The sequence below is a fragment of the Aedes aegypti genome, chromosome 2, assembly GCF_002204515.2.
Source record: "Aedes aegypti strain LVP_AGWG chromosome 2, AaegL5.0 Primary Assembly, whole genome shotgun sequence".
Classification (NCBI taxonomy): Eukaryota; Metazoa; Arthropoda; class Insecta; order Diptera; family Culicidae; genus Aedes; species Aedes aegypti.
In genome coordinates, this window is record NC_035108.1 from 170,929,217 (window position 1) to 171,217,574 (window position 288,358).

The 288,358-nt window shown below is 38.0% G+C and overlaps 1 protein-coding gene across 1 annotated transcript; it reads right to left on the minus strand.

Moving 5' to 3' along the window:
* Positions 1–4,019: 4,019 nt before the first annotated feature.
* On the minus strand, positions 4,020–170,772 carry LOC5571711 (neurotactin). Its single transcript, XM_001659807.2, has 5 exons — positions 170,054–170,772; positions 120,880–120,905; positions 78,482–78,567; positions 12,811–13,872; positions 4,020–7,076 (listed from the first exon to the last, which is right to left on the minus strand). The coding sequence occupies exons 4-5, from the start codon at positions 13,829–13,831 to the stop codon at positions 5,515–5,517; spliced, it is 2,583 nt and encodes an 860-aa protein (XP_001659857.1). The 5' UTR covers positions 13,832–13,872; positions 78,482–78,567; positions 120,880–120,905; positions 170,054–170,772; the 3' UTR covers positions 4,020–5,514.
* Positions 170,773–288,358: the final 117,586 nt, after the last annotated feature.

Here is a 288,358-nt window from a genome sequence, read left to right on the forward strand (position 1 = left end):
AAACGCGTGTTTTTGCTGAACATTGCACCTCTCTATCTCTTAAAGTAAAAGAATTATCAGTCGAATTCGTTTTAATAAGGCTTATTTGTTTGATAGTAAAAACCCATGCAAAGACGCTTATAGACAAAAGTTTTTATCAACTGCCGAAAGGGAAGATATGGTACTTTCATGATTTGTAAGAGTTGTCTGCGCCATTTTGCGCCGAAGCCAGTTATAGAGGCCTAAACTACCCCTTGAAAAAAAGAGTAATTCATGAATAACTTTGTTACTTAAAAAGATAGGGTGATGATATGTTCAGCAAAAACACGGGTTTTTCTATAACAAACAACTTTGTAGAAAACACAAAAAATGTTAAAAATCTTGGAAAAAAGTTATGATAAAAAATATGATTTTTAGGGGTCATTCACATACAACGGCATATATCTCAAAAAGTATAAGAGATAGAAAAATTGTGTCTTCGACAAAGTTGTTTCAAATTGCCAATTCTACAACTTTGTCGAAGACACCATATGTCTATCTAAATTTTTTGAAAAATTAGTTTTTCTATCTCACTGCTAGGTGGATTGATCACAAAATTTTTTTCGTCAAAAGTTGCGCCTTAATATACCAAGAAACTTCTCCGAACAAACTATATCGCTAAAATCAACGGTTAGGGCGCTATTCAAAAAGCGCATGAAAACGAGGAATTAAAACACAGTGGACTGGTTTGCGATGGCGGCACGTACAATAAGCTCGACTGAGCTAGGCGGATCCGAGGCTTCCATACTGCTTAGTTGCGGGCGTCCCGGGATATATTGCGATGAGCAGGAGATGATGTGCGGATATGTCTCGTTGATATACATCGGAGTTGTAGACGATGAAGCTTCGTGAATAGAAGTGTGCATAATAGCACACAGTCTGGAATCGGAATGTCGATCAGGCAGGGAGAGGTTTCGATAATTCAAATACTTGCCTGTAAAAGTAGGCTGGAGGACCTCCACAACAGACTCGACGACAGGACCGCGACGTCTAGGGGGACTGGGGGTAGTTTGCCCACGTTAAGGAGAACAGCGATTTTAGATGTGAAAAACATTATTTCATGCTCTTTTTTAATTATGGTCAGATAGACAAACATGTTTTCTACCAAATAGCAGAAACAGCTATCCATTTTAACTTTTCTGGGGTTTATAAATTAATTTTTAAAAAATGCTTGCTTAACTGCATATGTATTGTTTTGCGGGGTAAAACGCCCCGCTTGAGTTCGGCGTTAGCCATGCTGTAAACGAACGCACACAATCATGCATGTATATGTGTTGCATACATCCGGGCGTTTGTTCAGATGTTATTGTTCATTAATAGTATACATGCTGATGCGAAAAATGTACATTTGTAAGGTTCAAATTTCTGCGTAACTTCAACGTGGCATTACGTTTGGTAGAATTTGAATTCAAACGGCTGTTTTGGTGTTATGCAAGAGGGGTGGGCGTTTTGCCCCCAGAGTTGATTAAAGTTTAGGTCCTCCAATAAGCTTTTTGAGGGCAAATTTAACATATGTTTTGCACGTAATACAAACTATGACAGTGCACAAGTTGGCTCTCGGCAATAGTTTCAGAAATTGGGTTATTTATCGACCTAAAAAATGACATTGAAAATCGCACAAAATTGCAACGAAAACAGCGAAAAACGTTTTTATACGATTTTATCGATTTGGTTGAGAAAAACACATAAAAACATATTAGCAAAAGCCTTTTTATCCATTTTCTATGATCTAGGGTCAAAAAAAGCATAATAAAACACATCGTTCGTCCAAAACGATGGTGGCGCGTTTTGCCCCCTATGGGCATATTACCCCCAGTTCCCCTACGATGATCGCTGGCAGCAAAAGGCGGGACTGTGTCGAGTAGTGTGGAGGCCTCCATAGTGCTTTCTAATATGCGTCGCGGTTGCCTTGTTCCATCATGCTGGTTTCTTCCGCTGATGAGCAAGCGTTGATTGGTTGATTCACAGTTATTGCATCGGTTTGGTTCGGTGTCACTTGAGGTTTCCAAAAATTTTCATTTGATCGGAGATTTTGGAACTCACGAAAGTAAACTCCCCTGGGCCAAGTCGAGGAAGATAATGCTCTGTCTTTAAAATTTGCGCTCAGTCCAATTTTAAAAGATATGAACGATAGCGTGTTCACATCTCGATTTTTGGCAACGAGACGGACAACTTCCACATCATCCGTTCCTAAGCGACGTGAAACCAAAGAACGTAAACATATAATCTAGTACATTTCGGTAGTTCATTTTTATGTTTAAAACTTTGTTTGTTTTGCTTACATATAGGATGCTCATTTTGCCCCGCCCCTTCACTTTTTAAATAATATTCTATTTTCCAATATATTTTTTCAAGAATAAATCTAATTTCGCTCTCGAATTGTTCAGTATTACCAGAAGTATCAGTTGATTGGTAAAATTTGCCAGAATAATAAATATAATTGTCTTACAGCCTTAATTTAAAACTGCCAAAATTATAAGCTTTTCATGACAAAGGACAAATATGTACATTTTTGTGAATATCTCGAGTTTTAAAACGAATATTTTTACGGTTTTTATTGTGGTGGCTATTTGAAGCATCCTCTAGCAGATCACAATAACACTAGACATTAAAACACTGTTTTTGAGGTCAAATCCGAGGTGACTCATATTGCCCCGTATGTTCATATTGCCCCCATTGCCCCTACCACCGCTAGCTTTCGCTAACGAGTCTAACGAAATCCAAAGGCACGGGTCCAAACAAGGATCGATAGTTAGAATAATGTAGTATTGAAAAGTACTGTTATTGTAGCACTGAGAAGAACTGTTTTATTGCTTTAGGTAGCTTCAAAAACGTCCGAGAGCAGAAAGAATTTGTGTACGCACAGCACGAGGGTACGATACGGGAAATATTTGCTCCCCTATGCTTAAACGATTTTAATTATAGTAAATAGCATCCTCCCAAAGTTTGAGGTGATTCGGAAGAAATTTGGCTGTGCACAAGCCATTTGAAGTTTGTATGGAGATTACTATGGAAAACGCCAATCTTTTGTGTTCAGCTCTCTATCTCTTCGTCATAATATTTTATGGAAAAGTGAACAAGCGTTCTTATGTGAAATCCTCCTAGCTACAACTTTGCCGAATACCACTTTTTGATTGGACGTCAGGATAAATTGTTATTCATCATCATAAAGTTGGTTTGCATGTAGCATGCTTCACCAACTGTTCGGCAGGCAACAGTGGTGCTCCTGGCGGGAAGAATAGATCAAAGGCTACTATGTTCTACAGCAAAAATGCAGTGTTGCTCTGAATGTAATTGAATTATCATCTCAGCATGATTTAGACTTTGTTATCAATAATAACAAATTATCCTTACGTCCCATCAAAATGTGGTCTTCAGCAAAGCTGTAGCTGGGAAGTTTTCACATGAGATATGTGTGTTCACTTTTCCATAGATTATTATGACGAGCAGTTAGAGGACTCCATATAAACTTCAAATAGCGTGTGCACAACCAAATTTCTTCCGAATCACTTCAAATTTTAGGAGGATAATTTTCACCATAAAACCATCGTTTAAGCATAGGGGAGCAAAAACTTCAAAATTTGCATCAGTCTAATGCGCACTGAAAACTAGCATGATTTGGAATAATTAGACGGTTGTATTCTATAATATAGATATACTTTTGCGTTACAATTCGTAGAAATGAGTAACAAACTCGATTCGCTAGCTGCAGTCGTGTCCAACCAGCGCACCCTCCCTGTATCACCATCAACATTATCATAAAGTTGGGCCACCCTACCGAAATAATTCACAAGCACGATAAAGTTTTCCTTTCGAACGAAGACATCACTAGTGTCTTATAGGGTCACGTCTCACGAGTGACTGTCTTCGCGATTAATATTAGAACTGGTTCATAGAATAGTTTCGAGTTTTTTTCGGAATTGAATAACAACAGGATTTTTTTTACAATCCAAAAATGAAGAATGTATATTTCTAACCTTTTCTTTCTGACCTCTTTACACGTTGCATTCCTCTCTTATTGTTTAATGTTAATATTCAGTGTTGGATTTATTGTTGCATTCTTCCACATGAACCTGTCAGGGTGCCGGTGGAAGAGTTCCATGGAGGTTGTTTTATTGAGCTGAGTATTTCAGTTTTCACACAAAACAATGGCTATTGTTGAATCTTTTTTTGTTTATAAATTATGTATTTAAAGTAAACGGCGTATGATAATCCAGAATTCTGATCATTGTAAAATAATGGATGAATATTTGTCTGCTCAGAAATTAAATGCATAGGTATTTGTTTCCGCCTCTTTAAAACTATTGCCTTAACGTGTGACTACCAATCAGGAGGGCAAATCTGAGGAGATGCCTTTATTAAAAAGATCACTAAATTGTCATGGAACTAAGCATGCGCGAAATAGTACACAATAATTACAAGTTACATTCATAAGTATAAATTACAACAATATGCGCTACGTACTAAACCGATGCCGACACTGTTTATAGATAATCTGTTTTCATTCATTTCTTAAGAGAGATTTTGTTTTCCTACAAACAGAAAATAATCCTCTTCTATGGAGAATCTTCCCACTGCCGTTCTCTGTGTTTCACTTGCTTCTTGCTGTACTATAAATTAATGAGATTTGTTTAATATATTACGATTCCAATATGTCTCATAATTATAATATTTAAAAGCTATAACTTTTTACAGCCATTTCATTGTATTAGCTTTTAATGCGTCGTAATTTTTCCATTCTGGGGACTAACTATTATCAAAATTTGCGGTTTCTGGCTAATTCTAGCTTATTCAATCAAAATTGCATACCGAGAAGATGGACCACTTAACATTGTGTCTAATAAATTATTCTGAAAATAATACCTTTGCCAACGGCAACTATCGAATGTAAAAATGAATTACAATGGTCAAATTTAGCAATTAAGGTTAGATTAGGTTTGTGCACTCGCTAATCGACCTACCAGTGGTGCCAAATTTGACCATGCGCAGTGTAGTCCTTGCTTACCAGATGTCCTTCTTCTCAATATGGTTGCTGCTTTCAACCATTTTTTATGAATTTAATTTTACTGAGTAGCGAAAGAGATGTTGAATTTTTATTTAAAAATTGTCCTAAATGTGTTCGAGTATGCGTAATTTATGAGCTGTGAAATCTACTCATGATTATTTTTGGTCAAAGTGAGGTCGTTCTGAAACGAACTGATGTTTTATTCATTAGTTTTAGGATAATATTTCGCTAATACTGGAGATATAAAGGAGGAAAGGGTTGGCCCGTAAAAAGTGGGCGACTGTAAAGTCTGTTCGTATCAAAAAGCTACCATTCGCGTAGGAAGCAGAAAAACGGTCCAATATTTGGCCTGGGTCTATAATTTCCATGCAATGGTCCCGCTCTGTTATGCAGCTCGAAAATGAAAACGGGAGAGAGAGCGATACATTAAATAACTGGTTCTGCTTAGCGTTACGCCTATTTAGAACAACTCTTTACCCTATTGTCACACTTTAATCTAGCCGCGCATAACGCGGAACAATATCGTTTTTGATCCAGAAATCGCAATTCTCACTGTTATATGTTGGCAGTGCGTCTTGACCGATGTCGAGAAGTTTTCGTCGCAGTTCAGATTTGATCTCACCATGTGAGACGTAGTGGTAGAACAGCTGTTGAATGGCGGAGACATATCGTCTCTGTTCCGGAGTTTTTGGCTCGTAGCGGCCGAGAATAGCCTGAATGTCCGAGTCGACATTTGCTATGCCAAGCTCGCCTCCGGTTTGCGTTACTACGTAGAACTGAGAAGTGAGTAATTTCTGGGAAATTGTCATCAAGGGGCAGACGGTACGGATGTCCGAAATCATGGCAACTAGTCCTTGATACGTGGCGTTGTATCGTTTCAGGGCTTCCTCAGTGAGACCGAGTTCTCCAATTTTGCTCTCGTTGACGTGCTTCGTAACCAGTTCTGGGGTCCATTCGGTGTATTTGAGATGCAGTTTTTCAGAGTGACTTTCATGAGCGGTTGTTCCGATCACGTACTTCAGCTTTCCGGTTTCTGTACTCCAGACATCAGCAGGGTGCTGTTGAAGAATATGACCGTCCAAAACGAGCCACTCATGATTGGCTGTTGCGTTTTCTTCAACGGAGGGCAGATCAGGGAAGATTCTTCTCCAAGTATCCGGAACAGCATCTAAAACATCTTCATCCTCCTTATCCCGTAGACATTCTGCGTTTTCACACTTAATGCGACCCAGATAAGCAGTATTGGCTTTCTCTGACTCTGGTAGAGGATTTCCAGGATAGATCGAGGCAGCAGATGAGATCCAAGATCTGGCAAACAGTTTGGAGGTCTTGTTGGATGACGCCAAGGCAGCGACCATAGTTCCTCCCGCACGATGCCCGAAAAGAGTGACGGATTCAGGGTTTCCACCGAAATGAGCAATGTTAAGCTGAACCCATTTTAGAGCCGCAATTATGTCCGAAAGTCCATAGTTGCCCGAGGTTGGTGGATGAGATGATTTTGTGAGCTGTTCAAGAGCGAGAAAGCCGAAAACATTCAAGCGGAAATTTGGCCGCACAAAGATTACATCACGAGCACGAGCATAGCGCGTAGACGGACGCAACTTGCCGGGTGAATCACCGGTGAAAGATTCAGCTCCGATCAAAACAACTACAGGCAGTGGGTTGTCGTATCGCACATTTGGAGTAATGACGTCCAAGGTGAGACAGTCTTCGGCACCATCAACCTTTCCGTCGGCGTAGAACTGCCAGCAAACCGGTGTAGAGTTGTGCGCTTTCAGTGTTTCATTCCAGCAGTAGTTGATATTGTCAATGGGTTGAGCAGCCTTCCAACGGAGCGGACCAACCGGCGGAACGGCGTACGGAATTCCACGGAACGCAAATGCACCATCTTCCAGCACACCTTCAACTTTACCGCATGACGTTACCGTTTCGATGTACTTTCCGTCTCGAATCGGAGCGGTGACCGGGTCCGATTTGCCGATGAATGTGAAGGCAATGATTAAGGCAAGCAGCAGCAGGAACACCACAATTCCGGTGATGATGGCAATGTCGTCTGGAAAAGAAGGAACGAATATTAGAGTTTTGTGTTTTAAACTTCGAAATATGAGTAATCATGCTGTCGAGGTTTGTTGATTTCAGTCCATGTTTTATCATTGAGTTTCTCATCAGTTGAGGGTTAAACTTTTTACTCCACAATATCGCCTTTTTAGGACATCTAATCTGGTATTTTTTCCAACACCATTAACACTCAATACATGCTAATCGAAAGGTGGGAATGGCACTTCGACGAACACCTGAATGGCGCAAATAACAGAGCAGGCAGTGAGGACACAGACAGCTGAGTATATTTCTAGCATCAAAATCTGAACTCATCAAAATGGGCCCGAAAAAATTGTCATTTGTTTGCACCTAGTGAAAGAGACTTAGTAGATTGAAAGTTTACTAATTGAAGTGTGAAAATCTTCGAATTTATATGTTTTTGCCGTGGGCGGCGAAACTCCGATTGGTTCGAACGCATCAGACTTGCTGGTAGGTAGAACGAAGCACGCCTTGTAGACTTTTTTGGGCTGTGGTGGTGAAATACGATGGTGCAACATCTGGTAAAAATGGGTTTTGATTAAAAAAATCTCAAGAATGGAAGAAAAGGCTTCAAAATGTGGAGTGATATCAAAGAAAACCGAAAGCAGCAAACCCGCTTAGTCCGGGACAAAAAGCGCCGCCTGGAACAAGCGGAATGTGAAGAAATGAAGCAGCTGCATCGCTCACAAGAAACGCGAAAGTTCTATAAGAATACTTAACGCATCTCGGAAAGGCTTCGTGTCGTGAGTCTAAACGTGTAGGAATAATGATGGAAGCATCTTGACAGACATGAGGTGATTGAAAGATGGAACCAGCACCAGCAAACACCTGAATGGCACGGAGAACACAGGCGCAGAGAGTCACGATAGCAGAAGAAATGACTACGTCAGCACGGCGAATGAAGGAAACCAACCTGTTCCCACATTGGGGGCAGTCAAAGATGTGATCAATTAGCTCAAAAACAAGAATGCGACTGGTAAAGATGGTATTGGAGCTGAAATCATGAAAATGAGCCTGGTTCTTCGCCAGTCTGCACCTGGTCTGATTGTCAGAATCTGGGGAACGGAACAGCTATCGGAGGAGTTGAAGCAAGGGGTCATGTGGAAACTATCGTGTGATCACTATCCTGAATGCCGCCTACAAAGTGAAACCTCAAATTATCTTCCGTCGTCTATTACCAATAGCAAATGAGTTTGTGGGAAGTTATCATGTTGGTTTCGTCAACGATCGCTCGACGACCGACCCAATCTTCACTGTACGGTAAATCGGTAAAAAGCTATGGAAAATTATTGACGAAAACAGCTTTCCCGGGAAGCTCACAAGACTAATTAAGAGCAACGAAAAGGCTTCGTGCCGCGAGCAGAATAGCGTGAAGATTTCGGGCGAACATTCCAAATGCCGACTTCGATAGGGTGATGGACTTTCGTGTCTGCAGTTCAACAACACGCTAGAAGCTGTCTTGCGGAGAGCCGGGTTCATCAACCGAAGTACGATTTTTAAGATTCTGCCGCTTCGTGGATGATATGCATATTGTCAGCAGAACATTGTGAATGGGGGCAGATTGGTACGCCCCCTGAAACGTGAAGCGACAAAAGTCGGCTTGATAATGAATGCGCCAAAAACAAAGTACATGACAAGAAGTATGGATTATACTGGAACTATGCAAGCACTTGGAGTGTTCGAATGACGGGTGCTTAGGGCCATTTTTGGCGGTGTGTGGCGACGGAGAATGAACCACGAGCTCGTCAGGCTCTACGGTGAACCCAATATCCAGAAGGTGGCGTAAGCCGGAAGAATGCGTTGGGCACGGTATGTTGCAAGACTACAGGACAAGATGGTGTTTGCGTCGAATCCAGTTGGTACAAGAAGACGGGGAGCACAGCGAGCGAAGTAGTTTGATCCTGTAAAGAATAAACGGACAATGCTGTATCGTGTCAGCACCGAAGAGGCAGCTCCTCTAGCACGATGTAGGTAGCGCTATCCTGGTTAGGTGGCCTATCGAAGACTCTTTAAAAGTAGAGGCAACCGGAATGATTTTACTGCAACAGACCCGGCAATGAATGAAGGACAACGATCTTCCGAGGCCCTAATATCGACTCGGATCATTATCTCGTTATAGCTAAAATTCGGACGAGGTTATCGAGCGTCACGAGTTCCAGAGCAAACAGAACGCAACGCTTCAATATACAACGCTTGTCGACTGATGGGGCAGCTGCACAGTACCGCCAGCAACTAGACGAGCAGTAGGGAAGAATCAACGTTGCTGGAGATGCCGACAGCCTGTGGGACCCTATCCACGAAGCTGTGACAACAATGGCGCGGGAAGTGATTGTCACTGGTCAACGACGAAGACGAAACGACTGGTTCGATGAAGAGTGCCAGAGAGTGACAGACATGATGAATGTCGTCAGAAGCCGTATGCTTGTGGCCGGTATCCGACAGAATAGAGAGCGGTACAGGGCAGCGAGAGCCGATGAAAAGCGAATCCCTTGCACAAAGAAAAGGTAGCACGAAGAAAGTGTGGTAGCTGAAGCTCAAGACAGCTTGAACTGAAATGATATGCGGAGATTCTATGCAACGGTCAACGGTGCGCGGCACAATGCCGTTTCTGTGCCCGCCATGTGCAATGATCGAGAAGGGAATTTGCTGATCGATAAAACGGCGGTGGCTGCCAGGTGGAAGGAGCACTTTCAGCAATTGTTGAACGGTGAAAATGGAAATATAAATGACTGCAAAATCATGCAAGCTCCATCACCGCTCATCAAAACCTGCAAACACCATCCAGCGTTACTAATGGAAATTGCAGTCAATCCACAATTATGTTTCCGCAACACTCTGGAAGACGTTCGATACGATTTCGGCAAAGCTGACTTCAATGGCATGAACAACTTTCTCACAAGCTTGTACTGGGATGACATTCTCCATAATAGCGATGCCAATCTCGCTGCTTCGACGTTGTCCGGTATCTTGTTGTATGCCATCGGCCAATTTGTCCCTATCAAGCCTAGTTTCAAGCCTCCGAAACCGATATGGTCAAATCCTGAACTTAAGCAACTAAAAAGGGCCAAACAGGCAGCTCTCCGGCGTCACAGCAAATATCGTACGGACTCTACAAGAGAAATGTACGTTCAAGCTAACACCGAATATAAACGGCTCAACGATCATCTGTATAATGCCCATCAGGACAATCTGCAAAGACGGCTCAAGCATAATCCCAAAAGTTTCTGGAATTATGTCAATGATCAACGGAAGGAATCCGGTTTGCCATCAACGATGTCCAACGGAACTTTTGAAGCAGATTCTACCGCGGGTATTGCCGATTTGTTCCGAACTCAATTTAGTAGCGTTTTTACAGACGAACTAGTTGACCCATGTGTAGTAGACGAAGCAACCAGGATTGTACCTCAACTTCCGATTTCTGTTCAGCGGTTCTACGTCACCGATGGAATGGTAAAATCAGCAGGGAAGAAATTGAAATCATCCACCGGAAGTGGGCCGGATGGAATCCCATCGCTTGTTTTAAAACGCTGCGTGGATTCTCTAGCCTCACCTTTAGCATCGATATTTAACTTATCGTTGTCTACTGGTATTTTTCCGAACTGCTGGAAAGAATCGTACGTCTTTCCAGTTTTTAAGAAAGGATGCAAGCGATTGGTTTCAAATTATCGTGGCATAGCTGCACTCAGCGCCACCTCGAAACTATTTGAGTTAATCGTATTGCACGAGCTGGTTCACAGTTACGCGCATTATATTTCGCCACAACAGCATGGATTTATGGCCAAACGATCGACTACAACTAATTTGCCGTCATTCACCTCGTTCGTAATTCGGCAGATAGAAGATGGCCAACAGGTTGACGCTGCGTTTGACAAAATGAACCATCAAATCGCACTGGCAAAATTTGACAAGCTTGGAATGGATGCTCAAATCCTTAGTTGGCTCCATTCTTATCTGGTCGATCGAAGCATGTCCGTCAAAATTGGAGACCATGTATCGCTACCATTTTCTGTTTGTTCCGGCGTTCCTCAAGGCAGCCATATCGGCCCATTTTTATTCTTGCTGTACATGAACGATGTTAATTTCGTGCTAAATTGCTTAAAACTCTCGTATGCCGATGACCTGAAGCTTTACTATACGATCAAGAAGGCCGAAGATGCCCTTTTCCTACAACAAGAACTGGTAGTTTTTGCTGAGTGGTGCCGCATTAATCGTATGGTACTCAATGTAACTAAATGCTCAGTAATCTCGTTCGGCCGCAAACATACACTCCATCATTTTGGCTATAATTTGAATGGTGTGCAGCTACAACGCGAAACAACAATCAAGGATTTGGGTATCCTGATTGATTCCAAATTAACATTTAAAGATCATGTCGCATATGTCGTTAGTAAAGCTTCGTCGCAACTGGGATTCTTGTTCCGATTTGCAAAAAAATTTAAAGACATATATTGCTTCAAAGCTCTTTACTGCTCCATTGTGCGACCCATTCTGGAGTATTCCTCTGCTGTCTGGTCGCCTTACTATCAGAACGAAATTCAACGGATCGAGGGTATCCAGCGCAAATTCATCCGCTTTGCGTTGCGTCATCTCAGATGGAACAATCCGCTCAACTTACCCAGCTACAGGAGCCGTTGCAAGCTGATAAATTTGGATTTACTGGAAGATAGACGCAATGTTGCAAAGTGCTGCTTTATTGGAAACCTCCTGCAATGCAACATTGATTGTCCAACGCTGCTTAGCCTGGTAAATATCAACATACCCAGCCGCAACCTACGCTCGCACTCGTTTTTGACCATTTCTCCAGCCAGGACGAACTACGGATTGCATGAACCTGTGCCAAACCTCCTTGGCTTTGCGGACGATATAGACCTAATTGGAATCGATCGCAGGTCAGTGGAAGAGGCCTTCGTGCCGCTGAAGAGGGAGACAGCGAGGATAGGCCTGACCATTAATTCTACCAAGACGAAGTACACGGTTGCAGGTAGAAATAGAGTCAGGCATGGTGGTGTAGGTGCTGAAGTAGTGTTTGATGGGGATGTGTTTTGAGGTTGTTGAATAATTTGTTTAGCTTGGAACACTTGTGACATGTGACAACGACGTTTCCCGCGAAGTTAGAAGACGTGTTGCGGCTGCGAATAGGGCCTTTTACGGACTACGTGTGCAGCTTAGGTCCCGCAGCTTGCAAACGGAAACAAAATTCGTCCTGTATAAAACATTGATTCTTCCGGGCACGAAGCGTGGACGTTGCAAAAGTCAGACCGGAAAGCTCTCGATGTTTTCGAGCGTAAAGTGCTGCGGACAATACTCGATGTGAAACTCGAAAATGGTGTGTGGCGCAGACGCATGAATAACGAGTTGTATCAAGTGTACAAAGATGGAATATTTTCAAGCAAGCGTGTAAAATACGGCAGATTTCAGTGGGCTGGTCACTTTGTGCGAATGTCGGAAGAAAGAATTGCGAAAAATAATATTCAACAGGGAACCAGGTAGAGGTCGGCGGTTTCGGGGAAGACCACGAATACGCTGTCTGTACGCAGTGGAAGAGGACCTGGCAACCCTTAACGTTCGGGGCAACTGGAGAAGTTTCGCCCAAGACCAACGAAGATGGAGCTCTACAATACGCCCGGCAATGGCGTGACGCTACGCTGTAGCCATCAAGGTATCAAGGTAAGGTAGGTAAACTCCCATGAAAATGTAACTCAACTTACCAACTGTGCACCTGTAGTTCCGAATACGTTCCAGACAGGGATACTTGGACGGAGCCGGTTCGTCAGCCTCATCCTTTTCGGTGTCTTTCTTCTCCTCGGGTTTGACCAGTGCTTCCGAGTCGGTGCCATTGGCACCCGGTTTGTTGTCTACGGTATCCTTCGTTTCGGTGTCCTTCAGCGAATCATCTAGAGTTTCCATCGATGCTAAGCCGGCGCGATTCTTTGGTCTTTTTCCCAGCTCCAGATCGTCTTCGCCCTCTCCGGTTGCGGATTTGAACCTTTTCGGGATTATGCTAGCCAGTGGAACTTTCAGTGCATCCAGCAGCCCTTTCTTCGGTGCCTGTTCGGTTTCCTGTGCCTCTTCTTTTTTCTCGACTGCACTTTCATCCTCGGGCTTCTTGTCGGTGGCTTCTGCCGTCACTTCATCGTTCTCCTCTTCCTCTGGTTTAGCTTTGGTTTCCTCGGTTGGCACCGGCTCGGCCTGCTTCTTGGCGAACGGATTACGCAGACGTAGATTGGCGAAAAATCCGGGACGCTTTGGTTTTTCTTCTGCCGCTTCCGCTGCCTTGGCATCCTTATCGGTTTCTTGCTTTTCCAGCAGTTCGTTATCGGCTCCATCGGCTTCCTTGGCTTTGCCCTTGTTGAAGAATCCAGGGAGTTTGAAGGCACCGGCCGGGACTTTTTTCGGTTTAACTTCTCGCTCTTCTGCCTGTACTTTGTTCGGCTTGTCCGTTTTGGCCTTCTCGTCTTCCACTTTGACCGTTTCGGTTGATGTTTCATCGGGGATATTGATAATCTCTTCGGTACCGTTCACGTTTTCGCTGCTTCGCTTCTTCTCATCGGCAGGCTTCTCAGTTTCTTTGTCGTCAGTCTTTTCTTCGCGGGTGGCCAGTAGCTTCTCAGTTTCCTTTGGATCGGCTTCCGGTTCATGGTGGGGCTCGGGGGCAGCAGGTGTTTCTGTTGTTGGCTTCTCTGTGGGTGCAGTTGGCGGCGCTGTATCCTTATCGTCTGTTTCACCCATGATTGTAGCTGGTTCCTAACGGTATGCGGTTTATGAAATCTCTAAAAGGAAAGAAGAGAAAGGGAAAATCGTTGTAGAATCTGATTGCGGGTATGTAGCAGATTGATTATCGGTTTCATTTAGTGAATTTAGATCATCCATCCGATTGATACGACCATGTAAGGCCACAATGCATCTTGGAAGTCAGTGAGCCAAAAGATAGTCAGGGGCAAAAATCAAGTCAGATAACTGTTATTTCAGATTACATAGCGCGGTGTACTCGTAAATTGATGGCCTTTTCTAGCATGCTCCCATTTCGTAGCTTACAAGTTGAATGTAGTTACAGAAGCACGCCAGAAGTGCACCGCGCTTGGATAGTGATACTTAAATGCAACATTTTTTCTGCTTCTCTTGCTCGCTTTATCTTCAGAATAGGGTGACCAGAGGGTTATATGGTGATTATAGGGATTGATTTGAAACGCACTTCGTGGTTATCGCGTTAAAAGTCGTTCTAAGCTTTTAGTTGTAGACATGTTTTATGGTATCTGCTATGAAATAATCCTTCTGGTAACCCTAATCCAATGCTCGACCAAACCGATGGGTGAAGTTCAGGTTCAATTTAAAATTTATCTTCGGCTTACTCTTAACGCCTCGAACTCCTGAATTGAGTACCCTTTACCGGTTCCGGGGGCAATTGGCACACTCGCGGTTGATGTGCGGCAAATCCCCTCATCGATACAAACTTGGTTATGGCACTCATCATAGTCTTTTGGAATGTGCAGTACCTATACTGCAATATACCTGGCGGAGAACAACGTGAACGGAAGCTTGCTTCTCGTGTTGCTATGGAACGCTTCTCATGAGCTGATTATGGACACCATTAATCCAATTTTATTCGTGACTCTCGACTTGCATCAACGGAAAACACACCTCTCGCGCTTTTATTAGATACGGTTTAGCACTTGACTAGGAAAGGAAATTGTAACGTTTGTTTTAAATGAAACAGTTATTTTCTAATTCAGTCAAATTGAAACCAAAAATTGTGAGCTGCTCATAAATATGAGATTGCATCAAATTTCTTTTTTAAATTTCTGAATTCTGAAAATAGACGAACCATTAGAGTACTGCCTTGTTCACAGAGACAGCTTGTCCTATCATCTAACGATGTTCGAAATTTCAAAAAAGGTCATGTTTCCTTCAGCATATCTCACATCTTTTGTCAGTCCACCAAAAGACACAAAGGGCAATCACCACCAGCAGTGTAAGGCCCGAAAAGACAACGAGTTAATTTACATACAAGAATGAAAATGGAACCAGCATTCCAGAGCGATGTGCATTGAGGCGCTTCTATGGCGGCATTAATTTCACTGCAGCCCTTTCCCCGTAATGACTTCCCGCCAACCACACGTGCATTGTTGTCATTGTTGGCAGGAAAAGCATCTGCGAGCTATGTATATGGCCCATAAGGAAGTAAGACGAACGCGAACGCCAAAGAATGACAAACTACCCACCTACTTTACTTGTGACACCCACTCAATACTGGCTAAGGGCTAAAGCAAAGGTTCCCAAACTTTGCGGTTACACGACACATAAAACCGTCGAGTTCATTTCAAAACAGTAAGACAGAAGTTTCCTGTAGAACAAGCTGGTGGATTTCTATGTGTGATAATTGCATTTTTTTTTTTTCAAAATGAGTGAAAAATTGGATACAGTTTTGTTTTATATTCCGAACATGACTGGTGTTCCGAACAGTGGCAATTTCAAAGGTAAGAATTGTTTTTTTCACCACTACTCAAATGTAGAGTAGTTGAATCATTGAAGAAATTGGTTAAAAAAAAAACAATTAAAAAGTCGAGTGATCGGAATTTAAGATAAAACGGTAGATGTTCATTAAGTTAAAATGTAGTTATCAGGATGTAAATCTAAAAATGATTTACATATTTTATTCTTCGAAGACAATAACTTTCGATTAAACCTGAGGACTCTTTGGAGAATATTTCTGTCAGCTGAATTCATGGGCGCTTTATTCGAATTTTTAAAATGCGGTCTATGTCCAATATCCTACTAGAAATTATTCGAATAATTTACAATAAAATAATAATAAAACAGTCCATAATGGATCTTGCGAACAACCTACCAACATTATGTTATAAAACTCAATATTTTTTTTACCATTTGAAATGATTTCATGAAAATCATTCAAAGAATTCATAAATATTCCATAAATTTATTCAAGAGATTGTTCGAATTTCTCCATCAAGTCCTCAGCAACGTTATTACGTTTACGTTTTTTTGGAAGCTTATATACCAAAATTTCACAATAATCTCCTAATTGCTCTCTTACCTTTAAAAATTTATCTTTGGAATCTTTACAAAACTTGAAAAAGAAGAAATTACATTATGGATCAGTGACGTAGCTAGAGTTTTTGGGGCCCAATTCGGAGTCATATTCGGGGGCCCTCTAAATAGGTGCTAACATTCATTTGACATGTGACTAGTCAAATCATGATATCATTTGAATCAATTTTAAGATTTGCGATTGGAAATAATAAGACTTGTGTTCATCTAATTGTTCAAGTCGTTTTTATCTTTTTTAGGAATCAAAATGTCAATTAATGAAGAGTAATATACCGATACGACCACTTCCGGGCTGGTAGTGGCTAAGTGTCCACGATTTAATAAGGATTCCTCAGAGAATTCAACAACCCATTTCTCAAACAAGCTTTGGAGTTCCTCGTGAAGTTATGCTAATCATTAGTACATGTATTGCATGATTTTTTTTCTGGAAATTCATCAGAATGTAATTTAAGCATTTGCTTAAAGTTTCGTTCAGCTTTTAATTCGAACATTCATCATTAAGGCGATAACAAATCATTACAAATTTCCTGATGAATTCTTTCCAGATTTTTGTTCAAGATACCTTTAAGAATTAATCCAGAAATTTTTCCAAGGAAATCCTCAGAAATTAAACCAAGGATTTCAACAAGATTAGTTCTTTAATTTCTCAAAGAAGTGATGTTTCTCGGTCTCCAGAGCGATTCTTCTATAGATTTCAGAAATTACTCCAGAGAATCTCTCGTGGAGTGTTTAGAATCTTATTTTTTAATATTTTAACTAGAAATTTGCCCAAAGCTCCCTTGAATTATATCTCCCAAGTATTTTTATGAATTCTTCAACAGGTTCTTCAATTTTTTTCCAGGAACTCATCCAAGATTTCTCTAAGAATATCTCCAACGATATACTTTGGAAATTTTTCTGATATATTTTGACAAATTCCTGAAAAAAAATCCGGCAGATATTTTTAAACTAAATCTTAAAGATATCACTGATCATAGTGAAATAAATTCCTACAAGAGAGAAGTCTTTTGAAGATTTTTTAATTTTTTCTAGACTCTTGCGAAAAACTGATGAATCCATGGAGAATTTATTTCAAAAGTTATTCTAGGAATTCTTTAAAAACTTAAAATTTCTACAGAAACTTATGAGTAATCCTCGGTTGAATTTATAGTTAAACATCTGGAAGAATTCCTAATATTGTGGAATAATTTTTAAAAAGAATTTGTGGAGTAATTCCTAGGATAATCACTACAGAAGGAATGGTTCTAAAAAGGACTGAAAGCATTACTGTAAAGACGACATGGGAACATTTCGAGAAATTCTTGTATGATTCCTCTGAAAAAACTCCTACATGAATTAATTCCTAGTAGTAGTTCTGTAGGAATATTTCTCCAATTATTTATCTGAGAAAGCAATACTGAAGAAAACGGTAGAAGATTTTTTGAAAGAATCTTCCTAGAAAAACCTGTAAAAAATTCTGGATGAATTTGTGGAGTAACCATATTGTTGGACTTCTCATATTTTGAGAAATCATTTAAAAGTTTTCAAGACAAATTCCTTGGAGAATCGTTAGAGTGATCTCTATAACACTTACTGGTGAGATCCCGGAAGGAATCTTTGTGCGTAATACTGTAGGATTCACTAGGAGAATTCCTGATGGTTTTCCAAAAATAATTCCTTAAACCTGTGGAATAGTAGTAGCAGCAGGAGCAGGAGTTTCAAGAATACATCAGGATTCAACTTAAAATCGAAGAATGATTTGGTATTTTTCAAGAACTATAAAATTGTGAGTAAAAACATTCGTTTTAAAAGCCATGGGGACTGACTTCAGAATAAGGCTTATTATTAAATGTTAAAAAACCACTTCCTGGCTTCCTCTGGCTTAAGCATATATTACCAATTCAGGTCCCCTTCAAACCTGATCCTCCTTGCATGTATGTTTGCTAAAACCGAATATCTACTGCTATGAGAAATTTTCATCATGATTTCGGGGCCCTAGCTATGCTACTGTCATGAATTGTGTCAATAATTTCTGCAAAGAACATACTGGGAAATTTGTATGAATTCTTCTAAGTATTAGTCGAAGATACTACCTTCGGGAATTGTTCTATATGTTTTTTTTAGGAATTTCTTCAGATTTTCCTCGGGCTGCAAATCTCGTTAGATAATAATAATAATAATAATAAAAATTGAGTAGTTTTAAAATATTATCCTAGCATTTTGTCCGGAAATGCTGATAGGGCTTTTTCAGGGATGTTTACAGAACTGTTCAGATACCTGGAATAAGTTTCGGAAATACCTCTGTGAAATACCTCTGTGAAAATTTTATCCAGACATTTCTCTGGGATTCATGAGAGATATTTTTTAAAAGGATTTCTTAAAGGGGTTCTCGAAAATTCATTTTCGAAATTTTCAAATTTTAATTTCAAATCTTATTAAATGTTATTAACGTTATTAAAAGTTCATAAACCTTGTGTTTTTATAAGTTTTATTTATTTATTTATTTATTTATTTATTTATTTATTTATTTATTTATTTGATTTCCTTCATCTGACTTTTGTCTTAATGAATATTGAGGTGGTGGGGAAAAGTCCCTTGGAGTTGACACTAGGAGAAATTGTGGCCAGTCTCCAAAAGACGTAAAAACCCCGCATCTTTTCAAATATCTTTCTACATAAAATAACATGACTTATTAAATACACTAAACACATTAAGTAAGCAGGACATACAATTTAAAAATGAGTCAAGTATTGCAAATATACAGAGGTATTCTCCGTCAGCATCTGAAAAAAAAAAACAAAAAGAGACATGTAGCTAAATTTTTCTAACGTTAAGTTATTGGACATATTCTCGCCTGAAAATGTTGAAGTCGAACAATTCATATGCTTCATTGAATACCGTCTGTACGGCATTGATTGGGTTGTGTTGCCCGTAAACCGTATTACTGCCTCCAGCCATGAAAAAGTTTCGCTGTCGCAGGATTCGTTCCGGTGCATAAAAATTTAACTGAGACAGGATTTCTGGTGCGTCTATTTCTCCAAGTATCACCTTCGCTGCAAATCCAGCCTGCTGTGCGGATCTTCTGCTGACCAGTGTATCAAGTCCAAGGAGACGGCATCGATGCTCGTACGGAGGTAAGTTCACCGGATCACGCCAGGGCAGAAAGCGAAGTGCACGCCTTATAAATTTCTTTTGGACAGCTTCAATTCTGTTTATCCAAGTCAACTGATATGGGCACCAGGCAACAACATTGGATTCCAACAGTGATCGTACAAGTGCGCAGTATAGTGAACGGAGACACAGAGGATCTTTGAATTCGTCACAGATTTTGAAAAATAAATCCTAACTGTCGATTAGCTCTGGAGATAATGTCTTCAAAATGGATGCGAAAAGTGAGAGCAGTATCCAAAATAACGCCCAAGTCCCGTACGTGGTCAATACGCTCCAAGTTACGATTGCCGATGGTATAATTGTAGATCATGGGCTTAAGTTTGCGATGAAATGATATAACACTGCACTTGTGTAAACTCAAGGTAAGCTTGTTGATTGAGCTCCACTCAACAAAGATATTTAACAATTCTTGTAATCTAATGCAATCGTCGAAACTTCTGATTGTTAAGTATATTTTTACGTCATCGGCAAAAAATAATTTGCATCCTGTAGGTAGTAGACGAGACAAATCGTTGATGAAGAGCGAGAATAGTAAGGGTCCGAGATTGCTTCCTTGTGGTACGCCAGATAAATTGTTGAACGCAATTGATTTTTCAGAGCCAATCATTACACGTAGTTTCCGATTTGTTAAGTACGATTTAAGCCAGCAAATAGTATTGAAAGATACGCCAAGCAGCTCGAGTCGCTTCAACAAGATGTTGTGATCTACACGATCGAATGCAGATTTGAAATCAGTATATACCACATCTGTTTGTAGCCCATCGTCCATGTTCCGTATACAATGTGAAGCGAAAATCACCAGGTTTGTAGAAACAGATCTCTTTGGGTAGAATCCATGTTGACTGGTACAAATATAATCATTACTGGCAGCTTATAACATATCATAAACGACGATTTCGAAGACTTTTGAGCTGGCACATAGGGATGTAATTCCACGGTAATTCTCAACGTCTCTCTTGTCACCTTTCTTGTATACGGGGAACATGATAGAGAGTTTCCAACTGGACGGAAAACGACATTGCTGAAGCGAAATATTGAACAGAGAAGCTAACACTGGGCTTAAGGCATTGCAGCATCTTTTCAATACACAGGACGGGATTCCATCAGGACTTGAAGCAGTGGAGTACTTCATTTTGCATATCGCAGCAGCGACCTGTTGACTTGTGATATTACTAATCGAAAGCTCACATACATTGATGGACCTATGCACGAGTTCACTGATTTGACGTTTGAGCGGTGCCGAATTCACTCGTTGCCATGGTCACGTAAATAACACGGCACCGCTCAAACGTCAAATAGTGAACTCGTGCATCGGTCCATAGGGGTGTTTCTACAGGCAATGTCAATCTGCGAATCGTCGGCTGTAGTTTCATTAAATGCGCCTTGGAAGTGCCTAGCAAAAAGATTGCATTTTTCCGGAGTAGAGGAGGCATGCGACGAGCCCAAGAAAATTTCTGATGGCAGACCAGTCTCATTGCGCTTCGATTTTACAAAATTCCAAAATTGTTTAGGATTTCTGCGTAAATTATTTTGCGTTCGTATGGACCGATGCACGCGTTCACTTTTTGACGTTTGAGCGGTGCCGTGTTATTTATGTGACCATGGAGACCAGTGAATTCGGCACCGCTCAAACGTCAAATTAGTGAACTCGTGCATCGGTCCATAGCATAACGTTTGTAAAGAAGCCGATTATACAGTCGATATTTATTACCTGGGGGGAGGCACCGATACTACACACGAAAAATGAAACAAAACTTTTCCAAACTGCAAGATAACTCCAGCTCCCTAACGACAATCAAGGCAGGCTTGGGGAAAATCGCTAGTTTTCATTTGTTGTGCACCTTCGATCTTTCTGGACAAACATGGGAAAAGGGCCATAGTTTTCTGTGTTTTTAATTTTCATTTTTATTTGTAAAGAGTAAAAAGATGCGTGTTTCAATACTTACGCTCTATCAAAATAAAAGATGCTATCGTGACATTGCTATTGTACTTGCAGGAATTGAATTTCAACCGATTGTTGTCAACTTGGATAAAATGCAAAAAATATGTTTTGATAAATTACGCGCTTTTTCATGTTTGTCCACTCTTTAAGATCCGGGCTCACAGTGACAGTTCGTGTCAGCAGAAATCTCGGCTCACCTTGACGTACAGAAATTTTGTATCGGTTTCTCCCTCCCAGTTTATTACTTGCTCTGGTCAAGGCCTGCTTGGCAACAATACAACGAGTTCTACAGTATTTCCGATGCGCTTTGGATCTCTTTCGTTTCAAGTTTTTAAGACGAAAGTTACTCCACGGAGGTATTGCGGGTGGCCTGCGTAATGGAACATGATCGGGCAAGATAGTTTGCATCATTCTTGTATAGCTGTCAACAGCAGTAATATAGATACCCGCAGCATTTAAAAATCGCCAATCGCATCGAAGTAGTGCTTCGCTTAAGCCGTGAAAATCAGCTTTGCGAAAGTCAAAACCAGATTCATACGAAACATTATCAAACTTAAGAGGTCTAGGCAGATAACAATCCAACTCTAAAGCAGGATGATCATTATCAAGAGCGCAGAGTGGCTCAATGGCCTCGGAAAGAGCACAGTTTCCAAAGGCTGCTTCGTTAACAAGAACCAAATCCAAAAGACGTTCATTCTGATTGAGTACGTGGTTGATTTGAATCAGACCGTGAAGAGAGAAACCATCAAGGAGACTACTGCACGCTGTGGACATAGAAGACCGCATAACATCTATTTTACATTTTATATAATACATAACCGGAGGACCAATCCCGGAGAAATCTCCAATGGAATTCAGATACAGTTTCTGGGAAAATTTTTACGAATTCCTTAGAGGAAAACTTCGAAAATCTATTTTGGAGATGCCTGTAAAAATGTTGTTAGAATCTATTTCAGCATTCCTTGAAGCAACTGTATGAAGCAATAATATTTCGTATAAATAACTGACCAAGGATAAAATTGCTATTCATTATGCTACAAAAGATTTTGTTGGAACTTTTTTTAAATCTAGAATTTTTCAAACCGATAAAAGACATGTTTATCAGAAAACAAAGGTACCAAGACTTGTTTTGAACTGCACTTTGCTCACTGTGAATGAATAAGGAGGATAGTTTATAGTTTCGTGGAAAAAGAGTGCAGAGGTTGCGTATAAAATCGTCTTTGTGTGAAATTCGTAAACGAACTGTTAAAGTCATTCGCCCCCTCACCCCTGACTGAAGTCCTGGCTACGCCCATGATTAAATTGTTTAATTGGAACTTTTTGAGTTTCTAGTGTTGCAGTGCTTAAAGCTCGTTGGATTTTTGCAAATATTATTCGGTTTTATGAACAAAAACTTAGGATTTTTTAAAATTTTAAAGATCTTTGAAACTTACAAAAAAAAAAAATGAAATTTCAGTCAGGAGGTCGCAACCCACAGTTTGGGAACCACTGGGCCCAAGCAAGACCCAACGCTTGCTTTGCTGCTAATAAGGTGAAGTGTGAATGGATCATCTGCTAAATAGGGAAAGGTAACATTTTTCTCACTAGACGTGAATAGGGCCATGTGTTGTGAAGAAAGTATATGTAGTTGGAGAGGTACGGACGGCGATGTGTTTTAAAAACGATTGAGATGTCTTTTTCGTCGTTTATTTATGGCATATGCATGCATGTTCCTTCAGCACGCCGACGACGACGATCTTTTATAGAGCCGAAGAAACCATTTCAAGTGGTTGTTTATGGCCAATGGCTGGGAAAACTATGCGGAGGAAAACAAATCCGTAAACGAAGGCGACGCGATTTGGCTTGATTGTGGGGCACCGACTGCCGGTCGTATTGGGCATCTCAATGTGGGATTGAAGGGACTTGCTGCCACTGTGACCCAGAATAGGGGAGAGCAGTGTCCGATTAGAATCTTTTTTTTTCTTTTATTGATTACATAGCGCAAATTTTGGATCGCTGTATGCATTGCTGTTTTTTGCAAGTTTTCAGCTTGTAAGCTTATTTTTGTGCTTAATTTGCAATAGATATTAGTTTTTATGTGTTGAATACTTTTCATATTGAAAAGTTACTTTTTGATGTTTTAGAAAAGTATTGTATCCGCAATATAAAGGAATTTTGTAAAGAGACTGCAAGCATGATGAAAAACACAATTACGTTGATATTCTTTCCTAAATCCTATCCACAAAATGTCTCATCCTAATCATATTACGTCTCATATGAAAGTTTATGTCCTTTTCTTGTATGCTCTATAGTTATAATTACTAAAACAACTTATTAAATCATTGTTTGAATTAGACTCATAATCAATGAAATCAGTATTATGCCTCTACAGAGCATTAGTCAAGCTGTCAATTGCGATTAGTTTTACTCCTTTATAAAATGCATACAAGTTTATCTGTAGAAGATTGCAATTGCCAGTTTTTTTTAAATTTATGAATAATAATAGAAGGTTTCCACGGTGAGCACACGATTAAAACTTTGAGGTCGATTGTCTCTAATGCCTACTTTTGGCTAGTGGGACTGATATGGTATCTCATTGATGCCCCAGCTCCCCTACTGATAGTGCAGTGGTATACCGAAAGGGCGAACTGTTATGCTTCGTTCACACTTTCCTACCGTTAGCCATCAGAATGCGTTCTTTGTATATTTACCTAGATCAGAAACTCGAAAATAAACACACCAAGAGTTTAAGGTGAAGCGGCGTGTAACTCAAAGAATCATTAGAATCATCATTGATGTAATAGTAGTAGTGTCGCCTTTCCATGTATATTTTCAAAACAAACAAACAAAAAATATAACATTTGTGTTTAGCATATTTTTATGTAAACACATGGTAAATTTAGTAGATTGACGAGTATTGGAAATCAAAATCAACTCTTCAATCGTACATATCGAAAGAAAACATTACAATTTAATGAAGGGCAACGGAATTTCTCTGTTTTAAATTGAATTTATCGCATATTTTTGTTATGCATCGGTACGGTTTATGTTTGCAAGGGATGACGGTGTTGCCTGGTGATTGGTGACAAATTTTTCTAGCAATTGTTATATGCTTGTTTTCGGAACATTTGCTGCATATTATAAAAACTTATCATTTTGCAAATAGTTTTCCATCACAAGATCACTGATTTAATAAAATTTCAATGATTTTTGTGATCAATTCACATTAAATGCTATGATTTTACAGATAGCAACTCTGACATCACTGCGGAGTGCTTCGTGAAGCCCAAGCAGGACAGTTCGGTTTTGCGTCGTCCGATTGATTTTCCTGACGGATTCGCGCGTATTTTCGTTGCCGGAGAATATTTTTTTCCTGTTTTGGAGTGCCTTGCTGGGTAGTGCTTCGTGAAGCCCAAGCAGGACAGTTCGGTTTTGCGTCGTCCGATTGATTTTCCTGACGGATTCGCGCGTATTTTCGTTGCCGGAGAATATTTTTTTCCTGTTTTGGAGTGCCTTGCTGGGTAGTGCTTCGTGAAGCCCAAGCAGGACAGTTCGGTTTTGCGTCGTCCGATTGATTTTCCTGACGGATTCGCGCGTATTTTCGTTGCCGGAGAATATTTTTTTCCTGTTTTGGAGTGCCTTGCTGGGTAGTGCTTCGTGAAGCCCAAGCAGGACAGTTCGGTTTTGCGTCGTCCGATTGATTTTGCATGACGGATTCGCGCGTATTTTCGTTGCCGGAGAATTTTTTGCCCCTGTTTTGGAGCGTCTTGCTGGGTAGTGCTTCGTGAAGCCCAAGCAGGACAGTTCGGTTTTGCGTCGTCCGATTGATTTTCCTGACGGATTCGCGCGTATTTTCGTTGCCGGAGAATATTTTTTTCCTGTTTTGGAGTGCCTTGCTGGGTAGTGCTTCGTGAAGCCCAAGCAGGACAGTTCGGTTTTGCGTCGTCCGATTGATTTTGCATGACGGATTCGCGCGTATTTTCGTTGCCGGAGAATTTTTTGCCCCTGTTTTGGAGCGTCTTGCTGGGTAGTGCTTCGTGAAGCCCAAGCAGGACAGTTCGGTTTTGCGTCGTCCGATTGATTTTGCATGACGGATTCGCGCGTATTTTCGTTGCCGGAGAATTTTTTCCCCTGTTTTGGAGCGTCTTGCTGGGTAGTGCTTCGTGAAGCCCAAGCAGGACAGTTCGGTTTTGCGTCGTCCGATTGATTTTCCTGACGGATTCGCGCGTATTTTCGTTGCCGGAGAATTTTTTCCCCTGTTTTGGAGCGCCCTGCTGGGTAGTGCTTCGTGAAGCCCAAGCAGGACAGTTCGGTTTTGCGTCGTCCGATTGATTTTGCATGACGGATTCGCGCGTATTTTCGTTGCCGGAGAATATTTTTTTCCTGTTTTGGAGTGCCTTGCTGGGTAGTGCTTCGTGAAGCCCAAGCAGGACAGTTCGGTTTTGCGTCGTCCGATTGATTTTGCATGACGGATTCGCGCGTATTTTCGTTGCCGGAGAATTTTTTGCCCCTGTTTTGGAGCGTCTTGCTGGGTAGTGCTTCGTGAAGCCCAAGCAGGACAGTTCGGTTTTGCGTCGTCCGATTGATTTTGCATGACGGATTCGCGCGTATTTTCGTTGCCGGAGAATTTTTTCCCCTGTTTTGGAGCGTCTTGCTGGGTAGTGCTTCGTGAAGCCCAAGCAGGACAGTTCGGTTTTGCGTCGTCCGATTGATTTTCCTGACGGATTCGCGCGTATTTTCGTTGCCGGAGAATATTTTTTTCCTGTTTTGGAGTGCCTTGCTGGGTAGTGCTTCGTGAAGCCCAAGCAGGACAGTTCGGTTTTGCGTCGTCCGATTGATTTTCCTGACGGATTCGCGCGTATTTTCGTTGCCGGAGAATTTTTTCCCCTGTTTTGGAGCGCCCTGCTGGGTAGTGCTTCGTGAAGCCCAAGCAGGACAGTTCGGTTTTGCGTCGTCCGATTGATTTTGCATGACGGATTCGCGCGTATTTTCGTTGCCGGAGAATATTTTTTTCCTGTTTTGGAGTGCCTTGCTGGGTAGTGCTTCGTGAAGCCCAAGCAGGACAGTTCGGTTTTGCGTCGTCCGATTGATTTTGCATGACGGATTCGCGCGTATTTTCGTTGCCGGAGAATTTTTTCCCCTGTTTTGGAGCGTCTTGCTGGGTAGTGCTTCGTGAAGCCCAAGCAGGACAGTTCGGTTTTGCGTCGTCCGATTGATTTTCCTGACGGATTCGCGCGTATTTTCGTTGCCGGAGAATATTTTTTTCCTGTTTTGGAGTGCCTTGCTGGGTAGTGCTTCGTGAAGCCCAAGCAGGACAGTTCGGTTTTGCGTCGTCCGATTGATTTTCCTGACGGATTCGCGCGTATTTTCGTTGCCGGAGAATATTTTTTTCCTGTTTTGGAGTGCCTTGCTGGGTAGTGCTTCGTGAAGCCCAAGCAGGACAGTTCGGTTTTGCGTCGTCCGATTGATTTTCCTGACGGATTCGCGCGTATTTTCGTTGCCGGAGAATATTTTTTTCCTGTTTTGGAGTGCCTTGCTGGGTAGTGCTTCGTGAAGCCCAAGCAGGACAGTTCGGTTTTGCGTCGTCCGATTGATTTTGCATGACGGATTCGCGCGTATTTTCGTTGCCGGAGAATTTTTTGCCCCTGTTTTGGAGCGTCTTGCTGGGTAGTGCTTCGTGAAGCCCAAGCAGGACAGTTCGGTTTTGCGTCGTCCGATTGATTTTCCTGACGGATTCGCGCGTATTTTCGTTGCCGGAGAATATTTTTTTCCTGTTTTGGAGTGCCTTGCTGGGTAGTGCTTCGTGAAGCCCAAGCAGGACAGTTCGGTTTTGCGTCGTCCGATTGATTTTGCATGACGGATTCGCGCGTATTTTCGTTGCCGGAGAATTTTTTGCCCCTGTTTTGGAGCGTCTTGCTGGGTAGTGCTTCGTGAAGCCCAAGCAGGACAGTTCGGTTTTGCGTCGTCCGATTGATTTTGCATGACGGATTCGCGCGTATTTTCGTTGCCGGAGAATTTTTTCCCCTGTTTTGGAGCGTCTTGCTGGGTAGTGCTTCGTGAAGCCCAAGCAGGACAGTTCGGTTTTGCGTCGTCCGATTGATTTTCCTGACGGATTCGCGCGTATTTTCGTTGCCGGAGAATTTTTTCCCCTGTTTTGGAGCGCCCTGCTGGGTAGTGCTTCGTGAAGCCCAAGCAGGACAGTTCGGTTTTGCGTCGTCCGATTGATTTTGCATGACGGATTCGCGCGTATTTTCGTTGCCGGAGAATATTTTTTTCCTGTTTTGGAGTGCCTTGCTGGGTAGTGCTTCGTGAAGCCCAAGCAGGACAGTTCGGTTTTGCGTCGTCCGATTGATTTTGCATGACGGATTCGCGCGTATTTTCGTTGCCGGAGAATTTTTTGCCCCTGTTTTGGAGCGTCTTGCTGGGTAGTGCTTCGTGAAGCCCAAGCAGGACAGTTCGGTTTTGCGTCGTCCGATTGATTTTGCATGACGGATTCGCGCGTATTTTCGTTGCCGGAGAATTTTTTCCCCTGTTTTGGAGCGTCTTGCTGGGTAGTGCTTCGTGAAGCCCAAGCAGGACAGTTCGGTTTTGCGTCGTCCGATTGATTTTCCTGACGGATTCGCGCGTATTTTCGTTGCCGGAGAATATTTTTTTCCTGTTTTGGAGTGCCTTGCTGGGTAGTGCTTCGTGAAGCCCAAGCAGGACAGTTCGGTTTTGCGTCGTCCGATTGATTTTCCTGACGGATTCGCGCGTATTTTCGTTGCCGGAGAATTTTTTCCCCTGTTTTGGAGCGCCCTGCTGGGTAGTGCTTCGTGAAGCCCAAGCAGGACAGTTCGGTTTTGCGTCGTCCGATTGATTTTGCATGACGGATTCGCGCGTATTTTCGTTGCCGGAGAATATTTTTTTCCTGTTTTGGAGTGCCTTGCTGGGTAGTGCTTCGTGAAGCCCAAGCAGGACAGTTCGGTTTTGCGTCGTCCGATTGATTTTGCATGACGGATTCGCGCGTATTTTCGTTGCCGGAGAATTTTTTCCCCTGTTTTGGAGCGTCTTGCTGGGTAGTGCTTCGTGAAGCCCAAGCAGGACAGTTCGGTTTTGCGTCGTCCGATTGATTTTCCTGACGGATTCGCGCGTATTTTCGTTGCCGGAGAATTTTTTCCCCTGTTTTGGAGCGCCCTGCTGGGTAGTGCTTCGTGAAGCCCAAGCAGGACAGTTCGGTTTTGCGTCGTCCGATTGATTTTCCTGACGGATTCGCGCGTATTTTCGTTGCCGGAGAATATTTTTTTCCTGTTTTGGAGTGCCTTGCTGGGTAGTGCTTCGTGAAGCCCAAGCAGGACAGTTCGGTTTTGCGTCGTCCGATTGATTTTGCATGACGGATTCGCGCGTATTTTCGTTGCCGGAGAATATTTTTTTCCTGTTTTGGAGCGTCTTGCTGGGTAGTGCTTCGTGAAGCCCAAGCAGGACAGTTCGGTTTTGCGTCGTCCGATTGATTTTCCTGACGGATTCGCGCGTATTTTCGTTGCCGGAGAATATTTTTTTCCTGTTTTGGAGTGCCTTGCTGGGTAGTGCTTCGTGAAGCCCAAGCAGGACAGTTCGGTTTTGCGTCGTCCGATTGATTTTCCTGACGGATTCGCGCGTATTTTCGTTGCCGGAGAATTTTTTCCCCTGTTTTGGAGCGCCCTGCTGGGTAGTGCTTCGTGAAGCCCAAGCAGGACAGTTCGGTTTTGCGTCGTCCGATTGATTTTGCATGACGGATTCGCGCGTATTTTCGTTGCCGGAGAATATTTTTTTCCTGTTTTGGAGTGCCTTGCTGGGTAGTGCTTCGTGAAGCCCAAGCAGGACAGTTCGGTTTTGCGTCGTCCGATTGATTTTGCATGACGGATTCGCGCGTATTTTCGTTGCCGGAGAATATTTTTTTCCTGTTTTGGAGTGCCTTGCTGGGTAGTGCTTCGTGAAGCCCAAGCAGGACAGTTCGGTTTTGCGTCGTCCGATTGATTTTGCATGACGGATTCGCGCGTATTTTCGTTGCCGGAGAATTTTTTGCCCCTGTTTTGGAGCGTCTTGCTGGGTAGTGCTTCGTGAAGCCCAAGCAGGACAGTTCGGTTTTGCGTCGTCCGATTGATTTTGCATGACGGATTCGCGCGTATTTTCGTTGCCGGAGAATTTTTTGCCCCTGTTTTGGAGCGTCTTGCTGGGTAGTGCTTCGTGAAGCCCAAGCAGGACAGTTCGGTTTTGCGTCGTCCGATTGATTTTCCTGACGGATTCGCGCGTATTTTCGTTGCCGGAGAATATTTTTTTCCTGTTTTGGAGTGCCTTGCTGGGTAGTGCTTCGTGAAGCCCAAGCAGGACAGTTCGGTTTTGCGTCGTCCGATTGATTTTGCTGACGGATTCGCGCGTATTTTCGTTGTCGGAGAATTTTTTCCCCTGTTTTGCAGTAGTGTGTGATCCTTTGACTGCGACGCTTGCTCCTGCGGGGGCGGGTGATGCGGTCAGGATCGAACGTGTTACGCGCGAAGTGCAGGGAAAAAAAAAGTGGCGTGACTCGCGGATCGGTTCAGTAGTGTGTGATCCTTTGACTACGACACTTGCTCCTGCGGGGCGGGTGATGCGGTCAGGATCGAACGTGTTACGCGTGGAGTGCGGTGAAAAAGTGTATAGTATTTTACGGAAACCTCAGTGCGGCGACGGAGAAAAACTGCTTCACATCCTGGTAAAATCGTTCTTTATTATTGTTTACTTTACTCACTTATTACCAATTCAAACTAAATACGTGCCAGGGTCGAAAATATAATTTTCGATTCGGGAAGTGTAAAAACATTGCATATATCCATTTGATATCTGGATGTTTTTATGCGGGGCTTACTGTAAATGAAAATGACCTCAGAATGTGTGTGTATTTACTGCCATTCTTGAAATGGGTCGTTGGAATTTCAGTAGAGCTATCACCTTTCATCTCCTGGGCTAAAATTGTCTGCAGATATAAAGATATCGAAGGGTATTATTAAATACATGCATACAATTTTCTTCCATAAAAGCACTGCCGGCCAGTGGGAGGTGGATTGTATCACACACACACACACACACACACACAGCAACTCTGACATCACTGCGCTCAACGATCGCGATGATTGTGCACACACGATAGACGCGTCCCGACGCATCCCGACGCATCGCACTGTGGAGCTTTTCAATTATTTTGGGTGGTCCAAATTGATAAACTCTTGGTATGATTTTATGCTTCGTAGAGATGGTTTTCGTAATTTGAGAGAATCGAAAAACAAACAACGTATGAGTTTCAAGTTTCTATGCTTTGCCCAACCTTTCCGTACTGAAAATTAATACAACAGGAAAAAAGTTGGATATTTTAGACTATAAACACAGGCATGCCTCAGTGTGCGGTGGCGGCGTCGATTCGCAGCAAGTGAAAACAACCGCCATAATAGTTTTGAGTGTTGCGGTTGATAAAACTTTATAAATATTTGATTCCCGTTTGAAATATGTTCCTTTAAGGAAAGTGAATGAAAGATTTGTTTAGTGGAAGTGTAGTGAACGCAATATAAAATCCAAAATACAAATGTTTGCTGCAGAATTACAATGGAAAAGGTAAGCACCTTCTATTTACAAGTGTAGTTGTGTGAGGCAATGAAATGCGGCATAAAATCGGAGATTTTTTTCGAGAATATAAATCTCATGTATATTGTCGCTAAATTGATAATGCTGTATCTGAAAGTGTTGTTTATATATTGAAATACCACCTGAAGCATTTTTCTTCGCATAAATTATCCATTAAATCAGGTGATAAGCAGTTATACTTCATCGATGCTGCAAATACCAATACTATCATAACAATATGTTAATGATTTTGGAAGAAGCCATTTTGTGATGACGCACCAAAAGGCCTTAACCAACCGCATGAATGCGTTTCGGCGATCGGAATTGATTTTTTTTGGGCTTAGTTATAGTGATCTATGTTGGTAGATTATATCTGAGATTGAGACGAAGTCATTCACTTCAAGAATTAGGAGTTGACAAAGTTAGGTGGGATACTGTATCCTAGTGGTAATGCACAGTATATTTATTTATTTATTTTCTAAATTGTACACATAATAGGAAGCCGGATCCTATTCTTGGCACTCTTTATTCACTTCGGCCGTGGGTTTTTGTTTTTGAATATTTAGCCACAATACGTGTCGTATTGAAGCGCTCCTTATTGCAAAGTTTCAAACAATTCGGCCGAGAAAACCCCTCATGCCAAAGTGAATTATGGAAATGCCCATGTAGCTCTGTCTGTCTCATATTGTTGCACATCAGTGATATTTGTTAATTCCTATTTTCACTACGGAAAATATTCGTTCCTTGTCTAATCCAGTAAGAAACTCCTTCAAGAATGTTTCTAAAGAATTCATCCTTGTGATCTTGCACGAAATTTTTAGGTATTCAACTATGTGCTTTTAAGAGACTGAGAAATCCCACGGCGATTCTTTATTAACTATTACCGTATCCGTATAAAAGGTCCTCTACGTACTTATTACATATGAATTCCAATTGTTAGTTCAAAATATCGTTTTTTTTCAGACATTCTACAATTACTAAGGATTTCTCCAACAAATATTACAAGAAATTCTAGGAGTCTCACCGAAATTCAAGAACACCAAGCACGGATTCCTTATTCCTTTTTTCAGAAAGTTCACCAACAGTTTTTCTAACTTTGTCTTTGAGGTTCTTCCTAAAGTTTATCTTCAGCTTCCTCCAACAAATCTTTCAGAAAACCTCTCGGTAATTCTTCAAGGATTGCTTAAAAAAATCAAAGGATTTTCTGTAAAAAATCAAATGATACTTCCACTCTAAAAATTTCACTTAATTTTGAACAAGATTTTCATAAACAATTGAACAGGATTCAATTGGGAGAATGTTCTTAGCGATTTCGCAGAGAAGTTCTGTTATGCCGCATATCCATTTGCATTTTTTCACAGAAGTTCTCTAAGTGATTATTTAAATATCTGTGAAAATCAATTTGATGTGGCTCCCCTCAAAACTCTCTCGAAAGAATACTCTAAAATTTCGTCAAAAATGCCTACCCAAGAAAAAATTAAAAAAAAAAAACAAAATCAAATAATCCTTTAAAGTTTATTGCGGAATACTTTCAAATATTCGTTCAAAAACACTTTACGAAAACGCTCAAAAATTTCCCTATCAAAATGGGGATTTTCCAGAGAACTAAATTATTGTTTCTCTTAGGATGTCGTCCTAGAATTCTTGAAAAAAAAAAATCACGGCGTTAAAACGGATGCAATTTTTATTAAAGATATTTGTATTTAACATATTATAAAATGTGAAAAGATTGGTATAGAAACCAATTTTTACCTTCTTGCAGAAATTCCGAACAATTTTTTTTGGAAGTACTTATTTTAATTACTGTGGTAGAATTGTAGAAGGTGATTGTGAAAATATTGGTGGTAATTTTTTAAGCACATTGGCAAAGATGTCTGATGGTCAAATTCGTAGCCAAAATTTTTACTAAATTCAAATCTTGGAGGAAATTTTCACATAATTTTGAAAACTTGTGGAGTAGTTCCTGATGGAATTTCAGAAATCGGCAGCCGTAGTTTAAAAATTATGCCATTTTACATAACTCCTAATATTAACCTATTTTCTGTTGTTGATTGATTGGGCATTTTGTGTGAAAAAAGCATTTTATCACGAACTGGTTCGGAAATTTGACAAAAAAGAAATCTGACCGGGATTTGAACCGTGGCCCAGCGAGTGAGAGTTGCGTTCGAATCATTTCGTTCATCTCACCATGCTGAAGAGAATGAGTTTTTGCATTTTAGCCGATCGAATCCGATTACGTTTTGAGCGGAATATTGTTGCAAAATGGATGTAATCAAATTAACTTTCATCCAGCCAACATACTTTTCACATGCAAAAAACACATTAGGATCTTGAGATATAGATGATTTAAGAAAGTTTGTAACTAACACCAACTAGCAGAAAAATTCCCGATTAGGTTTATTACTGCCGGATAGCTCTTGGGGTGTTGAACAATGTTGCCAAAGACACCAACCTTCTAGCTCATCTTTAGGATCTTTAGGTATATAAGATTGAAGAAAATTTGTCACTAGCGCCACTTAGCGGAGAAATTCTCAACTAGTTTTGCTATTGCCATATAGTTTGTTACTAGCGCCACCTAGCGGATAAATTCCCAATTAGATTTGTTACTGTATAGCCCTTGGTCTGCTGAACATTTTTGCCGAAGACACCGATCTTCTAGCTCATCTGGGTCTTGAGATATCCGTTGAACGGATTATGTAGCCAATTTTGGTACCCCAGGACAATCCGGAATAACTCCGGAACCACTAGGACCATATTCCAAAGGACCATAAACTAGAAGAGTTTTTCGGGAAGTCCTGAAAATTCAACAAAATCCATCCAGAAACAAAAAAGTTACCCACATTTTAGTGTGCTGTTTGCATGTGAAAAGAATATTGGCTGGATAAAGGTTAAATTACGTTCGTTTTTTTCTGCAAACCCAAAAATTACACCGGCCGTTATAAGTTATTTTTTGCGCTAGCTTGCTTTAAATTTTGAATCACCCCCTTCTGACATTTCTTGACCACACTTTAATTTTTTATAGCTTCATTGAAACTAGATTTGCGTTTGGTTTTATTTTGACGACGATTTATTTATTGTCACAATCTCACAATTTGTAGATATAAGGCGATCCAGATCAGATTTTTTTTTTAAATTTTTATGATGTTTTGCCTTTTTTCCAGGTTGATGGTAATGGGTTCAGCTAGCCAAAACAAATTATGCCTGGCTTCATGCTGAATATTTTTTTATATAACTGTTTTCTTAGAAAGATCAACGCTCAACAATACAAAGATTTTGAAAAGAATTTTGCCAAAATTCGATAAATGGTTGAAGTGTTGTTAGTTGAAACTTTTTGTCGTAATCATAACACTTCAATTATGATTTGCCTATGGTCAAGTGTGAATTCATTATAGCTGCCCATTTTGTTAATTGGGTTTATCATATGATTTGCGATGTACGATTAAATGTATAGATACGTCTAGAAATCGTTTCATCAACAAACGAAAATCCCTGTCTACTAAGACCTTAATATAAAATCTGTAGGCAAGAAATGTCAAAATCGAATCACCCCCTGTTTTTTTTATAGTTAGCGTCAAAAGCTGGATTGTAAAATACTATCAATACAGAACTACTAACGCTAGAAAATTCTGTACGGTATAAATCCCAGGTAGCCACTGAAGGATCAAGACATGGCTAAGAAAATTTGTAAAACGATGGCGATTATTTTCCTCTTAAAGCAGTTTGAAAACAACCTGCGGTAATTAGAACTTCACCCAGAACTTAATCTGTACAGGTTATTGGGAAAATTGTCTATTTTTTCATTCAATGATACCAAAACAAGATTTCTGAATATAGGCTTCCACAAGACTATGCCCCCGGGGCATTTATAAATCCAGCCCTGATTGAAAGTATACATTACAGGAAGTTGTTGAATAAACTAGAATACGAGTTGTACTCTTTATGCCATTAAAGCGGGAATCTCGAGGAAATGGGTGATAACAATCTTCTAGGTGATCAGAGTTACGAGATAACCTTAAATTTAGAAATGATGCATAGATCTCCATTTGCTATACATGCTCTACATTAACTTTATTTTTGAAGATCTCAATTTGCAGACATTTCACCCTTACAGTGTCGCTTAAGTTTTGTCACGCCTTTTCAAAACCTATTTCGAATTCTTCAGAATACCTGTCAACATTTTCTTTATCTTTTTTATGCTAAGGGGTTCTCTGTGGTCTTCTCATTCAATTACATATGACTGCATTCAATTGGGAAGGGCTAGGAAAGTTCTAGATGTCTTACTTTGTCAAGAAATGAGCGTGATAAAACCAAAAAGAAACTGTTTTAGAATCCACGAAAATTAATAATTTGCTTGGCAAGCATGTTTATTTTAGAAATCATAGTTTCATTTACAAGAATACATCTGAATCTCCACAACAGAAATTTTCTTATGAAATAACATGATAACCAAGTCAATAACTGGTTCAGTTTTTAATTCTCTCTAGAGTTTCGGTTATTTTTCATAGTATGTATACTATAATTAATACAGTATTATTAGCTTAATTTTAATCGGCGAAAATGTATTGTGTTTGATGGAAAAGTGGTGTGCTAATTGGAATTTCACGCACTACAGATATTCCTCTTAGAGCTCCTGTAGAATTGTTTCCAGGATTCATGCAGCTAATTCATAAACTTCTTCATCTTTCACGTGTATAAGCAAAATATCGCTCATAAAATCGCATGTAAATTTATTCGAAAATTCTTCAAAAAAAGTGAAACCTTTTCTATGTCTTTATCTTAAAGTTTCTCCAAGTATCCTTCTTTTTTCAACGGGAAATTTATTAAATAATCTTGTCTGTATCTTTTCTTTAGAGCTGAACTAGAGATTCGTTTAAGAGCTACTCCAAGAACTACTCAAATCATTTTCTAGGGATACTTCAATATACCTTTTTAGGTAATACTCCTGAGGATTTTTCAGGAAATGCTCGATGTATCTTCAGGGATACGTCCAAAAACTTTCTAGGGATTCTGTAACGGTTTCTTCTAAAATACTAACTTAGGATTCGTCCTAAAACACCTTTAGTAATACTTACAATGATGCGCACCAGATTTGTTCTTGTATTTCTGAAGGTTTTCCTTGAAGGTTTTCCTCCAAAGTTTTCTCCACAACATCTTCCAAGCAAGTCTTTACTGGCACAAATATATTTGCTAGAATATTAATAAGGTCCTTGTTTTTTTTTCGGGATTACTTTGAGAATTCTTCAAACATGCGTGCAAGAATTCTTCGAATATTTTTTCCATAAGTCCAGCAAAAAATTTCCAAAGATTAATCTTACACAGTTTTCCAATAAAACCACACATTTTTCTGTGGTAATTTTAACAAATATTCTTGTGATTTTCTTTCTGGTTCGTCGAGTATTTTTCCTGGTTCCTAATTATTTTCCCAAGCATTCGTCCAGGAACTATTTTTAGATTTTGTCCGAAGATTAGTGATAATGATTAATTTTTTTTCAAATATATTCGGTTAGTGTCCTACCAGGGGATGTTTCAGGTATTTGCTACCAAGAATATTTCCATAAATTTTCTTGAAAGGATTTCTCCAAGTTTTTTTTTCAGGGTTTGTTGTAAATATTTTTTCCGAGATTTTAAAGATTATTCCAGATAAGCGCATATGTGAAAACAATTTCAATCGCTGTAATTGGAATTATTGTGATGGTGCATTAACTGTTTCATCGTTTTAATTGTAGTTTATTTTTATGCACCCAAATTTATCTAGCATTAAACGCGAAAATATTTAGCATGATCTTGGTGTTTGGGTTGTGAGTTCGAGTCCCACCGCTAGAAGGTTTTTTAACGTAATTTTCAGGACATATAGTATGTTGGAGGCCTTTCTTAGCCTAATGGCAATGTCCCAGTCTAGTTCAGGATTTTTTCGTATATTAGGAAATATCCATACTTTCCTTGGCATAAAGTATCATCGAACCAGCCACACGAAACACTAATACCAAAATGGAAACTTTGACAAGGAAAAATTTGACTTAACAAATGTGAAAGTGCTTGCAGAAAACTAAGCTAAGAAGTAGGCTATGTCCCAGTAGGAACGTAACATCGGAAAAAAGAAAACAAATTCAAACATTTTGATGTCCAATTTTCACCACGCCGATGCACGCCGCCACCGCCGCCGCCGCCGAAACTTGTTAACGGCGTGACGCCGATAACGCCGCCGCTGCCGGTATAAAAATGCTCTCTCGCCGCCGCCGATTAAAAATATTTCGGCGCACAGGTCTAATTGTAGCCCATTTTGGTTTCACGAAAAGTGTATTTTTACTCCACCATCCTATGGGTGTTGTATGCAATGGCTTCCTGACGACTGCTTATTTAAAAAAATATTATAGGGTCGATGTACCAATAGCCGCATAGCTAAGAACAAAATCGAAAAATAACGCTAGCGTAATTATTTTTACATCATCTGAAAGCTTTTTATCTTGGTTTTGTGGGAAAAATATAAAAACTACGAAAAACTCATATGTTTGTATTTATTATCGCTTGTGCCACTATAGGAATACGTGTACCTATAGTAGCACTATTTTTAATTTCTGTTCCTATAGTAGCACAAGCATCACGGCGTTGGCAAAATACTAATCAAAACCGTATTTTTATAAAACTTTTTTATCTTTCCTACAATATGTGTATAAAAAGCTTTCGTTTGATGTAAAAAACGTTCTTAATTCATCAATTATTTCGTATAATAAAAAATGTGCGGTTAGCGGCGTCAGTCGTTTAGACGTATTGTGCTACAGAGTGTGGGTTCGATTCCCGCCCCAGTCGGAGAAAACTTTTCGTCAAACGAAAAATTCTTCATTGGTCCACTGGTCGTTCCGTGTGTCCGTTGTTTAATGTAAGTTATATTCAGTCTGTGCAGCCTATGGCTGAAGACGGTGTAAATTGTCTTTTTTAAAAATAGTTTCTCTCAGTAGTGCTACTATAGGAACAATAGGTTTACTATAGGCTCAAGGGAGCTAAAATTTTAAGCAAAACTAATTTTGTCGATCATTTTTTGAACAAAATCAAGCTGTGTATTAATGGTACTTAGATAGATTGCTCCTGACCTTCATGTCAAAAATTATTTTGAAAAGATTTATAGCAAAACGGCCGTTAAAAGCCACTAGTGCGACTATAGGGGACTGTCCACTAAGGGAACACCGACCCTATGCTTAGTACGATGAACTATATCATCGCCCTGTAAGGCCCTATCAAATGTAAATACCGATTGATCTAACCTGATGCATCGCCCGTCGTGAACTATCAATCGTTGATTGATTCAATTATGTGAACCCGCATAGTTCAATACATGTTCTGAATCATAACCACGATATTGACTATAGTGCACAGTCCAATCATAGACAGCAGAATCCAATTTCCAAGAACAAATGTGACCTTCCTATAGAATGAAGCACTGATTGAATAAAAAACAGATTAATCAATCCGACGGCGCCCTTAGTCATCTTCGCATTGAATCACGCCCAAAGACAGTATCGCTGCATTCTGTGGTCGAATCGGAAGCCCACAAAATTTCAATGATAAAAACCTCTATTCTATGATCTGTTGAGTCATAAAATATCAATTCAACCAACAAAGGTGGGCATAGAGTTCCATCAGCTGGAACAGCACACTACTGTTGCTGGTCAAATGCTTCGGGATCAAAGGCACATTCGGTTCCCCAAAATACGACCCATTATGATTCAATTATCTTCAAGAGCTCGAATTTTATCGCTCAGTCGGCGAGTTTCAATTAGATTACAATCGACACCACCCCACTTGGGGGCTATGTGAATGATTTAACACCGTACGATGCATGCAGCTTGGATGGAAGCTTGCCCCCAGTTGTCATGGGAAATTCTCCGGTGGTCAGCCGGACGCACACTTCGGCTAAAATTGTACGACCAGTGAATGGTTGCATATGTAATAGGGTGTCCCAAAATTTCAATCTGTAAAAAAACTTGGAGTCTTAATCACCAAATGGCAGCTAAGATAGTTACAAATAAACTTTTTAATGGAGGGAACTCTAAGAAATGACGTACGAAAGTTGCCCAGTGAACATTTTCGAAAAAATGTCCAATTTTAGTAGTTCAGCAAAATTTCGTGATACTCATTGTTTGTGCATTGCTCAGTGTCCAAATCTGGGAAAATATGTATGTTTTACATGAAAACTCTACATACTGCTTTGTTGAATACTCGAAAACTTTGATTTTTTTCAGTAAAATAATTTTTAATTTGGTAAGGAGGTTTGGAGGTTGAGCCCCCAAGTTTTTATTAACAAAGCAAAATTTCGTGACACCCTAATGTGTAGCTGCATTTGAGTGCAAACTGCATCACATGTGTTGGGGAAGACGAAAGCGTTTTGCTGCAGAATAAGGCTATTGTTGAAATACCGAACCTCGGTGGTTCGTGTGAAGAATGACAAAAATCTCGTTACGTCGTAGATAAAAGCCTTTCATTTCAACGGTACTTGATATCGTGTTAAGCAATTATGCTTATTAGCACATTTAACAACTCGACGACCATTTAGTATGAAATGTCTCTAATGTATGCGTAGTTTTGTTGTTTTATTCGCATTCTTTGGAGAACGATTCCATTCAGTATGTACGCGTAGGAAGTTATTTTCCTCGTCAAATGAAAAATCTTTCCGATAGAGTCATTAAAGTTGCATGGCGTTCAAGAAAGTGGGAGGGTGTGAAAGCACTTTATATTAATTAACAAGTTGTGAAGCAGCAAATGGAATGAAATAAAAAACGGCGTCGATAATGAGAAATAATTAGCGAAAATTTTCAACAAAAATGTTACAAGGAGCCAAAAATTCTTAAATTACGATGCTTCGAATAGAGATGGCATGCACCAATATATTTTTTACCGTTAAACGCGGTATCATTGATTAGTTGGGTAACATTTATTATTTCAAAGCATCTTCTGTTTCTTATATCAATGAACTTATAAAAAATAAGGTTTTCAAGTCTGATAAAAAAATTGTTTCAAGCACCCAAATGCTGCTATTTACCTTATTTTGGTAGCATTATCTATAGATAGACATGTGCTCCAAATAAATTTGCAGTTGCTGAGTCCTCTATACGCATTGCTATGCGTTATGACATGAAAACGGCAATGGCTTAGCTCTTACATAAAAAATAAAATAAACTATATTTTTATGTTGTTCCATGCAATCAAAATTCGACTAAATATTACAATGAAAAAAAAAAACTTGCTTCACTCGAACCCCACTTTACTCTAATCAATATTTCCAGAAAAAATATAACAGTTGAAAAATAATGAATACAACATAGAAAATATTCAACATATTGGCTAAAATGCCTACTTAAATGATTAGTCACCACTTTAATTACGAGTCCATGGCTTGCGTCAAATCAACTTCATGATATAGCAAACCAAATCTAAACAAAAATAGCTCCAGCGTTTTTGGATGACTTGGCCACATGCTGGGCTGTTCCGAGTACTGGTTCACCGGTGGAAGTGGCCATTATATTGGAGAATCTGAAACCCGGCTTGCGACATGTCAATCTCCATGAATTTCTAAATCAATTCTACAGCTGGTTCAAACGTATTTGAATGATTTGATCGCATGTCCGATTGTTCCGGATACCCGGATCCCAGGGGAAATCGCTACTAAATTGGCGGTTCTGAAACCTAGCTGATGACATCAAACTTTGTAAATTCCCAAATCAAGGCTAACGAAGGATGATTCAAACGTTTGTGGATGACTTGATAAAATGCCAGGTTGTTTTGGATACCCTGTTTCCCAGCGGAAGTGGCCACATTATATTGGCGGTTCTGAGACCTATATTGCCACATATCAAACTTAATTAATTTGCAAATCTAGTCAATAGAAGAATAGTTCAAAAGATTTAGAATGATCTGGCCACCTACTGGGTTATTCCGGAAAACTAGTTCTTCGGTGCAAGTGGCAAATATGTTGGTGGATCTATAACTTTATTTGCGATGTATCATATATCATGATTTTGCAAACCAAGCCCAAAGAAATGTCAGATCGTGAGAAGATTTGTATCGTGAATTCATAGTTAAATATTTACTCATTAGCTTACCTTAGCTTAGACTGACTACAAATATTAATGGTTGCTATTCCGTGATTGACCGAGGTCAGTGAAGATGCACGAAGAATCAACTAGAAGTTCGGCTGGAATCGGCCATAATCTTTTTCAGTGTTCATAAGAGTTTTTGCCGTGACAAACATAGTGACGAACCATTCATAGTTTGTTTAAAAATCATGTTGCCGTTTCACCACTGAACGATTAAATGGTGTTAAATTAAATTTTACAGATTTGAAATAAAAGCATGAAACGAGCCCACCAATTGATACTTCATCTTTGACTGAGCAGCCACAATCCACTTTCGGCTTCACTTAACTTAACAATCCGGCGACCGCAATGAAAAAACTCTTGCTAGCTCGTGCTCTTCAACTCGCACTGCACGGCAAACGTGAAAACCGAAAGAAGAACCAAAACCGGCGACGCAACGAAAAAAACTCATGCTTGCTTGGGCTCTTCAACTTGCATTCTCAAACTAGTCTATGACTTTTGAAACTCAAACAAAAATTTACAAGCAAAAAGATTTTTCATATTTTTTTTTAAATTAAAAAATTATGAAGTTTTTTTCCGATAAAAATTCTTTATTTTCCAAGTCATTTTATTGAAGTTACAAAAATACCACATCTGTTTTTTTTTTATTCAATGTACATCTTTATTTTGTCTTTTGAATGCCGTGAAAAAATATTTTTTATTTTTGCCTCAATCAGAGATATTCAGAATCAAAGTAGTCGAGTTTTTGCAAGAAAAACAACAATAACTGTTAATAAATCTTCAAGCTTGTTTAGTGGAATACCTACAGTTTCGGACATATCAAATGCACCAAAGCCGTTTTCCCATACAAAATGGTCAACTTCAGGGAGCTATATCTCCGCCGTTTCTCAACCGATTCTTCTCATTTTTCTGTGACGAACTACAAATTACCTAAATTTTTGACAACTATCGAAAAAAATTGTGTTAGAACTATTGGTTTAAAAGTTACAGATAGGTTGAATTTTGACATAAAAAATGCACCAAGACACAAAGTGATGTAAAAATATGTCCGATACTATATTTATCTATATAAATAAAAATGAAGTGATGTTTGTATGTCACGAAATGACTTGATTTAGCTGATTCTTGCATAGTTAGGTTCTTAAAGTGTTCTGTTGTTATTATGTGTACAAAAAGTCGAAAAACTTCAAGGAAAAATTAAGATAAACAGGGGAAGGAACTGACAGAATTTTAGAAAAAAAAAAATGGTATTATAAAACAAGGTTTGTCAGGTTATCTAGTAAATAAATGAAAACTGAATTAAGAATACCATTTAATTCCACTAGAGTTACAATAACTCCCAAACGGGAAGAGATAGCCAGTTCTTTTACTCGCCAAATTACGCATTTTTTCAAAGCTCAAAAAGTTTTCCATAGACTAATTTGATGAGATATTAGAATTGAAAATGCTGGAGCCAGAAAACCAGTTTTGTTTGGACCATCTTTTGTCACCGTAGGAAAAAGCTGAGAGAAACGAGACAGCTCGCTGACAGTTGGCATGTTTTTTTGCCTTCTTTGACTGATTTCTTTAATTCTTGGATTATGCCCAACGGTCAGATGAACTTATTTTGGTCAAAATCATATTCACTTCTATGGCTTCTAAGGATATGAATATAAAAAAACAATAGCAGTTTACCAACACATAACTGTATAGATATTCAATTGCTTGAAATTGAATGGTCTACCACTTTGCTGAAGCATGTACACCATAACTTCTAGAAATGAGTGAGTTAGTTATACTATTTCTATTAAAAATGTGGACCTTTCTAATTTTCAATAACACTAAACAAAAGGCACAACTAATAAAAACAACTGTGTAGAAGACTGGTTTCATCTAATGTTTCATACTAAAGTTCAAAATGCATTTTTCCATGTAAAAATGTAAGAATGTAAACAAGGTGTAATATATTTCATCATGCTGAAGGAATGAAAGGAGATGCCCGTTGATCTATATATGTATTTAGTAAAGCATTTTATAATAGTGTTGATGTGTTGTATTTTGACCACTCATTTTATCACAGTGAGCCATAAGTTGTGAGTCGAATCTGAAAACTGATTGTGACAGAAATGAAAACGATACGACGAGTTGAGAATACGTCAAGATGCAATTTTATTGCATTATTTTCAAAAAGACGATCAAGATTTATCCAAATCAAAGAACTCTTTTATAAATGTTTCTAAACTTTTGAGGCAAGAACAGAAAACAAAAAAACAGTATACAATAACGAGACTGTCAGTAGGGCAAAAGCACTAAAATTCAATCTACAAGAATTCTGTGTAAATTTCAGGATTTCCATACAAAGTAAGCCTTAATCGTATAAACGGATCGAAAATAAGTACTAGGTCACAAATTGGTGCTCTTCCCCTAATTGTTTTAAAACTGTAAAACTTGTGATATTTGCATTTTGAAAAGAAACATTGAAAAAATACCAATGTTACCCCGGATATGATGATCAAAAGGTTTTAGGAAAACTATCTTCTTCTCCTTCTTTCTTGCGTTACGTCCCTATTGAGACAGAGCCTTGTTCTCAGTTTAGTGTACTTGAGCATTTATACAGTTATTAACTGAGAGCTATATTTGACAATTGAACATTGTTGCATTCGTACGTATACCGTGTGACATGTTTAAAGACACTCGAATAAAAAATATGAAAAATATAAACAATCTTATACAATTGGGAAATCCACTGAAAACTCTCATACTTCGTATAACGTCGTATATCGGGATTTTTTTAATTATCAGACAATTTGGGCCGGAGGTTCTCCGATTTGTATGAAATTTTCACCAGACTCTACCTCATGTTAGCTTTACTACTAAATAATGTTGCTGATAAAGGGCACACAAAACACCCAACAGACCAATGGAGAGTGCTACGATTGACGAAAAGCTTCTTCTGACTGGAAAGGTTTGGTTTACTGCGTCACATTTAAAATGCGTGTAAATTACTGCCGCCGTCAGCGTACGGTTACAAGGCCCACAATGGAACACCTTTTCCTATGGGAAGCGTGAATGTTGGTCATCGGTTTTTCAGTTCTGTCGCCAAAACGGTAAAAGATACCACTTTGGCATCTATGGACGAAAGTTAGAGTATGGATTGATGAAACAAAAAATATTATTTTGCAAAATTTTCCATGATACAGACGATAGTTTTTCCGCTATTTTTCCGACAATTTTCTTCATGGTAAAACATTTTCCGGGAAATGTTTTACTTTTTATATTTTTAATAGATTGCTGAGGAAAGTTACTTTCAATTTCACTAAAAGACTTTTGTTCTACGATGCATAGTTCAGGAGAAATGAATTTTTAAATTTTGATGTAAATAGGGAAATCGTGAAAATTCATCTAGAGTTTTCCGGGAAAATAAACCATTATATTTTTTTGAATTTCACATTTGGTCATATACCTATAAGCTCTACCTCTGGTGAAAATTTCATACAAATCGGAGAACCTCCGGCCCAAATCTGTCCGATAATTTCAAAAAATGTCCACTCGCTCCTCCGGAAACGTACGCTGCGTACTTCCTCTTCGAAAAAAGAAAAATGGACCAATCCGTACTCGGAGTCACACTTGCATCCCATTCAATCCGTAAAAGTAATCAAACAACCTTCCAGTGCAGTCGATGGAGTATTTTATTCTGGCGTCGTAAATGTCGCAACATCACCAGGCATTAACGTCTATAAAAATCGACCATAACTCAATCGATTACTCGGCGGGGCATTGTATCTTCTCCTCCCCCCATCCCCCCTCACAATATACGAGACCAAAGTTAAAGGAATTCGACGTTTCATACCAAGAGACCATTAAGAGAGCCGCACAAAGTGTGCATACCTCGAATCGAGACGTAATTTATACGTTTTCCCTCTGTGAGGCGTAAAGACTCGGTTCTTATTAGTTTTTCCCTTTTCATGTTCGTCAAGATCTTCCACCCTCGCACATGGTAAGTTACGTGTGGGTTCCAACCGTAGAGTTCCAACAAGTCAGTATCTGCTACATCATTCCATCGCAGCGCAGCGTCTTCGTCTTTGTCGCCTTTGCGGTATTGTGTGGGCTTGACAAAGTACAGAACATTTAAGAGAGTGTCAGCTGAAGAGGTGCTTGCTTGCATTGGGCCGTGGAACCTTAATTATCTCGCCGGCCAGGCAGACTAAATAGTGTCATTGTCGGTTTAGCACTATGTAACCTAATTTGAGATGGGAAAATTTTCCATCTTTGGCAGACCGGTGTGAATGGTTAGGCAGAGCGGAAGCTAACGGTATAAAGGATGATTTTCTTCGTTTTCGTGGAATTCAAGTGAAACTTCGAACCTAATAATTGATATATTCAACATCAATTACATAGATAGACATTTTTTACTCGCCAGTCAATCAAGTACAGTCCTACTAGTTTTGCAGGACCAACAAGTTCCTGTGTATAATAAATTAGATCAAAATTGGGGACAGACCTGGTGTTGTGGTTAGAACACACGGCTCTCACGCCGAGGACCTGGGATCCAATCCCATCCCGAAATGGTTTAGTTACTTATGACGTTAACTTTATAGAAAGGCCTTCCTTCGAAAAGGAAGTACAGTCCATGGTCCCGAGATTAACTAACCTTAGCCTTTGATTAGAAACTTCGTAAAGATTGAAAAAAAAAAAAAATAGATCAAGGCATAACATATTTTTTGAATTTTTCTTTGCATTACGCCCTCACAGGGACAGAGCCTTCTTATTAGCTTAGTGTTCAATGAGCCCCACAGCTATCTTTGTCAAAGTTGCCACCCCCTCTGAACGCTTTCAGTGATTTAACTAAAATAAATCGTTTTTTTTCAACTTCGTAGAAATCGTCGAATATATAGTCAAAATTCGCGAAGGATTCCGACTATATTTTTCTAAAGATTCTGCTAGAAAATTTTAACGCAGGACTGTTAATAAATTTTCCAAAAATTCATTAAAATTCAACTTTGAAGGCTAAATCTTCAACAATCGATTCATCAAACGGACTGAGAGGCGGGCATATGAAGACGACTGATCTTGAAATCCAACGTAGTATCAACTTGTGTTGAACGTAAACGTAGGTAAAACAGATCATTATGGAATTTCTGGACCGCAACCACCACACATCGTGTTGTCACAGTGCAGTAGGAGAACGTTCAGTCAAATAAATCTCCCTATCGAAGGAAAAGGGTATATCTTATATAAACGTAGAATGAAACTGCTTTCAAGTCCAATGTCAAAACGCGATCGCATTAGAAAGAAAGGGACAATGCAAAGGAAACAATTTTGTCTAATTTAGTAGGCTCCCAGATGGTTGTCCCATGGCCGAACTTCGAACTAGCTACAGTAAGTCAGTCTCCACGATCACTCCAGACAGAAGAAAAAAAAAAAATAAACGGACAACGCGAAAGAAAAGAGAAATTACGTGGAATGGTGTATTTGTGTGAATAAATTTATGATTTAAGAACTTGTAGGTTCGTGGTATGTGGATGCCTCGGGGGATCGTAGCTAATGATAGTATACGAAGAATAATGGTTCACGGAAGTGACAAATAAAAGTGCCCTAGACCGTAGGTGGGCCTCGGAATCGCGGGGTGGTCAACGAATGGCGGTTAGACATGCTACGCTCTCTAAGATTCCAGCGGAGTTTTGACTGGAGACGTCACCAGTTTGACATCGCCGCATGGTGGATGAGATGTTAAATTTTTACAGCGCACGTCTTTTGGCGTGACCTATATCCGAAAGAGACAGGTTCCCAGAATTTGTAGCTCGCTTTGTTACCATCCAAACGTTACATTGTGACACAAAAACTTTCAATTGGCCATCAACACCCGATGACGGGGACGCACTTCTAACCGCCGCTAATGAGCATTGATTTGTCGTTGAAACATTATGCGTTTCGGTGCGGTTACTCTTTGTAGTCTCCGTCTTTTATGTGGTTTTTGTTACAACGCCAATATCGGTGTCCCGCACAAGGTCCCCCAGTTCCTGTAAATGTTAGAGCAGCTGAGAATGATTTGTCACTACTTAACGATTCCTGGAGAACTGTATCGAACGGAAAGAGGAACCATACCTGCTCGGTCGGGATCGAATTTCAGCTGTTTTCCTCTGTGGGTTATGGGTATTAATGGAGAACAAGTTTTTACGACTAGTTCTGCTCAAACTTTACGCTGCAAGTGAACAAGTAGGACATTTGAAGTGTACAAACCCACTCCCGTCGAGTATCTTCGTCCCGGTGGATCATATTCCAGAGGTTGTACCGGAGGGACGATTTCTGACTAATAGATGCATAGACTATCGCACCTGTCATGGAGATTGTTATGGCTTTTTTTGCTGCGGTCTTTTATCCATACGATCCATTCAGTAAAGCGGATGTTCGTCAGTGGTACTCGGGCCAGCTGATTGTGCGAGTCACTTTTCAGTACAGACAACAAGAAACGTTGTTTTATGTTAGTATATAAAGTGAAACATGTCAAGCAAAAGCTTTCGACTCGAGATTCAGCTTAATTATTTACCTTTTTTTAATTCTTCATTGGTATCATTCCAAACTTACATTCATTTCTTATATCTAGGTGTTTTGTGTTAGACAACACTATCATCCTAATTTGATATAACAAATTTAAGCTTGCATTTTATTAGCAACGTATTACATTTATTTTTTGCCTTAGCAGTTACGAATTTTTACAGGTGAGTTGATTTCACCTGCTTATGAGAGAAATAAACGCTTCCAATTCACTCAATCTAACTTAACCTAAATATATAACTCATTAATCGTGGTAATAGAAGATTGCAACGATTTTTGTCTAAAATTATTAATTATTTTATTTGACATTTGTTCCAATGTTTCAACATTGGATATTTTATGTAACTCATTGGTACTATACCAGAGAGCTTCAGTTTCGATTTTATGTTATTGAGTGGATACCGACATTTTATATATTTTTTGCATTTGGCTTGAATGCCCAGAGTGTAATTTTTGAAAGTTAAATTCTTATCTAGCATGAGCCCTAGATACTTAACTTCATCTGACCAATTTATTGGAACCCCTCTCATCGTAACAACATGTATAGTTGAAAAATTCAAAATAAAGAGCTTTTTTAGGATTATTTACCCTGATTCAAATCAATGGCAATTTATTTGCTTAATTTGCATCAGAACTCAAACTTCATTTATATAACAATACTTATCAACAAAGTTCATAATATTTCCGATGCTCAAAAGTTATGTTTTGTTGGTGTAGAAAAGTATCATAATTTGCCATATATGAGAAACGAAGAATTTTGTATGGAGACTGCAAGCATGTTTAAAAAATCGATTTGATACATATTTAATCATTTAATTTTAACCAAATTGTATCTGAAATGAAAGTTCAAGTCCCCTTTTGCATGCTTGGTGGATCAGATCACAAAAAAATGATTAACCATACTTTAAATTTCATGTAAATATCTATGAAAACAGTGTTTTATACAAGTTTGGCGACCTGTAGCTAAAAATTGTGACGTGCTGAAACATTTCTGAAAACGGCATCAGATTCAGCAACCCAAAATCTTCTAGAGACACATAATTTGATCCTTGAGATACGCAAACGTGTCACTTTTGTTACGCTGTGTTATTCATCAATTTCTCACAAAATCACAAGTTTCGACGCTTTCAACACCCTTTTTGTATGGTTATTCTTAATTTTTGTATGAAACGTAACACTAGGACGAAAACTCTTTCCTATTACCATTATTACCATTGACAAAGTGCGATCTTGTTTAATTTATCGATTAGATAATGGGTTCAGATGACGGTTTTTGGCGCATTGGAAATAGTCTTAAGATTTGATCAGTGAAGGAAATCAAGAAATTTAGACGAAATTCAAGCATCACTCTAATCAGTAATAACTCTGGAATGTCCACAAGCATCCAACAGAGTTCTTCTGAGGATAGCTCTAAGAATCCATCAGGAATTCCCAAGAACTTCATCTAACGATTCTTACATAGATTTCTCCAGGAATTCTTCCAGGAACTTGAAACTCTTCTAATGACTTACATTGTCTAGATACTTCATCAAAGATTTTGCTTTTTACAGCAAATGGAATTACTTTATGAGTAAGTTCAGAATTTAAGATAAAGATTCCTCCATAAAACACTCCAAGGATTGATTTCTTCGGGAAATCTAGGATTGCACAAAGAATTCTTTTAATAATTCCGTTCCTTATTCTTTAATTAATTTCTCAACAAATATTTTAATGTATCTCCTCCTAAATTACTCATGTAATTACACTCTACGAATTATTTCAGGTACTGCCTAATAGGATAACGATTGTTTTCATCGTTCCAAAATGCTAGCAGTTGTCGCCAGCAGCAAAAATTACAAACAACAACCTTTTATTCATTCAGTTTCTAACACTGACCATCGACTGGCGACATAATTCTTTGTATTCCACTTATTCAGCATGCTACGCTCGGTTCTCAAATTTCTTAAACTTCCAACACAAGTTCGTTTGTTAATATTACGTCTGATAATTCTTTTGAGATTTTATCATGGTTTCCTTTCCTAATGGATTTATCAGAATATTTTCAATGAAATGCATCCATGGATTTAGCCAAACGTTACCAGAATTATATTCGAGAACACCTTTGAAAGTTCGTTTCGAGATTGAATTGAATATCTCCATGGATAGTTTTAGACACTCCTCTAACATCTTCTTCTTCTTCTTCTTCTTTCTGGCGTTACGTCCCTACTGGGACAGAGCCTGCTTCTCAGCTTAGTGTTCTTATGAGCACTTCCACAGTTATTAACTGAGAGCTTTCTATGCCAATTGACCATTTTTGCATGTGTATATCGTGTGGCAGGTACGAAGATACTCTATGCCCTGGGAAGTCGAGAAAATTTCCAACCCGAAAAGATCCTCGACCGGTGGGAATCGAACCCACGACCCTCAGCTTGGTCTTGCTGAATAACTGCGCGTTTACCGCTACGGCTATCTCCTCTAACATACTAACGATAATATCCACTGAAGCTTCTCAGAAACTTCAAGAAATTGCAGCAGTTCATTTAGAGATTTTCACATGAATTTTCCAAATCAGAAATTGCAGTAATTTCTGAAGCAACATTGAACTAAACTCAAGAGGATATATTATGAGAAATTTCCTTCTTTGGGTCTGCTTACCATGTACAGTGGAACCTCCATGAGTCGATATTGAAGGGACCATCGACTCATGGAAATATCGAGTCATGGAACAGCAATCCTTTGGAAAGTGGCTTCTAGGGACCATCATAGTAACCATGAAATTCTGTTTTTAGTATGATTCCATGAGTCGATATCGAGTCATGGAACATCGACTCATGGAGGTATCACTGTATTCTTAAAAGAATTTTTGGCTGTTTTGTTAGAATTTTGAAGAGTCACAGAGTGTTGGAAAAATTATGAGTACAAATTCTGGGAGAAAATCAATACAGAATACTTGAAAAATACCTGAAATGAATTTTTTATCTAAATTACTGAAATGTTTGCCGAAGCAACTTGAGGTGCTTCATAACTGAAGAAAAGTGTTTAGCTAAGACTTCTGAAAAAAAAAAACCTATGGAAAAATCGTCTAGTATCTCCTGGAGAAACCCCAGCACGAATCGCTGTCGGAACTCTAAATCATAAGTGAAACCTCGAATAAGTCAAAGTCTTTAACTACCTGGAGCGCATGTCCATTGCCGTAGCTAGGATTTTTTTCCTGAAGGGGGCCTAGGGGGAGGCTAGCAGATTCTTGTTTTACAGAAGTAATACAGATCGTCATAATCACGAATATCACAAATTTCTTAGTTTGCATTGTCTTCATTTGTTTATAATTTTGTCTCATATCGCTGCAAATTTGTGATATTTAAAAAATTTCAATTTTTAATACGAGAAATGTTCATTCTCTGTCTAATTCAGTAAAAAAAAATCCATCAAGAATGCCTCAAAAAAAAAAAAAAAAAAAAAAAATCCGGGGAATATCCCTTGTGATTCTTTCACGAACTTTCATGTGCATTTAAGAGATTTCTCTGAGAAATCCCACGGGGACTTCTTCATGCGTTATTTCTGTACTTTTTCATTGCTTTCTCCACGAACTCCTTTACCAGTTTCACTAAGCTTCTAATGGGATGTTCACATAAAATAATTCACAGGATTACTAGTTATAATTCAACAGATTTTTCCCGAAGTCTCTTTAGGCTATTCCAATCAGAAATTATTTGAAATATTTCTCCAGGAAGGTCCTCTACGTGCTTATTACATGTAAATTTCAATTCTTAGATTAAAATATCATCCAGATGCTCATTAGTAATTTATTTAGGATTTTATGGAACTACTGAGAATTTCTCCAAGAAGTATTACAAGGAATTCAAGGAGTTTCACCGAAATTCAAAATTACCACGCAAGGATTCTTTCCACAAATTTTTCAGAAGGTACACCAACAGTTTTTCCGATTTTGCCATTGAGGTTCTTCCTAAAGTATCTCTTCATCTTCCTTCAGAAAACCTCTCGGAATTCTTCTGCATTTTTTCACAGAAAATTCTGCAAATGTGCCTTTGGATTTTTCTAAAAATCAATTTGATTACTCTTTCCTCATTTCTTCAAAACTCTCTCAAAAATGATACTTTAAAATTTCTTCAAAAATGCCTAAAAAAATCAAATTTTTCTTAAAAGATTATTGCGAAATACTTTCTACTTTCATAAACTCATACGTAAAAATACTCCTTATATGAAATTTCCCTAGCAATTTGTTCAAGGATTTCTTCAGAGAATAATGTTATTGTTTTTTTCTAGGATGTCGTCCTAAGCTTTTTCCGAAAAAAATCTTGAAATTCATCCAAGTATTTTCCAGATTTTTTTCTTCAAACAGCACTAGCTATTCTTGTGGATATTTTTTGAAAATTTTTTTTAACAGAATAATTGATAAACTTTGAAATTAATTCTTGGACTTCTAAAAAAAACAAAACAAAAAAATCCATCAGGTATTCTTTTAGGTTTTAGAAATCTATCCGCTCTCCATTTTTGGTTCAAAACTACTCCAGGGATACATCAATATTGTTTTGAGATTTATTTGCAAATTACTCTACGAATCACTCCATATCCATATCCAATAGACTGGCCCAGCTTAGTATCGGAGAAAAATAAAGTTGTATAATTCCACGGGGCACCCACCAGGATTATTCTTTAGGGTTAGACGAAGACTTCCTGAAAGTTTCAGCTCATTTGGTCGTTCCATGAGCTGGCGCAATTGAATTGAAGTTAATATGGGATTTTCAGCTCCAACATACAGGAAACAGCACATCATCTCCTGTTTGAGTCAGGAAAATTGTTGATCGCGTTCAATTGAACCCAGAATGTCAAAAACACTACTTGATACTATAGCAAACAATATTGTAGAAGGTTGTATGATGATTAAAATTGATAAAGTTGGTGTTTTAACTATCTGAAGTAGATTTGCAATATTGCTTAGTATTCCTTCAACTTAGCTGGGTGGTAGCCACTAAGCGCATCATAGCCACCTATGACGCTGGGCGAGCTGCGGCACAAGGTGCATGCACATGTGTGATTGTACGGGAGTGCTGATCTAAGCCTAACTTTCAACAACTGAAAGCTTAATGAAAATGAGCTTAAATCCAGATACAATCTTCGGCAATTATGTTCATTAGCGTATCAACTAGTGAATTTGTCATTCTGGGCTCAATTGAACGCGATTAACTAGTGTACGAGACGAAACAGTGACATAGGGTCAATTTTCAATATATTTGAGACGAATATTCCATACAAACTTTGAATTGAATGCGCCAGCTGGGGGAGCAACCAAATGAGTTGAAATTTTGAGAGAGCTTTTTTCTTACCCTAAGGCACATATCTAGGGGGTGCCCCGTTGAATTTTACAACTTTTTTGTTTAAGGGCCAGTCTAATATCCAATTTATATTAGATTTCTAACGCATACAAAAATGCTTTTGGAAACACTTGTGAAGAAATTTGTTGAATGATTTCAGCGTAAATTGAATTTGGAAAAATACTATATTCCTGTCGAAAAAAATCAAGAACTCAAAGTAGAATTTAGAACGCACAGTCGGTAGTGAGACTGCTTTCTCTTTAACCGAGCTGAACATTTCACTTTTCAGTGCCCGTTCTACTTCTTTGGCGAACACTAAGCGAAACAAAAAAAAAAAAACGGCTACAGATTGAATCGCTACCGTTTCTGAAAACCGAAGGCAACCGATACATTATCGAATGATTGTTTACATTCTGATTCCGTTCGAGTGGCATTCGGGTTTGAGTGAACGCCCATGAGTTCACTGGCTGGCAATACACACCACGGAATAATTCCGTTGAATCCGCTCAATCAGCAGAGTACACTCGGCGAATAGATGCTAAATGCGTTCACTCGTGCCTCACAGACACACGTGTATTAATACTTGAAGAAATTCCTGAAAATTCTTGCAGAAGTCTCATGAAAAAAGTTTGGAGCTATACTTGAAGGAATCTTTTGTAAGATTCTTTGATGACTCCATCGTCCATTCTTTCTGAACGGATAATTTTAAAGAAAATAGTAGTTTTGCTGGTTATATCTTTGGCTTAATACAAATAAAATTCTACTGATTCATTACGGATTTTGGACGAAATCTTCGAATGATTTTTGATCAAAGCCTGATTGTCAGAAGGACTCCAAGATATGATTATGATAATGCAATATTCGAACAATTTGAAAACTGGAGGAATCTTTGAAAAATGCAAAATCAAACAGCTCAATTTGAGGGCAACTCCTGCCTCCTCTATCTACACCAAAGAATGTATTAGTTTCAATTAGATTCACAACATTTGTGGATAATATTCGCATTTAAGCCGACTAAGAAAAGCTCAAAAAGATTATCTCATGGCCGGCAGTTTGATGACCACTGATGTACTGTAATGGATACTAATAACAGCGGAGGAGATATCCCCTTTTTACACGTTGCATACTTTTCATGTCCCGCCATCAGCCGTACCTACTATGTGTATTACCATACTACTGGGGAGCGTGAAAACTATCATTAACGATCAGCGTTCAATGTTTCACTTGAGCGCGTGCCATAATCCCAAGCGCCTGCCGATGGATGGTGGTAGGGGGGCCTGGAGTAAAATGCACCGAATGCGGTGCATAATGCAATCTTTTTTAGGACAATACGCACCAAATACTGAGACAAGATGTACTATCGTGTTTTAAATTATCAGATTAAATAAATCTGTCGAAAAAACAAGAATTTTGAAAAACTATTACAAGATTATACCAATGCATTTCATAATTCAGTTGGCACAGACTTCGAATGATCAAACTTTTAAAATTTTAGTTTATTTCTGATTCTTTGTTCTGCCTTAACTAGTGGGGTTCGATACGCTCTCAAAAGAAAATTGTATGTAAAATAGGATTCATCGTGTTATTTTGCCAAATCATCTTCTTCTTCTTTTCTGGCGTTACGTCCCACCTGGGAAAGAGCCTGCTTCTTAGCTTAGTGTTCTTATGAGCACTTCCACAGTTATTAACTGAGAGCTTACTATGCCAATGACCATTTTTGCATGCGTATATCGTGTGGCAGGTACGAAGATACTCTATGCCCTGGGAAGTCGAGAAAATTTCCAACCCGAAAAGATCCTCGACCGGTGGGATTCGAACCCACGACCCTCAGCTTGGTCTTGCTGAATAGCTGCGCGTTTACCGCTACGGCTATTTGGGCCAAATCATCTCATCGACAATTAACCCATGAGCATGATTGTTGCAAGAAGAGCTGTACTTATACAGGGGAACCAACAGACGCTACTAAGAATCAGTAGCATGTTCAATATTATGTAAGTGATGTGTGCTGCTTTCATCATCATACCAAACAATAACGGTGCCGACTCTGTCCGAATGCAGCTCAACTTGGGGATGGGAGGGACATGTTGACGTGTTACTTGCTTCATGGAAGCTGAAGAATCCTCCTTGCACAAGAAAGCAGTTTGAATATGGGGAAGGGTTTTTCAAGGGATTTGTTTTGGTAAACGATAAAGTTATAATTTGAAATGAATACGTGAACATTAACACCCAAAAGGCCAAGGTAATTTCGGTACCAAATTTTCAAATTGAAAAATTCATAACTCAGGTGAATTTCAACCGATCTTTATGAAAATTGGAGACAAGGGCCAGTTTTTATTCTAGTTTAGATCAAACGGATGGTATGGACCGAAATGCGGATGGTTCCGGATTTATTCCAGATTCTCTTGGGGTACCTAGCTTAAGCCATTTGGGGTATTTCAATCAAAACTATTTTTTTCTCTATGGAATCACATGGAACCCTTATTATAAATCGAAACGTTATCAATGGTGATTCTAACAGAGAATATTCTGAATTTCTAGAGAACCTCCGGATGTTCCGAGGACCTCTGGAGTGCCCCGGGGGAACCAGAAATACGGACACTTGCATTTTTACCTAGAAACATGCCTTGTGACAGCTCATTCTTCATGATTTCTCATAACTAGATGTCCCGTTACTGCTAAAAGGGTCTTGGACCAGTTTGGCCACTTCCGGAACATCCGGGGTGCCCTAGCGGAACCCGTAGTAGAAGACATTGTCAATTTTATTCCAAAACACATCGTGTGATAGCTCATTTTTCATGATTTCTCATAACGAGATGTCTCATTACTGCGAAAAGGGTCTTGGACCAGTTTGGCCACTTCCGGAACCTCCGGGGTGCCCCAGCGGAACCCGTCATAGAGGACATTGTCAATTTTATTCCAAACCACATCGTGTGACAGCTCATTCTTTATGATTTCTCAAAACCAAATGCCCTGTTACTGTAAAATGGTCATTGGCCACTTTGGCCGCTTCTGGAACCCCTGGGGTACCCCGGCGGAACCTGTAGTAAGGGACAATCCCGGTTTTGCTCAAAAGTGCATCATGCGACTGCTCATTTTTCATGATTTCTCTTGCATAGGCTATCAATCGGCATAAAAACAGTTAATGGCCACTTTGGCCTCTTCTGGAACCCCTGGGGTACCCCGGCGGAGCCTGTAGTAGGGGACAATCCCGGTTTTGCTCTAAAGTGCATAATGCGACTGCTCATTTTTCATGATTTCTCTTGCATAGGCTATCAATCGGCATAAAAACAGTCATTGGCCACTTTGGCCTCTTCTGGAACCCCTGGGGTACCCCGGCGGAACCTGTAGTAGGGGACAATCCCGGTTTTGCTCTAAAATGCAGTTTTCTCACAAGTGAGCTACTCTTTACATGGCCACTTTCATCACTCTCGGAACCCCTGGTGTATACCGCCGAATCATGTGGTGGGGGTCAATTCCATTGTATTCAAAATAGCATAATGCTACAGCTCTCTTCAAATATGTAGGTCACCTGCCGTATGAAAATTGTCATTGATATGTTGGACATATCCAGAAATTCCTAAGGGTTTCCATCGAATTCTGTATTAGGAAACGTTTTTGTTTTCGATCCTAAGTACACCGTGTGACAGTTCTTCCTTCATGATTTTTCATCGATAGAATTTCCTTTGTAAAAAGAACCTTTTGAATGACATTATTTCATTTACTTCTAGACTTGCCGTGAAATATCTTTTCTCTTATTTTATGAATGCGATTTTCAAACAAGTGTAAGATTCATTGACTCCACTTATGTTTTCGACAACCGTTTGACCAAAGCAAAAACATTTTATTGTTATGCTATGCAGAACACAACTATGATTTTTTTTATTGTTTCGAATTCATTAACATGCATTTTTTTTTTGAGTACAAACGTAATAATTTTATAAATTGTTTCTGGCGCTCATACAGAATACAAATATGCTCTTTTTATTTCTTATAAGTAGGTTATCTATCACAAATAAAAATGTTCTTTTCCACTCCATACAAATATGGAATTTGGACAAAATACGTCAAGTGGTAGTTCTTTCTTCATGATTTGTTACATATAATTTCCACGATTTCCGTTAACAAGAAAAGGATCGTTATTCTTTTATCACTCCCGAAAATCCTGAGATTTCCCGACGAAGCCTGTAGAAGATAACAGTTATGAGTTTTCTACAAAATACGCATAGCCACAGCTTTAACTCATAGCAATTTTCTAATTTGTATGGGAAGAGTATAATATCTTTGTACTGGCGGACCCTTTTTTCTGATGGTTTTGAGTATCAAATACTGCAACATGACGTCCTGCCAAATGTCGCATACCAGCAGGTCACTCTTCTTAGGTAAACTGAATTCACACGCCAGGAATCAAATGAGTCAAACATATCTGTAAGGTATTCACAGCAAGTGCAAACAACATATACAGTATCTACTACACTCATCAAACAGCTATGGATCACTCTGTCACAATTATTAGTCTGCCAACTCGTCATGCAATTCAAATGTAAATGACCGATGCTTGTATTATGACTGTACCACCAGGCTAGTTCGTGAGAGTGCTCTCTCAACTCTCTTTTATCACTTTCCGAACGGAAGCACGAACAATAGAATACGTAGCGCATTTCCGATTGCATTGTGTGATCTTCGTTTATGATCGTGAATGGAATCACAATTAGTTCGTATGTTGATCGGTTCGGTTGTGCCAAATTTACTCCTTACGATAAATGTTCTTCCTGGGTACGTACAATCCTTACGAATTCCACATGAAAATCCTCGCATGTTGGCCTCTGCCTTCCCGTAGCCGTTGAAGTCACCGTGTGACTCGTGCATGTAATTCCGAAAGTTTCAAAAGGAAAAAATGTCGTCGGAATCTGAATCGGATATTGTGAACGTAAATTCAGATGAAGATTTGAACGAGTGTGACTTAGATAGTGACGAAGAATGTGTAGAAGAGCATCCGTTCGCTTATGATGACGATGAAATCGAGTTTGAAAATAGAGTAGGAGATTTTAAGTGGACGACAAAGCATCCTTGTAACTTCCCGGTAAAAGTGGCGGAATCCAAGTGTGACAGAAGTTTTAACATTAGTTTGGAACGTATTACATCACCCATACATGCGTTTATGGAGTTTTTTGACAAGGAAATGATGGACAGGATCGTTGTTTTCACTAATGGAGAAGCTGCTGCACAAGGGGATACAAGCTTTCGCCCAGTTTCGCGCTGCACGATTCAGGCGTGGCTGAGAATTCTCATAAACGCAGGCCGAATGCACGCGAATAAAGTGAGTATTGAAGAGTTGTGGTCGACGGATTCTGTGAATGGGATCGTATTCTATAAAGCTGTTATGTCGAGAAATCGATACAAAGAGATCACGCGACATATTCGATTTGATGACTCTGCTAATCGTCGCGCGCTACAACGTGAGCTGAACGGTCCATCTGCATCATCTGACCGCCTATTGAAGGTTCGTTGGTTCTTGGACAAGTTTCGAGAAAATTTCTCTTCGAAGTACAATCCTAGTAAGAACTTGACTGTTGACGAGAGAATTGTGTCATACCGTGGGCGATGTTTTTTCATAGTTTACATCAAAGCGAAACCACATCCGTATGGCATAAAAATTTGGGGCATTTCTGATGCGGAGAATTCGTTTTTCATCTTTTTCGAGGTATACTCTGGTAAGTCAATCAAAGGAAACATTTCTTTTCGCAAAAAAGTGACTAATATGAAATACTGAAAGCCAATATTTTACAGTTGTTAAGGTTAGAACGGATATGTTTCTTATTTGCAATTACAAGGGCAAATCATCTCCTGCCACTCATCAGATATATTGGAACATGCGAGTACAAATTTCATTGATTTTTTTTTACTTATCCATTTATTTGGTAGGCTCGGGCGCCACAGGGCATAACGGAGCCGAAATTATTATCGTTGGTTTACTTTTTTTTTTACATTCAAATTTCATTGAAATATCAAGTTACTTTTTCTTAGAGGTCACTCCAACAAATCCACTCAATATATGTTCAGTAAGGTTACACTTATTTGTCATTCAATTCTATATAACATTCAAATTAAATTGACCCATAATTATACATTTATGAAAGACTCAACAATTGGAAGTAATTTTCTCCCTTAGGAAAAGTTGGAGGCAAAAGCGAAAAAAAATCAAGGTCGACGTGTTGTTCTGGACATGGTTGAAAAGTTCATGGAAACGGGAAGACGTGTGTTCTTTGATAACTTTTTCACCAGTGTTCCGCTTTGTGAAGATCTTTTGAGCATTGGTTTCACCAGCGTCGGCACACTGCGTGCCAACAAGCGGGAAATACCGGATGAGTTTCTTGTTTACAAAAAGAAAAAACTAGATGTTCAGCGTGAAGTTGGTTCATGTCTCCAGGCGTATCACGAAAACATCATGCTAACATCATGGATTCCAAAAGTAGGAAAAAACATCCTATTGTTATCATCAGATCCTGATGCAATGGAGAAGGAGACTGATAAAATTGAGAACAACGGAATGAATGAGCACAGTTCTTCTGAAGCCAGCACATCTCGATCCAAAAGTGATTCGAAACGATCGGTAACTAAAACGCCGATGAAAGCGAAGGTTGTTCGACGATTACTTGAAGGTTGGCTGTTTAGTACATCATTTGCATATATTCCAACTTTTAGGATAAGATTCTGAAGGACATGAAGAAACCTCGGGTGGTGTTATTATACAACCAATACAAGGCTGGAGTGGACCTAACTGACCGGCATACTGGAGAGTATACCTGTCAGCGAAAGACGAGGAGGTGGACCTTGGCGCTGATGGAAAATTGTGTCGAATTATGTGTGCATAATGCATATATACTATTCACATCAGCGAATCCAAGCTGGCAAAAGGGTTGCCCATCCCGAAAACGGAAATTTTTGGAGTGGCTGGCTAAGGATTTAGCCATTGAGCACGTCAGGAAGCGGACGGACACAAAGAGCTGAGAAAGAACATAAAAACTTTTATTGAAAATTACGAAGGTTTATATGGGGAATGTTCGAAACCAACCGCAAAATGTGGGGTGTGCGGACAACAGGGAGAGATGGCAAGTTGCTCAAAATGCAGAATTACGACTTGCAATGTCCATACAAAACTAAAGCAGGTTTACAAATGTGCAGACTGCAAAAATGGAACTCCATCAAAGATCTCCAAAACCTCTGGAAAAAAGCGATGTCAGCTTTGCCATCGCTCAAAAGATCGAAAAACCAGCGTATACTGCTGTGTATGCACAAAATATGTGTGTGTGTTCTTCATGAGCACGAAGAACAGACCATGAAATTTTGTTCTAATTGTTTGTAATGGTAAGTGACAAGAAAGAGAAAATATATACAATTTGAAATTATCAAAAAAATCTCGTTTTCTGTATCGATGCAAAACAGTTGTTTGTTTGGTCCAACGATTGTAGAGAACAATATAGAAGTTCTTAAATATTATAATAATTTAAAAATTGCATTCAAAAAATAATAAAAGGGATATCTCACGTTATGTCTACAAGCAGAAAGGACTCTTTTTTTACAAAGGAAATCCTGGTAATAAAAGGTAACAGAAATTATACAGATATTGCTGAAAAACTGCATTTTAGAGCAAAACCGGGATTGTCCCCTACTACAGGTACCGCCGGGGTACCTCAGGGGTTGCAGAAGAGGCCAAAGTGGCCAATGACTGTTTTTATACCGATTGATAGCCTATGCAAGAGAAATCATGAAAAATGAGCAGTCGCATGATGCACTTTAGAGCAAAACCGGGATTGTCCCCTACTACAGGTTCCGCCGGGGTACCCCAGGGGTTCCAGAAGAGGCCAAAGTGGCCAATGACTGTTTTTATGCCGATTGATAGCCTATGCAAGAGAAATCATGAAAAATGAGCAGTCGCATGATGCACTTTTGAGCAAAACCGGGATTGTCCCTTACTACAGGTTCTGCCGGGGTACCCCAGGGGTTCCAGAAGCGGCCAAAGTGGCCAATGATCATTTTACAGTAACAGGGCATTTGGTTTTGAGAAATCATAAAGAATGAGCTGTCACACGATGTGGTTTGGAATAAAATTGACAATGTCCTCTATGACGGGTTCCGCTGGGGCACCCCGGAGGTTCCGGAAGTGGCCAAACTGGTCCAAGACCCTTTTCGCAGTAACGAGACGTCTCGTTATGAGAAATCATGAAAAATGAGCTATCACACGATGTGTTTTGGAATAAAATTGACAATGTCTTCTACTACGGGTTCCGCTAGGGCACCCCGGATGTTCCGGAAGTGGCCAAACTGGTCCAAGACCCTTTTAGCAGTAACGGGACATCTAGTTATGAGAAATCATGAAGAATGAGCTGTCGCAAGGCATGTTTCTAGGTAAAAATGCAAGTGTCCGTATATCTGGTTCCCCCGGAGCACTCCAGAGGTCCTCGGAACATCCGGAGGTTCTCTAGAAATTCAGAATATTCTCTGTTAGAATCACCATTGATAACGTTTCGATTTATAATAAGGGTTCCATGTGATTCCATAGAGAAAAAAATAGTTTTGATTGAAATACCCCAAATGGCTTAAGCTAGGTACCCCAAGGGAATCTGGAATAAATCCGGAACCATCCGCATTTCGGTCCATACCATCCGTTTGATCAAAACTAGAATAAAAACTGGACCTTGTCTCCAATTTTCATAAAGATCGGTTGAAATTCACCTGAGTTATGAATTTTTCAATTTGAAAATTTGGTACCGAAATTACCTTGGCCTTTTGGGTGTTAACATAGATGACCAATACTCTTTTCGTTTCTGTCAGAGAAATTGACAAAGTACGTTTTGCCACGACAGTGCATATTACCCCAGTCACCCCTGATGTGCCGCTCCGCCACGGCTGTTCGTTGAATAGTGTACCTACTACAAGACAACAGAATGACGAAGAGTTGTGTGATCGTTCATGATGGTGGTATGGTAATTTGATAGGTTTTTGACTCATCCCGGTGATGGGTTATGCTGCAGTTACGGGTATTCGTATGCTGCCAAGCGCAAGCGGTACTTCAGACACTTCAGAGCGAACAGCGAAAGGTGATGAGTTGACAAAAGGGGTTAAATTGCCCTTCAAAGTGACTCGGCGTAACAATTTTTCAATTTCACTACAAGAAGTGGTAGCGTTGCATGCTGTGGTGGGTAAATAAATTGAGTATAAGTTGGAAACAAATTGAAATTGAATTAAACGAAACGAGTTTTGAGAATTAAGAGTTTATTGAGGATTAATTCTAAACCACGTTGCTATTGATTTGTCGTATTATGCACGCTAAAAAAAGCGTTCTGCAAAACGTGAACTGTCAAAAATACACCGTAAACTACCATCATTGGTCACAGATGCATGATCTAGTTCACGGTGTATTTTTGCTTGTTGACGAGTTCACGTCTGCTGTTCACGGATACGAGAACGGATTTTTTTCTGTGTGATGTACTGTATCGTGACCTGTTGTTTAACCTCTTTTTAGAGATATCGTCAAATAACACTTAATTTTATTTGAATTTCACACAAGATTAATATAATTGTCTAGGGTTCGGTAGAATCTCCTTCGAAATTCGATAGAATCTCTGTGGAGATTTTGACGAATCTCAATGGCGATTCTTTCAAACCTCAGTGAAGGTTCTTTCGAATCTCAGTGGGGATTCTTTCGAATTTCAGTGAAGATTCTTTCGAATCTCAGTGGAGATTCTTTCGAATCTCAGTGAAGATTCTGTCACATCTCAGTAAAGATTCTGTCGAGTCTCATTTAAGATTCTGTCGAATCTTAGTAAAGATTCAGTCGAATCTCAGCAGAGATTCTTTCGAATTTCAGTCGAGATGTTTTCGAATCTCTGTAGAGATTCTTTCGAATCTCAGTAGAGATTCTTTCGAATCTCAGTAGAGATTCTTTCGAATCTCAGTAGAGATTCTTTCGAATCTCAGTAGAGATTCTTTCGAATCTCAGTAGAGATTCTTTCGAATCTCAGTAGAGATTCCTTTGAATCTCACTCGAGATGCTGTCGCACTCACGGATACGAGATTCCATGATACCTCATTCGAGATGTAATTATTGTCACTTAAAGTATGTCTCAACTATCATAATCTTTAAAAACGCCCACTCTTTAGTTGTTAAAATCCATCTATAAACGAACCATCAGCGCATGCATACCGCCATGGGGTTAAAGGCCTACACATAAAACAAATTTACGCCGAGATTTTCTATCGAAAGCGAATAACAAACATCGGTTACCCATTGCTCTCATTTATAGACTGCCAAGAATGGCTCGTAATTATGGGCAATCATAAATGAATTACGACTATTTATTACCCACCGACCCAGAATTGCCACGAGAAATCCAAACCGCGTTCCAAGCTCATATGGAGCCCTTTTAGGGAAATGGTCTGAAACAGAGCGAGCAAAAAAAAAACGCGCTTCTCCTCCATTCACTATTTGGAAAGGGATCATTCAAATATGACGTCCATCATTTGGGGGAGGGGGGATCTCTACTAAAGTGTGACAGTACATGTATAAGGTATTGGAAAAAGCGAGACAGAGAGGGGAGGGGGGTCCACAAATCCAGAAAAACGATGGACGTCATATTTGAATGTTCCCAAACATCAATTTATACTCTGGGTTGGCTCGATCCGCTTCTCGTATACCCATCCGGATCGCCCAATTTGGTCGGATTCCTATGTAAGGAAAGGGTCTACCATGTCGTCTTGTCGCTCTTGGGTGAGAGTGAGATTTTGTAGCATAATGTTGATGCTGATCGAGCTTCATGATCCATGTCACATCCACTCACGGCGTACATATATGACTCGCAGTGGTGTAATTTTGTTCGACGATGCGTGTGCATCCAGTGCAATTATCGTTTCAATTGAAGCTCCTGAACAACCCAAGCAGAGTAGCTGCTAGAGAGGGCTCCCCGAAGAGTGGAGAATAGGGAAACTGATGTTGGCGGGAATTGTATTCTTTTTGAAGATCCAAGCACGCAACGTGAGTTTAACACGACAGCGGATGTGTTGACTTTGACACTCATTTCTAGATAGGGGTCGTCCATAAGTTACGTCACGCAAAATTAGATAATTTTTGAACCCCTCGCTCTTATGCAACACTTTTTGTATGAAGACTTTGAAAATGTTGTATCGATCATTACCTTGTGCTTATTCTCCTTCCTCCCTTAGAACGTGTCGAGATGCATGTCGATTTCATGCTTGAATTTTAAAATTTGTTCAAATAGAGAGACCTTCGAATCTGCAGATAAACGTATAGTTGTGTTCTGAATAATAGTATTGAAAACCAATTCCCATACAATATGCTCAGCTTTGACAGAGAACTTCAAATAGGATTCAAATTAGTTATTGCGAAACTTTGAAATTATTAATCTAACAGCTAAAATTTAAAGTAGTGGGAAAAATAATTGTAGTCATTATTTTGATAATATTTGTTAAGCAACAATTTTGTAAAATTTCAGTAGTTCTCTGTTAAAATTCATGTAAAAAAATACTGGTTTTATTGATTTATATTTATATATATTTTTATAAGTGATATATTCAAAACTAGCACGAAACTTTCTGAAATTGATGAATTTGTAAATATGTTCTGTTATTATTATTAGGCTTGGTAGAAAACCACTTGATGGGATGGAAATGTTTCCGGCTTGAAACAATACTTAAAACTGTAGCTTACCGATGGTAGTTCGATTTATGACACAATTATTTATTGCGAGCAAGACGTGATACGTGTCACAATTTATCATACAAGTTAAAAATGGCGCTGAATTGACAACTGTTACAAGGAGCACAGGGTGATAAAAATAACAATATTTTTTGTACTTTCCTCAAACAACTTTTCCTAAATGAGCTATGACGGAAGGTGACACTTACTCCGGATTATCATTTGCCCCGGGGTACCTCATATTCGGTAGTGTCAGAGATGTATATTCCGTGTGTTCAAGGTGGAAAAAATGCCGTTTGATTTTTACCATAATGCCAAACTGTTTAAAGGATGAGTAATTGGTTGGAAATACCAGCCAAGATATTTTTTGATATTTATGAATGAATGAACCGCATCCGCTTGCATCGATTTCAGTTCTGCTGATAATTCCGGATTAATAACAACATAGTAAACAACAAAGACCTTCCCGCGAGACCTATGGTTCGTTCCTTCTATCCTCCATGAACTCTGTTGCTTCCTTTCAATCCTTCCGCCGGGCGGCGGTCGTCCGTCAGCCGCTTCGGAAACCAGTCTCAATTGATTTTGATTGCACGGTGTCGTCTTAACCCGTTTTCTTTAAATAACCATTTCCTCCTTAAAGGTTGTCGTCTGTCGTTTCTTGCTGCCATGCATGGAGATTCATTTTTTACACGCAGCACATTCTTTCCTATACAATTCAACAGAAATTTGCATGTTGGAAGTATGATCCCGTTTCTGCTACTGCTGCTTGATGCTCCCGTTTATTGCCTTTATTATGTCGTACGAATCGGATTCGAGTGATGTGCACATGTTTGCCGCTGTATGTGCGGTACACATGCAGCAAAATAGGAGCCGGATCAATTCGAGAGAAAAGAAAGAGAAACCTTGAGTTTGTATAGTGACTTTTTAAGATTATGCTCTTCGACGGCACCCCCAAGAAACTCCGCGTTCCTCAGCCGCTTGCAATCCGTTAGTACAGGATCGCTTCAAAATTGCCCCAGTATTCCAAAACTGGAAAATATCACTGCAATCCATAAAAGGTCGCAGAAATGACAGACCCGAAACCCGTCACATCCAAAAATAAAACGCATTGCTTCGGGTTAATCTTGTCCGTTGGGTGATTTTGTCTCATTTTGGACGAATATTTCAGATCTCCTTTTGTGGGGTGCCTTTTACGACGATGCACTGACCACAATCACATAACTGTCCCATGTGTATACGAAATGAACCAAATGAGGGACTGACATGCGTTTGCAGGCAATGTAGGGCGGTTTATGATGTATGATCATGGAAGGGAAAAGGATTTTGATGCGCACGAGATCAAATTGCAACACGTGTCATGTCTAAATGGGACCTCTAATTGATTAACATCGAGCGCGGCATAGTTTGACATTTTTTGTTGAACTTTCATTTTTGTGTCGAGTTGATTCTGTTTTTGTACGGAATTTTTTTACACGGCCGTGCAAAAAAAGTTTCCATACATTTTTTTCGTCAAAACCTTATTTTTACATGGAACGTCGAGAAATTGTGTTACGGTACGCATTTCCCGTGAAAAAACAGAATCGGGTGTATAGCGATGTATGTAGTAAGTATGTCGATTGTCGACATGTAATGAATATTTGGTCGGGGTTCTGCTAAACCGCACCAAGTGCCAAAATCTTTATTCCGAGATATTTTACTTTAAAGTTTTTTCATGTACTAGTTTATCGCGGATGATAATTTTAATTTTTTTATCGCTTACATGCGATTAACAGTGTTCAATAAGTACACCGAGATTAAATATACTAGTAAATCATCAAAAATTAACGATGTAATTGGATTTCATTAAACAATATGAAGCACTCAGTTCACTCTGGCTGAACAAAAATGGAAAATATGGTTCTTGGTTCGGTATGGTTGGATGTGTTTCACAGTTCACAACACAAGTGAAATTGGAGACAAATGATGTTTACCATCACCGTGCATGTTGGAATCCATGTCACAAGTGTTTATGGGAAGGGTTCGTATGTATTGAATCAAGGTTCTCACGTGTTCATACATAGATCCTAATGATCGAAGAAAACCATGAATTCGCTCTGCCAAAGCGCACCAAGTTGCTCCCATTTGGTGCACCTTTGCCGATCAAGTTCACAGTTCAATGCGTGAAGTGTTCACCAGGAATCACCATCTTTTAAGATGTACATTGACCTGCTAATGTTTTCTGCAATATAAAAATAACCACATAATCTTAAAGTTGTTTGATTTCCATCACCATCAGATAGAACATCAGAAAAAAAGTTTCATCGAGATTCGAACTCTCGCCTTCTGAGTGGTAATCTAGTGTGCTACCACTAGGTCATCTTCACATCTTGAAGGAATGGTGATAAACTTGAATCAAGTAATGTGCAGTTTTTCTGACAGGGTTTGATGACGATAATGCCATTTTCTGGACAACTAAAGCGCACCAAGTCCACCTGAGTTGTTCACACAGTAACAGATTAAATTAATTCGTTTTTTTGATTACGGCTTCTGTGTGATTTGATAAACATATTATATAACAAGCTAATGCAAGTATTTATTGCATGTAAATGCCTTTACTATTTAGTGCGGTGTGGATGGATAATATTTGAAAGAAAATAGATCAACGCCACCGGAGCAATATTTAATTTTAATTAATCAATTGCTACCCAATTTCACTGGCCTCTATTTCTATGAGTTGCTTAGAATGGATAAATTGTAAAAATATAGAAGGAAGTTGAAAAATATAGCTTTATATCTGAAAAATGAATTTCCTCTGATGACGTGCGTTGGTTTATGGTTCGCTGTGGCTGAACAAAATTACAGTTTTTCTTGTCCACCCAAAGAAAAGTTTTGATCTAAGATTACAAGGGACTGTTCAAATTACTTGATATTTTTATGGTAGAAAGGTAATGATTATTTGAGTCCTCTGGTTTAAAAAAGTCAATTAGGGAAAAAATGGCACTTGGTGCGGTTTAGCAGAACCCCGACCAAATTTTGTAGTCGAAAGCAATAGAAAGTTGACTTTTCTAAGGTATTAGATGCATTTTCGTACCTCCTGAGCAGATTCTCAACCATTTTTTTTTTATTATAAACATTTTATTTTTTGGTTAGATTTTGTGTATGAAAATAAAAAAAAAAATTGAATGGCGCGTAAGAAATCTCAAACCCCCTTTCCCCCATAACCCCTTACGTAACTAATGGACGACCCCTAACCATAAGGACGAATAACACTGCGGACCACTGTTCTGTTTTGAGTACCTACCAAAATACTGCTTTTCACTTGATTTTGGGTTGCTAAATTCATTGCCATTTTCCAAATATCATTGCACGTCTACAACTTGTATGCAAGTTTATCGGCTTGTTACTGCATTATAAAAGTTTCTTGATGCATACAAGAAATTAATAAGCTTTATATTCACATATAGGGACCGCTCAATGTTGCTGTCAAGAGAAGCTAAGCTAGCGATCTATTAGGACGTTCGAAATATTGGGTTAAGAAGTGGCCTTCGCGCCAATTGCCGGTGTTAAAAAAAATGCTTCCAGTGGACGATTTGCCTTTTGAAGGAAGCACAAGGAAGAGAACGGACTAGCATGCAACGCCCAGTGGCACAGTCGAAATACATTCCTGACGAGAAATTTTCCGGACTGAGGCTGGAATCGAACCCACGCTCCTTGACTCGATGCGGCTCAATGCTTTGGTAACACTAACCGTACGGCCACGAAGCCCACGAAACAGCGACAGGATTACCTGAGGAGCTGACGATAGACCCATAAAAATGAAATTATGAAGCAAAGAAAGCGGTAAAAAGTACAGACAACAACCTTTCGAACATTAAGTTTCTCTCTCTGGCCGCCGAGTGGCGACACTGATGTTTGTCTTCCAGTCACTGATCGCGCTATAGTGGTTATCACGCTAAATAGTGTGGGTGCTTTAGTGTAGATGTTGTTGTGAAACTTAGAGGAGAATAATATGCACTATGTTCTGTCCCAAAAAACACCAAGAATCTGGGTAAAAAAATATCAAATTGGATAATATTTCCATATGCATTTTGATGAGTCTGGAAAGAGTGTGCAAGCTTCGTTGAGGAAACCAAAAACAAACTGTGTATGATGAGCGTATGCGAGTGTTCGTGTTTTCAAATATCACTAAGCTATATGCGCTTGGTTCTCAAATTTCTCAATCTTCCAACACAAGCGCATGGAAGAGTGGTAGCCTAGAACTGTCAAAACTTCATAATTTTCTTTGCTTCAGGATTTTGTTTTTACTACCGCTGAAAAAGAGCCATATAAGAGTTTTGGTTATTTTAATGATCCATTGGAATCAAAACTTTGTTTTAATCAAAACCTTGTTTTAATCAAAACTTTGTTTTAAGAACAAGCTTTTTATATTCAAATAAATTTTCAGGCCAGCCATGTTGTATGCTGTACCAATATGGACTAGTTGTTGCAATACCAGGAAGAAAGCTCTGCAGAGGACTCAAAATCAAATGTTGAAAATGGTTCTGAAGCTTCCTCTCTGGTATAGTACCAATGAGTTACATATAATATTCAATGTTGAAACATTTGAACAAATTGCACAGTTAATTAATGATCATGTAGGCAATTCCCGCCTAAGGAAACTTGCTGTTATAAGGTTTTAACGTCTTGAAGTTTACATGTACACGACGAAACACGTGTCAAATGTACAAATTGAAATTGAAACTGCGAAAAGAAACTACGTGCTCCGGTTGGGATCGAACTCACGCTAGATGGGCACTTCAACCTACAAGCTGCGGAGCACCTTGAAAGACCCCGACGCTCGAAGGTGAACTGAGCTTGGTTACTCCAAAGCACATGGGATCATCATTTCGCTGTCTAAAATTCGTTCCGATATATGAGATGTATATTAGACACATACATCGGCGTGCACATGTATTGGTAAGAAGCGATTTGGTCACGAAGCCGATGTTTAAAAATAACTCTCGCTCTCTTTGATGTATACTTAAAATTCTCAATTCTCGGCAAAAGTTCTCGGTAAAAGTTCAAAGTGCCGATTGTGCTGCAAAATGTTCAATTAAACCAGCTGTCAAAATTTGACGAATAGATTGGTAATCCTTCGCCGGAAATCTCGGCACACCGTTACCGAAATTCGTCAAATGATCATTGCTTTTCTATATTGGGAGAAGAACAAAAGAAAAAAGGTATCTCTTATTTTAAATTTTAAATTTTAATCATAAAAACAAATTTACATTAAACTAAATGTATTATGCATTATAAATGTATGAGCCACAACTACTGTAGAAATTGTTGAGAAATTGTGTGCTATTCCTTTAGAAGCTAAGCTTGAGCATGTTCGCTACACTGTTTTTGAAAATGTAATAAAAATAGCTCTAACTATTGATGACTCGACTGAATGATTCATTTTTTGGCACAATTATACGCCATAATACAATGAATTATAAAAATACTTACACGTAGGCGCTCGTCACGCGTTTTTTCCAAAGTCATTTCGAACACATTTTTGGTTTTGACAGATGCGTTTTGTCGAAATACGGTGTGTTTGCTGATTGTTGTGGCAAAATAGATTACCGAGTCTCAGTTGTTTATGTAAACTACCAATTCCCGTCAATGGGTTACATGCATGGCATTCACAACTTACCGCACAGTAACGCATATGCGCTAGTATCTATGCACGAAAAATCGCTAAAAGGTAACGCGAAAAATATTTGTATGGCGAAATGCATCTAACGAATTATTTCTCGAAATTGGGAACTTTTTGGAAAAAATATTTGGTACCGGTTGTACGTAATATTAATGACTATCATTTCGATTATTGCTTTCGTTTACGAGAAATTTGAAGTTAGATGCCTTTCCCCATACAAAATTAAACGAGAAAGCTTCTGCTGATCAACTGTGGTCAAGAGCAAAGCAGGTATGTAATCCATTTGCATCTGTCAATATCGCTCATATGTCAAAATTGAACGAGAATTCTGTAAAAATATGTTTTACCGACTGATTTCGTCATTTAAGTTTACCGAAATAAAATTCTACGATTAAGTGTATAGGGGGGCATGGGGCAAGAGCGACACCCGGGGCAATAGTGCCACCTCTAATTTCACGTAGTTCAAATCAATTTTTTTATGTTAAACTCAGGATAAGAATAAATTGAGTACTAATTGAGGGTGAATATTTCAGTTAAAAATGTTTAGTACCGTAAAACGGGGTAACTTTGATAGTTTTTTCGAAGAAAACTTAAATTTTTATGCATGCTGTTTCAAAGAATTATAATTTATATTTTTAAAACAAGTACTGGCATACTAGTTATCGATTGCAGTCGATAAATTGACAAAAGATTTATTCTGAATGGATATATAATTTTCCATATGATCGAAAGTAGGTTTTCTGTTCTGGGGTAACTTTGATAATGGAGTATGAATCGAACAAAATTGAATGAATAATGTGCATTTGTAGGGCATTGCATACCTCTAGGCGTTTAACGTTATATGGAAATTTCTGACTTAGATTACAAAAATGGTCCCAGTTTGTGGAAATGCTTTTCGCTAAAAGATTTCAGACCGTATTCACGCTCTATGGTAACTAGGCTATCAAAAATAAGTGGCCAACTATTCAATACTACATCAAATAGTGATCGTAGAACAGATTGTTTGTAAAAGTTTCGAAAATGCGAAAATTGTGTCAATTTTGAATATTCGTATAAAAAGCCTCAAATGTTCTTGATTCAAATGAAAACCGCTCTTACATGAAGTGTCATACCAATATTTTTTAGTTTTGCATTCGTTTTGCCTAACTGATTAACAGAAATTATGATATTTCGTTTAGTATGTGGTGGGTTACGCACTATCAAAGCTACCCGCATTATCAAAGATACCCCGTTTTACGGTACAAGAAATTAGAAAAATGTCTTTAACGTTCAACGCTCCTTCATCATAATCATCGTCATCATTGACAATTCAAAAGCAGTTTTTCTGTTCAAAACTAAAAATTACTCAATGAAAATGTGTTCATTGTGTTTCGGTTGGATAATAGAATACAGTGAACACATTTTGCTCTAAATTTTCTTAATTTTGAACAAAAAAACTGCTTTTGAAAATTCCGAAATTAATGACGGATCCTGCCCCCTTAACTCACCAACGCCTGAAATATTATAAGAGTGTAAGACTGGAAAACAAGGTTTGACTCCCAATAAATACAAATCATATTGATTTTTCCGCACAGTTTTGATGATTTTCAATTGTTTAATAAAGCTGTGAGGAAATTTTTTCGAAAAAGTCCGTTTTACATTAAGTTTTACATATATAAAAACAGTATGTCTTATGGGGCAAGAGGGACACCGCAATTTTCTGATATGAAATCAAATGAACTTTTATTTTTCTTGTTTAATCTTGCATTAAATTAATGTTTCCTACTAAATAAAATTAAAATAAACTATTTTTGACATTCAAAATGGTTTCTGAAAATTTTTACTATTATTGTTACAGTCAAATAAGATAAGAACTAAATTAATTTCGTAAAATTACTTTTTAACTATAAGTCAACTTTTATCTCTCAATTTTTATCTTTACTTACTCTAGTATTTATCGTTTAGGCGGGGAAATAATAATATACAAAATTTGTAACATTTTGCTCTGGTGGTCTTCTTGCCCCATACGAGTGCCTCTTGCCCCGTGCCTCGTTTAAAAACCTCATAAGAAGGGACATTTTCAAAAATCGCAAATCATCATGTGTTTCTTATATTTTTGAAATTTATCGATAACATCATTTAGAACAAGACGTGAGCTTGCCCCTACACTGGAATAATCTTCAAAAATTGTGCTTATCAACCATGATTTGAACCTATATATCTTAAGGTGTGCTTCTTGCCCCCAGCCCTCCTACCCCATATGTCAGGAGTTTTCAGGCCGGTTGGCTCGCGGAGCATTTCATAGAATAAAATTGTTGCGCGGAGCATCTGATCTGCTATAAGGAATGGTAAGTTAGTAATCATAAGTAAGTCAGGACCTCATAACACAAATATGAACAAAGTAAAGTATTTTGTAGTTCAGCAATATTGAAAGAATAATTCAGGGTGTCGACTACCTGGAAAAACCTGGAAAGTCAGGGAATGTCAGGGAATTTATTTTTGACCTGGAAAGTCAGGGAAAATCAGGGAATTTCACTTGAGGTCAGGGAAAAAATATCAATACTACAACATCAAACGAGTTTATTGTCTGCAAAGGTATTGATCATGCTAAATCAAAACACCTTCAGCATGGCTTTGCTTTGCAGCCGTGGACTCTAACCACTCGACTAAGGAACCAGGACCCAGAAAATTCTCCAGAAATTCTGAGGATGATTCTCAAAGTTCCTCGAATATTTTTAGTAATCCAGAAAATCACTGAGATGCAGAAATTTCAGGAATATCATTTGAAATAATCTTGATAATCTATTGACCAGTGCTGGGAATGGTAATAGTAGGGAATGGCTTGAATTTCGCGAAAATCACGTGGCTTTCCCAGTACAGTAGTTCAAAAACGTGAATCTCATCAAGTTAGGCTTATGTTGGGTGTATGAATTTTCTAAAACGTTAGTGTCATTGAAGGCTCTTAATGCGGGAAATGCAGCGTAATTTTGGGTTGCCCTTAGTAACGGGTGTTTTGCAATTTTCAAGGCTTTTTGCCTACAACAGCGATGGACGTGAGTTTCACTGGCTTCGCAAACTGTGATTGGCTTTGTTTGGCTACTGTTGAGTGAATTTTAGATTTTTGCCCAGCCCTGCTATTGGCAATTTGTGATATTACTTAGAGATACTCGTAGATGAATTCTTAGAAGAGTTCCTCGGAGCATTGCTGAAGGTACGACAAGTACAAGAGAAACATTAGAAACCTTCTAATCAGCGCATTGTTCAAGCCCTGAATGCATTCTGTTAAGAATATTTAGATATTTTTTTCGGGGAGAAAAACTAGGGGTAATTCATATCGAAATCCTAAAATATAAAAAAAATGTTATCCTGGAAGCATTCCTGAAATAGTTCTAGGATATCCAAATGCTATTTTTAGAAATATTTAAGACTGAAGGAAATTCTCTAACAATTTTTAGAGAATCTTGGAGATGAGGAGCTTCTAGAGGAAATCTTTCAAGAGTTCATTGAGAAGTATTTAAGGAATATCTGGAAAAATATCTTAAGAATTTCAAGAAGAATTTCTGAGCAACCTATGTGGAATTCCTTGAAACAATTCTCCATTGGCATTGGCTAGAATTTAGCCTGGAAAAAGAAATAGCCAAATTTGAGGATAGCTTTCTTCCAACAAAAAAAGTATGGTGGATGATCGTAATAGTGTTGCCTCTTGTATAAAAAAGTTATAATCAGGAAGGAGTCCAAAATTTTCGTTCATGCCTAAAATTTTAAATTAGGTCTAAGGTAGTTCACTAGCCGAGAACATCCTTGTTTATACGGATCTTCAAGTTTGAAAAGTAAATAGATTCTCAGTTGTTCAGTTTTATCATATCAACTTGAATAAACGTTCAAGAATGTCATCTGGCAGGTACAAAGCTTTTGATCAGTTTATTCATACGACCTATAACATAACGAATATGTATCTTCTTGTAAAAATCTTACTTGTTTCGGTTCAAATTAACCAACTCAGTGGTCTGGAACTTTTCTGGAAAATGACTGGAAGGTCAGGGAAAGTCAGGGAATTTTATTTTCAAAATTGAGTCGACACCCTGAATAAATAAAAATATATTTAATTTTCCTGTCGAACATTTTCAAAAGTTACATATTACAGAAGGATTATAGTCAACATCCCTGTCGTTTTTTTTCAACTGTGCTAGTTTTTGAAAAGACAAAGACAATTTTCATCCAGAATACTCGGTCTAGTTCAGGCCTATCCAACCTCTATCAACCGCGGGCCAAATTAGTGAATAAATAAATATTGTACGGCGCCCCAAATATTTTTTCTCACAAGCATTTTTGACATTTTTGCAATATCGAGTTTCTTATGTTGAAATTTAGAAGGAGATAATTTCTCACGATTATGTTAAATTCAGTCATGGATTCTTTGTTAATATTGCCAAAGAATTAATATCAATTATGCTAGATTTGGTAAGAGATTCTTTTTCAAAAATACTGACTTGTGCGCTTTGAGAATAATGCCCATGATTTTTATAGAATCTTACTCGAAAACCAGACTCAGAATATTGTAAAAACCCTTCATGATCAAAATTTCCAAAGAAATTGTTTAATTTTGATGTTTACGAAATACACAGGATTTTATACAGATACTTCATATAATTCTGGGAGAAATCTATCTGACATAACATTAGTTTTCAATCCTGATTAGGTTTCTATGGAATCTTACAATAATTGCTTAAGAATACTGGCAAGATTTTCCGAGAATACCTTGTCAATTAATTTATGAGAACCCTGTTTGAGATTTAGCGTGAAACCCGTTTATATAATCGAGTAAAAATAATTCTGCTTTGGTATGTTTAACCTAAAGTTGGTAGTTTATGCAACGGGCGAGAAGAAGCTTCAAACCTAGTTCATAGTTTGCAAGTGATATAACTAAACATATTGGAGCATGTAGTACACGTTGTGAAATATTTGAAGGCCTTACGAAAAACCATTAGTTGGACTCTGGAGCACTTCTGATAGTTTCACATATCTGTTTAGACTTTTGTCATATTCCAGCCAACTATTTGACAGCGTTTTGTTATGAATAAGTTGACAAAAATTATTATTATTATTGTCTTTATTTAAGAGATTTTCAGCCCTAGGCTGGCTCATCTCGAATAGTTGACAAAAAAATAAGAATTAATTTAATGCATCGGTAAAGCTAGTGTAAAGTTACAACCATTGTTACGGTAAAGATAGGCGTGACCGGGAATAGCGTTGTTCATGCTTTGACATCCTAGTTCAAGAGATGATCAAGGCCAATTCCCCAGCCTTGATTCCGAAAGTTTTGTATATGAATTAGCAAAAAATAAACATGAGTGTTGCTAATATCCAATCTACGAAGAGCTAACGCTAACGATCACGTAGTATTTTGTTGAAAAAAGAAATAGTAACGATTTTTTAAATTTTATATTTGTGGCTGTTGATGGGGTCAAAGCGATTGTAGATCATATAATAAATGAAACTTCTTATCATTTATATTTCTAAGTTTTGTCTAGGTATATCGAGCTGTGATGCTCTGACAAAAATTCTCATACTCCACAAGGAAAGCAATGACCTCGCATATGAACGTAAACACAGGGACGCAAATGCTCTCCAGAATGAAAAAAAAAATCCGTTAGGAAATTCCATCGCACAAACAAATCTCCATTTCAGCATGGTGACACTGATACCGGGGCTAGCTGATGGAAGGTTATGCCACATAGGTACCTCGAGCATGCATACCAAGTCCAGGTCCATGTGTGTGGCTTACAGCCGAACCTCACACAGATTGCGATCCAAATCGCTTCCCAGTAACGTTTCGCATTTCGCTGAAATTGCAAAAAGCAAATCTCAAAGTGTGACTGCTCGTCTGTCCTGTCATGCCGAGTTGCTGCCTACCGTGTATAGGATAGTGGGTCTCTATATGATATAAACATATACGGATATTTGTACCGGGGCACAGTGGTTCGGATTTGAAGAATCATGACGAAAATCACGCTTTTTAATAATTTACAAGGTTTGATCATAACAAGTTTTAGGATTGCAGACCCTATTTTGGGCATAGTCAACATATTTTAGTTATCATAGATCAAAATTGCAGTTCTTCAAATGTGTAGGCAAACTTTTTTTCTTCTTTGCTTTACGTCCTCACTGGTACAGAGCCCACTCCTCAGTTTGTGTTCAATGAGCACTTCCACAGTTGTTGATACTCTATGCCCAGGGAAGTCAAGGAAATTTTCTTTTATGAAAAGATCCTTTACTGACCGCGAATCGAACACAGACACCTTCAGCATGGTTATGCTTTGAAGCCGCGGTTTCCAACCACTCAGCTAAAGAAGGAAATTGGGTTTTGGGCGGCTTCATAGAAAACAGGACCTCTGTGCGGGACTAGGATTATGATGATTTTGTAAAGTAAAAGAAAAAAAAGGTCCGTATATGTACTGACATATGAATGCTACGAATGCCGGAATTGCGCTGGGGGAAAGGGCAGTACTCACGGGATCAACAACTGCCGACAAATTGCGTTATATCTCCACGGCAGTAATGCCGCGGACTATGGAGCAAGAACTCCCTCGTGTATTTCTCGAACCCAGAGACCATCAGCTTGTGCTCGAAAGAGCGGCTTTTCCTCCACAACCGTATGCACACACCTAGTGCTGCGAATAAATCATTATAATTATGTTTTAATAGCCTCTGGGGGACGTGAACTGGGTTTTCGAGCCGCGTTTGGCGTGGAGGAAGCGTGGTGCTTTCTCCAAGTGTACGTGCATTATCACGCCGGGGAGCCACTTGAAGCGGATGCATAATGGCGTTTTAGGGTGATGAAGAGTTTAACCCTTTGTCTGTGATTTTTTTCAACTGTTTTATAAAGGTTGACCATTTGTTTGGAGACTACCCATTACTTGTTTAGTTAGTTCAATGTTTTGCCACAAGGAGGCAATAGTGAGCAATTAAATTTAAGACTCATATATCTAAGGATGCAGATCAGATAGCAGGCTAGCGTTTTCAGTAATGTTGCCATTAGGCCAAGAGGTCAATGCATATTTGACTAGTTCAAAATACTCCTGAAACTGTTCGCATACATTAAATAAATGAAGGATGGATATGAGTTATGAGAAGGATCTGCGTGAACTGTTTGGATTTGAATTCGAAATTTGTAAGCTTACAAGCAATTGGATCACCAAGTGGCTCGGTAGCTTAGTTGTAAAGCACTCGTCTAGCATACAAGAGTCGTGGGTTAGAATCCCACCTGAGCACGTGGATTTTTTTTTCATAATTTCTATCTTTTCCAAGTGTAATGAGTCAGTATGTATTGTTCTTACTCCATTGCAAATCTTTCCTGAAGAAAGTATTACTTCACATAAAACTGTTGTTGAGGTATGAACGTTCAAAGTATCTTAACTTCGCAAGTTTTGAACCTTTTTTACAGTATTCCTTATTGAACTTTCTTACAATATGAACAGAAAAATCAAAATTATCATTACCCCAAGTGGGTCAATATAACTCCAAGGTACAGACAACGTAACTATTTTTCTGACACAGACTGAAGGGTAACTATTCGTCAACTTGTGTTTGAAAAACTGCTGGCTTTGTGAATATGTCCAACAAATTACTTTAGCTACATTAACGGTTGTCACATTGAATTTGGTGTTATATAGCCCTTTAATTGCTTTTTACCATGTCACTACATCATTACCCTAATCCGACTTACTCCAGCATGATGAAACGCACGCGAACATAAACATTACATAGGAATCGTTTATGCTCAACATAGTTTCCTCCTTCCAGCCTCGAGGCTCGAGCTAGGTGTAAAACTTCATTTTCATATGCATCAACATTAAAAAACTACAATTTTTGATGCATTCCCCCCTTCGCTGCAGGCAGTAGCTAGCGATTGCGTCGTCGACCGTAAAAATACCGTCCCAAGCGGTGTGCATTGATGTAAAACAGATGTACACTTATTTTGGGCATTGTTCGGCAGAAACAAATGGAATAAACTTCGAATCGGTAACTTTCTGTCAACGAAAGGTTGAGTCTGGCTTGGTCAGACCGCGAGGTGCACCAAGTGCGTGCAGTTATGATTGTTTCACCTTTATCTAGGTTGGTTCAACAAGGAGGTCCGATATTCAAATTCCGGACCCGTGAAATGAACGGGCAATAAAAATAACCGCCTACCGTTGATAAATATACTCCCAGTCGCTTTCACTGAAAATTATGTTTGGTTTTTTATGCTACGCGGCAACCAGGGTTTGCGGTTTCGGAGAGGAGCGACGTTCAGTGTAATGAACAGAATAATGGGGTTTCTATTTAAAAACGAATAAAAATATGCCTACCTTTTTAGTTTTCAAGACCCTGTTTGGCAGTACGCATGTACGCTATTGAGTTCACGCGGTAACGATACTGTTGTGGTCACTACAATCTGGAATAAATATGAAGAAAATAGTAATTTAATGGATTATGTTTACTGGACATTTTTGGAAGTTTTGCAATAGACATCATTTTAATAATTCTTTTATTAGATTTCAAACATTACATTCAGTAGGGTTTTGTTCTTCTTCGTCGTAAGCGCTACTATTCGTCGTAACAAACTTTAAATGTTCCACTACGGCGGATATTCAAACTTACCTGCAACATAGATTCATTATCCAAGTGTAATTTTGTGAAAGCTGTTATGGTTTGTACACTTGTACACCAAAAATGCAATAAAACTACTGTATTTCGGTAAATAACTTCAGTTCAATTATCCACTTTGCACTTTTTCACCGAAATCGCATGGACGAACACGATTTGAGAGAAATGCTAAGCGATCGACTGAGCCACACCACTTTCCAACACAAGTTTCTTCCCGCCCCCGTGGGTGACTTACTTCGCCGGGCACTTATTTTCACTATGGAAAACCTTCGTACTTCTTCACTGAAGGATTTCATTCCAATCACACGCCGTAAAACTTCAATAAATCACCAAATTTTACGAAATTTCCTCAACCGCCGCGTATAATTGAGAATGTAAACAAAGTTTAATCCGTCGTACTGAGAAAAAAAGCTTGTGCGCGTCAATGTGTGCGCGACGCTTGATGTAAAAATACGGTTTCGTGTGTTGTTTTCGCTGTACTGTGAGCAAATGCCATAATTGTACGGTCAAAAGGAATTGTGTTCATATGTTTGGGCTGAATTTTGATAACGAACAATGAATTTTAAAGAAAATTAGTATATTCCATCATGCTGAAGGAATGGAGGGAGATGCCAGTAGATCTATATATTCTAGTAAAACATTTTATTATAGCGTTGATATGTTGTGTTTTAACCATTCAATACACACAGTGAGCCGTAAGTTGTGAGATGAATCTGGAAACTGATTGCGACGGAGTTGAAAACGATACGACGGACTGAGAATACGGTAAGATGCATTTTCTTTGCATTATTTCCAAAAAGAGATCAAGATTTATCAAAATGTTATTGTACAATGCTAAAGCCGTTTTGAGAAAGAATTGTTTGGCATCGGTTTGGGTCAGCATCATTCACTGCAATACTGGGAAAATTGCAGTTCTCACTGATCAATGCTTAATACGATGGATACTAGCACATCACCATATATCAGAGAGGATGCTTCAGAATCATTTCCAAATTTTATTTTGAATCCTCTGCAGAGCTTTCTTCCTGGCATTACAACAGCTAGTCTATATTGGTACAGCATACAGCATGACAAGCCTGAACATTTGTTTGAAGATCAAAAGCTTGTTCTTAAGACAAAGTTTTGATTTTCTATTAATAAGGGGATACAGCCACACTTTACATATTTGTTACATTTGGAATAAATGTCCTCAATGTGATTTTTGAAAGTTAAATTTCTATCTAGCATGGGCCCTAGATAGTTAACTTCATCTGACCAAGTTATTGGAACCCCTCTCAACGTGACAGCATGTCTACTTGAAGGTTTCAAATAAAGAGATTTTGGTTTATGTTGGACAGAGTGCAAAAAGTCAGCTTTGTTGTACCTTTGAATTTTTTTGATTCAACTTCAAGCCTTCATTTTGCGACGAACGATATGTAGGGGATCCAGTTAATCAGAATCTCACGATATCGATTGAATCTTTGATGTTTCTTGCTGACGTTTTCCCCATTCAGGCTTAATCTGTCATTCGGATGCATCGCGCCGAGCAGTCACAAGGAAGTAGTCAACTCTCCTACCCCGATACACAGAATAAACTTGCTGTCTTGTTCGATAATATTTATTGAATTATTCATCAATTTATTATCAATCGATGCCATTGACACCGTCATCGAAGATTCAAGGAATGTAACATACCTTGGAGTCGCAATAAACTGATCCACCATGAGTAAGAAAATATCAATTCGAGGTGACCAACAAATAGATCTAACCGACTGATTCCCACATTACTAATTCTCAAGCATAAAGACCAGGCTTTAAGATCTGAAACTCAAAAAAATATTACAAGCAATCACACTGAAAGCTGTCATCAAATAATGATCAGCAGTAATGTATGAAGAACGATGATATTTTGAAAGAATAATAAATTCTATAAAACTTGAAATTTCAATAACTAAGCAAAGAAAGTATTTGGGAGGCACTTTTTTCAAGAATGATGATATTTTGGAAGAATTGAAAATTTAATATATCTTTATGTTCCCAACTTGATGTACTCTACTTTGAAGAAAATGTAAAGTAACTAAATATTTTGGTTACCGTAGAAACATTTTTTTAAAGCGTTTGACACAATTGCTTTTAGGACAGTGTTGACCAGACTCATTTCCCCGAAATTCGAATTGTGAAGCCATGAACTGTTATAGCTGTGCGTTGTATTCCTGAGACGGAGGGGGAGGTGGTTGGGCTTGAGTGTTGCACATGGGATCCGACAGTTTCGATCTCGGTGGGCCGCAATTCAAGTTTCGGTGAAATGATTCGCACTCACTCACTCACTCATTTCATTTCACCGAAACTTGAATTGTGGCTCTCTGGGATCAAAATTGATCGATTTTGTGTGCACTGCCGTTATACGCAAAATTGTCCCATGTTACTTTTCGTCGTTTATAACATTTTGTAGCCAAATAGTCTATTTTAACCTATATTAATAGAAAACAATTTTAAAAAATATACTTTGTTCGAAGATTCTATGAAAAGCATACCAAGTCAATTCGTCCCACTGTTGAATTTCTACGCATAACTGTCCCGCTACTGAATTTCTACGCATATTTGTCCCACTATGTATTTCTCTGCACGAATTTCGAATTTGTTATCCGGAACCATATTCAACGGGCATCATACTTCAAGAATATGCTTCCAGGAGAACTATTAGGTGCACTTCATTATATAGTAGGTTCCGGGTGCGCTGGCGTAAATAGACAATTTTGAACAATCTGAAACCATATCAATATGGGTATCAAACTTTAAGGTTTCTTTATTGTGATGCTGGCGGAAACATCTTCATGACAAATTGGCTGCCATGACCATTTTATAGTAGGTTCGAAGTTCACTGGGGAAAGTGGCCAATTACGGATGTGTCCGGAATCATATCAATATGAGTAACATACTTTAAGATTTTTGAAGGTGATGATTGCGGAAGCATTTCTAAAACCAGCAATTGCTAGAGAGATCTATAAACTTTTGTTGATACATACGAAGTGTAATAGAAAAATATTTAGCCAATGTGAAGAAAACATATATTTTTTTATTTTATAATTTGTAAGATCAAGTTAAAATACATAAACAATCAATAAAAGGTCAATCCGACATTATTTTCGTTGGAATTTCTTCGAAAAACGGTCTTTTAATTTCAGGAACTACTTCACGAAGCGTTGTAAGAAGCTTGTTTATTCGCTCGGGGTCAATTCCACGAGGAGACTTCTGCCAGGAGAGCCTTCGCTCGAAATCAAAATCAATACTGGCAATCAACTTTTGCTGTTTTTTTGATAACAGAGTGCTCTCTGTTATACCAACACAGTTGCATCCACAGTATCTGAATATCCAACTTCATATCTTCCCTTCTGGAAAACTATGTTTCGAATATTTTCAATTTACGGTCGAGGATGCTTCTGGTTTAACGTATACTGTTTTATAGTTAATTCTGTCTGAAAAAAGTCACTGGTCTCCATATCCATTATTTTAGAATTCTTCGTGGCATTGAAGTTTTCGAATGTTATTATGCGTTCTTGTCGCATGGACGCCTCAACTGCTGCGTGAAAACTGTCGGCCGACATGAACGTATGACCTGGTTCAAAATACTTCAACTCGACTTCCTCAAGCGCAATGTCTAGGTTGTTCAAAAGCAGCACGACATGCTGGAACAAATTCCAGTGCTTATTTTGTGCGGAACAATTATCGAGCCACAAAATTAGCTTTTTAAGATGCCCTTAGTAAACGAACACGCGGTGAAAGCAGCTTGGGATATCGTTACTACTGTGGCCACTGATATATTCCGGCCACAGGCAAGCAATAACCGAAAAATTACGGGTATATGCTCCAACCGGAGCAAACGTCTCGTTGTACGCCAACACTCTCTGGGAAAAAACAACCGTTTTTGGGCTCATTCACAAATTTCATAACGCTGAAGGGGGTGGGTGGGTGTCCTCATGATGTTACGGCTCATACAAAATTTGTAGAACATCCATACAAAAAGCGTTACGAGGGGGTGGGTGGGTGTCAAAAATGGTCATTTTTGGCGTTATGAAATATGTGAATGAACCATTTAATCCATCGAGACGTGGTAATTGTATGACCTGCAAATGATGAAATATATTGAAAATTTTTAAATCTATATAAATAAAAATGGAATGGTGTTTGTATGTCACGAAATGGCTTACGAACTGGTCAGCGGATTTGGATGATTCTTTCTCCATTTTGTTCGTCAAGGGTTCCGACGTGTTTGTGTGTATAGAAGTTCCATGATATTCACCGGGAATGTCGGAAAAACGAGAGTGAGCGGAACTGTCATTTTGTATGGGACGATTCGTAGCGGTTTTCAACAGCCTACTTGATGGCAAGACGAAGTTTGCCGGGACCACTAGTTAAGTATAAATAGGGAAAGTGTACCAGTTATGGCCATAGTGGTTCCCTATTTGGCCATATGCAAAATATGGATAACTTTTACATTTTTAATCTTTCTGAATGTTTTAACATCAAGATTTATCCTTTATCTTACTGCTAAAACACAAAAGATTTTTCAAAATGTGAAGGCATTCAAGATATCACGTATGGCTAAATAGGGAACCACTATGGCCATAACTGGTACACCTACCCTATATATATATATATTACCTTTTGCAGGTCAACAGATAAAACCAGTTGATCATCGATTCTCCCCATCCGCTTTGTATTCTATTCGTTTGGTGTGCTCCATATGTACATTCTGTTGCATACATTGAGGACACACAGAATTACCCACAATCATATACATACCCTGATACGGCTCCACTTTGGGGCGGTCCATTAATTACGTAAGACAATTTTCGGGGTTTTTCAAAACCACATCCCCCTCCCCCCATGGTAAGATTTTTTGTATGAAAATAAAAAAAAAACAAATTGTATGGCGCGTAAGAAATCTCGTTAAAAACAATTCATGACTCGAAAGAACACACATTTACTCATATTATTGTGAAGAAATTTTTCTAATTTAAACTAACCTCTATCAGTCCGGAGCATAAATGTAGTTTAATCTTTAATCGCGTTTTTCTCGGATTCATATTTTGAAACATGGGACAATTATGCGTATAACGGCAGATAGAGTATCTTCGTACCTGCCACACGAAATACGCATGCAAAAATGGTCATTGGCATAGTAAGCTCTCGGTTAATAACTGTGGAAGTGCTCATAAGAACACTAAGCTGAGAAGCAGGCTCTGTCCCAGTGGGGACGTAACGCCAGAAAAAAGAAGAAGAAACTCTCTAACTTACACATCCACTCTTTCTATCACTAACTCATACATTTTCTCATTATCACACATACAGAAAACTTTGCTTTCCATCCCATACTATAAAATCGTATTTCTTCACTTCCCCACACGTGGCTCCGTTTGGCACATGTCACTTGAGCCTTCATTAGATGCCTTAACATAGTCCTGAGGTTATATGTCCTCTTCATTCGGTACAATATATACGTAAGAACGGTCATCTACAGCAATATGCTTAGCACATAATTGGTCACTACTTTCAGTGGGACTGTTATGCGTAGAAATTGACCAAAAACCTCGTATTTCTAGGCATAACAGTCCCACTTTGAATTTCGTAGCTAAATTTACTCTATTTCCATAATCCAAGCTCTTGACGCAAGTGAACATACTATTATTTATACTATTGTAATGATTTTAATTTAATTTACCACACACCTGGTCAATACGAGGCCTAAATGTGTTAAAATCTTTAAACGCGTTTTTCTCGATTGCATATTCTGAAACATGGGACAGTTATGCGTATAACGGCAGTGCAGTACTCAAGCTTAACCATCTGCTTTTCTATCTTAGGAGGATAGAGCATGGTTGTAGTAGTTCGTGGCTTCGTAGTTCGGAAAATGTTATTTTCGGGGAAATGAGTCTGAGCAACACTGCTTTAGGATTCTACAAAATTTGGTAAAATAAATTCAAAAACAACTAGAGAATAAAATAATTGACAAGAATAAATAATACTTTATAGACAGTATCATATATTCTTACCACGTTGTAAAGCATATGTAATATCATATAGATAGATTTATTATTGACTTCTTTAGCTCCACTTCCATCAATTGTGAAAAAATCCAGTTTAGTTCTATACTTGTTAGGCAAACCAAATGTCCGGTCGACAAAATTTCATTTGACTAGACGTTTTAAAGCCATTCGATCAAATCTCGAAAACTTATTCATACAGACTCAAGTCAAAAAAGTATACAAACTTACTTTATTGATCCTACGTGTTTCGCAGACGAAATTCTACACGTTTCGCTCTGATACTGGATTTTTCACTTTTAGAACGTTTAATATCCGAATTCACAAAACGACGAAAGTAATATTTTCAACTTTCGCAATCTAACCACTACTTTCGCCGCCCCACTGTATGGAGAGACAAAGTGGCTTAACCACGAATCAAAACAAAACACTACTTGAGCCGATTTTACACTGGTAGAAAAACGTCGCAAGTAACTGAATAAAACGGCTTATCATTTTGTCATAGAATTCTTGTGTGAAATAATAAGAACTCCATAGTTTTTGAAGGTTTGTGGACAAAAGATCGAAAGATAAGAGGTCGAAAGGACAAAAGGTCGAAAGACAAAAGGTCGAAAGGACAAAAGGTCGAAAGGACAAAAGGTCGAAAACGATTTGCATGGTGGAAAATTTTTCCTTCTTTGAAAAAAGATTTTCGACCTTTTGTCCCATCTTTTTTGTTCTTCGACGTTTTGTCCATTCGACATTTTGCCTTTCGACCTTTTGTCCTTTCGACCTTTTGTCTTTCGACCTTTTGTCCTTTCGACCTCTTATCAATTCGACCAAATGTCATTCGAAAAAATGTCCTAATGCCTGCTGAAGGTGTCTGGGTTCGATTCCCGGTCGGTCTAGGATCTTTTCGTAATGGAAATTCCCTTGACTTGCCTGGGCAAAGAGTATCATCTTACCTGTCACATGAAATACGAATGCAAAAATGGCAACTTTGGCAAAGAAAGCTCTCAGTGCTCATAAAAACAATAAGCTGAGAAGCAGGCTCTGTTCCAATCAGGACGTAATGCCAAGAAGAAGAAGAAGAAGAAGAGCAGAGAGATTTTGTGTACGAACGAAGGTACGATGCGCTTCGATGTTCCTGGGGCTTACCATAAAGATGCTCCGTTTTAAAGCTTGTGGAAATTAAGCAAAAATCAGCACAAAATAGATTTTTCAGGATGTGTGAAATTGTTATTTGAGAAATGGTGTGATGATCCAGAAGAGCTCGATTTTGTGTAACTTTATTTTAGAGAGGAGAGTTTATTTATTTATTTATTTATTTATTTATTTAATTATTTATTTATTTATTAAGTAAATATTTTCTTAAGAATAGAAAAAATTGCTGGAGTATTTTTTTGAAGAATTCGTAACATCCATCTAGAAAACAACATTTAGAAGAACATCCAGAAGAACCTTGAGAGAAATGACTGGTAAATCGATCGTTCTTAATTTTTTTTTTCCTAATAGTTCTGCTGGCTCGGAAAATTCATATCATTTGAATCGAGTTTTATTAATTTTTTGGGAAAAAGTCATTTAACATAATTAACATCGTTCGAGGCTCAAGAATGCATCATTCAGTCATAAGCCATAATTAAATATTTAAAACCAGTTTTAACGTTCTATATTAAATAAATTATTATGTAAATCATATCACGTCATTTCAGATAGCATTATTTTGATGGTTAATTTACTCTCAAGTATATTTGAGCTTCATAATTTGCAAAAGTCTAGTAGGACATAGGCGAGGGAGTAGAAAGTAATCAGTTGGATCGAGTACATAATATAATGGTGTGAAATACTATGTTGCACTGGTAAATGAATGATTGTAGCGTACAATGTACAAGGCGTACATACTCACTCATAATTCACAGAAGTATGAGCCACAACAGTATTCAGAACGGTGGAAGCGTATTAAAGCTTGAACCAGAAAAATAATGAACAAAACAAAAAGCGAAACGTGCCAACCACACGTGAGCCATAAATCGTCGGCATGTTGTGGAACATGTGTTTTCCTATTTTTACTCCGTTTCACAACTCTCTTGTAGACACAATACACCTATGCTTCTCTGGATATATTCGTATGTTCTGGGGATGAAGAAGGTATTGTTTAATGCTCTTAGCAGTTGAGCATCACGAAGAGCGATTATTATGTTTAGGGCTGTTTTTAAGTTGCCAGATCAATTATGTGATCTACCCGGCCACATAATGACGTTCTACGGCTGGCTTGATCAAATTTCGGCCAATAAATCTCGGCGGGTGGCGTTGAAAATGCGGTGTTAATTGTTTTCCATCGTCATGGTACGATTTCACTAACCACCAGTTCCGACAAAAGAACAGCGACGTACCTGTTAGTAGATAAATCAATCCCCAAAGTGGATCGGATTTCTGCTTTTCGGAGTGTGGATTCTGTTTCTTTTAAGGGAACAAAAAATGGGTTCGTCGGAATCAAGCTGAGCAGATTGTTTATGGACGGGTTGTAAAAATTTCTCATTACACTGTAAATCATCTGAATATGACTATACTCGTTGATGATTAATTTGTTAAATTGACTGAAAACAAAATGGCGACCAATGAAAAAATATATGGGGCGTGTCGGTCTCCCAAAAAAAACAACGGAATATCTTCAAAATCAGATGACCAATGGTAACAATTGATTTGATTGATAACCGATTCTAAAAAGAGAAGAAATTTCCTTGAAATTGTTACAAACTGGTGCAAGTTAAAAAACAAAACAGTTTTTGCGCTCACAATAATTTTTGTAATAAAAAAATAAGCAGCCAATAGAGGTAGTTTAGTTAAGATTACTGTCAGCATGTATGTGCGATTTTCAGCGTCATTTTAACAATCCAGTCACCGGTTTTCTACTCGAACCGCTATACTTCAATGACCCATTGTAGCTTTTAGTGGCATTAGACTGTATGACCACCGGTAACAATGGAACACAATGATTCTCCCCATGGATCTATATAAAAAGAGGCAAGCCGCATAATAGCCTCGCTATAAATCACGTGACCCAGTATGGACGATGTTTTCAATAAGTGGGCGGAAATCATAGTGCTTTTGGCGTTCGCAGTGCCTTCTATAATCATACTTACACCGGAGCGGAATATTCCCTGATTTATCAATAGATGGTCCGATTTGTTGGAAACTTTTTGCCTACCGTATTCAGTCTCGAAAATGTTTGTTTTTCTTTTGCCGATCCATCCTTTTATATTCCTACATCCAATCCGAGCCATGATGAACACATAATGGAAGAAGTTTCCACCGGGTGGAAGAGAGGCGCAAAAAGTTTCCATTGCTCTATGCTCTAGGGTCAGTGGCTCCCAAATTCAAACAATTTAATATTGATTCGGGTAACAACTTTTTTAAAATTCTTTTCTCTTTTGATTGAGAATGCTTTCGAAATCATGAGTAACTTAATTTTCAATTGAACTGGTGAGCCCTTAATTAAAATTTTGCGCGCTTTCAAACTGCAAAGCAAGTTTTTAGCTTTTTCGCTATTGGATATTGAAAATTTGTATTCTTTTTTTGATTCTGGAATTGGCTTCTAAGTACTGTTTTTTCTCCAAATTTTGAATAATTTACAAAAGGGCTTAGAGCCAAAGTTCAATAGTGAAATTTAACTTTCAATTTTTTTTTGTTTCTAAGAAAAATTGGTTTCAAATGACGAAAAAAGTGGATGTTTTATACGCACAGTTGATAACAACTCCACCACATGTTTCATCCTGACGATAATTGAGATCTACAAAAAAGTTTGGGTCTCTTTTGAGTTAAGATGAATTCAATCCGGAATGAGTCGAAAAAATAAAATAAAAATCGTGCTCGATAGTCTTCGATTTGGATTAAATTTTGCACATGTTTATGGTTTGGTAGAATAAGTGTTTTCCATAGAAAAATTGATCATTTTGACTCAAGAATAACTTTTGAAAATGGCTTATATATGTTTGCAAGCAACTTATTTTAAGAATTCTAACTTCGAAACCGTTGGTTTTAAAGAAAAATGTTCAATGAAGAAGTTGTAGTCAACCGTTTGGACAATAAGAAAAAAATATACACTGAAAAAATATTTTATTTATTTTCATGACAAATCAAAAAATAAAACTTAAATTTTAAATTACACAACAACCCAATTTTTAATATTTTTAAATTTGCACCATAGAATCTTATTAGTAAACAGATGTTTGGGACAAAGATTCATGATGGAGAAATTTTTAATAAAATGTTTTTTCAAAGACAACTTTTGGTCGATTTTCAAAATTTTGATTTTTTGACAAAATTGATATGTTCTGATTATACAATAAGAATCCTGAAATTATTCTGAGCCACAATGATCATATGGATAATTTTTCTAGAAGTAGCCATTTTCGAATTATATCGTTTGGGGAATCGCGTATAAGTAATGAAAATGGCCTATTTTAATATTTCAATAATATGTTTTGCATTAACCTCGATATGATTGGAAAATGGCTACTTCTAGATAAATTATCCATTTAACCATTGTGGTTCAGAATTATTTCAAGATTCTTATTGTATCATCAGAACATATCAATTTTGACAAAAAATAGAAATTTTGAAAATCGACTAAAAGTTGTTCTTGAAAAATTATTTTATTAAAAATTTCTCCATCATGAAACTTTGTCCCAAACATCTGTTTACTATTAAGATTTTATGGTGAAAATTTAAAAAAATATAAAAAATTGGGGTTTTTTGTAATTTAAAATTTAAGTTTTAAGTTCTAGTTTTTGATTTTTCATGGAAATTAATAAAATATTTTTTCAGTGTATATTTTTTTCTTATAGTCCTTATAATTATAGTTATAGTCTTTATATTTCTTATTCACTAAATCATAAGGTTTAAAATCATTTCAAGATTCTTATTGTATCATCAGAACGTATTTATTTTGGCAACAAAAACAAAATTTTGAAAATCGACCAAAAGTTGTTCTTAGAAAAACTTTTCTCCATCATGAAACTTTGTCTCAACCATTCGTTTACTTTTAAGATTCTATGGTGAAAATAAAAAATGGGGTTTTTGTGTAATTTGAAATTTAAGTTTTATTTTTGAATTTTCCATGAAAAAAAAATTTAGTGTGTATTTTTGTTATTGTAGGCCAAACGGTTCACTACAACTTCTTCATAGCACAATTTTCTCTAAAATCAACAGTTCCGTAGTCAGAATTTTTCAAATAAGTTGCATGCAAACATTTATAGGTCATTTTCAAAAATTATTCTCGAGTCAATATGATCGATTTTTCTATGGAAAACACTTATTGTATCATACCAAAAACATGTGCAAAATTTACTGCAAATGGATGATGGTCGATATCTGTGACTGACCGATTTGACATGGAATTCGTCTTTAGATTCAGGTTTTAAATTGAGTGCATTTACTTTCTAATACAAATCATTCTTGAAGGATTTTTTCCAATACAAAAAGTGTTTGTGATCATACACACAAATATTTTGTTCATAGTGTATTTTGTTATTCTACAAAAGTCATGATAAATTTTTAAGTTTAACTCTCTAATACCCAAATTTGTCTAAATATAATATATATAATCTAAATGTGCGTAAAACACTGTTGTATGGTTGACACGCAATCTTTACCTTCCCGCGTTTTAAATTCAGTTTAATTGTGTATAAACTTAAATTAATTCTTAATTTTTGTGCGATTGTAAAGTGATAACGTTGTTGTGCAAGCTAAATGGTGTTATGGTAGTGGTTACTATTTGAATACTACTGAAAAAATAGATTATTATGCCCATTAGTGATCTTGATAAAAGGGTCTATTGTTTTTTGTGTGATTCATTCTGAACGCGCTCCTGCTTGTTGTTGCTGCTGTTGTTATGCTGTCGATGCTGTATTGAAACGAAAAAAAAATTGTCGGTGAAAATATAACGAATTGAGTAGAAGTTAATTGTAAGTACACCTATAGATACACTTTGCTAGTGTCGTCGATTCTTTCAAAGGTTTATCGTGCTATTCTTTGCCGCCCAAACGGCCACTTGATAAGCGAAAACATTTGTTAGTTATCTGATTGATGCTCATTGTGGTCTCGCTCCCTAGACAAAAAAGCTTGTATTTGTGATACTTCTTGCCGCCCAAACGGCTACTTGACGAGCAAAGTGCTTTGGTCCTGGTTGAGCGGTTTAGTCTGGTAGGCTGGAAAACAAACTTCAACGTTCGTTTTACAGACTAGCCGTGGATACTAGAGTTCATGTTCAGCATTGGTTGTCGTTATTGTTGTGGTTATTATTCACGCACAAAAAAACCGTAGGACTTTTTATTAAATGTTTGTATCTGGCAACACCTATCTGTCGTTATTCTAGTACTTCACCCCATTCAACCAAATAGCTTGTGTGTTTCAATTTTGTTCTGATTTTACGTTTTAGTATTAGTTCGTGTTGCTCCTCATATAGATTGTTTATTTACATTCCTGTTTGTTGATATTTTGTTGCTTCAGCTTGCTTTTTCATCTAAAATTTGCGTTTATATCTGCAATATTTGTTCAAAAAAAGATACGGATGGCTCCAAATTTTTAACGTGTATGTACTGTTTAACGAGTTCTCATTTTAAATGTAAAAACATTGTTGGAAATGCTGTGCGTCGTATGAGGGATACCGACTATTTTTGTTCATCTGATTGTTCTGCTATTTATCAACGAATCGTAACTATGCAAAATACTAATCACTCCTTGATGTCATCGTTTGCTGCTGAAATGAAAGCAACTGTTTCAGCATCTATTGCTAAAGAAATGCTGTCGGTTAAAGCAGATGTTAAACAAATCACTACTTCAATCGAAAAATCCCAAGAATTTTTATCAGCTAAATTTGATGAGATTGTCACCGATTTCAAGGATCTAAAGCTAGAAAATGAAAAGTTGAAAGAGGAAATAGACCATTTGAAAAAATCGCAGCATCAGTTACAGGGTATGGTACATAAGTTAGAAGCTAATGTGGATAGGTCTGACAGAGCATCCTTGGTTAACAAAGCTGTTGTGTGGGGTATTCCTACTGTTCCTGGTGAAAATGTACTGCAGTTAGTGGAAAAAATACTCTTGTACTTAGGACTCAGAGAGCCCTCTGAACTTATAGCATCTGCTGAGCGTATTTTTGTCAACACCAAAGCTAGTAACGAGCTGGTTCCTATTAGAATTGTATTCCATGATAGTGAATCAAAAGAAGCAGTGTTCAATAAGAAAAAACAGTTTGGAAAGTTACTTTCAACAGCCATCGATAAAACGTTCAATGTTGATGGGAAACCGATGAACGTAACATTACGAGATGAGTTGTCTCCTCTCTCTTTGGAGCTTTTGAAAGAGCTTAGAGAGCACCAGGAAATGCTGAATGTTAAGTACGTTTGGGCTGGTAGGGGCGGAGTTGTGTTGGTTAAGAAAGATGATGGCAGTAAACCAGAGATTGTTAAAACCAGAGAAGATCTTAGTCGTATTATGAATCGCTTCTTGCCGTCTACACACGGGCCTGATGACGCTAATGCTTCTGGGCATTCTCCGTCACCTAAGCGTAGAAAAAATGTACAGTAAAATAATTTCAAGAATAATTTCGATTAGTAGTATAAATACCTAAATGTTTAAAATGGATACCTTACCGAATATGATTGTAAATAAGTATTATAATAGTTTAAATGCTTTTAATCAAAATTGTGGGATGAACAACAACTGTTTGAATGTGATCCAGTGGAATGTAAGAGGAATGAATAATTTCGAGAAATTTGATGAATTAATTTATTTTGTGAATGAGTGTAAAATAGATATTGATGTCATAATTGTCGGTGAATCGTGGTTGAAAAAGGAGAATATTTGTGTTTATAACATTCCTGGTTACCGAGCTTTTTTTTTCTCATGCCGTGATAGTTCATCTGGTGGGTTAGCTGTTTTTATAAGAACTTCTTTAGAATATAAATTGATAGATAACAAAACTATTGATGGCTTGCACTACGCACGTAAAAAAATCCGTTCCGATATTCGTGAACAAAACATCATGGGAAACTGAACACATACATGGTGCTAAATCGTGATTTAGTTCCCGTATGCGTGACTTGAGTCATCTTATTTTCATGAACGCTACCGTCAAATCAGGAACAAAGATCTTGTTTTTAAACTGGCATCTTTGTTTTGTAACGCCTTCAAAACAACAATTCTAAAATCATGATATCGAGAACCCCAAATCTCACATCCTTGATTTTGTTCCTGATAATGCGAACTCTTTTCACGCGCGCTGTCAATAATAATAACGCATGCGCAGAAGCAAGCGTCCAATAGTCAACAAAACATATTGAAGCGCAAAGCTGCCATTCATTTTCCGACAGAAATTTTACTTATTTTCAGCAAATTATTCAATTATAAGTGAGATTTCTCAAATGGAACACCAAAGAATGCTAACAATAAAGTCTGCTGCTGATTTTATTCGGATCCGGGGACTAAACTACACAAATTTTATCAACTGATGCGTAGCTGCCTCTTCAATGGAATGATGTTTTCTGTTGCTGTCTTCTCATAATGTGTAGTTTAACGATGTACAAGTGCAACTTCAGCAAAAGCCATGGAATCATATTTTGCTGCATTCTTAGGCTCCAGCTTCGCTAATTTGGATTTAAAATTTCCCAACATAATTCTCCAGAAAGTAAGGAAATATTGGCTCTCTAAATATGTGATGTAAATCAAGAAATAGCAGAACATGACCCAGAATAATTTTCTCGCATTCGTGAACGGAGTTCTCTATTATAAGAATAAAATTCACGTTTCTATGATTTCTTTTGCTGTCAGTTATCTTTTTCGCAGGCGTTACGTATGATTTGTGGAACAAAGTTCTAGAATCCATGATTTTTATTCATGGTGTACATTCGTAAACTGAAAATCAGCTTGTTCCATAGATCGTGACTGATTGTGCGCATTTTCTGGAACAGTTTTATTTGCGTGCGTGCACTTAGAAATCAAATTTCGAGGCAACTTTCTCAATGTTGTCGGTGTTTATCGTCCACCATCATTTGATTACAATGAATTTCAAAATATTTTAGAAGGCTGGTTATCAACCTCCACGTCGTCTAAACCATTTTTTCTTTTTGGCGATGTAAACGTTCCAATCAACATGCAAAACAACAACATAGTAATTCGTTATAAAAATTTATTAGAATCTTACGGATATTTATGTGCAAACACTATTCCAACGCGCCCAATAAGTAACAATATCTTAGACCACTGCATTTGTCCAATGGATCTTGCTTCACAATTCCAAAATTACACTATATTTAGCGATATGAGTGATCATCTTCCTGTGATTTCGTCTCTTCCTTTCGGTGTTGGTAAAAGGCAACAAGAACTTAAAATAAAAATGGTATATCACGAGAAACTGCGAACCCAATTTTCAATCTTGTTAAATAATCTTCAAATCACTGACGATGTTGATGCTACTTTGTACACTCTTGTCACAAGTTATAATTCATTATTGCTTGAGTGTACTAAAACCGTAACTAAAATTGTCAAAATTAAAGGAGTTCATTGCCCATGGATGACTTATGGCCTCTGGCGATTGATACAAATAAAAAATAATTATCTTGAAAAACACAAAATTAATCCCAATGATAGACGTAATACTGAAATGCTGGCTCATGTTTCTAAAAAAGTTAAAAATGCGAAAATACGATGCAAAAGAGTATATTACGAAAACATTTTGAAAAGTTCTAGCCATGCCAATGTGTGGAAAACCCTCAATTAAATATTTGGCCGTTCTAAAGAGACCGATCAAATAAAGTTACTTAAAGATGGACGGTTATTAGATTCAGAGTATGATGTTGCCGAAGTATTCAATAGCTTTTTCTCCAGCATTGGAAACAATTTGGCCGATAAATTGCCAAATGACAATTATGATTTTTTAAAAACTGTAAAACATGTTAGCAACACTATACTTCTAAGACCAACAACTACGAACGAAGTTCGTATTTTGATAAGCCAGCTTGATGGGAGAAAAAGCAAAGGCAAAGCTAACATAGAGCCATTTTCAGTAATCTTGGCTAAGCTCTTCAATAAAATGATAACAACTGGATCTTATCCCAATATTCTAAAAATCGCAAAAGTTACACCTGTATTCAAATCTGGAGACAAACAGGATCCCTCTAACTATCGCCCAATTTCTACTTTGTCAGTCCTGAACAAAATTTTGGAGAAACTTCTAACATGCCGGCTTGTAAGTTTTTTGTGTGCCAACAATGTATTTTATAAATTTCAATACGGCTTTCGGGAAGGTTGTGGAACTACTACTGCAATTATTGAGCTTATTGATGAGTTGATCAGTCAAATAGATCAAAAAAACATTGTTGGAGGTCTTTCAATGATTTGAAAAAAGCTTTTGACACAATTCGACAGATGTGGTATAAGAGGAATCGCAAACAATCTTATAAGAAGTTATCTTTCAAATAGGAAGCAATTTGTTGTAATAAATGGCGTTCGTAGTAGTTTACGCCCAATCGATATTGGAGTGCCCCAAGGGAGTAACATTGGTCCTCTATTGTTTTTAGTTTTTATTAATGATTTGGGTAACTTAAGACTTCGAGGAATTCCAAGACTTTTTGCGGATGACACTGCATTGTTTTACCCGCAGGCCAATGTTCAACTAATTGTCAACGATATTGAAAAGGATCTTGAGAGTCTCAAAGAATACTTCAACGGCAATCGTCTTTCGTTAAATCTGGCAAAGACAAAGTATATGGTTTTTCATTCTTCCCGTAAATCAATACCGCAACATCCTGACCCATGCGTCAGAAATGTTCATCTTGAAAAAGTTTCATCTTTCAAATATTTAGGTTTGCATTTGGATCCTTGCCTTTCGTGGGATTGCCACATAAGAAATGTATCAGGTAAAATGGCTTCGTTATGTGGACTAGTGAAAAGAGTACGTTCTTTTGTGCACAAAGATGTGCTAATGCAATTTTATTATGCTTGTATCCATTCAATTCTTCAGTATCTCATTATTGTCTGGGGTCATGCCGCAAAATCGAAAATTAGGAGATTACAGGTTTTGCAGAATAGATGCTTGAAAGTCATTTTTAATTTATCTCCATTCTTCCCAACATTTTCGCTCTACAGTAATTTGAATCACAAAGTCATCCCCGTACTTGGATTGCGCGATTGCCAAACAATTATGTATGTACACAATACTTTGAACAACCGCAGTTTCCATCACAACATTTCTTTTCCATATAGATTAAATATCCATAATACTAGACATGCATTTGAGCTTTCGAGAAGCAGAGCATACACGAATCTGGGGCTAGAACGTATCACCAGTTACGGCCCTTTAAAGTTTAATTCACTTCCAAATGATTTAAAAAACATAATTAACAACATTCATTTTAAAAGCAAGCTGAAGCAACATTTACTGAGGAATGTAAATGATTACTTACTGTAACGTGTCAACCATTTAATAATGTAGGGTTTTTCTGGCTCATGCTAGTTTTTACCTGCATAATTTTCTTACTCGTAGTTATTTACTTTTTGTTATATTAAGCCACAATCGTTATCACTGTAGTTTGTAACATGTTTATCAATCTGTTATATATTCCTTATGTCTGTGAATCCCTTCAAAGGAACAATTTTCCACTGGGATTTCACACTGTTTGTAGATGTTATTCAAACCTCCGCGTATTAGTTTAAAATTGTTTTATACAAGTAAGTGTCCACTACCAGGGGGCTCTCTGTGTGAGCTCTTTGGTGTGGGGGTCAGTGGTGGGTCTTAAAAAAAAAAATATAAATATATATATATATATATCATTATAGTTATCTAAAATCGTTCTAAACGCGTTTTTAGCAATGATTTATTTTTATTCGCAAATCTATGAATTTGGATTTTTGATTTTTATAATTTTTATTTTTGAACATCCCTATCCTAACAGCTCGAAGATTTATTATCATCCCTATCCTTTTTCATTTTTTCTTAAAGCCTCTTATAGCTACTAATATTTGGCAATTAAAAAAAATCAAGGTTATACGGTACATATTTTTAATATTTTTTTCTGGGAATATTTTTGTTTTCCGTGTAATGAACGGAAAAACAGGTTTGAAATTATTTTAATACCACCAAGCTCTTCTTCTGGGGCCCAGATAGCCGTAGCGGTAAACGCGTAGCTATTCAGTATGACCATGCTGAGGGTCGTGGGTTCGAATCCCGCTGGTCGAGGATCTTTTAGTAAAGAAAATTTTCTCGATTCCCAGGGCATAGAGTATCTTCGTACCTGCTAGACGATATACGCATGCAAAAATTATCATTGGCACAGTAAGCTCTCAGTTAATAACTGTGTAAGTGCTCAAAAGAACACTAATCTGAGAAGCAGGCTTTGTCCCTGTTGGGACGAAACGCCAGAAAGAAGAAAAAAAAGCTCTTCTTCTGCTATAGGTTGATAGTAGAAAAATAAGGTACGATTTTTATATTACACGTTAAATAACCCCCAGGCATTTGTAGGTTGTATAAGAATTTTTCAAACAATTTTCATAAATACAAAAAAGCTACAAAAGTCATTGAAAACTTTTCTCATATAAGTGTTATGAGTCAAGGTTTAAGCCAAAAATAAAATCATTTTGATTAACGAGCTACGAAAATATACACAAAATTCCAAAGTGTACCCCGTCTAAAGACAGGGTTGGGTGTTAAAGGGGTTAAGTAGCATTCTTCATTCATGTTTTTTTTTCCAAAATAGGTAAAGTAAATGCTCAAAATATTCAAGAAACTTGGATTTGATCGTGATTACTGATTTTCCACAGTTTGAGTAACACTATTGCACTAGGTTTCCATCTGGAACAGGCATCCAAGCTGTTGGAGCCATGGCATACCAGAATCATAAACTATACACTTTTGTGTGCTGGATACGAGCAGTATAACGTGACGGGGAGACTCAGTGCCAGTCAGTGGACGACGGTGGCGAAGGAAAAATAAACTACTTCAACAGCTGAACCCGGGAAACATACTTCCTCGAACCGTAACTGTGCGACGATTGCCAGGTTGCTAGGGTAGGTGGACCATTGTTCGCCATCTTAAGGAATATAAATCAGTCAAAAGGCTTCTGAATACTATCAATACTTCATACGAAGGCTTTTAATCTATGTTCTGCATGAAACATAAAAGAACTGGCTACAGTTTTTTTTGTTTAACATTAAACCAGTATTTGCCATGTTTTTAACTCGCCACCTAAATTGATTTCTTATAGGAGGAGGCGAATTTAGAAACAAGACGAAATTAAGTACAAAGGGGCAAAATTTTAAAGAAAAACGATTTATCTCTTCGGGGTTCTCTACAAATTGAAAGGTTCCTAACAATTTTGCCAATCCATTTCGAAGTTATTTTATGAACATCAAACAATTTATTTTTATTTGAGTCAGTATATAATCTGGAGTGGCGAATACTGGTAGTACGTCGAATACAAGCACATCTACCCTGTAGCCGCTGCCGAGGTTGTTATCTTTTGGACTGAAATGGCACAAATAGCTACATAGAGCAGAAGGAGCAGAAGCAGTAACATGGGTAGCAGCACACCTCCAGCAGACAGCGACCATGTTTGCAGTTCGTGCTGCAGCTAGATGGTGTTCCTGTTTTTACTCCGGGTTTATTGACCGGATCTTGTGGATTGTTTGTTGTCTTCAAAATTGTGAGCACTCTCGCGTGGTTGGACGTTGCTGTGCTGTGGCAGTTTTGTCCGAGGAGCTTGATAGTAATCTGTCTTGATTATCGTTCTTTTTTGTTTTTTGCTGTTGCTGCTGCTGCTAATTTGCGAAGATCATTACGGTTGTATCTCTAAAGTCATGTTTCTACACGAGGGTCGAATTATTTTTTGTCTTCCAACATTGGACAGCTGAGCTTTTAAAATATTTACCTATTTGACACCCTTTCTCTTTTTTTCGTTGTTGTTTCGATTTTTCATAGCCTCATTAAGAAAATATTGTGTACCCATCTACATATTAGCATAGGAAAAACTTGGGATTAGAGCTAGAGTGGATCCAGCTCTCGGTACTAAATAAGGCCGTTGATAGTGTCTTCGATTTCAATTCCTGAAGCTTGCGTCAGTTGGCTGATTATATTTTTTATTTGATATTGGATGAATTGTTAATGAATTTAAAGTATAAAGTCCTGAGAAGACTACTTCATGAAACTTTGTAAACAAATTTTTCAAAGAGTCGTTGATTATTTCATTACGATATTGTGTTTTGACACTACACGTTAACGCTTCCAGTGGGCTGTTTGACCTTTGAAGGAAGCACCACACTAGACAACGGACTAGCATGCAACGCCCAGTGGCACAGTCGGAAAACATTCCTCTCGAAAAGTTTTCGGCCTGAAGCGGGAATCGAACCCAGCGCACGATGTGGCTAAATGCCTCGGTGACACTAACCACATGGCTACGAAGCCCACATTGATTTGATTAATGCCAAATGACCTTATGGCATGCAGAATTAATTCAATCCCACTAATGGTATCTCTTGCATTACTTTAGGTATTTTTCCAGTGATTATTTTAAAAATACCGCCTAAATTGTTCAGAAAATTCTTTTAGCAACGCCTCTGTGAATTTAACCCGTAAAGTGGCAGGACGGACCATAGTTCACAAAAATGCTTCGATCTCAGTCAATGGTCATCCGAATCCGAATCCAATTCTTTAAAAATTTATGGAAAGGGGATTAGTGTACCTACATTGTGGTGGGTGACCCATCCCTCCATACCCCTCCCCGCTTTTGTTTAACTCGAAAAACCTTGGCTTTTTAGTGTTTTTCTATAGCAATTTTTAAGCATCATGAAAACAAAAATGACATGCAGATATTGGTCTACAAAGTGTGTGTGTGTGTGTGTGTGTGTGATACAATCCACCTCCCACTGGCCGGCAGTGCTTTTATGGAAGAAAATTGTATGCATGTATTTAATAATACCCTTCGATATCTTTATATCTGCAGACAATTTTAGCCCAGGAGATGAAAGGTGATAGCTCTACTGAAATTCCAACGACCCATTTCAAGAATGGCAGTAAATACACACACATTCTGAGGTCATTTTCATTTACAGTAAGCCCCGCATAAAAACATCCAGATATCAAATGGATATATGCAATGTTTTTACACTTCCCGAATCGAAAATTATATTTTCGACCCTGGCACGTATTTAGTTTGAATTGGTAATAAGTGAGTAAAGTAAACAATAATAAAGAACGATTTTACCTGGATGTGAAGCAGTTTTTCTCCGTCGCCGCACTGAGGTTTCCGTAAAATACTATACACTTTTTCACCGCACTCCACGCGTAACACGTTCGATCCTGACCGCATCACCCGCCCCGCAGGAGCAAGTGTCGTAGTCAAAGGATCACACACTACTGAACCGATCCGCGAGTCACGCCACTTTTTTTTTCCCTGCACTTCGCGCGTAACACGTTCGATCCTGACCGCATCACCCGCCCCCGCAGGAGCAAGCGTCGCAGTCAAAGGATCACACACTACTGCAAAACAGGGGAAAAAATTCTCCGACAACGAAAATACGCGCGAATCCGTCAGCAAAATCAATCGGACGACGCAAAACCGAACTGTCCTGCTTGGGCTTCACGAAGCACTACCCAGCAAGGCACTCCAAAACAGGAAAAAAATATTCTCCGGCAACGAAAATACGCGCGAATCCGTCAGGAAAATCAATCGGACGACGCAAAACCGAACTGTCCTGCTTGGGCTTCACGAAGCACTACCCAGCAAGACGCTCCAAAACAGGGGCAAAAAATTCTCCGGCAACGAAAATACGCGCGAATCCGTCATGCAAAATCAATCGGACGACGCAAAACCGAACTGTCCTGCTTGGGCTTCACGAAGCACTACCCAGCAAGACGCTCCAAAACAGGGGCAAAAAATTCTCCGGCAACGAAAATACGCGCGAATCCGTCATGCAAAATCAATCGGACGACGCAAAACCGAACTGTCCTGCTTGGGCTTCACGAAGCACTACCCAGCAAGGCACTCCAAAACAGGAAAAAAATATTCTCCGGCAACGAAAATACGCGCGAATCCGTCATGCAAAATCAATCGGACGACGCAAAACCGAACTGTCCTGCTTGGGCTTCACGAAGCACTACCCAGCAAGGCACTCCAAAACAGGAAAAAAATATTCTCCGGCAACGAAAATACGCGCGAATCCGTCATGCAAAATCAATCGGACGACGCAAAACCGAACTGTCCTGCTTGGGCTTCACGAAGCACTACCCAGCAGGGCGCTCCAAAACAGGGGAAAAAATTCTCCGGCAACGAAAATACGCGCGAATCCGTCAGGAAAATCAATCGGACGACGCAAAACCGAACTGTCCTGCTTGGGCTTCACGAAGCACTACCCAGCAAGGCACTCCAAAACAGGAAAAAAATATTCTCCGGCAACGAAAATACGCGCGAATCCGTCAGGAAAATCAATCGGACGACGCAAAACCGAACTGTCCTGCTTGGGCTTCACGAAGCACTACCCAGCAAGACGCTCCAAAACAGGAAAAAAATATTCTCCGGCAACGAAAATACGCGCGAATCCGTCAGGAAAATCAATCGGACGACGCAAAACCGAACTGTCCTGCTTGGGCTTCACGAAGCACTACCCAGCAGGGCGCTCCAAAACAGGGGAAAAAATTCTCCGGCAACGAAAATACGCGCGAATCCGTCAGGAAAATCAATCGGACGACGCAAAACCGAACTGTCCTGCTTGGGCTTCACGAAGCACTACCCAGCAAGGCACTCCAAAACAGGAAAAAAATATTCTCCGGCAACGAAAATACGCGCGAATCCGTCAGGAAAATCAATCGGACGACGCAAAACCGAACTGTCCTGCTTGGGCTTCACGAAGCACTACCCAGCAGGGCGCTCCAAAACAGGGGAAAAAATTCTCCGGCAACGAAAATACGCGCGAATCCGTCAGGAAAATCAATCGGACGACGCAAAACCGAACTGTCCTGCTTGGGCTTCACGAAGCACTACCCAGCAAGACGCTCCAAAACAGGGGAAAAAATTCTCCGGCAACGAAAATACGCGCGAATCCGTCATGCAAAATCAATCGGACGACGCAAAACCGAACTGTCCTGCTTGGGCTTCACGAAGCACTACCCAGCAAGGCACTCCAAAACAGGAAAAAAATATTCTCCGGCAACGAAAATACGCGCGAATCCGTCATGCAAAATCAATCGGACGACGCAAAACCGAACTGTCCTGCTTGGGCTTCACGAAGCACTACCCAGCAGGGCGCTCCAAAACAGGGGAAAAAATTCTCCGGCAACGAAAATACGCGCGAATCCGTCAGGAAAATCAATCGGACGACGCAAAACCGAACTGTCCTGCTTGGGCTTCACGAAGCACTACCCAGCAAGACGCTCCAAAACAGGGGAAAAAATTCTCCGGCAACGAAAATACGCGCGAATCCGTCATGCAAAATCAATCGGACGACGCAAAACCGAACTGTCCTGCTTGGGCTTCACGAAGCACTACCCAGCAAGGCACTCCAAAACAGGAAAAAAATATTCTCCGGCAACGAAAATACGCGCGAATCCGTCAGGAAAATCAATCGGACGACGCAAAACCGAACTGTCCTGCTTGGGCTTCACGAAGCACTACCCAGCAAGACGCTCCAAAACAGGGGAAAAAATTCTCCGGCAACGAAAATACGCGCGAATCCGTCATGCAAAATCAATCGGACGACGCAAAACCGAACTGTCCTGCTTGGGCTTCACGAAGCACTACCCAGCAAGACGCTCCAAAACAGGGGCAAAAAATTCTCCGGCAACGAAAATACGCGCGAATCCGTCATGCAAAATCAATCGGACGACGCAAAACCGAACTGTCCTGCTTGGGCTTCACGAAGCACTACCCAGCAAGGCACTCCAAAACAGGAAAAAAATATTCTCCGGCAACGAAAATACGCGCGAATCCGTCATGCAAAATCAATCGGACGACGCAAAACCGAACTGTCCTGCTTGGGCTTCACGAAGCACTACCCAGCAGGGCGCTCCAAAACAGGGGAAAAAATTCTCCGGCAACGAAAATACGCGCGAATCCGTCAGGAAAATCAATCGGACGACGCAAAACCGAACTGTCCTGCTTGGGCTTCACGAAGCACTACCCAGCAAGACGCTCCAAAACAGGGGAAAAAATTCTCCGGCAACGAAAATACGCGCGAATCCGTCATGCAAAATCAATCGGACGACGCAAAACCGAACTGTCCTGCTTGGGCTTCACGAAGCACTACCCAGCAAGACGCTCCAAAACAGGGGCAAAAAATTCTCCGGCAACGGTACAACATACAACATGACTGGCCTGAAAATTTGTTTGAAGATTAAAAGTTTGTTCTTAAGACAAAGTTTCGGCTTGAAAGGCCCTCAATGTGATATTTGACAACATGTCTTCTTAGAAAATAGAAAAACACAATTGAAACCTTCGCTTGAATTTTTAAGATTTTTTGGTTTGTATGGGAATATTATTAAAGTAATACCTCGATATAACGTAACTCGATTTTTATTTTCGTTACGTTATATCGAGGTTACGTTATATCGAAGCAACATTTTTTTTCTGAATTTCGTTCATCATGTATTGTTTGGTGAGAAAATAGGTCTTACATTGATATTATTGAACTAGCAGGCATTTTCAGTTTATCTCACATATTTTTTTAAAATATTTTTCCGTATGAAATTTTCTTATATTTTTTTTTGTTTTATTTTTTACTTTTACCTTTTTATTTCAATATTCCCTAATGAAATGTATCCAGGAAAAAAACTTTGGAGGAATCCTTGAACACTCGGAGAAACTAAACAATAAATTCATAAATGAGATTTTTCAGAAATCTTTAAAAATGTTGATGTTGAGCAATCCATGAACATTTCTAGCAAGCAGTTATGGAATTTCAAGAATTTTGTTATGAGGAACTCGTGGTAAAACTCTTAAAGCAAATGTTTTTGTAATTTCTGGACAGAATTTTAGAATGAATGTCCCAAGAATTCTTTGAATAATGTTTTTTTTAGAATTCATGAAGAAATCACTAGAAAACTTTCAAAAACAAGAACTATCTTCGAGTAATTTTTCATGCGAAAGTTTCTGAACGAAAACGTTGTGAATTTTCGGTAGTATTTTAGGAGAGATTTCTGGACGATCTCCGGAGGAGAATGCTCAGTTTTTGGAATCCCTGAATATATTTTTGTAATAAAAAAAAACCATAGAAAAATTTCTAGACTTATCGTTTTCAAGATTTACTTGAAGAACCCAATGAAATCATTGGAATCTTTCTTAAGAAATTCGTGTTGGAATCAATGAAAGATTTCATTTCACATAGAATCCTTGAAGAAACTAAAGTAGTATATAGAATGGTTTCTGCATAAATATTTGTAAAAAGTTCTGCAGAAAATCATAATTAAATTGGTGGAGAAATGCCAAGAACATTGTTCTTCAGGTTTTTGGACGAATACCTGTACGGTTTTTTAAATAATTTGTAGAGCATTCCAAGAATTATAACTGGATTGTTCTTTAAAAAGGCCGCTGGAAGAATTCATGAAAAAATGCTGAAATAATTTATAAATTTCCAGACTCCGGAAAAGTATGAGGTATCATATGTGGAATTGCTTGTAGAATGCATAGTTGAATCCACTTTGTATCCTATTGAAAACAACACATGAATATCTGGAGGGTCAACTTGTAGAATTTCTGGAATATCCCTGTCGGAATTATTTTAAGAATAGGTTTTAAGTTTATACATGAATACCAGGACAGTTTAAGATAAGCCCATGGAGCAATTATTGTCGGAATATCTGGAGGCATCCTCAGAATCCGTCGAGAAATTTCGATATCGATTTATGACTGTATTCAGTGATAGTAAATGCACAGACAAACAGACGTCACACTTTTACCGTTGTCCATCGACCACCTTTTTAACGGTCGATTCAAATATATTGTAGGTGGCCAGTCCTCCACCGGCAGCGCTCGCATAGTTTTTGTTCGTATTTGACGTATACACACTACCGCCATCTGTTGGTCTACAAAGTGGCCAAAATTATGAACTCAGACCAACGTAGGCATTTTGAACCATTATGGTCCTCTTAGGAGAGGACACCGGTGAATCCGGATTTATATAGGAGTGTTCATGTGAAAATGACGGTGTTTTCAAAGCAGTTTATATCTTTCACATATATCATAATGATCCTGATCATGGGGATCCTGAGATGTTGAAAAGATTACCAAGAATCCGGTACAAGCTTTTAGGGTTACTATACGAATTCCTGGAAATCAGTGGAACTTCTTGGTTCATACTTGCAGAAATGGAAGATTTTTCCGGTATGAATTAAGGTGTTTTTGTGGGAATTCTGGAACTCCGAAGATCATTCTGGAACATTGGAGAGAATTTTGTGATTTCGGAGAGAATCCTGTCTTGAAATTCTGGAAGGAATAATGAAATTTGAAAATAGATCTCTCAATTTCTAAAGTTTTGGTATTTTGTCGTAAATTTTTGGATTTCGATTTAAAATTCCATGATTTCAGTAGGGTATTTTCGGGCATTTCTGTACATTTTTTGCAATTTATCGTGGAATTCTTAGGGGTCCTTATTTACTACCAGTGAAAACCCTTGGATCCTGGAAGAAATTTTGAGATGTCAATGGGGATTCTGGGATTCCAGTAGGAATTATAGGGAATCAGTTGAATTTCACCGACAGTTCGGGTTTTGGGGTAGGTTTTCAATAATTTCGGTGAGACTGCTATAATTTCTATAGAATGTCTTAGAATTTGAGAAGAATCTTGTTTTCAATTCTCAGCTTCCGAAAACGAACATTTTAGTTTTATGGTGTAGTTTCTGTAAAAATGGCATTCTGGAAATCTACGAATTTCGTAGTGTATTTCATGATCCTGATCAGTATCCAAGGATTATGGAGGAATTTCTAGGATTAGAAGAATCCAGCCATTTCAATAGGAATCCTTGAATTATGGAGGAAATCCTGGGTTTTCTATGTGTGATTTCAATCTTCGATTTCGGTGGAAATCAATAGAAGTTATTTTGTAATGCTGGAATTCCAATTATAACTGGAGTTTGTATATACTATCTAGGATTGTAGAAGGAATACTCATGGTTTTCCGACCGATTCTTGATTTCTTCGGGAATTCCGTATTCCGGTTAGAAATCTGAGACTTCCACAAAACTGCAGCGAGAATTATGGTTGTGGAATCCAGTAAGAATAATGGAAATTTGATAGATGATTATATTGGAAATATGTTATTGGAGAAAATCGTTTTGATTCTGAGGGACTCTTGTGATTTTTCACTGCGATTCTTGGAGTTTTAGATGAAAACTAGGTTTTCTAGTTGAAACTACTAGGATTTCGATAGGATCTTTGGGAATCCAGAAAAAATCTTGGAATATGGTAAGATTTCTTGAATTCTTGAATTCTGACATTTCAATGATGGATATTCTGAAATTTAGGAATACTGGGATTTCAATGGCATTTACGCTAGAAGCTTTTTGACTTTAGTGATCGAGTTCCGAATTTGAAAATATTTCATTTGAAATTGTGGGATTCCGATAGGAACTTTGAGATTTACAGAAATAAAACGATTCATTGCAGTCATAGAAATCTCTTCGGGATTCTAAAACCAAAATCTAGAAAGGAATTTTTAAATTTTAGAATACCTAAATTTCGGGTCTGTATTCCTTGAAGTCTAGGAACGATGCAGCAAATTTTTGATTTCTGAGAGAATCTCCTGCAATTACAATGGATGAAATTGCTGTGATTCCCATAGGTATTCTGTGAGTGAAAAGATTCCGGTGGGTGGTTTCAGTTCTGAGATTTCTAAGAGTCTGTTGAGATTTTAGGAGGAGATTCGGGAAATTCTAAAATAGGAATCTAATATCTTGAGTATCTGGATTTTCAATAAAAAATGTTGGAGTTTGGTTGAACTGCAGTGGAGGTTAGGTTTTATGAACATTGTTCAGAAATTTCGAGAAAGTGTTGGTAATGATACAGGCATTCTGGATTTTGTTTATTACGTCCAATCAATTCAAAAGGAATTTTGGGACTTCGAAACAATCGAATGCTTGCTTGGTTTGAAAAGGTATTTATCCAGTACTTTGGTTTGAACTACTGCGATTTTGGTGGGGAATCTTTGATTCCAAAAGTAGTTCTGATATTTTGATGGGAATCCTGATAGTAGTTCTGGATTCATGATGAGTGTTCTGAAGAATCCTTGGAATCCGAAAGTAATTTTTGTAAGGTACCGCGGGGCAAGTGGGACATAAAAAAACGATAGTTCAAACAGATTGTTCAATATAACTAAAAAATGTCAATATTTTGCAAATCCAACAACACGTTCACATTTTTGCAACACATTTGATGGTGTGTGCATGAGTGCTTCGTGAAGCCCAAGCAGGACAGTTCGGTTTTGCGTCGTCCGATTGATTTTCCTGACGGATTCGCGCGTATTTTCGTTGCCGGAGAATATTTTTTTCCTGTTTTGGAGTGCCTTGCTGGGTAGTGCTTCGTGAAGCCCAAGCAGGACAGTTCGGTTTTGCGTCGTCCGATTGATTTTGCATGACGGATTCGCGCGTATTTTCGTTGCCGGAGAATATTTTTTTCCTGTTTTGGAGCGTCTTGCTGGGTAGTGCTTCGTGAAGCCCAAGCAGGACAGTTCGGTTTTGCGTCGTCCGATTGATTTTCCTGACGGATTCGCGCGTATTTTCGTTGCCGGAGAATATTTTTTTCCTGTTTTGGAGTGCCTTGCTGGGTAGTGCTTCGTGAAGCCCAAGCAGGACAGTTCGGTTTTGCGTCGTCCGATTGATTTTCCTGACGGATTCGCGCGTATTTTCGTTGCCGGAGAATTTTTTCCCCTGTTTTGGAGCGCCCTGCTGGGTAGTGCTTCGTGAAGCCCAAGCAGGACAGTTCGGTTTTGCGTCGTCCGATTGATTTTGCATGACGGATTCGCGCGTATTTTCGTTGCCGGAGAATATTTTTTTTCCTGTTTTGGAGTGCCTTGCTGGGTAGTGCTTCGTGAAGCCCAAGCAGGACAGTTCGGTTTTGCGTCGTCCGATTGATTTTGCATGACGGATTCGCGCGTATTTTCGTTGCCGGAGAATTTTTTGCCCCTGTTTTGGAGCGTCTTGCTGGGTAGTGCTTCGTGAAGCCCAAGCAGGACAGTTCGGTTTTGCGTCGTCCGATTGATTTTGCATGACGGATTCGCGCGTATTTTCGTTGCCGGAGAATTTTTTGCCCCTGTTTTGGAGCGTCTTGCTGGGTAGTGCTTCGTGAAGCCCAAGCAGGACAGTTCGGTTTTGCGTCGTCCGATTGATTTTCCTGACGGATTCGCGCGTATTTTCGTTGCCGGAGAATATTTTTTTCCTGTTTTGGAGTGCCTTGCTGGGTAGTGCTTCGTGAAGCCCAAGCAGGACAGTTCGGTTTTGCGTCGTCCGATTGATTTTGCTGACGGATTCGCGCGTATTTTCGTTGTCGGAGAATTTTTTCCCCTGTTTTGCAGTAGTGTGTGATCCTTTGACTGCGACGCTTGCTCCTGCGGGGGCGGGTGATGCGGTCAGGATCGAACGTGTTACGCGCGAAGTGCAGGGAAAAAAAAGTGGCGTGACTCGCGGATCGGTTCAGTAGTGTGTGATCCTTTGACTACGACACTTGCTCCTGCGGGGCGGGTGATGCGGTCAGGATCGAACGTGTTACGCGTGAAAGTGCGGGTGAAAAAGTGTATAGTATTTTACGGAAACCTCAGTGCGGCGACGGAGAAAAACTGCTTCACATCCTGGTAAAATCGTTCTTTATTATTGTTTACTTTACTCACTTATTACCAATTCAAACTAAATACGTGCCAGGGTCGAAAATATAATTTTCGATTCGGGAAGTGTAAAAACATTGCATATATCCATTTGATATCTGGATGTTTTTATGCGGGGCTTACTGTAAATGAAAATGACCTCAGAATGTGTGTGTATTTACTGCCATTCTTGAAATGGGTCGTTGGAATTTCAGTAGAGCTATCACCTTTCATCTCCTGGGCTAAAATTGTCTGCAGATATAAAGATATCGAAGGGTATTATTAAATACATGCATACAATTTTCTTCCATAAAAGCACTGCCGGCCAGTGGGAGGTGGATTGTATCACACACACACACACACACACACACACATTTGATGGTGTGTGCATGAGTTTGATCGAATAATTTCAAAATTGTGAAAATCTTAGAAGAAAGTATTAGAATGAGCCAATAGACGCAGTTACCTCGCTAAACGGGGCAAGTGGGACACATCCAGTTTCATGCGTCCAACGTCATCAGTAAGTCAACCATAGCAATAATAAGATTGGTAAATCATGGATTTTCAATTTTGAGTACATATTTGATGTACAGAAGGGATCAACCATAAAATACGTAACGTTTTAGGAAGAAAACGTAAATGTAAGGTTATGTCACATCGCATTTAATTTTAGCTGAAAATTCCTCACTAAAAGCGTAAAGAGGTATAAAGCATGTTCAAAATATATTATTTATAAGTTATCAATCGAAATGTAGCACGTAAACTTTCAAAAATTGACGAATTTTTAAATATTTAATTATTATTTGTTATTACTGTTATGCATGGCGGAATCCCACTGTTTTCCGCAACTACTGGATTTGATAGAAATATCAAATTAAGTTAAATAAAAATAGTAAAGTAATCGTTCTCATGATGTATTTTAAATGTTATCTCTGTCTTCCTTTAATTTTAAATTCATATTTCAAAAATAAAAATATAAAAACCTATTTAGACAAATTTGTTATTTGTTCAACAATTTCAACAATAACGTAATATAAGATTATTTTTTTATAGAAATCATTCGGTTGAATGTTTAAGAGCTACTCTCTAGGAAAATGTTTGAAACGTGTCTAGAAAAGTTTTGATTCTGGTGCTTGTTTCGATAGGTCCCACTTACCCCGGGTATAAAGATATTTTGGGGTAATTTAGACTATAAAAATTTTCATATGAAATGAAAACAAAATACCTGTTTATCGTATGCAGCTTGTAACAATACTTAAAGTTGTAGCTTACCGATGCTAATTCGATTTACAGCACAATTATTTTTTGCGAGCCAATGTAGAACGTGAAACGTGTCACAATTTATCATACAAGTTGAAAATGGTGCTGAGCTGTTACATGGAGCACATGGTATTAAAAATTACAATCATTTTTGTACTAAATACTTTCCTTATCATTGTATCTTCAACTTTCTAGAAGAATACCCTCTTGAAAAGCTTTTCCTAAAAGAGCTATGACGGAATGTCCCACTTACCCCGGATTCTCACTTGCCCCGGGGTACCTTACATACAGTATAAAACCTGAAGTTTCAATGCAAAGTTCCAATCGCCTTCTCATCTTAATCTCACAACTATAATTCTCCCTGTAGTAACGTGGAATTTCTATCACTATCAAAATCCAAGGATTTCAACCACAATCCCAGATATTAAATTATATTCACCATTTATCTAAATTCCATCATCCCTACATAAACCTCAAAATACTCTTTATGAAACAAGAACTTTTTTTTATTTCCATTCAAATCGCAAATCACTGTCGAACATTGATAACCTAGGATTTCTCCCATAATTGCAGGATTTTTATTGAAATGGCAGGTTTCTCTTTGAAAAATATGGATTCCCTCCAAATTACCAAGATTCTGAACAGAATCATAAAATAACTTACAAAATTCTAGCTTGCGATTTATACACAAACTATACCATAAAACTAAAGTTTCCCACGATACACTAAGATTACTTTCGGAGTCCAGTGGTTTGCATAGAAATCGAAGGAGATCCTACCGGAATCTCAATCCAATGCCTTTTGAAACTCCAGAACTCCCATCGGAAATCGAGAAACAAACAAAATTCTTAGGTTTTGCTTCCGGAATTCAAATGTTCGTATTAAAGTACCAGGATTCTTCTAAAATTAAACAAAAATCTTCAGAAATTATACCACCCTGAAAAAATAAAATTATTGAACACCCTGAATGACAAATGGAAAAATGCTAAGTTTGTTCCAGTTTTAAAACCAGACAAAAATCCTGCAGAAGCTTCTAGCTATCGTCCAATCAGTTTGCTTTCCTCCATAAGTAAACTTTTTGAAAAGGTTATTTTGAACAGAATGATGGCCCACATCAACGAAAATTCAATTTTTGCCAATGAACAGTTCGGATTCCGCTATGGACATTCGACCACTCATCAACTTTTACGTGTAACAAATTTGATCCGTTCCAACAAATCTGAAGGCTATTCTACTGGTCTTGCTCTTCTAGACATAGAAAAAGCATTCGACAGTGTTTGGCATGAAGATTTGATTGTAAAATTAAAAAAACTTTAATTTTCCAACATACATTGTTAGAATAATTCAAAGTTATCTGTCAAATCGTACACTTCAGGTTAATTATCAGAACTCCAGATCTGAAAGACTTCCTGTAAGAGCTGGTGTTCCTCAAGGCAGCATCTTGGGACCAATATTATACAATATTTTCACATCTGACTTACCTGAGTTACCTCAGGGATGTCAAAAATCTTTGTTTGCGGATGACACAAGCCTCTCCGCCAAAGGACGAAGCCTGCGTGTCATCTGTAGTCGATTGCAAAAAAGTTTGGATATTAGGTTAAGTTAGGTTAAGTATATTCAAAGCGTTTTTTTTCTCTTATAAGCAGATGAAATCAACTCACCTGTAAAAAATCTGAACTGCTACGGCAAATGAAATGTAATATGTTATTAACAAAATGTTAATTAAATCTTAAATTTGTTTTTCCAAATTAGGATGATAGTGTTGTCTAATAACACAGAACACTTAGATATAAGAAATGAATGTAATGTTTGTAATGATACTAATAAAGAAATTAAAAAAAAAAATTGAACACCCTGAATAATGGCTACTGAATTCATACCGGAATCTAAAACTCCAGCAATCTCTCCTAAATCTTAAAATACTCACCATAAACCCAAAATAGAGTGTCCATTTCCCGGCCATTTTGCTCGTCCCGGGATTCGGGACAAAAATCTATGCTTGTCCCGGGAAATCCCGGGATCCCGGGATTTATCAAATTTTCAATAAAACTAACATTTTGGTTGAAATGGAAGTACAAATTTAACAATACATTTTTTTTTTCAATGAAATAAACAGATAATGTAACATTTCAAAATAATATGTTAATTATAGCAAATCATATTTCAGATAAGACTTTCTTATTCTGATGAAGTAACCTAACAAAAATCAAAACATAGCTGGACTAATTACGGGTTTGCTATGATTTTTTTTTCTAATTCTCTATAATACTTATGAATGGAAGTATGACAAGAACTCAAGTAATAATTTTTAAGCAATTTGCTTCAAACATTTGAAAAGTCATAAAAACTTTTGAACAAAAGAATCGATTAAAGATCATTTAAGGTATTGTAGATCAAAAGTTAATTACCGTAATCCGGGGTAACATTGATCATTTTTCTGAATGTTTCTTTAATATTTCGTTTGAAAATGCAAATGTTGCAAATTTTATATTTTTAAAACAAGTACTGCCACCCATAGCTCGAGACTATATACTGTATTTTGTTAATTGAAAGATTTAAGCATGCTAAAAAAAATGTTTTAGGCGATTTTTTGAATTATCTGATAAGGGGTAACATTGATCACATATATAAACAAAGTTCGGTAATACTGAAAATGCCGTTACTTACTTAAATCATGGCCCCTGAAGCCGAATATGAAGGCCAAACGCTTACTAGTCATTTACTTTTTGAGTTATTTTAAAATTAAGAACACCTCGAACCACGGAATACGCCTAAAGGTAGGCAATTTCCTAAGGGAATTCTACATTCTTAACAGTAATTCGGTAATGTTGCCTAATTGAGCATACTTATAAAAGTTTTGACAACGGAATCGTTTTCGGCGATGCCATTTTTAGTAAGAATCACATTTTCCTTGCTTATATCGATTGCAGAACTTGTGTGAGACATGAATCTTCGGCAGTGTCATCCTTAACAATTAAAATCATATTTCAAAAAGTTGATAAATTTACGTATAAGGTGAACTCAATTTTCTCAAAAACATTAACTTTCATTAGCTCATAAATATAAGAAAGAAAAGCACCATTCATAATTTGGAAATGTTTCATCAATAAATGACAATACGTACTTTTGATGAGATGAGTCATGTCGATCAATGTTACCCCGCTGATCAATGATACCCCGGATTACGGTACTGAAAATTATTGACTTAAATGTCGTGAATCGCAAGTTAGTCCCATTTTGGTCAAAATGGGACTCAAAATGCTGCACTAATGAGAAATATCTTTTTGTTCATTAAAATTAGAGAAAACACCAAGTCAAATTGCCCCATAATGAAAAGTAAACGCATGTCATTCCCACTGCAGATTTTCGCATCGTGTAACACAAAAATGAATCGTTATTTGCTCATCTTTATATTTTTCTTTGAAATTGAGATCGAAACATGTTTCAAACTTCTGGAATTTTTTTAATATTTGTATGGAAAATGAGATTGAAAACTTCTCAGTCAATTTTCTCAATGCCTACTTTTTACAGATGGTACTGACTTTCGATTTGCGGTAGTTTAGGTGTACTTTCAAATTAGTTATCTCAGCATAGGCTTATAAAAACGGCTAATGTTGAAAAAAAAAGCATTAAAACTATGCAACTAGACAAAAAAAATGTTAATTAATCTTCGAGCTGTTTAGTGGAATACCTATAAGTAGATGAAAAAACCGAATTTCCGACAAGTCGAGTCTAGTACACGACACTGAAGACGGCCTTACAGTTGAGGTCGTAATACGCGTATCTGTCAAAGAATACAAACTCTCGTGGAATTAAATGGTATAGTAATAAATTCTGTTTTTTCATCTACTTAAAAAAATGTGTTTCTTACTTGATAAATTGATCTTTTTATGAAAATAATTACACGTTTATTCTATTTTTTCATTATGCTTTTTAACTTTATCAAATAAGGTTTATAGTGAGGAAAAATGTCATTGTTCTTCATTGAAATTTAGTGGTTTTCATTAAATTCTATGTACATTTCGGGAATCCCGGGATTCCCGGGATGTCAGAAATAAAATCCCGGGAAACGGGAAATCCCGAAATTTGTCGAATCCCGGGATTTTTTGTCCCGGGATGTCCCGGGATGGACACTCTAACCCAAAACTCTCACTTTCTACTGAAATTCCAGAACTCCCATCAAAATCTCAGAATTCTTACAGAAATCCAAGGATTCCAACCGGATGCCCAGAAATCGCGCCGGAATTCCTGATCATCCATTGAAATCCAGCATTCGCAACAAAAGTTTCTAACACCCTCCATAAAACTGCACGATTTCTGTAGTTTTTTGATCAATTTTAAAAGGATTTAGAATTTTTACGTTAGAGACAAATCTTGAAATTGTCGAGCGATTTTCGAGCGACTATACAAGAAGTTTTAAAAAGTAAACTTAAAAAAGGTTCTGGTAAAATTAGCTGAGGACACTTTGATTTGTAGATGGTATCCTTACACAAAAAAAGGGAAACTAATAGAATAATGTAGGTCGTTATTTTGAACACATGAATTCACTGGGAGATAAAGGAGATTCTCCTCTTTATCGTTGCAATGATAAATAACGTGGAAATCAATTTGTATGCTCAGTAACAACAAGCTATTTACCAATAGGTTTTAAGGTACGATCATAAGCTTTGCGAGAAATTATTGTTTTCGACAGTGAATCCCCAATAAATACACCTTCACAAGTGGCTGACTCCAATGTCCAGTCTTTTAAGTTTCCCATCATGCCAATGCTACTCCATCAGCTCCCCCTTACCATACCATATTCCAGTTCAATATTGTCTCTAACATGCAAACTCATGCAATGCACCCAAATGAAATTTCCAGACACCAGTTAGGTACTGGAGGTGCCGGTTCGGTTCGCCCGATAAACAACATCGATTACGACGGGTCTTTAGGCCCATAGCTAAATAGAAGCACGGGTGCTTGCATGCATGGCAGTTTAGAATCACACATTTTCATCCCTATCGCCCCCTTCCATCTTCAGCCGATGGTACCGAGGGAAAACACACAAGGTAGGTTCATACATGCGAGTGCCAACGGCAATTCTCCAGTTGGGCCTACACACAAAGCACCAGCCGTAGAGTAAAGTGAGGTAAAAGTTTCATTTAAAAATTTGGGGCTAAATCCAACACTTCTGTTATAAATGCCATGGTAGTTCGAATGCTATTCAAGAAAGAGACTATCTTGCCAAGTAATAGAAGATTGAGATTTGGATAAATTATGGCTGTTTGTTGATTACAGACGCAAACATAGGGTCCTTAAGACCTGTCCCAAATTTAGTGCAATGCGATTATATTTGGTCCAGAAACACATGTTTTTTATGTTTTTATTAGATTAAGTTAAAAAAAAAATTCGACTATACGCTGGAGACCTGGGATCGAATTCTGTCCTCTAAATAGTCACTTTTGACGTGATAGTTATAGTGACGACTTCCATCGGAAGGGAAATAAAATCGTTGGTCCAGAGATGAACTAGCCCAGGGCAAAAAATCTCGTTAAAAAAGATAGAAAAAAAAAATTGACTAAGTGAACGTCAAACATGATCAAAAGCAAATATCATAGTTTTTCTTTCATCTTGATTATTCCACTAAGGTCAAACTTTTGCCCCACTTTACTCTACAGCCTATGAGTGTAATTATTCCGACGGGACCGGAAAAGGTGGAAAACTAATGGCCAAGTTCAAACGTGGAAAAAAGCCTGGAAACGGTTCAGCCGGAGAGTGAATTATGGCGACGAGACGCAACAACAACGGTTGGATGGGAGAAGAAGAGGTTGCATCGCGTGGGAGGCAAATTTGCGAGACCTATACACAGGGTACCGCGTGTAGACATGTTTGACATCGAACTTGAATTAGTTCGGTTGTGATGACTGATGCCGGCAAACGGAGTCGGATTTTTTTTTTTTGAGGGGGTAGTGTTGGATACCAGTCGGCGAGTTCGTCTGTGTCACAGAGATTTCTGGTGTTGACATCCAACCTGAGTAGAGCACGATGTCGTTTTGATTGGCATCGTGGATATCGTCGTCATCATCATCGTTGGTGGCAATAAAGTGCACTAAGAGCGGAAGCACATGTGCGGATTCGGAAAATTAGTATTTGATCGGGGTGATCACAGGTAGGTGAATGATAAACAAAGCTACGGTTTATTCGTGACTATCTGGATAAATCTTTCTGGTTTGCAGTAAAAAACTATGCAAATAAATAAAAATTCGAAGATCAACTAAATTCAATAACTGAAATAGAAAAATTTTAGATAATCATCTTAAGTTTGTGTTTGGACTGCAGTGGATTATGAATTCACAAAATGTTTAATTGATACTTATAAAAACATGATTTGGTATTATACTATAGCACTGGGGTTATCAACATACTTTATTTCAGAGTATTTTCGGTTGTTCTTAGCGTTAGCGTAGTTAAGGTATACTTCGTAGATTGGATACTAGCAACATTCATGTTTATTTTTAACAATCTCATCCTGCCTACATTCAGGAGCAAGGCAGGGGAGTATACCTTGTTCAAATCGTAAACAAGAATACTAAAAGCATGAATATCGCTATTCCTGGCCACGCCCATCTTTACCGTAACTTGGGATAGGGTATGGATATGTTGCTGCAGAACTTATTTAATGAGAGGTTACCGACTCAGCGACGCCCTCATAAGTGCGACTGCTGTTGGTTGTCAAATCAAAGTGATATTGATAGCTTGCAAGTGATATTGATAGTTTTAGTATCAGTTGATATGACTGATATTGAGCAACTCTGGTTTGCAGCAGTTTCTGAAATTTCTTGACTATGAAAAAAGTCTTACTGTTCCGGAATTAACTCCAGCCTTTAACTTGAAGCATTCAAACTCTAATCAAAAAATGGTTTTCGGTCTTTAGCATACAATTTCGGAAAAAATAATAGAATAAAATTTTCCTTTGTCGTATCATACACGATATCGTCTAAAACCATGCTTGAATGAAACGACATGGCTTCTACGATGATCTTGACAACCTAGTTACTAATGGATTCAGTTACTCAATATCTGCATGAGTTATTGATCCAGTTGAAATCGAATCATGGAAGTCCAGCTGATTTGATTGTTAATTAATAGTTTCAACATCAAAACCATTTTAGACTCAAATCTGTCTGAATGGTTTTCAAGATCCTATTAGTGTAATTCATTGATTCAAATCTGTGTGTCCCAGTAGCACTGCAGAACAGTTGAAAAGTTTCTATGAGGTTTTCAAAAACTTTAATGCAATGATATTTTCTCGCAACCCCCTTGTAATCTTCTCACGACCCACCAGGGGGTCGCGACCCTCAGTTAGGGAAACTATGCTTTATAGGAAACCTTCAGTAGGATTTGTAGGATTTATTACAAAAAATCTTGTTCTCTTTTTTTGTTTATTTTTATAATGAACAATGATTGGCGTTGAAACAGATTAAATTTTTACGGAAGGTATTTGTATCTAACATCTCAGAAACTGTTTTGAGTGAACTATGAAAGATAATAATACTGTGGCGAACAGATTTATGTTGAAACTATTTTTTTTCCTACGTACACAAACTGCAAACAAACTTTTTTGAAGGATTATTTTTAACTATTTCGGTAAAAGTGCAGAAGTTTAACTCAGAAATATTGGCAGTATTTTTAAAAACTTTGCCCTAGATGACAAATGTAAAAAAACCCTTTTAGTAAGATTCATCTCTATTTAAATTTTGAAGAAATTTTTGCAATTCTTTGAAAATTTGTTGAGCAATTTATGATGGACTTTCGAAAATTTGGAACCATATGTATAAGAACTCTGCAAGTTTTCAAAACTCCCCGGAATTCCGCCCTGGAATTGCACAAGAGTTCAATCCCTGAATGCGGATTCTACCAATATTTTATCAAATTATTTCTAAAGAATTGTTTTGAAGCAGATGCTTACACTTGATTTTCTTCCCTCTTTCCATTAATTTTGCTAAATGACGAATTCCATCCAGAATGAGTAGATAAAATAAAAATCGTGCTCTATAATCTTTGATTTGGATTAAATTTTGCACATGTTTTTGGTATGGTATAAATTGTGGCATGCTACTTAGTTGAAAAGTTGTAACTCCGAAGTTGTTGATTTTAGTGAAAAATGTTCAATGAAGAAATTGTATGAACCGTTTGGACTATATACTGAATATATACTGAAAAAGTATAATATCAATTTAAAAAAAAAATCCTTAATTTGAAATTAGAAAAAAAAATACCATTTTTTTATATTTTCATCGCAGAATCTTTATAATTAACAGATGTTTGGGACAAACTTTCATTATGGGGAATATTTATGAAAGTTTTTCTAAGAACAACCTGTGGCCTATTATAAAAATTTTGATTTTTTGTCAAAATAAATACATTCTGATGATACAATAAGAATCTTGAAATTATTCTGAACCATAGTGATTATCTTGATCACTACTCTAGAAGTAGCCATTTCTGAATTATCTCAAGTTTAATGCAAAAAATATAACTTAAATAATAAAATAGGCCATTTTCATTAGTTATTTGCGATTTTAAATGGAAGTAAATGGAAAGTAATATGGTCTTTACTCTCGAAAACGTGTTATTATTGAAGGAGAATCGTGAATATGGCCTATTTTAATATGTAAAATATATGTTTTTGCATTAAACTTGATATAATTTGAAAATGGCTACTTCTAGAGAAGTTATCCATATAATCATTATGGTTTAGAATCAATCCAAGATTCTGTTTGTATCATCAGAACGTTTTTATTTTGACAAAAAAACTAAAATTTTGAAAATCGACTAAAGATGTTTTTAGAACAACTTTTTTATTTTTATTTTATCATGAAACTTTGTCCCAAACCTCTTTTTACTATCAAGGTTCTATGGTGGAAATTAAAAAAAAAACAATTAAAATGGGGTTTTTGTGTGATTTGAAATTTAAGATTTATTTTTGAATTTTCCATGAAAAAATGTAAAATATTTTTTCAGTGTGTATTTTTTCTTGTAGCCCAAACGGTGCACTGCAATTTCTCCACAGAACATTTTTTCTCTAAAATCAACAGTTTTGGAGTTAGAATTTTTCAAATAAGTTGCATACAAACAATTATAGGCCATTTTCAAAAGTTATGCTCGAGTCAAAATGATCGATTTTTTTTTATTGAAAACTCTTATTGTTCCATACCGAAAATATGTGCAAAATTTACTGCAAATCGAAGATGGTCGAGTTCTGTGACTGACCGATTTGACATGGAATTCGTCAAACGCTTCTCAACAGATTCCTCTACCGCTATGCTAATTTCGGAACAAAAGTACTCCTGAGGGTTGTTAATAAATTTTCTCTGAAGATTCGGAGGATAGAGACTTTTTAAAAACATTTTTCGTAGATAATTCTTGTATAATGTTAGAAAAAGTAATACATTGAAGAGTTTTTGACACAATTAAGATGAATTTCGTGAATGAATTTGTAATGAAATTACAGAGAAAACCATTTGAAGGAACTTCTAGTAGAACTTCCAGCGAAATGATGATAAAATCTGACAGAATCGATGAATTTTTGGAGGAATTGCGAGGGAAAACGAGAAAAAGAAGGAATGGTTGTCTTCCAGTATTAATCCACGATAAAAGTACGAACAAATCTAACAATATTGTATGATAAATTTTCAAGAGATTTATAGCAAAAGTTCTAAAACCACCCTTCGTAATGTAGGTAAAAGTTTAAGAAAAATGTTCATTCTGCAATCAAAGATAGATTTGTTTCTGGATTAAAAAAACTATGATTGATTTTGTTGGACTCTTTGTGCGCCATGCATCTGAAGAAAACTTAGACTTAGGTTGAAATTCCATGGATAAATTTGGTATGAGTTAAGCCTTATTTTCGCCAAAACTTCCCATTGCTTAAGAAATTCATTTAGGGAGACTTACGGCTTCGGCACCCTTTGACTATTATCGGCAAGCAAATTTCAAACGCCAAATACACAGTATTTTTTATCAGAGCACACCAATGAATACATTCAGATGATTATTTGTTCTGTCAGCTTCCCGCTGACGAGATTTCCGAGACGACACAAACAATTTTGCCAACAATGCGACTGATTTAGAGCTGCCGAACAGATTCACCTGCAGTGCTTATGGGAAAGTTGCCGAAGAGAATGAGGCTGCCGACAATAGTCACACTGACAAAAGATGTTCGCAGCGTTGCAAAAACGTTTCCAGGAAGATTTTAACAAGTCTGTCGGTGTGAATCGATAGAGGATTGAGCAGCGCATAAATGTAAACAAACGAACACGTAATTTGTCTGCTGATGTCCGAGAAAATTACAAAAGAAGCGCGGCATCGGCTTAGACTTCCGAGAATACATAAGTTCCCCTAGTATTTTTTAAAATCATTCAATAAATGTGGTCGAATAATACGTGTTGCTGTTAACATATGGATTTGTTTAGTGAATTTTTGTAAGAGAAATCATAATCACCAGACACCTCGAATAAGACATCCTCTAAAAATATGGGAAATCATGAATATGCTATTTTGTGTTAAGAAAATTAAAATAGCATTTGCATTATTTAGAAAATACGAATTTTGTAAACCGAAGTTCCAGGAGATATACGCTATTTGCAACGGAGATGTCGAGAAATTGCGCAACACCAAGCTGGTTCAATCGGTAACCTATCGAGTGACAGCCGGGCTGATGATGTATACGACAAGCGAGTTTAACTTTTTTACCGTTCTGGAGCACCTGTTCCATCAATTGTCATCAGCTTTGTAGCCCATAAGTAGCCCAAGTATCAGTATTAGTGCTCAACTGAAAACCAAAATTCGATTCCTATTGTATTAATTTAGTCCACAATCTCAAATCATCCTTTAAACTTCGGTTTCTCAAAGAAACAGAGTTTTACGGTAAATGTTAATGAAAATAATGTAAAGAAAAATAAATAAATAAAATGTGGTGCCCAAGTTTACAAAATAAAAGAGATTAGAAAAAATACTCACCACAATCGAATGCAACGCTCGAGTATCTGTAAAGATAAAAAAACACATATTAGCTATGTTCTGACAAATAGGGACCACCGTCCTACTCCATATATTGATCTATATTTGAAATGAGATTTTGATGCAGTTCTTTAAAGATAGAAACCGATTATCAATTTTGTCCAACGGTTTTGGCTAATTTCATACAGTGAATTTGCCAGAACCGTTGGACAGAATCAATTTTTCTAATCGATTTTCTCCAGAAAATTATTCTCTACAATGAGCAAAAAGCTATTCCCCTGAATCGGGGTTTTTCGTTATATTTAAACTATGACTTGACATTGATAAGGTAACACAGCTCAAATAGACTGTGCTTTTTGCCAATTTTGCACCAACTCTTCTTTGTTATCTCATGATGTTTTATGAGCTAATTTCGGATAATAATCAGACGAAAATCATTATTCAAATTCTATTTGCTTCGAAACTAATAGGGAAGGTGTACCGGTATTCGCCATGTCCCAGTATCAAAATATTAGCAAACAATAAATTTCAGGAATTTTGTACAAAACTTAGTAAAATGTTGATTGCCTCTAGCAGTATAAACGCTCGCATCTAGTTAAAATTATTACTGGTGCATTTCCGGCTCCAGCAATTGCTCCCGGTATAACGTTGTAAGCGCCTTTGTTGTGCTCCCTGTTCAAACCAGATCCAACCACTGGAACTGGGATACCATGCAGGCAGCAGTAGGGGTTCCTTTGTGACGACGATGACGACTGATATTCAGTCAGGTTCAGGGTACCCTACCCTCTCCTAGCAGTCGTAGTCGGTTGCAAAAACCTATTGAACTGTTTCAAAGTGGGAGGAGGCCATCGGAGTGCTACCGACCGCCATAAATTGTGAGCCTTTGTAGTCGCTCATGTGCACTATGGGTTAAAAATCATACTGTATCTTCAGAGTACTTCGAAATGCATTACAAATATCTTTGAATACGTGATTTTTGATGAAAGATATCCATATTAACATATAATTCCTTCTCCAAAATGAACTAGCAATGGGTTAAAAATCTTATAGGGATAAAAAACATATTTTTTCCTAGTATGCATAATCTTTACAATTATTCTCAATTCAAAATGTATCTTAGTCGTCCCAAACACGCATGTAGTATACATTACTTCTAGACTATTTTTTTTGTTCATCATGAAAGTGCTTGGAACTTTGTCGCAATTTTTTGATTTCTGTCCCACAGTGCCAGTGGGTCGCTTTATATGCCCATGATATGACGACTATCCGCCTGAGTGATTCCACCTTCGGCACACAACCGGGGTGCATATTGCTTCAGGTTCAGGTCACGATCATCGGAACCCGGTAAACGGGGAACTCTGCCGCCGTTGTTTTGGTTCCCTTCGGGTTCGGTGGGGACTTCAGCACTTTTTCTTTCGATTTTTTTTTCTTGTCTACGAGGGGAAAGTCTAACAGGAAGCGTCTTGCACAGTAATGAGGAAATTCAATTTATTTGTGCTTGTTTATTGGAGAATTGGTATGTTGTGTCGGTATACGACCGAGAACGGAAGTTGATTGCCAAACGAGTAGTTTTTCGGTTCCATGTATTGATTCGCTGCTCCCACTTTGGATTGGAACTGAAGAACGTCCAATATCGAGGAGTTTGGGAATAACATTGTGGGTGCCGTTCGGTTCACAGTACCTTAGCACCTTATGCGGTGTATCGAATCGATTCGTTACTGGCAGACAGCCGGGCAACAACAGCAGCTGCAGGGAATCCACAACATGTGGTTGGTGGTTCAAGAGACGCAAGAAGCAAGTAGCTACACTTAATTGTGGAATCAGTACTCCGTAAGTCAATTAGTACTTAAAATTATGAAATAGAAGCGACCTTTGAACTAAAGTTTAAAAACTTGTATAAATCTTCTGAACAGAGGCGTCTGATTATCAAGAATTAACTCAATGGATTTCAGAAAATAGTCAGAATGTCGATAGAAAGTTCTTATTTTCATTCTAGATGGATTCGTAGCCATGTAGTTAGTGGAACTCCAGATGTTTGTTATTCCTAGAGCTTTTTGATATATCATTTCCATGACAACGATTGGAGATGCAGAAGATTCTTTGGTCTCTAGTAACAACGTTTGTCTGGATATCATTTCTTTTGTTCCCCGATGACCGTAAGGACGTGACTGGCGCCATTATTGACTTTTGGGTTTTGATCTCTCGATTTGTGCACACTGAGAATGGTAAGATAATCCCAAAATCTCTGTGCAACTTAGATTGTTCTGGTAATCACCGAATAGCAACTACGAATTGTTCTGGTCACCTTTGCTCAGGCTCATGCTCATAAGAAAGCCAACTATCTTTCCTCAACAACATTTTTCCATTCCCTAGCTGAGCAAGCACATTAAGTTTGTTCGGTTCCGAACGAAATTCTTTTGCCTTGTTTGATTTTTTTTTTTTACTCCCTGTCATAAAATCTATGTAGATTAATTCCCTTTTCCCCAAAAATCAATAAGAAAAGTAACCATTTGTCCCCGTTTGTCCCAATTCTCGTCATTCCCTTTTTCCCATTACTGTTGTTTAACTTCAATACCTTTCCGACATTAGTTATAAGAAGAGTAACATTCATTGACCATCAAAGTAAGCTTCTCCCGATTAGCTCTCCATCGTTTTTGTTTTGTTTGTTTTGTCATTTCCATGTAATGGGAGGAGCCTAACACATGTCAAAGAACCCTCACGATAGAGAATAAATTAGTATATAAGTACACAACATTGCGCAGAGCGCATCAGTTTTGTTGTTACCGTCATACAGTGAAGATCGCGAATAAACCGAAGTCAAAAGAGAAGCCGGATTTTTCATTCTCCAGAGAGCACCGTCCGATTCCGATTCCGCTGCCAAGACTGCTTTCCGTTGCTGCTGCTGTTGAACCCGTTGCCGCATTACAGTCCATCCGTTATTGGAGAACACCCGGCAAGGCAATACGTGTTGGTCCCCTCATTCCGATCCGCAGTTAGATCCCACCAGTGGTAGTCTACTGCGGACACCGGTCTGATTGCACACGGACAACCGATTGCAAGCCAAGGTCAATCCCGCCGCTGCTGGAGCACCAATAAGAGATTTCAACAGTGTGTCCCAGCGATCCGATCCATTTTAGATCCTTCCGGTAGTCTATGGTGGATATCGTTTCGCATAGCACACGGATTACCTGTTGAGCTCTAATCTGTTGGTTGTTAGCCAGTAGCAGGATTTGACTGCCAGTTGAGAGGCCTTCCCCCGGATTTCCACGTTGTGCAACCGCACATTGTTTGGTCCTTCGAGCCGGATAGCAGCATTTGTGGCATTCAGTGGCAGTAGGAGTTTGCTTGTTGGCTCTAGTGGAGAATTGAAAAATTCCATCCAGAAGTTTCCGAATGTTCGTGTTCCGAAAGTACATTCGCGCGTGTGAAAAGTGAAACAGTCGAAACACGTCCGAACAAGTTTCGGAAAGGACAGTTGAGTAGTGTGTGTGTGTGCCCGATTGGGACGAAAAAAGACAGTACAGTTGTGAAGTGTTTGTGTGCCCGAGAGTGGCTGAAGAAGAACAAGTCCGAACAAGTTTCGGGAGAGACAGTATAGTAGTGTTAGTGAGTGTGCCCGTGTGGGCTGAAGAAAAACAGTGCATCGATGTCGCTGAAACATTCCCCCCAGAAAAGTGCTAGTGACAAAATGGCCGAGCTGAAGACGCTCGTGCATCTCCGTGGCCAAGCGAAGGCCAAAGTGACCCGTATTCGGAAAACCGTAGAGGAAGTTTCGGGAGCCGGAGTAGTGCAGTTTACGCTAGCGCAGTTGAAGGTGTATTCCCGGAATTTGGAGGCTCACTTCCAAGAATACCTCAATTTCCACCACCAGATCACCGCATTGTTGCCACCGGAGAAGCTGGACGACAACGATGAAACCTATCTGCAATTCGAGGCGCATCACACTGAAACTGCAATGCTAGTGGAAACCCTGATCCAGTCCGCATCGCCGCCGTCGCCTGCTCCAGCTGCAACGCCCACATCCAGTGCTCCGCCACCGCAAATAGTTGTTCAGCAGCAACCGCTGCCGGTTCCAATCCCTTCGTTTGATGGAAAACCGGAGAATTGGCCACGATTCCAGCAAATATTTTCCGACATCATGGCCAGATCAAGAGATTCCGATGCGGTCAAACTGCATCACCTCGAAAGGGCACTAGCTGGAGGCTCCGCCGCCAAGATCATCGATCCGAAAACGCTCAGTGAAGGAAATTTCCGCCATGCATGGGAGCTGCTGCTTGACGTTTACGAGGATGAAAGGAAGGCAGTTGATTCCCACATTCATGGCTTGCTGGGCCTCAAACGGATGAGCAAGGAGTGTTCCAAGCAGATGCGAGATCTGTTGAACGAAGTGACCCGCCACGTCGAAGGATTGCGGCTACTGGAACAGGATTTGGAAGGTGTTTCCGAACGTTTTGTTGTCGTCGTCCTATCCGATGCTTTCGACCCCGAGACGAGGAAGCAGTGGGAAGCCACCATTCCGCATAAGACGATACCGACCCTTGAAGATACCGTCAAGTTCCTGAAGGAGCGGTGCTCATTATTGGAGCGTTGTGAAGCCAGCCACCCGAGATCATCGTCCACCAAGGAGTCCAGTCAGAAGTCCACCTTCAAGCCCCCATCGGCGAAGTCGTTCGCTATGGCTACACCCGTAGCTAATAGTGAGGCGACGTGCGAGATCTGCAGTGCAAGTCATCCCAACTTCAAGTGCGACAGGTTAGTTTCACTGACGGTACCCCAGCGCAGAGTTAAGGTAAGAGAACTTAACCTTTGCTTCAATTGTTTGAGAAAGGGCCACCTTGCCTCTAAGTGCCCTTCGAGTAAATCTTGCCAGGAGTGTCAAAGCCGACACAATACCTTGCTTCATGAGCCCAAACTTCCAAACCCAGATCCAAAGCCCGTAGTTGAGAGCCCAAAGCCTAAACAAGAGTCCGCCCAAGTTGTTGAGAGTGTCCAAGTCCCTCCGCAGATTGAAAGCGTTTCGTCTTTGTCCAGTTCAGTTCACAAGATTCCCCGGTCAGATGGTACGCTTTTACTAACGGCTATGGTTGATGTCCTTGATAGCAATGGAAAACCACATCCTTGCCGTGCATTCCTTGATTGTGGTTCCCAACCACATTTGGTATCGCGTTCATTTGTGAAACGCTTGGGAATCAATCAGATGCCTACCCACGTTGAAGTCTTCGGAGCTACCGGTAAAAAGTCGGTGTTGGACCGGAAGGTGAATATCTTGTTCCGTTCCCGTTGCATGGATTATCAAGCCCAAATTGAATGTTTGGTTACCGATGTGGTAACTGGCCCTCTGCCAGGTCAAAAACTGAATCCTCAGTCCTGGAATATTCCCTCCGGTTTATCGCTTGCTGATCCTTCCTTCCATACTCCAGGAGAAGTACATCTTTTGATTGGTGTCAAGTTGTTCTTCCACTTGATGCTGCCTGGACAGTTGATGCTAGGTAATCGCTTGCCGGTTCTGAAGGAAACCCGTTTGGGATGGGTTGTTGCTGGCGGTGCTGAAGACGTCGATTCAAATCAGCATTGCTACACAGCCAGTCTTCGTCCCCTCACAGAGTGCATTGAAAGGTTTTGGTCTATTGAATCAGTAGAGTCTATTGATACCAAAACCAAGGAAGAGCAGGAATGTGAACAGCTGTTCGATTCCACTACTGCTCGAAACCCAGACGGCTCCTACACTGTTAATCTTCCATTGAAGGAATCCGTAAGCGAGCTTAAAGATAATCGTTCGTTGGCCTTAAAACGTTTCCACATTCTCGAGCATCGATTCGCTAAGAATGCCGAATTGAAGAAAGCTTACGTTGACTTTATCAATGAGTATAAAGCATTGTCTCATTGCAAGGTGGTATCCGAATCAGATGATGTCCCAGGGAAGCTAGTCCACTATTTGCCGCACCATGCGGTCTTGAAACCAAGCAGTTCCACTACCCGTTTGAGAGTTGTGTTTGATGCTTCGTCGCGAGCAGCTGGTCCGTCTCTCAATGCCGTTTTGAAGACTGGTCCTACTGTGCAGGACGATCTTTTTTCGATTATCCTCCGTTTCCGTAAACATCGTTACGCGATAACGGCGGATATTTCCAAGATGTATAGACGAATCCATGTTGACGAAAAGCATTCCGGTCTCCAGCGAATTTTTTGGAGGGATAATCCAGATGATCCGATCCAGATTCTTGAATTGACTACTGTCACCTATGGGACGGCCAGTGCTCCATTTTTGGCCACCAGGACATTGCTGCAATTAGCTCGTGATGAGTCCCAACGTTTCCCAACAGCGTCCAAGGTGGTAGAAGAAGACGTCTATGTTGACGACGTGGTATCAGGAGCTGATACTATCGAGCAGGCCGCTCAACTTCGTTCAGATTTGACAGATTTATTGAATTCTGGAGGTTTCCCAGTTCACAAATGGTGTGCCAGTGACGCCACTATTCTTGATACCGTCCCTGATGAAGACCGTGAAAAGTTTTTGGAGTTTGAGAATTCCGACGTGAATAAGGTGATAAAAACTTTGGGTTTGCTGTGGGACCCGGATGAGGATATTTTCCGTTTCCATTGTGGATTGAATTTTCAAAACCTGTCCATGCCAACCAAACGCACCGTCCTCTCTGAGATTGCTAGGCTGTTTGACCCCTTGGGACTGGTCGCCCCCGTGGTCGTTCTGGCAAAGGAGATCATGCAACGTTTATGGAAGGATGGAATAGGATGGGATGATCCGTTGGAAGGTGACATCCTTCAGTCCTGGATCACCTTCAGGGAATCTCTAAAGCATGTTGATTTGTTTAAAATTCCACGCTTCGTCAGTTTGCCAAGTGCTAAATACGCTGAAGTACATGGTTTCGCAGATGCCTCCAATTGTGCTTACGGAGCAGTAGTTTATCTCAGAGTGGTGTCTACTATCGATGTCAAGGTTTCGCTGCTCTGTAGCAAATCAAGGATTGCTCCGTTAAAACAGTTGACTATTCCAAAGATGGAACTATGTGCCGTCTTGCTGTTATCAAGACTCATTCCCAAGTGTATTATTTCGTTGAAAATGGACATTCAACGTGTTTGTCTTTGGTCCGATAGTCAGATAGTGCTCGCTTGGCTAAAAAAGTCACCCGGTCAGCTTGAGGTCTTTGTCCGCAACCGCGTAACGGAGATCAACACGTCTACGGAAAATTATTGTTGGTCTTACATCCGATCCGAAGAAAATCCAGCCGATGTCGTGTCCAGAGGACAATTGCCACAGAGTCTTGCGCATAACAGTCTGTGGTGGAATGGACCACCGTTTCTTAAATTGCGACAGTATGAGGTCAGTGTCCCTGATTTACCGTTAGAACCCGAAGTGCCTGAACTTATCGCTCTTACGCCAACTGTTTCTGCAAACGTTGTGGTTGAAGACGTTCCTTTCCTTGAAGCTTTCGGCTCATTCCGGAAGCTGCAAAGAGTGATTGGTTATGTGCTACGTTTTGTGAATAACTGCAGGGCTGATTTTACAAATCGTGTGTTCACCCGAAACTTGACCGTTCCAGAATTGCGCAAATCAATGCTAGTTATCATCGGGCTAGTGCAACGACTTGAACTGTCGGATGAAATACGATTGATTGCTGCCGGAAAGCCTAGCCGCCGTTTAGGGGCATTAGATCCGGTGTTGGTAGACGGATTGTTGAGAGTAGGTGGTAGACTAGACAACGCTCGTCTACCTTATGATGCCCGTCACCAAATATTGCTTCCAAATAAGAACCCAGTTTGCGAGCTTCTAATTCGTGATTTGCATTTGGAAAATCTTCACGTCGGACCGTCAGGATTGATGTCACTTTTGCGTCAGAGATTCTGGTTGGTAAATGCCAAATCTACCATTCGTAAAGTATTGGCAAGGTGTGTGACCTGTTTCCGATCTCGTCCCAGCTGTCTGCAGCCCATGATGGGCCGTTTGCCCGAAGCTCGTGTCGTTCCTTCCGCCCCATTTTCTCGCACCGGAGTGGACTTTGCCGGACCAGTTTTCGTGAAGGTTGGTCTCCGAAAATCTGTGCGAGTAAAGGCTTATATTTGTATTTTTGTTTGTCTCGCTACCAAGGCCATTCATTTAGAATTGGTCTCAGACTTGTCGTCCGCGGCCTTTGTAGCAGCTCTACAGCGGTTCGTTAGCCGTCGTGGCTTAGTGGAAGAAATTCACTCCGATCATGGAACAAACTTTGCTGGGGCAAGGTCCGATCTCCACGATTTGTATTTGATGTTCCGGGATGATCAATCCAAGGGAAAAATCGACGAGTTTTGTTCCACTCGGGAAATCGTTTGGAAGTTCATCCCACCTCGATCTCCTAATTTTGGGGGATTATGGGAGGCCGGGGTCAAAAGTACAAAAACTCATTTGCGAAAGGTTCTGTCCAATGCCAGTTTGACCTTCGAAGAGTTCTACACCGTCCTTACTCAAATTGAGGCAGTGCTTAATTCGCGTCCACTATTTGCCAACTCCTCTGATGCTCACGAACCATCAGCCTTGACACCTGGCCATTTTCTTATTGGTCGAGAGTTGATCGCCATACCGGAACCTACACTTGAAAAGGTGCAAGTGAACCGTTTGACTCGATGGAAGTATTTGCAGTCACTTCGTGACCATTTCTGGAAGCGCTGGTCAAACGAGTACCTTAATACGTTGCAGGCTCGTTCAAAATGGATCAAAGGTTCACCGAACGTAGTTCCTGGGCTTATCGTACTTTTGAAGGAAGATAATCTTCCGCCACAATCGTGGAAGTTGGGCAAGGTTTTAAATGTTTATCCTGGCAATGATTCTGTAGTTAGGGTAGTTGATATAAAAACTTCAACTGGGGTATACCGTCGTCCAGTTTCTCGACTCGCACCATTACCAATCGACGATAATGATGACGCACTCGCAGATCAGCACTGAAGCCCGGGGGGAGAATGTTCGGTTCCGAACGAAATTCTTTTGCCTTGTTTGATTTTTTTTTTTTACTCCCTGTCATAAAATCTATGTAGATTAATTCCCTTTTCCCCAAAAATCAATAAGAAAAGTAACCATTTGTCCCCGTTTGTCCCAATTCTCGTCATTCCCTTTTTCCCATTACTGTTGTTTAACTTCAATACCTTTCCGACATTAGTTATAAGAAGAGTAACATTCATTGACCATCAAAGTAAGCTTCTCCCGATTAGCTCTCCATCGTTTTTGTTTTGTTTGTTTTGTCATTTCCATGTAATGGGAGGAGCCTAACACATGTCAAAGAACCCTCACGATAGAGAATAAATTAGTATATAAGTACACAACATTGCGCAGAGCGCATCAGTTTTGTTGTTACCGTCATACAGTGAAGATCGCGAATAAACCGAAGTCAAAAGAGAAGCCGGATTTTTCATTCTCCAGAGAGCACCGTCCGATTCCGATTCCGCTGCCAAGACTGCTTTCCGTTGCTGCTGCTGTTGAACCCGTTGCCGCATTACAGTCCATCCGTTATTGGAGAACACCCGGCAAGGCAATACGTGTTGGTCCCCTCATTCCGATCCGCAGTTAGATCCCACCAGTGGTAGTCTACTGCGGACACCGGTCTGATTGCACACGGACAACCGATTGCAAGCCAAGGTCAATCCCGCCGCTGCTGGAGCACCAATAAGAGATTTCAACAGTGTGTCCCAGCGATCCGATCCATTTTAGATCCTTCCGGTAGTCTATGGTGGATATCGTTTCGCATAGCACACGGATTACCTGTTGAGCTCTAATCTGTTGGTTGTTAGCCAGTAGCAGGATTTGACTGCCAGTTGAGAGGCCTTCCCCCGGATTTCCACGTTGTGCAACCGCACAAAGTTTCACGTGCCGGGTCACCCGAAGTTCATTCATTGTGCAACAATCAATCAGTTTCTCGCCATCATTGCATTGTCGGCTCAACCCAACTCGTAAAACATAATCCTCAGTCAAACCGAGTGGATCGCGCAGGTTTCCCCGTAAAAGCGGGTGGCGAGCACGCGCTCGCTGTTTCAGTCAACATTTTGCGCACAGGGAACCGAACCATGAACCGTGACAAATGTGAGCTCCATCTGTGACTCATTAGTTTAGTAGGTACCTTCTATGCTCCCCCGGCCGTTCTCCAGTGCTTATGTGTGGACCCACTGCCAGCACTAATGCTGCGAAGAAGAACCAAACCCGACTCGTTCATGTTTACCTCTGCTGTTCGCACGAAATGATTCAACCGGGATAACATAAAGTGCTGGTGGCTTCCCGGATAAAACATTACAATCAATTTTATAGTTGAACTTTGCAACCTATGGTGTACAAAAGAGTCTATAACTTATTTATTGTTCAATGTTTCAGCAATACTGTTGTGACTTTTTTTTAAAGTCTATTGTTAGTTTACTCCTAATTTCGCCCAGAATACCAAAACAATAGCAATAAATTCATCGTCAAAATCCAAGATTACTTTGCATTTTCTATGGAAAATTCGGACTTATTAAATTAGATATGCAACTTCTCAAGACTGGCTTAGAACACCTTGATGAGTTGAGTTTTTGTAACTGGATAATGAATAATGAACACGAAGGAATCAAAACTTTTGAAATCAAAAAGTACTCGTTAGACTCAACATCGATTTAAACAACTACCGAAAAGCTAAACATTACATATAATTTGCAATTGGATTAGATGGACAAATTGACAAATTGCAAATCTAATTCTTCCGAAAGAGGTGCACTTTGCGAAAGAGGACCACGTGATTATTGAGCTGAAATCGAATTCAGGTTAACTTCTGCGTTCATGAGTCCTCTCATGGCGTAGTGGTTAACGCGCCCCAACTAGAGATCGGGGAGTCGTGAGTTCGATTCTCACTGAGAAGACGTGTAACTTTTTCGCAAATCTTCACATCAATTTGTCCATCTAATCCAATTGCAAATTATATGTAATGTTTAGCTTTTCGGTAGTTGTTAAACTTCCACTCGGCTGGTAAGCCGTAAACCACGATTCATAATTAAAAACAAGTATCGATTTAAAGTTCCAAAATTGAAAATAATTATGTTTGGCAACTCTGTATACAGCCATTCCATGAAAAACCGATCTAGTGGGTCACCGAATTCCGTGAAAATTTGCTATTTTGTGCCTTATCCGAATTAAGGATACACGTATTTTTGGATTTTTTGATTAGGGTGACCATTTCCTAAATAGGGTGACCAGAAAAATCGCGACTTTGCAAAATTTGTATTTTTTTAAAAATCATAACTTTTGAACAGCTTGACCAATTTTCAATTTTCTTCGACGAAATAAAAGCTAAAGATAGCTGTTTAATAAAAAATATCACAAAAATGTTTTTTTACTCAAAAAATATATTACAAATTTCCGTTCTTTTCGTGTTTTTAAGGTCTTGGGACCAAAAGGGCTATTGCTGTTCTCATTTTTTCTTGAAAGTTCAGAAAGTTTTACGTTTACTGTAAAATTTTTAGCGATGTATGTTTTTTAATTTTTGAGATTGAGACGGGGACGGACCTGGTGTAGTGGTTAGAACACACGCCTCTCACTCCGAGGACCTGGGATCGAATCCCATCCCCGAAATAATCAAAAAAATTTCAGTGACGACTTCCTTCGGAAGGGTAGTAAAGCCGTTGGTCCCGAGATGAACTAGCCCAGGGCTAAAAATCTCGTTAATAAAGAAAGAAAAAAAAATAATTTGAGATATTGCTGTTTGCGTTTGACGTGCAACTCTTGCTCGAATGCGTTCCAACCCGAGCAGAAGAAAATAACAACTGAATACCAAATTGAGGTATTCCATACCAGATAATTTCCAATACTTACAACCTGAATGAGGTATGAATGAGCCCTGCATAAGAGGTAAAATACCTCAAATAATACCTTCTGCATATTCTACAAATACCAAGCCGATACTCAGATCAGGTATTGTAATACCTAAATAATGCTTGATGGATTTTCATATAAAAGTGAAATTTTTCAAGTTTTCTAGTTCAATACCTCCAGCAGTCCTCAATAGCTGTCGAATACCAAAATGAAGTATTTTTAATTGTTTTCAACATTTTTTCAAATACCATTATAACACCAAAATGAGGTATTGATAACTGAACAATACCTAATTTTGGTATGATACCAAAATATGGTATGCATAAATTATTGGCGAGCTATTCTTTCCTCCTCGGGAAATGCGGCAACACAAACTAATCAAAGGACACTTAGCAACCATGATCTATATCACCGCCAACCTAGCAAAGAAAAGCGATCTTTGACTTCGCCTTCCTTGTTAAAAACCTTACCGCATTTGGTGTTCCCGCATTTGATACTTGCATTTCAATCGCACACCGCAATATATTTTTTTTGAAAATAAAATATCAGTCATTTTTTATCGGTAAACCTGTAGGTCTCAGTGCATTAGATTTTTTTTTATTTTTTAAAAATCATGACTTTTGAACAGATCAACTGATTTCCAAACTTTCTCTATGGAATGAGAATTTTAAATTTCAAATTTTCAAAAACAAAACAATAAAAAAACGAAAAAATATATGAAAACTTCTAAATTTTTAGGCTTTTTTTAGTTTTTTGGGGTTTTTTCGGTTCTGGGACCAAAGAGGGTATTACTGTTCTTATTTTTTCTAGAAACTTCAGAACATTTTACTGCCCATAACTGCATAACAGTCACATTCGACATTTTTGACAAATTGGAGTTAATACCATGGAGAGTCATCAAATGATAAATACTTTCGAACAACTTACTGAAATTGAAAAAAATACCTAGTTGTTTTGTCACATTGGTAATTGTAACCGCATAACAGTCACATTGAGATTATAAATGAGCCTCGTAATATAATAGCGATGAAATTTTTATCATAATTATTTTCTGACAATTGATCTAGTATGCGATATGAGTTGTACGAAATATCAGCCTCAAATAAGCACTTTTGAGTTCCTGATAATTTTTAGAAATTTTACTTACTTCCCATACTGGCATAAAATGCACACTTGGTATTCCATTTACTCAATGCCTACTTTTGTCGAATGTTACAAATATGCAGTTAGGGGTAGTTTACGTATACCGTAATCCGGGGTAACATTGATCAGTTTTTAGGATATTTCTTGAATATTTCATCCAAAAATGTAAATGATGCGAGTTTTATATTTTTAAAACAAGTACTTCCACCCATAGCCCGAGACTATATACTGTATTTTGTTTTTTGAAAGATGTAAGCATGTTTACAAAAATGTTTTATGTGATTTTTTCATTTAGCTGATATGGGGTAACATTGATCACCCATTTAAACAACGTTCGGTAATATTGAAAATGTCGTTACTTACATAAATCATGGCCCCTGAAGCCGAATATGCTGTCGAAACGCTTACATCTCATTTAGTTTTTGAGTTATTTTAAAATTAAAAACACCTCGAACAGCGGAATACGCCTTAAGATAGGCAATTTCCTAAGGGAATTCTACATTCTTAACAGTAATTCGTTAATGTTGCCTAATTGAACATACTTGAACATAATATTTGACAACGGAATCGTTTTTGGCGACGCCATTTTTAGTGAGAACCGTATTTTCCTTGCTCATATCGCTTGCAGAACTTATGTGAGACATAAATCTTTGATAGTGTCATCCTTAACCATTGAAATCATTGTTTCACAAACTTGACAAATTTACGCATAAAGTTAACGCAATATTTGCAAAAATCTTAATTTTTCATAGCTTATAAGTATAAAAAAGAGAAGCAACATTCATGCTTTGGAAATGTTTCATCAATAAATGACGATACCAACTTATTACGAGATGACTCGTTCCGATCAATGTTACCCCGCTGATCAATGATACCCCGGATTACGGTACCCTCAAATTTTCAGCAATGTATGTTCTTTAGTTTTTGAGATATACATATTTTTTTTTATTGAAAAAATCAGGTAACGAAGATAACTTAAAATTTTCTGAACTTTCAAGAAAAAATGAGAACTGCAATAGCTCCTTTGATCCCGAGTCAAAATCTTTAGCTTTAATTTCGTCCAAGAAAATTGAAAATCGATCAAGCGGTTTGAAAGTTATGATTTTTTTTTAAATAAAATTTTTGCAAAGTCGTGATTTTTCTGGTTACCCTATTTCGGAAATGGTCACCCTAATCAAAAAATCCAAAAACACGTGTATCCTTATTTCGGATAAGAAACAAAATAGCAAATTTTCACGGAATTCGGTGACCCACTAGATCGGTTTTTCATGAAGTGGCTGTATATTGTATTTTTTTGGTAACTGTTTCGAACAAGCCTATCTTTAAAAGAAGGAAAAACTTCTGATGAAATCATTAAATAAAACTGGAACCCTAGCACATCGTTGGTTACCCAGAGATGCAACAACCATCAGCTTAGAGTCTTGACGCGATGCGTGGAGTTCACATCTTCGTTCTCAATTAACGAATCAATTTTATCATTCTTTTGGAGCACTTATATAGTGACGAACATGACGTTTCGTCACATAATTAAAGTCAATAAGTTAATTAGCTGATCAATTATTGGACAACATCTAAGACTCTTACACTTCAGCATTGTAGCAATTCGGAACGGAACCAAACGGAATTCGGCCAAACGACCCGTTCGGCCAAATGGTATTCGGCAAACGTTTGGACAAACGGCATTCGGCCAAATGGCCGGACACTGGTATTTGTGACACTTTGCTTGTAGACATCTACACGGAGAAAACGAAAAACCCATATTTGAGTATTTTTTAACTTATTTTTTAGTTATTTTTCTCTCCCTATTTCATTTGCTCATTCTATTGTTGTCAGAGAGCGAAGAGCAAAACAACTCAAAAACCGATCCTTAGTGCGTTACCTCAAATTTGAGTAAGTGGCACAGTACTGTAAGTTGAGTTATTTGATCTGCTTGTTGAGTGAAAAGAACTTAGCCGTTAGGTATTTTTTCGCATGGCTGCAAATGAAAACAACTTCTACCCCATCAACTCAAAATTACGTTAACGCACGAAGCCCCTGAATTGAGTGGAAAAAACTCACTTTTGAGTACTTTATTTTTCCGTGTATAGCTCATTTTACGAAACGTCAACACTGATGATTTGCTGTTACTTTCACACGTTACGACACCGCCTCCTGTCAAAATTTCATTCATGAAATAAGTGATCAGCTGTTCAAAAACGTCTCGTAAAATGGACTAGGGTGATCAAAGTAATTGAAATAACGGTCTGTTACGCGTAAGTAATCAAAGTTACGGTCTGTTACGCGTATATAATTTGACCATTTACGGCAAAATAAAATGGAGGTGGCCAAATTATATACGAGACCTTTGAATGACGAGCCGCTCACTGTTATTGTTCAAAACACTAGCATGACATGTGAATGGCACTGGTAACATTTTTATTGGTGATGACGTTCCCGTCTATTTTTAAGCATTATTCTACCCGATTTACATGTTTCGTGATACCAGTAGATGAAATATATTGCTCCCTTCTTGCTGAATTTGACTTAACATGGGAGGATTGAAATGTGTTTTAAATGAACTTCAGCGCCATTGTTGAATGAGCTCCTTCCAAATGTGACGCTAGAAGAAACGTAACGCCATCATGTTTCAAAGCTTGTAAACAAACGGAAACATATGATTCGAAACGTCTCATAAAATGGCTTATAGGCCTATTCACAAGACGTTTTAAATCAGCTGATCGGGAGGCTCTTTGGCAGTTCTTCTATGGAGATGATAGTCCCGTGTTAGCACCGGTCCTCTACTCTACTACTACTCTACTACTCTGGAATACTAAAGCTTTTGGGAAGTTTTTCACTATAGATCGAAAGGCAATTTCCTTGACGAGCGTTTCATACAAAACAGAAATTAATGCGTTAATGCGACTCAGTGATTGGTTTTAGAGAAAGTAAAAGTAAAAGTAAAGAGAGCTTCTCAATGTTAGATAGAGACGACGGAACGATTGGTACGACGGGGAATGTAGGCAGATTCTGGAGGAGAAGACATGTAGGCAGTCATGATCAGCAAGGAACCCGACAGAACGAGTAACGTTATAGACGGGAACGGCAACAGCAGATCCGCCTCTTTCGGGAGAAAAAACGCCACCTGGAGAAAACGGAGTGCGATGAGATGGAATAGCTGTGCCGGTCTCAAGAAACACGTAAGTTCTATCAGAAGCTCAACGCATCCCGCAACGGCTTCGTGCCGCGAGCCGAGATGTGCAGGGGTAAGGATGTGAGCATTTTGACGAACGAGCGTGAGGTGATCGAAAGGTGGAAACAGCACTTCGACGAAGAACACCTGAATGGCACTGAGAGCACTGGCAATGAAGCAATGAAGGAGCCTTCGTCAGTACTGCGGGCGATGGAAATCAACCAGCCCCCACTTTGAGGGTGGTTAAGGATGCTATTCACCAGCTCAAGAACAATAAATCTGCTGGGATGGATGGTATTGGAGTTGAACTCATTAAGATGGGTCTGGAGAGGGTGACCATTTGTCTGCAGCGACTGATAGGCATTATCTGGGAAACAGTTACCAGAGGAGTGGAAGGAAGGGGTTATATGCCCCATCTACAAGAAACGCGACAAGCTAGATTTTGATAACTTTCGAGCGCTCACCATTCTAAATGCGGCCTACAAAGTATTATCCCAGATCATCTTCCGTCGTCTGTCACCTGTAGTAAACGAGTTCGGGGATAGTTATCAAGCCGGCTTTGTTGACGGCCGATCGACAACGGACCAGATCTTTACTGTACGGCAAATCCTGGAAGGTGTGCAAGACTGTGTGAAAGTTTCAAGCGAACTGGACTCTCGTGCCTGTTGTTCAATATTGCGCTATAAGGTGCGGAGAGCCAGGGTTCGATTTTTACGAATCCAGTCAATTTGTTTGCTTGGCGGATGATATGGATATTGTTGGCCAAACATTTGAAAAGGTGGCAGACCTGTACACCAGCCTGAAACGCGAGGCAGCATACTGATACTTTTTTTTATTCGAAATCGTGAGATGAATTAGCAACAATCATTAACGACGCGTACAAATTTCAATAACGGCCTTCTTGGCCTTAAAAGTTTGTTCAATCCTGGGAGGGAGAAACCGATACGAAATTTATGTACGTCAAGGTGAGCCGAGATTCTGCTGTCACGAACTGTCACTGTGAGCCCAGATCTTAAACAATGGACAAACATGATAAAAGCGCGTAATTCATCAAAACATATTTTTGCATTTTATCAAATATGACAAAAATTCGATTGAAAAGCTATTCATCCTGATTCAAAAGTAATGCCACGATAGCACCTTTTATTCTGATTGAATATAAAGTATTTAAATACGCATCATTTTACTTTTTCCAATAAAAACGAAAATTAACTGCATAGAAAACTTTGGCCCTTTTTCCATGTTTGTCCAGAAAGATCGAAAATACACAACAAAAGAAAGCTAGCGATTTTCATCAAGTCTGCCTTGATTGTCGTTGGCAAGTTGGAGTTTTCTTGCAGTTTAAAATAACTTTGTGTCATATTTCGTGTGTAGTATCGGTGCCTCCCTCCCAGGTTCAATCCAATGCTTTTTTCAGTGTAATTTTTGAAAATTACCACGACTTCAACAACAAATTTAGTAAACAAAATTCAAAAAACGATTTTGTTCGAATACATATGAAGTAATAGGATTTTAAATGAGCCATAAAATGTTTCAATTAAACGTGTGTTAATAGAGATACAGTGAAACCTCCATGAGTCGATATTGAAGGGACCATCGACTCATGGAAATATCGAGGCATGGAACAGCAATCCTTTGGAAAGCTGTTTGAAGGGACCATCATAGTTACCATGAAATTTTGTTTCCGGTATGGTTCTATGAGTCGATATCGAGTCTTGGAACATCGACTCATGGAGGGATCACTGTATGAACAAAACATTGTTTTATATATTTTAGGGATGACTCCAAACTTTTGTACGGAAGTGTATAATTGTTTTCAAGTTTAGTTTTGGTAAGAATTTTTTGCACAACTTTTCATAAACTAAAAACATAAACACAATAGAAAAACAATTTCACTTCAATTTGTTAATTTGTACCATTTGCTGTACATTTTTTTGAATTTGTAAAGATTAATCGTTACTATTCTTTTACAGACGATATACATTTGAGATAATAATTTTGCTTAGGCTTTTTAAGTAACATTGTTTAACTTTCTCATGCTATTCTGTTTATATCAGCACTATCACAAAAGTTTCTCATGGTTTTTAAATGCAGATAGCAGTTACTCTGGCTAACGCATACCTTTTTGAAGAGTTCTACAAAAAAGAAAGTCAACAATAGTCTCTTCCCATTATCTTGGTCACGTGAGAGCTTTGAACTCAGAGCATCAGATTACGTTCCAAATGTGCAAAATTTTGTATAGCCACAACTCAGTAAAAAAAAAAACATCAAAAACAAAACACTTTCGAACAGGTAAAGGTCCATCTTGTCGTCGTCGTCGTCTTACAAGGGGGTCGGTCTGTAATGGACACGACCTTCGGGTTATCATTCCATCAGAAAGACGCTGCCCGATGACGACGATACACGGGGCAGCTGCAATAAAAACCAGTCCAGATCGTAAACGGGGTAGGATTGTGAAGTTACGGATTGTGTACTCGGAGATATGGGTTTTATTCTTCATCTCACACGTTGCTTCGCCCTCGGTACCTACATTGCGCATCACGTTCTGATTTTAAAGAGCCCGCAAGTAAGCCGTATTTTGGGATTGCTCGCAGAAGAACTCTTTGTTGCATAACAGCACATACGTCCATGCATACATTCGTTGGATATGTACTACTGTTCATGTGCACGTTTTTCGTTTCTCTTTTTGTTCACTCTAATTATCCATGTGCTATTATTTTCATTTTGTTTTTATGACCCAGGTTATTTTTTCTTTTTATTTCATTTCGTTTCATGTGTACCTAGGGATCAACGTAAAGTTCGTTGAGATGATAATTCACCAGCTCTTTTTACCTTTCCATTGGGTTCTCCTGTTCGCTACGCGTGTATTTGCTCATTTTAAAGCCCAGCTGATGATCCGGAAAACAAGGCGAATCGATGAGAAAATTACGCTACAGAGTTTTTTTTTGAAAAAGAGGCCAAGAAGAGACAAGCGTCCATTTCTACTTCTCCTCCATTTTTCGATCAATCTTATTTCGCTTTTTGCTTTTCAAGCGTTTTTACATATCGGCGTAGGATGTGCGTGACTTAACCCTTGCAATCTTAAGTCTGGTTTAGTTATAATGGAATATATTAGTTTTAAGGGTTAGAGATAGACACATCAAGCGTGTACTTGAATTAGGGCGAATGTAAAATGATCGATTTCTTTTTATCAGGGATTGAATTCGAAAGAAATTAAGAGTATCTCGCACTCATTGCTTTATGTAACAATCATGATCTGTTACATATCATTAGAGTCTATTTATCATCTTCTGATACAGCTCTGATTATATCGGGGGATAATAAAACCCATCTAAGTAAGCTCCAAACCAGGGGGACACTATTGCTATCAGTTCTTCGGGGATTGTTTATGATGCCAAGCTCCAATGGTAAGCAAGCGAGAACAATGGGTTTTATCATCGCTCTCTCTTTGGGGCTCTCTTTCGCAGTTGCTATTTATCAAGCTTGTTACAACTTGCGAATCATTGTCGATCATTGACCGATACAGATGGGATTTTTCTTCGCTTGCTTTGATCGTGTTTCAAAATCAAATAAGAGCGAATTCTGCAATGCCTGCTCTTCATCGATCAACTCTTCTGCGAGTAAAGATGACAAGCCTTTTTTAATAATTGAAAAATGTTTAATTTGATTGTTATATTACAGATGAATATAAACTTCACAACCAACCCCAGTCGCGAAAGGGTTATTCCTGCAGGGCAGGTTCGTCTCTTTCGACCTCCAATAATAAACACATCATTAATCATGTTTCAATAATTAGCTTAAAATCACCGAATCGAGAAGGGACCCGGGCACGAGATGCGTGCTTCTCTATGGAGATGAGGAAAATGATTTCAAGACTGCTGTTGTTGGCTCAACTGTAATATCGATTAGGATCCCGTTCGTTCTGGCAGGCGTGCATCACGCTGCTGATTGGAATTGAGATACCGCGCGGTCGGGAATAATGTTCTTGGACTGACTGCATATAAGGTTGAAGCGTTCAACACTTGGGCAGCGGATTTTTGGCGGTTTCCATTCTGAAAGCCTTTCCGAAAACCGAGCAGTCTGCCGTGGTAATAGATAAATGAGCCCACTGATGCTCCCCATTGCAATTGGGGTGAACGAATCGGTAGTTGGATTGGATAAGGTAAATTAGAAATTTTGGCGAAATTTATGAGCTTTAGGGGCTGGGCATCAGTTCTGGATGATCGGGTAGGGAACGATTGACGTCATAGTTGATTGGAGATGCTATACTAATTATGATATTTTTCGTACTTTATTAACACCATTTTTGGTCTTCGATCAGTTTATCATCAATTTTAGAGATGTGTACTTCGTCTTTAATAATACTAAGTAGATCAGGTGAAATATGGGTTAATTTCTATGATTGATTGGAAAATCATTGCGAAGGTTTCACTGCGAGCATCATCAGCCCGTTACCACTTTTTCCCCAACTAATTACGTGCTTATTGGCATCTTCATCGCTTTATCTTTCTCGCACTTCCAGTTTCGATCCTACTCATTGGTAAACCTAGTTCTGGTTGAACATGTGTTCCGGCTACCGAGCCAATTTCATAACGAGTTTCTAGTGTGTGACTGACCCTTATTCGCCACATGTCGTTTTGTTTTTTTTTTCTCGAAAATGTTTCCATGCAGAGAAAAGATGATGATCGTTCATTCTAGTCGTCACAACGGAAGAAGATTGCGACAGCCTAGAAAGATGCATTCTTTCTCAAACATTCAATTTGGAGTTGACTACTGGTGTTTTTGAGGTTGCATAAGCGAGAATTGCTCTGAGCCAAGTGACGATTGTTTATTATTCTTTTATCAAGTTTTAGGGATCAGGTTACGCTGTCTAATATTGGGAAGGAGTACAAATAAGCATAGATATGATCTAGGTCAATTTTCGAATGCATATGCGGAAAGTAGATAAATAAAGTAGTGAGCCACGTGTTTGAGTTTTTTCATTTACTTAGATGCATATTTTGACTTGGGCACTGCTAAAATGCATCGAGCTCCAATAAAAAATAATGATTAGTTCCCAAGCTCAAACGGAATTATTTTTTTTTATTTTTTTAACTAATTGCAAACAGCCTACGAAATGACAAAAAAAAATCAACCGGTCACGACATTTTTAATGTCATACAATGTTTATATACATGAATTCATGTCACTATAGTTACCATGTTTTAAATAACAATGAAAACAGGTTTTCGTATCTATATAAATAAAAATGGAATGGTGTTTGTATGTCACGAAATGGCTTATGAATGGGTGAACGGCTCGGGATGATTCTTTATCCGCTTTGTTCGTCAAGGGTTCCGACGTGTTTGTCTGTATAAAAATCCCATGATATTCACCAGGAAAATTGGAAAAAACGAGAGTGAACAGAACTGTAATTTTGTATGGGACGATTCATAGCATTTTTCAACAGCCTACTTGATGGCAAGACGAAGTTTGTCGGGACCACTAGTTCTTTATAATATTGGTAGAATACCGTGTTGATTTGAAATGTCCGGATGCTTCGAATCCAGGACACCGACCTTAAATCACCCAAAAATTATTTTTTCGACAATTTTTATGCATGTAGAATGTAGAAACAGCTTAATTGTGGATTCTAGGCAAAAAAATCTAAATAAGGTCCAGAAACACCGTAAAAAGACCATTGTCCGGCTTTCGAAGCGTCCGGCAATTCGATGTAGCACGATATAACTATTTTTAGTTTTTAACTTGGAGATTAACTTTGTTTGATATAAAATTGTTTCGTTGCAAAAAACGACGAACGGTTTCCTTGTTTACACGAACGATTTATATAACATTTATTTTCAGAGAATCTCCGCTTAATATTGTGTCTGTTGCGCTCTTGAAACTAATTGAATATGAAGAAACCTTTACGTTCCAGCAATTGACGTCATCTCTATGGAAGCACCGGATAACCTCGGTCATAAAATAAATCAAGCCCATGATTCCCTAGTTAGCCTTGTGGATAAGGCTTCATACGCCTCAAAAATAATGTAATATAAAAGTCAAACTTCGATTAAAAGTTAAGTGCTAGATAACCTAGGCTTTGCTTAACTTTGCTTAACGCAAACAAACAGGCTTCACCTTTCGAAGCAACTGAGGGATGGATGGTCGATGAGAACGGTCGCACCTCGTAAAGTTAATCATTCTCGATAGGCCATTTCTCTTTCTAAAAATAGAAAAAGGGCGATGTCACTTTCCATAATCCGGACGTTCCATAAGCACTGGGCAGTGCTTTTCTTTACAGAACCTTGTGGCAGTGAACCCAGTTTTTTATTGTTTCTGTGGAATACAACCTGTGCTCCGTTTGAGCAGACATTTTTCCTCAAGTGGTATAAATGAGGTCCATAAGAGAATCAATTCGCTATATTTTCAAGCTATGAATATAATATGATATAGTGTAGTTTCATAATTTACAAAAAAGAATACCAATTACATCCGAACTACACCTTTTTGAGCTTATATCGAGGGGTGTGTGTTTTATGAAATTAGTTCGATAAGGACTGTATCGGAAATAAGCTGGAAACATGGAAGGTGCTTGTTTTCCAAGCCGAATTAATCTTCTTATTTCGTGTTTTCTGGAAAATCTTCACAACCATATGAAGCTTGAGATAAGAGAATGAGTTTTTCAAAAAGATTGATTTGGGCTACTATGATTAAAAATGCTATTAGGTATTATCTGGGGGGTGCGAACTGAAAATCAACATGCAGCCAGGCTGCTGTCAAACAAAATTTTTCATTGAAATCTGAGAAAGAGGAGACAGCTGGCTTAGATTTCGAGCTTCCAAAAGTCACGGGAACCTGTCACCAACTGTCACTGGAAATTCAAAATTCAAGTAAACGGAATTTAAATTCCCGATGATTTCACATTTTAAAAAGTTGAATATCTACGTACAGTTGTGTGTTGGTTAACTGCTATTGATTTAATTTATATTCATCTCGATTTTGATAGTGAACAACAAGAAGTGAATATGATTTTGACCAAAATAAGTTCATCTGGTGTGCGGAGAAAACCAGTGCCGTCTCCTGCCATGTGCAACCGTGAAGGGAACTTGCTGACGGATAAAATAATGGTGGCCACCAAGTGGAAAGAGTACTTCGAGTCATTGTTATACGGAGATTACGGAAGTGGATCTGGTAGCAGAATCCAAATCGATGACGATGGACAGGCTGTGGAACCTCCAACGCTAGATGAGGTAAAGAAAGCTATCAATGGGCTGAAGAACAACAAGGCTGCTGGGAAGGACGACCTCCCGGACGAACTTCTCAACACGTACAATATCATGTCTGGAATTCTGTTCAACAGATTGAGACCGTATGAGGATTCCTTTGTCGGCGAATACCAAGCTGGTTTTCGAGAGGGCCGATCAACGACGGACCAAATGTTTATCCTGCGTCAAATCCTAGATAAATTCCGGGAGTACAACTTACAGGCGATCTGACTGTCAAAGCAGCGTACGATTCAGTGGAGAGAAACGAGTTGTGGCAAATTATGTCCGAACATGGCTTTCCGGCGAAGCTGATTAGACTGATTCGTGCAACGCTTGATGGATCGAAATCAAGTGGACGGGTGGTGGACGAGATTTCGTCATCGTTCGTAACCTTAGATGGAGTGAAACAGGGTGGCGCTCTTTCTAACTTGCTGTTAAACATAGCGCTCGAATGTGCTATCAGGTGGGCCGGTGTGCAGAGAAGCGGTACCATTATCACACGTTTTCATATGCTCCTTGGCTTTGTGGACGATATCGACATCATCGGGATTGACCGTCGAGCAGTGGTAGAGGCGTTCGTGCCTTTCAAGAGGGAGACAGCGAGGATCGGGCTCACGATCAACACCACAAAAACGAAGTACATGATAGCTGGTGGCCAACGTGGGTCCGGACGCGTTAGTGGTAGCAAAATGGTGCTAGGTGGGGAAAAGTTTGAAGTGATGGAAGAATTTGTGTATCTTAGAACATTAGTAACATGCGAAAATGATGTTACCCGCGATGTGAAAAGACGTATTGCAGCTGCGAGTCGGGATTTCTACGGACTCCGTAACCAACTGAAGTCCCGTAGCCTGTAAACGAAAACAAAACTTGCGTTATACAAGAAACTGATCCTTCCGGTTATCCTATATGGCCAAGAATCATGGATATTGAAGGAAGTCGACCGGAGAGCTTTCGTGGTGTTTGAACGTAAAGTGCTGCGAACGATACTCGGCGGTAAACTAGAAAACGGCATCTGGCTGCGTCGCATGAATCACGAGTTGTACCAAGTGTATGAAGAGGTGGATATTGCCAAGCACATAAAACTCGGCAGGCTGCGTTGGGCTGATCACGTTGCCCGTATGCCGAAAGAACGACAAGCAAAGATAATATTCAACAGAGAACTAGGACGAGGCCGCCGACTTCGTGGTAGACCGCGAACACGATGGATTTTTGCAGTTGATAGGGCGACTGGAATCGATTGGCCCAGGACCGAGCCCAGTGGAGAAGACTCATCCATTCGGCGCAGATTTATCGTAGCAAATTGTTGCCCATCTAGTAAGTAAGTTGTGCACAACCCAAAAACTAATGAAAAGAAGTCAAAGAAGGCAAGAAAACATGCCAACTGTTAGTTAGCTCTCTCCTCTTTCTCTCAGACAGAATCACAAATCGACCACGTTCTGATTGATGGATGGCACTTCTCCGACATTATCGACGTCAGGACCACTATCTGGTGATGGTTAAACTGCGTCCAAAACTCTCCGTCGTCAGCAACGTACGGCACCGACGGCTGCTTCGATATGCCCTAGAGATTATGACCTGCATCACCGGAAGAGGGTGAGCTGGATGAAGCCCCTCTTGAGGACTGCTGGAGAACAATGAAAGCAGCCATCAACAATGCAGCTGAGAGCAACGTCGGGTACGTGGGACGGAGTCGACGGAACGATTGGTTCGACGAGGAATGTAGGCAGATTCTGGAGGAGAAGAATGCAGCGCGGGCGGTCATGCTGCAGCAAGGAACCCGTCAGAACGTGGAACGTTATAGACGGAAACGGCAACAGCAGACCCGGAAGAAACAACGCCGCCTGGAGGAGACGGAGTGCGAGGAGATGGAACAGCTGTGCCGGTCTCAAGAAACACGTAAGTTCTATCAGAAGCTCAACGCATCCCACAAATGCTTCGTGTCGCGAGCCGAGATGTGCATGGATAAGGATGGGAGCATTTTGACGCACGAGCGCGAGGTGATCGAAAGGTGGAAGCAGCACTTCGTCGAACACCTGAATGGTGCTGAGAGCACAGCCAATGAAGAACGGGACAACGGAGGAAATGCCTTCGTCAGTACTGCGAGCGATGGAAACCAACCAGCCCCCACTTTGAGGGAGGTAAGAATGTCATTCACCAGCTCAAGAACAATAAAGCTGTTGGTAAGGATAGTATCGGATCTGAACTCATAAAGACAGGCCCTGAGAAGCTGGCCATTTGTCTGCACCGGCTGATAGGCACAATCTAGGAAGCAAAACAGCTATCGGAGATGTGAAAGGAAGGGGTAATATGACCCATCTAGTAGAAAGGCGACAAGTTAGATTGTGAGAACTTTCGAGCGATCACCATTCTAAATGCGTATTATCCCAGATCATCTTCCGTCGTCTGTCACCTGTAGTAAACGAGTTCGTGGGAAGTTACCAAGCCGGCAATGTTGATGGCCGATCGACAACGGACCAGACTTTACTGTACGGCAAATCCTCCAAAAAATGTCGTGAATACCAGGTCCCAACGCATAAAAGTTGATGAGTGGTCAAATGTCCATATTGTAATCCGAACTGTTCATTGACAAAAATTGAATTTTCGTTTATGTGGACCAACATTCTGTTCAAAACGACCTTTTGAAAAAGTTGACTGATGGAGGAAAGCAAACTAATTGGACAGTAGCTGGAAGCCTTTGCAGGATTTTTCCAGTTTTAGAATTGGTACCAACCTTGGCATTTTAACAACTACCGAAAAGCTAAACATTACATATAATTTGCAATTGGATTAGATGGACAAATTGATGTGAAGATTTGCGAAAAAGTTACACGTCTTCTCAGTGAGAATCGAATTCACGACTCCCCGATCTCTAGTTGGGGCGTGTTACCACTACGCCATGAGAGGACTCATGAACGCAGAAGTTAACCTGAATTCGATTTCAGCTCAATAATCACGTGGTCCTTTTTCGCAAAGTGCACCTCTTTCGGACGAATTAGATGCCCATCCAAACACAACGCTTTCTATTTATATCCAATGCCTAGCCCGAGAGCGCATTATTTTTTAGGTAATGAAATAGCACACAACACTAGCCAGCAACTGTACTGGCTGAGGTTTCTATTGTGTGGGCTTCCAATGGGTCGCGACGTTCTCAAACGACCGGTTACGGAACATGAGTCCGTTGCTCGATAAATACTTGTTTTTAATTATGAATCGTGGTTTACGGCTAACCAGCCGAGTGGAAGTTTAACAACTATCGAAAAGCTAAACATTACATATAAAACATTTGTTAAATATATTAATCTAGAATGATAAAGATGACAGACCTCTAATAATTCTTAGGCATAACTCATAACCTCTCAAGTACTAGGAAAGCACTAGTCTTCAAACAATTTTCACTCAAGCTCTCAAGGTTTAAAACAATAACTTCCAACGAATTGAACTCGTATCGGAAGCCACACTCTACTGCCCACTTGCCCAGGAGGACAATCGGATACCATACATGTGCAAACGGACGACGACGGCGTCACTGCTTGAAGAACGCAAATTGCGGCAACAAGGATGTGGGGTGGTAAATCGTTGTTTAGATCTGGCTCTGGCAGCATGTTCGATAAACTCGTTCAGGTTTCTACATAGAAATGGGAAGCTTCCGAAGCGATTATTTCCAAATGATTGAGCCAACTACAAACTACAAAATGCATTTCCCTATGCGCTGGAGTTACGAGGAGGGATTCAGTTGTAGGTATCCTTCTATGCTGAGAGCCCTAATCACCGAGCAGGGTGTTCCTGTATGGGCTCGAATGTGTATTGGTGAGCAACGGCGATGGTCGGTTGCAGAAATTCAGTTTGGGGTGAACGTTCCCCGAACGGAATCCTTTGCAAGTTGTACTGTAGTCGCTCGCCATTACCGAATGTGGACTTTATTGGAAATTCTTTAAATGATTTTTTTTAGAAATAGTTCATAGCACGATCGTGAACGAGGTTTAATGAAATCTATCATTATTGGCTTGTATGCATTTCAAGGTTTTATTTCTCAAATATATTTTATCTTTATCAGACCGCATATCTACTATCAGGAATGGCGTGAATCGCACTTCCAAACACGAATGGCGCCCTGTTCGACACGTCCGTTGGCGCGGTGCAGGGGTAAGTTTTCGAGAAACATATTTTTAATCAGAGGGGTTCCCTGTGGCTTGAAATCCTTGTCGCCGTAGTCGTTGTCGTCCTGAACGAGAACCGAAACTGGCACCCGAGAGTTGAATTGAAATCCAACGATTATTACATGCTGCAATATTTAAAGAGCATTCTCTACGGTGGATTTTCCCACCGCCATAAATCTCGAGAAACCCTACACTCGGGATCGTTAGCATCGTTTCGAAGTCCTTTTTCCTATGCATATGGGTATGTGTCCTGGCCAGGAAACAACACGAGAGGATTTGCAGGCACTCGTGTTCGGTATCAAAGTAGATCAGGCGGTGAAAATCTCTGTCATACAGATAGGCGAGTGATGACGGTTTTGAAACAACTCCCTCGGGTATGGTTGATAATAAAATTACAATTTGAAAATGTGGACATCGTGTGGCCCACCAGGTTGTCGAAGGAGAGAAAGTGATGTTTTTGTTAATTTCGTACCAACTACCTGCACGTGACAGAGATGGTAATTTGTACGATCGAAAGTGAAACTTTGAATGACTTTTATTGCTGGGTGACCTACTGGGGGTTCAACGTTCGGCTGGTGCAACCCTTTTTACGACTTTTTTTCAAGCAAGAAAAATACAAATAAGGCATGAAGGTTGTTGGTCCTTCGTAAAAAGTGACTGTTATTTTTTTATTTGAGAAACATTCAACATACTCAACATACTGAAGCTATAGCTTTTTGAAAAAATGCAATAGGGTTAATCAATTTATTTTTCCATAATATTTTGTTGAGTGTGTCACACTCTCTACCAGAGAACCCAACTAAAAAAATAAGATTTTCTACGAAATTGTCCAAAGAAAGATGCTTATGGCTGTATGCCAAATCGAAGATTATGTTTTTTCTAACAAATTTGTATAAAAAGTTAGAACACTCTCTCAAATTCATTGTTCTACTCTTGTATTTTTGTATTTGGCAGTACGTTCCAACTGTATTACAGTCTGCTTCTCAGCTTAGTTTCCGTATGAGCACCCTCGCAGTTATTTACTGAGAGCTTTTTTTTTTGGCAATTTACCATGTTTACCTGTGTATTATCGCGTGGAAAGCACGAAGGTACTCTATGCACTAAAAGTCAAGAAAATTTCCAACACGAAAAGATTCTTGACCGGCGAGATTCAAACCCACGATCTTCATCAATATTTTGCTGAATAGTTGCGAGCTTACTTCTAGTCGGTTATTCAGGCCGCACTTACAAATTACAAATTCATATGGCAAAAGCACATCTCTCACTACACACATTCACTAAGGCTCAAGTGCGTAATGGCATATTTTTAAATTTATTTGACAATTGATAATCAATTTTCAGATAGACTTGTTAAAGAAAATCTTTTTCTTCTTCTTTTTCTTCTTGGTATTACGTCCTCACTGGGAAGAGAATGATTCTCAGCTTAGTGTTTAATGAGCACTGTCACAGTTATTAGCTGAGAGCTTTCTTTGCCAAAGTTGCCATTTTCGCATTCGTATATCGTGTGGCAGCTACGAAGATACTCTATGCTCAGGGAAGTCAAGGAAATTTCCATCTTCAGTATGGCTTTGCTTTGTAGCCGCGGACTCTAACCACTCGACTAAGGAAGGCCCCTAAAGAAATCACAGAATCTATTGTAACACACGTTGGGCATCATATACGTTGGCTATTAATAAATGCACTCAGAGCTTTCATTTTCAGAAATAGTTATTATGGTAGGTACGTTGTTGCAGCTCCTTAACCCGCAATACTTGGTTGATTTATTCAAACACTTGTATGGATGGAATATATTTCTGTACATTTTGTAACAATTTAAAAATGACTCAAAAATTTCCATTAGAGTGCCTTACGATTTTTTCAAGATATATGTTAAAAAATCAAATACATGTGATGAAAATTGATATACGAATTGAAGAATTCTTCAGTTTCTGTGCTTTTGAGCATTTACCGGCATTATAAATTTCCATTTAAAATTTGAGGTTCTTCTTCTTCTTCTTTTTGGCGTTACGTCCCAACTGGGACAAAGCCTGTTTCTCAGATTAGTGTTCTTATGAGCACTTCCACAGTTATTAACTGAGAGCTTTCTTTACCGATTGAGCATTTTTGCATGTGTATATCGTGTGGCAGGTACGAAAATACTCTATGCCCTGAGAATCGAGAAAATTTCCTTTACGAAAAGATCCTCGACCTGCGGGATTCGAACCCAAGATCCTCAGCATGGTCATGCTGAATAGCTGTGCGTTTACCGCTACGGCTATCCGGGCCCCAAAATTTTAGGTTATTTTAGACATAAATGCTGTACAGTAATTACAATACCGTAAAACGGGGTAACTTTGATAGTTTTTTCGAAGAAAACTTGAATATTTATGCATGCTGTTTCAAAGAATTTTAATTCTTATTTTTAAAACAAGTACTGGTATCCTAACTATCGATTCCAGTTGATAGATTTCCAAAAGATTTATTCTTAATGGATATATAATTTTTCATATAATTGAAAGTCGGTTTTCTGTTTTGGGGTAACTTTGATAATGGAGCATCACTCGAACAAAATTGAATGAATTACAGAACATTTGTAGGGCGTTGCATATCTTTAGGCGTTTAACGCTATATGGAAATTTCTGACTTAGATTACAAAAATGGTCCCAGTTTGTAAAAATAGTATTCGCTAAGAGTTTTGAGACCGAATTCGAGTTCTACTATAACTAGGCTATCAAGTATAAGTGACGAATTAATTATGACTTCATCAAATAGTGATCGTAGAACAGATTGTTTGTTAGCATTTCTAAATTGCTAAAATCTTATAAATTTTCCATATATGCATATAAATCCTCAAATGTACTTGATTCCAACGGAAATAGCTTTAACATGAAGTGTCATACTTATACTCTTTACTTTTGCATTCGCTTTGCTTAACAGATTAACAGGAACTTTTTTATTTCGTTTAGTATGTTGAGAGTCTCGCATTATCAAAGTTACCCGCATTACCAAAGTTACCCCGTTTTACGGTAGTTATTTTTGTTTCTCGATACTTTTAGACCAGTTTTTCCCGAAAAACTATCTACACAGTTAAGCTTTAATACAATATTCCATACAAGAAATGAAAAATGAAATGAATCGTCATATCAATTTACACGTCCTTATATTTACGTTTGGTGTGAATTTTCGAATTTTTGTCTGTATTTGGAGTATCTGTGCTTAGAAGAGAACAGTTTTTTTATATATTCTCAAAAAATGGTGTAAAAATATCGAGAAACGAAAACATTACTATGATTCTGTTAATTTTTTGACGTCAATAATCTTGGCCATTAAATCATAAAATCGCCAGAGTTTCACAATTTCTTAACGAAATAAGCTCAGATTATTATATTGGAATCTACACCTAACGTAAATATAAGAACGTAATATTTACACAAAAGAATTTCTTGCATGGAATATCGTACACAAGCCCTACACTGAAGCCGAACTATTATTTAAAAATAGAATGAAAAGAAAAATAATTCTTAGTGAAATGGGTAAAGGTAATCGAAGTATTATTCCTCGTTGGTAAGCCCAAGCTGTAATTACCGAAGAAATTTCTGTTTGAATTATCGAAAGAATTGTTCTTTGGAGGAGTCATTGAAGGACTTACTGGGGAACCCTTGATGAAGTTCGTGGATCAAATAATGGATGAAATTCTAAAGAAACTTTTGAAGAAACCTTTGGAATTTCCGAAATGATCCTAAGAGAAATTCCTATAATGTTTGCTAAAGAATATTAGGACAGAATGATAAAGTCAAGGAACGTTTTTAACGAAAACATTCTACAGTCAACTCTCTATAAGGGACCATCGAGTTAGGGAGGTTTCGAGTTATAGAACAAAAAACCAGTGCAAATGCGTTCCAAGCGACCATCAAAAAACAACTTTAGCTATGATTCTGTAACTCCATATCGAGAAACCGAATTCGAGTAAGGGAGAGTTGACTGTATAACGTTCGGGATTATATAACGGCCCCATTGATAACACATAGTAGCCTTTTAGAAGTCACATTAAGATCTCCTTGAAAAAAAAAAACACTTAATATTCTTTCGAAATCATTTGAGATTTGATGCAATCGTTCTAGGAATACCTAAAGAACAATGAAATCAACTCAAGTTTTCCTAGGAACTTCAAAGAATTCCTTTGAATGTTTCAAAAGCCCTTTGGGAACATCAAGGAAACCCATTGGAAACCGCGAGGAATCTAGAAAAGATTTTTGTGAATCTTTGAAATCCCTCGTGAGAACCCTGTGAACTTTTGAGAATCCTTGCGTAATTTCAGAAACCATTTGAGAATTCTTCAAATTCTTAGAAAACCACTGAAATACTCTTGGGAAATTTCACGTATATGTCTCTTGCACGTTTACTTTTTGGAAAAATTGAGCAATTTATGATTAAGTCTGCAGACTTTAACACCTATGATTCTGCCAAAAAGAAGAAGAATATACCGCAAAAACTTCTTCTACGTTCCTAGCTGGTAGAGCGTAGAAAAAGTAGGGACGTTTAAAAAGAATAAGTTTATACTTTGAACGTTGAGCATGGATCTTTTTTTTAATGCGAAGTGAAGTTCTTTCTTTATCAAATTGTCTTGCACAGAGATGAAGTATCTACACTTATCGTTCAAAAGTTCTCAAAACCAAAAATTCGTGTGCTCTTCTTCTTCTTCTTTCTGGCGTTACGTCCCCACTGGGACAGAGCCTGCTTCTCAGGTTAGTGTTCTTATGAGCACTTCCACAGTTATTAACTGAGAGCTTACTATGCCAATGACCATTTTTGCATGCGTATATCGTGTGGCAGGTACGAAGATACTCTATGCCCTGGGAAGTCGAGAAAATTTCCAACCCGAAAAGATCCTCGACCGGTGGGATTCGAACCCACGACCCTCAGCTTGGTCTTGCTGAATAGCTGCGCGTTTACCGCTACGGCTATCTGGGCCCCCATGAATTCAAATTACATTAACCTTTGGAGGTGGCGCAAGCGTCTTGAAGGTGAATGTCCAAGTTATAGTGAAGTCACAATAACTTCGTTATTTTCAAATCAATTTATATACTCTAAGTACTATTAAATTAAATTTATGAATACTTTGTAGAACATCATATTTGTCTAAAATTAAGACTAATTTTAGTTAAAACTAGTTTTTTCCTAATTTTTGCTCATTTTACTTAAGAATCATCTCTGTTTTATCATAACTTTATGAGTGTTAACAACAAATTTAACTAAAAGAATGGTTTTTACTTGTAGTTATTTAATAGCAACTACCCAAAAAGATGATTTTTCAATGAAAAATAAAATAAATTTAATATTTACAATTGTTGCAAGTACCTTTCCAAAGGTCAAAAAAATGAGAAAAAACGGTTTAAGCTTTAGAGATAATATTCAAATCGCAAAAATAAAACAAAAACTGGCATTTTTCATTGAAAAAAATCATGTTTTTGTGCAGTTTTTTTTAAATAACTTGGTCAAAACATTTTTTTTTAATATGTTGCATACACAGTTTGAAAACAACTGAATAACCTTCGAAAGCATGTTAAAAGATTTGGAATCGATTGAGTATTCATGAAGTTATGGTCAAATATAGATGTTTTTTTTAGTAAAATAAGGAAGAATTTGGAGTAAATTACTTTTAACTAAGACAAGTTTTGATTTTAGACAAATTTGGTGTTCTTAAAAGATTTCATACATTTAATTTTGAAGAGAATGATGCTTATAAAGCCTGTCCACGATAAATTTCGGACACGGATGGCGGGTGTACCACAGAAAGTTCGAGAATTTTACAGAAAGAAGGATTAACATCCTTGTCAACTGTTTATTTTGTAGATATAACTCTTTTATTCTGAAATAAACAATTGTTTTTCTTGAATTATGAGTAACTTTTTTTTGCTGCCATTATTTGGGTGTCCGAAATTTAACGTGGACAGGCTTTAGTTTAAGAATTGATCGAAAAATAACAAATTTATGTATACTTCACTGAAGGTCATTTTAAATAACTTCGCTTGTGCCACCTCTAAATGATAATATTTTTGGCTCAAATTTTGAGGTTTCTATTTTATGTGATTGGAATTCAGAAGAGCACACGAATTTTTAGCTTTGAGATCTTTTGAAAAATAAGCCGCACCCTACTTTAAGTAGGTTGTTACAGAAGTTTGCCCAATCAACATTTAAAGAATTCTACATGAGTTCCCGCAGTAGTTCCACGTAAATCTTCCCAGCAAACTTCACGGAAAACTCAACGAAAGTCTCACAAAAGTCTCCACAAAAATCCCACAGAAGTCTATATCATGGCCGAGTCGTTGGTCACGGAATAACTATTCACTATGGAAGCATCAACGTTTCGGTATTTTTTGAAGTATGTGTAGAAAATGCAACAAAAGTCACCACAAAGGTGTCAATATTCTCTACAAAAGGTTCCACAAAAGTCTTCACAAGTTATTAAAGTGTGCACAGCAATATGCAAAGAAGCCTCCACAAGCTCCAATAGCATCATATAAAGGGAATCTATGACAAAAGTACGAAAGATAGTTCTTTATTTATCAAATTATTTTGCACAGAGATGAAGTATCTACAGGGATCTTCACAAGCCACGGGTTTCTGCAGAGTTTCCCACAAGTGTCTTCACATAGAAGTCTCCAACTAGATTTTAATGGTAAAGTCTACATTATTTTTCATAGAAGTTTGCACAAAGGTATCAACAAACGACTCTACAAGAGTTTACACAGAAGTTTCACGTAGATCTGGCCAGTGGATTTCATAGCAACTTCACTCAACGAAAGTCTCGCAAAAGTCTTTATACTAGTCTTCACAAAAGTTTCCACAAAAATTTCACAGAGGCCGGTTTTGTGGCTGCGCCGTGAGTGAGTATTTATTTCCGCTTCAGTCCGAAAAACGTTTCGCGCTAAATCTTTTTCGACTGTTTATTGTACTGCCTCGTTCAAAAGGAAAATCGTATCAGGAAGCATTAAAAAATTATAGAAATCCCCAAGAAAGTCACCACGAAAGTGTCAACATGCTCTACAAAAGGTTTCACAAAAGTATTCACAGAAGTCTCCACAAGTTTACAATAGTGTCCACAGTAATCTGCAAAGAAGTCTCCATAATCTCCAGTAGTGTCTGACGAAGGTACTGAGGATCTCTTAGGGGTTCTTAAAACAAAAATGGACATTCATGCGTTTCTGAGATTTAGTTCTAAAATGTTCTGAAGCAATTCCTTCTCAAAATTAAACTTACCGGAATGTTTTTGAAATCCCGGAAAATCTAAAATTATTTTCATAGAATTGAGACTCGGGTGTCCCGAAAAATCCCTTCCAGTATTGGAAATTCTTTTGAACACTTCCTGAAGTTATGTTAGGAAACAAAACCCCGCTAGAAGCTTGAACAATTTTTGGAACTTCTGTGAGCGCTTCAAATAAAGGGAGAGACCCTTGAATAAATTCCCACATAAATCCCTACAGAGGTTTTTACGGAACCGATTGATAACCGTGGGGTACCTTCGTGATAATTGAAAATCCCTCAAGCGGACTCTGTGAACTATTTAGAACCACTGCGGGGTTCTAGAAAGCACATGGAACCTCTATAGATTTTCTGTGAACCGCTGCACAACGTCAGTCATTAAAGTTGATACCTGTTTTACTATATTTTTCAATATCACTAGTGAATTATGAATTTCGTTTTGATTTATCATTGTAATACTTCGTTTATCAGTGATCTTCACTAATCATAGAGCAGCTATGGAGTTCATGAGTACCTCTCAAATTTGTCTTTTTGGTTTTTACTGCGTTGAGGAATAATAAGTAATCTCAAATTTCGCCTGTAAACGCTAACACTCGTATTTCAAGATGTGATTTGATCATATGAATCATATAATGCGTAGATTTCTATAGATTACGCAGTTCATTTCTCTGAACTAGCTTAGATATGTACAGCCAAACCTTTCCACGAGTATTCTAAAAAAAAATAAGAGTTTTAAATCATATCTACAGGGTTTTCCACTAGGGGTTTCACAGTGATATCTACAGAGCTCCCCACACGGGCCGCTACAAAGGCATCCACTGGAAATTACACAGAGGTCTACACACTCCTCGCCACAGGGGTCTTTATAATGATTTCTGCAGAAATCTTACACGGATTTCATCAAAGGTTTCTACTGTATTCGCAGGTTTCTACTGTATTCGCAGTGATTTTCATAGGGATCCCCACAGAAATTCAGTGCTAACCACATGAGTTTCCACGTAGACACGGAAGTGTCAGAAGTTTTTTAAAAGGTCTCCGTAAAGTCTCCATAAATTATACACAAGACACAATAAGAGTACTCACAGAAAACCTCAAAGAAGTCTCAACAGAAGTATTGACGGAATTCTCAATTGAAGTTTACACACAAGTTCCAAGAGCAGACTTCACCATTTTTCCAAGGAAATCACAAAAGAAGTCACAACAGATGTACGCAAAAGTTCTCCATCTAAGTCTCCAAAACAAACTTCTCAGCAGTTTACGCAGAAGTCTACATAAAAGGCCCAGCATGAGTGTGAAACAATTTCAAAGTCAACTCAAACACTGTACAGTAAAACTCCAAGAGTGGGAGGAACCCAACTTCTGATCCACGATGCTAAATCACAGAACCTAAATGTTTAAAATTTAAAAACATAAATTTCGCCACATTGTGTTCCATGAAATTCTGCTAAATTTATTTGCGAACGGTATTCAACGAAATCCTACGAAACATCTGTACCGTAATTTCGGGTGAAATTGATCACTTTTCACGGTTTTGCAAGTCTGTTTTCTATGATGTTGCCAATTCCAAACAACTTAATGCAGGAAAACAAGTACGACGGTAAGTCTCATTGGTTTATATACTCAAATTTTCATACAGTTGTGATTTTAGTGCTGAAAATCGTCTCTAAAAAAAAAAAAATCAAGGAATTCCATTTCGGGGTGAAATTGATCACCTGTCAAAACAATTACTGTTAGTTTTGAAAACAATTTTACTTATTTAATTGGGGCCTCCTGAATCCAAATATGCTTGCCAAATTCTTAACAATGGAAAATTTGTGGAAATAATAAACAATTAATTTTCAACAATACCGCAGAAAACGCCTAAATGTAGGCAATTTTCGAAGGAATCTTCTGATATCTATAAAAAAAATCAATTATTACAACAAAATGAACATTTTGGTACGAAATTTGAAAATAAAATTGGTTTTGGGGATATATTTCAAGCATCCTTGCAAATTTTCAGGTTGACACTATGTAAAATCCTTGTTTAAAACTATAAGTTAATTGATGTCTGCCAATACCACACAGAACACGATTATGGAATTTTCTATTATTTTCATAGAAATAAACATTCCTTAACACAAAAAGCTTCACAACATGCAATTCGACAATAGTTTAGACAAACAACGTTCGTTTACATAGGTTGCATTGATTTCTGTGCTCTATTAGAGGGAAATAAAATCGTGTGACACAGTGATCAATTTCACCCTACTGATCAATTTCACCCGAATTCACGGTACCATTTTATGTATGAGAAAATTGAGTTTTTATGTGTTTCCACGAATTAGTTTAAAAATCTTCTGAAACGAAGGAGAAGCACATCTTTCTTTATCACTACTATTTTAGAACATTTTATCCCAATATTTGAGGAGCATTTTTCCCTGAATTGTGTATGTGAAATTGTTAAAGCCATAAATATGGTCACCTTACATCCACGTGACCACCGTGGCTACAAAGCAATTAACCAAAACTTCATTCAATTCAGCGTCTTCTTCAGCATGGGGGTCATAGTTCACTGAACTCCTTCCTGCCAGTTGCAACGGTTGGCTGCCGGAGATTGAGCGAACCATAAACCTTCACAGCGCGCGCCTCCCCACCGCGTCTGTGCGGAAAAGAGAAGAACATGTGCACGCAGGAGGGGAGACCGACTTCTAGGAGCAGACATTGCATCATCATCCGGTGGGCAGTGGCAGGAGGAGCGACGTAGGTACGTTGTACGTACCGTAATCCGGGGTAACATTGATCATTTTTTTAGTTTTTCTTAATTTTTTCATTTCACAATACAAATGTAACAAGTTTCATATTTTTAAAACAAGTACTGGCACCCACCGCTCCGTACATAGTTAGGTACTTTATTTTGTTTTTCGAAAGATTTAAACATGTTTAAATAAATGTTTTAAGTGATTTTTTGATTCAGCTGATATGGGGTAACATTGATCACCCAAGTAAACAACGTTCGCTAATATTGGAAATGTCGTTACTTACTAAAATCAGGGCCCCTGAAGCCGAATGTGAAGACCAAACTCGAGTCATTTACTTTATGAGTTATTTCAAAATTAAAAACACCTTGAACCGCGGAATACGCCTAAAAGTAGGCAATTTCCTCAGGAAATTCTACATTCGTAATAGTAATTAGTTAATGTTGCCTAATTGAATAAACTTATGAAAGATTTGACAACGGAATCGTTTTCGGCGATGTCATTTTTAGTAACACCCGCATTTTCCTTGATCACATCGTCTGCAGAACTCATGTGAGACATGAATTTTCGGTACTGTCAGTGAAAATGATAGAAATCATTGTTTTAAAAAGTTGACAAATTTGCGCATGAACTGAACGCAATTTTGGCAAAAACCTTAATTATCATTAGCTTATGAATATACGAAAGAGAGGCACCATTCATGGTTCGAAAATGTTTCATCAATAAATCTTTATTTGAACGTTTAACAAGATGAGTCATCCCGATCAATGTTACCCCGCTGATCAATGTTACCCCGGATTACGGTACCGCGAAACGGGGTATCTTTGATAGTGCGGGAACCTTAATACATTGATCGAAATGCCAACTAAGCAAAAAATAATTTACAAATTAATACTATTGGTATGAAAACTTTATGTTGGAGCTGTTTTAGTTGGAATCGAAAATATTGGAGGCTGATGAGATTTTAGCATTTTTGAAATCCTTACAAACAATCTGTTCTAATAATATCATTTTATGAAGTTTTAAAGAGTTCGTCATTGATCCTTGACAGTCTAAATGACCCCAATTCGTAATAATCCTTTTCACTAAAAAATTTTAGAACGAATACAACGTTCTAAAATTACTTAGCAAAAAGCATTATTACGAATTGTTTTTTTTGTATTCAAAGTCAGAAATTTCAATATAGCTTCGAACGCCTAGAGGTATGCAAAGCCCTTTCTGTTAAACGTTATTATTTAATTATGTTCAAAATATACCTTATCAATAAAATTGAAAAAAAAGTTACTAATTTATTTGATTGTGGGTGTCCATGTGTTTAAACACTCATTATAAATAATAGTTAAAATCTTCAAAACAGCATGCAGAAATAATACGATCTCCTTCCAAAAATAACTATCAAAGTTACCCCGTTTTACGGTTCCCGGTGGGTAATAGAAATGGAGATTCCTACTCAGTGATAACACCATCCAGTCCAGTCGGTGGAGCTGATGATGAGTGCTGCTACCATTACTTTCCGCGGGAAGTCATCCCTCATCCGGCGTCCGTCGACAACACCACCAGGGTCTTCTTGGAAGCCGTCTTCGGATGGGAGGTGAAGAAATTAGTTGGAGTCTGTGATGTTTCAGATGATTACTGAGCCCAGTTGGGTGTCTTCAACGGTGGAACTGTTTCCCGGTGGCAGTTTGGCATCAACGGTAACAGCAGTTGGGATTATGACGCAATCGACTGCGGGACGTTACTGAGTTGCGGAATGGCTCCAAATAAGTGGAAATCGTTGGATAAGATCGTTTGCAAATCCTTAAAAGGTATAATCGGTGAAAGGCTAAGCCCGTCTGGAGAAGATTAGACAAAACTGCTGTTCCAGAAAGTTTTTGTGCCTTATGTTTTATTGGAAAGGAAATTGGGTTCACCTCATGCCATTTTGTTTTATCTCGAGATGAGCTTGATAAGTTATGCATGGCCTGAAATAAGTCTGATGAAGATTTGTTGAAAATACAGAAACGTGAGATTAATAACAATTATACATTATAGGAAATTAGGCAACACATATTTAAATGTTTTATAATCTGAACGCCAATGAACAATATTTAAACAAGAATTTTGAATTTGTGATCACGTTGTTGATGAATGATTGAACCATTTTCAAAGTAACAAAATGCATTCGTTACTTACCCAGGTAGTTAGATTTATCTAGAAAAAAAAAGTTTTCGCAATCGAGATGCTCTCGTGATTGTTTTGAAGAATGTTTAGCACAATAATTTTTGAAGACTGTACTGCCGCAAAAGTCTCATAAAGCTTTACCTGTATCAGGAATCCTTGAGAAGGTTGGCAGAAGTTTCTCTCAAATAAGTCACGTTTTTACCTTCATGCATAATTGGCCAGAAATATCCCACGCACGAAACGGTTCGATAAGATCTTTATAGATGTGCTTCAACAATTGGGCAAAATAATGGAAAATTCAAATTTGTTAATTCATCAGCAATGAATGCTTGATTTACGTCACATCACTTTCAGTAGGACAAAATTCAATGAAGAAAAGTCGTCCTTACATTCGTCCTGATGATTCTAGCAAACTTTTTTTGTATTTCGTTCATCACAAACACACTCACATACGGATGTGAGATAGTGTGTGCCACGAAAAGCCTAATAAAATTTAATGCCCGAACTGTCTGCCTGCCTGTTTGCGAGATCAGATGCCTGTATGGCAGCAGCAGCAGGCTGCTGGACTTTGTTGCGTTCGATAAAATATAGGGAGCAACCGAGACGGTGTGTGAAGGGACACTAACCGGCTTCGTTCGTCAGGATCAAGGCAATAAAAATTGAAGGGATGGGAAGGAATAAGCTAGAGAGAGGGAAAAAAATCAAATAAAATCTATAGATGGGATGGATGCAGCGAGAAATGGGAAATGTTGGTGATGATAATGGATTTGGATGGAGTGAGCCTAGAGAGAGGTTTAGATGTGTGTTTAGATTTGTAGTTTGTTTGACGAGATGAGCATTAGTTTGGAGGTTTTCAACTGGTTTGATAGTTTACGTATCGATGAAGACTGAAAAATAAATTCTATCCTTTTCCTTATGTCAGTGGATTTTAAATTGTAAACGTTATGGAAACCTCTAACTTTCGTGCCTATCGATCCACTCCTCTTTAAATGGGACCATTCTATATTCCATAGAGTTAATTAGACATGCGTCAATCAAAAACCACTTGAAATCTCAAGGCAACATCTGATAAGGATTTCGGTGAGATCCTGGCGAAATTTTCTACGGCTGATAACTGACATCTAAGAAGACCATTGTTCTTTTGAAATATTTTAAGCAGCTTTCAGAAGTGGCAATATTTTTGAATATATTTGGCGAGATCTTCGAGAATATCTGTTGAAATCCTTGAGAAATACCCTAAAATCATTGATCTCTTGGGAATGTCATTGACGAATTGCAGGCGAGATTTTTTGTGTCAATATTGCCAAGTAGGGGGACGTATCTTATTTCCGGCACTTTTGATTTACGTTGGTCGGGATTTTTAAAAAGCTACTGGAGTCATATTTAGCAATGAGGTACCGTAGTGATTCCTACATGTCTTGTGGCAGTTGTGTTAACTCAATGTTCATATACTTGAAAAATATCATGGTCAAAACGAGTAATCTGGCGGCATTTATTGAACAAAAATGAACTCTTTTCAAGAACGCCATTTCATGATCAAACAGTGTCTGTTTGGGCTGGCGTTCTCGCCAAAATATTCATTGGGCCATTTTATTATCAAGCAGTACGAAATAGTCGATAGAAATCGATATCTTTGGATGCTGGCTCATTATGTCTGCCCTCGAAGTCGTGAAAATGGTCTTGGCGGTTACTTGTTGCAGTAAGACGGCGATTCGGGTCTCACTGCAAATCTTGCTGTCCAGTTCCTGTAACAAAAGTTATCTGGACGTCTGATATTAGAAAGAGGGGACATTTGATTTAAATTCGGGAATCCTGATATAACTTTCCTTAACTCCACAAAATTAGTTTTTTTTTAATGCAAAGTTAATACTAGTGAATTTTAGAACATTGACGACCTAAAGACAAATACTCCTGCTGAGATTATTGCGAAACCTCCTGAAATCTCGAAAAAGTAATGAAAAATGCTGCAAAAAAAACTCATTTTGCTGTGCTCAATAAAGGAAACCACTTGATTGAAGTTTTGTTTTCATGGAATAGTCCAAATAAATTGTAACGGGTCGTATTGAGTAAAAAATAACTCAAATATACTAATTGTTTGATATTTTACAAAGCTATTTATTTTTTACATACCGACATAGAAGATGGCGTACCCTGTATGTAATTAAAGTTTCTTATAGGAAAGATATATACTTTGAGATCGATTGGCATAATTCTTGGTGGATTCCTTCAAAGGGTCAAAGGCTGAGTTTTTTGTTTCTGAATGTTTTTGAACCATTATTTTCCAATTAAAAAAAAAACTCGTATTCTTAGAATACGCGTCGGTATTGATCATTGTTCATCTGGTTTTGAAAGTATTTCGATTTTCTTTGAGGACTTACATTCCTCATATAAAATTTCTTTGACCGCCATTTTATTTTTAGTCAATGTATCAAAAAAAAAGGGCTTTAAAATGTTAGATAATGAGAAGCTTCTCTGAAACAATCATACAAATCGGTTGAGTTGTCTCCAAGAATACTTAAAATTACAAAATGATGTTTGAAGTTTTCAAGACCCTCAACATAAATACTCAAGTCTCAAAAACGGAATCACCAAATCGTTTATTTTTTTTCCACAGCAGGCTCTCATCAAAAAGTGGTTTCGAGATGTGAATGAACGCTAAGCGTCGATCAACCAAGGAATTTCGGGATATCTCTGGACCCAGACGACCATTAATTAAAATCGACAAACATTCTAAAAGGAGAAGACTTTTTGAGAACTTTTGAAAAACTTCAGTTTTCCATCAACATTGATTTCCAGAACATCAATTTTAGGAGTCTACGAGATGTTTGTAAAACTTCAAATTGAGTCTTAACTTCAAAAAGGTTGGGAACCACTGGTATAGGAAACATATAATTTCTAGAGTTCTCGAGATTCCAGTACGGAGATATTGTAAAAAAAAAACTAGATGAACCAAAACCAAAAAATTTATGAAGGACAAACTGGGCTTAAATTGGATCAATTGATTTTCTAATCGACAAATGAGATTGTCAATTGATTGATTACTAGTAGGTATGTATGTAACCGATTGCCCATGAATACTTTGAATGGTGGTAAGACGCTATCAATATGTAGCTCCTCGTTACAAAAGTCCCAGTGCCCGAAATCTTATTTCTTGAGCAGACTTTTTTTGCTGCTGTCGGCGGCTCTCCAATCGCTGTTCACGAGAGATCGACAGACAGCGCAACCCAAATCCCATTAAAATATCCATACTGAACGCACTATTGTGATACTCGAAAGGTTCAAATTTTCTAGCAAGTTATTGGTTTTGGTCAGGGAGTAAAACGAACTCTCAAATTTCTACGGTTTTTAATTGATGGTATTCAATGCAAGTCTATGAGTAACACTTTGGTAAGCTGGAAGAAGATTGAGTTGTACCAAAATGCACTACAAATGAATCTTAGGGTGCCGATTGGAAGGTGAAGGTATGATTTGCCGCTCGTTTGCATCTGCTAAAACGGCGTAAAGATGATTTGTGAGTTCTCCTTGTTCCTTCATAAAACGCTGAAAAGTTACCGGCGAAATACAGCGTTAGTATGGGAAACGTAAACTAAGGCAACAGTGATTTCTCGAATAATGCTGAGTGGTAAACTGCGGTTTCTGACTAATTCTTAGTGACACTACCTGTCATAAATACGGACTCACTAGTATTGCCACACTCAGTTGTAAATTGAATCACCCCCCTAAAAGTTTAGCATCACCTTAAAATAGGTAAATTTACATTGCTAGATCTCGAGATCCTTATGATTTGCAAAGAAGCGATCTTCAGCAAAGTTGTTTAGCGAATCATGGACATCCGGAGAGCAAACAGTTTGGTTCTTAAATTTCCCTCTAGGTGGCGCTAGTGAACATGTCAAACATGCGTTATCTCTGCCCTTTTACGCCTACTTGTCCCATATTCTATGTAAACGTTATGGACTGCGAAACAAATATGCGTAGAACGGCAGATCTTGCGATCCACATGAGATAGGAAATTCGAATCATCGGCTCAAGTCTCGAGTTGTTCAGAATGTCAAGGACATTCGGGAGCCAGACAGTTTGATTAAAAAATTTGCCTTTAGATGGCGGTAGTGAGCATGTAAAATTGGGTATTTTAAGCAAGTTTATCTTGTGATGCACATGAGATAGAAAACTCGAATCTTCGGCAAAGTTGCTCAAAGTGTCAAGGACATCAGGAAGGTAAAAAACTTGGTTCTAAGTATGCCACTAGCGAGCATATAAAATGATCCCATGATCCTGATGAGATAGAAAGTCTGAGTCTTCGACAAAGTTGTTTAGAAAGTCAATGACATCCGGAAGCAAACAGTTTAGTTCTGCACTAGGTTGCGCTAGTAAGTATGTAAAAATGATTGAAGTGTTCATTTCAGTCTTTCTTGTGATTCACATGAGATAGCTCGAGTCTTCGGCAAAGTTGTTCAGGATGTCAAGGACATCCGGAAAACAGACCTTTCTATTCAAAAAGTTTCCACTAGGTGCTGCTAGTAAGCAAATAAAATTAAGGATTTCAATTGAATTTTATCTTTTGACCTACATAAATTAGAAAATTAGAATCTTGAATAACCAATGATTTTACCCTGAATTACTGGAAAACGAAGTCAATGAGGACTGAATCAGTTGAATATGAAGTGATTCAGACCTTTAAGTCATAAATATGATGTTTAACCTGAATCAATCAATTATGAAGTGAATCAGACACGATTTGCTAAAAATCAAGTAGAACAATCCAGAATCTCTTGAAAATGAAGTGAATCAGTTTTAAATTATTTGAACATGAAGTGAATCAAACCTGAGTTATTAGAAAATGCAGTAAATCAGTCCAAAACTGCTTGGAAGACATGAATCACTGGCAGTTATACAAAAAATAATCACTCAAACTCAAAATGGATCAGACCTGATTGCTTGAATATGAAGTAATTCAGGGGCCTTGGTCTAGTGGTAAAGTCTGCGGTTACCAATCAAAGCCATCCCGACTATAGGCTTGTAACAAAAATATAATAAAATTTCTTCAGAATATGATATGCATATCATATTATGATATAATTTTGTTGGGCTCCATTATCCACAGAACATATTAAAACAAAAATTTAACATAGTGTGTTTTATTTCCCTTCAAGATATTTTTTTTGTTAATTTTTATCAACTTTATAACAAAACTAAATAGTGACTTATGCATTTCAATAATAGACAATAATATCGTATATCGAACAGTATTATAATTTTGATACTTTGTATCAAACATCATAACTTGGTTTGATATGTTTTTGATATAATTAAAACACATTTTTTTATGTTTATGTTACTATTCATACACTTTTGTTATAATTTTAGTTATTTTAACCAAATGCTGCATCAAGTTTATAACAACCTATGTTCGAAAAAACCTTATAACATAATAACATGTGCTGATATAATTTTGTTATGTACTCTTAGTCGGGATGCTGAAGGTGTCTGGGTTCGATTCCCGGTTGTTCTAGGATCTTTTCGTAATGGAAATTTCCTTGACTTCCTTGGGCATAGAGTATCATCTTACCTACCACACGATATACGAATGTGAAAATGGCAACATCGGCAAAGAATAATTTCAGTTAATAACTGTGGAAGTGCTCATAAGAATACTAAGCTGAGATGCAGGCTCTGTCCCATCGATGACGTAATGCCAAAAAGAAGAAGAAAAGGTTGATGAAGTAATTCAGATATGAATCACGTGAATTTGAAGTAATTCAGACCTGTATTACTTGAATATAAAAAGAACCAGATCTGATGCATTCGAATTTTAAACATTAAACATTGAAAATGCTTGGAATTCCTAAATCATATTTCATGAATGAAAGCCAAGTTGATAACATGAACAAAATCCATGAATTATTCATTTGAAAAGATTTTCCGCATCACATACAATATTACACAATACATCAGCAACTTTTTCGAATTTCCTATGAAACGGTCAACTGTCAATGATTAAAAGGTTTTAATGAATGTGGTGCACCACGTCAGTCAAAACTTGAATTTCAACACTCAACCTCAAATATAGGATTTCATGAGTTATATAGTAAAAACTGTTAACTCATAATCATTCAAAGCTATATTTTGTTGAGTTCATGAGAATGATGAATAAGTTTCAGCAAGCTTGTGTTTATTGAAGAATTTGAAAAAGTTGCAAATTTTTGTCCAAAGCTGTATGCTTTATATTTATTACAAAATGATCTTCCAGCACCGGTATTTTACCGGTACTGAATGTTACAGTGTCGTAGAGCTGGTACTCGTCAAAAGGAATCGGTACTAAGAAACCTAATCGTTTGTGAGGAATATCAAGACCTTAGAGCACAAAATCAGTGCAATTGTGGTTCAAAAAACCATCGAAATAGTCACGAAAACCAACTTTTACTACGGTTCTGTAACTCGATATTATGATGTGGAATAACAGGGTTAGTTGCGACTGGGTGTCAAGCAAAGCGTGACAAGCTTTACACAAAGGAAGACTCATATGAAAAACGTGTCAAAGGGAAGAAGAAGGGGTAAAAAGTTGAAATTTAGCGTGACATAATTTGTGTACCATCCCAAAGGGCATGTTCTTGCAACTACTTTAACAATTTCCCCGTTCAAATAACAGCTTTATCATATTCAAACTTCAATTATAAAAATGTATCCAACTATGAACCTTGACACTTTTGATCATGTTTGATGTTCACTTAGTCGTCAAAAACGCCACAGGGTTTTAGTTTTAACACTGGGGTTGTTGCTATCTGACATCTTGGAAGCGACACGGAAATCAAAATACACCCATAGCATAAGTTTAAACTAAAAGGTGTGAAACAGTCTCCAAAATTGAATTTAAAAAAAGTTTTTTGGACTTAACCAACATTTAAAAATAGAATAAACATGTGTTGAATGTGTTTTTAAATGTTGGCCTAAATTTTGGTTTAAATTTTTGGCCTAAAATAAAACGTTTCCCGAGCAAAGTTGAGTAACAAAAAGATAACATGTTGTGTTATCCGATAACAAGCATTCGATAACTAAGTTTGTTTTCATTTTGGTTGAATAAGCAGGCAACATAACAAACGTGATAACAAAAGTTTTTTCTAAAGATATCATTTCAATATCTCATTCTGTTATCATTTGAAACAGATTAATAACAAGTTATGTTATACAACCGATTTCCTTTATTTGTAACTAATTATGTTATCAATTAGTTATAAATATCGAATTATGATAAGAAGCATTTGACGTCATTCGCCCGTCGATGGCATTCTTGATTTGATTCGTTGATAACAAGAGTCTTCGGATTGATAATAAAAAATAACAAAATAAATTCATGATGTATATCTTGTTATCACTCTGCGGTTGTTATTTGACTTTGTGTGGGTTGGCACTAAAATTTGGACAGGGTTTTAGGACCCTTAACTCAACTCAAATGAGGTGAGTCCCCATTTGATACACTCGTAGAATGAAAATAAAAAAGACACGGACACCGTCTTCAGCCATTTAGCTGCATAGGCTGTAACTTAACACTAGACAACGGACAACCATGCTCCAGTGGCAAAGCCGAGAAAATTTCTGAGTTTCAATGGCTGAAGCGGGAATCGAACCCACAGCCCATGACACGATGCACATAAATGCCCATATTGCACATTATGTTAATCGCATAAATGGCTTATATGCATCATTAGTAACAAAACTTATTATTTCGCTATAGGCCCTTTTCAAAAGTTAGTCTCGAAAACTTGTTTTTGAAAATAAAACATCAAATTTGTATCACAATACTCATAAATACGACATGAGAAGGAAAACATATTTTTGGCCGCCAGTCTGTATGGAAACCGCCCACAGTGTAATAGTGTCCTGGGGTACGGAACTGTGGAAGTGGTGGAATAATCTAACATCATTGAAGAAGCCAAGGTTACCAAAAACTGTGCAGGTTTCGAAAATTATTGATATAATGAAAGTACAATTATATTCCTACTACTTGAATAAATGTTTATCAACTAATAGTAAAATGTATTATAAGTTCTACATTTAGTTTTTGTTCCACATTTATCCATAAAGATGCATATGGCAAAGTTGTAGATGTACTTTAAACCTACAACTTTGTTGAAGACAGCACGTCGTTTACTTCTTCATTTTCATTCAAAAACCCTAAAAGAAATAATTGAGGAATTTGTTGTAAGAACTGTGGAAATCTTCAGAAGATCTGCTAGAGTAACTATTGGAGTAATCGATGGAAGAATTGGTGGTAACATTTCTGGAGAAAATCAAGGAATAATATTTGGGAACATTTTCAGAGTAATTCCTCAAGAAATTACTGGCTGTAGTTGTGTTGGATTTCTTTGAGCGAATTCACGATAAACTCGCTTGTTATTCTTTGAAAATTCTCTCGAGATGTTTTTGAACGAATTCCTAGAATATATTTCGGTAGGCTTCCTGTAGGAGCTCCAAAAAGTATTTTTAGAATAATTCTCTGGAAAATCTGAAAATAAATTCAAGCAAGAGTTTTTGAATTCTTTAGAATAATACACCAGGATTCATTGAAAAAATATAGAAGAAAATAGTGACTTTGTAGACCATTTTGGTGTAAAAAGAGATTTTAGAGACCTACCATCAAAAAATACTTTTTAGAGACTTGGATTAAAATAGAGACCAAGCCTCTAAAAAGAGACTGATAGTAGCCTTGGAATATTTAGACGGATCTAATGTAATGGTTAGAACACACGCCTCTCACGCCGAGTACCTGTGATCGAATCCCATGCCCCGGATAGTTTTTTATGACTTAATAAAAAGTTATAGTGAAGACTTCCTGCGGAAGAGAAGTGAAGCCGTCAGTGGCGAAATAAGCTTACCCAGGGCTAGAAATCTCGTTCTGGTATAAGGGTTGGATATATTTCCGATTATAAAAATCAAATTTCACTGCAAATGTTTTCGTAATATCAATTCACCTTTTTTTTCTTGTTTACTAAAAAAACATAAAACATCTCATTAACACTTACGCTTACACCAAATTATAAATTTATTTCTTTTTTTGTAGAATTTAATAAAAAAATATTAGAAACACGCTCCTCATTAACCTAACTATCCAACGCAAACTGTGAGTGAAAATGCGAGGGAGATTATCGACATTCGTATCGATCGATAAATGCATTTTTTCTGCGCTTTTGCACTAGTTCTCTCTTTTCGTCGCATTACATTTTCGCTCATTGTTTCCAACCGAGAATTGAGACGCTACCGAATGTTTAAAAATATTGTTTGGCATAATGGGTCGCTTACGAATCGGCGAATCATATCCCCGCGCGCGCCATTTGCGCATACTGTACCTCACATTGCACCATACCTAGGTGCCGCACTCCCATTCTCACACTATTTTCCTCATTTGTAAGTGGTCACCATGGAGAAATAGCGTACCCGGCTTGTTTCTATTTCGTGACTATTTTACATAGCAACGCCAACTAGGTTCACCGAATCCTTTGTTCTGTACTTACCGGTCGTGAATTTCGGTCCTTATGATGAGTAATCCTTAGCGATTTCAACTATCCACGTGAACGATTCGTCACTTGAAAACTCCAGATGGGAAGACAACTACGCACTATTTCGTCCGCTAATCGATCAGTATGGAATACAGAATGCTATTTTCGCAATAAGCTGTTTTATCAAAAATCACAAACACATAATCCTAGTTGCTTATCACACTTTGTAATCGATTCGTGATTGATAAAAAAGTGAAATAATTCTCCAAATTTCGTTTTCACTCTCCTGAAGAAACTTTCCCGAACAAAATCCGCATAAAAACAGTGCAGCAGGCGATTTTTCACACACGCACACTTTTCATCACTTCCATCAAATTCAGAGATCCTTTTCGTTGCTCTGCGTCCCTTGTTTCGTTCGCAGATCCTTGCGCCTCACTTCTCACGTTCGTCGAAAAAACGAAGGAATCCTTACGGGCGAAGATATTCCCTCCCAATTCCCGAAAAAGGGAAGCGTCACTCGTCCCGAAAATTAGAATCGAATCGGAGAAACCCCTTCCAAAAAACAAAAACGATTGCCGGAGTTTTCCTCCACTGAACGCACAGTACACACTACAGTTGGAACATATATGTAGATACAGGAGACTCTATCGGGAAAGGCAAAAGCGACTGAGTTTCACCGCGGGAGAATCGAGTTCCACAGTAAACAACGTTCAAACATAAACTAAACCGCTTGTAGCCGACGCCGCCCGTTGTCTTATGCTTCGGATGGGTGTGTGGCGCTGGTGTAGTTATGTATGCGTTGGATAGCTGTTGCTGCCTGCCTGGAACATTGCTTGGCTCTCGCGCTCCTGGTGGATGGCCTTTCTCTCTCTTTTTATGCTGGGAGTATGTTTTTGAAGCTTTTCATTTCGTACACGCTAGGATGAAGAAAGCTTATGCTGTGTTTGCTCAGGGTGGTTCCATTTTATTTTAATTATTTCCAATAGTAGTTTATGCAACAAGGTGCAGAATGAAGATTTTCACAACACGAGTCGTACAATTATCCAACGAGGCTTGCCGAGTTGAATAATTACGGCGAGTGCAGTAAAAATCGAGTTCTGCACCGAGTTGCGTATAACATTTTTTGCAATTTCATGAAAGGTTACCTGAGGATTAATTTTAAAACTATTCTTCATCAATCTGCTCATGGCCGTCCGAAGCCTTGTTCGAAAAATTCTCATCATTATAGGTTGTACTGAGCAATTGTCACAATTTTTCAAACCGTCCGAACAGCATCATTTTTCGAAACAATGAGTGATTCCGATTCTGATGTTCCAATTGATCGACAGTCGGTTGAAGAAGTGGCCCTAGCTGGTCTCCTATAGGAGCAATCTAATCAAGAACTTCTGAAGCTAACATTGACTCCCACCACCACCTGGTGATGGTGAAACTGCGCCCAAAGATACCTGTCATCAACGATGTACGGTACCGACGCCCGTCTCGGTACAATCTAACGCGACTGAAACAACCGGATGTCGTCAATGCGTACGTGCAGCATCTTGAGGAAGCGTGGCCGGATGAGGGTGAGCTCGATAGGGCCCCTCTTGAGGACTGCTGGAGGACAGTCAAAGCAGCCATTAACGACGCTGCCGAAAGCATTGTCGGATATGTGGAACGGAGCTCAAGAAACGATTGGTTCGATGAAGAGTGCCAGGAGGTTTTAGAGAAGAAGAATGCTGCGCGGGCTGCAATGCTGCAGTATGCGACAAAACGTGGAACGATACAGACTGAAGCGGAAACAGCAAACCCGCCTATTCCGGGACAAGAAGCCTGGAAGAGGTGGAATGCCAAGAGATGAAGTTGCTGTACCGTTCTCAAGAAACGTGGAAGTTCTATCAGAAACTCAACACATCCCGCAAAGGCTTTGTGACGGACGCGAGGTGATCAAAAGATGGAAGCAGCACTACGATAAACACCTGAATGGCGCAGAAAACTCAGGCACAGAAGTTCAGGAAGCGAAGGCGATGGCTACGTCGGCACAGCAGACAGTGGAAACAAAGCATCTCCCACAATGGGTGACGTTAAGGATGCCATACAACAGCTCAAGAACAACAAGGCCGCTGGCAAGGATGGTATCGGAGCCGAACTCATCAAGATGGGCCCGGACAGGTTGCCCGCTTGTCTGCATCGACTGATAGTCAGAATCTGGGAAACGGTACAGCTACCGGAGTAGTGGAAGCAAAGCGTTATATGCCCTATCTACAAAAAGGGCGACAAACTGGAGTGTGAAAATTATCGTGCAATTCTCTTCCGTCGTCTATCACCTATACCAAACGAATTCGTGGATAGTTATCAAGCAGGTTTCATCGACGGCTGCTCGACAACGGACCAGATATTTTCCGTGCGGCAAATTCCCCAGGAATGCCGTGAGTACCAGGTCCCTACGCACCATTTGTTCATCGATTTGAAGGCGGCTTACGAAAGTATCAGGAAGAGATCACGATGGATAGCAGTATCATGATAGACGGGGATACTCTCGAGGTGGTGGACGAGTTCGTCTACCTCGGATCCTTGTTGACGGCTGACAACAACGTTAGTCGGGAAATACGAAGGCGCATCATCAGTGGAAGTCGTGCCTACTATGGGCTCCAGAAGATACTGCGGTCAAGAAAGATTCACCCCCGCACCAAATGCACGATGTACAAAACGCTCATAAGACCGGTAGCCCTCTACGGGCATGAGACGTGGACTATGCTCGAGAAGGACTTGCAAGCTCTTGGGGGTTTCGAACGCCGAGTGCTAAGGATGATCTTCGGCGGCGTGCAGGAGAATGGCGTGTGGCGGCGAAGGATGAACCACGAGCTCGCTCAACTCTACGGCAAACCCAGTATCGTGAAGGTAGCTAAAGCAGGAAGGATACGTTGGGCAGGGCATGTTGCAAGAATGCCGGACAACAACCCTGTAAAGCTCGAGTGTTCCAATCTCAATTCAAATTAATAACTTGACCATATTGATAACTAAACCAAAATAAATAGGTAGATAATTTTTCTATAAAATATACTCATTTGAACTGATAAAAGAAATGATTTGTATATTCAATAAAAGAAGAACAGTTTATTGAGCTTCCCATTTTGTTCTAATAATGATAATGACATAAATCTTAAGCACAAAAATTCATAGTTCTCTCCGTTTTTCTAAGAATGATAGTTATATGAATCACATGTGCTTCATTACGTTACTGAAAAGCGTTGCGTAATGAACCATTACGCAACTAAAATGCGTTGTTTAATGGGTCATTACCAAACGCTTTTCAGTTTAGTAATAGACTCCTATCACAATTCGGGAAAGTAGGCCATTCCTTGACGGGTTGGCGTGTTGAAAAACAGCCTATTACAATGAAAAATAGCAAAACATTTTTTAATTCTGATGAGAAGAATCCAAATACTGAACTCTATCGGAAAAAAATCCGAGGTACATTCAATTTTTATAATCTGCTGGTTTAGAGCTGAGAGAGACTCGCGAAGAGGAAATATATCAACGTCATATGCAGCCCAGATTCCGCTGTCACAAAACGTCAAATGCAGCCCGTCGTTTTTATGGCTGAAAAAGTGAAAAGTATTGTATTCAAAACAAACTTTTTTGAAAACCTCAGTCAGTGGAGGAGTTTTTCCGAAGATGCTGAGGAATCTAAACACAAGATTAGTTATTTAAAATGTATGCTAAGTTTGCAGGCATGAAATGTCACTCAAAATGCCATTTATGCTTCAGTATGATGCAAACGCAAAAGTTTTTTGCTAAGATGGTTATGTGAGAGCTTGAACGGCTTGCGCAAGATTAATGTAAACATTGAGTGAAATTAGAAAAAAACTCAGCAATCGCGAAAAAAGAAGACTGTCTCCACGAGTCTTGTCTCAGGTTTAGACATAGCGTGTATCGGTCATTTTGAAATTTATTGGTTTGATAAAGTTACGATTACTTAATTTTTTCCTCAGCATTGCGTCGACCAAAATTTAAAATCAATGTGTCATTAGAATCGCAATCTTCTATTTTGGCGGAAAATCTGAAAACTATAAAAAAATCAATAAAAGAGTCATTCAAATCATCGCGCAAAAGTTTAAGACAAAACAATTTTGTATGTTTTTTAGAGGATGACTTCAAGCGTTTCAAGAAGGCAAACGAAAAAAAAAAATAAAAATTTAAGTAATGTACATGTTACGTGAGAATGGTGATACGAACCCCTGAGCATTTGTCGGACTACGTTCGATTGCATGTTTGTCAATTTTGGATGTTTTCGGCTCTGCTTTGTTGTTGTTGATCGTTGATCAACTAGCAATATTATCACAAAAAACAGCAAAATAACCAACTTGTTTTGGCACGAAAACACCGAAGCTGTAAGTACTGATGTGATTAATAATTGTAATTGAGTGTTCTAATAAATATGTTTTAGCTTTATAGTATCGCATAAATTTTCAATATGCATATATAAAATCTCAAATGCTCTCAATTTAAATCAGAGTGACATTAAGTTTCATATTAAAACATTTAACTTTTGCGTTAGTTTTGCTGAACTGAATAACAGAATTTATGCTATTTTATTTGTTATGTTGCGAGTCCCGCACTATCAAAATTACCCGCATTATCAAAGATACCTCGTTTTACGGCACCTTTTAGAGTTTCACCACTTTGTTCAAGGAACAGGAGTTTGGAGAAACTACAGGAGATAGGCAAAATTTTGCCCAAATTCAAATGCTTATAACTTTATGAAAAATGAATGAAATTGGATGCATCTGGAAGCAGTCGACGGCAAATTTGGTCCACTTTTAGGAACTTACTTGGCCATGCATATTGGCCACTGGACACCGGAGATGTTCCGGATTTTCTGAGGTCATGTCCAAATGTCATTTTTTCTGTCGCTTGTATTTTTGTGTGGTGTAAAGTTAGATAGATGTTTGCAATTTTCCTAGAAACTAGAACTAATAGGAAGTTGAATGCCACCGGACGCATTAAGATTGGTTGGAAATCTTCAGAAATATGGCACCTGGAATCTACTATAAAGTGGTCATGGCAGCCGGTGGTGCTGGAAATGCTTCGGAAAGCATAACCTTTGAAAATCATGAAGTTTGATGCCCATATTGATATAGTTCCAGATATGTTCCTAATTGACCACTTCCCAAAGGGCACCTGGAACTTCTATAGAGTGGTCTGTGCATCTAATGGTTCTGAATACGCTGCAGGAAACATTATTTTTAAGGTTGATGTCCACTTGGATATAGCTCCGGATAATATTTACATGATTGGAAATACAAACATGACTGACCATGCTTTCCGGAACCAGTTTTACGGAAATGCTCATATTTCTGAAGATTTCCAACCAATCTTAATGCGTCCGGTGGCATTCAACTTTCTATTAGTTCAAGTTTCTAGGAAAATTGCAAACATCTATCTAACTTTACACCACACAAAAATACAAGTGACAGAAAAAATGACATTTGGACATGACCTCAGAAAATCCGGAACATCTCCGGTGTCCAGTGGCCAATATGCATGGCCAAGGAAGTTCCTAAAAGTGGACCAAATTTGCCGTAGACTGCTTCCAGATGCATCCAATTTCATCCATTTTTCATAAAGTTATAAGCATTTGAATTTGGGCAAAATTTTGCCTATCTTAATCATTTTGCCTATTCCCTGTACTCTGTTGGAAAATAATTTTGTGAATTATTTATTTTTCCAACGATTGAGTGAATGTTTTAGGATATCCTCTCTTTTTTCAAAAAATAACATTATATTCAAGTTTTGTGGATTATGTTCAAGGTAATTTTAAACTAACTTTTATTATCCATACAGTTTTAAAGAGTTTTCCATTTTTCCTCGACAGTCTAGTTATAGTAGATCTTGTATGTGGTCTTAAATTTCTTATTTTTACAAATTGGGCCTTAGTCTAAGTCAGAAAATTCCACATAATGTTGAACGCCTTAAGGTTTGCAACGCACTGTACTTTTACGGAAATAATTCAAATTCATTCCTTATAACATTACAACAATGTAACCGCGTCAACAATTCCTCGCCGTACAACTAGGTTTGCAGCTCCATCCTCGAATGCGGCCCACACTCGCCAGATCTTGCACCACCTGGTCAGTACACTGTGTCCGCTGAGCTCCTTGGCTTCTTGTACCTGTCGGAGGCAATATTTTTGAAGGGTCATTGTCCGGCATTCTTACAAGATGCCCCGCCCAACGCATTCTTCCAGCTTTTACAACTTTAAAGATGTTAGTCTGTGATGTTAGGTTCACCGTAGAGCAAGGATGAAAAAAAAAATGGTCTCTAGCGACTAACAACATAGTATTTGAACGGTCAAAGAGGGCAGTCGCTCTTGAAAAAGTATGATTGGAACTCCTCATTAGGCGCGCTTTTTACAGATACATGGAGAATCTGATGCACTGTTTATCGTGGGACAAACTGTTTGTCGGATATTGTTACATGTGGCGAATAACTTAAATCAGAACACATTCACGTCATTAAGTTTCACCCAAACCATGCCCGATAAACTTTCGGATCAAGTATTTCTCACCATGAGTCAAATATTAGAGTGAAAGCATAAAAATCTTCCAAAAATTATGATTTCGGTTTGGGAACATTTGATCGTTAGTACACATGCAGAATGATGCATTATTCGCGGAGCGTACACGGCAACGTGGTTCTACTCAAATTTGAGTTGTTTCAACGCAAAACCGTAGTTGAGCCCAATAACCCAAATTTGGCTAAATTTCTTAAGCCTCCATTAGGTACTATGCCTTTAAAGCCATAAGAAAAATTTACTTAAATTTGGTTTGATTCAAAGCAAAATTGAGTTCATTCAACCCAAGCATAAGAATAATGCATTTTACCCAAGTTTGGCTTATTGGGCCAAACTACCCCCATTGGGTAGGTGCAGCTCTCTCTATTTTTGACAACATTGATGGGGAAGAGAGAGAATACCGAGAGATTTAGGGTTGAGAGAATAATCGATATACTTAATTTTGGGTAAAGTCAACTCAAAAAATAGGTAAAATGCTTTTTCTGTGTAGTTTCTTATTATAACTTGCCAACCAACGGTTAATCGTTGTTGCTATGATCACAGAATAAAGAACAACCGCGATGAATAATTTATTTTGTCATGATCACTAGATTTCCATCCTTGCCGTAGAGTATGGACAAATGCACGAGTTCACTTATTTGACGTTTGAGCGGTGACGAATTCACTAATTGTCATGGTCACGTAAATGACACGGCACCGCTCAAACGTCAAATAGTGAACTCGTGCATCGGTCCATAGCGAGCTCGTAGTTCATCCTTCGCCGCCACGCACCGTTCTCCTGTACACCGCTAAAGATCGTCCTAAGCACCCGACGTTCGAACACTCCGAGTTCTCGCAAATACTCCTCGAGCATAGTCCACGTTTCAAGTTCGTAGACGATCACCGGTCTCCTTAGCGTTTTATACATGGTACATTTGATGCGAGGTCAAATCTTTTTTGACCGCAGGTTCTTCTTGGGCCCATAGTAGGCACGATTTCCACAGATGATGCTTCTCCGTATATCACGGCTAACATTGTCATTCGCCGTCAGCAAGGATCCTAGTAGTACATTCAAATACCACCTCGAAGGAATCCCCGTCAATCGTAACGCTGGATCCTAGGCGAGCACTGTCACGATCGGTTCCGCCCACCAGTATGTTCTTTGTTCTCGGCCCATTCACCATAAGTTCTTGTTGCTTCGCGTTTCAAGCGGATGTACATACCTGCCACCGTTTCAATTTCCGATCATATCCATGTCATCAGCAAAGCAAACAAGTTGACTGGACCTGAAAATCTTGCCACGGCTGTTAAACCCAGTTCTCCGCATGACACCCTATATCGCAAGGTTGAACAACAGGCACGAAAGTCCATCACCTTTGGGTTTATTCTACGAGTGGCGTGAGGTGACAATTATCGGTGTCGTATAGCGAGGTGACAATGCTCGACTCGAGTGAAGTGACTCTCCATTTGATTTGCACGGCGAGTCATTTCACTCGAGTCGAGAATTGTCACCTCGCTATACGACACCGACAATTGTCACCTCACGCTAGTCGTAGAATAAACCCACTTGAAATCTTTACGCAGTTCTGCACACCGTCCATCGTCGCTCTAATCAGCTTTGTTCAAAATATGCTTAATTATATTCCACAAATTTCTGATTATTGTTAAAATCAACATCAAAGCACAAGAATTAATCGAAATCTATTTACAATTATAATTGTATACAAGTACTGAAAAATGTGTTTGTAATGTTTGTTCAATCGAAAATATGTAACATTATAGACCCATTAAAAATATATCGTAATACAATCCTAAACTGTAATCGGTAAGTTAGAAATTAGTGTGTGGTTCGAACACAATAAGAAAAATCATTTAGAAATAAAAGACAGAATGATAAAATAATCAGATTTACTTCTGAGAACTATCAAGCTGACCCTATTTCAAAGTACCCACTTTTGATCAAATGAAATAAGAATGTACCGGTGTCAAATATTCAAACGTAAACGTATTTTTTTCATAGCTTACCCATACCTCATACAAAAAGGATGTTTGTAACATCCTTAGCTAATATTTAGAGGTTGAGTTCCCAAGTTTTGTGCCAATGTGAAATGTTGGGATACCGTAGTGAACAGAGTATGGACACATTCGAAGAATGCGAGCAAATATTTGAAATAATGAAATAAATAATTATTTCATTAGTATCATTCCATACATTACATTTATTTCTTATATCAAAGTGTTTTGTGCTAGGCAACACAATCATCATAGTTTCATAAAACTAAATAGAGCTACTACATTTACCGTAGCTGCTTAGAATTTTACCGGTGAATAAATTTTAAGATGATATATTGGGATGCATTTGTTTTTTGCAAACTTTCGTTCCGGTCATTCCGCATAATCAAAAGTTTACTGTGTGCGTACGTGCATGTTTGCCTAAAAACACGCATAATTTCAAGCTTTTCTCGTTTTCTTTTCACAGGCCCGTTACTCTCGCTACAACATATCTCAGCAACATAAGAGCTTCCAGAGAGATTCGGCAGGTAGGAACTCTCCCTCGTCGAGTATAACCGTCTTTTTTGTGGGAAACAAACCTCGCTGACTGTAGTGGTGGTGAAATGGGTTTGTTTTGCGTTGCTATTGCAGCATAACGAATTGTAAGGACTCATCACCACCACATCGATAATCCTAATGTAGCATAATGCTGTGCTAGCATTAATTTTTATCAAGCCGAAAGATTTGACAGAGAGCAGATGAAAAAAAAAAGCATAATGCACCAACACCAACGAGATCTTCTGTTCGGATAATGAGCACAGTTTGGAAGATGAAAAGGTGCAACATGAGTTGGACGGGGTGGAAGGTAACGTTGCCGAAACATGGAAATTATTTTATTTCTGAAAGACACAGCTCCGATGTTTGGTGAGCTATAGAAGTGATCATTTCTCCCTGTGTTTATGAAACACTATGGGTCATAGGGTGACTCACATATTGATGAAATAATCGTTTTGATTGACTTCAAAAATTGCTCGAACCTAGCTCTTTGAACGTGTTTTCTGTTCAATAAAACAGCTCAGATATCGTACAGTAAAATTATTTGATAATACAATCATACATATCATATACCTTTGAGCAATTATCTGAGTGAAGAACCTTTGACATTTACATTTGATTGCTTTTTTCTGCCATCCATGATTGGCATCATGTTTGTTATGCTTTCCACTGAAAAACAAACCCACGCTACAATTCGGTCGTCTTCTTCCACACCGGCTGTGAAAATCGTTCAACGCATCGCTTCGTAGTTACCTTATCCCAGTGGTGCTCAAGCTGCAACATACTGCAGACCAAATAGCATTTCTTTTATCAAAGGTTCGGGACACATCAGAACATATTTAATATTGAGAGATCGTAAAATTTGAATTTTAAAGTGGATTGGGCATCTCACCACTGGGCTTAGATTCCGCTTATTGAAGTTGTAATGAATTGATCAAATTACACATTCATATACAATCAATGAAAAAAGTTGGTAGTCAATGCATTTTTTCCTTACAAAATTCCCAAGCTTGGGACTCTGTATCTCAGCTTTAAGTAGTACGAAAAGGTTGAAATATAAATAACGAGCTACAAAAAACCTGAATTTTGTCTGCACAAAATTCATTATGTACATTGCAGTCATTTTTCAAAGAGTTTCACAGGATTGTTCGAAAGAAAGTAACCGACTGATATTTTAAGTACATGACTTCTACTGTAAGACCATCTTCAGTATCGTATACTAGACTCGACTTTTATTTATTAATTTTGAAACCGGTAGGTTGTGGGTGGTTGGTTTGTTTGACGAAGTTATCCACTTCAGGAGATGCGCAAAATTGTAGATCAGACCTAGCGTTTTTTAGTTAAATGAAACAGAAATTGTCGATTACTAACAGTAGTTAAACAATCCTTTGAGACTATTTGAAAAATGACTGCAATGTTACGAATTCATTGTATTTAGGCATATTTTTAGGTTATTAGTAGTTCGGCATTCCAACTTTAGCGAATTAAGACTGACTGAAGTTGAGATATAGAGTCCCAAACATGGGATTTTGTATGGGAAAACTGATTTTGATTTTAACTAACTTTGAATGATTGAGTGATTTTGCATGACAATCTGAAGCATAAGATTTGCAAAGCAGCTCTCTAATGAGATTCTTTTCACGTGAGAGCTCAGATTAAGATTTGAGTATGGATCAATCTACACCGGTTTCAATATTTCATTTTCAAATTCCATAAAGCTTTAATTGAACAATGCATTTTTGTCACAAACCCACACACACTACTTTTATGTTGATATTCAACCATTCCACGAAAAACCGATCTAGTGGGTCACCGAATTCCGTGAAAATGTGCTATTTTGTTTCTTATCCGAAATAAGGATACACGTGTTTTTGGATTTGTTTTATTAGGGTGACCATTTCCGAAATAGGGTGACCAGGAAAATCGCGATTTTGCAAATTTTTATTTTTAAATAAGTTATAACTTTTGAACAATTTTCTTGGACGAAATGAAAGCTAAAAAGATTTTGAATTTTCAAGAAAAATATAAAATTTCACAAAAAAAATTATTTTAATTACATTAAAAATTTTAAAAAAATCCGTTTTTTTGTGTTTTGAAGGCCTTGGGACAAAAGGGGCTATTGCTGTTCTTGTTTTTCTTGAAAGTGAAAAAAAATATTTTCAGCGATGTATGTTTTTAGTTTTTTTGAAAATAAAATATCAGTCATTTTTCATCGGCACATACTGTAGGTCTCAGCGCATTAGATTTTTTATTTATAAAAATATCATAAGTATTGAACAGCTCAACTGATTTCCAATCTTTTTTTATGGAATGAAAGCTTAAGATTTCAACTATTCAGAAAAAAATAAAAACCTAAAAAAATTTTTTGCGCGAAAATATATAATTTTTTTTTAGTTTTTAGGATTTTTCTATATATTTTCATGTTTTTTTTTTTAAAGCTCTGTATTTTTTTTTGAAACAGTGTGTGCCGATTAAAAATGAATGATTTTTAATTTTCAAAAAAAAAAAAATCCCAAAAACTAAAAAACATACATCGTTGAAAACTTGACAGTAAACGTAAAATTTTCTGAAATTTCAAGAAAAAAATTAGAACAAAAATAGCTTCGAGGCCTTGAATACATCTTCAAGAACACGTTTTTGTTGTGGGGGTGGGACATTTCGCATAAGGACGTTCCGCATACGGACGTTTGGCATAATGGACATTGGGCATAATAAGAATTATATGCCTTCTTTTGAATGCTACCTGTTCTTGTATAAAACTGCTTTATGCGAAATGTCCATTATGCCATTAGGCTCTTGTGTTGTAACGATCGTGTAGATCAAGGTCGTAACAACTAGCTCAGAAGAATTTATTTGCGTTTGACTCAATTCAAATCATAATTATTCATGCTGTTCAGAATTTGAAGCAAGCTGTTTGGCAAATAAGACAGAATGAGCACATTGTTCGGCATTACAAAAAAAATGGTGTTTCATATTTTTGTGTTTAAATAATAATAAAGCATGATAATTTATTATCTTGGGCCTTCCTTAGCCGAGCGGTTAGAGTCCGCGGCTACAAAGCAAAGCCATGCTGAAGGTGTCCGGGTTCAATTCCCGGTCGGTCCAGGATCTTTTCGTAAAGGAAATTTCCTTGACTTCCCTGGGCATAGAGTATAATCGTACCTGCCACACGATATACGAATGCGAAAATGGCAACTTTGGCAAAGAAAGCTCTCAGTTAATAACTGTGGAAGTGCTCATAAAGAACACTACGCTGAGAAGCAGGCTTTGTCCCAGTGAGGACGTTAATGCCAAGAAGAAGAAGAATTTATTATCTTGCCCCGTTACACAGTTAGAACACCTTAACGTAGTGAGTTACGAGATAAGATCCACCGAACCGAACCCTGGCATAATTTTTTTTTTTTTCATCCTAGGCTTATAGTTTTGGTAATTAAGGGTTACTTAGTCCTTTTAATTGGTAACAGTCTCTGGATTCAACATCAAAAGCTTAGTATTAGCTTAGCTTTTCAGCTTAGTATTCTTATGAGTACTTCCACAGTTATAAACTGAGAGAAAGATTCTTCTTTCGGCTTAGTATTCTTATGAGCACCTTCACAGTTATTAACTGAGAGCTTTCTTTGCTAACTGACCATTTTAACATGTGTACAGTGGGGGATTGAAATCCGTACAGGCTCGAAATCCATACACTTCATACAAATAGTAGGAGTATTGTATGGAGTGGACGGATTGAGATTCATTTCTTAGGTGTATGGATTTAGAACCTTCACGATATATCCTGTTGGCAGGTACGAAGATACTCTATACCCTAAGAAGTCGAATTTTCATTACGAAAAGATCATCGACCGGATTCGAACCCAGGACCCTCAGCTTAGTATTGCTGAATAGCTGTGCATTTACCGCTGACGCTATCTGGGCCCCCTAAGTGCTTCTTTGCAGACAAGTTAATCGAGAGCAATAGGATAAAAACAATGATGTGATGAGCGCGTACAGGACTATATCGTCGGACTATATATTCGTTCGCAGGCTAAGTGGCAGCAAGAATGGGATGCCTCCGAGAAAGGAACACAGGCTCATCTCGAATCTATCAGCCTGGGTGAACAGGGAGCACGAAGAAGTGAACTTTTACCTGAAACAGTTCTTGTCAGGTCACGACTGCTTCATGCAGTATCTGCATCGATTCAGCTATGCGTCTTTACCATTCTGTCCTGAGTGTATGGAGATTGAAGAAACGCCACAACATGTTCAACATAGTGCGAAACACGGTGGCGGCTGCTTTTGGTGAGTACTTCAGCGTAGAAGGTGTGGTAGACGGAATCAGAGTTGGGAATGGTAATCGTAGTAGGCTTGAAATTTTTGCGAAAATCACGTGGCTCTTCTAATACAGTAGTTCAAAATTGTGAATCTCATCAAGTAGCTTATGTTGGGTACATGAATTTTCTATATCAGTAGTGTCATTGAAGGCTGTTAATGCGGGAAACAGAACATTTTTCTACATTAGTTTTGGATTGCCCTTAGCAACGGGTGTTTTGCTATTTTCAAGGCATTTTGCTTACAGCAGCAATAGGCGTGAGTTTCACTGGCTCCGCTGACTGTGATTTGCTACGCTTGCCTACTGTAGTATGAATTTCAGATCTTTTCCCAACTCTGGACGGAATGATAAGCGTTCCCGATCTTTGAAATATGATGACCAACATGGTGGTGCAAATAATGTCTGATTTACAGCGCAACTGGCGAGAAGAACAGTGAAACGAGACGCAGAGAGCAGCGCTTGACGTCGGGTCGTCGGGGCGCTGATGAATCGGAAGCCAACCTTTCACCGGAATTGTCGGATCGACCTCGGCACTCGACAAGTCAGTCTGTTGATGAGAGAAGACCATCGGGCGCGATCGGAGTAGGCTATATCCTCCGTTGGGGACTAGACTGAGTAACGTAGTACCGGTAATAAGTCGCCGAGGCGCCTGTGAACCGGAAGTTACCCTCCAACCGGAATTGCAGAACCGACTCTGACACTTGGCCGACCACCATCGAGTTGGAGTAGGCTAGATTCTCCACCGGGGACTAGCTGAGTAAATCGCGGAATAGCATCGTCAAATGATCGTCGAGCCACCTGTGAACCGGAAGTTTCCTTCCACCGGAATCGCAGGATCAACCTCGGCATCTGCCCGGATAGCATCGGTTCGGAAGATCTTCCACCGCCGGGGAAATTTTCGTCGGAGTAGGATAGATTCACCGTCGGGGGCTATTCTGAGTAGTGCGAGCGTATCACCGACTTTGGGTCGTCGGGGCGCTTGCAAACCGGAAATCACCTCTCAACTGGAATCGCAAGATCGACCTCGGCATCCAACCGGTCCGGTCCGCCCCTAGAGCATGATGAGCAGAAAAATTGAGTCAAGCGCTCCAACAAAACACAGCAGCATCCATCGAAAAATTCTCACATGGTCCAGGCATGTGGTCGGCCCCAAAATGTGAGTGACGTTGAAGAGACAAACTGCAGCCAGATCGAATAGAGCAACAGGTAACGAAAAGGCGTAGAAGCATCAACAAGCTTTCTGCCTCGTGAAGTAAGGCGGCATCCATTTATTACGTAACGCTAAAATTTGAAATTTTTGACCCCCCCCCTCCGTAACGCTTTTTGTATGAAAAATTTCAAATTTTTGTATGGACCGTAACGCTTGAGCCTACTCCCCCCCCTCCCCCTAGAGCGTTACGTAATTTGTGGATGCCGCCTAATACCATGAGGTAGTTCCAGGAGGACATCGGACTTGTAGCCCCAGCCAAAGAAAAGTGGCGTGGTACAGAGTTGTTTTACCCTTTTTTTTCTCTGTTACCACACTCGAGACGTGCATCCACAGTAGACCGTTGAGTAGAATACCGTAATAAACCGTTAAGTGATAACCACAGAGCCTAAACCCCATGTGCTCCCCAGATAGCCGGGTTAGGTGAAAGTTTCTAGCTTTACTAGAAGTGCGAAAATAAGAACAGCAATCCTTGCCGATATTCGATGGTGGGTGAAATTGACCATACGCCAGACGTGGCAGGCAGAGTGGAATCTATGACATTTGGTCGAAAGACATTTGGTCGAAAGACATTTGGTCGAATGACATTTAGTCGAATGACGTTTGGTCGAAAGTACATTTGGTTGAACGGACATTTCGTCGAATGGACATTTGGTCAAAAAGTTATAGTTGCAACAGAAAGCTTAGAGTATTTCGAGAGTAGCATTTTGTCGCTAATACAAGAGTGATCGAATAATTGAAAAAGTATCAGTCATTCTACCAACACTCTCTATGCGATGAGTAACATTTTGTTACTCAATTTGATGGACGCTCTCCCAACATATCGATCAAGCTCTTGGGTTTTTAATGATTGCTGTTGCTTTTCCGGTCAGGCATGTTCTGCGATTCGAGATAAGCTGATCCTAAATGGAAGTAAGCCGACTTTTGTCTCCTCAGTCAACTCGTCTTTACTTACCCGGTACATTGAATTAGCACAATTTTTCATTTGTTATAATTCAAAGCTTCTACAGCAAACTATGTTTTTCACCCGAAGTCATCAAGACTGCCAGCAAAGCCATATATTTTCTTGAGGAATGTTAAGCTGGAAGTCACCATAAGCCAATTGGCCATAAGTAGAGCTACCGACACCGACACAACATTCACTTCGTCATAAAGGCTTTCCTTAAAGCATTTTCCTGCCGTTTTAATTCTGATTTCTGTATTTAAAAAACGTACCCACGTCCGTAAGCTGCAAGACCCGGAATTCAAAGAAAGATCCCGAGCACTCTCTCTCTCTCTCTCTGAATTCTTCCATCAAATGAAAATCAACAGTTCGTTAGAAAGAACGATGACATTTCAAAAGAATAATAAATAATGAAAACATTATGTTCACATCGTTGAATAATAAAATAAACTTGTTGAGCAGTCGAAGAATGGTGATATTTCCAAAGAATAATTTCACAAGAGCTAAATATTTCAGTCAATCTACAAAAAAAACTAATTCAAAACTAAAAAAAAAAGTTCATTTGAATAATCAACGAAATCATTGATTTTGGCATATCTTCAAATTATAAATCAAAAGGCGTGTGAAATTTTAAAACAAGACTACATAAAATGTCCCTTTTTTATTATTATTACAAAGAATACGTTATCTTACCAAATTCGCAAACAATAATCAATTTTACCAAATGATCTTTCAATAAACCATTAGAAAATAAGCTTTCAACCAAATTCCTGTTCGACTAAACGTCATTAGACCAAAATAAATGTTCCAAAGCAATTCGACCAAATGTCCGTGCGACCAAATGTTCTTTCGATCAAATATCATTCAACGAAATGTCCTAAAGCCGGCAGAGTGGGCGAACTCACGAGGGGCTTAACTGCGAAAAAATGAACGTAGCACCGATGCTTGAACAGACCTGAGGTCGATGAAGGACGAAACAATAATTTCCCAGTTGAGAACCGGCCACGCAAGGATGTACCACAATTATGGAGGAAACCCTAACCATCGGTCCTGTGAGGTCTGAACACGGAAAACACAGTTTAGCATTTTATCTGCAACTTCCCAGCCTTTAATAGCCTCAGAAAGATGTATGGGATTTCTGGTAGCATTCGAGAAGCCCTGCAAGACTCTCTTCAATGGCGGCGCTTATCTCCTTCATTAAGGACGCCGGATTATACTTTAAGTTTTAGATATATTGTTCTTGTGTAATTCACGTGATCTTATCCCACTGATATGCATGTTCTGTAGTAGTTTTAAACTTGTCGGACCATTTCCCTCTGAATGGTAGTCACATAAGAAGTGGTTCCATATTGTACCCATAGCTTGAGGTTGTTTTAATTTGTGGCTTTTTGTCAATTAAAATTTTAACTAAATATCACTCGATGCATTAACTCTGTGTTCCTAGGCTAAGTTACAACACTTTTGTAGTTTTTTTTTTCAGGCTGGTCCTTCAGGCTTGTCCTGTTTTTTTAACCTGACTGAGGATGAACCTGCTACGGCAGAAAATCCCTTCAATAAAAAGTAATTCAATTCAATTCTGAATACCTGACATCAAATAACCCATGCTTTATTTATTCATAAATCAACTGAAAACAGTCCTAGAAATTTTATATGAGAAGTGTTGGCCCCAAGGAATATTTTCAAATACAAGTGACAGATAATTAAAATCGATACAAATTCTGAAAATAGAAGAATTTTTTGAGAACTTGTGAAAAAATGGCGCATAAATATTGATACTACAACATTTTTGGCTTTTTAGAATATTTTTGTAGTAAAAAATGATGCTTTCGATTGAGGGGTTAACAAAACAAACTGTTATACTGATTTGAAATTTGGAATTAGACAAGTTCTTCTTCGTCTAAGCATTACGTGCACACTGGGACAGAGCCTCGCAGCTTAGTGTTCATTGAGCACTTCTTAAGGTTATTAACTGAGAGCTTTTTTATTGGCCGAAAATGCCATTTTCGTATTCGTATATCGTGTGGCAAGTATGATGATTATCTATGCCCAGAGAAGTCAAGGAAATTTCCATTACGAAAAGATCCTGAACCGACCGGGAATCAAACCAAGTTCGGCTTTGCTTTGTAGCTGCGGACTCAAACCGCTTGGCTAAGGAAGGCCCCAATTGTCAAGTTGTATACCGTTTTGATTCATATTACGGACAGATTCTTATTCCGGACACTCCCCTTTGTATGGGAAACATTTCACATGAAATGTTTCAATTTTTGCTGTTCAAAAGTCCACACTTTCGAGGTTCGTGTTAATCAATATTTTCCATAGATATCTATCAATATTTATAGCACTCAAGTGGCTTAGACGACTCTTTAGTGGTTCGCCAATTTCAAATAATGATTTGACTTTTCTATTTATGATTTTCATGAGCTGTCCGGAATTCGAATTCCTGATGGGGTATAGTTCATTGGGGCCTTAAGTGTCCGTAATATGAATCAAAACGGTAGTTCAAATATTTTGAATATTGATAAATTTTTGCACTTAATATCGAGTGTTCATAAAAAATGCGTTTTTCAAAAGTACTTCGCGGGTCGCATACTTGAACTTCTGGGCTGCAGGATGAGCACCACTGGCTTTTCCATTGGCACACTACTAGCCGGTGCCCGGACGAGGGTGTTCGCTGTTCATGCAAAGTGGCCTAGCAGTTGGATTCAATTCTCTCTCTCTCTCTGAGTGTGAATCATCAAACCATAAAAGCGAAAATGCTCCAAAGCGGGATTTTTTGATGATATCGCCAGGCTCGATGGCACACAACGCACTGGAAGCGCACAGTGGTGCGGATTCAAAAAATCATGTCTGATATTAAACTCTATTTTGGTCACAGCCACAATTTGTTGAAAGCAATAGGAATCTTCTCACTTTTTTTTTTAATTTCTTTATTAGTATCATTCCAAACATTACATTCATTTCTTATATCTAGGTGTTCTGTGCTATTAGACAACACTATCATCCTAATTTGGTAAAACAAATTTAAGATTTTATTAACATTTTGTTAACAACATTTCACATTTCATTTGCCGTAGCAGTTCAGAATTTTGACAGGTGAGTTGATTTCACCTGCTTATAAGAGAAAAAAACGCTTTGAATATACTTAACCTAACTTAACCTAACCATATAACGCATTAATCGTGGCAATAGAAGATTGTAACGTTTTTTGCCTGAAATTATTAATTATTTTATTAGACATTTGTTCCAATGTTTCAACATTGGATATTCTATGTAACTCATTGGTACTATACCAGGGAGGAAGCCTCAGAATCATTTTCAAAATTTTATTTTGAATTCTCTGCAGAGCTTTCTTCCTGGTATTACAACAGCTAGTCCATATTGGTACAGCATACAACATGGCTGGCCTGAAAATTTGTTTGAATATCAAAAGCTTGTTCTTAAGACAAAGCTTTGATTTTCTATTAATAAGGGGATAGAGACATTTTACATATTTGTTACATTTGGCTTGAATGTCCTCAATGTGATTTTTGAAAGTTAAATTCTTATCAAGCATGAGCCCTAGATACTTAACTTCATCTGACCAATTTATTGGAACCCCTCTCATCGTGACAACATGTCTACTTGAAGGTTTCAAAAAAAGAGCTTTTGGTTTATGTGGGAATTTTATTAGTTGAGTTTTGGAAGCATTAGGAGAAATCTTCCATTTTTGCAAGTGTGAATAAAAAATATCCAAACATTTTTGCAATCGACTACAGATGACACGCAGGCTTCGTCCTTTGGCGGAGAGGCCTGTGTCATCCGCAAACAAAGATTTTTGACATCCCTGAGGTAACTCAGGTAAGTCAGATGTGAAAATATTGTATAATATTGGTCCCAAAATGCTGCCTTGAGGAACACCAGCTCTTACAGGAAGTCTTTCAGACCTGGAGTTCTGATAATTAACCTGAAGCGTACGATTTGACAGATAACTTTGAATTATTCTAACAATGTATGTTGGAAAATTAAAGTTTTTTAACTTTACAATTAAACCTTCATGCCAAACACTGTCGAATGCTTTTTCTATGTCTAGAAGAGCAAGACCAGTAGAATAGCCTTCAGATTTGTTGGAACGGATCAAATTTGTTACACGTAAAAGTTGATGAGTGGTCGAATGTCCATGGCGGAATCCGAACTGTTCATTGGCAAAAATTGAATTTTCGTTGATGTGGGCCATCATTCTGTTCAAAATGACCTTTTCAAAAAGTTTACTGATGGAGGAAAGCAAACTGATTGGACGATAGCTAGAAGCTTCTGCAGGATTTTTGCCTGGTTTTAAAATTGGAACAACCTTAGCATTTTTCCATTTGTCAGGAAAATATGGTAATTGAAAACATTTGTTAAATATATCAACTAATAATGATAAGCTACTTTCTGGAAGTTTCTTGATGAGGATGTAGAAAATTCCATCATCGCCAGGAGCTTTCATGTTTTTGAATTTTTTAATAATAGTTCTCACTTCTTCCAAATCAGTCTCCCAGGCATTTTCGAAAACGTTCTCTTGATTGAGAATATTTTCGAACTCCTGAGTAACTTGATTTTCAATTGGACTAGTTAGTCCTAAATTAAAATTGTGCGCGCTTTCAAACTGCATAGCAAGTTTTTGAGCTTTTTCGCAATTAGTTAGTATTAATTTGTTTTCCTCTTTCAATGCCGGTATTGGCTTCTGAGGTTTTTTCAAGATTTTAGATAATTTCCAAAAGGGCTTAGAGCCAGGGTCCAATTGAGAAATTTTATTTTCTTAATTGTGCAAAACGTTTCTTGATTTCTTTCTGCAAATCCTGCCATATAATTTTCATAGCAGGAACGCGAGTGCGTTGAAATTGCCTTCTCCTCACGTTTTTAAGACGGATCAAGAGTTTAAGATCATCGTCTATAATCACGGATTCAAATTTTACTTCACATTTTGGAATTGCAATGCTCCGGGCTTCAACAATGGAATATGTTAAAGTTTCAAGAGCATTGTCAAAATCCAGTTTAGTTTCTAAAGAAATGTTAACATCAAGATTAGAGTCAACATACGTTTTATATATATTCCAGTCGGCTCGTAAATAATTGAAAGTGGAGCTGATAGGATTGAGAATCGCTTCTTGGGATATTTGAAATGTAACAGGGACATGATTAGAATCAAAATCAGCATGAGTAAATATGTAGTTGGCTACAAAGATGACTAGGGTCGGTTAAGACCAAATCAATCGTAGATGTATTTCTAGAAGAGGAAAAACATGTAGGGCTATCAGGGTATTGAATGGAGAAATATCCTGAAGACCACTCATCAAATAAAATTCTGCCGTTGGAATTACTTTGAGAATTATTCCATGGCCGATGTTTGGCATTAAAGTCACCAATGACAAAAAATTTTGACTTATTGCGAGTCAATTTACGCAAGTCAGTTTTGAGCTAATTAACTTGCTGTCCAGAGCATTGAAAAGGCAAATAGGCAGCTATGAAAGTATATTTACCAAACTGTGTTTCAACAGAAACACCTAAAGTTTCAAAAACTTTAGTTTCAAATGATGAAAACAGTTGATGTTTTATACGCCTATGAATGATGATTGCAACTCCCCCACATGTCCCATCAAGTCGATCATTACGATAAACAAAAAAGTTAGGATCTCTTTTGAGTTTAGTTCCGGGTTTTAAATACGTTTCGGTAATAACTGCTATATGCACGTTATTAACTGTAAGAAAATTAAACAGCTCGTCCTCTTTACCATTCAGAGAACGAGCATTCCAATTTAAAATATTTAAATTATTATTTGGATCCATTAGAAAATCGTAATCCAATAACAATTTGATTTGTAAATTTTACACCTACTTGGACTGCTTCAGTCATAGTGGTGGCTTTGAACATTGCATCAATCATTAGATTCAATTGTTCAGTTAGAAAATTAAAATCAGAGGCAGACATGTCATGTGATTTCCCATTGGAATTTTCGGTAGACGAAGAAGCGGAGTTACCTGTGGCGGTAGGGTTTTTTCCATTTGATTTGAAACAAGTAGAATGGGTACCCATGGATCGAACAGGGGAGGAGTAAAATTTCCTGCTACGATATCGGCAAAGGATTTACCGTGGGGAGATGCAATCGAAAATGAAAGATTCAAACGGCTACCCGACGGATTAAAATTAGTTTGTGAATGAGCATGATTATGATCTTCCTGATGAGTATGATTCATGATCAAGCGATCGTTAACTGAAAAATGATACTCTACCAGGCAAATTCCGGAAACGACCGTTATCGTAACGGAGTTAGCTTTATGAGGGCCCTTGCAATTGGCGCATTCAAACTTTCTGGTATCTTCTTTCACAGGACAGACGTCCCACTTCTGGCACCGACGGCACTGAGTGGGGTTCTGGTAATTTCCTCCAGGTTTCTGGAAATGTTCCCATGTCACACGGACATCGAACATAAGTTTTGCTTTTTCTAAAGCTTTAATATTATTTAGTTCTTTTTTGTTAAAGTGAACTAAATAAAATTCTTGAGAAAGCCCTTTCCGACCAATGCCAGATTGGGTTCTCTTTTTCATAATGATTACTTGGACTGGGGAAAATCCAAGTAAATCATTTATTCCATTTTTGATCTCTTTAGGTGATTTATAGTCACTTGAGAGACCTTTCAAGACAACTTTGAACAAACGTTCAGTTTCGTCGTCATAAGTAAAAAATTTGTGCTTCTTCTCTTCAAGATGTTTGAGAAGAAGTTCGCGATCTTTAAGAGTTTCCGGCAAAACGCGACAGTCTCCTTTCTTTGCGATTTGGAAGGAAACCTTGATTCCCTTAATGGAGTTCAAGATCTCCTGCCTAAATCCCCCAAATTCGGAACAACTGACCACGATAGGCGGAAGAAAACTTCCAAGAGCAGAGAGAATTCGTGTACGCACAGCACGAAGGTACGATGCGCACTGAATCTTCTCGCCTTGATTTCATATTCTCAAAAGCGCGTTTGTACGGTGTAAAATGCCGTTCTTACTTGTTTGATATACCTCCAATAATATCTGTTAATTAAATTAGGTTAACGCCACTTGCAAATAAATTTGCGTCTGGGAATACTGAATCTAGGTAAAAATGATTTATCGACCAGAAAAGAAATATGATGGAACCTAAATTTTCATGGGGTTTGCTGCAGATGAAGTTGTCGAATTGTTACCAATATATAGGATTTTTGGATATTTGCAACTATTTGGCGTCTAATCATGAGGAAAACATGTTTCTTTTATAAATCTGGTATGTACCCAGACAACCAGAAATCGCATGAAAGTTCACGTTACAACTCGTTTATTCATACTAATAACATCAAACCCGCAAAAAAACGTGGATAAACTCGTCAGTTTGATGAGTTTCCTCGCATAAAACACTTCTTTTCTGAGTTCATTTGTACATTTTGTTTCGTCCCGTACACGCGTACAAAGTAAGTCGAATCAATCCGTAGCAGCTGTCAAATCATCATTTGTTATCATAAGTTAAGTCGCATAATATTACAGGTTAGTTCGGTAGAATATTTATACACTCGCATTGTATGTTATTATTCATCACATAATATATGCACGCATATCGTCTCCACTTTTGTACGTAGAAGGCATCTTATAAGTGAAATTTTGCATATATAAAGCCTCCAGGTGATTTCGTTATACGTACATTTTGGTTGGCTGGGTATTCTCAACTATCTGTTAGCTCTGTAGAAGAATTGAATTTGAATTAATTTTCAACTTTAACCTATGTTCAGAAATTGTTTCTTCCCAGTTTGCAAAAAACTAGACCTCTGTGCAGCGACCGGACCGGGTCGCAGTAATATCGATTTTCCACTGTTTCGTTTGTTTTCGAAAGCATTCACTGAGTTTAAATTTTAAAGAGCCCCGTTGGATGCCCGTTTCACCGTTTTGTTTGTGGCTGCCGTTGGATGATGGTGCGAATTGTGGGAGTATCATTACTCGCTGCAATTGAGATCGGGGCGAACTGTGGAGCAGCAAGGTATGAAATTGCTAATCATGATCAAAGCGCGATTGTGGGAGCGTGGGGGATTATGAATGGTTTGTAGCAAGGTTAGCATTGATGGGATGCTTAAGTGCATTATCGCACGATGTGGCGCGTTGTGACGAATGATTGCGAGTGACTTTAGTGAAAAGAACTTGTTATTGGTTACATTCTATTGTGAGTATACATGAACAAATATTAAAAAATAACGATAACTATTACTATTATTTTATATAAACTGTTTTACGTTCCAGCACACCACTGGATCTATCTGCTGATCAATGAACTATCAATTGATCAACAAAACTTGTTCGCCTGGTATTTGGGGTGTATTAGCACGTAATGATAGATCATTGATATGATCAGATGCTTCATTATTATTTTTCGTCGCTCACATTTTATTACTGCTGCGGGCAAATTACAATGGCGACAATGAACTGTATCCGTCACGTATATCTGAGAAGACCGCATATACAATACACTGTTTATCCGTCCAAGCATTAGTATTCCACACTGAGTGTATATTATAGTAAATGATCGTTCAGTATGAGCCAAGATTGAAATGATGCCAAATCAATATTTATTGCTTATAGTTTCATTAGAAAGATTAGATTTCTCGGAACTGATTTTACTATCAATCGTATTTGAACTCTTTGTCATCAGAGTTTCGCGAACTATCCTCGGATGTTTCAATGAATCCAATTTCCATCCTGAAATTGGCAAATTCAAAATTACACTGTTTAGATGGACGCTATTGGACACCTCGTTATACAGCGAATGTATTTTGTGTCTTCAGTAATAAAAGGAATTCGACGGATATACAAAGCCAACACAAACATACAAACTGGAAAGTGTAACATCCGGGGGGAACAAACTGGAAACTATCGCAGCTATGCATCGCCGATGGTGTGATGGTTTCCTATTTAAAAGTAAGTGCCGTAATCCGGGGTAACATTGATCAGTTTTTTGGGTTATTCTTCATAATTTGATTTGAAAATGCGAACGTTGCAAGTTCTACCCAGACAACCAGAAGTCACATGAAAGTACACGTAATAACTCGTTAATTCATACATATTACATCAAACCCGCAAAACACGGGGGATAAAATCGTCAGAATGATGAGTTTCCTCACATAAAACACTTTTTTCTGAGTTCATTTGTACATTTTGGTTCGTCTCGTACACTCGTACAAAGTAGAAAATTTATATACTCGCATTGTATGCTGTTATTCATCACATAATATATGCACGTATATCGCCTCCACTTTCATACGTAGAAGGCCTTTTCGCGACATCTTATATGTGAACTGATGCACATACAAAGCCTCCAGGTAGTTTCGTTATACGTACATTTTGGTTGTCTGGGTATATTTTCAAAACAAGCAGGGGAAAACGGGGTAAGAGCGCCCGCCGGAGTAAGACGGACCACCGTTAGTTTTGCATGAAAATGGCGGTTTTCTTGAAAATTCACCAAGAAGATTATCCCGTGGGTGGGCGGTTTTACCCCGTTAATCGTGATAAGAAATCCCTTTTTCAAGCTTCAAGAAATAAATATTTTTTTACAAACACAGTATTTGTGATATTTTTTTTATCATGCCTTGGGCTTCAGAAAACGACATGCTACGTAGAAAAAGAATTTATTGATTCTTGATTTTGATGTATGATTAAAATTGCTTAGGCGAGCGGTCTTTGATAACGGAATCGTTTTTAAAAACGCATTTTTTTGCTAATATAATTTACAGAAATAACGTGAGGCAGAATTAGTGTAATTCATAATCATGGATATCATGGTTTTGAGAAGTTTTTCTCAGCACAAAACTCAATTTTCTCAAAATATCATGAGTATATAAAACAGAAGACCCATTTATACATTGAGAATGTATTATCGAAAAATGTTGATACGAACTTTTTACGACGATTGTCATTCCGATCAGTGTAACGCTGATCAATGTAACCCCGTTTTACGGTACCTCTTTAATGTGGTGCAAAGAACGACCAACAACAAAGACACGCATCATTGGCCAAGAACAATAATCGGGAACCGACAACGAGCAATATTGGTTAGCCATGGTTCCCCTTTCGAACCGGTTTGAACCTAGCGCCGTAGGTTGACCGTCTCGTAATCGAGAGAGGTGGACACTGAAAATTCATTTTTGACACGATATCGTAATGAAACAACAGTGCACTTCACTACGCAGCATGTAATGGAACCTTAATTTCGCAGTGTTTTGTATTGTTCTTGAGGGTAGTTTTTGTATTCAAACTGATTCGTGTACTCCAAAGTGTACCCTTAGTAGACGATTCCGTTTGGTCGCAATTTTACCGGATGATTTGCTATAAACCGTTACAAAATATTGTTTCGAAACTTTCTTGTGTATTCTTCATACTAAAAATATAACATCCAGATAGAACAAGATTTTGACTTGAGCGCATGTGTTCCGAATACAAAAATATGATGTGCATCAAATACAAAATTATGATTTCCCGTAGTTTTTTCTACTCCTTTTCCTACTCAATGAAGAACGAAAGCGTTCAAGTCAAGTAAGCATGATACCAGTGGCCTTACTTTTCAATTTATACAAATATTTGTTCTTGGCATATCAGCTTTTGGTATACCGATCCTAATTATCATTTGTGTTTCTAGTATCAGTCTGGCCGTATAAAGATTTTATAAACCTAAATAAACGTGTTTTGTTTTTTTTTCTTTTTTGAAGCAAGTCATACGATTTGCATGTTTTTATTTTTTATTAGGCTCCTTTATCCCGTATAGGCCTGAGTGAAAGCAAAAATACTTAAACCCTCACCGCTCAGCGAATACTTGACGAATTCAAATAAATTTTTGTCAGTATACTGGCCCAAATATCTAGTGCCTAGACATGGCCAAGGGATCTCGGGAATGTGGTCGGAGATATTCTGGTGGGTTACTGGGTCAGGTCGGGTAAAAAAGGGCTAATTTTTAGGATACGCCAAGTTGCCTTTATTTATTTGCAATGGCAATCGTTTTAATTTGCATAAATCATTAAGATCTGACATTCAGCATAATAAATGAAGAATAAGCACCGTTTAGAATGTTCTGGATGTGGCCACTCGAGCTTAATGTTTTAAAAAACGGCTTTAGATCTGTTTGATGCTTCACCGTTCCAATTATCTAACAGTAGAGATCAAACATAATAATTTACTGAAATATGTTCCCATGGGCTTGACACATATGTTTAGATTCAAATTGGCCACTTTGTCGTAAATTTGAGGCATCTTGGGGACCCAAAATGGTTATTTCAAGGGTCAAACAAATGCAGGACACAAGGTTATCCCATTCAATCGTTTCTCGAAAGGTTTACGGAAGAGATTCCCAAAGTGGGCAAATTTGCCCCCTGGGTGGCGATTTGCGGGACAAAGGGGGCGAAAATTTGTAAAACAGAATTTGGGGGCGTAAAATCCAGTAAACGGGGCGAAAAGTCTAGTATGGGAGAAATTGAAAAATGACTCATAACGTTCGGAGGACACACAATTCAATAGCAGCTTATACTAATACTTCTGAAGGACAATCAATTTCACTTTAAAGATCAAGATCAGAATGATTTCCAGTTACGGAGAGCACTGATAACACATTTAGGAAGCACAAAATATGCATCATAAAGTTCTACAAAATTGTTTAAAATACATAATCTGTATAAAAAAATTGAAAAAGTTTTGTATGTCACGAGATAGCTTGAGAACGGGTCAATGGATCCGAAAAACTTTCAATGTTGCATTCGTCCTGGACTTTAACGAGGACGTTTTTTAGAAGAAAATTTTTAAGAAAATCTCCGGAATAGTCGGAAAACGTACGAAAACTTATCTGTTATTTTTGAAAGTAAATTTTATGACTTGAGGGCAAGACGAAGTTTTCCAGGATCACTAGTACAGGGCGGACTCGATTATTCAGAGACTCTATTAACCGGGATTCGATTATCCGGAATTTGTTTTTTGATGTTCTTGTTTTCAATTTTTATGCAAAAATTTTAGATAATTAGGTATTGCAATATACAATATAAATGGCTTCTGCAGTTTTGAACGTATTTAAGAATCATAGAAATAAAACAACAACAAGAGATAATATCGAGTGGAAACAAAATTGGTGCTCCGGATAATCAAGTCCAACCTGTATATAACTTTAAGTTTTTTTTTTAATATTTCTATTGAAAGCATCCAGTTTTTCACAGAAAAAAAAATCATAAGTACCGTAAAACGGGGTAACTTTGATAGTTTTTTTTGAAGAAAACTTGAATATTTTTGCATGTTGTTTCAAAGATTTACAATTTATATTTTTAAAACAAGTACTGGCATCCTAGCTATCGATTACAGTCGATAAAATGACAAAAGATTTATTTTGATTGGATAATTTTTCATATAATCGAAAGTTGGTTTGCTGTTTTGGGGTAACTTTGATACTGGAGCATACCTCGAACAAAATTGAATGAATTACGAACATTTGTAGGGCATTGCATACGTCTAGGCGTTTAACGTTATATGGAAATTTCTGACTTAGATTACAAAAATGGTCCCAGTTTGTGAAAATGCTTTCCGCTAAGAGATTTGAGACCGTATTCAAGTTCTATGATAACTAGGCTGTCAAAGATAAGTGGTCAACTATTCAAAACTACATCAAATAGTGATCGTAGAACAGATTGTTTGTAAGCGTTTCAAAAATGCTAAAATTGTGTAAATTTTTTTAATTCGTATAAAAAGCCTAAAATGTTCTTGATTCAAATGAAAACCGCTCTTACATGAAGTGTCATAGTAATGTTCTTTAGTTTTGCATTCGTTTTGCTTAACTGATTAACAGAAATGATGACATTTCGTTTAGTATGTGGTGGGTTACGCACTATCAAAGTTACCCGCATTATCAAAGTTACCCCGTTTTACGGTACTGATTTTGCTATTTAGGTTGCACGCCTTCTTACCATTCTTACTTCTTATGGTACAAATCTTTAAATTAACAAATCTCTGAAAATTTGGCTGACAAAAGCAGATTTCAACGATAAATTATAATTTTATTCTGTGGATAAGTAAGTTAAAGCCCTATTTTGGAGTGTATATGTGTTCCAAAGCAAATATGTTTGGTATTTTTAACACTTTTGTAGTAATACAGCCATTCCATGAAAAACCGATCTAGTGGGTCTCCGAATTCCGTGAAAATTTGCTATTTTGTTCCTTATCCGAAATAAGGATACACGTATTGCAATTTTAGGGAAAACTTTCCGTTTTACGGTTCAACGAAAAGCTACCGCAGCTGTCACATCACTGATTTGCACTGGTAAAGCATCAGTAGGCTTCAATGATTCCTTGGATACCGTCTTGATGATCGTTGTTTGTTGCTATTTTTCATAGCGTTTTCTCTTTCAAGCATACTATGATTAAATTGTTTGCTTCAATGATGGAATGATTTCGAAGCCTGCGGTAGAACTTTGACAGCTGCGGTAGAACTCTGCGGCTACCGCAAACCGGAAAATTTTCTTAACAACCGTAATATTTTTGGATTTTTTGATTGGGGTGACCATTTCCGAAATAGGGTGACCAGAAAAATCGCGATTTTGCAAAATTTTTATTTTAAAAAAAAATTATAACTTTTGAACCGTTTGACCGATTTTCAATCTTTTTGGACGAAATGAAGGCTAAAGATTTTGACTTTTCAGGAAAAATATAAAATTTCACAAAAATTGTGTTTTTACATGAAAAAATTTAATAGTTTCCGTTTTTTCGTGTTTTGAAGGCCTCAGGACCAAAGGGGCTATCGCTGTTCTCATTTTTTCTTGAAAGTTCAGAAAATTTTACGTATACTGTCAAATTTTCAGCGATGTATGTTTTTTTGTTTTTGAGATATATTTTTTTGAAAATAAAAAATCAGTCATTTAGAGCAACACTGCCTTTTTGCTGAAGAACATAGTAGCCTGGATTACTTTGATCAATTCTTGCCGCCAGGAGCTCCACTGTTACCTGCCGAACAGTTGGTGAAGCATGGTACATGCTTACCTACTTTATGATAAAGATTAACGATTTATCCTGACGTCCAATCATAATGTGGTCTTCGGCAAAGTTGTAGCAAGACGGATTTCATATAAGAAGAGTTTGTTCACTTTTTCATAAAATATTATGATGACAAGATAAAGGGCTGAACACGAAAGGCTGGTGTTTTCTATAGTATTCTCCAAATAAACTTCAAATGGCATGTGCACAGTCATATTTCTTCCAAATCGTTTCAAACTTTGCAAGAATGCTATTTAAGGTTCAAAATTTGCATCAATCCAATAGTTTAAATTATATTATTTTGGTAAATGGACTTAAGACAAAAAGGCAGGCAAAAAAATCAATGCATCACAATCGATACAAAATCGAAAAATAAAAGAGATTTTTGAGAACTAGAAAGTAATTTTGAAAAACAATAAGCTATCGCAATTTTAACATTTCGGTGCCACCGGTAAAGGGGTTTACTCAAATTCTGAGTTTGTCAAAGTGATACAAGATCAGGATGAAGATGCATCGAAGCCAAATCTAGAATTTTCAAAAGCACAAATCTATTGAACCAGACAATCGTTCGTGCTGAAAAGTTGATCGATTGGTCACTTGGTGGTGACTACCAATCGTCTAAATTATTTGAATCTATGACATTTAGTCGAAAGTACATTTGGTCTAACGGACATTTTGCCGAATGGACATTTGGTCGAAAAGAATTTAGGTATTTTGAGAAGCAAATGACATTTGGTAGAAAGGGCATTTGAATAGGGATTTTGAAACTTATTTTACATTTTATCGTTGTTGCACAGTGATTGCAAAACATGTGTTTTTTTTTCATTTCTAGATATATTTTTTCTCATTCAGGCTGATTCTGAAAGTCGGATGAATCACGACAAGCTGATTTCAAATGGAAGCAATTCAACATTTGTCACCTGTCTTTTCACCTCACCCGATGCATACTAAAAACGATTCTCTAGTTTAATTTTATGTTTTAGTTTGAATTATTTATCAACTTATTATTAACGTTTCATAAATGCATCGGCCACTCTATTCGACGTATTCACGTGAATTTTAGGCAGACAATTCGAGGTGTTCAAATAGTTCTATACCCATTCTAAGTCTGTGGTCACCGCATTTCAAATTCTTAGCCAATTCTTAACGTACGCTTCAAGAGAAAAGTTTCGGAGCATCCACACTGAGTATCGTTGGATAAGGATCAGTAGTTATGTATGAAGAACGATGAAATTTTGAAATAATAATAAACACAACATAGCTAATGACTGACTTATAACGATAATAACTAAAATATTTAATTGGAAGGGATTTTTTTTAAGAATGATAAAAAAAATCAACATCGGTGAACTTGAAAAAAAAATTTTTTTTGATTGTATATCGGATGAAACAGAAAGGCCCGTTTTTCTATCCGACAACAGCTGAAGAATAAGATAATTGATAAGATATAGATCGCGCACGGGTGGACCCTTTACTACGTTGTGATTTTCTAGGATTTCAGGAATAAAAAAAAAACGATTGATCGTCCAGCCGTCCTGCCATGGCGAAGGCAACAGAATGACTATATTTATTTGGCTATGTTACATATGTAAAGATGTGTATGGGGGGAATGATGGGTAATTCCATATGTTTTGTACAAACAGATACATTATTCTTATCAACTGAAAATCTTACATATACAGTACCCCCCTTAACGCGGGTAGATCACCTTTTCGTGGTGCGTTATGGGGTAAAGATCTACCAATTAAACCTAGTCCTGACTGCTTCAAACGAAGAGAACAGGATGCTATAGTAAAAAAGGAACACTATTAGTCCTTGTTACATTTTAGACCTTGTTAAAAGTGACAAGTCTCGGTTTTCCAGTAGCCGAGAATGACCTTAAGACAAGGATAAAAATGAGTCGAAATCAACAAGTTGTTTTCTAATCTTTTATTTATTGTTCTTTAGTTTGAAGAAGTAAGGACTAGGATTCTGATGCATGGACAATATCGGTGTCACTTCCCGACTTTATCAAGGGATCCGATTTTGACTGATAAAGGGGCGCGCCTGCGGAGAGTGTACCCACCACACCCTTCGAAGGGTTTAAAAAGCGGAACCTTTCAATTAGAATCCTTTCCTGTGATCAAGTTAGGAATGACAACTGTAAAAAAAAAACGAATACTTTATCACTTCTCGATAGTGACAAAGTAACACGACATGCACTATACAAAGGACACGGGATATACTACAATAGATCAAATATTGGTCGCAGTGGTTTATGTTCCGAACAGAAAAAAAATACTAATCTAGTTGAAACCGTACCAAGTTAGTAAATAATTATCATTTAGTAGATTCGTTATTGACTTCTAATGAAAAGTATGCTTCCAATAGATTCAATGTCCATCTATTGCATAAACATATCAGTTCGGTTCACTTTTACTGTTAGACTAAACGATTTTTCGACGAACCATTACAAAATAATCTTCCTACCAAATGTTCATTCGACCAAACGCCATTGGAACAAATGTCATTTGACGAAATGGTTTAAAGCTGTTCGACCAAATGTACTTTCGACCAAATATCATTCGACCAAACGTCTTTCGACCAAATGTCTTTCAACGTAATGTCTTAAAATCAAATTATTTAGTGCAAAGGATTGTCTGGAACTCGGGATTTGTGCTCTTGAAAATTGGTGGTTTGACTTCAGTGCATCTTTACCTTAGAACAGCTCAGTAGGCTGGTAGTTCATCTAATTCGTTCGCTTACCTTTTCAGAGCAGTTCAGCGAGTTCTGCAACGAGTTTCGTACAGCATTTTTTGCAATTTCGTAAAAGACCACATGAGGGTATTAGAAATTATATAGGAATGCATTCACCTTTATTTTACAATTTCTGAAAAAAAAAAGTTGTGATATGACTCATTACGCAACTCAAAACAGTTGCGTAATGAGAAAGCGTTGCATAATGACTCATTACAGCACTGGTTTCAGTTACGTAATGACTATTCCCACACTGCATACTTCAGTGCAGGAAAGTAGGCCGTTTCATAACATATTGGCTTGATGAAAAACAGCCAATTACGATGAGAAATTGTAAAAAAATCATTACCAAATTATCGAACCTATTTTAATAGTAGTTTACGGAACAAGTTGCAGAATGACGATTTTTACAGCACGCGTCGTAAATTTATCCTACGAGACTTGCCGACACCTTAACACTATATGGAGATCCATTTGTACCATTCCTAGCCTTCGTGAGCAATATTTCTTTGCGCCGTTGCTGTTCTTCCGACTTCATCTTCACAACGATTGCACATCTGCTAGTGAAACTTGCACAGCGTAAACGAATACACATTGAACAAATTACACCCAAAATTTCAATAGAAAATACCCAACGGATAAAAAGTTACAGCCATTTAAAAGTGGTGCACCCTTTAGATGAACATCGTTATTGGGGTAACGGTCGTATTTTGGACCCCCTAAGGAAGTGATTTTAGTTTTTTTCCCCAATCAATTAATTGTACATCGTAACCAAGTCAAAGAACATGCTAAAATGTAGAGAAAAACTTCCCCTACGAGATTAAAGTGCCCATACGGTCATGTGGGATCCAAAACACGTCGAAAATAATTAAGTTGTGAAGCACTGTTTTTCATCATTTTGGACACGCCATTACACTTTGGACCTTCAAAGTATATGTTTTGGACCCCCGGCATTTTTTATCGTTTGGCGACAAAGTCCACGACACTGGTTGTATAATATGCTTGCCCATAGTCTAATCATTCGATTGACAATGGAAAACCGAAGAAATTCTACGCTTTTAGTTCAGAAATTTCAGAAAAGTTTTTGTTTACATTTGAGAAATTTCTGACGGGAGTGCTTCGTGAAGCCCAAGCAGGACAGTTCGGTTTTGCGTCGTCCGATTGATTTTCCTGACGGATTCGCGCGTATTTTCGTTGCCGGAGAATATTTTTTTCCTGTTTTGGAGTGCCTTGCTGGGTAGTGCTTCGTGAAGCCCAAGCAGGACAGTTCGGTTTTGCGTCGTCCGATTGATTTTCCTGACGGATTCGCGCGTATTTTCGTTGCCGGAGAATATTTTTTTCCTGTTTTGGAGTGCCTTGCTGGGTAGTGCTTCGTGAAGCCCAAGCAGGACAGTTCGGTTTTGCGTCGTCCGATTGATTTTCCTGACGGATTCGCGCGTATTTTCGTTGCCGGAGAATATTTTTTTCCTGTTTTGGAGTGCCTTGCTGGGTAGTGCTTCGTGAAGCCCAAGCAGGACAGTTCGGTTTTGCGTCGTCCGATTGATTTTGCATGACGGATTCGCGCGTATTTTCGTTGCCGGAGAATTTTTTGCCCCTGTTTTGGAGCGTCTTGCTGGGTAGTGCTTCGTGAAGCCCAAGCAGGACAGTTCGGTTTTGCGTCGTCCGATTGATTTTCCTGACGGATTCGCGCGTATTTTCGTTGCCGGAGAATATTTTTTTCCTGTTTTGGAGTGCCTTGCTGGGTAGTGCTTCGTGAAGCCCAAGCAGGACAGTTCGGTTTTGCGTCGTCCGATTGATTTTGCATGACGGATTCGCGCGTATTTTCGTTGCCGGAGAATTTTTTGCCCCTGTTTTGGAGCGTCTTGCTGGGTAGTGCTTCGTGAAGCCCAAGCAGGACAGTTCGGTTTTGCGTCGTCCGATTGATTTTGCATGACGGATTCGCGCGTATTTTCGTTGCCGGAGAATTTTTTCCCCTGTTTTGGAGCGTCTTGCTGGGTAGTGCTTCGTGAAGCCCAAGCAGGACAGTTCGGTTTTGCGTCGTCCGATTGATTTTCCTGACGGATTCGCGCGTATTTTCGTTGCCGGAGAATTTTTTCCCCTGTTTTGGAGCGCCCTGCTGGGTAGTGCTTCGTGAAGCCCAAGCAGGACAGTTCGGTTTTGCGTCGTCCGATTGATTTTGCATGACGGATTCGCGCGTATTTTCGTTGCCGGAGAATATTTTTTTCCTGTTTTGGAGTGCCTTGCTGGGTAGTGCTTCGTGAAGCCCAAGCAGGACAGTTCGGTTTTGCGTCGTCCGATTGATTTTGCATGACGGATTCGCGCGTATTTTCGTTGCCGGAGAATTTTTTGCCCCTGTTTTGGAGCGTCTTGCTGGGTAGTGCTTCGTGAAGCCCAAGCAGGACAGTTCGGTTTTGCGTCGTCCGATTGATTTTGCATGACGGATTCGCGCGTATTTTCGTTGCCGGAGAATTTTTTCCCCTGTTTTGGAGCGTCTTGCTGGGTAGTGCTTCGTGAAGCCCAAGCAGGACAGTTCGGTTTTGCGTCGTCCGATTGATTTTCCTGACGGATTCGCGCGTATTTTCGTTGCCGGAGAATTTTTTCCCCTGTTTTGGAGCGCCCTGCTGGGTAGTGCTTCGTGAAGCCCAAGCAGGACAGTTCGGTTTTGCGTCGTCCGATTGATTTTGCATGACGGATTCGCGCGTATTTTCGTTGCCGGAGAATATTTTTTTCCTGTTTTGGAGTGCCTTGCTGGGTAGTGCTTCGTGAAGCCCAAGCAGGACAGTTCGGTTTTGCGTCGTCCGATTGATTTTGCATGACGGATTCGCGCGTATTTTCGTTGCCGGAGAATTTTTTCCCCTGTTTTGGAGCGTCTTGCTGGGTAGTGCTTCGTGAAGCCCAAGCAGGACAGTTCGGTTTTGCGTCGTCCGATTGATTTTCCTGACGGATTCGCGCGTATTTTCGTTGCCGGAGAATATTTTTTTCCTGTTTTGGAGTGCCTTGCTGGGTAGTGCTTCGTGAAGCCCAAGCAGGACAGTTCGGTTTTGCGTCGTCCGATTGATTTTCCTGACGGATTCGCGCGTATTTTCGTTGCCGGAGAATATTTTTTTCCTGTTTTGGAGTGCCTTGCTGGGTAGTGCTTCGTGAAGCCCAAGCAGGACAGTTCGGTTTTGCGTCGTCCGATTGATTTTCCTGACGGATTCGCGCGTATTTTCGTTGCCGGAGAATATTTTTTTCCTGTTTTGGAGTGCCTTGCTGGGTAGTGCTTCGTGAAGCCCAAGCAGGACAGTTCGGTTTTGCGTCGTCCGATTGATTTTCCTGACGGATTCGCGCGTATTTTCGTTGCCGGAGAATATTTTTTTCCTGTTTTGGAGTGCCTTGCTGGGTAGTGCTTCGTGAAGCCCAAGCAGGACAGTTCGGTTTTGCGTCGTCCGATTGATTTTCCTGACGGATTCGCGCGTATTTTCGTTGCCGGAGAATATTTTTTTCCTGTTTTGGAGTGCCTTGCTGGGTAGTGCTTCGTGAAGCCCAAGCAGGACAGTTCGGTTTTGCGTCGTCCGATTGATTTTGCATGACGGATTCGCGCGTATTTTCGTTGCCGGAGAATTTTTTGCCCCTGTTTTGGAGCGTCTTGCTGGGTAGTGCTTCGTGAAGCCCAAGCAGGACAGTTCGGTTTTGCGTCGTCCGATTGATTTTGCATGACGGATTCGCGCGTATTTTCGTTGCCGGAGAATTTTTTCCCCTGTTTTGGAGCGTCTTGCTGGGTAGTGCTTCGTGAAGCCCAAGCAGGACAGTTCGGTTTTGCGTCGTCCGATTGATTTTCCTGACGGATTCGCGCGTATTTTCGTTGCCGGAGAATTTTTTCCCCTGTTTTGGAGCGCCCTGCTGGGTAGTGCTTCGTGAAGCCCAAGCAGGACAGTTCGGTTTTGCGTCGTCCGATTGATTTTGCATGACGGATTCGCGCGTATTTTCGTTGCCGGAGAATATTTTTTTCCTGTTTTGGAGTGCCTTGCTGGGTAGTGCTTCGTGAAGCCCAAGCAGGACAGTTCGGTTTTGCGTCGTCCGATTGATTTTGCATGACGGATTCGCGCGTATTTTCGTTGCCGGAGAATTTTTTGCCCCTGTTTTGGAGCGTCTTGCTGGGTAGTGCTTCGTGAAGCCCAAGCAGGACAGTTCGGTTTTGCGTCGTCCGATTGATTTTGCATGACGGATTCGCGCGTATTTTCGTTGCCGGAGAATTTTTTCCCCTGTTTTGGAGCGTCTTGCTGGGTAGTGCTTCGTGAAGCCCAAGCAGGACAGTTCGGTTTTGCGTCGTCCGATTGATTTTCCTGACGGATTCGCGCGTATTTTCGTTGCCGGAGAATATTTTTTTCCTGTTTTGGAGTGCCTTGCTGGGTAGTGCTTCGTGAAGCCCAAGCAGGACAGTTCGGTTTTGCGTCGTCCGATTGATTTTCCTGACGGATTCGCGCGTATTTTCGTTGCCGGAGAATTTTTTCCCCTGTTTTGGAGCGCCCTGCTGGGTAGTGCTTCGTGAAGCCCAAGCAGGACAGTTCGGTTTTGCGTCGTCCGATTGATTTTGCATGACGGATTCGCGCGTATTTTCGTTGCCGGAGAATATTTTTTTCCTGTTTTGGAGTGCCTTGCTGGGTAGTGCTTCGTGAAGCCCAAGCAGGACAGTTCGGTTTTGCGTCGTCCGATTGATTTTGCATGACGGATTCGCGCGTATTTTCGTTGCCGGAGAATTTTTTCCCCTGTTTTGGAGCGTCTTGCTGGGTAGTGCTTCGTGAAGCCCAAGCAGGACAGTTCGGTTTTGCGTCGTCCGATTGATTTTCCTGACGGATTCGCGCGTATTTTCGTTGCCGGAGAATTTTTTCCCCTGTTTTGGAGCGCCCTGCTGGGTAGTGCTTCGTGAAGCCCAAGCAGGACAGTTCGGTTTTGCGTCGTCCGATTGATTTTCCTGACGGATTCGCGCGTATTTTCGTTGCCGGAGAATATTTTTTTCCTGTTTTGGAGTGCCTTGCTGGGTAGTGCTTCGTGAAGCCCAAGCAGGACAGTTCGGTTTTGCGTCGTCCGATTGATTTTCCTGACGGATTCGCGCGTATTTTCGTTGCCGGAGAATTTTTTCCCCTGTTTTGGAGCGCCCTGCTGGGTAGTGCTTCGTGAAGCCCAAGCAGGACAGTTCGGTTTTGCGTCGTCCGATTGATTTTGCATGACGGATTCGCGCGTATTTTCGTTGCCGGAGAATATTTTTTTCCTGTTTTGGAGTGCCTTGCTGGGTAGTGCTTCGTGAAGCCCAAGCAGGACAGTTCGGTTTTGCGTCGTCCGATTGATTTTGCATGACGGATTCGCGCGTATTTTCGTTGCCGGAGAATTTTTTCCCCTGTTTTGGAGCGTCTTGCTGGGTAGTGCTTCGTGAAGCCCAAGCAGGACAGTTCGGTTTTGCGTCGTCCGATTGATTTTCCTGACGGATTCGCGCGTATTTTCGTTGCCGGAGAATATTTTTTTCCTGTTTTGGAGCGTCTTGCTGGGTAGTGCTTCGTGAAGCCCAAGCAGGACAGTTCGGTTTTGCGTCGTCCGATTGATTTTCCTGACGGATTCGCGCGTATTTTCGTTGCCGGAGAATATTTTTTTCCTGTTTTGGAGTGCCTTGCTGGGTAGTGCTTCGTGAAGCCCAAGCAGGACAGTTCGGTTTTGCGTCGTCCGATTGATTTTCCTGACGGATTCGCGCGTATTTTCGTTGCCGGAGAATTTTTTCCCCTGTTTTGGAGCGCCCTGCTGGGTAGTGCTTCGTGAAGCCCAAGCAGGACAGTTCGGTTTTGCGTCGTCCGATTGATTTTGCATGACGGATTCGCGCGTATTTTCGTTGCCGGAGAATATTTTTTTCCTGTTTTGGAGTGCCTTGCTGGGTAGTGCTTCGTGAAGCCCAAGCAGGACAGTTCGGTTTTGCGTCGTCCGATTGATTTTGCATGACGGATTCGCGCGTATTTTCGTTGCCGGAGAATATTTTTTTCCTGTTTTGGAGTGCCTTGCTGGGTAGTGCTTCGTGAAGCCCAAGCAGGACAGTTCGGTTTTGCGTCGTCCGATTGATTTTGCATGACGGATTCGCGCGTATTTTCGTTGCCGGAGAATTTTTTGCCCCTGTTTTGGAGCGTCTTGCTGGGTAGTGCTTCGTGAAGCCCAAGCAGGACAGTTCGGTTTTGCGTCGTCCGATTGATTTTGCATGACGGATTCGCGCGTATTTTCGTTGCCGGAGAATTTTTTGCCCCTGTTTTGGAGCGTCTTGCTGGGTAGTGCTTCGTGAAGCCCAAGCAGGACAGTTCGGTTTTGCGTCGTCCGATTGATTTTCCTGACGGATTCGCGCGTATTTTCGTTGCCGGAGAATATTTTTTTCCTGTTTTGGAGTGCCTTGCTGGGTAGTGCTTCGTGAAGCCCAAGCAGGACAGTTCGGTTTTGCGTCGTCCGATTGATTTTGCTGACGGATTCGCGCGTATTTTCGTTGTCGGAGAATTTTTTCCCCTGTTTTGCAGTAGTGTGTGATCCTTTGACTGCGACGCTTGCTCCTGCGGGGGCGGGTGATGCGGTCAGGATCGAACGTGTTACGCGCGAAGTGCAGGGAAAAAAAAAGTGGCGTGACTCGCGGATCGGTTCAGTAGTGTGTGATCCTTTGACTACGACACTTGCTCCTGCGGGGCGGGTGATGCGGTCAGGATCGAACGTGTTACGCGTGGAGTGCGGTGAAAAAGTGTATAGTATTTTACGGAAACCTCAGTGCGGCGACGGAGAAAAACTGCTTCACATCCAGGTAAAATCGTTCTTTATTATTGTTTACTTTACTCACTTATTACCAATTCAAACTAAATACGTGCCAGGGTCGAAAATATAATTTTCGATTCGGGAAGTGTAAAAACATTGCATATATCCATTTGATATCTGGATGTTTTTATGCGGGGCTTACTGTAAATGAAAATGACCTCAGAATGTGTGTGTATTTACTGCCATTCTTGAAATGGGTCGTTGGAATTTCAGTAGAGCTATCACCTTTCATCTCCTGGGCTAAAATTGTCTGCAGATATAAAGATATCGAAGGGTATTATTAAATACATGCATACAATTTTCTTCCATAAAAGCACTGCCGGCCAGTGGGAGGTGGATTGTATCACACACACACACACACACACACACATTTGAGAAATTTCTGACTGCTTCAATTTCTGTGCATAACGTGTTGTAACCGTTGCATTGGTGGTTGCATTTAATGGGTGCATAATAAATTAAATAAATTTTATTTTATTTAATAGAATAGTCCTATCTTTCCAAATGGCATTCAAATTGAGTTGGTCTCTTGATTTAAACTGGGAAATTTGCAGGAAAATTGCCCAGGGGATCCAACATATTTAGGGGTTCAAAATATATTGGTTACCTTACAAAAAACTTTGCCGAAGACACCAAGTGCCGGAAGTGCTTCGTTACCGAGTTATTAATTTTGTCCCGCCAGATTACATCCCTGGCCCATAGTGCAATGGGAACACAATGAACATATTTTCATCGTAAAAAAACATATTTTGTTAGGTGAAAGACTAATTTTTAGGTTTTAATGATAACGATGATTACGGCGATATATTCTTGAATGTTAACATTCCTTGTATTTCTGGTTCAATCCATCTGATATGAAGTTGTCCTAATGAATAAAAAAATGTATTACTTTGAATAAACATACAGAACACTAACATTAACAGTCCATTTTTTATAAAATAATGAACAAAATGGTTCCACAGTGTTATTACGTAACGTAGAATTGAATTGAAGTAGATTAAGTGGCAAGCACATGCTGCTCATAGCGTCTTGCAATGCTATTAGATTTCGATTAACTTATATAGACAGTGCTCCCAGCTTTCAAACAAGTTTTTCGTACTTCATGCGACTTAAATTAGTAACTGTTAGATCGCATTTATTTTGTTTTGAATTAGTATTTGAGTCAAGAACTCGGCTTTAGTTGAATTAGCTGTCGAGTCTAGTACACGGCAGTGAACACGGCCTTCCAGTTGATATCGTAAAACGCGTATCTGCCGAAGGATACACATTCTAGTGGAATTCAATGGTATAGAACTGATTTGGATTTCTTTTACTTGTTGGTATACCACTTAACAGGTTAAAGATTCATTATCAAAGTAGCTGTTAATTATAGAATATTCATGTTTGCTATCTTGTAGTGGATCCAATTCATCAGAATTTCTTTTAATCTAATGGAACAGTGTTGCCATCTAACGACAGAAGTATGCGTCATTCCATTCCATGAATGACTGTTAACTTGTAGCGAAGAATGACTGCACGCTAAAGAAGTTCTTTAAGTTTATTTTTCAACTTTGCAGAACATCTTGATCTTTTAATTATATGCATAGTAAATAAATTGTTTATTTATTGAAATCGTTGAACAGAATTTTGTTCGCAAACCGAATTATCGTTAAAAGAACGATCGTTAAAAAAGGTTGGAGTGGTCAAATATACATGCGTTTGAGTATAATTTTAGACATCTGATACGTCTTATGGCCCAATGCTAGTGAGTGAAGAACTAGCTAAATGTGTTAAAATTCATGTTAATAAAACAAATAAAGCTTAATGCTAATAAATTCAATGTATGAGATTCGAATTTTGCGTTTGATTTTTCGTCGTGTATCCGAACATTGTTAAGTGAACTGTTAAAATACTCTGTGAAGGATCATGGCTAAACATAGTTTTCCAGAAAAAAATATGTCGCCAATATCTTAAACAACTTTTTGTAGACGAAATATCAATCAATTTTGTTGTGTACAATTTTCTTTTTCAGAAATCACATGTTACCTTCATCACCCAAGCTTCAAAGTACAATATGTACTGATACCCAAACTTAAAAATGCCTATTAGGCGCATTTGTATTGGCTGCCTATCATGGCTCACAATTTCACGGTCATCACACTTATATAGGACGTCGTCCCACAATTTGTGCATAACCATCATCATCCATTTGATTGTCCCCTGTCCAGATTGTCAACGTTAAATTCCCCTAATAACAAAGAGCCGAACACCGAAGCGATCCAATGGTAATTTTGATGATGGTGTTGGTTGGTGCATATTCGATGAATGACTGCACGCCATGCATGATGAGTCTTCCACTCTAGTACAGCATGTAGACATGTAACATTGGTTGCAAGCAGCGCACGAGTCTTTCATTCATCATTTTGTTCAAATAAGGCCACAATCGTTCAACTACCTACTGTGCAGTTGATTCTAATGGATAAAGTGACACATTTAACACTAGCTGGTGGAGATGGTTTGCTTTCTCCATTCGCACGTTGAACTGTTCAAGTGGGAATAGTTGGCGAAGAATTTTTACTATACGAAATTATTACGGTTGTTAAGAAAATTTTCCGGTTTGCGGTAGCCGCAGAGTTCTACCGCAGCTGTCAAAGTTCTACCGCAGGCTTCGAAATCATTCCATCATTGAAGCAAACAATTTAATCATAGTATGCTTGAAAGAGAAAACGCTATGAAAAATAGCAACAAACAACGATCATCAAGACGGTATCCAAGGAATCATTGAAGCCTACTGATGCTTTACCAGTGCAAATCAGTGATGTGACAGCTGCGGTAGCTTTTCGTTGAACCGTAAAACGGAAAGTTTTCCCTAAAATTGCAATAATAAGATTTCTTATATCGTATTCATCAATTGTATCTTACATATGCCATTACTCTACAATATATATAACATACCATTTTCAAATGAATTTCTATGATGGTGGGACATTTCCCATGAGGACGTTAGGCAAAATGGACATTTGGCTTAATGAGATTGATTTCTCTTTATGAATCTTTCAGAGATTTTTTCAGGAATTTCGTGAGATTTGTCCTGCGACTTCTCCAGTGATTGCTAAAATAATCCCCATTTTTTTTTGGTTCCATCCACATACTTCTTCAAAAGCTATCCAGAAATTGCTCAAGAATATTTACCAGTGACTAAAATCATTTAGTGAATAACGTATCATTCGGCGAAATTTTATATACAGTCGATAACGGAATCGCAATTGACCATCATAATAAAGGAAAGTCGTATTATGAATAATTTTAACATCGAAATGCCTTTTCAATGGAGTGAGAAATGTCGTTATAAAAAGGTTTTGTCATTCACGTCATGTTACTGAATCATTAAGTTTGTTTGCCGTCTACTCGGCTCTGCAAATCTCGGTTAAAATTAATAAGTGCATTCTTACAGAATCACAGCTGGTATTATTTGAAAATGCTGCCCATGGTTTTGTGAGAATACTACCCAAGATTCCAGCATAAGACTGTCTGAGAATCGTGTCCAGGGTTCCGTAAGAATCTCTCTCAATATTCATTTTTAAATTCTATTATAGAATTTGTGATAATCTCGTATATGATCTTATAATTTATTTCTAGTTATGTTTTAATTACTTTGGATAATGGAATTTGTTTTATCCAAATTATTGAGAGAATCATGGCATTCTGGATTATGTAGCATTCTCCAAAAAATGTACAGAAATCCTAGCCAAGTTTTTCATGCGAAATTTGACCAAAATCCGTCTGCTCTTTCCATGATTATCTAGAATTAATGTTCAGGATACTCTGAGAATGGTTCAGTGCGATTATTTTTGACACCACTTCATCCTTTTTATATAATATATTCAAGCGCTTGTCCAGCCAATAATACAAAGCATCCTGAAAGTAACAACGTTTTCTGATTTCAATCCATCCTTTTCGCCAAAAGTACTAATTCAAAGATGACTAATGGTGAGAGATCTTCAAGTTTTTTTTTTCAGGAAATTCAAGAAATAACTACGAGGATTTCTCTAGTGATTCATGGATGTTTTTTTTTTTTTCTAAAATTCCTAAGGGGCTGTCCATTAACCACGTGGTCTGTTTTTTGAATTTTCAGACCCCCCTTTCCCCACGTGGTCATTTGTCCATACAAAAAATATAAAATTTGTATGGACCGTGGTCATTGGTCAGACCAGAGTTGCACAATATCGGTGATATCAGCTGATGGCTGATGGACTAAAACTATCAATATCAGTTGCGAACTATCAATATCACTGTGATCTGACAACCAGCAGCGGTGATGCGACATCACACTCTAGATCACAATCACTGCAGAATGAGTGATCACGTGGTAATTACCCACGCTATTAGTGTTTTTCAGTGACCAACACACAATTTCAATCCGTCTGTAGCACTATAAAGAATAACATACTGAAAAATTGCCATTTTATTTGCTTAATTTAATGCTAAACTTGAACTATCAGTTATATCCATAGTCTATCGCCATCAATACACTGGTGATGGAGTAAACAGCATGATGTTGATGTGACATGGAATGATCCGAATTGTATCGCAGTCGGCCTGTACAAATCAGTAAATTTCAAGCGTTGATAGTGACAACAAGCAACTCTGGGTCAGACCCCCCCTCCCCACATAAATGTCCACGTGGTTTATGGACGACCCCTAAAAAGATTAATTTTACAATATATTTGGAGTATTGTTTCGAGAATTGTTTAAGAATAATACTTTAGAAAATGTCTACAGGATCAAAAGTTTCTTCAGTTTCCTGCAAGATTGCTTCAGGGGTTGCTTCCAAAGATTTTACATTTCCAATCATGTCACAGATTCACCCTTTTAAAATATTTGAAAAATCAGTGATAGAACCCACAACAGAATAAAATCAGAAATCTGTTGAAGATTTTGTATGGAAATCCCTAAAAAATATCACAAAAAGAGTCCATGGATAAGAACAGTAAAACTGGAACTCTTGAGAAAATTCCCAATGGAATCCATTTTTTTTTAAATTTCTTAAGGTAACCTAAAACTTACGTTTGTGATATTCCTAGAAATTGTGAAAAACATTTTTTTCACGAGGAATCTCTACGACAATGTTTCCAGAAAAAAAAGAGAATAACAAAATGAAAATTGTTTGAAAATAAATCGCAAGAATAATTCTAACAGGAATTACATACAAAACAATACATTGTTCTACATAAGGGTACGAGTCTGGTGCAGTGGTTAGAACACATGACTCTCAAGCCAAGGATCTAAGATCGAATCACATTAATGAGATTGTCACATATGACAAAAAGGTCAAGGGAAGTACAGCTGTTGGCCCCGAGATGAACTAGCCAAAGGCTAAAAACCTCGTTTATGAAGATAAAAAAGTTCTACATTATGATTCGTATATAATGAAACGTCAAAAAACATGAAGACTATGTAGCGCAGTCGTCTACACTTTTCTAAGCAACGCGTGCTATAATTCTCTAGATAATCATCTAATAATTTCCACAAAGGTCAGTTTCTCCATGTATCTCAGCCACAGTTCCTCTAAAAGTGCCTTAATAGGTTCCTCTAAGATTTTGTTCAGTAATACTTCGAAAAATACATTTGTAAGTTTTAATATCGATCCATAATAAAAATCTCAGATTTTTAAGGAAACTCTTCCATAGAATCATACACAAATAATTTTGATATTCGTCCTGAATTTTCTTCTATAATTTTTAGGCGATTTTTAGTAAAATATTTTAAAAAAATCCTCCAGGTATAATTCTTAGTTATTCTTTCTGACTTCTTCTTAGAATTCCTTTATGGCTTACAGTATGAATTTTACTAGAATTTCTTTCTGAAGTTTCTTTAGATACTTCTCTAGGATTCTAGATATTATACAAAAACTGCCTCATTAAATCTCTCTCAGTATTCTTTAAAACATTGTTCATTAATTCGGTCAGAAATGTGACCGAATATTTTTTGGAGATTGTCCTTCAAGAACTCTTGTAAAAGATTTTCCAAATTTTTATGAAATTTTTTCCAGGATTCCTTAAAGAAATCATAAGAAGGCTCTCAGCAAATCCCTCCAAGAAAATTATCAGTGTTTCCTCACTTGATTCCATCAGGAATTTGTCTATCAATTTCTTTTCAATCAATTTCCGCTTTGTAATTCACCATTCTTCGGAAAATTTCCTCGAACTTTGTAGTTTTATTCTATTAGTTACGGTATCCTATCAGTGTACACTCTTCATCAGGACAAGGAAAAACAAATTTATTTGAAGAAAATCTACTTTCGAAACAACAAAAATTTGCAAATTACTAAATCAACCCTCAACAGCTCTCAACAAACACAACCCTTGAAGTAATTACAGGAAAACATGGAAGTACCATCCTTTGAAGTATTCCTTGAGGAATTCCTGAAGCAAGAGAAATCTTCGTAAAAATTTCGTGGTTGAGTCAATTGCAAAATCCTAGAAGCCTTAAAAAAGTTACAAAAATTCCTGGATACAAGATGTCCTGAAAGGTTTTTTTTTATTTTAGGAAAAAAAAATGAATAGAATGTTGGATACATTTCCGAAGAAATCCTTGTAGTAATTTCCGGTGGATTTTCAGGAGGATTTGTTTTGTATATAATTTGTAATAAATTTTCTTCAAATATTCTGGAAGAGTTAAGTTGAAGAATTTCTAGAAAGCCTGCAAGAATAGGGTCCTAAAGCCTTGTTCCAATTTTCGTGCCAAACGCTTAAGTTTAGGCCAAAAAACATTGCTTATGTTTATTCTAGATTTTGTCACACCCCTTTGGCTTAAACTCAAATTTTGGGTGTATTTTGTTTTCCGTGTCTCTTCAGAAATGTGAGATAGGAACAACCCCAGTGTTGTCAACTAAGCGAATGTCAAACATATTCAAAAGTGTCAAGGTTCATTTATGGACCCAATTTTTAAATTAAAGTTTAAATCTGATATAGCCGTTATTTGAGCGGGGAAAAAAACTAAAGTGGTTGCAGTAACATGCTCTTTCGTTTTATTGAATAAAAACAAGATTTCATTAAACATTTTATGACCCTATTGTCAACTTGGTGTTTAGTTCGAATCCAGGAATTCAAGGATTGGCAGTGCTTCGTCAAGCCCAAGCAAGCCGATTCGTTTTTCTAGTCGCCGGAGTAAAAGTTGTTCTTTTAGTTAAGCGCGTTTTGCTGGGCAGTGCTTAGTGGAAGCTAAGCAATCGTGTTTGTTTCGTGTCATCGAAGCGATTTTGTTTTTTTAAGTGGAAAGCCAAAACGTTGTTTTTCCCGCGTCTCCAGAGTGATTTTTTCTCAATTAGATTGTATACGTTAAGTGAAGTCGAAAGTGGCTTGTGGCTGCTCACTCAATGATGGAGGATCAAGTGGTGAGCTCGTTTCATGCTTTTATTTCAAATCTGCCATGTAAGTAACATTTTATCATTACATTAGTAGGAATGTTACATCAACATGATTCTTCAACAGACTATTACTGGTTTGTCATTGTGGGTGTCAGCATAAAACTTTATTTATAAATGTTTTAAATAATTTTATTTAAACACACCCCTTCCCTTTTTAAATTCTTGTAATAAATCTAATTAATTTTAATCTCATATCAAAGTGAATTCTTGTGACTCAACGATGCTCTCCATTTACAAATATCCTTTGCAGTAACCTTTGTGAAGATGCTTAGGTAAATATGGTCTCCAAATAGCAAGGCCTATATACTCATAGTCATTATTCCTTCCGCCAAACCCATCAGACAGCAAGGATGTGGCCGACGCCTTGATCCTTTTCAAAAAGAGATACTGAATTATGAATACTGAAGAAGGTGGTCTTTCAATAACTAATAAATAATGGCTTGGCATTTCATATACAATAGAAAGCGTTGTGTTTGGATGGGCATCTAATCCTTCGCGAAAGAGCAGTTGAAATCAAATCCATCCATGATTCCTCTCGTGGTGTTGGGGTAACGCGCCCTATCTAGTGAACAAGGAGTGGTTAGTTCGATTCTCACCGAGAAGACGTGTAACTTTTTCGCAAATTAAACATCAATTCGTCCATTTAATCCAACTGAAAAGTATATGTAATGTTTAGTTTTTCGGTAGTTGTTTAATTTCTACTCGGCTGGTTTGCCGTAAAAACTATGAACCATAATTAAAAAAAAGTGCTATGTTTTAGAATAGTCATCAAATGCATATGCGTTTTAAACAAAGATTTATCAAGATACGTTATTGAATGACATTCAGCATTTGAACACCTCTCTCTTTTCATTTTTCTTGTTGGGATAAGATTCCTTATTTTGTCTTCTCCTTCTTTTTAGCCGTATACTCTGTTCTCATGACTCGAATTAGCTTATATTTTTTAACGAAGGGTTTCCAATTCAAATGCTAATTAGCAAAGTTGTCGATACCCTATATTTTCGTATCCTCTATTTGACGGTATCAAATTTCAAAGGTAACTTTGTCTGCTGCATTTAAAAGTGAAACCCACACAATTTGTAAACGTATTTTATCTTACATTACTGCTCGGTAGAAATGCACTCTTTTGTGCGCTCAAAAATGAAAATAATAATAATTATTATTATGTTATGTGTATAAATGTAATCTATACTTGATCTTTGACTAAAGATTCCGTGCAAATGTGCCACTTTTCAAAATATTCCAGTTATTGCAATCACTACACCAGAAACAGATCAAGATCAAAGAAGCTGCTTCTTTCAAATATTTTGATTTGAGGTTTCTTCTCGATATACCTACAATCATTATCCTTCCTCAAATGGTAGCATAGCGATAGCTCAAAGGTAACGCAACACAGGCAGTCAATGGTGCATTTCGACATTGTGACACGCGTGATTCCCTTTAGGTAGGCAGATGTTTTTGCCACATTGAAGGAAGTTTGTTAAATATGAGAAGGGGAACGAGAGGAATTGCATTGTATGTGCCAAGAGCGACAAAGTAATGCCAGGAAAAGGTGAATCCTACAACGAACAATGTAAGGATGTCACATACCGATTTTTATTTCGGATGGAGTTCGTTTCTTGGGTAGATAGGAAGGATGCTTGTAAAAATTAAAGTCAATCTTAGTACACATCAGCAAGAAGTTACAACTGTTTGCCTTTTTATGACTAAAATTATGAATACCAGCAGTTTTGATAATTATACACTATTTTGATTAAATTTTAATTGAACGTTCGTATGGTTAGGGCTGTTCAAAATTTGAAAAAGTTTGAAAATTCAATCTCCCATATCTTTCTTACAATCCTTACCATAAAAATAGTGTTCTGTGAAATTTTCAGCTTTCTAGGTGATTATTAGGGTAGGTGTACCAGTTATGGACATAATAGTTCCCTATTTCGCCATACGTGATAGTTTGATTATTTTCAAATTTTTAATCATTCTGTTTGTTTTAGTCGTTTGACATCAAATGAATCTTGAAGTCAAAACATTCAAAAATATTTGAAATGTGAAAGTTTTAGAGAAAACACATATGGCCAAATAGGGAACCACTATTGCTATAACTGGTACACTTTCCCTAATTATTTCTAATGTCTGCTACGTTTGATGGCATAAAATTTCACTCAAAAGGCTATTTATCGTTCGGTGTGATGCAAACGCAATCATTTTTTGCTGTGAAGTTCATGTGAAGGTTTCATAAAGTGGACACTTTGTTTGTGCTATATCTTTTTAATTTACTAATAAAATCGTAATCGGTTTCCTGTGCATCGTTCAACTATTATTCTACAATGCTATGCTATGCTATGGAAATATAAGATCTTGGAAAGTGCTTTTGGTTGAAGAGCTAAATCTCGATTACTTTTTCAAATCGACGTAAGTAACTTTCATACGGTTTTGAGAAAACTAATTCAGAAGAATCACAACCTGTCTTTTAAAACTGTTTTAAAATTAATCAACTTTTTAATATTTTTTCGCCGTGTACATCGCTTAAATTTTGCATACATTAAGCTCGCGTTCAAGAACTTGGGAGTTCCTGTTATATCCCACAAAAAAATATTACAAAATGATAAGCCGATTTATTCAGTTACTTTCGACGTTTTTCTACCAGTGTAAAATTGGCTCAAGTAGTGTTTTGTTTTGATTCGTGGTTAAGTTACTTTGTCTCTCCATACAGCGGAGCGGCGAAAGTAGTGGTTAGGTTGCGAAAGTTGAGAATCTTACTTTCGTCGTTTTGTAAATCCGGAAATTACACGTTCTAAAAGTGAAAAATCGAGTTGGTTTAGAGCGCCACGTGTAGGATTTCGTCTGTGAAACACGTAGAATCGATAAAGTAAGTTTATATATTTTTTGACTTGAATCTCTTTAAATAAGTTTTCGAGAAATAGTTTTTCCAAAAACTCTTAAGAAAAGCTGGTTGTCAAAGTTTAACACTGTTTTTCGCAAAACAAAAATCCTCATTTTTATGAACAAATTGTATGCTTGTATCCTTTACTATTCTACTAAAGGTGTAGCTTTAAAAAAAATACATTCTACCATTCACTGACATTAGGTAACATTAGTGATTTATCCATTTATGCCCAAATTTATTTATACGCCACCCTTTTACTTCCAGCAAAGGAGAAAAGTAAAAAGCGTGTTCAAAACTAGTTTAGATTACAAAAGAAACTGTATTTGTATAAAAAAGAGCTAAATCGTGAGTTTAAACCGCAGTCTTAAGTATGAATTTTACTCTTTATATTCGTTTTACTAAAAAGCCTCATACTTTTAATATCATGTACGCATATTTATCGATCTACTGCAAATTGTAAACGTTTTTCTCCGAATATTTCAATTGGTAATCTCAGAACAACATATTATGAAAATAATGTGTGGAAAATAAAATCGATTTTATTACGGCAGTGTTGCCAATTTTTATGATTGTCATTATACTTTGTTTTTCTATTGTGCTTCAGATATGACGTGGGGACTTATTCGACGAGTGTTTAGGGGACGCACCTGGTGTAGTGGTTAGTACAAAAGAATTTCAAACCGAGGATCTGGCATCGGATCCTATTCCTGAAATAAAAAAACCAAGTTCGATTCTAATTGATACGCAATCTGGTTATGATTGTATGCTTTGTACAAAGACAGTGTTGAATTAGACTCAAAAGAGTTCATTATAACATTGTTAATTTCATCTTTGTCAGCAATGAAATCTCTCAGTTAAACCTCTAATACCCAATTTTAATTTTCGAACTAAGTATCATTTCTCGGTATCCTTAATCGATCTAAACATGTTTTGGACAATGATTTATTTTTATTTACAAATTACTGAATTTTGATTCTTGATTTTTCAGATTTTTTTTAACGTCCCTAAATTTTTCCATTTTTTTTGAAGCCTCTTCTGCGCACCGATTTTTGACAATTATATAAAATTAAGTTTTTGCAGTTCTTTTGAAAATATTAAATTTCTTATATTTTTCTGGAACCTATTTTATTTTTCGTGTAACTAACGAAAATATTGATTTGCAATTATTCAATTCCACCAGGCTCCCAGACAACCAAAATGTACGTATAACGAAATCACCTGGAGGCTTTGTATGTGCAAAATTTCACTTATAAGATGTCGCGAAAAGGCCTTCTACGTACACAAATGGAGGCGATATACGTGCATATATTATGTGATGAATAATAACATACAATGCGAGTGTATAAATATTGAACCGAACTATCCTGTGACCTTATGCGAATTAACTTATGATAACAAATGTTGATTTGACAGCTGCTACGAATTGATTCCACTTACTTTGTACGAGTGTACGGAACGAAACAAAATGTATAAATGAACTCAGAAAAGAAGTGTTTGATGCGAGAAAACTCATCAATCTGACGAGTTTATCCATGGTGTTTTGCGGGTTTGATGTAGTTTGTATGAATAAACGAGTTGTAACGTGAACTTTCATGCGATTTATGGTTGTCTGGGCTGTTCTTCTGTGACAGGTTGATTGTAGAAAAATATAAAATATGCAAATTTTGGTATAACACTTCAAATTAGACCCATGCATTTGTAGGTTATTAAGTAATACAATGTTTGAAACATTTTTAACCCGTATCCGACCGGGTTAAGAAAAAAAAATCAAAAAATTCTCGTGAAGCTATTTTCTATCCGATTTGCAAACTTCTTTCACTATATGAAATCCAAACTCTTCTATTTTCCTATGCTGGAGAAAGTGGTCCAAAATTTTGCCTGTGGCCGGAGTTATTCCGGTGTCCTCCTGGGTCAAGTCAGGTGAAAAAATGATCAACTTCCTTTCCTGAACAGTTTTATAAAACTAAACTATCATTTAACTACTTAAGTTTTGTAGGAACAGTCAATCGTGCAACATGAAAGATATTCAAGTGAATTAAGGAGTCACTTTCATGGAAGTTTCCTTGAAAAACTGAAATATGTCTTCCGGAAGATCCGGAACATCCGTAAAAGCGGTCAAATCGTTAAAAATGACTTGGAAAGCCGCGGTTTTTTTTCAATCTCACTTGTTTTCAACATACATGGACATAAACGACGCTTTGAGTGCATAAGACCCTGTATGGCCATTGGGGGCTCACCGGAAGATCCGGAACATCCGGTAAAGTGGTCAAATCGTTAAAAATGACTTAGAAAGCCGCGGTTTTTTTTCAATGTCACTAGTTTTCAACATACATGGACATAAACGACGCTTTGAGTGCATAAGACCCTGTATGGCCATTGGAGGCTCACCGGAAGATCCGGAACATCCGTAAAAGTGGTCAAATCGTTAAAAATGACTTGGAAAGCCGCGGTTTTTTTCAGTGTCGCTAGTTTTCAACATACATGGACATAAACGATGCTTTGAGTGCATAAGACCCTGTATGGCCATTGGAGGCTCACCGGAAGATCCGGAACATCCGTAAAAGTGGTCAAATCTTTAAAAATGACTTGGAAAGCCGCGGTTTTTTTCAATCTCACTAGTTTTCAGCATACATGGACATAAACGATGCTTTGAGTGCATAAGACCCTGTATGGCCATTGAGGGGCTCACCGGAAGATCCGGAACATCCGTAAATGTGATAAAATCGTTAAAAATGACTTAGAAAGCCGCGTTTTTTTCAATGTCGCTAGTTTTCAGCATACATGGACATAAACGACGCTTTGAGTGCATAAGACCCTGTATGGCCATTGGGGGCTCACCGGAAGATCCAGAACATCCGTAAATGTGATAAAATCGTTAAAAATGACTTGGAAAGCCGCGTTTTTTTTTCAATCTCACTTGTTTTCAACATACATGGACATAAACGACGCTTTGAGTGCATAAGACCCTGTATGGCCATTGGAGGCTCACCGGAAGATCCGGAACATCCGTAAAAGTGGTCAAATCGTTAAAAATGACATGGAAAGCCGCGGTTTTTTTTCAATCTCACTTGTTTTCAACATACATGGACGGCTTTCCAAGTCATTTTTAACGATTTTATCACATTTACGGATGTTCCGGATCTTCCGGTGAGCCCCCAATGGCCATACAGGGTCTTATGCACTCAAAGCGTCATTTATGTCCATGTATGCTGAAAACTAGCGACATTGAAAAAAACGCGGCTTTCTAAGTCATTTTTAACGATTTGACCACTTACCGGATGTTCCGGATCTTCCGGTGAGCCCCCAATGGCCATACAGGGTCTTATGCACTCAAAGCATCGTTTATGTCCATGTATGCTGAAAACAAGTGAGATTGAAAAAAAAACCGCGGCTTTCCAAGTCATTTTTAACGATTTGACCACTTTACCGGATGTTCCGGATCTTCCGGTGAGCCCCTCAATGGCCATACAGGGTCTTATGCACTCAAAGCGTCGTTTATGTCCATGTATGTTGAAAACTAGTGACATTGAAAAAAACCGCGGCTTTCTAAGTCATTTTTAACGATTTGACCACTTTACCGGATGTTCCGGATCTTCCGGTGAGCCCCCCAATGGCCATACAGGGTCTTATGCACTCAAAGCGTCATTTATGTCCATGTATGCTGAAAACTAGCGACATTGAAAAAAACGCGGCTTTCTAAGTCATTTTTAACGATTTGACCACTTACCGGATGTTCCGGATCTTCCGGTGAGCCCCCAATGGCCATACAGGGTCTTATGCACTCAAAGCATCGTTTATGTCCATGTATGCTGAAAACAAGTGAGATTGAAAAAAAAACCGCGGCTTTCCAAGTCATTTTTAACGATTTGACCACTTTACCGGATGTTCCGGATCTTCCGGTGAGCCCCTCAATGGCCATACAGGGTCTTATGCACTCAAAGCGTCGTTTATGTCCATGTATGTTGAAAACTAGTGACATTGAAAAAAACCGCGGCTTTCTAAGTCATTTTTAACGATTTGACCACTTTTACGGATGTTCCGGATCTTCCGGAAGGCATATTTCAGTTTTTCAAGGAAACTTCCATGAAAGTGACTCCTTAAATCACTTGAATATCTTTCATGTTGCACGATTGACTGTTCCTACAAAACTTAAGTAGTTAAATGACAGTTTAGTATTATAAAACTGTTCAGGAAAGGAAGTTGATCATTTTTTCACCCGACTTGACCCAGGAGCACACCGGAATAACTCCGGCCACAGGCAAAATTTTGGACCACTTTCTCCAGCATAGGAAAATAGAAGAGTTTGGATTTCATATAAAGAAAGAAGTTTGCAAATCGGATAGAAAATAGCTTCATGAGAATTTTTTTCTTAACCCGGTCGGATACGGGTTAAAAATACAAAAATGTTTCAAAAGTCGTATAAAACTTTCCTGCTATGGCCTAAGGTTCAAGCCAAAAATAAAATCATTTGGATTTCCGAGCTAAAAATAATTCACAATATACCAAAAGGTACCCAGTCTAAACGTGGGGTTGGGTATTAGAGGGTTAATAACTGTGGAAGTGATTACGAGAGCTGAGGAACAGGTTACATTTCAGTCGAGACGTAATGCCACAAATAAGAGTAAGAAGAAAAGGATAGACGTGACTTAAAAATAAACAGTTGACTCTCCATAACTAGATATTCAAGGGACCATCGACTTATAGAATTATCGAATATAGAATGTATACAAAAAATCATAAAATCAAAGGAAAAATTTCTGCATTTCCAAAACATTTATGATTACAACACTTTTTTGTATTAATTTTAGTATAAAATTTAGTATAGTGATTTTAGTATTTTATTTTTTTACAAAAGAGTGAAGTGTTAAAGTTCAATTTGTAGTTTTAATATATGATTAATTCTGAAAGAAATCAATATTATTTTGATGATAGTGTTTCACAAACTATTGGCTTAGCTTAGCTTAGACTGACTACTCATATTAATGGTTGCTATTCCGCGATTGACCGAAGTCAGTGAAGATGCACAAAGAATCAACTAGAAGTTCGGCTGGGATTGGCCATAATCTCCTTCAGTGTGCATAATTTAGTACCTCTATTTATACAGGTTAAATAAGGGTGCCGGCCACGTCCTTGCAGTCAGGTGGGATTGGGGGAAGGAATGTTAGTGTGTAACCTTTGCTATTTAAAGATCTTGTTTGCCTCTGGGGATTTCTTTAGCCGAGTGGTTAGAGTCCACGGCTACAAAGCAAAACCATGCTGGAGGTGTCTGGGTTCTTTTGGTAATGGAAATTTCCTTGACTTCCCTGGACATAGAGTATCATCGTACCTGCCACACGATATACGAATGCGAAAAATGGCAACATTGGCAAAGAAAGCTCTCTGTTTAATAACTGTGGTCTGTGATGGTCCAGCCAGTCGAGTTTTTATTTCTTTCCATATCAGTGGAATATGCAGCCATTCCACGAAAAACCCATCTAGTGGGTCTCCGAATTCCGTGCAAATTTGCTATTTTGTTCCTTATCCGAAATAAAGATACACGTATTTTTGGATTTTTTTTTTACCATTTCCGAAATAGGGTGACCAGAAAAATCGCGATTTTGCAAATTTTTATTTTAAAAAAAATATAACTTTTGAACCGTTTGACCGATTTTCAATCTTTTTGGACGAAATGAAGGCTAAAGATTTTGACTTTTAATATAAAATTTCACAAAAATTGTGTTTTTTACATGAAAAAACTCAATAGTTTCCGTTTTTTTGTGTTTTGAAGACCTCGGGACCAAAGGGGCTATTGCTGCTCTCATTTTTTCTTAAAAGTTCAGAAAATTTTACGTAAACTGTCAAATTTTCAGCGATGTATGTTTTTTAGTTTTTGAGATATATTTTTTTGAAAATAAAAAATCAGTCATTTTTCATCGGCACACACTGTAGATCTCAGCGCATTAGATTTGTAATGTTTAAAAAAATCATAACTTTTGAACAGCTCAACCGATTTCCAATCTTTTTTTATGGAATGAAAGCTTAAGGTCTCAACTATTCAGAAAAAAAAAGAAAAAAAATGGAAAACTTAAAAAAAAATTACATTAAAATATATGAAAATTTCTAAAAAAACTAGAAACTTTTATATTTTTTCACGTTTAAACATATTTTTATCAGATTTTTCAATTTTGTCTGAATAGTTGAAATTTTAAGCTTTCATTCCATACAAAAAGATTGGAAATCGGTTAAGCTGTTCAAAAGTTATAATTTTTTTTAAACATTACAAATCTAATGCGCTGAGACCTACAGTGTGTGCCGATAAAAAATGACTGATTTTTTATTTTCAAAAAAATATTTCTCAAAAACTAAAAAACATACATTGCTGAAAATTTGACAGTGTACGTAAAATTTCTCTTTGGTCCCGAGGCCTTCAAAACACGAAAAAACGGAAACTATTGAGTTTTTTCATGTAAAAAACACATTTTTCCTGAAAAGCCAAAATCTTTAGCCTTCATTTTGTCCAAAAAGATTGAAAATCGGTCGAACGGTTCAAAAGTAATAATTTTTTTTAAATAAAAATTTTGCAAAATCGCGATTTTTCTGGTCACCCTATTTCGGAAATGGTCAGCCTAATAAAAAAATCCTAAAATACATGTATCCTTATTTCGGATAAGGAACAAAATAGCAAATTTTCACGGAATTCGGAGACCCACTAGATGGGTTTTTCATGGAATGGCTGCATATTCCACTGATATGGAAAGAAATAAAAACTCGACTGGCTGGACCATCACAGACCATGCTTATGCCGACACTTACAGTGACGAACCATTCAAAGTTATGTTTTAACTACAAAGAAATCATTGTTTTAATTACAAGACATTAATTATGGGAGAAAAAAAATCTGTACAACGTAAATAATTTATGAATAAGAGTTTATGCCTCACTTATGACACTCACAGTGACATAGTTTGTTGAAAAATCATATTTACATCCCACTGTTGTAACGATTTAATGTACTGTCATACATATTTTGATGTTTTGGATTGAAAGCATGAAACGAGCTCACCAATTGATCCTTCATTCTCGATTGAGCAGCCACAATCCACTTTCAGCTTTGATTACTGCATTTGGACTAACTGACAAACGCGATTCGTTTTTTGCACTCGCATCACGAGGACCGACTGGTCTTCGATAGTGTTTTACCAACTATTATTTGAAAAAGTGTTTCAAAATGCTTATTTTAACTGACAATTTGTTTTTTATTTTCATGTTTATCAACTTCAACTTATTACAACTTGCAAGTATTTAATTACTCTTAAACAAGAATTAGACTAAGTTTCTTCAAATAAGAAGGATTTCAATAAAACCATCGAAATATGGAGAGAAATTTACCTTTCATGTGACATCGAGTAATGGAGATATCGACTTATGAAGAGCACGATGTATGGAAATTTGAAGGGATTGAAAATCCTTCGAGTTATAGAGTATATCGAGTTATATAGTATTGAGTTGAGGAAAGTCGACAGTACCTATATGAAATGTTATTTATTTAATATTGTTGTGTGATGATTTTTTCATTTAATGTACACTACCCACCATAAGTATGGAATCGCGTATTGCAACACTCATACTGAATATTGCAGCACCTCGAAAAGCTTAGCATCACCTAAAATGAATATTATCTCGTGATTGAGGTGTTAGATCCATATATTTTTAAGGTCATCTTTAACAATACGTCTTTGAGCCTCTGCAATTTTTATTTTAGTTGAATAAAATTTTATCACTGGATTTTGGGAGATGCTTAACTTAAAAGTGCTGAAATACTCTGTATTGCAACGATTCCATACTTATGGAGGGTAGTGTATATATTTTTTAAATCAAATACCATACAATTTCTGAAACGTTAAAAATAAATCGTATGTTGTTCATTTGCTCAATGTTGCATGCAACTTTCTCAATATATGCAAAGCTTTAGCCATCCCAACGTTGTAACGTTGCGCCACATGTTTATGCTAAGATCTTTTTCAAATATTCACACCTAGGTATTCTTGTTCACGTTCGAATGAGCTTTCGATCGAAAACCGTTTTGCATTTCCGTATACGCCAGCAAAATCAAGTGGGCCGTGGATTGGAACGAATAGGATTCGATCGAAAGTTGGATCCGATTAGCAAAATTAGCTACAATTCTAATTATTGAATATGTTAAGATAGATGTTTAAACCTTCCATTTATACGTGCTTGTCAATAAAACGTGTTTGAAATTGCAAAGTAATTCAACCAAATCTCAAGATTTTACGAAGAAAACTTGCCTCACTATAATGAAAATTTTTCCAAAATAATTTTAACCGCAAAACAATAGAAGAACTAGAGAATTATTGGTAACAATGTGTCCCAAAGATCAATCTTTTTCCTACATTTCCAAAATGATGAGCATTTTCAGCTAATGCAACGAATTATTATCCAAAACCAACTGATTCTGAAACGTTAGTAAAAATCGTATGTTGCTGAATAGCTTAATGTTGTATGCAATCCCCTTAACATATGCAACATAAAAGCTTGAACCATCGCACAGTTTCAATGTTGCGCTACATGTTCGTGCTTTCATGTGACGCGACATTCAACGTTTATGAATCGTGTACTACACACTGCTCTGGGATCAAACATGATGACAATAATAGTTCTGAATGATTCGTGATCAGATTTTTTTCGTTGGTAGATAAATCATAGTACCTAAACATTCTGTTTGGGTTTTAATTAGGTGCTAATCAATGCTCGTGACTTTCTGAGCCACAACTGTTGAACAGTTAGGAAGCATTACTCTGTGTGATATGACCCACAAAAAGTGATGCAACTTGTAATATGACTTGCATCATGTGATTTTCATGACCTGAAGACAAAATAAGCACGTTACAACAACTAATGATGAATAATGAGGCAAGTAGGAACGACAAGCAATTCATTTTTTAGAATTCTTAGAAGTTGACTCTCCTTCACTCTACATAAAAGAGAGTATCGAGTTAGAGATATGATTTTGTTAAGTATTCCTCATTGGTTCCTTGTATTTTTAAATCAATTATCTTTGTTTTTTTTATGTTAGCATGCGTTTTTGCCATTAACTTCAGGGAAAAGTTCTCAAACACGGAGCCTGCATATCAGTTTAATACTATGAGTTTTCTTGTCAACGATTGATTCTACTTGTTATATCAATATTGCACTCTTTAATTGACCGTATCCATAAAACAAACTACTTTCTCTCTGTGATTTATTTTGCATGAATGCTCAGATTTATTACTTCAAACTATCGATTGCTTCTAACGGTCGTTGAAACCTTATGAGCAAACAAACATTTTGCTTAATTTTGCACTTATCACCTGTCCGGGGATGATGAATTTTTCATAGGGTATTGTTATTATAGATCATTTAAATTACACCGGCATTGGCAGCCGGTTCGGAGCAAAACCGGATTCCAAGTGAACGATTGGGACAGGTGCACCCATGATTGCGACATACGGTAGGGCGATAATGTCCTGCATATCGTGACCCAAGCTATCCAGAATGTAACAAATTCATTGCTTTTACATCACATCAGCCAAACTGCGCTGGATATATTAGCACGTCACGCCCCTAGGGTCAACGGAAATGAACAACAATCGTGATGGCGGATGTTTAGAAATCTATGTACCGTTATGCCTCGAAATCCGGACACCTAAGAAGAAGTGTAGCTTCAAACTTGAATTCCATCAGCAAATTCGTATATATTTTCAAACTTTAGTGTAGTTTCGCAACGATTAAAGCTTCTTGTTTGCTATAATGCAAAGAAAATTACAATTTATGACGTAAATTTCACTAAAATAGTTAAAATTCCACGATATGTCTTGCTTCGAAATCCGGGCATTGCTTTAAAGCTGATTCAAATTCCGGACACATTTGCTTCGAATTCCGGACACTTTCATTTAACTGAAATACTCATAAATTTTATCAATATTTCAGTCAAAGAGCATTTTGCGCATAAAGTTAGACACTTTCACTAGTTTTCGCTTTAAATTTTAGTCAAATTCACTATTATACAGCCGAAATTGACGTGAAAGATGAGGGTAAATTACACAATTCCCATCTATTGTCACACTTGGTTTCACTACATGCAACATCTACAGTCACAACAGGTCACATTTCTTTTGAATAAATATACCAAACGAAAGGCACCGCTTGAGTTTTTCGCTTGGAAATTCTAGGGAACACTTCTTTGAACCTCAAAAAGCTATTTATGATCATTTTAGTTCAAATTTTTCATTTTATTCCACAATCACGGATGTCCGGGTTTTGAAGCAGCTGATAATCATGCTTCGTATTCCGGGCACTGGCATTTAACTATAAATTACGACATTTTATCGCATTTATTAAGTAAATTTCACTATTTCTAAACGACAATACACTTTTCTCGTTATGTTCATCACTTTTTTGGAATCGAAACACATACTGTTTATCAAAACACCGGGCACATATCCGAGCACCATTCTTAGGAAACTGTTTACCAGGCTAGAAAATTAGCAGACGACTTGACACGAAATTCATTTTTATTTTTAGTTTATCGTTTCTGAAGCCTACTACGATGAATTGATGTTTACAATAAACATTAAAAATAAAAGAATCGAGTTGTGAAATAATATTACAGTTACACTTACTTAAACATTACAAAAAATAAGAAAATGTGCAAGGTGTCCGGCTTTCGAAGCGTCCGGCAATTCGAAGCAAAACGGTAATCATATTAGCGTGTAGGGTAAACAGGTACCGTTTTGATTCGAATCCTGGACAACTTCAAATTCCGGACACTCTACTTTGTATGGGAAAGATTTCACTCGAAATGTTTCAAAATGCGCCGTCAAAAAGTTCCCAATTTGAAAGATGATTTTCATAAACATTTTACATAGCAATCCATGAACATTTACAATGTTCAACTAGTTTTGACGTCTTTCTAACGGCATAGTGCCTTTAATTAATGATTTAACTATTCTGATTGTGTTTTTCGAGAGCTATCCGGAATTCGAATCAATGTGTCCGGAATATGAAGCGAAAGTGTGGTTGTGTCCGGAATAAAAATCATGAAGTGGCCGAACATTTTTGTTCATAAAAGTGAATCAAAGATGTGGAATCCGAATTTCCACCCACCTTTCGAAATTTAAGTGTTTGCAAGGCCTGATTACGCTAAATTTTTGTACAGAATGATTCAATTTATATGTGTAGTGATTAGCTGTACTTCACTGAAGCCTAAAGTGTCCGTAATATGAATCAAAACGGTATAATACGCCCCCCCCCTAACGAAAAATTGCTCTATCGCAGTTGAAAATGGATTACTTCTATTGTTATTGTAATCATATTTACGTGTCAAATAAGCCTTAATCCCTAGAAAATGAAGTGGGGCGTTTTGCCCGGTTGGGGCGCATTATACCAATTTACCCTAATAAACGAATTCAACTGTTATTGCTTGTCTGATATGTGAGTAATCCAGGGTAGCATTGATCATTTTTTTTCCTATATATTTATTATTTCTTTTAAAATGGAAATGGTGAAAGATTTTCTATTATTAAAATAGGTACTGGCACTCAAAGCCAATTCCAGCTCGATACGTCTGAAGATGACCGAGGAGTAGTATGCTGCTATCATACTTTTTCATCGAGAAAGGCCAATTATATTTAGTTTTGACATCAAAATTGAGATTGTTGAGGAATATTATAAATTTCCACAAAGTAATAATTGAAGTATGTATGGTTAGAATTTCTTGAAGAATATTTGAATAAAATGGACCGAAAAAGGATCACAGCTCAAAAATACTCAACCCAAAAAACTATTTTGTGCCAAAACAGCACTTTCGACAATCCGATAAAACCACGTGGTTGACCTTGCAACCAACTCGCTCCCTCCAGCAACCAAACCCTCTCTCCCCCCTCAATCACTACGTGGTTAATGAACGGCTCCTGATATCAAATTTAATGGAAAAAACACAGCCATGGTCACTTTGAATCGATAGGTGGTAAAAATTTCATAAGTGCCTAGATTTTCTTTACGTCCATTTCTTTGTGCTTCAATATTTCTCGGCTTTCGTCCGCGCAAATAACGCGTGGTTCTTGTCTCCCAATTTATATCTGTCGGTGTTTGCTATTTTGTTGTTTTCTGTTTTGTTCGATATTCTTACCACTTTCCGATGTTTGCTGATGGATAATTATGCTTTTATAACTATGCTTCCTTTGACACGGTAGATTATTTGATGGGTGATTGATTGACGGTAAGGCTTGGAGTGTCTTCTGAATGATGCTGTAAAGATAACTAAAAAAATCTATATTTTTCACTTTACCGAAGTTGAACGACCGCACGTGGTGCAATTAAGCTATCGATATTACATCCATGGCATGTATGCTTTGACAATGTTGTTGCTACACTTTATTAACAAGATTTTTGCTAGGATAGGGTAGTCCATCTCAGGACCAATGGCTTTACTTCCTTCCCACTTCTCGGCGTGAGAGGTTTGTGTTCTAACCATTACACCAACCCGTCCCCATTTTGACACTGTTCAATCAATGCTTCCCATGTTTAAAAACAACTCGCAAACCAATAGCTCCTGATTAACCCAACCATCATGGGGTGCTTTCAAATATTTAGCAAGGAATAAGAACAGAAGTGATCCAAAACATCTTGGCGATTGAAATCGCTTATCCGAATCTCTGTTTTTTTGTTCCAATTTCAAAGGAGACGGATGTAGAAAGCGGGACTTACCCACAAAGTTCTGAAAAATATTGTCCGAAGCCCAACCGCATCGAATAGTAATCATTAATCATATTTATTTATGTGTTTATTGTTTTTTTTACGTTAACAGGCTACCTCATTGGATGAGTTTTAGAATTCCACTGATACGAAGGGGTGGAAGGGGTGGCCACGGCACATATTTTGCAAGCAGAAAGTACGCAATTTTTGTTTCCTTCAGTTGGTTGAAATCTACATATATATTTGGCACCATTGGACAAATATGCTCTCAACTTTGTTTATGTATGTATGTATGTATGTAGGTAGCCACCATCCTAGCTTGAGTCTTGCTCTGCATGCGGTTCCACCTAACAGTACAGTCAATTTTCATTATCAATCTGAATTCAACATACCATTGTATGAAGGGCCAAAATGGGGTGTGGCGGACCCGTAAGCAGAGACACTTACGCGAAACCCGCGGGAAATAGAGAATCTCCTTCCAATAATATGATCCAACGGAAAGTATAATGAAATTTGCAATACCTGTCAAGTTATCCACGGGATGGTTTGTTAGAAGAAGGGCGCGTCAAATCCATTACAACTGTTGGGATAGAAGAACCCATCTACAAGGATGTTACGGTTACTTCAACCCTTGACTCCGGCTGGCACTCCACTCCATTGTCCAGCTGTAACTTCAGTGATGCCCTGATGCACCCTCCCAATATCACCCATGTTATATGATTCAATTAAATGATTGTTATGTAATACAATTAAATACAATAATTTAAAATAAAAAAAAAAAATAAGATATCATGCAATAACTCGATGATTTGACCTAGAATTGATGAATTAAAGATGAATAATATTAAATACATAATAACAGATTGTTCCAACGAGCCCGAAAAAAAAATACAATGACAATTTTTGTATGTAGATAGTCATTTTATGTATGTAGATAATCTTAATTCATAAAACCGTTGTATGAAGGACCGAAAGGGGGTGTGGCGGAGAATCTCCTTCAAATATAGTCCAACAATTAGTATAATGAGAATCGCAATTCTTGTCCAGCTTTCCACGAGATGGTTTGTTATGAGAAGGGCGCGTCAAATCCATTGCAACGGTTGGAGATATGCACCCATATCCAACGATGTTACGGCGCTTTCTCCAAGTCTCCGGATTGGCACTCCATTGTCCTGCTGCAACTTCAATTATGCCCTGATGCACCCTCCAAATTCCCAACATTCTTCTTCTTTCTGGCGTTACGTCCCAACTGGGACAAAGCCTGCTTCTCAGATTAGTGTTCTTATGAGCACTTCCACAGTTATTAACTGAGAGCTTTCTTTGCCGATTGACCATTTTTGCATGTGTATATCGTGTGGCAGGTACGAAGATACTCTATGCCCTGGGAATCGAGAAAATTTCCTTTACGAAAAGATCCTCGACCAGCGGGATTCGAACCCACGACCCTCAGCATGGTCATGCTGAATAGCTGCGCGTTTACCGCTACGGCTATCTGGGCCCCTTGAAATTCCCAACATGTATATGAAATTAAAATATAATAAGATGTCGGTATATATAAATGGAAATTATTTTCATGTATGATTTATATAGATGTTCATATTAATTAAATTCAATAAATATGATGAATAAGGGCGAAAAAATAAGGACGTAATACATTCAGTAGAGATGAACAAAGTGCTGAAAAATAAAAAGCAATGATTAGGCTACTATTTGCGATATGTAGACTTAACGATGCTCCATAACGTGGAACCAATAGAAATGGATCCATATAATAAATATGGTATAATATAATTTTATGTAATAAATGCAATTTAAACAGTATATACTATTATATGATATAAGTACAATATAATTTATCAATATAGTGTAGAATATATTATAATATTAAATAGATTATACGGCATACTGTCCTGCGTGTATAAAATGTAATAAATATAATGAGACATACAAATGTATTGAAATTGATATAAATAAATGATTATATAAATGCATGAAATGCAAAATCATGTTGTATGAGTTAAAACAAAATTCCATTGAAATTTAATTTCTATGGAATGTTCAACTATGTACTACTGGTACTGCTAAAAAAAATAATAATTCACTTCTAGTAACACTAGCAGTCGATAGCGTCCGATGAAGAACTTTGAAATTAATAAAAAATATATGTGTTTGTTTCTTACTATAATTCGGTTGTAATTTTAAATACAGTCGCCTCTCCACATCTCGATATCGAAGGGACCATCGAGATAGGGAAATATCGAGACATAGAACCAATTTTTAATGAGTATTAGATTGAAAATCACTCCGTTACTAGGAAAATTGAAAACAAACAGACGTCATCTCGTCTTTGAAAATTGTTTTGAATCCGTAAAATCTAGTCTAGTAACCTTTGATAATGGGCATATCGACATACGGAGAGAAAATCAGGAACGAAAATCACATCGAGATAGGGAGATATCGAGGCCTTTGTCGATAAAGATGTATGCAGTATGGATATGATGCCTTCAACCGCAGTATGCGTTGCCTAATAGAAGGACGAAATGCGTATACCAAATGAACGATAAGCTGAAAGATGAATTTCAATGATTAAGTCAGTATTGCCGGTAGGTAGACTCCATTATCCTCCTGAAAATTATATCAACTATACAGTATAAGAAACTTAGAATCTGTTAATAATTTGATTTCTTAAAATGCAATAGTTGAATCTAATATAGTATAATCTATAATAATAAATTAATACAATGTAAAAATAAAATAGTCACAATATTTTCATCCGGTGAACATTCCTACACTGGATGTTGATCTGGATCTCATTTTATATAAACATGGACCGCATTTAGAGCGGAGAAGAAAAAGAAAATCGACAATTAAAGAAGGCCGTAGATAAGTTCATTTACATAAACCAACATATGAGAGAATTTAACAAATAATTTGCATCGTGCATAATGGACCGATGCACGAGTTCACTAACTTGACGCTTGAGCAGTGCCGAATTCACTCGTTGCCATGGTCACGTAAATAACACGGCACCGCTCAAACGACAAATAGTGAACTCGTGCATCGGTCCATTGCATCGTTGTCAAGCGGTCTGAAGTGAAAAAATGCTAAGGGACTGTTCAAATATTACGTAACGCAACAGGGGGAGGGAGGGGGTCTTACATAGTGTTACGGTCCATACAAAAGTTTAAAATTTTTCATACAAAAACTAATACGTGGGGGTGGGAGGGGGTCTAAAATTGATAAATTTTGCGTTACGTAATATTTGAATGAACCCTAACAATCCCGCATCTTGTCACCTTTATTCACAGAATAGAGGATCGATGAAAAGAAATCGACCATGCGACTTACGCCCTTATTCTAGCACACGCTTGAATTACACGTGAAAGCTACTGTTGAATCATCAACTCGTCAGTTTTTGTTTTCTCCTTTCAACCTACATAAAACTGAACCAACATGAAACGCAAATATCCACACATACCAGTTTTTCCCTAACTCCACTATTAAATATCGAGCATCGTTTTGAAGTTCTGCAATAGTGGTTTTCACGCCCGATGGTATGGGTGCCCTAGTGTAGATGTAGTTGTGAACCTTAGAGGAAAACAATATGCACTCTGTCTCGAAAAACACCCAGAATCCGTGTATAAATTTTTCAAACTAGGTAATATTTCCATATGCATTTTGATGAGTCTGGAAAGCGTGTGCAAGTTTCTTTGAGGAAAACATAAACAAACTGTGTATGACGAGCGTATGCTAGTCTACGTGTGTTCAAATGTCACTAAGCTCTATTGACAAAAGATGAACATGTATAGTGTTGCACCAACACCGCTGGCTGTATAAATTGATTACATTCAAGCGTGAAAAAAGCACATTCTGCATACATGCAACAGAGACAGAATCAAAACAAACCAGTTGTTTCATTCGATGCTCCAGATTCCAGAGGCGCGGCTGAATAAAACTATTGCTCTCCTGCTTCAACACGAGATAAAAAAAGAACAAAACAAAATTGATAGTCCCTTCCCCGCTAACTGCCTCTCCTCAAACCATCAATAATCGATGACAACAGATGACGTCTACTTCTAGACTAGAAGTGGGCAATCTGTAAACATCTCATACACTTATATCAGCGGTATGAAAATATAAAATATGTTTAATAATTCCTAGCGTCACACCACCCATTTGTGCACCATGCTGTAAAATTAAACAATTTTGATTTTTTTTTTCCAATTGTATTAAAAACATTTATAAATTGTGGTAAATGTAGAATATTTTTCACGATCGCCCAATTCAATTTATCATCATCTATGGAACTCTCACACATTTTGCAATCATATACCACCATCACTCACACTTCTATACACGCCACTGCCGTCGCAATGGACCAATGCATGAGTTCATCATTTGACGTTTTAGCGGTGCCGTGTTATATATGCTACCATAGCAACCAGTGAATTCGGCACCGCTCAAACATCAAACTAGTGAACTCGTGCATCGGTCCATAATTCTCAACTCGCCAACTGATGGAATGGAGAGCTACGTTTCACAGGACTACACTAGCATTTTTTTTTTTTCAAGAATATACTTAGCTTTGTAAACGTTGCGGATATATTTATTCCTAGGCTATCTATCATTGAATGCGATTCAATGATGATGATGTCTCAGACGGCGATGAAAAAATATGGCGTCCCCCACTCTGTGAGCCACGACACATCACCAACTTTTAAACTATTTTTCACACCATAACATCCACATTTTTAGCACATTTTGTAAAAAATCTACTGAAAACAGTTTTAAAAACACAACGATGTGAAAATATTGTATTGTTTTTAATAAAAACACAGTAAATATTGACAAAACTGAAGGACACAAATCTAAATTCAAACGATCCGGAGCAGCGTTGCCGAACGAACTGTGAATATGCTCTCAACTTTGTTTATGCAGATATTCTGTATCCTATTCGGAGTCTCTTTATAGTTGCTATTCGCTCAATACTACGCGGACTTTCTTGGCTTAGTAATTAAGTCCGCGAATTTAAAGGACAGCCATGCTGAAGGTGTCCGGGTTGGATTCCTGGTTGGTTCAGGTTCTTTCAATAATATAAATTTCCTCCATTTCCATGGGCATAGAATGTCATCGTATAGTAACTTTATTATCAAATCGTATTGCTTTCTAAAAGTGTCCAAAACTGAGAGAGAGGAGACAGCTGGCTTAGATTGCGAGCTCCCAAAAGTCATGGGAACCTGTCACAAACTTGTCGTATTCACAAGGGAGCACAACATTGTCGAGATAAAATCACTGAGTATTATATTTTCTTTTATTCCATTGCACAAACAAACCGTTCGAAATCACAAAATTAATAAAATTCTTATTTTAATCACTGTTTTAAACACACAAACATTTATTATAAGTATTAATTTAGTTGCACAACAAATCGCGTTACGTTTTTTTTTTAAATCACACCGCAAGTACGCACAACAATTCGCGCAGAAAATCGCCAATAAACTCGTCCGCTTCAACGCAGTTCTCTTCGTCGAACTCCCCAAGTCCATCCCGTCTTGAAAACCGCTTCCCATCTCTTTTTCATCTTCATGCTTCATCTCTCTCTCTCTCTCTCTCCTATTCGTAGCCATCATTCCATCGATTCCATCATGTCTCGCCCGTTTCTACAACCTGAGATCACGATCGGCTCTCGATAAATCTATGCGAAGATAGAACACACTGAAAAAATAGCTAAATAATTTTGTTGTTATATTAAATTTTATTCAACTCATCTGATATACTTCGTCCATTATACTACATTCGCCTTCTCCTCTACTCATGAAACCCAAAATTATTTATTATTAACTAGTGACCCCGGCAAACTTCGTCTTGCCATCAAGTAGGCTGTTGAAAAATGGAATGCGATCTCTTATACAAAATGACAGATTAGTTTTCTTCCATTTTCCCGACTATTTCAAAAACTTTCGCAAACTTTTCCTACGCACAAACACGTCGGAACACTTGAAGAACCCAAATATAGTAGAATAAGGTAAGTCCGTTGACTCGTTCTCAAGTCATTTCGTGACATACGAACACCATTCCATTTTTATTTATATAGAAATGTATACTGTTATGCAAACATGCATGGTTTGAAAACATATTGAAAGACCACAGTTATTTGTTTATTAAATTTTCCACTCTGTTCTCCTACAACAAACTTCTTATACTATGTTTACTACCTATTCTTAATTAACATCGAACTTTACATGCCCCACTTGAATTTTATGTTTAACTTCTGAATGAATAAATCTCCTTGGAGTCCTGCACACAATATATAAGTGCTCTCTTTTGTATTATCGCATCGCCACCAAATCGAACAGCGCACAACTCACTCGTGACGTTATTCATCTCGCCGTATTTTGAAACCGGATTTTAGCATGGCGCTGCATTTTTATGATTCGTGGACCGAAAAACAAGTGATTTAAAAAATGTTTTGTCATGATTTCTACCGGAATCATAATATCATTCCTAACTTGACCACTCTATACATCTATGATTACTGTGCTTTTCCTACACTAAAAGAAATTATGTTAAAACGTATAAAAAGTGGACTTCATATCGGTGCAAATAGCGTCGTAAGTTATTTGGACATCAACAAACAGAGAGGTTTAATATGAGTTATTTAATCATTTGAGCCAGCCTTAATTATTATATAAACATGTTATCTTCTTTGAAGTTGAACTTAAAAATTACTTATTTTTTTAACCCAATTCTCTTTAATACTAGGTAACTCTCATAACTCCATCAAATATATTTTAGCGAAGATAATTTTCAATCATATACATAATTTAATTTTGGCTGCAAAATTTTCAAAGGGGCTCTGAAATTGCCTAACAGTTTGTTACAAAATCTATTTTAACTATTTATAACATACTTGCTGTCACAAGGCAAACTTCGACCATGATGTTATCATGACGGTGGAAACCAAACTTCCCTAAAATGTATCATGTTTTAATCTCATTAACCTTCTTTACGTGAAATCAAACTATACGAAATAGATCCAGTACAAATCTGATAAGCCGCTTCAAAGCTATGCGTGAACAAATGTTTGGCGTCCATTGATGTATAGATAAATATTTAATTTTAAAGTGTTTCAAATTGTATCAACAAATCAAAACAAACAGTAAAATGTTGATGACCGTCTTAAATTTCTTTTCTAAAGTTCAACAAAACGCAAAAAAAAAACAAGCAAAAAACATTCGTGAGTTTATCAACTAACATCCTACTCAACAAAGTTAGTATATTCTGAGAAGTTTGTTATTTTTGTTTCATACTAAAAGTTGAGCAATACGCAAATATTGAGCAGAAAAACCTGAAAATATCCCACGAACTCATTGAATGACGAATTTACCAACTACAAACTAATTTACGAACCAAGTCAGTCCCTTTCGGGACGATGCAGCACAGTTGTGCTGGACATACTTTTTTGAAATGGCTCGTTCTGGCTCTGTTTCAGATGAACATAAAAAGTACAATTCATTTTGTAGCATTACCTCCTTGCAAGAAAAAAAATGATCATAAAGGTGAAAAATCGTCTGTCCCGAAAGAGATAAACAACAATTATCGCAAATTAATTTTTTTCGCAAATTCATGTCTCAATTTGTCAAACAAACACACTGTGTCTTCTGATTGCAAGTTTCCAAAGACTATGTTTCAGACATACCAGCAAATCTGGTTTATGCCAGTAAAGGGCAAACATTAATTAATGAACAATACCGATTCTTGGATATTTTAAAGACCTTGCTGATAATTGGGTCCAAAAATTTCTAATGAATTCTTGTTTTTATTTAATAATACGAAAGAGCATGTTCTTTCAACTACTTAAGTATTTTTTTTTTCAGTTCAAAGAACGACTATAACATATTTAAACTTTAATTTTAAAAATAGTGTCAAATATGAACCCTCACACTTTTGATCATGTTTGACGGTCACTTTGTCGACAAAAATGCCACATGGGTTTTAGTTTTAACACTGGGGTTGTTCCTATTTGATATATCGGAAGAGACACGGAAAACAAAATAACCCAAATTTTGAGTTTAAGCCAAGGAATGTGACAAAATCTGAAAAAAAAACTTAAAAAATGTTTTTTGGACTTAAACAAACGAAAAACATTTAAAAATTCTGTAAATATGTGTTATTTGCCTTAAGCGTTTGGTATTAAAATTGAGACAGGGTTTTAGGACCATATTTCCCTTAAATCTAGATAAGCAGTCTTCAGAATGCTCCAATATACAAAAAATAAGGAACTTTTCTTTTAATCTTGTTTTTGAACTTGCAAAACATATGTTTTTTTTCTTCCGGATAACAATAATTGATTTGAATAACAACTTGTCATCTTAAAACAAATTGAAAAATTATCATGTTCTAACGCACAACACATTTGGTAATTTCGATCATTCCTCAAATTTACATGTTATTTATCTCAAAACAATCACTGGTTTTGATTGCTTCTTATGGTTGGAGCTCCGAAAATTTACCAAGTAACAAAACCTTCGAAACAAACGAAGTTTGCACGAACCTCCTTCCAATACTAAAATTTACATTTTCTTCTTTATATAATGTTTATTTATTTTGTTCTCCCTTACACAGTTTTCACTGAGCTCATAGAGCTGATATAATTTCATGAAATTACGAATTTATACATAACTAACCAACAATTATGGATTTTTTTTTGCATATGTAAATGAATCTTACTAATCATTTTACTTAAATCGATCCTTCTCAAGAAAAATCTATTGCACATTTCATTTGTTTTTTTTTAGTCTATAAACTTACAATATTTATGTTCTTTCTTCCGAAAACTAATAGCTGATTTGGAATCCAAAAGATTGGTCGAGTAACAAAATCAAATGAAACAGTAAAATTATCAAATCAAAGAAGTTGTCTTGTTCTATCACTCAAAACATTCGCTGATTTGGATCACTTCCCATATTAACATATTGTCTACCCTAAAAACAATCACAGCTTGTTTTCAATTAGTTCTCAAATGTTATCTATAGATTCGCACCGATCCCACCTGTTCTAGTACTGCAATTGAGTGCTACAATTATATAATACAATTATGCTACAATTACAATGCTACAATGCTACATTTATGCTACATAAATTCAACGAAAATCACGAACCTGCCTTTATTGTTTTTGATCACTTCTTATGGATTGAGCTTGCAAGGCATCAAACAGATCCATCAAATAGCAAAACCAAAAAACTTCCGAAACAAAATGACGTTTCACGTATTTCTTTTCCATAATGATCACTTTTCAAATTTACATGTTTTTCTTCACATAATATTGACTGGTTTTGTTCTTCCTTACATAATATTCTTTAATTTATTTTGTCACATCTCATCGATGGAGCTTACCAGGCCCTAAATGATTCATCGAGTAAAAATAAACATAAAGTTTCAGAGAATTTCCTACACTAATCAAATTGTCCTGTTTTTTCATTCAAAACATTCACTAACTTTTATCATCCTGAGGAGATTTTTTTGCGATTCCTTATTTTAAATCTATTGTTTGTTCTGATCATTGTAAGATCCTAATCTCAAAACAGCTTATCAGGCTTCAAAAGATCCGTAAGGTAACAACCCCAATCAATTTACAATCATCTTCCTTAACAAAGACATTTACATATTTTTTTTTCATATACTATTGCTGACTGTGAGCAAATTTAAAATTTGTAAGTTCATCATCCTTAACAATCGCTGGTTTGATAACTTGCCAGGCTTTAAGAGGTCCATCGAGCAACAGAACCAAAAAAAACAGTATCCTTCCCAAACCCACGTAATTTACCTGTTCTTCCTTGCAAACACTCACTGATATTGATCACTTTTCAAATTTACATGTTCTTTTTCTCATAACATTCGTTGTTTCGTCACTTTACATGAGTGAAGCTTATCAGGCTTGAAAATATCCGTCGGATGACGATCCAGAAAATTCCAATTTAGCTCCTAACGAAATACCTAATCCATTTTACGAAACAATAACCGTGTTGATTTTGCTGTTATTTCCACGCGTTACGACACCGCCTCCAGTCAAAACTCCATTCATAAAATGTGAGTTTTTCTTGAACATCTCGTAAAATGGATTTTTGTCGAGTTTCTGCACTGAAAACATGAACTGATTTTGATTATCTCTCAAATTAATTCTTCTCATAAAATATGCTGATTATTGTCACTTTTTTAATGATGAAGCTTTCCAGGATACAAAAGGTCCGTCAAGTAACAAACCAGAAAATTGTCAATCAACATCCTAAACAAAAGAAATTTGTATGTTTTTCGTCTAAACTATCGCTGATTTTGATTAAAATGTTCGTCCTTACGAAAACCCAATTGTTGGTTTGATCACTTTTCATAAATTGAACTTGATTCAGATATAAAAGATCCGTCGAATACGCAAACCAGAAAAAAAATGACTATAAACATTCGTCGATATTGATCATTTCTCATTATCTAATCTTGATCACTTCATGTGGATTGATATTGAATACCAACTTGAAATAAATTGGTTTGTTTCGCAACTTGAAACTATCGTTGGATTAATCAATCTTCAGCTTCCCAGGCGTCAAAAAAAGACCCTTCGAGTAAATCAGAAGAAGTCAATAGGCTTCGCAAATTAATGGAATTGACCTCAATTCTTGACTTATTTTGTTCTTCCTCTCACAATGTTCACTGATCTCAATTATTTCTCATATATCAAGCTTATCAGGCTTCAAAAGATCCACCTGGAAATTTCAGATAACTTCCTAAGCTAACGAAATTGTCCTGTTCTTGCATTGTAAACATCCACAGATTTTGATCATTTCTCAAATTTTCAGCGTTTCATAAAATTCTTTAATTTTTATTGTTTCTTATACACGGAGTTCATCAAGCTCCAAAAATATTGAGTTTAGTAACAAAATCAGAAAATTGTTTATCGATGTCCTACTTGAAAAAAGTGTATGTTTTGCTTCTAACAAACGCTGATTTTTGTTGCATCTTATGGTTGGAGTTTGTCAGACTCCAAACAAACCGATAACATATTATGACGACTGACCAATCAAGAAAAACAACTCAGCTCCAATATAACCAAACTTTTTAATGTTCTTCCTTCCGCGATCAACAATAATTATTTTAATCACTTCCCTGCAGAAAATAGACTGTTCAAAACAAATAATCAACTGTCATTTTCCCTGTTCAAAATAATCACTGTTTTCAATTAAGTTCATGGATGGAGCTTGTCACACGTTAAAACGATCCGTTATGCAAAAAAAAAATGTTCTATCGTAATAGCATAACAAATGTGTCTACAATTTGGTTCTTCTGGCCAGTTCATGTGTTTTTCTCAACAAATCACAATCAACATCAATCATTTTGCAATATATCTGTAACTAAATTATATGAAACCTAACTAAAAACTATAAATGTTAGTCAAAGTTCTATTCAATCGGCTAGGTTTATGAATAAATTATTATTCAAACAATCCACCATTAACACTAAATAGACCACTGCAGCATTTCAATTAAAGATATATTAAATCTTCAATCAAGCTCTTAAACATTGGTTGCAATCGACTATACCTTACTGTACCTGTAATTGTTTTCTTGATTGTTTCTTTTAAAAATTAATTCGTTTTCAATTATTCTCCATGCTTATCTTGTCTCACACTTCCACTTATGTTTTATTTAATTTTCTTTTAATCCCATGCCAAAACTGTAACTAGTAGCCCACACGCTATCATTTTTTTTTTTCATATTATCATTTTTCTTTCTACTATCATAGGATCCCACTCGTCCTATATATAGCATAGAGTAGTAGCCCACCCGCTCTACTCTTCATTTGAATACAGGTACCCTGAGAGAGACTCGCGAAGAGGAAAAATATCAACGTCATATGCAGCCCAGATTCCCCTCTCACGGAACGTCAAATGCAGCCCACCGTTTTTATGGCTGAAAAAGTGAAAAGTATTATGTTCAAAGTAAACTGATATTAAAAACCTCAGTCGGCGGAGCAGTTTTTTCCAAAGTTGCTGATAAATATAAGCAGAAGATAATTTATTTCTAATGTCTGCTACGTTTGCTGGCATGAAATTTCACTCAAACAGGTATTTATGATTCGATGTGATTCAATCATTTTTTGCAGAGAGGTTCATGTGAGGGTTTGAACAACATGCCCCTAATTGGTATAAACACATAGTGGAATAAGAAAAAAAACTCAGCAATCACAGAAAAAGAAGACCGCCTTCGCGAGTCTCGTCTCAGCAGGTACCCACTCGTCCTGTTTTGATCGTAGAATAGTAGCCCACTCGCTCTACTCTCAAATTAATTTCATTTTCTCTTCATTCTTTCACATGCAGGTACCCACTCGTCCTGCACATGGAGTAGTAGCCCACTCGCTCTACTCTGTTTTGTTTTTTTTTTGTTTCGTGTCTTCTTCTAACATGCAGGTACCCACCCGTCCTGCAAATCTCTACACACTTTGGCATGAAAATAATCTCAATTTTCGATTTAACGTTTTCTTTCAAAACTTCGCATTCCTCATACAATTTCTACTTACATTCCATCGGTGAAAAACAATAAACTCAAAATACCCGTTCTTAACATCAACCCAGAATAACCTACCAACTGCGTCATGTCGTATTCACAAGGGAGCACAACATTGTCGAGATAAAATCACTGAGTATTATATTTTCTTTTATTCCATTGCACAAACAAACCGTTCGAAATCACAAAATTAATAAAATTCTTATTTTAATCACTGTTTTAAACACACAAACATTTATTATCAGTATTAATTTAGTTGCACAACAAATCGCGTTACGTTTTTTTTTTAAATCACACCGCAAGTACGCACAACAATTCGCGCAGAAAATCGCCAATAAACTCGTCCGCTTCAACGCAGTTCTCTTCGTCGAACTCCCCAAGTCCATCCCGTCTTGAAAACCGCTTCCCATCTCTTTTTCATCTTCATGCTTCATCTCTCTCTCTCTCTCTCTCTCCTATTCGTAGCCATCATTCCATCGATTCCATCATCCCGGCTCAGCGCGAGCCCGCTTCCCGAAAGGAGACGAACATCTTCGTGTCTCGCCCGTTTCCACAACCTGAGATCACGATCGGCTCTCGATAAATCTATGCGAAGATAGAACACACTGAAAAAATAGCTAAATAATTTTGTTGTTATATTAAATTTTATTCAACTCATCTGATATACTTCGTCCATTATACTACAAAACTGTCACTGGAAAACCACACATTCGAAGTGCAGAGCGCGAAAAATGGTCAACATTCAAGTAAACGTAGGGTAGAAGCACCGGTTTTGGTCATACGCCGATTGTAGCCATAGTGGATTATACACATTTTTATGTAGGGAATCAGCATGAAACCTTTTGTGTTCAGTAGATCACAATCACATGATAGAGTTACATTCATTTACTCGTCCGAATTGATTCAAAACATAAGAAAAACAATTCATTTTCCTTACAATTTCAACTCCCATACACCTAATTTGGCCAGGATACTTCTAATTTGACCACTCTCATAAGAAATCAATGTGGTTGGCCACTTTAGGAACTGAAACGGGTTATGGTGGCCTATATTGACCAACAACATTTTCAAAGCGAAAAAATGGTTTTAGCTCAGTTTAGATATTTTACATGCATAATATGGATTGAAAGCTTGCATTTGACAAATTTGTAGTTTAAATACGGCTTCCCATATAATTTTCGTTGACATTTTCTCTTAGGCTGGCCAAAACCGGTGCTTTTACCCTAACTAAAATTTATAAGTGTTTTTCTATGATTTTCTATTTCAAAAAGTTGAATTATTAAACATAGTAGTGGGTTGACATAGTGAACAACAAGAGGTGAATATAATTTTGACCTAAATAAGTTCATCTGACCGTTATGCACAAGTACCCAAGAATAAAAGATATAGGTCAAAGAAGGTAAGAAAACATGTCTACTATCAGTCAGTGCGCATCGTACCTTCGTGCTGTGCGTACACGAATTCTCTCTGCTCTTGGAAGTTTTCTTAAAAACTACCTAAAGCAATAAAACAGTACTTTTCAGTGCTACAAAAACAGTACTTTTCAGTGCTAAAATTAAAAACGGTACTTTTCAGTGCTACTAAAACAGTACTTTTCAGTACTATTTTTTCTACTATTGATCCCTTTACGATCCTTGTTTGGACCCGTGCCTTCGATTTTTCGTTGGACCCGTTGGCGAAAGCTAGCGGTGGTAATCCTTCTTGGACACCGTCTTGGGAAAAAACCTTTCGAAGGTCACGTCTTCTTTCGTTTATTAATTAAATATGGTATCAACAACAAACAAAAGGAAGGGTGAATCTCTGAATTCACTACTTCCTTCCAAAAAAGTGGGTTTTAAAACTATCACTACACGTGGCAAGAATGGAAGAAAGGACGCTTCCCCGGAATGCGAAGTTTCTTCCAAGGGTGAAATGAGTAATTGTATCGAAATGAGCAATCAGTTCGATGCTCTAGACAAATTTTCCGAACACCAAATCGAAGCAGCCTCTAGCCCAGGCTCTTTGATTCAAGTGAGGAAGCAAAGAGTGCCGCCTATCGTAGTCAGTTGTTCCGAATTTGGGGGATTTAGGCAGGAGATCTTGAACTCCATTAGGGGAATCAAGGTTTCCTTCCAAATCGCAAAGAAAGGAGACTGTCGCGTTTTGCCGGAAACTCTTAAAGATCGTGAGCTTCTTCTCAAACATCTTGAAGAGAAGAAGCACAAATGTTTTACTTATGACGACAAAACTGAACGTTTGTTCAAAGTTGTCTTGAAAGGTCTCTCAAGTGACTATAAATCACCTGAAGAGATCAAAAATGGAATAAATGATATACTTGGATTTTCCCCTGTTCAAGTAATCATTATGAAAAAGAGAACCCAATCTGGCATTGTTCGGAAAGGGCTTTCTCAAGAATTTTATTTAGTTCACTTTAACAAAAAAGAACTAAATAATATTAAAGCTTTAGAAAAAGCAAAACTTTTGTTTGATGTCCGTGTGACATGGGAACATTTCCAGAAACCTGGAGGAAATTACCAGAACCCCACTCAGTGCCGTCGGTGCCAAAAGTGGGGTCATGGTACAAAAAATTGTCGCATGGATGCTAAATGCATGATTTGCGGAGGTTCTTCTCACTCTAAAGACGTCTGTCCAGTGAAGGAAGATACCACCAAATTCATATGCTGTAATTGCGGGGCTAACCATAAGTCCAATTTTTGGAATTGTCCTTCACGCAAAAGGGTCATTGAGGCTCGTGCCAGACAGATGAAAGATAATATCCGTTACGATAACGGTCGTTTCCGGAATTTGCCTGGTAGAGTATCGAACAATGCTCATTTTTCAGTTAACGATCGCTTGATCATGAATCATACCCATCAGGAAGATCATAATCATGCTCATTCACAAACTAATTTTAATCCGTCGGGTAGCCGTACGAATCTTTCTATTTCGAATGTATCTACCCACGGTAAATCCTTTGCCGATATCGTAGCAGGAAATTCGAACTCCTCCCCTGTTCGATCCATGGGTACCCATTCTACTTGTTTCAAATCAAATGGAAAAAACCCTACCGCCACAGGTAACTCCTACCCCGCTTCTTCGTCTACCGAAAATTCCAATGGGAAATCATCAGATGATATGTCTGCCTCTGATTTTAATTTTCTAACTGAACAATTGAATCTAATGATTGATGCAATGTTCAAAGCCACCACTATGACTGAAGTAGTCCAAGTAGGTGTAAAATTTACAAATAAAATTGTTATTGGATTACGTTTTTCTAATGGATCCAAATAATAATTTAAATATTTTAAATTGGAATGCTCGTTCTCTGAATGGTAAAGAGGACGAGCTGTTTAATTTTCTTACGGTTAATAACGTGCATATAGCAGTTATTACCGAAACGTATTTAAAACCTGGATCTAAACTCAAAAGAGATCCTAACTTTTTTGTTTATCGTAATGATCGACTTGATGGGGCATGTGGGGGAGTTGCAATCATCATTCATAGGCGTATAAAGCATCAACTGTTTTCATCATTTGAAACTAAAGTTTTTGAAACTTTAGGTGTTTCTGTTGAAACACAGTTTGGTAAATATACTTTCATAGCTGCCTATTTGCCTTTTCAATGCTCTGGACAGCAAGTTAATTTGCTCCAAACTGACTTGCGTAAATTGACTCGCAATAAGTCAAAATTTTTTGTCATTGGTGACTTTAATGCCAAACATCGGTCATGGAATAATTCTCAAAGTAATTCCAACGGCAGAATTTTATTTGATGAGTGCTCTTCAGGATATTTCTCAATTCAATACCCTGATAGCCCCACATGTTTTTCCTCTTCTAGAAATCCATCTACGATTGATTTGGTCTTAACCGACTCTAGTCATCTTTGTAGCCAACTGATTACTCATGCCGATTTTGATTCTGATCATGTCCCTGTTACATTTCAAATATCCCAAGAAGCGATTCTCAATCCTATCAGCTCCACTTTCAATTATTTACGAGCCGACTGGAATATATATAAAACGTATGTTGACTCCAATCTTGATGTTAACATTTCATTACAAACTAAACTTGATATTGGCAATGCTCTTGAAACTCTAATAAATTCCATTGTTGAAGCCAGGAGCATTGCAATTCCAAAATGTAAAATTTGAATCCGTGATTATAGACGATAATCCTCAACACTTGATCCGTCTTAAAAACGTGAGGAGAAGGCAATTTCAACGCACTCGCGATCCTGCTATGAAAATTATATGGCAGGATTTGCAGAAAGAAATCAAGAAACGTTTTGCTCAATTAAGAAACAAAAATTTTGAAAATAAAATTTCTCAATTGGACCCTGGCTCTAAGCCCTTTTGGAAATTATCGAAAATCTTGAAAAAACCTCAGAAGCCAATACCGGCATTGAAAGAGGAAAACAAATTATTACTAACTAATTGCGAAAAAGCTCAAAAACTTGCTATGCAGTTTGAAAGTGCGCACAATTTTAATTTAGGACTTACTAGTCCAATTGAAAATGAAGTTACTCAGGAGTTCGAAAATATTCTCAATCAAGAGAACGTTTTCGAAAATGCCTGGGAGACTGATTTGGAAGAAGTGAGAACTATTATTAAAAAAATTCAAAAACATGAAAGCTCCTGGCGATGATGGAATTTTCTACATCCTCATCAAGCAACTTCCAGAAAGTAGCTTATCATTTTTAGTTGATATATTTAACAAATGTTTTCAATTAGCATATTTTCCTGACAAATGGAAAAATGCTAAGGTTGTTCCAATTTTAAAACCAGACAAAAATCCTGCAGAAGCTTCTAGCTATCGTCCAATCAGTTTGCTTTCCTCCATCAGTAAACTTTTTGAAAAGGTTATTTTGAACAGAATGATGGCCCACATCAACGAAAATTCAATTTTTGCCAATGAACAGTTCGGATTCCGCCATGGACATTCGACAACTCATCAACTTTTACGTGTAACAAATTTGATCCGTTCCAACAAATCTGAAGGCTATTCTACTGGTCTTGCTCTTCTAGACATAGAAAAAGCATTCGACAGTGTTTGGCATGAAGGTTTGATTGTAAAATTAAAAACTTTAATTTTCCAACATACATTGTTAGAATAATTCAAAGTTATCTGTCAAATCGTACACTTCAGGTTAATTATCAGAACTCCAGATCAGAAAGACTTCCTGTAAGAGCTGGTGTTCCTCAAGGCAGCATTTTGGGACCAATATTATACAATATTTTCACATCTGACTTACCTGAGCTACCTCAGGGATGTCAAAAATCTTTGTTTGCGGATGACACAGGCCTCTCCGCCAAAGGACGAAGCCTGCGTGTCATCTGTAGTCGATTGCAAAAAAGTTTGGATATTTTTTCTTCGTACTTGCAAAAATGGAAGATTTCTCCTAATGCTTCCAAAACTCAACTAATAATATTCCCACATAAACCAAAAGCTCTTTATTTGAAACCTTCAAGTAGACATGTTGTCACGATGAGAGGGGTTCCAATAAATTGGTCAGATGAAGTTAAGTATCTAGGGCTCATGCTTGATAAGAATTTAACTTTCAAAAATCACATTGAGGGCATTCAAGCCAAATGTAATAAATATTTAAAATGTCTCTATCCCCTTATTAATAGAAAATCAAAACTTTGTCTTAAGAACAAGCTGTTGATATTCAAACAAATTTTCAGGCCAGCCATATTGTATGCTGTACCAATATGGACTAGCTGCTGTAATACCAGGAAGAAAGCTCTGCAGAGAATTCAAAATAAAATTTTGAAAATGATTCTGAGGCTTCCTCCCTGGTATAGTACCAATGAGTTACATAGAATATCCAATGTTGAAACATTGGAACAAATGTCAAATAAAATAATCAATAATTTCAGGCAAAAATCGTTACAATCTTCTATTGCCACGATTAATGCGTTATATGTTTAGGTTAAGTTAGGTTAAGTATATTAAAAACTTTTTTTTTCTCTTATAAGCAGGTGAAACCAACTCACCTGTAAAAAAAAACTGAACTGCTACGGCAAATGAAATGTAATATGTTGTTAACAAAATGTTAATTAAATCTTAAATTTGTTTTACCAAATTAGGATGATAGTGTTGTCTAATAACACAGAACACCTAGATATAAGAAATGAATGTAATGTTTGGAATGATACTAATAAAGAAATTAAAAAAAAAAAAAAAACAAAAAAAAAAAAAAAAAAAATGTCTACTATCAGTGAGCTGTCTCCTCCAAAGTAGCCCCATGTTTGTCTTGAAGGGCACATATTTTTCGCTATTCAAGTATTTTTTTTTTATTTCTTGATGGATTTGCTTTATATTTTGCACATTTGTTAGGTACATATACATACAACATAGGTGTATGCTAGAATAATCTAAATCTATCCATAATTCTTAGAGCTACTAATCCTCAAAGTTGAAGAATGTGGAAATAATGTCTAATGAAGTCCCTTTTGACGGAATTGTACCCCATTAAGCATAAAGCCGTTTGGCATAAATTCGTTTGGCATAAAGTCGTTTGGTGTAATGATCATTTGGCATAATAGCCGTTGAGCATAATTAGAGTGTCCATCCCGGGACGAAAAATCCCGGGATTCGACAAATTTCGGAATTTCCCGTTTCCCGGGATTTTAGTTCTGACATGCCGGGAGTCCCGGGATTCCCGAAATGTACGAAGAGTTTGATGAAAACCACTAAATTTCAAAGAAAAACAATAACATTTTTCCTCACTATCAACCTTATTTGATAAAGTAGAAAAGCATAATGAAAAAAAATAAACGAGTAATTATTTTAATGAAAAGATTAATTTAGCAAGTAAGAAACACATATTTTATTTGTCTTGTTGCAAAGTTCTAATGCTTTTATTTTCAACTTTACCCGTTTTTTATAACCCTATGCTGAGATAACAAATTTGAAAGTAAATCGCAAGTCAGTACTGAGAAAAGTAGGCATTGAGAAAATTGAGTGAGAAATTTTCAATCTCGTTTTCCATACAAGTATTCGAAAAAATCCAGGAGAGTGGAACATGTTTCGATCTTGATGAAACTTTCATAATTTGCTTCTCTCTCGGTCGCCTTTTCAAGAAAAATATATAGATGACCAAATAACGATTTATTTTTGTGTTACACGATGCGAAAGTCTGTAGTGGGACTGACATACTTTTACTTCTCATTATGGGACAATTCAACTTGGTGTTTTTTCCTATTTTTTCTGAACAAAAAGTGAATTCTCATTAGTGCAGTTGAAATATCATAAGAGGATATAATGAAAACTGATATCAACTCAATTTTGACCAAAATGCAGATGGGACTGACTTGCGATTCACGGCAGTAAACTTCAGACTATAATTAACTTTTGGCATGATCTTCAATACCTTCAATAATCTTTAATCGTTTCTTTTGTTCTAAAGTTTTTATTTCAAATATTTGAAGCAAATTGCTTCAAAATTATGGCTCAAGTTTTTATCATACTTCCATTCATAAGTGTTATAAAGAATTTGAAAAATCCATAGCAAACCCGTAATTAGTCAAGCTAAGTTTGCTTTTTGTTAGGTTCCATCTTCACAATAAGAAAGTCTTGTCTGAAATGTGATTTGCTTTTAATTATTATATCATTTTGAAAATTTGAAAAGGTACATTATCTGTTTATTTCATTGAAAAAGTAAAATGTATTGGTTAATTTGTACTTCCATTTCAACCGAAATGTTAGTTTTATTGAAAATTTGGTCAATTTGGATTTCCCGGGACAAGCATAGTTTTTTGTCCCGAATCCCGGGACGAGAAAAATGGTCGGGAAATGGACACTCTAGGCATAATGGTTGTTTGGGCCTATAGCAAAGAATGTTGGTAGGTTTTCAACAATTTTTTGATCAGAGATCTTCTAAACTATGGATGTCAAAAATTGTTGTGACATTAGAGAACATAACTAAATAAAATACGTGATGGATTTAGTGGAAGATATTTTCAGAATAACAATTTCCTCTAGTACTCAGAGCATAAAGTATCTTTGAGCTTGTTGTGATATACATATTTGAAAATAATAAATTGGCAAAGAATGTTCGCAGTTAACCCCTCTACCAGCAGCTTAATTTTGTATAGTAAAATAAATATTTGAATCGTTATTTTTTGTTTTCCAATATTGTTGCACAATTTTTTCACAAAATCTCAAAAAACTCTTCTAGTTTAAGAATCCGTGTCGGTATTAATCATTGGTGAGCTGGTTTTGAAGATATTCAGATTTTTGGGGATTGACATTCTCCGTATACAATGTCTTTGGCAGTTATTATGGTTTTGGTCAATTTGGCAAAAAAATAAAATGTGGATTATACAATACCAAGTAATAAGGAGATTCTCTGAAAAAATAATACAAATCGGTTAATAATTCTTGGAGATATGGTCGGTGTTCAAACAGACTAAAACCAGTTAAACGTACCTTAGGCAAACGAAATATCAAAATCTTCTTACTTCTCAGCTTAGTGTTCTTATGAGCACTTCCACAGTTATTAACTGAGAGCTTTCTTTGCCAAAGTTGACATCTTCGCGTTCATATATCGTGGCAGGTATGATTATACTCTATGCCCAGGGAAATCAAGGAAGTTTCCATTACGAAAAGACCCGACCGGGTATTGAACCCAGACACTTTCAGCATGGCTTTGCTTTGTAGCCGTGGACTCTAACTACTCGGCTAAAGAAGGGCCCGACTTTTTAAATATATCAAATGTTAAAATCTGAATAAAAAAAGTACACTACAACTATTTAGAAGGTTTTTCATTTCTAAAATCAGATCGCAAGAAAATGAGTGCAAGCTCAATGGCTTAAATTTTTGAAGGCGTACAAACTCGGGTAAAAAATTGATGATGACGACCATGATCGGGCATCTCAAGCACGGAAGTAAGCCGCTTTACCTGTAGATCAACCGATTAGTTCTTAAGGTATTGAATGGTTGGATGGCCGCATACGCCCAATGTACAAGAAAGGGCACAGACTTGAGTGTGCCAATTACAGAGGAATTACACCTGATTCTGTTTTTTGCACGAATTTCTTTTACACAGCCGTACAAAAAAAGTTTCTATGCATTTTTCCGCCGAAACCTTAATATTTTATATGACGTCGAGGAATTGTGTTACTTTTTTGCACGGTGTTTGAAATTTTGAACTGAAAACATTTCTCGCACGGTACGCATTCCTCGTGCAAAAACATCTCGAATACGCCGAGTATACCCCATTAGGCATAAAGACGTTAGGCAGAAGGACGTTAGGCATAAGTATGTTAGGCATAATGGACGTTAGGCATAAATACATTAGGCATAATGGATGTTAGGCATAAAATACCTTAGGCATAATGGACGTTTGGCATAAAATAACTTGCGTGTGTGCTCTTCTCAAATCGAAAATTATTCGGGTCCATTTAAAAATTCCATTACGTTGATGGGGGTGGGTGATGTTTAGTTTGGTGAGTATATGACATTTTTTGTTATATTTCTCTAACATAGTTGCGTTAATTCTAAAGAAGGAAAATCTTCCATATTATTATTAGTAGGTACTTATACAGCAATATAAAGTCAAGTCAAAAATTCATGTTAGATGGGTGACATCATCTTCAACAATAATATTCTGGAAGTGTGACACCAAGAAAAGCGTTATATCATCACTCCGATTCTGCTCATTAATTTAATGTGATGAAAACAGTTCCTTTGCCTCTTCTGCCAAAAATTGTCGATGATTTTCAAACAATTTTGATCGAAAGCACCTTAAAAATATATAAAATTCGTCGAGTTTGAAAAATAAAATTTGATTTCAAAGTCAATTTGACATTTTAACTACAGACAAACAGACATAACACTCTAATTATTTTCTTCGCACAGGAGAATAGTACTCAATTCTTACATATAGTTCTTGGCCGATGGGCCAATCGGCTCGCATCGCTTTTGCTCGTGTTTGACATTTGCTCACTACCACCACCTAGTTTGCGGTCGGCCAAACAATGTATAATTCACTATGGCTACAATTGGCGTATGGCCAAAACCGGTGCTTCTACCATATAACTATATAGAACAGCCTTCAATTTCAAGAAGGGATAATATCTGATGAAAAATTTTCCAATAATATGTGTACAATCAAACTCAAAAGATGACATTACGCCAGAACTCAAGCTTCTAGCTTAGTATTCTAGGAGCACTTCCACAGTAATTGACCAAATGTTTGCTTTGCCAAAATGGCCATTTTGCATTATTATTTGTGCAGGATACATGAGCACGTGTATACTCCATGTCCAACGCTCCTGGATCGACTTGGAACCGAACTAAAATACCTTCAGCATGGCTTTACAGTTTACTTTATGGTCACAGAAGTTACCACAAAGCTAATGAAGGCAATTTATAGCATTTTCATGCTAATACTTTAATCAAGTTTTGTTCTAAAATTGACCTCAAAGGATTAACAACTATGGGACAACCTTTTTCAAGGCAAGTTTCGCAAGGCAATCGTTTTTCAAAGAACACACTTTTGACATTTGAAACCATCCACAATTATCAAAAATGTCAGCTCACTTTTCACACAAACAAATTCATTTTTGTTATTCTGGGAATCATGCCTATCGTCCATTATGCCAAACATCCATTATGCCAAACGTCAATTATGCCTATCGTATTTATGCCTATCGTACTTATGCCTAACGTCCTTATGCCTAACGTATTTATGCCTAACGTCGTGCACCCGAATACGCCAAACTTCCGAAGTAGAGTATCTTTCGTGGATTCCGAGAAAAATCCAACTTCGGCGAAATGCATTTTCTAACGATTGACCGAACTAACAATATCGCCCAAGTCCGACGAAGATGGAGCTTCATTTTAGTGAACCGGAACATTTGAAAGGTTCAGAGGTTCAGCGGCTCGCAAAGAAAGAGCAAACCGAACCGAGCGAATAAAAAAATGAGCGATTCACTCCCTATTGCGCGACATGCGTCGTACCTTCCTAATCCTTTGCTCTCACATTCTTCGTATATTCTTCCCCAAAAACTGTCAATATACTCGGTTGATTTCCCCCACTCCTCAGAGTGAACCGGATCTTTTGAACGGCTCCGATTATTTTTGCCCATCTCTAGTTTGGAAATCAGATTTATGTAGTAAACATTTATGAATTTAAAGCCGTAACCAGACTCAACATCTTTTCCAAATAGGTATTTGAGCCTACTTAAGAATCTACATCAGGGCCGCATTTCGACCATAGCCAACACAATCATCCAGCTTCATCAGGGCTTTGAACCTGTAGCTGTAGTTCTCAATAGTTTCAAGTTCTTTCGGACATACTACTATGGAAAATATGCGCTAGCGGTGATATCATCTATTGGAATAAAAATGTGTTACTCACTAGATGGGCTAAATTGAACCTAAAAACAATCAAATGAGATTTTGATGAAATTTTTATGAACAATTACAAACGAATTATATGTTTGATGCATGTATTGAAATGATGGTTGACGCTTTCAGATTTATGTCCAAATTTGTTGGGGTACCCATGGTTTTTCTAAAATAAAATTATTGGAAAAAGGGAAAGAAGTTATCATATATTTTTAATTATAAATTAATCAACGAGAGAATATGAACCAGGACAATCGGCGAAGACCAGAGCGACGTAAAGGGACTAGCGATTGGAAGCTCGGTACGTGCAAATTTTTCAACTTTATTGGGAGCACACGCATACTCGCCGACGTGCTGAAGGACCGCGGATTCGGCATCGGTGCGTTGCAGGAAGTTTGTTGTAAGCGATCAATGGTGCGAACGTTTAGAGGTAACCATACAATACACCTTCCTTAGTCGAACGGTTAGAGTCCGCGGCTACAAAGCAAAGCCATGCTGAAGGTGTCTGGGTTCGAATACCGGTCGGCCCATGATCTTTTCGTAAAGAAAATTTCCTTGACTTCCCTAGGCATAAAGTATCATTGTACCTGCCACATGATATATGAATGCGAAAATGGCAACTTTGGCAAAGAAAGCTCTCAGTTAATAACTGTGGGGAGTACTTCCAAGGCGAACACTCCAGTTCGTTTGGATCCCGCCGGGGACTAAGACAAGGTGATGGACTTTCATGCCTGTTGTTCAACATTGCGCTAGAAGGTGTTATGCGGACAGCCGGGCTCAACAGCCGGGGTACGATTTTTACGAGATCTAGTCAATTTGTTTGCTTCGCGGTTGATATGAACATTGTCGGCGAACATTTGTGGCAGACCTGTAACCTGCCTGAATCGGGGATACGTTCGAGGTGGTCGACGAGTTCGTCTACCTTGGATGCTTGATGACGGCTGACAATAACGTTAGCCGTGAAATACGGAGGCGCATCATCAGTGGAAGTCGGGCCTACTATGGCCTCCACAAGAAGCTGCGGTCCAAAAAGACTCACGCCCGCACCAAATGTACCATGTACGAAACGCTCATAAGGCCGGTAGTCCTCTACGGGCATGAAACGTGGACGATACTCGAGGAGGACCTGCAAGTACTTGGAGTCTTTGAACGTAGGGTGCTTAGGACGATCTTCGGCGGTGTGCAGGAAAACGGTGTGTGGCGGCGAAGGATGAACCACGAGCTCGCCCAACTCTACGGCGAACCCAGTATCCAGAAGGTGGCCATTTCTGGAAGGATGTGATGGGTAATAACACTGCGTAACAAAAATAACAGTTTTGCGTGTCTCAAGCATCAAACTTTGTGCCTCTAGTACCGTCAAACGGGGCTTCTTTTGACATTATTTCCACATTTTTCAACTTTTAGGATTCGTAACTCTCAGAATTATGGATAGATATTGATAATTATATATATATATCTATATATATATATATATATATATATATATATATATATATATATATATATATATATATATATATATATATATATATATATATATATATATATATATATATATATATATATATACATATATATATATATATATATATATATATATATATATATATATATATATATATATATATATATATATATATATATATATATATATATATATATATATATATATATATATATATATATATATATATATATATATATATATATATATATATATATATATATATATATATATATATATATATATATATATATATATATATATATATATATATATATATATATATATATATATATATATATATATATATATATATATATATATATATATATATATATATATATATATATAAGTTAAGATCGAACCCTTACCGATCCTCAACAATCATCCATACACCAATCGCTTTATTGGTGTATCTTCATTTTCATCATTCCCGGCAACAACAACAACGACGACGTCCACCACACCGACGACGATAGCCCAGCTAGTAGAACGGAAACAGTAGTCTAGCATCAGCATTTCATCACCTGACAACATAGGTAGCATTTACGTGGACAACCACCGAACGAGACCACTAAACGAAGCCACAGCCCTTTGGACCCGCGGCATCAGCAGTTCTTCCACAGCAACAGCATAAGCATTGCAGTAGGTAGTGAGGTTTGATCGTAATCAATAATTGAATAAAGGTTCAGTTCGTTTTAGGCAGTAGATCGAATAAGTTCTGTTTTTAAAACTTAGTCTGGGTGACACCCTTCTTCACTGGCGCAGTCGGCAGTTCTAGCGTGGAGTAGTTAAAGTGTAGTGAAAAGTGTTCTTATCCGAAATCATCGGCGGCTTACCGAAGAGCAAAGGAGGAAACACCTAAACTACAGATTCTAGTGCACCGGCGGTTCACCGAGACACCAAAATCATCTTTAACAAAGCTTCACACCTGCTAGAAGACATCGAACCATCCGAGGGAATATCGGACACCGAACCATCCGAGGGAATATCGGACAATCGAACCATCCGAGGGAATATCGGACAATTTAACCATCCGAGGGAACATCGGATAAAACCGTAAGTAGAATTAAGCTTTTTTATATAAGTGATTATCAGAGTGATTTAAGTGAATGATCAAAATAACAAAATATAAGAAAAAATATCTATTACAGTGACAGAAAAATAATTAATTTAGTTTTTTTTATTTAAAACAAAAATCCTAGAAAACATAAATTCTCTTCACCTGTATTTTTTTTACCATTTTCTGAAAGGATTTTTTTTAAATCAATTTTGACTTCAAGTGTGAAAAATGGCAAAGTTTGACGAGAACCGCGACTTGATCACTATCCAAGTCGAAGAGTTAGAAACCCAGATCAGAGAATTAATAGGCATAATGCAACAACGCGACTCTAGAATAGCAGAGTTGGAAGCGTTCGCTACGCACCAACAATCAATTGCAAAAGAAGCCGCTGTTGTTCAGCAACAAAATTCGGTAGAAGGCGCCTTGCGAGCCCTTCAGACCCCACAAATTATCAGGATGTTGCCACCATTTGATGGTAACCCCATTAAATTACATTCATTCATAAGATCTATTGATGATCTTATGCCTGAAATTTCAAAAGTCAAGAACACTCCAGCTTACACTGTATGGCTTCTTGCCATCAGATCCAAAATTATAGGAGACGCTGACAATGTTCTAGAATTTTATGGCACTAGCACAGACTGGGACGAAATTAAAAACAGTCTGATTACACACTACAGCGACAAAAGAGATGAAGTATCTCTCACAAAGGACCTGTTTAAAATTACACAAGCGGATAAGGAGATTGAAGATTTCTATAAGGAAATAACTTTTATGTTGTCCCTTATGGTAAATCAATTAAATTTAAACGAACACAACAGTGACGTAAGAGCCGCGAAAAATCTATTTTACCAGGAAATAGGCCTGAAAGTGTTTCTTGCAGGGCTCAATGAACCGGTAGGCACTGTCATCCGTGCTCAATGTCCCACATCGTTGAAAGACGCTTTAAGACGATGTATTGAAGAAAGAAACTTTTATTATCACAAACAAAAATCTTATACCCCACCTGTCCCTACTAGGAACAAATTTCAAAACAAATTTTCAAACCCATTTTCAAGATTTCAGCAAACTCCGGTAACACAAAATTCGTTTCCAAGTTACCCAACCCAAACTAATCCATTCCAACGCGTCGCACCAATCCAACGTCCACAACAACTACAGCACACCCCTCAACAGTTCTCTCCATTCCAACCTCAAGTACCATTTCAACGTACATTTTCTCCAGGTCAACCAAATCATTCTCAAAGACCACAACAACCTGGCTCATCCAATCCATTCAACCGAAATCCTAACCAATTTAGTAAACCTCCTTCCGGAACCTATCGTCCTCCAAAACCCACTCCAATGGAAATCGACCAGTCATTGAGAAGTTTAAAAGTAAATTATATGAATAGACCAAATTTTCATGAAGTAAATTGGACAGAACCAATCGATTACTATGGTCAATATAGTGAGCCATCTAACTGTTACCAATATGATGCAACTAATTATGAGCAAGTTAATATCAATAATAGTTCCGAAGAACAACCCGTTACTGAACCAGAGGGTGATACCTTAAATTTTCAGATGGAATCGCCCGAAACACCAGAAACATGAACAGTAATAATTTTCTACCCTATATAAAAATGAAAACTAAATTTGGCGAACTAAAGTTTTTAGTTGACACTGGTGCCAACAAGAACTACGTGGATCCTGACAAAATTAGCATATGTTTTCTGAAAAACTGTACACCTACAGGAGTCAAAAATATCAATGGGAAACACAACATTAACAAATGTGTTGAAATCGAAATGTTTAACCAACCACTAACCTTTTACGCTTTGAAATTCCATCCATACTTCGACGGACTGATTGGATACGAATCACTCAGAAATCTAAAAGCAGAAATTTTAACCTCATCTAATACTCTCAAACTCCCTACTACATCAGTTAACATGCTTCGAAAATACCCCGATTCATTTAGTCGCAATCTAAATGCATATGAAGAAATTCCATTACCTCTAAAAACGAATGTACCGAATGGCGACTTTTTCGTCGAACATCCACTTCCTCTAACAGACGAAGTAATGATTCTACCAGGACTCTACACAGCAAAAGACAACAAAGCTACAGTTCTTTTGAAAAATTGCTGTGAAGTTCCAGTGAAAATCAGCCCTAATCGACTCATTTTCTCCGAATTGAATAATTTTGAAATAGTGCAAAAAGTTGAAAATTATGAACCTGGATACGTATTTGATAACACATCAATAGATCCTAGATTGAAAAATCAGCTTCGAATCGACCATTTAAACATAGAAGAGAAGCGAAAATTGATCAATTTGATTTCGAAATTTCCAAGTGTTTTCTATTTGGAAGGTGACAATCTAAGCTTTACGAACGTCATTAAACATAGAATAGAAACCAAAGACGATCTACCCGTTCATGCAAAAAGCTACAGGTACCCCTATTGTCATAAAGAGGAGGTACAAAAACAAGTTTCTAAGATGTTGTCTCAAGGCATCATACGTCCCAGCACGTCTCCTTGGTGCTCTCCAATTTGGATCGTACCAAAGAAATTAGATGCATCTGGACAACAGAAGTGGAGATTAGTAGTCGACTATAGAAAACTTAATGAAAAGACTATAGATGACAAATACCCACTACCCAACATAACCGAAATATTAGACAAACTAGGAAAATGCCAATATTTCACAACATTGGACCTAGCATCTGGCTTTCACCAGATCGAAGTTCACCCAGATGATATCCAGAAAACAGCCTTTTCCGTAGAACATGGATTATACGAATACTTAAGAATGCCATTTGGACTGAAAAATGCTCCAGCAACTTTTCAGCGTGTCATGGATCACGTACTCCGTGACCTAATTGGAAAATGTTGTCTTGTTTATATGGATGACATTATTATTTTTTCTGTTTCTCTTCAAGAACATATTGAAAATTTGACAAAAATATTTATGGCATTGGAAAAAGTAAACCTCAAAATACAGCTAGATAAAAGTGAATTCCTCAAGAAAGAAGTGGCATTTCTAGGCCATATTGTGACAGATAATGGCGTTAAACCAAATCCAAGCAAAATCGAAGCAATTCAAAATTGGCCTATCCCCAAAAACCAGAAAGAACTAAGAGGCTTTCTAGGAATTTTAGGATATTATCGTAGATTCGTTCGCGATTTCGCCAGAATAACAAAACCTCTCACTACTCAACTGAGGAAAGGCGAACACGTAGAGCACACAGATATTTTTTTAAAAACATTCGTTGCATGCAAAAAACTTTTAACTCAAAGCGATATCCTTCAATATCCAGATTTCGAAAAACCATTCGTGTTAACCACAGATGCTAGTAATTTTGCTCTAGGTGCCGTTCTATCCCAAGGTGCTGTTGGACAAGACAGACCCGTAGCATATGCGTCTAGAACATTGACGAAAACCGAAGAAAGATATTCAGCAATAGAAAAAGAATTATTAGCGATCGTATGGGCAACTCAATATTTTAGACCCTACCTTTTTGGTAGAAAATTTACATTATACACGGATCACCAACCTTTAACATACGCACTAAACCTCAAAACACCCAATACAAAACTAGTTAAATGGCGTCTACAGTTATTAGAATATGATTTCGAAATAAAACACCGACCCGGTAAGCAAAACGTTGTCGCTGATGCTCTGTCGAGGGTAACACATGATATCAACGTGAACGAAAGTGATTCCGACTCAGACGACTGTTCAGTGCATTCTGCTGATACAGATGACTCTGAATTCATCAAATGTACAGAAAAACCAATAAATTTTTTTCACAACCAAATTATTTTAAAAATTGACCCTAACGAATCTGAGACATACGAAGAAATTTTCCCTCGTGTGTACCGAAGAACTATTACGAAAATAACATTTGGTGTACCACTTTTAATTCGAATTTTGAAAGAATACATGGATCCCAGACGATCAAACTGCATTATGTGTCCTGAAAACGTGATACAATCCTTACAAATTGTATACAAAAACTATTTTAGTAGATGCAAAACTTTCAAACTCTGCATATCACAAAAAATTCTCATTGATCTACCAAACTTAGAAGATCAAAACTCAATTATCGAGGATACCCACGAAACAGCTCACAGAGGTATTCGTGAAAATCTGGAGGAGATAAAAAGGAGATTCTTTTTTCCTAATATGAAAAGGAAAGTTAGGAAGTACATCATCCTATGTGATACTTGTAATAAAGCAAAATACGAGAGAAAACCTTACAAAATTAAATTTGGTGAAACCCCTATACCGAAACAACCCATTGAAATTATTCACATAGATATCTACATCGCTCAACCAAATTTGTTTTTATCTGTAGTAGACAAGTTCACAAGGTATGGAACATTAATCCCAATAAAATCAAGATCAATTGCGGATATACGAAAGGCGATAATAAAATACATAACACTGTACGGCACTCCAAGCTTGATTGTCTCGGATAACGAACCAGCAATTAAGTCCATCGAAATTCGAGGACTACTCTCAGATCTCAATATACAACAATATTTTACTCCTTCGAACCACAGTCAAACAAACGGAATAGTCGAAAGATTTCATTCGACAATAACCGAAATTTTTAACGCTAATAAACACAAATACGGTGAAGTGTCAAACAAAGAAAAATTTTTAATCGCATGTTCTTTATACAATAACAGCATCCATACAGCTACCAACATGAAACCACGTGAAATTTTATATGCAGCCAAAAATGGACAGGAGAGACCGATAGAAATGGAACGCCTTGTTGAACTTCGTGACAAGTTGTACGACGAAGTTCAAGTACAACTAACCAAGACACAAAACCTACAGAATCTGTACCACAACAGGAAGCGAGAGGATCCGCCAAAACTAAAACAAAACGAATTGGCATACAACCGCATCCAAGGAGTGAAGTCGAAAATTAAGGACCGCTACCAACAAGTGCGAGTACGATCTAACCGGAAACACACGTACAAAGATATCCTAAGTCGAAAATTGCATAAAGAAAAACTGCGACGAATCCGAAAGTAACACCACAGAATCTCTAATGTGTTTTTTCATTTGTTTTCTCTTTTTAGATGACGTTTATTTGGAATATCCTGATAACAACCACATTCCTTACTCAGTTATCCCAACCACAATCCATCCACGTCATAAATCTCAAACAAAACCCCGGTCTTTTAACCATAGAAACTGGCAACAGTTTTATAAAAATAGGCAATCACAGATTGTTTCATATCCTAGAACTGGATAATTACGAACCTATTTTTAGAAAATTGCTTGCTAATATCCAAGGAATACGGACATTCTCAAATTTTACTGATATGTTTGAAATCTTAGAATCGAAATATGGAACCGTTCACAGTTTATTCAATAATCTTCGGCCAAAGCAAAAAAATAAAAGAGGATTATTTAATTTTCTCGGAACTGGAATAAAAAGAATTACAGGAAATATGGACCATAACGACTATGAACAAATTTCGAAAAATATTTTTGAACTGCAGATCAAGAACAAAAGACTTATTAACGAAAACAACGAACAGCTTAAAATTAATCTACAACTCCAAAATAGAATCAATTCCATTATCAACCGTTTAAATCAACAACAGAGTGAAATAACTAAAAACATTATATCAGCTAGATTTGAAAACGAAACCAACAAAAACTTTAAATTATTTAGAGAAATTTTGAAAATCAATTACAACTTAGACAACCTTAAATCACATTTAGAAGACATTTTTGAATCAATTCAGTTAGCAAGAACTAACATTATTCCCAAACAAATACTTTCAATTGAAGAGTTAGGATTTGTTTCAGATATATTAGAAGAACAAAACATTAGGACGAACAGTTTAGATCAAATTTATGAATATTTAGAATTGTCAGCATTTTATAACCATTCAAAACTAATATTTGTTGTGTCAATTCCAAAAATAGAAAAAGCTATGTACACACATTTTTTCCTAGAACCTCTTCCAGTAGTAGATAAAATTTTAAAACTTCCTGCTAATGCTGCTTTGCAAAGCGACAACAGAACATATTTCATCAAGAAGGATTGCCTGCGAATCGAAAGGACAAGGCTGTGCAATCTAAGCAGCCTAGAGGACATAACCGGCGACCTATGCTACTCAAACCTACTAAGAGGACTATCAGGAAACTGTACTTTCGTAAAATGCTATCAATCAACGGAGATCAAAGCGATCATGGACAATTACCTTGTCGCTAAAAACATCAATAACACAGAAATCGAATCGAATTGTGGTCTTTCAAAACGAAACTTATCTGGAACGTATTTGATAGAGTTCCACAATTGCTCTGTCATAATAAATTTCACCAAGTTCTCAAATGTCGAAGCAAACAAATCAGAACCGACATTTGTTATGCCATTAGATGGTTTACATATCAATGAACAGACCCTGGAAATCCAGAATAATATAGAAGAAATTCACATCCATAATAGACATCGGATTGAAGCATTAACTAAGGAACATAAAATTCAGACATACACATCTCTAAGTATGTCGACCGTATGTTTTCTTCTAAGTATCGTTGCAGGTCTTTCATGGATTTCGAGAAAACGCAGACAGATATCTCTTCATATTGGAGCATCCATGGAGTCTAAAAGCAAACCAGAAATTAAACCTGAGACCAGTACAATTCGGGACGAATCGTCTCCAAAAGGGGGAGTAGTTAAGATCGAACCCTTACCGATCCTCAACAATCATCCATACACCAATCGCTTTATTGGTGTATCATCATTTTCATCATTCCCGGCAACAACAACAACGACGACGTCCACCACACCGACGACGATAGCCCAGCTAGTAGAACGGAAACAGTAGTCTAGCATCAGCATTTCATCACCTGACAACATAGGTAGCATTTACGTGGACAACCACCGAACGAGACCACTAAACGAAGCCACAGCCCTTTGGACCCGCGGCATCAGCAGTTCTTCCACAGCAACAGCATAAGCATTGCAGTAGGTAGTGAGGTTTGATCGTAATCAATAATTGAATAAAGGTTCAGTTCGTTTTAGGCAGTAGATCGAATAAGTTCTTTTTTTAAAACTTAGTCTGGGTGACACCCTTCTTCACTTATATATATATATATATATATATATATATATATATATATATATATATATATATATATATATATATATATATATATATATATATATATATATATATATATATATATATATTTAAGTTATATATGGACGTTACAAATATGCAATATATGAGGAAAATTCATCAAGAAATTATATAAATGCTTGAATAGCGAAAAAAGTGTGTCCTCCAAGACAAAAGGGGGGCTACTTTGGATATTTTCACAATTTGATAATGAAATGATTTTTTCTCATAAATTTTAAACTGATTTTATAGATTATGGTCCATTGTGATGCTTTCATTGATACACTTAATTAAGAAAATTGCAAAGCTCGAAACAATTACTCATGTGGTAGCCGCGTGTGGCATGCTCGAGTGACCACGCAAGACTGAACATTGTGTTGTGGCGCAGCAAAGTGTTCGCTGTATGTAAGGAATGTATGGTTAAGACACTCGTCACCACATCCTCCTTTCTTTAATCTCAATATGTGATTTTGCATAAATAATTATTAATTATAAACATACTGTTACACTGTTTAATCGTACTAAGAAAATCAGTATACTTCATATTTTTATGATTGTGATTGTTACATACTTCGGTAACATATTTCTTGAGGCGAATGTTACGATTGAATGTATGTACACAAACGTGACGTATATATTCATTTCATCGCGATCTCTCCTTCTTCAAACATTATGAAATTTTTTTTTATAGTAGTAGTTTGCTACCGAATGTACTCACGGTAAATCGATAGTAAGTCCTTTTTTTTGTCCGTTGACCATAATGCACGATATACAAAAGTGGACTCTTTCGCTTCCATAGTTTGTGGACTATTTGCCATTTTGTTTTAATGTAGATACAGAGTACATATACCTTAAAATGAAATTTATTGCTTAACATATTCGTCTTATTTTTTCTTATTTCTCAGGTTAAGATTTCCATGAACTTTCTGTGAACATTTTTGGTGATGAGGTCTGGTTTTCTAACGATTTTTGTTTTATTTTGTTTTGTTTATGGCTCTTATTTTTTTTATGTTTAGATTACTATCTATTACTCATGATGCATGTTAACACGACTCGTTTTAGCATTTATGGTAGGTATACTTTCACCATAAATTATTCATCCTATATTCTCCTCTTTTTCTTAATGTTATTCGGATTTTAAACATACGACCTACATGTTTACGTAGGTATATCAGAAATAATGTAATCCTCTTTTTTGATGTTATCACTCTTTTCGAACATGTTTTCATTACATTGTTGAGTTGATTTCAATTTATATCCATCATTTTTTTTTCTTTTCGGATTTTATGTTATTACTAATTCTGAATAAACAAGCTTCTTAGCAAAAGTGATCCAAACTTCTTTTTTTTTTGCCTACGAATTGTAATTATTTTACAATACTCTTTTTTGCGAACTTGGTGCATATTCAGTGAATTTAATCAAAACTTCTAATACGCCGCATGAATCATTTTTTTCCAATAACATTCAACATGCCTTTTTCAGCTGATTTGATCCTATGATTATCATTTCGCCATTAGGTTATTCGACAAATTCATCCTAGATGATATTCTATTTGAAAAATCGCATTCCTTTGCATAGTTAGTAATTACAAGACAGTTATGAGAAATTGTACTATAGATGTTATGTACAATCTACCGATAGTTCGTAATCCTACTTACAACTAGTGAATTCATCATGATTGTAAAATTACTATTTCCGTCTGATTGAAACATAATACCTATTCGATAACTAAAACAAACGTTGCTTCTTCTCGACTTCAGCAGCAATAATGACTACGAATGAGCTATACTTTGTAATATTTGAATACTATTGTGTTCTGTCATAGTCAATTCATAGTTGTTTTTTTCTTATTGAAGTCAGTTGAAAATACCCTGAATTGAAATAGATGATTAGTTGTTTGATTGGACACGTTGACATTCAGATTTTAGGCAATAGATGATCCGAAGTGACTGGATGTTTCATTTACCAGGTGTGAATAAACTTATTCACAATTCTATCTGTGCAGAGCATTTCAACCTTCTTTTACGATAACAGTGAATTTAATCACAGCTATTCTTGTGCTCCCTAAGAATATTCAATTGCACTGTTTTCATCTCCAAGTGAATTTAATCACTGTTCTTTCTAGGTATACACAACTTTTTTTTGAGTAAGCCATGAGTGAATTTAATCACAGCTCTTCTTATATGTTCCAAGTGAATCAAATCACAGCTTTTCTTCTGCTTTCCAAGTGAATTGAATCACAACACCTCTCATACACTCTTAGTGAATTCAATCACAGGTCTTCCGTTCCACTCTCTGCGGTTTTTATTTGTTTGCTCTACCAGTGAATTTAATCACAGCTTATCTAACACTTTCCAGATAATTCATAATTTCTCTCAATATGCTAAAATCAGTGGTTCGTTTCAAGTGAATTCAATCACAGTTCAACAATATCCAGTGTCTTTGACTGCGTTTTGTCACATCACCATTCATCCATTTATAACATAACAGACCATTAACGTGCGGCAAACCTTCCGAAAATCTAACCAAACCATATCTTCATCATTTTCAAGATCTCATATTACAGCACATCAATAATATGCAAAACTACTGGACTACCAATTCAACTCAAGTCAGGATTTTGTTTTTTTTTTGTACTCTGTTGTACTTATTTCAATATCGTTGAGACTACATATAAACATTATGTTTAAGCTTCTTCATGCAAGAATAATTTCCACGATCACACGAATTATTAAATTATTTCGTTGGTTTTATTTAAATGCAAATATTGTCGATCAATTGATTAAACAGTGCAGAACTTTGAACTCATTTGAAAACTGATATTATTGGTTGATATAACGCGACATCGCTCGTTCGGAATCCTGTCGTCCCACCAACAGAGATAGTAAATACACGTCGCATAGGGAGCCGGATCCTATTCTCGACACTTTTGATTAAATTCGGCAGAGAAGGTTTTTTTTAAGCTAAGGAGCTTATATTCGGTCACAATATGCGTTGCTTCTTATTGCTAAGTAGTTCTGCACCCAACTTGCCAATCATTCGAAACAATTTAAACGCACAATTACGTGCAATTTGTTCTACAAGAAAAGTTTCCAGATTCCATAAGAAACGTACAATGAGCACTATTCAGTCGGCAAGGTATATCTTGATTTCTAGGAAAATACTGCAGATTTAATGGACTTCACTTCGGCAAAGTGGGCACACAGGGTACTCGAAAAAACGCCAAGTGTAATACGCAGTCGGAAATCAAAAGATATAGGCAGAAATTGGGTGATTCCAATTAAAACCATTAATTAATAAAATTTGTTGATTGATAATCAATATAAATGAGAGAAACACAAATGTCTAGTAAGTCTCCACAAATGTCTAGTAGTCTCCATCCCGCAACAGAAAACGATCACATAAATGCGTTGTTTTTATCATAAGTGAATTTAATCACAATTTATTCACACAACCTGTTCAACTGATCTGGTTTTATGCTGCCTTTATTGCGACAAATATGATCTCTATTTTTCATTTCTTAACCTTAGAAACATCGATTATCACCAACACTATGGGTACGTACTTAGTACAACATGCTAGTTTTTTTTCATGATACTTATGCACTATGCGCAACTAAAGACAAAGGACCTAAATTTGCTAAATCTGAAACAATTGTTGATTTTTACTATCACTGCGACGGTGTATCGACATTTTCCTATAATCGCATCCCGTGGATTTTCTTGCAGAACACAATATGCAGTACATATTTAACTTAAATCAACCCTTTTAATGCCTTTATTCTTTTTTTTTATCCCATTCAACATGGGATAGCACAGACGATATTTTTGAGTGCATTAAAAAGGTTTGATAAGTTCCATCAGTTTATACTTGTCCATGTAGGGGGTTACCTACCATAATCAGTCATAATTTTTATTGGCCTTTTAGTGTACACTTCGTTTCCAAAATGAGCGACTGTGACTTGTGCATTAAATCAAGAATGATATCAATAATGAATTTAATCACCGCTCAGCACCTCCTCTGCTGCACTACTAGTAAATTAAATCACACCATCTCACCAAACATCAAGCACACGGATGTTGGAAAACTGAACTCTGTATAATTTATATGGTAGAATTATATGTGCACCGAACATTTATGGACATTGAACAAGACAACAAATTACTTTTAAATCACCACAGTTTGGAAGAATGTTATTGCTACACCTTCCACAAACATTCCGCTGGCAATATTTGAAAAGCACGACCATGCGCACATAGTTGAATGTGCACTATACCAATCAAATCTATTTCGCAGTACACAATACATGTGATAAAGAAAAAACATACCTTTTTTGTGTTGGCCCACGCTAGGCATGGTTTACCTTCGTTTGTCGCGCGGTTGACCATCGCCAGAAGCATGACGCTGTGTACAAAAAGTGAGGTTTTTCCAACAGCGTTTAGAGCTAATAATTCTGCACATATTGTGCTGGGACCGAACAGGATGACCTGCCTTCACCAACGACACACCTCTTTTCATTGTTCAATAGCACACCACAATGCATGCGCGCTTTATTTCATTTCACTTTCTTAGCTAAACCACACAACACAATGAACCCTTTTGTTTCACCACGCGCGAGTAAAAAACAAGATCACAATCTGATATCGAATTGCCTCATCATACCATTATCGACATTGAGCTCCAATGTCATTTTATCACAACTTCAATTGAAAAAAAACTTTCTTTTCAAATCCTTTTTCTTTTAGGTTTCCATTTTTCAATCTGTTCACCACTTGACTCACTTTTTTTTTTCTTCCAAAGCAACTTGACTCACTAATGAATATTGAGAAGTATATTCGAGTATATTCAGCAGAATATGAAATGCCAGCTGATTTGATAATCTGAAATATTCAATTCACACCCCGCACTTTTCCATAATCACTTTTTTTTCATCCTCGTCGCCACTTGTGGTAGCCGCGTGTGGCATGCTCGAGTGACCACGCAAGACTGAACATTGTGTTGTTGCGCAGCAAAGTGTTCGCTGTATGTAAGGAATGTATGGTTAAGACACTCGTCACCACAACTCATATATAACAAATTTCAGCGAAACATGCTATTCACTATTTTCAGTTTGCGGTATGAAACTTAAATTTTCAACCTCCTCTTAAATGGAACTATCAGTTACGAATGCTTGATTTTTGAGTTGACATTAACGAACGATGTAACTACTAGGTACTGCTATGGTATATGAGTTATGTACAAAAGCTGTATTTTCTATTCTTACTGTGATATGAACGATCTGTAGAAGGATCACATTAATACCTGTAACTAAAAAATAATTTTCATCAACAACGCAATCTATGAAGACAAGTTTTGCAAGGTCGTAAAGAAGTAAAAGTTTGTTTTGTAAAATGGTTTTAGCTTCTTAGCAGTTTAGAGCTGATTTAAGAGTAGTTTATTTTAGCAATTGTTTTGTACTGCAAATTCATGTAAAATATTAGACGGAATTGTTTTTAGAGATGATGTTGTGAACTTGTCATTGATACGTATTGAAATATGTGTGTTTTATGTCTATTCACTTTCCCAAATATTTATTTCATTTTTTTATGTTGTAAAACATACAAACCAAAACATTATATTTAAATACAAGTCGTAAAAATAAGACCTTTAATTGATGACTTAAAACAACAATTTTAAGCAAAACAAACCACAACATTTTTATGGAACTTGACGATTTGATAGTTTTGTGATGCTCCCAATAACTTTGTACGACATGAGAAAAATTCAAACAATATTTGCATAGCCAATGTTTTATACCTTGTAAATATTTATTCGGACTTTTTTTCAAATGTTTTCTTGTTGATGTTGCTCCAAAACAATCATGCCTAGTGGTAGAGCATACATTTTTTAATAAAAAAATGGCCATTTAAAACCCTATCGGAACCTGTCACTGAGTGTCCGAAAATGGTCATAATTCATTACACGTCATTTAATAATTTCTGGGTGAGAATCATGAATTTTGACATGATATTCTGGAAGTGTCCTCGTAAGGTCCCTACCGGAACTGATAACGGGAAACCATGTTCCCAAAATGACCACAATACTGAAACGGATGCTTTATCAAAAAGATCAATGCTTCATTGATGTTTGAATTTTTTTGATGAAGTTTCTTGCATTTCATTTGAACAACCCTAGGTACCGTAATTTCGGGTGAAATTGATCAGTTTTCACTGTTTTCCTTGTCTGTTTTCTATGATGTTGCCAATTCCAAACAACTTAATGCAGGAAAACAAGTACGACGGTGAGCCTCATTGGTTTATATACTCAAATTTCCATACAGTTGTGATTTTAGTGCTAAAATTCGTTTCGAAAATAAAAAATCAAGGTATTTCATTTAGGGGTGAAATTGATCACCTGTCATAACAATTATTGTTAGTTTTGAAAACAACTGTACTTATTTAATTAGGGCCTCCTGAATCCAAATATGATTGCCAAATTCTTAACAATGCAAAATTTATGGAAATAATAAACAATTAATATTCAACAATACCGCAGAAAACGCCTAAATGTAGGCAATTTCCGAAGGAATCATCTGATATCTATAAAAAAATCAATTATTACAACAAAATGAACAAACTGGTACGAATTTTGATGATAAAATACGTTTTGGGAATATTTTTCAAGCATCCTTAAATATTTTCAGGTTGACAACATCTCCAAATCCTTGTTTAAAACTATAAGTTTATTGATGTCTGCCAATACCATACAGAGCACGATTATGGAATTTTCTATTATTTTCATAGAAATAAACATTCCTTAACACAAAAAGCTTCACAACATGCAATTCGACAATAGTTAAGACAAACAACGTTCATTTACATAGGTTGTATTGATTTCTGTGCTCTATTAGAGGGAAATAAAATCGTGTGACACAGTGATCAATTTCACCCTACTGATCAATTTCACCCGAATTTACGGTACCCCAACAAATTCAGACCTTAACCCGGAACTATCATCGAATTTAAAATGTTTAATACATGAAATAAAAATATAACTCATTCGTGGTTTTTTCCTGAAAATCTCTTAAAAATAGATCGAACGATGGCGAAGATACAGAATTTTTAATCTTTGATGTCGACACTCAGTGCTATAAAGATTGATTGGGGATTCAGTGTTGTATAAACAAGTAAAAAACAAAAAAAAATATAATGACAATAAAATGAGAGAACATTGACCATAAAATACAAAGGTAATAATTGAGCGGTTATGAGAAATTTAAGAGACGGTCCTATGTTTGGTCTTATTTTTCATTATTATCCTGGAACGGTATAAACCATCAATTGTTTTGAGTATTTGCTTTTGCATGACAAACATTCTCACCTAACACTAAAGCGTATATAAATCATTACAAGATTCCCTAGCAATATCCATCTGACAGTCTATCCAATCTAAATCTCCGCTATAAAAACAATCAGAACAAAAACAATCATTCTAGAATATGAAACAAAAAAAACGAGCATAATAGCATTCTAGCTTCGGTCATGCTTTAAAATTAGCAAAGAGTTCAAACACCTTTCGTGGACCTTTGTTTTGCTCGTGCTATGGAATTCCACACAATCAACCATAAAATGTATGACAATCATACGCACCTGACAGTATATGCCTCCAGCGATTAGCCGTGAAACTGGCTTTGATATCTGCTTGCTGTTATTCCTTCGTCTAGTTTTGCAAAGTTTTTATTATTGTTTATTTCGTTCACTACTGGACTGCAAAGTGCGGCTTCATAAGTGCGAAAATGCGAATAAAAGTGCGGGATTGCATCGAATCATGTTGGTGTCTTCTGAGCACTTGTTCTTTGGACTGTGAGAAACAGCCCCATCAAAGACATCTTCTTGATTCGATGCAATCGCGCACTTTTATTAGCATTCCTGCATTTGAAAAAAACTTCTGCGTTAGAAATGCGCAATATTGTTCTGAAAAATTAATTGTAACTGGTATAGGTACCTAGTACTATCCAATCTTCAGGAAACCTGATGACAAAACCATTCCTCACGAGTTGAAAGCTCCATTAAAATCCGTTGAATCTTGACAGCTTTTTATTACTTATAAGCTATCAAATGACAAAAAATTGAACTTTCACGAAGGACCCATATTTGGCATATACAACACAAAATGCATGGAATCAAGTATTGCTTAAAATTGGGGAAATTCACGGTATGCAAGCACGCAAAATAAAGTTTATCTGGAAATGACGTGTTTTATTACAATTCTAAAATAAAAATTTATAATTCAGCTCAATTAAGGATTATATTGTTTATTGCGTATTACTGTGGGAATATTTTTTTTTGCAATGCAAACATAAGAAGGGATTTCATACGGCAGGCATAAAACGCCAATCGCTTGTTTTGTTTCTGTTGTTCGTTTCTTGCAGCTCACAGTTTGGAAACAAGTTTGTCAAGCTTCGAGATTGCTTAAAAAAAAGTTCCACACAGGACTGGGAGTGCAATCGATTTTTGTTTCGATGGGATCCATCAAAGACCTTATAGCATGGGAATAGTCGTAAATTTAGCACATATGCTAGCGATTATTTTTAGCAGGGTAATCATTAAATTTATTAATCATTAATAATCCTTGTATAGGAAGTCGCTCGAGCAAATTAAGTACTAGGTATTTGGTTCTGTACCGTCAACATGGCCTTACCTCCGAGAATAATTGCTTCGTCAAAGGTTTAAAAGACTACAAATCGAGGAGTACGCTACATTCCGGGGCTTGGTGCTTTTTGGATATGATACGCTTAATTGAATTGTTTTTTTTTCGTGAGGGCATGGCGATCGATGATTTAGCGTTATAGTTATGTTGGCAGCCACGTTTTAATAGTAGAATAATCAGCTAACTGGAAAGTGCTGAGTTTATACGTTCCGGATTCAATGACGTAGATAGTTCAGTGTACGTTACGTCTGATATACGATTCGCAAAGGTGCTGAAGGTCGGATGCCGCAATTTGATGAGATTATAGGGTAACGCGTTGACAGCTAGATGATTGAGACGAGCACATTTCAATCATGTGTCCGCGTCACGTTTGTGTTTCGTAGTAAGTTAGTCAGAATTAAAGCAAACAGTACATCATTTTGGTAATGTAGCTTAAAATATAAATTTTACGCCTAGATAGCCGAAGCGGTAAATGCAAAACCAAGCTGAGGATCTTGGGTTCAAATCCCACAGTTTGAGAATTTGAAACTTTCTCGACTTTCCAGGGCGTATATTTTCGTACCGTTTTGATTCTTTTTCTGGACACTTGAGCCCTCAGTGCAGTATAACTCATAAAAAAGCATATACACCAAATCTATCTGTATGATTCCTCAGTGTTTCCTTTTGATTGGTGGGTGAAGATTTCGGCTCCACGACATAAGTTATTAAAAATAAATTGGAATGTGTGCACTTTTCTTCTTCTTCTTCTTCTTTCTGGCGTTACGTCCCCACTGGGACAGAGCCTGCTTCTCAGCTCAGTGTTCTTATGAGCACTTCCAGAGGATATTAACTGTGAGCTTACTATGTCAATGACCATTTTTGCATGTGTATATCGTGTGATTTAATGATTCTTATTCTGGACATTTCCTTACTTTTTCTTATATTTCGGACACTTGGATTCGGATTCCGGACCGCTGATGGAGATCATAATTAGATATATCCAGCCTAGGAGGGAGGCACAGATACGGCACACGAAATATGAAACATAACTTTTCCGAACTGCAAGATAACTCCAGCTAATCAACGATAATCAAGGCAGCCATGAGGAAAATCGCTGGTTTTCTTTTGTTGTGCACCTTCGATCATTCTGGACGAACATGTGAAAATCGCCAAAGTTTTCTGTGTAGGGTAAGTGTACCAGTTATGGACATAGTGGTTCCCTATTTCGCTATACGTAATTACTCTACTGCCTTCAAATTTTGATTTTTTTTGTGTGTTGTAGTAGTAAGATTTAATATATGTCTTGATGTTTGAGCATTCAAAAAGATTTAAAATGTGAAAGTTATCAAAATGTCACATATGGCCAAATAGGGAACTACCATGGCCATAACTGGTACACTTTCCCTATTTGGTCAACTGACGAAGAAAGCTCACAATTGTTAGTGGAAGTGTCCATAAGAATATTATGCTGATAAGCAGGCTTTGTGCTATTTGGGACTTAACGCCAGAAAAAAAAACGATTCAGTCAATTTTTAGGTGGCAATTTGGTCCCATAACAACTGTACAATATTTCAGCTTGATCGATAATATAGCTCAAACGGTTCAAATTTTATAATGGATATACTTTTGAAGATTGTGCTACTTTTCCCCGAATGTCGTTTCCCCGAATGTCGGTTCCCCGAACGCCAGTTCCCCGAATGACCCGTTTCCCCGAATGCCATTTCCCCGAATGACCCGTTTCCCCGAAAAGTGTAGCAGTTCAAAAATGACGGAACTATTATTTCAGTGGCAGGATGGTGAATTAGAAAGAACGATCAGCAATCAAAAGAAGGAGGTATTTAGTCATTCTCGACTATACACATGTTGCCAAAAATGCTGAGGACGGTAAAACTCGTAAGAACCGCCAATCAAATAAAGAAGGGTGCATATCAGATGACCAGTACGTTCACCCCCCTCAAATGTATAAAGTTATGACAAATATGAGTGCCAAAAACTTTTCGGGGAAGTAGGCTATTCGGGGAAACGGGATGTTCGGGGAACTGGCATTCGGGTAACTGGCGTTCGGGGAAACGACATTCGGGGAAAAGTAGCACAACCACTTTTGAAATGCTGACTTTTACATATTACATGTTTTAGAGAGAGCATTTCACTATCTTTTTATATACCTACTTGTAAACATCACTATCGAGTCAACATTTCGATGACAAGTCCACATATATTTAGAATACACAATAAAAAATAGATTAATATCATAACATTGAAATTGTTAGCTTTGTATCAATAATTGCAAGTAAGTGAATTCAATCATATCAATTTAACAACAAAACGCAATCTAATTTTATCTGGTTCTCCGATATTACCCGGAATGATATTACCCGGATGACGACCATTAACCGGAAACCCATTTACCCGGAATGAAACATTTACCTGAAACCTTTACCCGGAAATACCATTTACGGAAAATTAATTCTCTGCAATGTCGACTTTTTTTCAGTACCTGAATGACAGTTCTTAGGTCATTCAGGCCAGTATGTTGACTTAAAAATATTTGAAATGATCACCAAAGATAATGGACAGGAGAGGTTCTTCCTTTAAAATACATAAGCATCGAAGAGGAGTCTAAGATAACTTCATACTTGATCATGTCATTGCAATTCAAATATTTGCATATCATAGATGATTCATCCTTCTTTTAAATATAAACTATTCCTTACACTTATCTCTGATGCTTGTCTTGGCTGAACTGGCTAAATATTTCTACAACTATGTAACTTTACTTTTAACATTCGATCGTCGCTTCTCCAAGTGTCCAAATGTTAATAAACAAGCAATGATTAGAATTTTCAATACGATTGGTTGTGCTACTTTTCACTGAGTGTCAAATCACCGAATGTCGTTTCCGCAAACTTCAATCACCTGAATGCAAATCCCCCGAAAATCGCTTTTCCTAGAATGACCCATTTCGGGTCATCTGATATTCACTCTTCTTAATTTGGTTGGCGGTTTTTTGAGTTCCACCGATCTCGGCATTTTTGGCAATATATGTTTAGTCGAAAATGACCAAATATCTTGATTTCTGATTGTATTTTCTAGTTTATGAACGTCACAATGGCGAATTATGTTCCTACTCTCGACACCAAACTAAACTAATTAAAATTGAAGTCCATTGAAGTTTTAACTTAAAACAATAAGAAAACCATCATAAATCCAAACATTTTTAAATGCTGAGATGTTCCATTTACTCAAATGCCCCCTACCTTTTTTGACAGGATTTTTTCGACTTATATTGACTTCATTTTTATTTTACATCAAACATGTATAACAAAAATAATTCGAGAATGTCGGGGGAGTCGAGAATGTCTATGGTTAGCGTGACATAATTTGACAATGACAGAGAATAAAAATTGTTCACATATATACTAAAGGTCGTCGAAAATAGAAGATTTGGTTTTCCGGGTAATAGTGCATTCTGGTAAATGTTTTTTTTTCCGGATAATGGTACATTCAAGTAAGTGTTCTTCGCGGAGAATTGCATTCCGGGTAATAGTATTCCGGCTAATGGTTTAGAATCATTTGATCTATACAAATGCAAAAAAAACATTTCGAGCAGCAACACAAACTATAGTGAAAATTTTACTCACTTTTCTTGGAGTGGTGAGATGACAGTTCGGTAAATGTTTTTTTTCGGATAATGGTACATTCAAGTAAGTGTTCTTCCGGAGAATTGCATTCCGGGTAATAGTATTCCGGTTAATGGTATAGAATCATTTAAAAAAAAAATCGAGCAGCAACACAAACTATAGAGATAAATTTTTTCTCACTTTTCTTGGAGTGGTGAGATGACAGTTCGCTTCAAAATAAGAGGTTAATGTTTAAACATTTCAATAGGGGTTTTAAGGCTCAAAAATGTTTCATTCCAGTATCAAAAATATAAAACCCAATGCTTCCGTTAAAATTAAATAAAAACCATTTGTACATGCTTGTTTTGATATCATTTCAATAAATTTAAGATATCAAAAGAAGTATGTACAATGATTGATTTTGATGAGGGTTGCAAAAAAAGCGTTTTATGCGAAATAATGGTTTGGTAAATTTGTAGTCACCGACACCGGTAATGCTTCCAGTGAACGATTTATCTTTTGAAAGAAACACCACACTGAATAACGGACTAACATGCAATGCCTAGTGGCACAGTTTAAATACGTTACTGACGAAAACTTTTCCGGACTTAAGCCAGAATAGAACCCACACTCTTTGAATCAATGCAACTGAAATCCTGGTAACAATAACCGCACGGCCACGTGTTCACATTTCTGAAGTTCAAAGTTCTAAACTGATTTATGGTAATAAGAACCAATAGACATAAAAAAATTAGACCGCTATTGTCGCTGCAAACCTTGTGACCAACATCTAGTATGCGAGATTTGCAGGTGGTACTCAAAGTGTCAAATTTTCTCCAATTTAACCATAGTAACCTTCTTTGGATAACAACAAATAAACTTCGTCACAGTATTGCTGTTTGCATTTGAGATGCAAAACTTGACCAAACTTCCTCCAAATGCGGTAACACAAAACAATCAAAGGACACCTGCAACGATTATATAAATCACCGCCGCCTTAAGCTAAGTATGCTGTTCTTCTCAAGAAAAGAAAAAAATTCTGCCCAAGAAATGGTCAAGAAATTTCCTACAGTGAGCATCATTTGAATTGACATTTCTTTTCAACTGCGTACTGCGATCAAAGAAAAATGCTTTTCTTGAGCATTTCTTGCAAGAAATTTCCCACGCATCGAGATAGGCGATTACTTTTCTGTTGAAGTGCATACTTCGCTTTAGCAAGGAAAACCTATCTTTGACATCGCATTTCTTGTGAAAAATCTTACCGCGTTTGGTGTTCCCGCATTTGGTTTTTGCATTTAATACGCACACAGCAATACCATCGCACACACGTTTTCGCAGAACAATTGGGTGAACCAGTAGAAGCATTAACCTAAGAATGCTTATGTCGCTGCTGTTAGTGTTACCAACATCTAGTTTGCCACGAACTGACAGCTTTAGTACTGGGCCTTGAAGTGTCAGATTAATTTTAGAAACCAAAAAAACGACATGGTATTGAACAAACAATGGAAATCCATAATATAAGGTAATAATAATTAAAGTCAGTTTTGTGACTTCAACGCCATTAGCGTTCTTCTACTAATATTTCGATTGGTGAACCTTAATCAGCACGGCGAACGGAGTTCCGGCCTTTACAGAATCTCTCGGCTTAACGAACGCCTTGTCCAACACTACTATATCGGAGCAATGACTAGCTAGCTCCCTCTATGGCACTGTCGGCAGTCACGAATTTAGGCTGAACAACTTCGGCGGGTGTGAGTATTATCATACAAAGCGATTGATCCGCTCTCAATCACGGTGTCAAAGCAAGACGTGTCTATTGATGTTGGTCTGCAGAAGGAATCGGTTCTCGTGTGGCTTCCTTGTAGTTTTCACGTGCTACCAAGTGCTTCCATCAAAAAAGTTCACTTCTTTTGATTTCACTTCAATATTGTGCTCTTTTCTCCAACATACTTCCTGGTTGGAGTGTAATTCGGCCTGAGTTCAATCCAGGTCGAATGGGTTCATTCGATTCAGCGCTGGACTGGCATTTTCGTTCAAGACGTAAGCCACTGCCGTTTGATCGACCTTCTCATCGGGACTGTTTTCACCGGGAACATGGTGCTGATTGATGAAGCCGGTGTAGACATCCGTCGCTTGGAAGTGACCATGTTTGGCCAGGTTTATTAGGAAATTAATGTTCATTTGAAGTTCTTGGATTTGATAGTTAGATTGTAATGAACGGACACTTCGTCATCTTGGGGGACTCCGGGGGACTGGAAGGTACCGGGGTCAAGAGGAAATTTAAGAGACCAGCTCCGGGAAGGAATCCTCCAACCAGAACTTCGGCGAAGGTTCTGGCCTCGAATGAATGACCAGTTTTTCAGATTCGATCTGGGTTTACTTGAATCGGTCATTTCATATGATAAACACGAGAGAGAAAACAAAACAATCAGGTTGACACTTTGAGTACCAGTGGATCTCCATCACAGTCAATGTATAGAGGTAACAGCGCCCCTAGCGTTCTAAATCTAATACTTCTATTTATTTGTTCGTCATCAACAATTTACGGTATTGACGCCCGCCTCGGTATAGCCTAGCGCGATTGGCCCAACCGAACGTCGCCGCCGCATACGCGCAGCATCTCGAGGTAGCGTTGCCGGAAGAGGGCGAGCTTGACGATGCCCTTCTTGAGGACTGCTGGAGCACCATAAAAGCAGCCATCAACAACGCAGCCGAGAGCATCGCCGGTTCGTGCAAAGAAGGACATGTAACGATTGGTTCGACGCAGAATGCAGGAAGGTTTCGGAGAAGAAGGATGTAGCGCGGGCTGCAATGCTGCAGCAAGGCACGCGACAAAACCTGAAGCGATATAAAAGGAAACAAAAGCAGCAAACCCGTCTATTCCGCCTGGAAGAAGCGGAATGTGAAAAAATGGAGCAGCTACATCGTTCACAAGAAACGCGATAGTTCTACGAGAAGCTTAACGCATCCCGTAAGGATGCTGGAAGCGTCTTGACGGACGGACGTGAGGTGATTGAAAGGTGGAAGCAGCACTACGATGAACACCTGAATGGCACGGAGAACACAGCAGAGGGTTACGACAGCGGAGGAAGTGACTACATCAGCACGGCGGACGAAGGAAGCAAGGTGTCATATACCCCACCTACAAGAAAGACGACAAACTGGAATGTGAAAACTATCGTGCGATCTCTATCCAGAATGCCGTCTAAAAAGTGCTATCACAGATTATCTTCCGTCGTCTAGTGCCAATAGCAAATAAGTTTGTGGGATGTTATCAAGCTGGTTTCATCAACGGACGCTCGACGACGGACCAAATCTTCACTGTACGGCAAATTCTCCAGAAATGCCGTGAATACCAAGTCCCAACGCATCACCTGTTCATCGATTTTGAAGCGGCTTATGATAGCATCGACCGCAAAGAGCTATGGAAAATCAAGGACGAGTACAGCTTTCCCGGGAAGCTCACAAGACTGATAAAAGCAACGATGGACGGTGTGCAGGATAGCGTGAAGTTTTCGAGTGAACATTTTAGTTCGTTCGAATCCCGCCGGGGACCTCGACAGGGTGATGGACCTTCGTGCCTGTTGGTCATCTTCGCCCTAGAAAAGGGTCATGCGGAGATCCGGGTTCAATAACCGAAGTGCGATTTTCAAAAGATCCAGCCAATTTGATTGCTTAGCGGATAATATGGATATTGTCGGCAGAACATTTGGAACGGTGGCAGACCTGTACACCCGCCTGAAACGAGAAGCGACAAAAGTTGGCTAGGTGATAAATGCGATAGGCGGAACCGAGCGCGACAGAGCCCGCCTAGCAGAGTTACGATAGACGGGGATACTTTCAAGGTGGTTGATGAGTTCGTCTACCTCGGATCCTTGGTAACGGCTGATAACAACGTTTGTCGTGAAATACGGAGACGCATCATCAGTGGAAGTCGCGCCAACCATGGGCTCCAGAAGAAGCTGCGGTCGAGAAAGATTCACCCCAGCACCAAATGTACTATGTACAAAACGCATATAAGACCGGTGGTCCTCTATGGACATGAGCATGGGCCATGGTGGAAGAGGACCTGCAAGCACTTGCAGTGTTCGAACGAAGGGTACTTAGGACGATCTTTGGCGGTGTCCAGGAGAACGATGTGTGACGGCGGAGAATAAACCACGAGCTCGCTAGGCTCTATGGCGAACCCTGTATCCAGAAGGTGGCGAAAGCTGGAAGGGCGCATTGGGCAGGGCATGTTGCAAGACTACCGGACAACAACCCTGCAAAGATGGTGTTCGCGTAGAATCCTATTGGTACAAGAAGGCGGGGAGCACATCCAGCGAAGTGGCTTGATCAGGTACTCGAAGATCTGGAGAGCATGTGCCAAAATCGAAGTTGGAGAGAAACAATCATGGACCGAGTAAATTGACGTAACATCGTTAACGAGGTTTCATCAAACTAATTGATGTAACACCAAGTAAATAAAAATAAATCATTCATTGTAGCTAAAATTCGAGCACGGTTGTTCAACGTCACCAATTCCTCAACTAATAGAACGCTGCGCTTCAATATCCAACGATTGTCAACTGATGGGGTAGTTTCACAGAATCGCCAGCAGCTAGACGAACAGTTGGGAAGAATCAACGTTTCTGAAGATGTCGACAACCTGTGGAATCCTATCCACGAAGCTGTGACAACAACGGCACAGGAATTTGATTGGCACTGGTCAACGACGAAGACGAAACGACTGGTTCGATGAAGAGTACCAGAGAGTGACAGATATGAAGAATGGCGCCAAAAGCCGTATGCTTGTGACCGGTACTCGACAAAACAAAGAGCGGTACAGGTCATCCAGATAGCATTAACCGGAACGATATGCGGAGATTCTATGCAACAGTCAATGGCGCACGGCACAGTACCGTACCAGTACCCACCATATGCAATGATCGAGAAATGAATTTGCTGACCGATACAACGGCCTAGGCTGCCAGGTGGAAGAAGCACTTTCAGAAATTGTTGAACAGTGAAAATGGAAATGTAGCGAGAAACCATTGATGATGATGATCAAGCTGAGCATCCACTGACCGACCGACTAGAGGTTAAAAAGCTTTCGACGAGCTGAAGAAATGAAGGGCTGCTGAGAAGGACGAGATCCCGGTCGAGCTTCGAAAGCACGGAAGCGTGTCGATCCACCGAGTATTTCTGAAGGTATGGGAGGCCGAAGAAATGCCCACCGGCTGGTTGGATGGCCGTACAAGAAAGGGCACAGACTGGAGTGAGTCAATTACAGAGTAATTACCCTGGTGAATTCGGCGAACAAAATGTCATGCATCCTGATTAACAGACTGAGATAGCTCGAGGTGTCCTTCGTCAGCGAATACCATGCTGGCTTTCGTGAGGGCCGCTCGACAATGGACCGGATGTTTACCTTGCGAATGATCTATATAAATTCCGGGAGTATAACTTTGTAGTCTTACCATCTGTGCATTGATTTGAGGGCGGCGTACGACTCAGTGAATAGAAATGAGCTGTGGCAGATAATGTTTGAACATGGTTTTCTGGCGGAACCAATTAATCTGATACGTGCTACGCTGGGTCCAATTTGGATAGAAATCAAATGTTTGGATTGCAAACGAGGTGTCGTTAGACGAATTCACTGTTCAACATTGCACTCGAGGGTGCTATCAGAAGATCTGACGTGAAGAGAAGCAGCAAGTCACACATGGCTCTGTGGACAATATCGACATTATTGGAATCGATCGCAGGTCAGTGGACGAGGCCTTCGTGCCTCTGAAGCGAGGATAGGCCTGATCAGTAATAATTATTCTACCAAAATGAAGTACATGGTTGCAGGTAGAGTTAGATGCAGGCTTGGTGGTGTGGCTCTGAGGTAGCTCTACAATACGTCCGGCAATGGCGTGACGCTACACTGTTATCATCAAGTTACAAGGCATGCAGGTAAATGATTCAAATTTATCACGTTTGAAGCAATAATCGAAATGATCGGAATTTTTTGTGGTGTCAACAACCACTTTGAATGTTTCATTAATCTGCCTAGTATGTTTCATTCAAAAGTTGTTCGTCTCATAGAAATTGACAAGATGTCACGGTGCTCCCTTGACCGTTATTATCAGAAAAAATCTCCATCAAATCTGTGCTCACCAGTTGATTTCTATAGATAAGCGGCACGTCTTGGCAAAATTTTAAAAAAAAAACGAAGGGCCCGTTTTGAAGTTACGCACTTTTGAATGTGTAAGTCCACTAATTCAAAGAAAATCTGAGATATTTAAACGTGTTTCCATTGGCCGTCATTATCAGAATAAATATAATATTAAAATTTGAATCAAAGTTGGTTTGGAAGTGTAAACATTTAAACACTAATTTTAAATAGATTAGTTAGGCATTCTTATACCTTTGAGCTTATTCAAATATTTTCAATGGCATTGCACTTATATGCCGAAAAGTATTTCACAACAACTGATTTTTCATAAGCTCAAGTGTTTTAAAGCATTACGGAGCTAATTTCATCATGTAACCAAATTAATCCTTGCAGCACAATATTAGTTTGGTGAACCCATGTACCCACGATTCAGATTATTTTATATGCAAACTGATTGCTACCTGTTGTATATCGAAGCGAAGTATACATCAAGGAATACTTTACGAGTTGAGTTCTTGGTTATGGGTAGCAGTGAATGAAATAAAATAAATTTGACGACGTAGAAAACAGCGATACAAAATGGAAGAAAACAATTCAAAGTTTAGAACACCCTTTACTATTTTGTTTAACCTTTCAGTCGTCGCGTGGTTTGTCACCGTCAAAAATACCTCGCTGATTCTGTGTACTACTAGCGATGTTTTCCCACCAGTGTTGTACAAAATACAACAGCGCGACGACTGAAGTGTTAATGGGGTTCAAATTCGTAGCATATACAGAGCTTAATTTAAATTATTTGTCTTTGTCAGTGTCTAAAAAGCTCCCAAAGTATGATTTTTTTTCATATGTTAAAAGTCATAGCAACTGGTGAGTCTTTACTTAACAAGCACAGTCTGTTATCGAAAACAAATAAAAGTTTACACGGAAATCTTCAGTTTGTGTGGGATATAAACCATATTCTGGTAGGTAGACTACCAGGTTATCAACTGGGCAACAGAACAATTTACGATTTGTCGGTAATTAAAACTAGAATTTACGTAAAATCCATGAACAACTCTGTTTTTACCATATATTATGTACCTTTTCAAAATTATATTCCTTAACTATGGATTTCATTACCCCAAATACCTGAAGACCATCACCGTGAGTTCCAGTTTTTAGAATGGCATTACTTTGAATTCCATTATCACGGGACAATGTCATACAAGGTAATTATATATTTGGGACATTAGCGTTCAGCATAATAATGCGTTCAGGGTGATGATACTAGGGTTAATGAAATTCAGGATTAAGGTATAGAATCTTCTCAAGAGATTTTTGATTTTTAAGGAAGACATATAACAGCTCTCGGGCTAGGCATTAGATATAAAAATAGAAAGCGTTGTGTTTGGATGGGCATCTAATTCTTCCAAAAGAAGGTATGAGTTTTGAATATGGGATAATAAGTTTGTACTTACATCACAATACTAGCGTGTTTGGAACATATCTCAAAATTTCTCCATAGTAAATTCCATATAAACCTATATTGTCTTTGGGCCACCTTTAAATCACCACCTAGAGAGCTGAAAATTTCACAGAACACTATTTTTATGGTAAGGATGGTAAGGAACATATGGGAGATTGGATCTTCTAACATTTTTAAAATTTGAATCGCTCTAATGTTACAAATGATCATAAAAAACTTGAAAATGGTCAAGAATTCTATAATTTGGCCAATAGTGCATTACTCAGCAATTGAAGTTTAAGTTTTGGGGCAGTACAAAATTAACCGGAATAGCCGTTGGGGTAGCTATTTGGGCTTTGACAATATTATACTTACTTACTTACTTATTTGGCTTTACATCAATTATCTTGATAAAGCCTCGCCAACAATATTTCGCCAATTCCCTCGGTTCATGGCCGCTTCTCTCCATCCTCGACTGTGACCCACGCTCTCCAGGTCCTGGTGTACCTGGTCAATCCTCCTAGCTCGCTGCGCCCCACGCCTTCTTGTTCCGACCGGATTCGTGGCGAACACCATCTTTACAGGGTTGTTGTCAGCTTTAGCTACCTTCACGATACTGGGTTCGCCGTAGAGTTGAGCGAGCTCGTGGTTCATCCTTCGCCGCCACACGTCGTTCTCCTGCACGCCGCCGAAGATCGTCCTTAGCACTCGGCGTTCGAAAACCCCAAGAGCTAGCAAGTCCTCCTCGAGCATAGTCCACGCCTCATGCCCATAGAGGACTACCGGTCTTATGAGCGTTTTGTACATCGTGCATTTGGTGCGGGGTGAATCTTTCTTGACCGCAGTTTCTTCTGGAGCCCATAGTAGGCACGACTTCCGCTGATGATGCGCCTTTGTATTTCCCGACTAACATTGTTGTCAGCCGTCAACAAGGATCCGAGGTAGACGAACTCGTCCACCACCTCGAAGGTATCCCCGTCTATCGTAACACTGCTTCCTAGGCGGGCCCTGTCGCGCTCAGTTCCGCCAACCAGCATGTACTTTGTTTTCGACGCATTCACCATTAGCCCGACTCTTGTTGCTTCGCATTTTAGGCGGGTGAACAAATCTGCCACCGTTTCAAATTTTCTCCCAATAATATCCATGTCGTCCGCGAAGCAAACAAATTGTCCGGATCTCGTGAAAATCGTGCCTCGACTGTTAAGTCCGGCTCTCCGCATGACACCTTCAAGCGCAATATTGAACAACAGGCACGAAAGTCCGTCGCCCTGTCGTAGTCCCCGCCGAGACTCGAACGAACTGCAGTGTTCGCCCGAGATCTTCACGCAGTTTTGCACACCGTCCATCGTTGCTCTGATCAATCTTGTGAGCTTCCCGGGAAAGCTGTTCTCGTCCATGATTTTCCATAGCTCTATGCGGTCGATACTATCGTATGCCGCCTTGAAATCGATGAACAAATGGTGCGTAGGGACCTGGTACTCACGGCATTTCTGGAGGATTCGCCGCACGGAAAAGATCTGGTCCGTTGTCGAGCGGCCGTCGATGAAACCTGCTTGATAACTTCCCACGAACTCGTTTGCTATAGGTGATAGACGACGGAAGAGAATCTGGGATAGCACTTTATAGGCGGCGTTTAGGATGGTGATTGCACGATAATTTTCACACTCCAGTTTGTCGCCCTTTTTTTAGATAGGGCATATAACGCCTTGCTTCCACTCCTCCGGTAGCTGTTCCGTTTCCCAGATTCTGACTATCAGCCGATGCAGGCAAGCGGCCAACCTGTCCGGGCCCATCTTGATGAGTTCGGCTCCGATACCATCCTTGCCAGCGGCTTTGTTGTTCTTGAGCTGTTGAATGGCATCCCTAACTTCCCCCATCGTGGGAGCTGGTTGATTTCCGCTGTCCGCTGTGCTGACGTAGCCATCGCCTTCGCTGTCCTGACCTTCTGTGCCTGTGTTCTCTGCGCCATTCAGGTGTTCATCGTAGTGCTGCTTCCACCTTTCGATCACCTCGCGTCCGTCCGTCAAGATGCTCCCATCCTTATCCCGGCACATCTCAGCTCGCGGCACGAAGCCTTTGCGGGATGTGTTGAGCTTCTGATAGAACTTCCGCGTTTCTTGAGAACGGTACAGCAACTCCATCTCTTGGCATTCTACCTCTTGCAGGCGGCGCTTTTTGTCCCGGAATAGGCGGGTTTCCTGTTTCCGCTTCAGTCTGTATCGTTCCACGTTTTGCCGCGTACCATGCTGCAGCATTGCAGCCCGCGCTGCATTCTTCTCCTCTAAAACCTCCTGGCACTCCTCGTCGAACCAATCGTTTCTTGAGCTCCGTTCCACATATTCGACAACGCTTTCGGCAGCGTCGTTAATGGCTGCTTGAGCAGTCCTCAAGAGGGGCCCTATCGAGCTCGCCCTCATCCGGCAACGCTGCCTCAAGATGCTGCGCGTACGCATTGGCGACATCCGGTTGTTTCAGCCGCTCGAGATTGTACCGGGGCGGGCGTCGGTACCGTACATTGTTGATGACGGATAGTTTTGGGCGCAGTTTCACCATCACCAGGTAGTGGTCGGAGTCAATGTTGGCGCCACGATAGGTTCTGACGTCGGTTATGTCGGAGAAGTGCCGTCCATCGATCAAAACGTGGTCGATTTGCGATTCTGTCTGCTGAGGTGATCTCCAGGTGTACCGATACGGGAGGCTGTGCTGGAAATAGGTGCTACGAATGGCCAT

What these genes read in the sequence shown, in the direction of transcription:
- LOC5571711 (XM_001659807.2), bottom strand. Translation starts at nt 13,831, where the DNA reads ATGGGTGAAACAGACGATAAGGATACAGCGCCGCCAACTGCACCCACA. An exon ending in GAACTACAGGTGCACAGTTG is followed by an intron (nt 7,077 to 12,810) that starts GTAAGTTGAGTT and finishes CTTCTTTTCCAG; the next exon opens with ACGACATTGCCATCATCACC.